The sequence below is a fragment of the Telmatherina bonti genome (genome assembly GCF_933228915.1).
Source record: "Telmatherina bonti genome assembly, chromosome: 5".
Lineage (NCBI taxonomy): Eukaryota > Metazoa > Chordata > Actinopteri > Atheriniformes > Telmatherinidae > Telmatherina > Telmatherina bonti.
Window position 1 is genome coordinate 3484790 of NC_136623.1, and position 287394 is coordinate 3772183.

General features: G+C 47.0%; 1 protein-coding gene across 1 annotated transcript; it reads right to left on the bottom strand.

The window, feature by feature from the left end:
• Window positions 1–40468: 40468 nt before the first annotated feature.
• Window positions 40469–166072, bottom strand: kcnv1 (potassium voltage-gated channel modifier subfamily V member 1; the record flags this gene model as incomplete). The annotated part of the gene is made up of 11 exons (XM_079240531.1): window positions 40469–40995; window positions 159088–159755; window positions 160252–160551; window positions 160966–161319; window positions 161362–161511; window positions 161650–161775; window positions 161866–162063; window positions 162646–162819; window positions 163378–163599; window positions 164566–164739; window positions 166035–166072. The coding sequence occupies 11 exons, from the start codon at window positions 166070–166072 to the stop codon at window positions 40469–40471; spliced, it is 2931 nt and encodes a 976-aa protein (XP_079096657.1).
• Between the last annotated feature and the right edge of the window lie 121322 nt (window positions 166073–287394).

Sequence of the window (287394 nt, forward strand, 5' to 3'; positions counted from 1 at the left end):
ACAGGTGGTCTGGAGGTCTGGAGGTGGTCAAACGGTGGTTTACAGGTGGTCTGGAGATGGTCTACAGGTGGTCTAAAGTTGGTCTGGTGGTCTGGGGGTGGTCTATAGGTGGTCTGGAGGTCTGCAGGTGGTCTACAGGTGGTCTGATGATCTGGAGGTGGTCTACAGGTCGTCTACAAGTGATCTGGAGGTGGTCCACAGGTGGTCTGGTGGCATGGAGGTGGTCTAATGGTGGTCTGGTGGTCTACAGGTGGTCTACAGGTGGTCTGGAGGTTTGGAGGTGGTCAAACGGTGGTTTACAGGTGGTCTGGAGGTGGTCTACAGACAGGTGGTCTGGTGTTCTGGAGGTGGTCTACAGGTGATCTGGAGGTGGTCTACAGGTGGACTGGAGGTCTGGAGGTGGTCTGGTGGTCTGGAGGTGGTCTGGAGGTCTGGTGGTCTGGAGTTTGTCTACAGGTGGTCTACAGCTGATCTGGAGGTGGTCTACAGGTGGTCTGGAGGTCTGGAGGTTCTCTGGTGGTCTGGAGGTGGGCTGGAGGTGGTCTGGTGTTCTTGTGGTCTGGAGTTTGTCTACAGGTCGTCTACAGGTGATCTGGAGGTGGTCCACAGTTGGTCTGGTGGCCTGGAGGTGGTCTGGTGGTCTGGAGGTGGTCTGGTGGTGGTCTGGTGGTCTGGAGGAGGTCTACAGGTGGTCTGGAGTTCTGGAGGTGGTCTACAGGTGGTCTGGTGGCCTGGAGGTGGTCTGGTGGTCTGGAGGTGGTCTGGTGGTGGTCTGGTGGTCTGGAGGTGGTCTAATGGTGGTCTGGAGGTCTGGAGGTGGTCTACAGGTGGTCTGGAGTTCTGGAGGTGGTCTACAGGTGGTCTGGTGTGGTCTACAAGTCGTCTACAGGTGATCTGGAGGTGGTCTACAGGAGGTCTGCTGTTCTGGAAGTGGTCTAGAGGTGGTTTACAGGTGGTCAACAGGTGGTCTACAGTTGGTCTGGTGGTCTGGAGGTGGACTACAGGTGGTCTTGTGTTCTGGAGGTGGTCTACAGGTGATCTGGAGGTGGTCTACAGGAGGTCTGGTGGTCTGGAGGTGGTCTGGAGGTGGTCTACAGGTAATCTGGATTTTGTCCACAGGTCGTCTACAGGTGGTCTGGTGGTCTACAGGTGGTCTGGTGGTCTGGAAGTGGTCTACAGGTCGTCTACAGGTAATCTGGATTTGGTCCACAGGTGGTCTGGTGGCCTGGAGGTGGTCTACAGGTGGTCTGGTGGTCTAGAGGTGGTCTACAGGTGGTCTGGAGGTCTGGAGGTGGTCAAACAGTGGTCTTCAGGTGCTCTGGTGGTCTGGAGGTGGTCTGGAGGTGGTCTGGTGGTCTGGAGGTGGTCTACAGGTGGTCTACTGGTGGTCTGGAGGTGGTCTACAGGTCGTTTACAGGTGGTCTGGAGGTTGTCTACAGGTGTTCTACATGTGGTCCGGTGGTCTACAGGTCGTCTGGAGGTGGTCTGGAGGTGGTTTACAGGTGGTCTACAGTGGGTCATCAGGTGGTCTGGAGGTGGTCTACAGGTGGTTTACAGGTGGTCTGGTGGTCTGGAGGTCTACAACAGGTGGTCTTGAGGTGGTCTACAGGTGGTGTGGTGGTCTGGAGGTGGTCTGGAGGTCTGGAGGTGGTCTAGAGGTGGTCTGGTGGTCTGGAGGGCGTCTGCAGGTGGTCTGGTGGTCTGGAGGTGGTCCACAGGTGGTCTGGAGGTCTGGACTTGGTCAACCGGTAGTCTAAAGGTGGTCTGGTGGTCTGGATGTGGTCTGGTGGTCTGGAGGTGGTCTACGGGTCTTTTACAGGTGGTCTGGAAGGTTGTCTACAGGTGGTCTACAGGTGGCCATCAGGTGGTCTGGAACTGGTCTACGGGTGGTCTTGTGGTCTGTAGGTGGTCTACAGGTGGTTTACAGGTGGTCTGGAGGTCTGGAGGTGGTCAAACGGTGGTTTACAGGTGGTCTGGAGATGGTCTACAGGTGGTCTAAAGTTGGTCTGGTGGTCTGGGGGTGGTCTATAGGTGGTCTGGAGGTCTGCAGGTGGTCTACAGGTGGTCTGATGATCTGGAGGTGGTCTACAGGTCGTCTACAAGTGATCTGGAGGTGGTCCACAGGTGGTCTGGTGGCATGGAGGTGGTCTAATGGTGGTCTGGTGGTCTACAGGTGGTCTACAGGTGGTCTGGAGGTTTGGAGGTGGTCAAACGGTGGTTTACAGGTGGTCTGGAGGTGGTCTACAGACAGGTGGTCTGGTGTTCTGGAGGTGGTCTACAGGTGATCTGGAGGTGGTCTACAGGTGGACTGGAGGTCTGGAGGTGGTCTGGTGGTCTGGAGGTGGTCTGGAGGTCTGGTGGTCTGGAGTTTGTCTACAGGTGGTCTACAGCTGATCTGGAGGTGGTCTACAGGTGGTCTGGAGGTCTGGAGGTTCTCTGGTGGTCTGGAGGTGGGCTGGAGGTGGTCTGGTGTTCTTGTGGTCTGGAGTTTGTCTACAGGTCGTCTACAGGTGATCTGGAGGTGGTCCACAGTTGGTCTGGTGGCCTGGAGGTGGTCTGGTGGTCTGGAGGTGGTCTGGTGGTGGTCTGGTGGTCTGGAGGTGGTCTAATGGTGGTCTGGAGGTCTGGAGGTGGTCTACAGGTGGTCTGGAGTTCTGGAGGTGGTCTACAGGTGGTCTGGTGTGGTCTACAAGTCGTCTACAGGTGATCTGGAGGTGGTCTACAGGAGGTCTGCTGTTCTGGAAGTGGTCTAGAGGTGGTTTACAGGTGGTCAACAGGTGGTCTACAGTTGGTCTGGTGGTCTGGAGGTGGACTACAGGTGGTCTTGTGTTCTGGAGGTGGTCTACAGGTGATCTGGAGGTGGTCTACAGGAGGTCTGGTGGTCTGGAGGTGGTCTGGAGGTGGTCTACAGGTAATCTGGATTTTGTCCACAGGTCGTCTACAGGTGGTCTGGTGGTCTACAGGTGGTCTGGTGGTCTGGAAGTGGTCTACAGGTCGTCTACAGGTAATCTGGATTTGGTCCACAGGTGGTCTGGTGGCCTGGAGGTGGTCTACAGGTGGTCTGGTGGTCTAGAGGTGGTCTACAGGTGGTCTGGAGGTCTGGAGGTGGTCAAACAGTGGTCTTCAGGTGCTCTGGTGGTCTGGAGGTGGTCTGGAGGTGGTCTGGTGGTCTGGAGGTGGTCTACAGGTGGTCTACTGGTGGTCTGGAGGTGGTCTACAGGTCGTTTACAGGTGGTCTGGAGGTTGTCTACAGGTGTTCTACATGTGGTCCGGTGGTCTACAGGTCGTCTGGAGGTGGTCTGGAGGTGGTTTACAGGTGGTCTACAGTGGGTCATCAGGTGGTCTGGAGGTGGTCTACAGGTGGTTTACAGGTGGTCTGGTGGTCTGGAGGTCTACAACAGGTGGTCTTGAGGTGGTCTACAGGTGGTGTGGTGGTCTGGAGGTGGTCTGGAGGTCTGGAGGTGGTCTAGAGGTGGTCTGGTGGTCTGGAGGGCGTCTGCAGGTGGTCTGGTGGTCTGGAGGTGGTCCACAGGTGGTCTGGAGGTCTGGACTTGGTCAACCGGTAGTCTAAAGGTGGTCTGGTGGTCTGGATGTGGTCTGGTGGTCTGGAGGTGGTCTACGGGTCGTTTACAGGTGGTCTGGAAGGTTGTCTACAGGTGGTCTACAGGTGGCCATCAGGTGGTCTGGAACTGGTCTACGGGTGGTCTTGTGGTCTGTAGGTGGTCTACAGGTGGTTTACAGGTGGTCTGGAGGTCTGGAGGTGGTCAAACGGTGGTTTACAGGTGGTCTGGAGATGGTCTACAGGTGGTCTAAAGTTGGTCTGGTGGTCTGGGGGTGGTCTATAGGTGGTCTGGAAGTCTGCAGGTGGTCTACAGGTGGTCTGATGATCTGGAGGTGGTCTACAGGTCGTCTACAAGTGATCTGGAGGTGGTCCACAGGTGGTCTGGTGGCATGGAGGTGGTCTAATGGTGGTCTGGTGGTCTACAGGTGGTCTACAGGTGGTCTGGTGGTCTAGAGGCTGGTCTACAGGTGGTCTGGAGGTCTGGAGGTGGTCAAACAGTGGTCTTCAGGTGCTCTGGTGGTCTGGAGGTGGTCTGGAGGTGGTCTGGTGGTCTGGAGGTGGTCTACAGGTGGTCTACTGGTGGTCTGGAGGTGGTCTACAGGTCGTTTACAGGTGGTCTGGAGGTTGTCTACAGGTGTTCTACATGTGGTCCGGTGGTCTACAGGTCATCTGGAGGTGGTCTGGAGGTGGTTTACAGGTGGTCTACAGTGGGTCATCAGGTGGTCTGGAGGTGGTCTACAGGTGGTTTACAGGTGGTCTGGTGGTCTGGAGGTCTACAACAGGTGGTCTTGAGGTGGTCTACAGGTGGTGTGGTGGTCTGGAGGTGGTCTGGAGGTCTGGAGGTGGTCTAGAGGTGGTCTGGTGGTCTGGAGGGCGTCTGCAGGTGGTCTGGTGGTCTGGAGGTGGTCCACAGGTTGTCTGGAGGTCTGGACTTGGTCAACCGGTAGTCTAAAGGTGGTCTGGTGGTCTGGATGTGGTCTGGTGGTCTGGAGGTGGTCTACGGGTCTTTTACAGGTGGTCTGGAAGGTTGTCTACAGGTGGTCTACAGGTGGCCATCAGGTGGTCTGGAACTGGTCTACGGGTGGTCTTGTGGTCTGTAGGTGGTCTACAGGTGGTTTACAGGTGGTTTGGTGGTCTGGAGGTGGTCTACAGGTGGTCTGGAGGTGGTCTACAGGACGTCTACAGGTGTTCTGGAAGTGGTCTACGGGAGGTCTGGTGGTCTGGAGGTGGTCTACAGTTCGTCTACAAGTGATCTGGAGGTAGTCCACAGGTGGTCTGGTGGCATGGAGGTGGTCTACAGGTGGTCTGGTGGTCTGGAGATGGTCTACAGGTCGTCTACAAGTGATCTGGAGGTAGTCCACAGGTGGTCTGGTGGCATGGAGGTGGTCTACAGGTGGTCTGGTGGTCTAGAGGTGGTCTACATGTGATCTGGAGGTCTGGAGTTGGTCAAACGGTGGTTTACAGGTGGTCTGGAGGTGGTCTACAGCTGGTCTGGTGGTCTGGAGGTGGTCTACAGGTGGTCTGGTGGTCTGGAGGTGGTCTACAGGTGGTCTGGAGGTCTGGAGGTGGACTACAGGTCGTCTACAAGTGATCTGGAGGTGGTCCCCAGGTGGTCTGGTGGCACGGAGGTGGTTTACAGGTGGTCTGGTGGTCTAGAGGTGGTCTACAGGTGGTCTGGAGGTCTGGAGGTGGTCAAACGGTGGTTTACAGGTGGTCTGGTGGTCTACAGGTGGTCTACAGTTGGTCTGGTGGTCTGGGGGTGGTCTATAGGTGGTCTGGAGGTCTGGAGGTGGTCTACAGGTGGTCTGATGATCTGGAGATGGTCTACTGGTCGTCTACAAGTGATCTGGAGGTGGTCCACAGGTGGTCTGGTGGCATGGAGGTGGTCTACAGGTGGTCTGGTGGTCTACAGGTGGTCTACAGGTGGTCTGGAGGTGGTCTACAGGACGTCTACAGGTGTTCTATAAGTGGTCTACGGGAGGTCTGGTGGTCTGGAGGTGGTCTGGTGGTCTGGAGGTGGTCTACAGGTGGTCTGGTGGTCTGGTGTTCTTCAACAGGTGGTTTACAGGTGGTCTTGAGGTGGTTTACAGGTGGCCTGGTGGTCTGGAGGTGCTCTACATGTCGTTTACAGGTGGTCTGGAGGTGGTCTACAGGTGGTCTGGTGGTCTGGAGGTGGTCTACAGGTGCTCTACATGTTGTCTGGAGGTGGTCTACAGGTGGTCTGGTAGTCTGGAGGTGGTCTACAGGTGGTCTGGTGGTCTGGAGGTGGTCTACAAGTTGTCTGGTGATCTGGAGGTGGTCTACAGGTGGTGTACAGGCGGTGTGGTGGTCTGGAGGTGGTCTACAGGTGGTCAACAGGTGGTCTACAGGTGGTCTGGTGGTCTGGAGGTGGACTACGGGTGGTCTGGTTGTCTGGAGGTGGTCTCCAGGTGGTCTAAAGGTGGTCTGGAGGTGGTCTACAGGTCGTCTAAAGGTGGTCTGGAGGTGGTCTACAGGTGGTCTGGTGGTCTGGAAGTGGTCTATAGGTCGTCTGGAGGTGGTCTACAGGTGGTCTGGAGCAGGTCTGGTTGTGGTCTACAGGTTGTCTGGTCGTCTGGAGGTGGACTACAAGTGGTGTGGTGGTCTGGAGGTGGTCTACAGGACTACTGGTGGTCTGGAGGTGGTCTGGTGGCACGGAGGTGGTCTACAGGTGGTCTGTTGGTCTAGAGGTGGTCTACAGGTGGTCTGGAGGTCTGGAGGTGGTCAAACGGTGGTTTACAGGTGGTCTGGAGATGGTCTACAGGTGGTCTGGTGGTCTACAGGTGGTCTACAGTTGGTCTGGTGGTCTGGGGGTGGTCTATAGGTGGTCTGGAGGTGGTCTACAGGTGGTCTGATGATCTGGAGGTGGTCTACAGGTCGTCTACAAGTGATCTGGAGGTGGTCCACAGGTGGTCTGGTGGCATGGAGGTGGTCTAATGGTGGTCTGGTGGTCTACAGGTGGTCTGGAGGTTTGGAGGTGGTCAAACGGTGGTTTACAGGTGGTCTGGAGGTGGTCTACAGACAGGTGGTCTGGTGTTCTGGAGGTGGTCTACAGGTGATCTGGAGGTGGTCTACAGGTGGACTGGAGGTCTGGAGGTGGTCTGGTGGTCTGGAGGTGGTCTGGAGGTCTGGTGGTCTGGAGTTTGTCTACAGGTGGTCTACAGCTGATCTGGAGGTGGTCTACAGGTGGTCTGGAGGTCTGGAGGTACTCTGGTGGTCTGGAGGTGGGCTGGAGGTGGTCTGGTGTTCTTGTGGTCTGGAGTTTGTCTACAGGTCGTCTACAGGTGATCTGGAGGTGGTCCACAGTCGGTCTGGTGGCCTGGAGGTGGTCTGGTGGTGGTCTGGTGGTCTGGAGGTGGTCTAATGGTGGTCTGGAGGTCTGGAGGTGGTCTACAGGTGGTCTGGAGTTCTGGAGGTGGTCTACAGGTGGTCTGGTGTGGTCTACAAGTCGTCTACAGGTGATCTGGAGGTGGTCTACAGGAGGTCTGCTGTTCTGGAGGTGGTCTAGAGGTGGTTTACAGGTGGTCAACAGGTGGTCTACAGTTGGTCTGGTGGTCTGGAGGTGGACTACAGGTGGTCTTGTGTTCTGGAGGTGGTCTACAGGTGATCTGGAGGTGGTCTACAGGAGGTCTGGTGGTCTGGAGGTGGTCTGGTGGTCTACAGCTAGTCTTGAGGTTGTCTGGCTGTCTACAGGTTGTCTGGTGGTGGTCTACAGGTGGTCTTGTGGTCTGGAGGGCGTCTAAAGGTGGTCTGGTGGTCTGGAGGTTGTCTACAGGTCGTTTACAGGTGGTCTGGAAGTTGTCTACAGGTGGTCTACATGTGGTCTGGTGGTCTACAGGTAGTCTGGAGGTTGTCTGGCTGTCTACAGGTGGTCTGGTGGTGGTTTTAAGGTGGTGTGGAGGTGGTCTGGAGGTGGTTTACAGGTGGTCTACAGGTGGTCATCAGGTGGTCTGGAGGTGGTCTACAGGTGATCTACTGATCTGGAGGTGGTGTACAGGTGGTTTACAGGTGGTCTGGAGGGGGACTACAGGTGGTCTGGTGGTCTGGTGGTGGTCTGGTGGTCTGGAGGTGGTCTACAGGTGGTCTGGAGATTGTTTACAGGTCGGCTACAGGTGGTCTTGAGGTGATCTACTGGTGGTCTACAGGTGGTCTACAGGACGTATAAAGGTGGTCTGGAGGTGGTCTACAGGTCGTCTGGTGGTCTGGAGGTGGTCTACAGGTGGTCTGCTGGTCTGGAGGTGGTCTAGAGGTGGTTTACAGGTGGTCAACAATTGGTCTACAGTTGGTCTGCTGGTCTGGAGGTGGTCTAGAGGTGGTTTACACGTGGTCAACAGGTGGTCTACAGTTGGTCTGGTGGTCTGGAGGTGGACTACAGGTGGTCTGGTGTTCTGGAGGTGGTCTACAGGTGATCTGGAGGTGGTCTACAGGTGGTCTGGAGGTCTGGAGGTGGTCTGGTGGTCTGGAGGTGGGCTGGAGGTGGTCTGGTGGACTGGAGTTTGTCTACAGGTCGTTTACAGGTGATCTGGAGGTGGTCCACAGGTGGTCTGGTGGCCTGGAGGTGGTCTGGAGGTGGTCTGGTGGTCTGGAGGTGGTCTAAAGGTGGTCTGGTGGTCTGGAGGTGGTCTACAGGTGGTCTGGAGTTCTGGAGGTGGTCTACAGCTAGTCTGGTGTGGTCTACAAGTCGTCTACAGGTGATCTGGAGGTGGTCTACAGGTGGTCTGGTGTTCTGGAGGTGGTCTACAGGTGGTCAGGAGGTCTACAACAGGTGGTCTACAGGTGGTCTTGAGGTGGTATACAGGTGGTCTGGTGGTCTGGAGGTGGTCTGGAGGTTGTCTGGTGGTGGTTTACAGGTGGTCTGGTGGTCTAGAGGTGGTCTACAGGTGGTCTGGAGGTCTGGAGGTGGTCAAACGGTGGTTTACAGGTGGTCTGGTGGTGGTCCACAGGTGGTCTGGTTGTCTACAGGTGGTCTACAAGTGGTCTGGTGGTCTACAGCTAGTCTGAGGTTGTCTGGTGGTCGTCTACAGGTGGTCTTGTGGTCTGGAGGGCGTTTACAGGTGGTCTGGTGGTCTGGAGGTGATCTACAGGTCGTTTACAGGTGGTCTGGAGGTTGTCTACAGGTGGTCTGGTGGTCGTCTACAGGTGGCCTTTTGTCTGGAGGGCGTTTACAGGTGGTCTGGTGGTCTGGAGGTGATCTACAGGTCGTTTACAGGTGGTCTGGAGGTGGTCTACAGGTGGTCTACATGTGGACTGGTTTTCTACAGGTAGTCTGGGGGTTGTCTGGCTGTCTACAGGTGGTCTGGTGGTGGTTTACAGGTGGTCTGGAGGTGGTATACAGGTGGTCTACAGGTGGTCATCAGGTGGTCTGGAGGTGGTCTACAGGTGATCTAGTGATCTGGAGGTGGTCAAAAGGTGGTTTACACGTGGTCTGGTTGTCTGGAGGTGGTCTACAGGTGGTCTGGTGGTCTGGAGGTCTTCAACAGGTCGTTTACAGGTGGTCTTGATGTGGTCTACAGGTGGTCTGGTGGTCTGCAGGTGGACTACAGGTGGTCTGGTGGTCTGGAGGTGGTCTACAGGTGGTCTGCAGGTGGTCTGGAGGTGGTCTACAGGTCGGCTACAGGTGGTCTGGAGGTGATCTACAGGTGGTATACAGGTGGTCTACAGGACGTATACCGGTGGTCTGGAGGTGGTCTACAGGTGGTCTGGTGGTCTGGAGGTGGTCTACAGGTGGTCTGCTGGTCTGGAGGTGGTCTAGAGGTGGTCAACAGGTGGTCAAAAGGTGGTCTACAGTTGCACTGGTGGTCTGGAGGTGGACTACAGGTAGTCTGGTGTACTGGAGGTGGTCTACAGGTGATCTGGAGGTGGTCTACAGGAGGTCTGGTGGTCTGGAGGTGGTCTGGTGGTCTACAGCTAGTCTGGAGGTTGTCTGGCTGTCCACAGGTGGTCTGGTGGTGGTCTCCAGGTGGTCTTGTGGTCTGGAGGGCGTCTACAGGTGGTTTGGTGGTATGGAGTTGGTCTTCAGGTCGTTTACAGGTGGTCTGGAGGTTCTCTACAGGTGGTCTACATGTGGTCTGGTGGTCTACAGGTAGTCTGGAGGTTGTCTGGCTGTCTACAGGTGGTCTGGTGGTGGTTTAAAGGTGGTTTGGAGGTGGTCTGGAGGTGGTTTACAGGTGGTCTACAGGTGGTCATCAGGTTGTCTGGAGGTGGTCTACAGGTGGTCTGGTGGTCTGGAGGTCTTCAACAGGTCGTTTACAGGTGGTCTTGATGTGGTCTACAGGTGGTCTGGTGGTCTGCAGGTGGACTACAGGTGGTCTGGTGGTTTGGAGGTGGTCTACAGGTGGTCTGCAGGTGGTCTGGAGGTGGTCTACAGGTCGGCAACAGGTGGTCTGGAGGTGATCTACAGGTGGTCTACAGGTGGTCTACAGGACGTATACCATTGGTCTGGAGGTGGTCTACAGGTGGTCAGGTGGTCTGGAGGTGGTCTACAGGTGGTCTGCTGGTCTGGAGGTGGTCTAGAGGTGGTCAACAGGTGGTCTACAGTTGGTCTGGTGGTCTGGAGGTGGACTACAGGTGGTCTGGTGTACTGGAGGTGGTCTACAGGTGATCTGGAGGTGGTCTACAGGAGGTCTGGTGGTCTGGAGGTGGTCTGGTGGTCTACAGCTAGTCTGGAGGTTGTCTGGCTGTCCACAGGTGGTCTGGTGGTGGTCTACAGGTGGTCTTGTGGTCTGGAGGGCGTCTACAGGTGGTTTGGTGGTATGGAGTTGGTCTTCAGGTCGTTTACAGGTGGTCTGGAGGTTCTCTACAGGTGGTCTACATGTGGTCTGGTGGTCTACAGGTAGTCTGGAGGTTGTCTGGCTGTCTACAGGTGGTCTGGTGGTGGTTTAAAGGTGGTTTGGAGGTGGTCTGGAGGTGGTTTACAGGTGGTCTACAGGTGGTCATCAGATGGTCTGGAGGTGGTCTACAGGTGATCTAGTGATCTGGAGGTGGTCTACAGGTGGTTTACCGGTGGTCTGGAGGTGATCAACAGGTGGTCTGGTGGTGTGGAGGTCCTCAACAGGTCGTTTACAGGTGGTCTTGATGTGGTCTACAGGTGGTCTGGTGGTCTAGAGGCGGTCTACAGGTGGTCTACGGGTGGTCTAGAGGTGGTTTACAGGTCGGCTACAGGTGGTCTGGAGGTGATCTACAGGTGGTCTACAGGTGGTCTACAGGACGTATACAGGTGGGCTGGAGGCGGTCTACAGGTGGTCTGGTGGTCTGGAGGTGTACTACAGGTGGTCTGGTGTTCTGGAGGTGGTCTACAGGTGATCTGGAGGAGGTCTACAGGTGGTCTGGAGGTCTGGAGGTTATCTGGTGGTTCTGGAGGTGGTCTGGAGGTCTGTCGGTCTGGAGTTTGTCTACAGGTGGTCTACAGGTGATCTGGTGTGGTCTACAAGTCGTCTACAGGTGATCTGGAGGTGGTTTATAGGAGGTCTGCTGGTTTGGAGGTGGTCTAGAGGTGGTTTACAGGTGGTTAACAGTTGGTCTGGTTGTCTGGAGGTGGACTACAGGTTGTCTGGTGTTCTGGAGGTGGTCTACAGGTGATCTGGAGGTGGTCTACAGGAGGTCTGGTTTTCTGGAGGTGGTCCACAGGTGGTCTGGTGGTCTGGAGGTGGTCTACAGGTCGTTTACAGGTGGTCTGGAGGTTGTCTACAGGTGGTCTGGAGGTGATTTACAGGTGGTCTGGTGGTCTGGAGGTCTTCAAAAGGTGGTCTGGTGGTGGTCTAGAGGTGGTCTGGTGGTCTGGAGGTCGTCTACAGGTGGTTTGGTTGTCTGGAGGTGGTCTGGTGGTCTGGAGTTGGTCTGGAGGTGGTCTGGAGGTGGTCTAAAGGTGGTCTGCTGGTCTGGAGGTGGTCATCATGTAGTCTGGTGGTCTGGAGGTGGTCTACATGTGGTCTGGAAGTGGTCTACAGGTGGTTTACAGGTGGTCTGGAGTTGGTCTACAGGTGGTATGGTCGTCTTGAGGTGGTCTAAATGTGGTCTACAGGTGGTTTGGTGGTCTGGAGGTGGCCTACAGGTCGTCTACAGGTGGTCTACAGGTGGTCTGGAAGTGGTCTACAGGACGTCTACAGGTGGTCTGGAGGTGATTTACAGGTGGTCTGGTGGTCTGGAGGTCTTCAAAAGGTGGTCTGGTGGTGGTCTGTAGGTGGTCTGGTGGTCTGTATGTGGTCTACAGGTGGTCTACAGGTGGTCATGAGTTGGTCTAAAGGTGGTCTTGTGGACTAGAGGTGGTCTAAAGGTGGTCTGGTGGTCTACAGGTATTCTACAGAGTTGTCTGGCTGTCGACAGGTGGTCTGGAGGTGGTCTACAGGTGGTCTGTAGGTGGTCTGGAGGTGGTTTACAGGTGGTCTACAGGTGGTCATCAGGTCGTCTGGAGGTGGTCTATAGGTGGTCTTGTGGTCTGGAGGTGGTCTACATGTAGTCTTGTAGTCTGGAGGTGGTCTACAGGTTGTCTGGAGGTGGTCTACAGGTGTTCTGGTGGTCTGGAGGTGGTCTACATGTGGTCTTGTGGTCTGGAGGTGGTCTACAGGTGGTCTGGAGGTGGTCTACAGTTGGTCTGGTGGTCTGGAGGTCTTCAACAGGTGGTCTACAGGTGGTCTACAGGTGGTCTGGTGGTCTACATGTGATCTGGTGGTCTGGAGGTGGTCTAAAGGTGATCTGGAGGTGGTTTTTGAGGTGATTTGGTGGTCTGGAGGTCGTCTACAGGTGGTCTAGTTGTCTAGAGGTGGTCTGGTGGTCTGGAAGTGGTCTACAGGTGGTTTACAGGTGGTCTGGAGGTGGTCTACAGGTTCTCTGGTGGTTTTGAGGTGGTCTAAATGTGGTCTACAGGTGGTCTGGTGGTCTGGAGGTCTTCAACATGTGGTTTACAGGTAGTCTTGAGGTGGTCTACAGGTGGTTTTGTGGTCTGGAGGTGGTCAACAGGTGGTTTACAGGTGGTCTTGTGGTCTGGAGATCTTCAACATGTGGTTTAAAGGTGGTCTTGAGGTGATCTACAGGTGGTCTGGAGGTGGTCTGGTGGTCTGGAGGTTGTCTACAGGTTTTCTATAGATGGTCTACAGGTGGTCTGGAGGTGGTCTACAGGTTGTCATCAGGTGGTCTGGAGGTGGTCTGGTGGTCTGGAGGTCGTCTACAGGTGGTCTGGTTGTCTGGAGGTGGTCTGGTGGTCTGGAGTTGGTATACAGGTGGTCTGGTGGTGGTCTGGAGGTGGTCTAAAGGTGGTCTGCTGGTCTGGAGGTGGTCATCAGGTAGTTTGGTGATCTGGAGGTGGTCTACATGTTGTCTGGTGGTCTGGAGGTGGTCTACATGTGGTCTGGAAATGGTCTACAGGTGGTTTACAGGTGGTCTGGAGGTGGTCTACAGGTGGTCTGGTGGTTTTGAGGTGGTCTAAATGTGGTCTACAGGTGGTCTGGTGGTCTGGAGGTGGCCTACAGGTCGTCTAGAGGTGGTCCACAGGTGGTCTAGTGGCCTGGAGGTGCTCTACAGGTGGTCTACAGGTGGTCTGGAAGTGGTCTACAGGATGTCTACAGGTGGTCTGGAGGTGATTTACAGGTGGTCTGGTGGTCTGGAGGTCTTCAAAAGGTGGTCTGGTGGTGGTCTGTAGGTGGTCTGGTGGTCTGGTGGTCTGTAGGTGGTCTACAGGTGGTCTACAGGTGGTCTACCAGTGGTCTGGAGGTGGACTACAGGTGGTCTGTAGGTGGTCTGGAGGTGGTTTACAGGTGGTATACAGGTAGTCTGGACTTGGTCTACAGGTGGTCTTGTGGTCTACAGGTGGTCTGATTGTCTACAGGTATTCTAAAGAGTTGTCTGGCTGTCTACAGGTGGTCTGTAGGATGTCTGGAGGTGGCTCTACAGGTGGTCTACAGGTGGTCATCAGGTCGTCTGGTGGTGGTCTATAGGTGGTCTGGTGGTCTGGAGGTGGTCTACATGTGGTCTTGTAGTCTGGAGGTGGTCTACAGGTGGACTGGAGGTGGTCTACAGGTGGTCTGGAAGTGGTCTACAGGTGGTTTACAGGTGGTCTGGTGGTCTACAGGTGGTCTACAGGTGGTCTGGTGATCTGGAGGTTTTCAACAGGTGGTCTACCGGTGGTCTTGAGGTGTTCTGGAGGTGGTCTGGAGGTGGTCTGGAGGTGGTCTACAGGTGGTCTGGTGGTATGGAGGTGGTCTACATGTTGTCTTTTGATCTGGAGGTGGTCTACAGGTGGTCTGGAGGTGGTCTACAGGTGGTCTGGAAGTGGTGTACAGGTGGTTTACAGGTGGTTTGGTGATCTGGACATCTTCAACAGGTGGTCTACCGGTGGTCTTGAGGTGTTCTGGAGGTTGTCTGGCTGTCTACAGGTGGTCTGGTGGTGGTCTACAGATGGTCTGGAGGTGGTCTGGAGGTGGTTTACAGGTGGTCTAAAGGTGGTCATCAGGTGGTCTGGAGGTGGTCTAGAGGTGGTCTGGTTTTCTGGAGGTGGTCTACATGTGGTCTGGAGGTGGTCTACAGGTGGTCTGGTGGTCTGGAGGTGGTCTACATGTGGTCTTGTGGTTTGTAGGTGGTCTACAGGTGGTCTGCAGGTGGTCTACAGATGGATTACAGGTGGTCTGGAGGTGGTCTACAGGTGGTCTGGTGGTCTTGAGGTGGTCTACAGGTGGTCTGAAGGTGGTCTGGAGGTGGTCTACAGGTGGTTTACAGGTGGTCTGGAGGTGGTCTACAGGTCGTCTACAGGTGGTCTGGAGGTGGTCCACAGGTGGTCTGGTGGTCTGGAGGTAATCTGGAGCTGGTCTACAGGTGGTCTTGTGGTCTGGAGGTGGTTTACAGGTGGTCTGGTGGTGTAGAGGTGGTCTACAGGTGGTCTGGTGGTCTGGAGGTCTTCAACAAGTTGTCTACAGGTGGTCATGAGATGGTCTACAGGTGGTCTGGAGGTGGTCTACAGGTTGTCTGGTGGTTTTGAGGCGGTCTAAATGTGGTCTACAGGTGGTCTGGTGGTCTGGAGGTCTTCAACATTTGGTTTACAGGTAGTCTTGTGGTGGTCTATAGGTGGTCTGGTGGTCTGGAGGTTGTCCACAGGTGGTCTGGTGATCTGGAGGTTTTCAACAGGTGGTCTACCGGTGGTCTTGAGGTGTTCTGGAGGTGGTCTGGAGGTGGTCTACAGGTGGTCTGGTGGTATGGAGGTGGTCTACATGTTGTCTTTTGATCTGGAGGTGGTCTACAGGTGGTCTGGAGGTGGTCTACAGGTGGTCTGGAAGTGGTCTACAGGTGGTTTACAGGTGGTCTGGTGGTCAACAGGTGGTCTACAGGTGGTCTGGTGATCTGGAGGTCTTCAACAGATGGTCTACCGGTGGTCTTGAGGTGTTCTGGAGGTTGTCTGGCTGTCTACAGGTGGTCTGGTGGTGGTCTACAGATGGTCTGGAGGTGGTCTGGAGGTGGTTTACAGGTGGTCTAAAGGTGGTCATCAGGTGGTCTGGAGGTGGTCTAGAGGTGGTCTGGTTTTCTGGAGGTGGTCTACATGTGGTCTGGAGGTGGTCTACAGGTGGTCTGGAGGTGGTCTACAGGTGGTCTACAGGTGGTCTGGAAGTGGTCTACAGGACGTCTACAGGTGGTCTGGAGGTGATTTACAGGTGGTCTGGTGGTCTGGAGGTCTTCAAAAGGTGGTCTGATGGTGGTCTGTAGGTGGTCTGGTGGTCTGGAGGTGGTCTACATGGGGTCTTGTAGTCTTGAGGTGGTCTACAGGTGGTCTGGTGGTATGGAGGTGGTCTACATGTTATCTTTTGGTCTGGAGGTGGTCTACAGGTGGTCTGGAGGTGGTCTACAGGTGGTTTACAGGTGGTCTGGTGGTCTACAGGTGGTCTACAGGTGGTCTGGTGGTCTTGAGGTATTCTGGAGGTGGTCTACAGGTGGTCTTGAGGTGTTCTGGAGGTGGTCTACAGGTGGTCTGTCGGTGGTGTACAGGTCTTCTGGAGGTGGTCTTGAGGTGGTCTACAAATGGTCTACAGGTGGTCTACAGGTGGTGTGATGGTCTACAGGTAGTCTGGAGGTTGTCTGGCTGTCTACAGGTGGTCTGGTGGTGGTCTACAGGTGGTCTGGAGGTGGTTTACAGGTGGTCTAAAGGTGGTCATCAGGTGGTCTGGAGGTGGTCCAGAGGTGGTCTGGTTTTCTGGAGGTGGTCCACATGTGGTCTGGAGGTGGTCTACAGGTGGACTGGTGGTCTGGAGGTGGTATACAGGTGGTCTACAGGTGGTCTGGAGGTGGTCTACAGGTGGTCTTGAGGTGTTCTGGAGGTGGTCTACAGGTGGTCTGTCGGTGGTGTACAGGTCTTCTGGAGGTGGTCTTGAGGTGGTCTACAGGTGGTCTACAGGTGGTCTGGAGGTGGTTTACAGGTGGTCTAAAGGTGGTCATCAGGTGGTCTGGAGGTGGTCTACAGGTGGTCTGGAGGTGGTCTGGAGGTGGTTTACAGGTGGTCTAAAGGTGGTCATCAGGTGGTCTGGAGGTGGTGCAGAGGTGGTCTGGTTTTCTGGAGGTGGTCTACCTGTGGTCTGGAGGTGGTCTACAGGTGGACTGGCGGTCTGGAGGTGGTCTACAGGTGGTCTACAGGTGGTCTGGAGGTGGTCTACATGTGGTCTTTTGGTCTGGAGGTGGTCTACAGGTGGTCTGGAGGTGGTCTACAGGTGGTCTTGTGGTCTGGAGATATTCAACAGGTGGTCTACAGGTGGTCTTGAGGTGGTCTACTGGTGGTCTGGTGGTCTGGAGGTGGTCTGGTGGTCTGGAGGTGGTCTACAGGTGATCTGGTGGTATGGAGGTGGTCTACAGGTGGTCTGGAGGTGGTCTACAGGTGGTCTGGAAGTGGTCTACAGGTGGTCTGGTGGTCTACAGGTGGTCTACAGGTGGTCTGGTGATCTGGAGGTCTTCAACAGGTGGTCTGGTGGTCTGGAGGTGGTCTGGTGGTCTAGAGGTGGACTACAGGTGGTCTGGAGGTGGTCTACAGGTGATCTGGAGGTGGTCTACAGGAGGGCTGGTGGTCTGGAGGTGGTCTGGAGGCGGTCTGCTGGTCTGGGGGTGGCCTGGAGATTGTTTGGTGGGCTGGATCGCGGTACAGGTGGTCTGGAGGTGGTCTACAGGTTGTCTGGTGGTTTTGAGGTGGTCTAAATGTGGTCTACAGGTGGTCTGGTGGTCTGGAGGTCTTCAACATGTGGTTTACAGGTAGTCTTGAGGTGGTCTACAGGTGGTCTTGTGGTCTGGAGGTGGTCAACAGGTAGTTTACAGGAGGTCTGGTGGTCTGGAGGTGGTCTGGAGGTGGTCTGGTGGTCTGGAGGTTGTCTACAGGTTTTCTACAGATGGTCTACAGGTGGTCTGGAGGTGGTCTACAGGTCGTCATCAGGTGGTCTGGAGGTGGTCTAGAGGTGGTCTGGTGGTCTGGAGGTCGTCTACAGGTGGTCTGGTTGTCTGGAGGTGGTCTGGTGGTCTGGAGTTGGTATACAGGTGGTCTGGTGGTGGTCTGGAGGTTGTCTAAAGGTGGTCTGCTGGTCTGGAGGTGGTCATCAGGTGGTTTGGTGATCTGGAGGTGGTCTACATGTGGTCTGATGGTCTGGAGGTGGTCTACATGTGGTCTGGAAATGGTCTACAGGAGGTTTACAGGTGGTCTGGAGGTGGTCTACAGGTGGTCTGGTGGTTTTGAGGTGGTCTAAATGTGGTCTACAGGTGGTCTGGTGGTCTGGAGGTCTTCAACATGTGGTTTACAGGTAGTCTTGAGGTGGTCTACAGGTGGTCTGGTAGTCTGGAGGTGGCCTACAGGTCGTCTTGAGGTGGTCCACAGGTGGTCCACAGGTGGTCTAGTGGCCTGGAGGTGGTCTACAGGTGGTCTACAGGTGGTCTGGAAGTGCTCTACAGGACGTCTACAGGTGGTCTGGAGGTGATTTACAGGTGGTCTGGTGGTCTGGAGGTCTTCAAAAGGTGGTCTGGTGGTGGTCTGTAAGTTGTCTGGTGGTCTGGTGGTCTGTAGGTGGTCTACAGGTGGTCTACAGGTGGTCTACCAGTGGTCTGGAGGTGGACTACAGGTGGTCTGTAGGTGGTCTGGAGGTGGTTTACAGGTGGTCTACAGGTGGTCTGGAGTTGGTCTACAGGTGGTCTTGTGGTCTACAGGTGGTCTACAGGTGGTCTGATTGTCTAAAGGTATTCTAAAGAGTTGTCTGGCTGTCTACAGGTGGTCTGGTGGTGGTCTATGGGTGGTCTGGAGGTGGTCTACATGTGGTCTTGTAGTCTGGAGGTGGTCTACAGGTGGTCTGGAAGTGGTCTACAGGTGGTCTACAGGTGGTCTGGTGATCTGGAGGTTCTCAACAGGTGGTCTACCGGTGGTCTTGAGGTGTTCTGGAGGTGGTCTGGAGGTGGTCTACAGGTGGTCTGGTGGTATGGAGGTGGTCTACAGGTGGTCTGGTGATCTGGAGGTTTTCAACAGGTGGTCTACCGGTGGTCTTGAGGTGTTCTGGAGGTGGTCTGGAGGTGGTCTACAGGTGGTCTGGTGGTATGGAGGTGGTCTACATGTTGTCTTTTGATCTGGAGGTGGTCTACAGGTGGTCTGGAGGTGGTCTACAGGTGGTCTGGAAGTGGTCCACAGGTGGTTTACAGGTGGTCTGGTGGTCAACAGGTGGTCTACAGGTGGTCTGGTGATCTGGAGGTCTTCAACAGCTGGTCTACCGGTGGTCTTGAGGTGTTCTGGAGGTTGTCTGGCTGTCTACAGGTGGTCTGGTGGTGGTCTACAGATGGTCTGGAGGTGGTCTGGAGGTGGTTTACAGGTGGTCTAAAGGTGGTCATCAGGTGGTCTGGAGGTGGTCTAGAGGTGGTCTGGTTTTCTGGAGGTGGTCTACATGTGGTCTGGAGGTGTTCTACAGGTGGTCTGGAGGTCTGGAGGTGGTCTACAGGTGTTCTACAGGTGGTCTGGAGGTGGTCAACAGGTGTTTTACAGGTGGTCTGGAGGTGGTCTACAGGTGGTTTGGTTTTCTGTAGGTGGTCTGGTGGTCTGGAGGTGGACTACAGGTGGTCTGGTGGTCTGGAGGTGGCCTACAGGTGATCTGGAGGTGGTCCACAGGAGGGCTGGTGGTCTGGAGGTGGTCTGGAGGTGGTCTGGTGGTCTGGAGGTGGTCTGGCAATGGTTTGGTGGTTTGGATCGCGTTACAGGTGGTCTGGTGGTCTGGAGGTGGTCTACAGGTGGTCTGGTGGTCTTGAGATGGTCTACAGTTCGTCTGGAAGTGGTCTTGAGTTCTGGAGGTGGTAAACAAGTGGTCTACAGGTAATCTGTAGGGGTTCTGGCTTTCTACAGGTGGTCTGGTGGTGGTCTACAGGTGGTCATCAGGTGGTCTGGAGGTGGTCTACAGGTGGTCTGGTGGTCTGGAGGTGGTCTACATGTGGTCTTGTGGTTTGGAGGTGGTCTACAGGTGGTCTGCAGGTGGTCTACAGATGGTTTACAGGTGGTCTGGAGGTGGTCTACAGGTGGTCTGGTTGTCTGGAGGTGGTCTGGTGGTCTGGAGTTGGTATACAGGTGGTCTGGTGGTGGTCTGGAGGTGGTCTAAAGGTGGTCTGCTGGTCTGGAGGTGGTCATCAGGTGGTTTGGTGATCTGGAGGTGGTCTACATGTGGTCTGATGGTCTGGAGGTGGTCTACATGTGGTCTGGAAATGGTCTACAGGTGGTTTACAGGTGGTCTGGAGGTGGTCTACAGGTGGTCTGGTGGTTTTGAGGTGGTCAAAATGTGGTCTACAGGTGGTCTGGTGGTCTGGAGGTCTTCAACATGTGGTTTACAGGTAGTCTTGAGGTGGTCTACAGGTGGTCTGGTGGTCTGGAGGTGGCCTACAGGTCGTCTTGAGGTGGTCCACAGGTGGTCCACAGGTGGTCTAGTGGCCTGGAGGTGGTCTACAGGTGGTCTACAGGTGGTCTGGAAGTGGTCTACAGGACGTCTACAGGTGGTCTGGAGGTGATTTACAGGTGGTCTGGTGGTCTGGAGGTCTTCAAAAGGTGGTCTGGTGGTGGTCTGTAGGTTGTCTGGTGGTCTGGTGGTCTGTAGGTGGTCTACAGGTGGTCTACAGGTGGTCTACCAGTGGTCTGGAGGTGGTCCACAGGAGGGCTGGTGGTCTGGAGGTGGTCTGGAGGTGGTCTGGTGGTCTGGAGGTGGTCTGGCGATGGTTTGGTGGTTTGGATCGCGTTACAGGTGGTCTGGTGGTCTGGAGGTGGTCTACAGGTGGTCTGGTGGTCTTGAGATGGTCTACAGTTCGTCTGGAAGTGGTCTTGAGTTCTGGAGGTGGTAAACAAGTGGTCTACAGGTAGTCTGTAGGGGTTCTGGCTTTCTACAGGTGGTCTGGTGGTGGTCTACAGGTGGTCATCAGGTGGTCTGGAGGTGGTCTACAGGTGGTCTGGTGGTCTGGAGGTGGTCTACATGTGGTCTTGTGGTTTGGAGGTGGTCTACATGTTGTCTTTTGATCTGGAGGTGGTCTACAGGTGGTCTGGTGGTGGTCTACAGGTGGTCATCAGGTGGTCTGGAGGTGGTCTACAGGTGGTCTGGTGGTCTGGAGGTGGTCTACATGTGGTCTTGTGGTTTGGAGGTGGTCTACAGGTGGTCTGCAGGTGGTCTACAGATGGTTTACAGGTGGTCTGGAGGTGGTCTACAGGTGGTCTGGTTGTCTGGAGGTGGTCTGGTGGTCTGGAGTTGGTATACAGGTGGTCTGGTGGTGGTCTGGAGGTGGTCTAAAGGTGGTCTGCTGGTCTGGAGGTGGTCATCAGGTGGTTTGGTGATCTGGAGGTGGTCTACATGTGGTCTGATGGTCTGGAGGTGGTCTACATGTGGTCTGGAAATGGTCTACAGGTGGTTTACAGGTGGTCTGGAGGTGGTCTACAGGTGGTCTGGTGGTTTTGAGGTGGTCAAAATGTGGTCTACAGGTGGTCTGGTGGTCTGGAGGTCTTCAACATGTGGTTTACAGGTAGTCTTGAGGTGGTCTACAGGTGGTCTGGTGGTCTGGAGGTGGCCTACAGGTCGTCTTGAGGTGGTCCACAGGTGGTCCACAGGTGGTCTAGTGGCCTGGAGGTGGTCTACAGGTGGTCTACAGGTGTTCTGGAAGTGGTCTACAGGACGTCTACAGGTGGTCTGGAGGTGATTTACAGGTGGTCTGGTGGTCTGGAGGTCTTCAAAAGGTGGTCTGGTGGTGGTCTGTAGGTTGTCTGGTGGTCTGGTGGTCTGTAGGTGGTCTACAGGTGGTCTACAGGTGGTCTACCAGTGGTCTGGAGGTGGTCCACAGGAGGGCTGGTGGTCTGGAGGTGGTCTGGAGGTGGTCTGGTGGTCTGGAGGTGGTCTGGCGATGGTTTGGTGGTTTGGATCGCGTTACAGGTGGTCTGGTGGTCTGGAGGTGGTCTACAGGTGGTCTGGTGGTCTTGAGATGGTCTACAGTTCGTCTGGAAGTGGTCTTGAGTTCTGGAGGTGGTAAACAAGTGGTCTACAGGTAGTCTGTAGGGGTTCTGGCTTTCTACAGGTGGTCGGGTGGTGGTCTACAGGTGGTCATCAGGTGGTCTGGAGGTGGTCTACAGGTGGTCTGGTGGTCTGGAGGTGGTCTACATGTGGTCTTGTGGTTTGGAGGTGGTCTACATGTTGTCTTTTGATCTGGAGGTGGTCTACAGGTGGTCTGGTGGTGGTCTACAGGTGGTCATCAGGTGGTCTGGAGGTGGTCTACAGGTGGTCTGGTGGTCTGGAGGTGGTCTACATGTGGTCTTGTGGTTTGGAGGTGGTCTACAGGTGGTCTGCAGGTGGTCTACAGATGGTTTACAGGTGGTCTGGAGGTGGTCTACAGGTGGTCTGGTTGTCTGGAGGTGGTCTGGTGGTCTGGAGTTGGTATACAGGTGGTCTGGTGGTGGTCTGGAGGTGGTCTAAAGGTGGTCTGCTGGTCTGGAGGTGGTCATCAGGTGGTTTGGTGATCTGGAGGTGGTCTACATGTGGTCTGATGGTCTGGAGGTGGTCTACATGTGGTCTGGAAATGGTCTACAGGTGGTTTACAGGTGGTCTGGAGGTGGTCTACAGGTGGTCTGGTGGTTTTGAGGTGGTCAAAATGTGGTCTACAGGTGGTCTGGTGGTCTGGAGGTCTTCAACATGTGGTTTACAGGTAGTCTTGAGGTGGTCTACAGGTGGTCTGGTGGTCTGGAGGTGGCCTACAGGTCGTCTTGAGGTGGTCCACAGGTGGTCTAGTGGCCTGGAGGTGGTCTACAGGTGGTCTACAGGTGGTCTGGAAGTGGTCTACAGGACGTCTACAGGTGGTCTGGAGGTGATTTACAGGTGGTCTGGTGGTCTGGAGGTCTTCAAAAGGTGGTCTGGTGGTGGTCTGTAGGTTGTCTGGTGGTCTGGTGGTCTGTAGGTGGTCTACAGGTGGTCTACAGGTGGTCTACCAGTGGTCTGGAGGTGGACTACAGGTGGTCTGTAGGTGGTCTGGAGGTGGTTTACAGGTGGTCTACAGGTGGTCTTGTGGTCTACAGGTGGTCTACAGGTGGTCTGATTGTCTACAGGTATTCTAAAGAGTTGTCTGGCTGTCTACAGGTGGTCTGGTGGTGGTCTATGGGTGGTCTGGTGGTATGGAGGTGGTCTACATGTGGTCTTGTAGTCTGGAGGTGGTCTACAGGTGGACTGGAGGTGGTCTACAGGTGGTCTGGAAGTGGTCTACAGGTGGTTTACAGGTGGTCTGGTGGTCTACAGGTGGTCTGGTGATCTGGAGGTTTTCAACAGGTGGTCTACCGGTGGTCTTGAGGTGTTCTGGAGGTTGTCTGGCTGTCTACAGGTGGTCTGGTGGTGGTCTACAGATGGTCTGGAGGTGGTCTGGAGGTGGTTTACAGGTGGTCTAAAGGTGGTCATCAGGTGGTCTGGAGGTGGTCTAGAGGTGGTCTTGTGGTCTGGAGGTGGTCTACAGGTGTTCTACAGGTGGTCTGGAGGTGGTCAACAGGTGTTTTACAGGTGGTCTGGAGGTGGTCTACAGGTGGTTTGGTTTTCTGGAGGTGGTCTGGTGGTCTGGAGGTGGACTACAGGTGGTCTGGTGGTCTGGAGGTGGCCTACAGGTGATCTGGAGGTGGTCTACAGGAGGGCTGGTGGTCTGGAGGTGGTCTGGAGGTGGTCTGGAGGTGGTCTGGCGATGGTTTGGTGGTCTGGATCGCGTTACAGGTGGTCTGGTGGTCTGGAGGTGGTCTACAGGTGGTCTGGTGGTCTTGAGATGGTCTACAGTTCGTCTGGAAGTGGTCTTGAGTTCTGGAGGTGGTAAACAAGTGGTCTACAGGTAGTCTGTAGGGGTTCTGGCTTTCTACAGGTGGTCTGGTGGTGGTCTACAGGTGGTCATCAGGTGGTCTGGAGGTGGTCTACAGGTGGTCTGGTGGTCTGGAGGTGGTCTACAGGTGGTCTGCAGGTGGTCTACAGATGGTTTACAGGTGGTCTAGAGGTCTTCAACATGTTGTTTAACGGTGGTCTTGAGGTGGTCTACAGGTGGTCTGGAGGTGGTCTGGAGGTGGTCTACAGGTGGTTTACAGGTGGTCTGGAGGTGGTCTACAGGTCGTCTACCAGTGGTCTGGAGGTGGTCCACAGGTGGTCTGGTGGTTTGGAGGTGGTCTGGAGCTGGTCTACAGGTGGTCTTGTGGTCTGGAGGTGGTTTACAGGTGGTCTGGTGGTGTAGAGGTGGTTTACAGGTGGTCTGGTGGTGTAGAGGTGGTCTACAGGTGGTCTGGTGGTCTGGAGGTCTTCAACAAGTTGTCTACAGGTGGTCATGAGATGGTCTACAGGTGGTCTGGAGGTCTGGAGGTGGTATAAACGTGATCTGGAGGTGGTTTTTTAGGTGATCTGTTGGTCTGGAGGTCGTCTACAGGTGGTCTCGTTGACTGGAGGTGGTCTGGTGGTCTGGAAGTGGTCTACAGGTGGTTTACAGGTGGTCTGGAGGTGGTCTACATGTTGTCTGGTGGTTTTGAGGTGGTCTAAATGTGGTCTACAGGTGGTCTGGTGGTCTGGAGGTCTTCAACATGTGGTTTACAGGTAGTCTTGAGGTGGTCTATAGGTGGTCTGGTGGTCTGAGGTTGTCCACAGGTGGTCTAGTGGCCTGGAAGTGGTCTACAGGACGTCTACAGGTGGTCTGGAGGTGATTTACAGGTGGTCTGGTGGTCTGGAGGTCTTCAAAAGGTGGTCTGATGGTGGTCTGTAGGTGGTCTGGTGGTCTGGAGGTGGTCTACATGGGGTCTTGTAGTCTTGAGGTGGTCTACAGGTGGTCTGGTGGTATGGAGGTGGTCTACATGTTATCTTTTGGTCTGGAGGTGGTCTACAGGTGGTTTACAGGTGGTCTGGTGGTCTACAGGTGGTCTACAGGTGGTCTGGTGGTCTGGAGGTCTTCAACAGGTGGTCTACAGCTGGTCTTGAGGTGTTCTGGAGGTGGTCTACAGGTGGTCTGTCGGTGGTGTACAGGTCGTCTGGAGGTGGTCTTGAGGTGGTCTACAGGTGGTGTACAGGTAGTCTGTAGGGGTTCTGGCTTTCTACAGGTGGTCTGGTGGTGGTCTACAGGTGGTCTGCAGGTGGTCTGAAGGTGGTTTACGGGTGGTCTAAAGGTTGTCTGGTGGTTTTGAGGTGGCCTAAATGTTGTCTACAGGTGGTCTGGTGGTCTGGAGGTCTTCAACATGTGGTTTACAGGTAGTCTTGAGGTGGTCTATAGGTGGTCTGGTGGTCTGGAGGTTGTCCACAGGTGGTCTGGTGGCCTGGAAGTGGTCTAAAGGACGTCTACAGGTGGTCTGGAGGTGATTTACAGGTGGTCTGGTGGTCTGGAGGTCTTCAACAGGTTGTCTACAGGTGGTCTTGAGGTGGTCTATGGGTGGTCTGGTGGTCTGGAGGTGGTCTACAGGTGATCTGGTGGTATGGAGGTGGTCTACAGGTGGTCTGGAGGTGGTCTACAGGTGGTCTGGAAGTGGTCTACAGGTGGTTTACAGGTGGTCTACAGGTGGTCTACAGGTGGTCTGGTGATCTGGAGGTCTTCAACAGGTGGTCTGGTGGGCTGGAGGTGGTCTGGTGGTCTAGAGGTGGACTACAGGTGGTCTGGAGGTGGTCTACAGGTGATCTGGAGGTGGTCTACAGGAGGGCTGGTGGTCTGGAGGTGGTCTGGTGGTCTGGGGGTGGCCTGGAGATGGTTTGGTGGGCTGGATCGCGGTACAGGTGGTCTGGTGGTCTAGAGGGGGTCTACAGGTGGTCTGGAGGTTGTCTACAGGTGGTCTGGTGGTCTTGAGGTGGTCTACAGTTCGTCTGGAGGTGGACTTGAGGTCTGGAGGTGGTCAACAAGTGGTCTAAAGGTAGTCTGGAGGTGTTCTGTCTTTCGAAAGGTGGTCTGGTGGTGGTCTACAGGTGGTCTGGAGGTGGTCTGCAGGTGATCTACAGGTGGTCAACAGGTTGTCTACAGTTTGTCTGGTGGTCTGGAGGTGGTCTAAAGGTGATCTGGAGGTGGTCTACAGGAGGTCTTGTGGTCTGGAAATGGTCTGGAGGTGGTCTGGTTGTCTGGAGGTGGTCTGGAGGTGGTCTGGTGGTCTGGAGGTGGTCTACAGGTTGTCTGGAGGTGATCTACAGGTCGTCTACAGGTGGTCTGGAGGTTGTCTACAGGTGGTCTGGTGGTCTGGAGGTGGTCTACAGGTGGTCTGGAGGTGATCTACAGGTCGTCTACAGGTGGTCTGGAGGTTGTCTACAGGTCGTCTGGTGGTCTGGAGGGTGTCTAAAGGTGGTCTGGTGGTCTGGAGGTGGTCTGGTGGTCTGGAGGGCGTCTACAGGTGGTATGGTGGTCTGGAGTTCGTCTACAGGTGGTCTGGAGGTGGTCTTCGGGTGGTCTGTTGTCAGGAGGTGGTCTACAGTTGGTCTGGAGGTGTTCTGGAGGTCTGGAGATGGTCAACAGGTGGTCTACAGGTGGTCTGGAGGTGGTTTACAGGTTGTCTGGTGGTGTGGAGGTGGTCTACAGGTGGTCTGGTGGTCTGCAGGTTGTCTGGTTGTCTGGAGGTGGTCTACAGGTCGTTTACAGGTGGTCTGGAGGTGGTCTACAGGTGGTCTAAAGGTGGTCTGGTGGTCGACAGGTAGTCTGGAGGTTGTCTGGTTGTCTGGAGGTGGTCTACAGGTCGTTTACAGGTGGTCTGGAGGTGGTCTACAGGTGGTCTAAAGGTGGTCTGGTGGTCGACAGGTAGTCTGGAGGTTGTCTGGTTGTCTGGAGGTGGTCTACAGGTCGTTTACAGGTGGTCTGGAGGTGGTCTACAGGTGATGTGGAGGTGGTCTACAGGTCGTCTACAGGTGGTCTGGAGGTGGTCTACAGGTGGTCTGGTTGTCTGGAGGTGGTCTACAGGTTGTCTGGAGGTGATCTACAGGACGTCCACAGGTGGTCTGGAGGTGGTCTACAGGTGGTCTGGTGGTCTGGAGGAGGTCTACAGGTGGTCTGGTGGTCTGGAGGTGGTCTACAGGTCGTCTACAGGTGGTCTGGAGGTGGTCTACAGGTGGTCTACATGTGGTCTTTTGGTCTGGAGGTGGTCTACAGGTGGTCTGGAAGTGGTCTACAGGTGGTTTACAGGTGGTCTTAAGGTGGTCTACAGGTGGTCTGGTGGTCTGGAGGTCTTCAACAGGTGGTCTGGTGGTGGTCTGTAGATGGTCTGGTGGTCTGGAGGAGGTCTACAGGTGGTCTACAGGTGGTCTGGTGGTCTGGAGGTCTTCAACAGGTGGTCTGGTGGTGGTCTGTAGGTGGTCTGGTGGTCTGGAGGTGGTCTACAGGTGGTCTACAGGTGGTCTTGAGGTGGTCTACAGGTCGTCTACAGGTGGTCTGGAGGTGGTCTACAGGTGGTCTGGTGGTCTGGAGGTGGTCTACAGGTGGTCTGGAGGTGGTCTACAGGTCGTCTGGTGGTCTGGAGGTGGTCTACAGGTGGTCTGGTGGTCTGGAGGTGGTCTACAGGTGGTCTACAGGTGGTCTGGAGGTGGTCTACAGGTGGTCTGGTGGTCTGGAGGTCGTCTACAGGTGAACTGGTGGTCTGGAGGTGGTCTACAGGTGGTCTGGTGGTCTGGATGTGGTCTACAGGTGGTCTAAAGGTAGTCAACAGGTGGTCTGCAGGTGGTCTGGTGGTCTGGAGGTGGTCTACAGGTGGTCTGGTCGTCTGGAGGTTCTGTCTGGTGGTATACAGGTGGTCTGGAGGTGGTCTACAGGTAGTGTGGAGGTTGTCTGGTTGTCTACAGGTGGTCTGGAGGTGGTCTACAGTTGGTCTGGAGGTGTTCTGGAGGTCTGGAGGTTGTCAATAGGTGGTCTACAGGTGGTCTGGAGGTGGTTTACAGGTTGTCTGGTGGTGTGGAGGTGGTCTACAGGTGGTCTGGTGGTCTGCAGGTTGTCTGGTTGTCTGGAGGTTGTCTACAGGTCGTTTACAGGTGGTCTGGAGGTGGTCTACAGGTGGTCTAAAGGTGGTCTGGTGGTCGACAGGTAGTCTGGAGGTTGTCTGGTTGTCTGGAGGTGGTCTACAGGTCGTTTACAGGTGGTCTGGAGGTGGTCTACAGGTGATCTGGAGGTGGTCTACAGGTCGTCTACAGGTGGTCTGGAGGTGGTCTACAGGTGGTCTGGAGGTGGTCTACAGGTTGTCTGGAGGTGATCTACAGGACGTTCACAGGTGGTCTGGAGGTGGTCTACAGGTGGTCTGGTGGTCTGGAGGAGGTCTACAGGTGGTCTGGTGGACTGGAGGTGGTCTACAGGTCGTCTACAGGTGGTCTGGAGGTGGTTTACAGGTTGTCTCGTGGTGTGGAGGTGGTCTACAGGTGGTCTGGTGGTCTGCAGGTTGTCTGGTTGTCTGGAGGTGGTCTACAGGTCGTTTACAGGTGGTCTGGAGGTGGTCTACAGGTGGTCTAAAGGTGGTCTGGTGGTCGACAGGTAGTCTGGAGGTTGTCTGGTTGTCTGGAGGTGGTCAACAGGTCGTTTACAGGTGGTCTGGAGGTGGTCTACAGGTCGTCTACAGGTGGTCTGGAGGTGGTCTACAGGTGGTCTGGTGGTCTGGAGGTGGTCTACAGGTTGTCTGGAGGTGATCTACAGGACGTCCACAGGTGGTCTGGAGGTGGTCTACAGGTGGTCTGGTGGTCTGGAGGAGGTCTACAGGTGGTCTGGTGGTCTGGTGGTCTGGAGGTGGTCTACATGTGGTCATTTGGTCCGGAGGTGGTCTACAGGTGGTCTGGAGGTGGCCTACAGGTGGTCAACAGGTGGTCTGGTGGTCTGCAGGTAGTCTGGAGGTTGTTTGGCTGTCTACAGGTGGTCTGGAGGTCTGGAGGTGGTTTACAGGTGGTCTGGTGGTCTGAAGGTGGTCTACATGTGGTCTTGTGGTCTGGAGGTGGTCTACAGGTGGTGTGGAGGTGGTCTACAGGTGGTCTGGTGGTCTGGAGGTCTTCAACAGGTGGTCTACAGGTAGTCTTGAGGTGGTCTACAGGTGGTCTGGTGGTCTGGAGGTGGTCTGGTGGTGGTCCACAGGTGGTCTACAGGAGGTCTGGTGGCCTGGAAGTGGTCTACAGGAGGTCTGGTGGTCTGGAGGGCGTCTACAGGTGGTCTGGTGGTCTTGTGTTGGTCTACAGCTAATCTGGAGGTGGTCTACAGGTGATCTGGTGGTCTCGAGTTGGTCTACAGGTAGTCTGGTGGTCTACAGTTAGTCTGGAGGTGGTCTAGCTGTCTATAGGTGGTCTGGAGGTGGTCTACAGGTGGTCTGGAGGTGGTCTGGAGATGGTTTACAGGTGGTCTATAGGTGGTCATTAGTTGGTCTGGAGGTGGTCTACAGGTGGTCTGGTGGTCTGGAGGTGGTCCACATGTGGTCTTGTGGTCTGGAAGTGGTCTACAGGTTGTTTACAGGTGGTCTGGTGGTATGGAGGTGGCCTACAGGTGGTCTGGTGGTATGGAGGTGTTCAACAGGTGGTCTTGAGGTGATCTACAGGTGGTCTACAGGTGGTCTGGAGGTGGTCTACAGGTCGTCTACAGGTGGTCTGGAGGTGGTCTACAGGTGGTTGGGTTGTCTGGAGGTGGACTACAGGTTGTCTACAGGTGGTCAACATGTGGTCTACATGTGGTCTGGTGGTCTGCAGGTAGTCTGGAGGTTGTTTAACTGTCTACAGGTGGTCTGGAGGTCTGGAGGTGGTTTACAGGTGGTCTGGTGGTCTGATGGTGGTCTACATGTGGTCTTGTGGTCTGGAGGTGGTCTACAGGTGGTGTGGAGGTGGTCTACAGGTGGTCTGGTGGTCTGGAGGTGGTCTACAGGTGGTCTACATGTGGTCTGGAGGTGGTCTACAGGTCGTTTACAGGTGGTCTGCAGGTGGTCTACAGGTAGTCTGGAGGTTGTCTGGCTGTCTACAGGTGGTCTACAGGTGGTCTGAAGGTGGTCTACAGGACGTCTACAGGTGGTCTGGAGGTGGTCTACAGGTGGTCTGCTGATCTGGAGGTGGTCTACAGGTGGTTTGGAGGTGGTCTACAGGACGTCTACAGGTGGTCTGGAGGTGGTCTACAGGTGGTAATCAGGTGGTCTGGAGGTGGTCTACAGGTGGACTGGTGTTCTAGAGGTGGTCTACATGTGGTCTTGTGGTCTGGAGGTGGTCTACAGGTGGTCTGGAAGTCGTCTACATGTGGTCTGGAGGTGGTTCACAGGTGGTCTACAGGAGGTCTAGTTGTCTGGAGGTGGACTACAGGTGGTCTGGTGGTCTGGAGGTGGTCTACAGGTGCTCTACAGGTGGTCTACAGGAGGTCTGGTGGTCTGGAGGTGGTCTGGAGTTGGTCTGGTGGTCTGGAGGGCGTCTACAAGTTATCTGGAGGTGGTCTACAGGTGATCTGGTGGTCTCGAGGTGGTCTACAGGTGGTCTGGTGGTCTGGAGGTGGTCTACAGGTGGTTTGGAGGTGGTCTACAGGACGTCTACAGGTGGTCTGGAGGTGGTCTACAGGTGGTAATCAGGTGGTCTGGAGGTGGTCTACAGGTGGTCTGGTGTTCTAGAGGTGGTCTACATGTGGTCTTGTGGTCTGGAGGTGGTCTACAGGTGGTCTGGAAGTCGTCTACATGTGGTCTGGAGGTGGTTCACAGGTGGTCTACAGGAGGTCTAGTTGTCTGGAGGTGGACTACAGGTGGTCTGGTGGTCTGGAGGTGGTCTACAGGTGCTCTACAGGTTGTCTACAGGAGGTCTGGTGGTCTGGAGGTGGTCTGGAGTTGGTCTGGTGGTCTGGAGGGCGTCTACAAGTGATCTGGAGGTGGTCTACAGGTGATCTGGTGGTCTGAAGGTGGTCTACAGGTGGTCTGGTGGTCTGGAGGTTGTCTACAGGTAGTTTACAGTTGGTCTGGAGGTGGTCTGAAGGTGGTCTGGTGGTCTGGAGGTGTTCTACTGGTGGTCTGGTGGTCTGGAGGTCTTCAACATGTGGTTTACAGGTGGTCTGGAGGTGGTCTGAAGGTGGTCTGGTGGTCTGGAGGTGGTCTACAGGTGATCTACACGTTGCCTGGAGGTGGTCTACAGGTCGTCTACAGGTGGTCTGGAGGTGGTCTACAGGTGGGCTTGTGGTCTACAAGTTGTCTACAGGTAGTCTGGAGGTTGTCTGTTAGTCGACAGGTTGTCTGGTGGTGGTCTACAGGTGGTCTGAAGGTGGTTTGGAGGTGGTTTACAGGTGGTCTACAGGTGGTCATCAGGTGGTCTAAAAGTGGTCTACAGGTGGTCTGGTGGTCTGGAGGTGGTCTACATGTGGTCTTTTGGTCCGGAGGTTGTCTACAGGTGGTCTGGAGGTGGTCTACAGGTGGTCCACATGTGGTCTTTTGGTCTGGATGTGGTCTACAGGTGGTCTGGAGGTGGTCTACTGGTGGTTTACAGGTGGTCTTAAGGTGTTCTACAGGTGGTATGGTGGTCTGGAGGTGGTCTACAGTTGGTCTGGAGGTGGTCTTGAGGTCTGGAGGTGGTCAACAGGTGGTCTACAGGTGGTCTGGAGGTGGTCTACAGGTGGTCTACAGGTGGTCTTGAGGTGGTCTACAGGTCGTCTACAGGTGGTCTGGAGGTGGTCTACAGGTGGTCTGGTGGTCTGGAGGTGGTCTACAGGTGGTCTGGAGGTGGTCTACAGGTGGTCTACATGTGGTCTTTTGGTCTGGAGGTGGTCTACAGGTGGTCTGGAGGTGGTCTACAGGTGGTTTACAGGTGGTCTTAAGGTGGTCTACAGGTGGTCTGGTGGTCTGGAGGTCTTCAACAGGTGGTCTGGTGGTGGTCTGTAGGTGGTCTGGTGGTCTGGAGGTGGTCTACAGGTGGTCTTGAGGTGGTCTACAGGTCGTCTACAGGTGGTCTGGAGGTGGTCTACAGGTGGTCTGGTGGTCTGGAGGTGGTCTACAGGTGGTCTGGTGGTCTCAATGTGGTCTACAGTTGGTCTGGAGGTGTTCTGGAGGTCTGGAGGTGTTCAACAGGTGCTCTACAGGTGGTCTGGAGGTGGTCTACAGGAGGTCTTGTGGTCTACAGTTGGTCTACAGGAGGTCTTGTGGTCTACAGTTGGTCTACAGGTGGTCAGGAGGTGCTCTACATGTGGTCTTGTGGTCTGGAAGTGGTCTACAGGTGGTCTGGAAGTGGTCTACAGGTCGTCTGGAGGTGGTCTACAGGAGGTCTGGTGGTCTGGAGGTGGACTACAGGTGGTATGGTTGCCTGGAGGTGGTCTACAGGAAGTTTGGTGGTCTGGAGGTGGACTACAGGTGGTCTGGTGGTCTGGAGGTGGTCTGGAGTTGGTCTGGAGGTGGTCTGGTGGGCGTCTACAGGTGGCCTGGTGGTCTGGAGGTGGTCTGGTGGTATCGAGGTGGTCTACAGGTGGTCTACAGGTGGTCTGGAGGTGGTGTACAGGTCGTCTTGTGGTCTACATGTGGTCTACAGGTGATGTGGTGGTCTAGAGGTAGTCTGGATGTTGTCAGGCTGTCTACAGGTGGTCTGGAGGTGGTCTACAGGTCGTCTACAGGTAGTCTAGAGGTTGTCTGGCTGTCTACAGGTGGTCTGGTGGTCTGGAGGTGGTCTACAGGTGGTCTACAGGTGGTCTGGAGGTGGTCTACAGGTGGTCTGGTGGTCTGGAGGTGGTCTACAGGTGGTCTGGTGGTCTGGAGGTGGTCTACAGGTGGTCTAAAGGTAGCCAACAGGTGGTCTGCAGGTGGTCTGGTGGTCTGGAGGTGGTGTACAGGTCGTCTACAAGTGGTCTGGAGGTGGTCTACAGGTGGTCTGGATCTGGACAACAGGTGGTCTGGAGGCGGTCTACAGGTAGTCTGGTAGTCTGGAGGTGGTCAACATGTGGTTTGGTGGTCTACAGATGGTCTACGGGTGGTCTGGATGTGGTCGACAGGTGGTCTGGCGGTTTGGAGGTGGTCTGGAGGTGGTCTACAGGTGATCTGGAGCTGGTTTACACGTGGTCTGGTAGTCTGGAGGTGGTGTGGTGGTCTGTAGGTGGTCTACAGGTGGTCTGGTTGTCTGGAGGTGGTCTACATGTGGTCTTGTGGTCTGGAGGTGGTCCACAGGTGGTCTGGTGGTCTGGAGGTGGGCTACAGGTGGTCTACAGGACGTCCGGTGGTCTGGAGGTGGTCTGGGGGTCTGGAGGTGGTCAACAGGTGGTCTACAGGTGGTCTGGAGGTGGTCTACAGGTGGTCTTGTGGTCTACAATTGGTCTAGAGGTGGTCTCCTGGTCTAAAGATGGTCTGGTCGTCTGGAGGTGGTCTACAGGTGGTCTACATGTGGTCTGGAGGTGGTCTACAGGTGGTCTGGAGGTGGTCTACAGGTAGTCTGGAGGTGGTCTGGAGGTGGTTTACAGGTGGTCTTCAGGTGGTCATCAGGAGGTCTGCAGGTGGTCGGGTGGTCTGGAGGTGCTCTACATGTGGTCTTGTGGTCTGGAAGTGGTCTACAGGTGGTCTGGAGGTGTTCTACAGGTGGTTTACAGGTGGTCTGGTGGTCTTGAGGTCTTCAACAGGTACTCTACAGGTGGTCTTGAGGTGGTCTACAGATGGTCTGGTGGTCTGGAGGTGGTCTACAGGTGGTCTACAGATCGTCTACAGGTGGTCTGGAGGTGGTCTACAGGTAGTCTGGAGGTTGACTGGCTGTCTACATTTGGTTTGTTGGTGGTCTACAGGTGGTCTGCAGGTGGTCTGGAGGTGGTTTACAGGTGGTCTACAGGTGGTCATCAGGTGGTCTGGAGGTGGTCTACAGGTGGTCTGGTGGTCTGGAGGTGGTCTACATGTGGTCTTGTGGTCTGGAAGTGGTCAACAGGTGGTATGGAAGTGGTCTACAGGTCGTCTGGAGGTGGTCTACAGGAGGTCTGGTGGTCTGGAGGTGGACTACAGGTGGTCTGGTTGCCTGGAGGTGGTCTACAGGAGGTTTGGTGGTCTGGAGGTTGGCTACAGGTGGTCTGGTGGTCTGGAGGTGGTCTGGAGTTGGTCTGGAGGTGGTCTACAGGTGGTCTGGTGGTCTGGAGGTGGTCTACAGGTGGTCTGGAGTCGGTTTACAGGTGGTCTGGTGGTCTGGAGGTGGTCTACAGGTGGTCTGGTAGTCTGGAGGTGGGCAACATGTGATGTGGTGGTCTACAGGTGGTCTACGGGTGATCTGGAGGTGGTTTACAGGTGGTATGGTGGTCTGGAGGTGGTGTGGTGGTCTGTAGGTGGTCTACACGTGGTCTGGTGGTCTGGAGGTGGTCTACATGTGGTCTTGTGGTCTGGAAGTTGTCTACAGGTGGTCTGGTGGTCTGGAGGTGGTCTACAGGTGGTCTACAGGTGGTCTCACGTTGGTCTGGAGGTGGTCTGGAGGTGGTCTACAGGTGGTCTGGAGGTGGTCTACAGGTGGTCTGGTGGTCTGGAGGTGGTCTACAGGTGGTCTGGTGGTCTCAATGTGGTCTACAGTTGGTCTGGAGGTGTTCTGGAGGTCTGGAGGTGTTCAACAGGTGCTCTACAGGTGGTCTGGAGGTGGTCTACAGGAGGTCTTGTGGTCTACAGTTGGTCTACAGGAGGTCTTGTGGTCTACAGTTGGTCTACAGGTGGTCAGGAGGTGCTCTACATGTGGTCTTGTGGTCTGGAAGTGGTCTACAGGTGGTCTGGAAGTGGTCTACAGGTCGTCTGGAGGTGGTCTACAGGAGGTCTGGTGGTCTGGAGGTGGACTACAGGTGGTATGGTTGCCTGGAGGTGGTCTACAGGAAGTTTGGTGGTCTGGAGGTGGACTACAGGTGGTCTGGTGGTCTGGAGGTGGTCTGGAGTTGGTCTGGAGGTGGTCTGGTGGGCGTCTACAGGTGGCCTGGTGGTCTGGAGGTGGTCTGGTGGTATCGAGGTGGTCTACAGGTGGTCTACAGGTGGTCTGGAGGTGGTGTACAGGTCGTCTTGTGGTCTACATGTGGTCTACAGGTGATGTGGTGGTCTAGAGGTAGTCTGGATGTTGTCAGGCTGTCTACAGGTGGTCTGGAGGTGGTCTACAGGTCGTCTACAGGTAGTCTAGAGGTTGTCTGGCTGTCTACAGGTGGTCTGGTGGTCTGGAGGTGGTCTACAGGTGGTCTACAGGTGGTCTGGAGGTGGTCTACAGGTGGTCTGGTGGTCTGGAGGTGGTCTACAGGTGGTCTGGTGGTCTGGAGGTGGTCTACAGGTGGTCTAAAGGTAGCCAACAGGTGGTCTGCAGGTGGTCTGGTGGTCTGGAGGTGGTGTACAGGTCGTCTACAAGTGGTCTGGAGGTGGTCTACAGGTGGTCTGGATCTGGACAACAGGTGGTCTGGAGGCGGTCTACAGGTAGTCTGGTAGTCTGGAGGTGGTCAACATGTGGTTTGGTGGTCTACAGATGGTCTACGGGTGGTCTGGATGTGGTCGACAGGTGGTCTGGCGGTTTGGAGGTGGTCTGGAGGTGGTCTACAGGTGATCTGGAGCTGGTTTACACGTGGTCTGGTAGTCTGGAGGTGGTGTGGTGGTCTGTAGGTGGTCTACAGGTGGTCTGGTTGTCTGGAGGTGGTCTACATGTGGTCTTGTGGTCTGGAGGTGGTCCACAGGTGGTCTGGTGGTCTGGAGGTGGGCTACAGGTGGTCTACAGGACGTCCGGTGGTCTGGAGGTGGTCTGGGGGTCTGGAGGTGGTCAACAGGTGGTCTACAGGTGGTCTGGAGGTGGTCTACAGGTGGTCTTGTGGTCTACAATTGGTCTAGAGGTGGTCTCCTGGTCTAAAGATGGTCTGGTCGTCTGGAGGTGGTCTACAGGTGGTCTACATGTGGTCTGGAGGTGGTCTACAGGTGGTCTGGAGGTGGTCTACAGGTAGTCTGGAGGTGGTCTGGAGGTGGTTTACAGGTGGTCTTCAGGTGGTCATCAGGAGGTCTGCAGGTGGTCGGGTGGTCTGGAGGTGCTCTACATGTGGTCTTGTGGTCTGGAAGTGGTCTACAGGTGGTCTGGAGGTGTTCTACAGGTGGTTTACAGGTGGTCTGGTGGTCTTGAGGTCTTCAACAGGTACTCTACAGGTGGTCTTGAGGTGGTCTACAGATGGTCTGGTGGTCTGGAGGTGGTCTACAGGTGGTCTACAGATCGTCTACAGGTGGTCTGGAGGTGGTCTACAGGTAGTCTGGAGGTTGACTGGCTGTCTACATTTGGTTTGTTGGTGGTCTACAGGTGGTCTGCAGGTGGTCTGGAGGTGGTTTACAGGTGGTCTACAGGTGGTCATCAGGTGGTCTGGAGGTGGTCTACAGGTGGTCTGGTGGTCTGGAGGTGGTCTACATGTGGTCTTGTGGTCTGGAAGTGGTCAACAGGTGGTATGGAAGTGGTCTACAGGTCGTCTGGAGGTGGTCTACAGGAGGTCTGGTGGTCTGGAGGTGGACTACAGGTGGTCTGGTTGCCTGGAGGTGGTCTACAGGAGGTTTGGTGGTCTGGAGGTTGGCTACAGGTGGTCTGGTGGTCTGGAGGTGGTCTGGAGTTGGTCTGGAGGTGGTCTACAGGTGGTCTGGTGGTCTGGAGGTGGTCTACAGGTGGTCTGGAGTCGGTTTACAGGTGGTCTGGTGGTCTGGAGGTGGTCTACAGGTGGTCTGGTAGTCTGGAGGTGGGCAACATGTGATGTGGTGGTCTACAGGTGGTCTACGGGTGATCTGGAGGTGGTTTACAGGTGGTATGGTGGTCTGGAGGTGGTGTGGTGGTCTGTAGGTGGTCTACACGTGGTCTGGTGGTCTGGAGGTGGTCTACATGTGGTCTTGTGGTCTGGAAGTTGTCTACAGGTGGTCTGGTGGTCTGGAGGTGGTCTACAGGTGGTCTACAGGTGGTCTCACGTTGGTCTGGAGGTGGTCTGGAGGTGGTCTACAGGTGGTCTGGAGGGCGTCTGGAGGTGGTCTACAGGTGGTCTGGTGGTCTCAATGTGGTCTACAGTTGGTCTGGAGGTGTTCTGGAGGTCTGGAGGTGTTCAACAGGTGCTCTACAGGTGGTCTGGAGGTGGTCTACAGGAGGTCTTGTGGTCTACAGTTGGTCTACAGGAGGTCTTGTGGTCTACAGTTGGTCTACAGGTGGTCAGGAGGTGCTCTACATGTGGTCTTGTGGTCTGGAAGTGGTCTACAGGTGGTCTGGAAGTGGTCTACAGGTCGTCTGGAGGTGGTCTACAGGAGGTCTGGTGGTCTGGAGGTGGACTACAGGTGGTCTGGTTGCCTGGAGGTGGTCTACAGGAGGTTTGGTGGTCTGGAGGTGGACTGCAGGTGGTCTGGTGGTCTGGAGGTGGTCTGGAGTTGGTCTGGAGGTGGTCTACAGGTGGTCTGGTGGTCTGGAGGTGGTCTACAGGTGGTCTGGAGTCGGTTTACAGGTGGTCTGGTGGTCTGGAGGTGGTCTACAGGTGGTCTGGTAGTCTGGAGGTGGGCAACATGTGATGTGGTGGTCTACAGGTGGTCTACGGGTGATCTGGAGGTGGTTTACAGGTGGTATGGTGGTCTGGAGGTGGTGTGGTGGTCTGTAGGTGGTCTACACGTGGTCTGGTGGTCTGGAGGTGGTCTACATGTGGTCTTGTGGTCTGGAAGTTGTCTACAGGTGGTCTGGTGGTCTGGAGGTGGTCTACAGGTGGTCTACAGGTGGTCTCACGTTGGTCTGGAGGTGGTCTGGAGGTGGTCTGGTGGTCTGGAGGGCGTCTACAGGTGGTCTGGTGGTCTGGAGGTGGTCTACAGGTGGTCTGGTGGTCTCAATGTGGTCTACAGTTGGTGTGGAGGTGTTCTGGAGGTCTGGAGGTGTTCAACAGGTGCTCTACAGGTGGTCTGGAGGTGGTCTACAGGAGGTCTTGTGGTCTACAGTTGGTCTACAGGAGGTCTTGTGGTCTACAGTTGGTCTACAGGTGGTCAGGAGGTGCTCTACATGTGGTCTTGTGGTCTGGAAGTGGTCTACAGGTGGTCTGGAAGTGGTCTACAGGTCGTCTGGAGGTGGTCTACAGGAGGTCTGGTGGTCTGGAGGTGGACTACAGGTGGTATGGTTGCCTGGAGGTGGTCTACAGGAAGTTTGGTGGTCTGGAGGTGGACTACAGGTGGTCTGGTGGTCTGGAGGTGGTCTGGAGTTGGTCTGGAGGTGGTCTGGTGGGCGTCTACAGGTGGCCTGGTGGTCTGGAGGTGGTCTGGTGGTATCGAGATGGTCTACAGGTGGTCTACAGGTGGTCTGGAGGTGGTGTACAGGTCGTCTTGTGGTCTACATGTGGTCTACAGGTGATGTGGTGGTCTAGAGGTAGTCTGGAGGTTGTCAGGCTGTCTACAGGTGGTCTGGAGGTGGTCTACAGGTCGTCTACAGGTAGTCTAGAGGTTGTCTGGCTGTCTACAGGTGGTCTGGTGGTCTGGAGGTGGTCTGGAGGTGGTCTGGTGGTCTGGAGGTGGTCTACAGGTTGTCTACATGTGGTCTACAGGTGGTCTGGAGGTGGTCTTGAGGTCTACAGGTGGTCAACAGGTGGTCTACAGGTGGTCTACAGGTGGTCTGGAGTTGGTCTACAGGTGGTCTTGTGGTCTACAGGTTGTCTACAGGTAGTCTGGAGGTTGTCTGTTTGTCTACAGGTTGTCTGGTGGTGGTCTACAGGTGGTCTGGAGGTGGTCTGGATTTGGTTTACAGATGGTCTACAGGTGGTCATCAGGTGGTCTAAAGGTGGTCTACAGGTGGTCTGGTGGTCTGGGGGTGGTCTACATGTGGTCTTTTGGTCTGGAGGTGGTCTACAGGTGGTCTGGAGGTGGTCTACAGGTGATTTACTCCAGATAAACTCAGAGCTAAATTTTCCGGTTTTGTAATGAACCTGGATGGCATTACTTTAGCTTCCAGTGCTACAGTGAGAAACCTTGGAGTAATATTTGACCCTGACCTGTCCTTTGGCCCACATATTAAGCAGGTTACTAAAACAGCCTTCTTTCATTTACGTAATAAAGCCAAAATTAGGGACATTCTGTCTCGGAGTGATGCAGAAAAACTGGTTCACGCTTTTGTTACTTCGACACTAGATTACTGTAACTCTCTATTACTGGGCTGTCCTAAATATGCCCTGAAAACCCTACAGCTGATCCAGAATTCTGCAGCCTGACCAGAACCAGCAGGAGAGATCATATTTCTCCAGTTTTAGCCTCTCTTCATTGGCTGCCTGTTGAATCTAGAATAGAATTTAAAATCCTTCTCCTTACATATAAAACCCTCCACAACCAGGCACCACTATATATCAAAGACCTCATTGTTCCTTATATACCAAGTAGAGTACTTCGTTCGCAGACTGCAGGCTTACTTGTGGCTGAAGACTTATCTTTTTGATAAGTCCTATAGCTAGGGATGGTTAGCATCCCTTAGTTATGCTGCTATAGGTTTAGACTGCTGAGGGACATTTCCTGATACACTGAGCTTCTTTCTCTTTATCTCTCTCTTTAACCCCCCCCCCATAACAGTGTTGCATCATTAACATGTATGTCTCCTGTCTCAGCAGGTCTCCCTGGCCGGGAGTAGCAGTTCCTGTTGTCTGTTGTCTTTCTGTCCTCTTCCCCCCACACAGCAGAGGCAGATGGCTGCCTGTCCTGAGCCGGGTTCTGCCGGAGGTTTCCTTCCTGTTAAAAGGGAGTTTTTTCCTTCCCACTGTTGCCAGTGTGCTTGCTCAGGATGGGAGATTGAGTTGGACTCAACTCAATCTGTTGGTTTCCTTATATAGGCTGTTATGAATTGGCCTTCATTATGTTTTCCCCTCTGTCTGTAAAGCGTCTTGAGATGGCATTGCCGTGATTTGATGCTATATAAATAAAGTTGAATTGAATTGAATTGAATTTACAGGTGGTCTGGAGGTGGTCTGGTGGTCTGGAGGTCTTCAACAGGTGGTCTGGTGGTGGTCTGTAGGTGGTCTGGTGGTCTGGAGGTGGTCTACAGGTGGTCTGGTGGTCTGGAGGTGGTCTACAGGTGGTCTACAGGTAGTCAACAGGTGGTCTACAGGTGGTCTGGTGGTCTGGAGGTGGTCTACAGGTGGTCTTGTGGTCTGGAAGTGGTCTACAGGTGGTCTGGAGGTGGTCTACAGTTGATTTACAGGTGGTCTGGTGGTCTACAGGTGGTCTACAGTTGGTTTACAGGTGGTCTGGTGGTCTGGGGGTGGTCTACAGGTGGTCTGGAGGTGGTCTACAGATGGTCTGGTGGTCTGGAGGTGGTCTACAGGTGGTCTGGAGGTGGTCTACAGATGGTCTGGTGGTCTGGAGGTGGTCTACAGGTGGTCTACAAGTGGTCTGGAGGTGGTCTACAGGTGGTCATCAGGTGGTCTGGTGGTGGTCTACAGGTGGTCTACATGTGTTCTGGCGATGAAGGGGGACGGGGAGTCCGACGTAGATCATCATTGATAAACCTGCTGACAAATGCAGGAAGTCCACGCGGCTTCCAAAATGGCTGCAGTGTTTACGCATCGTCCATGAACATCATCAGAACTTCCTCACAAGGTTCTGATGTTTCCAGGAGTTTCTTCGCGGCCCAAAGTCACGACGATTCAACGTGTCCGACATGTTTCATCTCTTCAGCGACGTTAAAAGAATCAGAATGTTTGTCCCGGGAGGTGGCGGTCCGCCGGAGCGGCTGCAGAACCGTCAGGATCCAGCTGATCCATTACTGGCAACACCGTGGCTCATTTCACAAACCAGAGGAATGTTTTTATTTAGGAAAAATAGATTTAATCACAAAACAAACACAAACACACTCAAAGCTTGTTATACTTTGGTTTTTTATTTGTCTTTTGTAACGGAAATGAAGAATTTTTGTCCCAGCAAGTGAAAAAACAATGTTTCTGTAAATTTTGCTTTAAGCCTGGAAAATCTATATATGGAGCAAACAGAACATTCTCATGTTTTAATGTTGTTTTCATTGGTGCCTCCACCAAATATAACAAAAAAATCTACAAATATATATATATATATATATATATATATATATATATATATATATATATATATATATATATATATATATATACACATTTTTTTTTTTTTTTTTTTTTTACAGGGGAAAAAAGAAATCTGCATATATTAACCGTGTTTCCGTTACGATGCGAAATGTCTCCGAAGAGTAAAAACACATCTTCCATCTGGATACGCTCTGGCTGAGAAACGCTGAAATAACTTGTTGACTCAGGAACTAATGAAGAACTAATCATTGTTGTCTAAACTAACAAAGAAGAATGTTTCATTCCTGATGAATTCATATGAAAAGTCAGATGATCCAGAATCAGTCATTCTTCATCCGCAGAGAGGATGGAGCTGACATGTAAAATCCTGAAAATGCAAATAAAATCCGACTGAAAGACATTTTGATATTTCTGGATGACATCCTGACTGACCAGTTCCTCACCAGTACTCCCACAGTGCCGGAGTAATCAGAGTATTCAGACGTCATCCCGTCCAGGTGAGAGGCAGGTAGACCTCCAGATCCAGACTGACTACCACCACAGCTCCTCACCTCCGCTACTCCGGGTGCTGGCTCTCTCGCGCCCGTGCAGCCTGAGCATCTCCAGCACGCTCCGAGCGTAGGCGTCCCTCAGATTGACCCCTCCGCCCCTGGCCCCTCGGGGCCCCTCCCCCAGCGATCCGCGGGCCAGCCTCTTCAGCATCTCGCCGTGACGCATCGCAGCCTCTTTCATCTTCAGGGTGAAGTAGCAGGCGGAGAAGCGGTCGTTGATGATGGCAATGGGCAGCGCCAGGATCAGGATGCCGGACAGGATGCAGAGGAAGGCCAAAACCTTCCCCGCCACCGTGTCCGGACGGATGTCCCCGTAGCCCACCGTCGTCATGGAGGTGGTTGCCCACCACCAAGCAGCCGGTACGCTGGTGAAGGTGGTGGTGGGAAGGTCGCGCTCCAGGGAGAAGACCATCGTAGCGAAGATGGAGATGCCAACACCGAGGAAGAGGAGGAGGAGGCCGACTTCCTCGTAGCACTGAGCAATAGTCATCCCCAGAGACTTTAGTCCTGGACAGAGGACAGAGACTTTAGTCCTGGACAGAAGACAGAGGACAGAGACTTTAGTCCTGGACAGAAGACAGAGGACAGAGACTGTAGTCCTGGACAGAAGATAAAGGACAGAGACTTTAGTCCTGGACAGAGACTGTAGTCCTGGACAGAGGACAGAGACTTTAGTCCTAGACAGAGGACAGAGACTTTAGTCCTGGACAGAAGACAGGGGACAGAGACTTTAGTCCTGGAAAGAAGATAAAGGACAGAGACTTTAGTCCTGGACAGAAGATAATGGACAGATACTTTAGTCCTGGACAGAAGATAAAGGACAGATACTTTAGTCCTGGACAGAAGACAAAGGACAGAGACTTTAGTCCTCGACAGAGGACAGAAGACAGAGACTTTCGTCCTGGACAGAAGATAAAGGACAGAGACTTTAGTCCTGGACAGAGGACAGAGACTTTAGTCCTAGACAGAGGACAGAGGACAGAGACTTTAGTCCTGGACAGAAGACAGAGGACAGAGACTGTAGTCCTGGACAGAAGATAAAGGACAGAGACTTTAGTCCTGGACAGAGACTTTAGTCCTGGACAGAGGACAGAGACTTTAGTCCTAGACAGAGGACAGAGGACAGAGACTTTAGTCCTGGACAAAAGAAAGGGGAGAGAGACTTTAGTCCTGGACAGAAGACAGGGGACAGAGACTTTAGTCCTGGACAGAAGATAAAGGACAGAGACTTTAGTCCTGGACAGAAGATAAAGGACAGATACTTTAGTCCTGGACAGAAGACAAAGGACAGAGACTTTAGTCCTCGACAGAGGACAGAAGACAGAGACTTTCGTCCTGGACAGAAGATAAAGGACAGAGACTTTAGTCCTGGACAGAAGATAAAGGACAGATACTTTAGTCCTGGACAGAAGATAAAGGACAGATACTTTAGTCCTGGACAGAAGAAAGAGGACAGAGACTTTAGTCCTGGACAGAAGACAGAGGACAGAGACTTTAGTTCTGGAAGGAAGACAGAGAACAGAGACTTTAGTCCTGGACAGAGACTTTAGTCCTGGACAGAGGACAGAGACTTTAGTCCTAGACAGAGGACAGAGGACAGAGACTTTAGTCCTAGACAGAGGACAGAGGACAGAGACTTTAGTCCTAGACAGAGGAAAGATGACAGAGACTTTAGTCCTGGACAAAAGAAAGGGGACAGAGACTTTAGTCCTGGACAGAAGACAGGGGACAGAGACTTTAGTCCTGGACAGAAGATAAAGGACAGAGACTTTAGTCCTGGACAGAAGACAGAGGACAGATACTTTAGTCCTGGACAGAAGATAAAGGACAGATACTTTAGTCCTGGAAAGAAGACAAAGGACAGAGACTTTAGTCCTCGACAGAGGACAGAAGACAGATACTTTCGTCCTGGACAGAAGATAAAGGACAGAGACTTTAGTCCTGGACAGAAGATAAAGGACAGATACTTTAGTCCTGGACAGAAGATAAAGGACAGATACTTTAGTCCTGGACAGAAGACACAGGACAGAGACTTTAGTCCTGGACAGAAGACAAAGGACAGAGACTTTAGTCCTCGACAGAGGACAGAAGACAGAGACTTTCGTCCTGGACAGAAGATAAAGGACAGATACTTTAGTCCTGGACAGAAGACAAAGGACAGAGACTTTAGTCCTCGACAGAGGACAGAAGACAGAGACTTTCGTCCTGGACAGAAGATAAAGGACAGAGACTTTAGTCCTGGACAGAGGACAGAGACTTTAGTCCTAGACAGAGGACAGAGGACAGAGACTTTAGTCCTGGACAGAAGACAGAGGACAGAGACTGTAGTCCTGGACAGAAGATAAAGGACAGAGACTTTAGTCCTGGACAGAGACTTTAGTCCTGGACAGAGGACAGAGACTTTAGTCCTAGACAGAGGACAGAGGACAGAGACTTTAGTCCTGGACAAAAGAAAGGGGAGAGAGACTTTAGTCCTGGACAGAAGACAGGGGACAGAGACTTTAGTCCTGGACAGAAGATAAAGGACAGAGACTTTAGTCCTGGACAGAAGATAAAGGACAGATACTTTAGTCCTGGACAGAAGACAAAGGACAGAGACTTTAGTCCTCGACAGAGGACAGAAGACAGAGACTTTCGTCCTGGACAGAAGATAAAGGACAGAGACTTTAGTCCTGGACAGAAGATAAAGGACAGATACTTTAGTCCTGGACAGAAGATAAAGGACAGATACTTTAGTCCTGGACAGAAGAAAGAGGACAGAGACTTTAGTCCTGGACAGAAGACAGAGGACAGAGACTTTAGTTCTGGAAGGAAGACAGAGAACAGAGACTTTAGTCCTGGACAGAGACTTTAGTCCTGGACAGAGGACAGAGACTTTAGTCCTAGACAGAGGACAGAGGACAGAGACTTTAGTCCTAGACAGAGGACAGAGGACAGAGACTTTAGTCCTAGACAGAGGAAAGATGACAGAGACTTTAGTCCTGGACAAAAGAAAGGGGACAGAGACTTTAGTCCTGGACAGAAGACAGGGGACAGAGACTTTAGTCCTGGACAGAAGATAAAGGACAGAGACTTTAGTCCTGGACAGAAGACAGAGGACAGATACTTTAGTCCTGGACAGAAGATAAAGGACAGATACTTTAGTCCTGGAAAGAAGACAAAGGACAGAGACTTTAGTCCTCGACAGAGGACAGAAGACAGATACTTTCGTCCTGGACAGAAGATAAAGGACAGAGACTTTAGTCCTGGACAGAAGATAAAGGACAGATACTTTAGTCCTGGACAGAAGATAAAGGACAGATACTTTAGTCCTGGACAGAAGACACAGGACAGAGACTTTAGTCCTGGACAGAAGACACAGGACAGAGACTTTAGTCCTGGACAGAAGAAAGAGGACAGAGACTTTAGTCCTGGACAGAAGACAGAGGACAGAGACTTTAGTTCTGGACAGAAGACAGAGGACAGAGACTTTAGTCCTAGACAGAAGAAAGAGGACAGAGACTTTAGTCCTGGACAGAGGACAGAGACTTTAGTTCTGGACAGAAGACAGAGAACAGAGACTTTAGTCCTAGACAGAAGACAGAGGACAGAGACTTTAGTGCTAGACAGAAGAAAGAGGACAGAGACTTTAGTCCTGGACAGAGGACAGAGGACAGAGACTTTAGTCCTAGACAGAAGAAAGAGGACAGAGACTTTAGTCCTGGACAGAGGACAGAGGACAGAGACTTTAGTCCTGGACAGAAGACAGGGGACAGAGACTTATGTCCTGGACAGAAAACAGAGGACAGAGACTTTAGTCCTAGACAGAAGAAAGAGGACAGAGACTTTAGTCCTGGACAGAGGACAGAGGACAGAGACTTTAGTCCTAGACAGAAGACAGAGGACAGAGACTTTAGCCTTGACAGAAGACAGAGACTTTAGTCCTGGACAGAAGACAGAGGACAGAGACTTTAGTTCTGGAAGGAAGACAGAGAACAGAGACTTTAGTCCTAGACAGAAGACAGAGGAATGAGACTTTAGTCCTAGACAGAAGAAAGAGGACAGAGACTTTAGTCCTGGACAGAGGACAGAGGACAGAGACTTTAGCCTTGACAGAAGACAGAGACTTTAGTCCTGGACAGAAGACAGAGGACAGAGACTTTAGTCGTGGACAGAAGACAGAGGACATGGAGTTTAGTCCTGGACAGAAGACAAAGGAAAGAGACTTTAGCCTTGACAGAAGACAGAGGACAGAGACTTTAGTCCTGGACAGAGGACAGAGACTTTAGTCCTGGACAGAAGACAGAAGACAGAGAATTTAGTCCTGGACAAAAGAAAGGGGACAGAGACTTTAGTCCTGGACAGAAGACAGAGGACAGATACTTTAGTCCTGGACAGAAGATAAAGGACAGATACTTTAGTCCTGGACAGAAGACAAAGGACAGAGACTTTAGTCCTCGACAGAGGACAGAAGACAGATACTTTCGTCCTGGACAGAAGATAAAGGACAGAGACTTTAGTCCTGGACAGAAGATAAAGGACAGATACTTTAGTCCTGGACAGAAGATAAAGGACAGATACTTTAGTCCTGGACAGAAGACACAGGACAGAGACTTTAGTCCTGGACAGAAGACACAGGACAGAGACTTTAGTCCTGGACAGAAGAAAGAGGACAGAGACTTTAGTCCTGGACAGAAGACAGAGGACAGAGACTTTAGTTCTGGACAGAAGACAGAGGACAGAGACTTTAGTCCTAGACAGAAGAAAGAGGACAGAGACTTTAGTCCTGGACAGAGGACAGAGACTTTAGTTCTGGACAGAAGACAGAGAACAGAGACTTTAGTCCTAGACAGAAGACAGAGGACAGAGACTTTAGTCCTAGACAGAAGAAAGAGGACAGAGACTTTAGTCCTGGACAGAGGACAGAGGACAGAGACTTTAGTCCTGGACAGAAGACAGGGGACAGAGACTTATGTCCTGGACAGAAAACAGAGGACAGAGACTTTAGTCCTGGACAGAAGACAGAGGACAGAGACTTTAGTTCTGGAAGGAAGACAGAGAACAGAGACTTTAGTCCTAGACAGAAGACAGAGGAATGAGACTTTAGTCCTAGACAGAAGAAAGAGGACAGAGACTTTAGTCCTGGACAGAGGACAGAGGACAGAGACTTTAGCCTTGACAGAAGACAGAGACTTTAGTCCTGGACAGAAGACAGAGGACAGAGACTTTAGTCGTGGACAGAAGACAGAGGACATGGAGTTTAGTCCTGGACAGAAGACAAAGGAAAGAGACTTTAGCCTTGACAGAAGACAGAGGACAGAGACTTTAGTCCTGGACAGAGGACAGAGACTTTAGTCCTGGACAGAAGACAGAAGACAGAGAATTTAGTCCTGGACAAAAGAAAGGGGACAGAGACTTTAGTCCTGGACAGAAGACAGAGACTTTAGTCCTGGACAGAAGAAAGAGGACAGAGACTTTAGTCCTGGACAGAAGACAGAGGACAGAGACTTTAGTTCTGGAAGGAAGACAGAGAACAGAGACTTTAGTCCTGGACAGAGGAAAGATGACAGAGACTTTAGTCCTGGACAAAAGAAAGAGAACAGAGACTTTAGTCCTGGACAGAAGACAGAGACTTTAGTCCTGGACAGAAGAGAGAGACTTTAGTCCTTGACAGAGGACAGAGGACAGAGACTTTAGTTCTGGAAGGAAGACAGAGAACAGAGACTTTAGTCCTAGACAGAAGACAGAGGACAGAGACTTTAGCCTTGACAGAAGACAGAGACTTTAGCCTTGACAGAAGACAGAGACTTTAGTCCTGGACAGAAGACAGAGGACAGAGACTTTAGTCCTGGACAGAAGACAGAGGACAGAGACTTTAGTCCTGGACAGAAGAAAGAGGACAGAGACTTTAGTCCTGGACAGAAGAAAGAGGACAGAGACTTTAGTCCTGGACAGAAGACCGAGGACAGAGATTTATTCCTGGACAGAAGACGGAGACTTTAGTCCTGGACAGAAGACAGAGGACAGAGACTTTAGTTCTGGAAGGAAGACAGAGAACAGAGACTTTAGTCCTAGACAGAAGACAGAGGACAGAGACTTTAGTCCTAGACAGAAGAAAGAGGACAGAGACTTTAGTCCTGGACAGAGGACAGAGGACAGAGACTTTAGCCTTGACAGAGGACAGAGACTTTAGTTCTGGAAGGAAGACAGAGAACAGAGACTTTAGTCCTGGACAGAGGACAGAGGACAGGGACTTTAGTCGTGGACAGAAGACAGAGGACATGGAGTTTAGTCCTGGACAGAAGACAAAGGAAAGAGACTTTAGTCCTGGACAGAGGACAGCAGACAGAGACTTTAGTCCTGGACAAAAGAAAGGGGAGAGAGACTTTAGTCCTGGACAGAGGACAGAGACTTTAGTCCTGGACAGAAGACAGAGGACAGAGACTTTAGTTCTGGACGGAAGACAGAGAACAGAGACTTTAGTCCTAGACAGAAGACAGAGGACAGAGACTTTAGTCCTAGACAGAAGAAAGAGGACAGAGACTTTAGTCCTAGACAGAAGACAGAGGACAGAGACTTTAGTCCTTGACACAGGACAGAAGAAAGAGGACAGAGACTTTAGTCCTAGACAGAGGACAGAGACTTTGGTCATTGACAGAAGACAGAAGACAGAGACTTTAGTCCTGGACAGAGGACAGAGACTTTAGCCTTGACAGAAGACAGAGACTTTAGTCCTGGACAGAAGACAGAGACTTTAGTCCTTGACAGAGGACAGAGGACAGGGGACAGAGACTTTAGTCCTGGACAGAGGACAGCAGACAGACACTTTAGTCCTGGACAGGAGACACAGGACAGAGACTTTAGTCCTGGACAGAAGACCGGGCAAAGAGACTTTGGTCCTGGACATAAGACAGGGGACAGAGACTTTAGTCCTTGACAGAAGACAGAGACTTTAGTCCTGGACAGAGGACAACGACTTTGGTCCTGGACAGGAGACACAGGACAGAGACTTTAGTCCTGGACAGAAGACCGGGCACAGAGACTTTAGTCCTGGACATAAGACAGGGGACAGAGACTTAAGTCCTGGACATAGGACAGAAGACAGAGACTTTAGTCCTGGTCAGAGGACAGAGGACAGGGACTTTAGTCGTGGACAGAAGACACAGGACAGAGACTTTTGTCCTGGACAGAAAACAGAGGACAGAGACTTTAGTCCTGGACAGAAGACAGGGGACAGAGACTTATGTCCTGGACAGAAAACAGAGGACAGAGACTTTAGTCCTAGACAGAAGAAAGAGGACAGAGACTTTAGTCCTGGACAGAGGACAGAGGACAGAGACTTTAGTCCTGGACAGGAGACACAGGACAGAGACTTTAGTCCTGGACAGAGGACAACGACTTTAGTCCTGGACAGGAGACACAGGACAGAGACTTTAGCCTTGACAGAGGACAGAGACTTTAGTCCTAGACAGAAGACACAGGACAGAGACTTTAGTCCTGGACAGAAGACCGGGCACAGAGACTTTAGTCCTAGACAGAAGACACAGGACAGAGACTTATGTCCTGGACAGAAGACAGAAGACAGAGAATTTAGTCCTGGACAAAAGAAAGGGGACAGAGACTTTAGTCCTGGACAGAAGACAGAGACTTTAGTCCTGGACAGAAGAAAGAGGACAGAGACTTTAGTCCTGGACAGAAGAAAGAGGACAGAGACTTTAGTCCTGGACAGAAGACCGAGGACAGAGACTTATTCCTGGACATAAGACGGAGACTTTAGTCCTGGACAGAAGACAGAGGACAGAGACTTTAGTTCTGGAAGGAAGACAGAGAACAGAGACTTTAGTCCTAGACAGAAGACAGAGGACAGAGACTTTAGTCCTAGACAGAAGAAAGAGGACAGAGACTTAAGTCCTGGACAGAGGACAGAGACTTTAGCCTTGACAGAAGACAGAGACTTTAGTCCTGGACAGAAGACAGAAGACAGAGAATTTAGTCCTGGAAAGAGGAAAGATGACAGAGACTTTAGTCCTGGACAAAAGAAAGGGGACAGAGACTTGTTAACGAGTTGTTAGCTGCTTGTTAGCTGCTTGTTAATGAATTGTGAATGAGATGTTAGCTGCTTGTTAGCTGCTTGTTAATGAATTGTGAGCGAGTTGTTAGCTGCTATTGAGCTGCTTGTCAATGAATTGTGAACGAGTTGTTAGCTGCTTGTTAATGAATTGTTAACGAGTTGTTAGCTGCTTGTTAGCTGCTTGTTAATGAATTGTGAACGAGTTGTTAGCTGCTTGTTAGCTGCTTGTTAATGAATTGTGAACAAGTGATTAGATGCTTGTTAATGAATTGTTAACGAGTTGTTAGCTGCTTGTTAGCTGCTTGTTAATGAATTGTTAACGAGTTGTTAGCTGCTTGTTAGCTGCTTGTTAATGAATTTTGAAGGAGTTTTTAGCTGCTTGTTAGCTGCTAGTTAATGAATTGCTAACGAGTTGTTAGCTGCTTGTTAGCTGCTTGATAATGAAATGTGAACAAGTTTTTAGCTGCTTGTTAATAAATTGTGAACGAGTTGTTAGCTGCTTGTTAATGAATTATGAACAAGTTGTTAGCTGCTTGTTAATGAATTGTTAACGAGTTGTTAGCTGCTTGTTAGCTGCTTGTTAATGAATTGTGAACGAGGTGTTAGCTGCTTGTTAGCTGCTTGTTAATGAATTGTGAACAAGTGATTAGCTGCTTGTTAATGAATTGTTAACAAGTTGTTAGCTGCTTGTTAGCTGCTTGTTAATGAATTGTTAACGAGTTGTTAGCTGCTTGTTAGCTGCTTGTTAATGAATTGTGAATGAGATGTTAGCTGCTTGTTAGCTGCTAGTTAATGAATTGCTAACGAGTTGTTAGCTGCTTCCTAGGTGCTTGATAATGAAATGTGAATGAGTTGTTAGCTAGTTGTTAGCTGCTTGGTAATGAATTGTGAACAAGTTGTTAGCTTCTTTTTAGCTGCTTGTTAATGAATTGTTAACTAGTTGTTAGCTGCTTGTTAATGCATTGTGAACAAGTTGTTACCTGCTTGTTAATGAATTGTGAACAAGTTGTTAGCTGCCTGTTAGCTGCTTGTTAATAAATTGTGAACGAGTTGTTAGCTGCTTGTTAGCTGCTTGTTAATGAATTGTGAACAAGTTGTTAGCTGCTTGTTAGCTGCTTGTTAATGAATTGTTAATTAGTTGTTAGCGAATTGTTATTGAATTGTGAACAAGTTGTTAGCTGCTTGTTAGCTGCTTGTTAATGAACTGTTAACGAGTTCTTAACTGCTTGTTAGCTGTTTGTTAATGAATTGTGAACAAGTTCTTAACTGCTTGTTAGCTGTTTGTTAATGAATTGTGAACAAGTTGTTAGCTGCTTGTTAATGAATTGTGAACAAGTTGTTAGCTGCTTGTTAATGAATTGTGAACAAGTTGTTAGCTGCTTGTTAGCTGCTTGTTAATGAATTGTTAACTAGTTGTTAGCGAATTGTTATTGAATTGTGAACAAGTTGTTAGCTGCTTGTTAGCTGCTTGTTAATGAACTGTTAACGAGTTCTTAACTGCTTGTTAGCTGTTTGTTAATGAATTGTGAACAAGTTCTTAACTGCTTGTTAGCTGTTTGTTAATGAATTGTGAACAAGTTGTTAGCTGCTTGTTAATGAATTGTGAACAAGTTGTTAGCTGCTTGTTAATGAATTGTGAACAAGTTGTTAGCTGCTTGTTAGCTGCTTGTTAATGAATTGTGAACGAGTTGTTAGCTGCTTGTTAGCTGCTTGTTAATGACTTGTTAACGAGTTGTTAGCTGCTTGTTAGCTGCTTGTTAATGAATTGTGAACGAGTTGTTAGCTGCTTGTTAGCTGCTTGTTAATTAATTGTGAAAAAATTGTTAGCTGCTTGTTAGCTGCTTGTTAATGAATTGTGAACAAGTTGTTAGCTGCTTGTTAATGAATTGTGAACAAGTTGTTAGCTGCTTGTTAATGAATTGTGAACAAGTTGTTAGCTGCTTGTGAGCTGCTTGTTAGCTGCTTGTTAATGAATTGTGAACAAGTTGTTAGCTGCTTGTTATTGAATTGTGAACAAGTTGTTACCTGCTTGTTAATGAATTGTGAACAAGTTGTTAGCTGCTTGTTAATGAATTGTGAACAAGTTCTTAACTGCATGTTAGCTGCTTGTTAATGAATTGTGAACAAGTTGTTAGCTGCTTGTTAATGAATTGTGAACAAGTTGTTAGCTGCTTGTTAATGAATTGTGAACAAGTTGTTAGCTGCTTGTGAATGAATTGTGAACGAGTTGTTAGCTGCTTGTTAATGAATTGTGAAGGAGTTTTTAGCTGCTTGTTAGCTGCTTGTGACTGAATTGTGAACAAGTTGTGAGCTGCTTGTTAATGAATTGTGAAGGAGTTGTTAGCTGCTTGTTAATGAACTATTAACGAGTTCTTAACTGCTTGTTAGCTGTTTGTTAATGAATTGTGAACAAGTTCTTAACTGCTTGTTAGCTGTTTGTTAATGAATTGTGAACAAGTTGTTAGCTGCTTGTTAATGAATTGTGAACAAGTTGTTAGCTGCTTGTTAATGAATTGTGAACAAGTTGTTAGCTGCTTGTTAATGAATTGTGAACAAGTTGTTAGCTGCTTGTTAGCTGCTTGTTAATAAATTGTGAACGAGTTGTTAGCTGCTTGTTAGCTGCTTGTTAATGTATTGTGAACAAGTTGTTAGCTGCTTGTTAGCTGTTTGTTACTGAATTGTGAACAAGTTGTTAGCTGCTTGTTAGCTGCTTGTTAATGAACTGTTAACGAGTTCTTAACTGCTTGTTAGCTGTTTGTTAATGAATTGTGAACAAGTTGTTAGCTGCTTGTTAATGAATTGTGAACAAGTTGTTAGCTGCTTGTTAATGAATTGTGAACAAGTTGTTAGCTGCTTGTGAATGAATTGTGAACGAGTTGTTAGCTGCTTGTTAATGAATTGTGAAGGAGTTTTTAGCTGCTTGTTAGCTGCTTGTGACTGAATTGTGAACAAGTTGTGAGCTGCTTGTTAATGAATTGTGAAGGAGTTGTTAGCTGCTTGTTAATGAACTATTAACGAGTTCTTAACTGCTTGTTAGCTGTTTGTTAATGAATTGTGAACAAGTTCTTAACTGCTTGTTAGCTGTTTGTTAATGAATTGTGAACAAGTTGTTAGCTGCTTGTTAATGAATTGTGAACAAGTTGTTAGCTGCTTGTTAATGAATTGTGAACAAGTTGTTAGCTGCTTGTTAATGAATTGTGAACAAGTTGTTAGCTGCTTGTTAGCTGCTTGTTAATAAATTGTGAACGAGTTGTTAGCTGCTTGTTAGCTGCTTGTTAATGTATTGTGAACAAGTTGTTAGCTGCTTGTTAGCTGTTTGTTACTGAATTGTGAACAAGTTGTTAGCTGCTTGTTAGCTGCTTGTTAATGAACTGTTAACGAGTTCTTAACTGCTTGTTAGCTGTTTGTTAATGAATTGTGAACAAGTTGTTAGCTGCTTGTTAATGAATTGTGAACAAGTTGTTAGCTGCTTGTTAGCTGCTTGTTAATGAATTGTTAGCTGCTTGTTAGCTGCTTGTTAATGAATTGTGAACGAGTTGTTAGCTGCTTGTTAGCTGCTTGTTAATGACTTGTTAACGAGTTGTTAGCTGCTTGTTAGCTGCTTGTTAATGAATTGTGAACAAGTTGTTAGCTGCATGTTAATGAATTGTGAACAAGTTGTTAGCTGCTTGTTAATGAATTGTGAACAAGTTGTTACCTGCTTATTAATGAATTGTGAACAAGTTGTTAGCTGCTTGTTAATGAATTGTGAACAAGTTCTTAACTGCTTGTTAGCTGTTTGTTAATGAATTGTGAACAAGTTGTTAGCTGCTTGTGAATGAATTGTGAACAAGTTGTTAGCTGCTTGTTAATGAATTGTGAAGGAGTTTTTAGCTGCTTGTTAGCTGCTTGTTAATGAATTATTAACTAGTTGTTAGCTGCTTGTTAGCTGCTTGTTAATGAATTTTGAACGAGTTGTTAGCTGCTTGTTAGCTGCTTGTTAATGAATTGTGAAGAAGTTGTTAGCTGCTTGTTAGCTGCTTGTTAATGAATTGTGAACAAGTTGTTAGCTGCTTGTTAATGAATTGTGAACAAGTTGTTAGCTGCTTGTTAATGAATTGTGAACAAGTTGTTAGCTGCTTGTTAGCTGCTTGTTAATAAATTGTGAACGAGTTGTTAGCTGCTTGTTAGCTGCTTGTTAATGAATTGTGAACAAGTTGTTAGCTGCTTGTTAGCTGTTTGTTACTGAATTGTGAACAAGTTGTTAGCTGCTTGTTAGCTGCTTGTTAATGAATTGTTAACTAGTTGTTAGCTGCTTGTTAATGAATTGTGAACAAGTTGTTAGCTGCTTGTTAGCTGCTTGTTAATGAATTGTGAACAAGTTGTTAGCTGCTTGTTAGCTGTTTGTTACTGAATTGTGAACAAGTTGTTAGCTGCTTGTTAGCTGCTTGTTAATGAATTGTTAACTAGTTGTTAGCTGCTTGTTAGCTGCTTGTTAATGACTTGTTAACGAGTTGTTAGCTGCTTGTTAGCTGCTTGTTAATGAATTGTGAACGAGTTGTTAGCTGCTTGTTAGCTGCTTGTTAATTAATTGTGAACAAATTGTTAGCTGCTTGTTAGCTGCTTGTTAATGAATTGTGAACAAGTTGTTAGCTGCATGTTAATGAATTGTGAACAAGTTGTTAGCTGCTTGTTAATGAATTGTGAACAAGTTGTTACCTGCTTATTAATGAATTGTGAACAAGTTGTTAGCTGCTTGTTAATGAATTGTGAACAAGTTCTTAACTGCTTGTTAGCTGTTTGTTAATGAATTGTGAACAAGTTGTTAGCTGCTTGTTAATGAATTGTGAACAAGTTGTTAGCTGCTTGTTAATGAATTGTGAACAAGTTGTTAGCTGCTTGTGAATGAATTGTGAAAAGTTGTTAGCTGCTTGTTAATGAATTGTGAAGGAGTTTTTAGCTGCTTGTTAGCTGCTTGTTAATGAATTGTTAACTAGTTGTTAGCTGCTTGTTAGCTGCTTGTTAATGAATTGTGAACAAGTTGTTAGCTGCTTGTTAGCTGCTTGTTAATGAATTGTGAACAAGTTGTTAGCTGCTTGTTAATGAATTGTGAACAAGTTGTTAGCTGCTTGTTAATGAATTGTGAACAAGTTGTTAGCTGCTTGTTAGCTGCTTGTTAATAAATTGTGAACAAGTTGTTAGCTGCTTGTTAGCTGCTTGTTAATGAATTGTTAACTAGTTGTTAGCTGCTTGTTAATGAATTGTGAACAAGTTGTTAGCTGCTTGTGAGCTGCTTGTTAGCTGCTTGTTAATGAATTGTGAACAAGTTGTTAGCTGCTTGTTAATGAATTGTGAACAAGTTGTTAGCTGCTTGTTAATGAATTGTGAACAAGTTGTTAGCTGCTTGTTAATGAATTGTGAACAAGTTGTTAGCTGCTTGTTAATGAATTGTGAACAAGTTCTTAACTGCTTGTTAGCTGTTTGTTAATGAATTGTGAACAAGTTGTTAGCTGCTTGTTAATGAATTGTGAACAAGTTGTTAGCTGCTTGTTAATGAATTGTGAACAAGTTGTTAGATGCTTGTGAATGAATTGTGAACAAGTTGTTAGCTGCTTGTTAATGAATTTTGATCGAGTAGTTAGCTGCTTGTTAGCTGCTTGTTAATGAATTGTGAACGAGTTGTTAGCTGCTTGTTAGCTGCTTGTTAATGAATTGTGAACAAGTTGTTAGCTGCTTGTTAGGTGCTTGTTACTGAATTGTGAACAAGTTGTTAGCTGCTTGTTAATGAATTGTGAACAAGTTGTTAGCTGCTTGTTAATGAATTGTGAACAAGTTGTTAGCTGCTTGTTAGCTGCTTGTTAATGAATTGTGAACAAGTTTTAGCTGCTTGTTAATGAATTGTTAACGAGTTGTTAGCTGCTTGTTAGCTGCTTGTTAATGAATTGTGAACGAGGTGTTAGCTGCTTGTTAGCTGCTTGTTAATGAATTGTGAACAACTGATTAGCTGCTTGTTAATGAATTGTGAACAAGTTGTTAGCTGCTTGTTAGCTGCTTGTTAATGAATTGTTAACTAGTTGTTAGCGAATTGTTATTGAATTGTGAACAAGTTGTTAGCTGCTTGTTAGCTGCTTGTTAATAAACTGTTAACTAGTTCTTAACTGCTTGTTAGCTGTTTGTTAATGAATTGTGAACAAGTTCTTAACTGCTTGTTAGCTGTTTGTTAATGAATTGTGAACAAGTTGTTAGCTGCTTGTTAATGAATTGTGAACAAGTTGTTAGCTGCTTGTTAGCTGTTTGTTAATGAATTGTGAACGAGTTGTTAGCTGCTTGTTAGCTGCTTGTTAATGACTTGTTAACGAGTTGTTAGCTGCTTGTTAGCTGCTTGTTAATGAATTGTGAACGAGTTGTTAGCTGCTTGTTAGCTGCTTGTTAATTAATTGTGAACAAATTGTTAGCTGCTTTTTAGCTGCTTGTTAATGAATTGTGAACAAGTTGTTAGCTGCTTGTTAATGAATTGTGAACAAGTTCTTAGCTGCTTGTTAATGAATTGTGAACAAGTTGTTAGCTGCTTGTGAGCTGCTTGTTAGCTGCTTGTTAATGAATTGTGAACAAGTTGTTAGCTGCTTGTTATTGAATTGTGAACAAGTTGTTACCTGCTTGTTAATGAATTGTGAACAAGTTTTTAGCTGCTTGTTAATGAATTGTGAACAAGTTCTTAACTGCATGTTAGCTGCTTGTTAATGAATTGTGAACAAGTTGTTAGCTGCTTGTTAATGAATTGTGAACAAGTTGTTAGCTGCTTGTTAATGAATTGTGAACAAGTTGTTAGCTGCTTGTGAATGAATTGTGAACAAGTTGTTAGCTGCTTGTTAATGAATTGTGAAGGAGTTTTTAGCTGCTTGTTAGCTGCTTGTGACTGAATTGTGAACAAGTTGTGAGCTGCTTGTTAATGAATTGTGAAGGAGTTGTTAGCTGCTTGTTAATGACTTGTTAACGAGTTGTTAGCTGCTTGTTAGCTGCTTGTTAATGAATTGTGAACGAGTTGTTAGCTGCTTGTTAGCTGCTTGTTAATTAATTGTGAACAAATTGTTAGCTGCTTTTTAGCTGCTTGTTAATGAATTGTGAACAAGTTGTTAGCTGCTTGTTAATGAATTGTGAACAAGTTCTTAGCTGCTTGTTAATGAATTGTGAACAAGTTGTTAGCTGCTTGTGAGCTGCTTGTTAGCTGCTTGTTAATGAATTGTGAACAAGTTGTTAGCTGCTTGTTATTGAATTGTGAACAAGTTGTTACCTGCTTGTTAATGAATTGTGAACAAGTTTTTAGCTGCTTGTTAATGAATTGTGAACAAGTTCTTAACTGCATGTTAGCTGCTTGTTAATGAATTGTGAACAAGTTGTTAGCTGCTTGTTAATGAATTGTGAACAAGTTGTTAGCTGCTTGTTAATGAATTGTGAACAAGTTGTTAGCTGCTTGTGAATGAATTGTGAACAAGTTGTTAGCTGCTTGTTAATGAATTGTGAATGAGTTTTTAGCTGCTTGTTAGCTGCTTGTGACTGAATTGTGAACAAGTTGTGAGCTGCTTGTTAATGAATTGTGAAGGAGTTGTTAGCTGCTTGTTAATGAACTATTAACGAGTTCTTAACTGCTTGTTAGCTGTTTGTTAATGAATTGTGAACAAGTTCTTAACTGCTTGTTAGCTGTTTGTTAATGAATTGTGAACAAGTTGTTAGCTGCTTGTTAATGAATTGTGAACAAGTTGTTAGCTGCTTGTTAATGAATTGTGAACAAGTTGTTAGCTGCTTGTTAGCTGCTTGTTAATAAATTGTGAACGAGTTGTTAGCTGCTTGTTAGCTGCTTGTTAATGTATTGTGAACAAGTTGTTAGCTGCTTGTTAGCTGTTTGTTACTGAATTGTGAACAAGTTGTTAGCTGCTTGTTAGCTGCTTGTTAATGAACTGTTAACGAGTTCTTAACTGCTTGTTAGCTGTTTGTTAATGAATTGTGAACAAGTTGTTAGCTGCTTGTTAATGAATTGTGAACAAGTTGTTAGCTGCTTGTTAGCTGCTTGTTAATGAATTGTTAACTAGTTGTTAGCGAATTGTTATTGAATTGTGAACAAGTTGTTAGCTGCTTGTTAGCTGCTTGTTAATGAATCGTTAGCTGCTTGTTAGCTGCTTGTTAATGAATTGTGAACGAGTTGTTAGCTGCTTGTTAGCTGCTTGTTAATGACTTGTTAACGAGTTGTTAGCTGCTTGTTAGCTGCTTGTTAATGAATTGTGAACGAGTTGTTAGCTGCTTGTTAGCTGCTTGTTAATTAATTGTGAACAAGTTGTTAGCTGCATGTTAATGAATTGTGAACAAGTTGTTAGCTGCTTGTTAATGAATTGTGAACAAGTTGTTAGCTGCTTGTTAATGAATTGTGAACAAGTTGTTAGCTGCTTGTTAGCTGCTTGTTAATAAATTGTGAACGAGTTGTTAGCTGCTTGTTAGCTGCTTGTTAATGTATTGTGAACAAGTTGTTAGCTGCTTGTTAGCTGTTTGTTACTGAATTGTGAACAAGTTGTTAGCTGCTTGTTAGCTGCTTGTTAATGAACTGTTAACGAGTTCTTAACTGCTTGTTAGCTGTTTGTTAATGAATTGTGAACAAGTTGTTAGCTGCTTGTTAATGAATTGTGAACAAGTTGTTAGCTGCTTGTTAGCTGCTTGTTAATGAATTGTTAACTAGTTGTTAGCGAATTGTTATTGAATTGTGAACAAGTTGTTAGCTGCTTGTTAGCTGCATGTTAATGAATTGTTAGCTGCTTGTTAGCTGCTTGTTAATGAATTGTGAACGAGTTGTTAGCTGCTTGTTAGCTGCTTGTTAATGACTTGTTAACGAGTTGTTAGCTGCTTGTTAGCTGCTTGTTAATGAATTGTGAACGAGTTGTTAGCTGCTTGTTAGCTGCTTGTTAATTAATTGTGAACAAATTGTTAGCTGCTTGTTAGCTGCTTGTTAATGAATTGTGAACAAGTTGTTAGCTGCATGTTAATGAATTGTGAACAAGTTGTTAGCTGCTTGTTAATGAATTGTGAACAAGTTGTTACCTGCTTATTAATGAATTGTGAACAAGTTGTTAGCTGCTTGTTAATGAATTGTGAACAAGTTCTTAACTGCTTGTTAGCTGTTTGTTAATGAATTGTGAACAAGTTGTTAGCTGCTTGTTAATGAATTGTGAACAAGTTGTTAGCTGCTTGTTAATGAATTGTGAACAAGTTGTTAGCTGCTTGTGAATGAATTGTGAACAAGTTGTTAGCTGCTTGTTAATGAATTGTGAAGGAGTTTTTAGCTGCTTGTTAGCTGCTTGTTAATGAATTATTAACTAGTTGTTAGCTGCTTGTTAGCTGCTTGTTAATGAATTTTGAACGAGTTGTTAGCTGCTTGTTAGCTGCTTGTTAATGAATTGTGAACAAGTTGTTAGCTGCTTGTTAGCTGCTTGTTAATGAATTGTGAACAAGTTGTTAGCTGCTTGTTAATGAATTGTGAACAAGTTGTTAGCTGCTTGTTAATGAATTGTGAACAAGTTGTTAGCTGCTTGTTAGCTGCTTGTTAATAAATTGTGAACGAGTTGTTAGCTGCTTGTTAGCTGCTTGTTAATGAATTGTGAACAAGTTGTTAGCTGCTTGTTAGCTGTTTGTTACTGAATTGTGAACAAGTTGTTAGCTGCTTGTTAGCTGCTTGTTAATGAATTGTTAACTAGTTGTTAGCTGCTTGTTAATGAATTGTGAACAAGTTGTTAGCTGCTTGTGAGCTGCTTGTTAGCTGCTTGTTAATGAATTGTGAACAAGTTGTTAGCTGCTTGTTAATGAATTGTGAACAAGTTGTTAGCTGCTTGTTAATGAATTGTTAACAAGTTGTTAGCTGCTTGTTAGCTGCTTGTTAATGAATTGTTAACTAGTTGTTAGCGAATTGTTATTGAATTGTGAACAAGTTGTTAGCTGCTTGTTAGCTGCTTGTTAATGAATTGTTAGCTGCTTGTTAGCTGCTTGTTAATGAATTGTGAACGAGTTGTTAGCTGCTTGTTAGCTGCTTGTTAATGACTTGTTAACGAGTTGTTAGCTGCTTGTTAGCTGCTTGTTAATGAATTGTGAACGAGTTGTTAGCTGCTTGTTAGCTGCTTGTTAATTAATTGTGAACAAATTGTTAGCTGCTTGTTAGCTGCTTGTTAATGAATTGTGAACAAGTTGTTAGCTGCATGTTAATGAATTGTGAACAAGTTGTTAGCTGCTTGTTAATGAATTGTGAACAAGTTGTTAGCTGCTTGTTAATGAATTGTGAACAAGTTGTTAGCTGCTTGTTAGCTGCTTGTTAACAAATTGTGAACGAGTTGTTAGCTGCTTGTTAGCTGCTTGTTAATGTATTGTGAACAAGTTGTTAGCTGCTTGTTAGCTGTTTGTTACTGAATTGTGAACAAGTTGTTAGCTGCTTGTTAGCTGCTTGTTAATGAACTGTTAACGAGTTCTTAACTGCTTGTTAGCTGTTTGTTAATGAATTGTGAACAAGTTGTTAGCTGCTTGTTAATGAATTGTGAGCAAGTTGTTAGCTGCTTGTTAGCTGCTTGTTAATGAATTGTTAACTAGTTGTTAGCGAATTGTTATTGAATTGTGAACAAGTTGTTAGCTGCTTGTTAGCTGCATGTTAATGAATTGTTAGCTGCTTGTTAGCTGCTTGTTAATGAATTGTGAACGAGTTGTTAGCTGCTTGTTAGCTGCTTGTTAATGACTTGTTAACGAGTTGTTAGCTGCTTGTTAGCTGCTTGTTAATGAATTGTGAACGAGTTGTTAGCTGCTTGTTAGCTGCTTGTTAATTAATTGTGAACAAATTGTTAGCTGCTTGTTAGCTGCTTGTTAATGAATTGTGAACAAGTTGTTAGCTGCATGTTAATGAATTGTGAACAAGTTGTTAGCTGCTTGTTAATGAATTGTGAACAAGTTGTTACCTGCTTATTAATGAATTGTGAACAAGTTGTTAGCTGCTTGTTAATGAATTGTGAACAAGTTCTTAACTGCTTGTTAGCTGTTTGTTAATGAATTGTGAACAAGTTGTTAGCTGCTTGTTAATGAATTGTGAACAAGTTGTTAGCTGCTTGTTAATGAATTGTTAACAAGTTGTTAGCTGCTTGTTAGCTGCTTGTTAATGAATTGTTAACGAGTTGTTAGCGAATTGTTATTGAATTGTGAACAAGTTGTTAGCTGCTTGTTAGCTGCTTGTTAATGAATTGTTAGCTGCTTGTTAGCTGCTTGTTAATGAATTGTGAACGAGTTGTTAGCTGCTTGTTAGCTGCTTGTTAATGACTTGTTAACGAGTTGTTAGCTGCTTGTTAGCTGCTTGTTAATGAATTGTGAACGAGTTGTTAGCTGCTTGTTAGCTGCTTGTTAATTAATTGTGAACAAATTGTTAGCTGCTTGTTAGCTGCTTGTTAATGAATTGTGAACAAGTTGTTAGCTGCATGTTAATGAATTGTGAACAAGTTGTTAGCTGCTTGTTAATGAATTGTGAACAAGTTGTTAGCTGCTTGTTAATGAATTGTGAACAAGTTGTTAGCTGCTTGTTAGCTGCTTGTTAACAAATTGTGAACGAGTTGTTAGCTGCTTGTTAGCTGCTTGTTAATGTATTGTGAACAAGTTGTTAGCTGCTTGTTAGCTGTTTGTTACTGAATTGTGAACAAGTTGTTAGCTGCTTGTTAGCTGCTTGTTAATGAACTGTTAACGAGTTCTTAACTGCTTGTTAGCTGTTTGTTAATGAATTGTGAACAAGTTGTTAGCTGCTTGTTAATGAATTGTGAGCAAGTTGTTAGCTGCTTGTTAGCTGCTTGTTAATGAATTGTTAACTAGTTGTTAGCGAATTGTTATTGAATTGTGAACAAGTTGTTAGCTGCTTGTTAGCTGCATGTTAATGAATTGTTAGCTGCTTGTTAGCTGCTTGTTAATGAATTGTGAACGAGTTGTTAGCTGCTTGTTAGCTGCTTGTTAATGACTTGTTAACGAGTTGTTAGCTGCTTGTTAGCTGCTTGTTAATGAATTGTGAACGAGTTGTTAGCTGCTTGTTAGCTGCTTGTTAATTAATTGTGAACAAATTGTTAGCTGCTTGTTAGCTGCTTGTTAATGAATTGTGAACAAGTTGTTAGCTGCATGTTAATGAATTGTGAACAAGTTGTTAGCTGCTTGTTAATGAATTGTGAACAAGTTGTTACCTGCTTATTAATGAATTGTGAACAAGTTGTTAGCTGCTTGTTAATGAATTGTGAACAAGTTCTTAACTGCTTGTTAGCTGTTTGTTAATGAATTGTGAACAAGTTGTTAGCTGCTTGTTAATGAATTGTGAACAAGTTGTTAGCTGCTTGTTAATGAATTGTGAACAAGTTGTTAGCTGCTTGTGAATGAATTGTGAACAAGTTGTTAGCTGCTTGTTAATGAATTGTGAAGGAGTTTTTAGCTGCTTGTTAGCTGCTTGTTAATGAATTATTAACTAGTTGTTAGCTGCTTGTTAGCTGCTTGTTAATGAATTTTGAACGAGTTGTTAGCTGCTTGTTAGCTGCTTGTTAATGAATTGTGAACAAGTTGTTAGCTGCTTGTGAGCTGCTTGTTAGCTGCTTGTTAATGAATTGTGAACAAGTTGTTAGCTGCTTGTTATTGAATTGTGAACAAGTTGTTACCTGCTTGTTAATGAATTGTGAACAAGTTTTTAGCTGCTTGTTAATGAATTGTGAACAAGTTCTTAACTGCATGTTAGCTGCTTGTTAATGAATTGTGAACAAGTTGTTAGCTGCTTGTTAATGAATTGTGAACAAGTTGTTAGCTGCTTGTTAATGAATTGTGAACAAGTTGTTAGCTGCTTGTGAATGAATTGTGAACAAGTTGTTAGCTGCTTGTTAATGAATTGTGAAGGAGTTTTTAGCTGCTTGTTAGCTGCTTGTGACTGAATTGTGAACAAGTTGTGAGCTGCTTGTTAATGAATTGTGAAGGAGTTGTTAGCTGCTTGTTAATGACTTGTTAACGAGTTGTTAGCTGCTTGTTAGCTGCTTGTTAATGAATTGTGAACGAGTTGTTAGCTGCTTGTTAGCTGCTTGTTAATTAATTGTGAACAAATTGTTAGCTGCTTTTTAGCTGCTTGTTAATGAATTGTGAACAAGTTGTTAGCTGCTTGTTAATGAATTGTGAACAAGTTCTTAGCTGCTTGTTAATGAATTGTGAACAAGTTGTTAGCTGCTTGTGAGCTGCTTGTTAGCTGCTTGTTAATGAATTGTGAACAAGTTGTTAGCTGCTTGTTATTGAATTGTGAACAAGTTGTTACCTGCTTGTTAATGAATTGTGAACAAGTTTTTAGCTGCTTGTTAATGAATTGTGAACAAGTTCTTAACTGCATGTTAGCTGCTTGTTAATGAATTGTGAACAAGTTGTTAGCTGCTTGTTAATGAATTGTGAACAAGTTGTTAGCTGCTTGTTAATGAATTGTGAACAAGTTGTTAGCTGCTTGTGAATGAATTGTGAACAAGTTGTTAGCTGCTTGTTAATGAATTGTGAAGGAGTTTTTAGCTGCTTGTTAGCTGCTTGTGACTGAATTGTGAACAAGTTGTGAGCTGCTTGTTAATGAACTATTAACGAGTTCTTAACTGCTTGTTAGCTGTTTGTTAATGAATTGTGAACAAGTTCTTAACTGCTTGTTAGCTGTTTGTTAATGAATTTTTAACAAGTTGTTAGCTGCTTGTTAATGAATTGTGAACAAGTTGTTAGCTGCTTGTTAATGAATTGTGAACAAGTTGTTAGCTGCTTGTTAGCTGCTTGTTAATAAATTGTGAACGAGTTGTTAGCTGCTTGTTAGCTGCTTGTTAATGTATTGTGAACAAGTTGTTAGCTGCTTGTTAGCTGTTTGTTACTGAATTGTGAACAAGTTGTTAGCTGCTTGTTAGCTGCTTGTTAATGAACTGTTAACGAGTTCTTAACTGCTTGTTAGCTGTTTGTTAATGAATTGTGAACAAGTTGTTAGCTGCTTGTTAATGAATTGTGAACAAGTTGTTAGCTGCTTGTTAGCTGCTTGTTAATGAATTGTTAACTAGTTGTTAGCGAATTGTTATTGTATTGTGAACAAGTTGTTAGCTGCTTGTTAGCTGCTTGTTAATGAATCGTTAGCTGCTTGTTAGCTGCTTGTTAATGAATTGTGAACGAGTTGTTAGCTGCTTGTTAGCTGCTTGTTAATGACTTGTTAACGAGTTGTTAGCTGCTTGTTAGCTGCTTGTTAATGAATTGTGAACGAGTTGTTAGCTGCTTGTTAGCTGCTTGTTAATTAATTGTGAACAAGTTGTTAGCTGCATGTTAATGAATTGTGAACAAGTTGTTAGCTGCTTGTTAATGAATTGTGAACAAGTTGTTAGCTGCTTGTTAATGAATTGTGAACAAGTTGTTAGCTGCTTGTTAGCTGCTTGTTAATAAATTGTGAACGAGTTGTTAGCTGCTTGTTAGCTGCTTGTTAATGTATTGTGAACAAGTTGTTAGCTGCTTGTTAGCTGCTTGTTAATAAATTGTGAACGAGTTGTTAGCTGCTTGTTAGCTGCTTGTTAATGTATTGTGAACAAGTTGTTAGCTGCTTGTTAGCTGTTTGTTACTGAATTGTGAACAAGTTGTTAGCTGCTTGTTAGCTGCTTGTTAATGAACTGTTAACGAGTTCTTAACTGCTTGTTAGCTGTTTGTTAATGAATTGTGAACAAGTTGTTAGCTGCTTGTTAATGAATTGTGAACAAGTTGTTAGCTGCTTGTTAGCTGCTTGTTAATGAATTGTTAACTAGTTGTTAGCGAATTGTTATTGTATTGTGAACAAGTTGTTAGCTGCTTGTTAGCTGCTTGTTAATGAATCGTTAGCTGCTTGTTAGCTGCTTGTTAATGAATTGTGAACGAGTTGTTAGCTGCTTGTTAGCTGCTTGTTAATGACTTGTTAACGAGTTGTTAGCTGCTTGTTAGCTGCTTGTTAATGAATTGTGAACGAGTTGTTAGCTGCTTGTTAGCTGCTTGTTAATTAATTGTGAACAAGTTGTTAGCTGCATGTTAATGAATTGTGAACAAGTTGTTAGCTGCTTGTTAATGAATTGTGAACAAGTTGTTAGCTGCTTGTTAATGAATTGTGAACAAGTTGTTAGCTGCTTGTTAGCTGCTTGTTAATAAATTGTGAACGAGTTGTTAGCTGCTTGTTAGCTGCTTGTTAATGTATTGTGAACAAGTTGTTAGCTGCTTGTTAGCTGTTTGTTACTGAATTGTGAACAAGTTGTTAGCTGCTTGTTAGCTGCTTGTTAATGAACTGTTAACGAGTTCTTAACTGCTTGTTAGCTGTTTGTTAATGAATTGTGAACAAGTTGTTAGCTGCTTGTTAATGAATTGTGAACAAGTTGTTAGCTGCTTGTTAGCTGCTTGTTAATGAATTGTTAACTAGTTGTTAGCGAATTGTTATTGAATTGTGAACAAGTTGTTAGCTGCTTGTTAGCTGCATGTTAATGAATTGTTAGCTGCTTGTTAGCTGCTTGTTAATGAATTGTGAACGAGTTGTTAGCTGCTTGTTAGCTGCTTGTTAATGACTTGTTAACGAGTTGTTAGCTGCTTGTTAGCTGCTTGTTAATGAATTGTGAACGAGTTGTTAGCTGCTTGTTAGCTGCTTGTTAATTAATTGTGAACAAATTGTTAGCTGCTTGTTAGCTGCTTGTTAATGAATTGTGAACAAGTTGTTAGCTGCATGTTAATGAATTGTGAACAAGTTGTTAGCTGCTTGTTAATGATTTGTGAACAAGTTGTTACCTGCTTATTAATGAATTGTGAACAAGTTGTTAGCTGCTTGTTAATGAATTGTGAACAAGTTCTTAACTGCTTGTTAGCTGTTTGTTAATGAATTGTGAACAAGTTGTTAGCTGCTTGTTAATGAATTGTGAACAAGTTGTTAGCTGCTTGTTAATGAATTGTGAACAAGTTGTTAGCTGCTTGTGAATGAATTGTGAACAAGTTGTTAGCTGCTTGTTAATGAATTGTGAAGGAGTTTTTAGCTGCTTGTTAGCTGCTTGTTAATGAATTATTAACTAGTTGTTAGCTGCTTGTTAGCTGCTTGTTAATGAATTTTGAACGAGTTGTTAGCTGCTTGTTAGCTGCTTGTTAATGAATTGTGAACAAGTTGTTAGCTGCTTGTTAGCTGCTTGTTAATGAATTGTGAACAAGTTGTTAGCTGCTTGTTAATGAATTGTGAACAAGTTGTTAGCTGCTTGTTAATGAATTGTGAACAAGTTGTTAGCTGCTTGTTAGCGGCTTGTTAATGAATTGTTAACTAGTTGTTAGCTGCTTGTTAATGAATTGTGAACAAGTTGTTAGCTGCTTGTGAGCTGCTTGTTAGCTGCTTGTTAATGAATTGTGAACAAGTTGTTAGCTGCTTGTTAATGAATTGTGAACAAGTTGTTAGCTGCTTGTTAATGAATTGTTAACAAGTTGTTAGCTGCTTGTTAGCTGCTTGTTAATGAATTGTTAACTAGTTGTTAGCGAATTGTTATTGAATTGTGAACAAGTTGTTAGCTGCTTGTTAGCTGCTTGTTAATGAATTGTTAGCTGCTTGTTAGCTGCTTGTTAATGAATTGTGAACGAGTTGTTAGCTGCTTGTTAGCTGCTTGTTAATGACTTGTTAACGAGTTGTTAGCTGCTTGTTAATGAATTGTGAACGAGTTGTTAGCTGCTTGTTAGCTGCTTGTTAATTAATTGTGAACAAATTGTTAGCTGCTTGTTAGCTGCTTGTTAATGAATTGTGAACAAGTTGTTAGCTGCATGTTAATGAATTGTGAACAAGTTGTTAGCTGCTTGTTAATGAATTGTGAACAAGTTGTTAGCTGCTTGTTAATGAATTGTGAACAAGTTGTTAGCTGCTTGTTAGCTGCTTGTTAACAAATTGTGAACGAGTTGTTAGCTGCTTGTTAGCTGCTTGTTAATGTATTGTGAACAAGTTGTTAGCTGCTTGTTAGCTGTTTGTTACTGAATTGTGAACAAGTTGTTAGCTGCTTGTTAGCTGCTTGTTAATGAACTGTTAACGAGTTCTTAACTGCTTGTTAGCTGTTTGTTAATGAATTGTGAACAAGTTGTTAGCTGCTTGTTAATGAATTGTGAGCAAGTTGTTAGCTGCTTGTTAGCTGCTTGTTAATGAATTGTTAACTAGTTGTTAGCGAATTGTTATTGAATTGTGAAAAAGTTGTTAGCTGCTTGTTAGCTGCATGTTAATGAATTGTTAGCTGCTTGTTAGCTGCTTGTTAATGAATTGTGAACGAGTTGTTAGCTGCTTGTTAGCTGCTTGTTAATGACTTGTTAACGAGTTGTTAGCTGCTTGTTAGCTGCTTGTTAATGAATTGTGAACGAGTTGTTAGCTGCTTGTTAGCTGCTTGTTAATTAATTGTGAACAAATTGTTAGCTGCTTGTTAGCTGCTTGTTAATGAATTGTGAACAAGTTGTTAGCTGCATGTTAATGAATTGTGAACAAGTTGTTAGCTGCTTGTTAATGAATTGTGAACAAGTTGTTACCTGCTTATTAATGAATTGTGAACAAGTTGTTAGCTGCTTGTTAATGAATTGTGAACAAGTTCTTAACTGCTTGTTAGCTGTTTGTTAATGAATTGTGAACAAGTTGTTAGCTGCTTGTTAATGAATTGTGAACAAGTTGTTAGCTGCTTGTTAATGAATTGTGAACAAGTTGTTAGCTGCTTGTGAATGAATTGTGAACAAGTTGTTAGCTGCTTGTTAATGAATTGTGAAGGAGTTTTTAGCTGCTTGTTAGCTGCTTGTTAATGAATTATTAACTAGTTGTTAGCTGCTTGTTAGCTGCTTGTTAATGAATTTTGAACGAGTTGTTAGCTGCTTGTTAGCTGCTTGTTAATGAATTGTGAACAAGTTGTTAGCTGCTTGTTAGCTGCTTGTTAATGAATTGTGAACAAGTTGTTAGCTGCTTGTTAATGAATTGTGAACAAGTTGTTAGCTGCTTGTGAATGAATTGTGAACAAGTTGTTAGCTGCTTGTTAATGAATTGTGAAGGAGTTTTTAGCTGCTTGTTAGCTGCTTGTGACTGAATTGTGAACAAGTTGTGAGCTGCTTGTTAATGAATTGTGAAGGAGTTGTTAGCTGCTTGTTAATGACTTGTTAACGAGTTGTTAGCTGCTTGTTAGCTGCTTGTTAATGAATTGTGAACGAGTTGTTAGCTGCTTGTTAGCTGCTTGTTAATTAATTGTGAACAAATTGTTAGCTGCTTTTTAGCTGCTTGTTAATGAATTGTGAACAAGTTGTTAGCTGCTTGTTAATGAATTGTGAACAAGTTCTTAGCTGCTTGTTAATGAATTGTGAACAAGTTGTTAGCTGCTTGTGAGCTGCTTGTTAGCTGCTTGTTAATGAATTGTGAACAAGTTGTTAGCTGCTTGTTATTGAATTGTGAACAAGTTGTTACCTGCTTGTTAATGAATTGTGAACAAGTTTTTAGCTGCTTGTTAATGAATTGTGAACAAGTTCTTAACTGCATGTTAGCTGCTTGTTAATGAATTGTGAACAAGTTGTTAGCTGCTTGTTAATGAATTGTGAACAAGTTGTTAGCTGCTTGTTAATGAATTGTGAACAAGTTGTTAGCTGCTTGTGAATGAATTGTGAACAAGTTGTTAGCTGCTTGTTAATGAATTGTGAAGGAGTTTTTAGCTGCTTGTTAGCTGCTTGTGACTGAATTGTGAACAAGTTGTGAGCTGCTTGTTAATGAACTATTAACGAGTTCTTAACTGCTTGTTAGCTGTTTGTTAATGAATTGTGAACAAGTTCTTAACTGCTTGTTAGCTGTTTGTTAATGAATTTTTAACAAGTTGTTAGCTGCTTGTTAATGAATTGTGAACAAGTTGTTAGCTGCTTGTTAATGAATTGTGAACAAGTTGTTAGCTGCTTGTTAGCTGCTTGTTAATAAATTGTGAACGAGTTGTTAGCTGCTTGTTAGCTGCTTGTTAATGTATTGTGAACAAGTTGTTAGCTGCTTGTTAGCTGTTTGTTACTGAATTGTGAACAAGTTGTTAGCTGCTTGTTAGCTGCTTGTTAATGAACTGTTAACGAGTTCTTAACTGCTTGTTAGCTGTTTGTTAATGAATTGTGAACAAGTTGTTAGCTGCTTGTTAATGAATTGTGAACAAGTTGTTAGCTGCTTGTTAGCTGCTTGTTAATGAATTGTTAACTAGTTGTTAGCGAATTGTTATTGTATTGTGAACAAGTTGTTAGCTGCTTGTTAGCTGCTTGTTAATGAATCGTTAGCTGCTTGTTAGCTGCTTGTTAATGAATTGTGAACGAGTTGTTAGCTGCTTGTTAGCTGCTTGTTAATGACTTGTTAACGAGTTGTTAGCTGCTTGTTAGCTGCTTGTTAATGAATTGTGAACGAGTTGTTAGCTGCTTGTTAGCTGCTTGTTAATTAATTGTGAACAAGTTGTTAGCTGCATGTTAATGAATTGTGAACAAGTTGTTAGCTGCTTGTTAATGAATTGTGAACAAGTTGTTAGCTGCTTGTTAATGAATTGTGAACAAGTTGTTAGCTGCTTGTTAGCTGCTTGTTAATAAATTGTGAACGAGTTGTTAGCTGCTTGTTAGCTGCTTGTTAATGTATTGTGAACAAGTTGTTAGCTGCTTGTTAGCTGCTTGTTAATAAATTGTGAACGAGTTGTTAGCTGCTTGTTAGCTGCTTGTTAATGTATTGTGAACAAGTTGTTAGCTGCTTGTTAGCTGTTTGTTACTGAATTGTGAACAAGTTGTTAGCTGCTTGTTAGCTGCTTGTTAATGAACTGTTAACGAGTTCTTAACTGCTTGTTAGCTGTTTGTTAATGAATTGTGAACAAGTTGTTAGCTGCTTGTTAATGAATTGTGAACAAGTTGTTAGCTGCTTGTTAGCTGCTTGTTAATGAATTGTTAACTAGTTGTTAGCGAATTGTTATTGTATTGTGAACAAGTTGTTAGCTGCTTGTTAGCTGCTTGTTAATGAATCGTTAGCTGCTTGTTAGCTGCTTGTTAATGAATTGTGAACGAGTTGTTAGCTGCTTGTTAGCTGCTTGTTAATGACTTGTTAACGAGTTGTTAGCTGCTTGTTAGCTGCTTGTTAATGAATTGTGAACGAGTTGTTAGCTGCTTGTTAGCTGCTTGTTAATTAATTGTGAACAAGTTGTTAGCTGCATGTTAATGAATTGTGAACAAGTTGTTAGCTGCTTGTTAATGAATTGTGAACAAGTTGTTAGCTGCTTGTTAATGAATTGTGAACAAGTTGTTAGCTGCTTGTTAGCTGCTTGTTAATAAATTGTGAACGAGTTGTTAGCTGCTTGTTAGCTGCTTGTTAATGTATTGTGAACAAGTTGTTAGCTGCTTGTTAGCTGTTTGTTACTGAATTGTGAACAAGTTGTTAGCTGCTTGTTAGCTGCTTGTTAATGAACTGTTAACGAGTTCTTAACTGCTTGTTAGCTGTTTGTTAATGAATTGTGAACAAGTTGTTAGCTGCTTGTTAATGAATTGTGAACAAGTTGTTAGCTGCTTGTTAGCTGCTTGTTAATGAATTGTTAACTAGTTGTTAGCGAATTGTTATTGAATTGTGAACAAGTTGTTAGCTGCTTGTTAGCTGCATGTTAATGAATTGTTAGCTGCTTGTTAGCTGCTTGTTAATGAATTGTGAACGAGTTGTTAGCTGCTTGTTAGCTGCTTGTTAATGACTTGTTAACGAGTTGTTAGCTGCTTGTTAGCTGCTTGTTAATGAATTGTGAACGAGTTGTTAGCTGCTTGTTAGCTGCTTGTTAATTAATTGTGAACAAATTGTTAGCTGCTTGTTAGCTGCTTGTTAATGAATTGTGAACAAGTTGTTAGCTGCATGTTAATGAATTGTGAACAAGTTGTTAGCTGCTTGTTAATGATTTGTGAACAAGTTGTTACCTGCTTATTAATGAATTGTGAACAAGTTGTTAGCTGCTTGTTAATGAATTGTGAACAAGTTCTTAACTGCTTGTTAGCTGTTTGTTAATGAATTGTGAACAAGTTGTTAGCTGCTTGTTAATGAATTGTGAACAAGTTGTTAGCTGCTTGTTAATGAATTGTGAACAAGTTGTTAGCTGCTTGTGAATGAATTGTGAACAAGTTGTTAGCTGCTTGTTAATGAATTGTGAAGGAGTTTTTAGCTGCTTGTTAGCTGCTTGTTAATGAATTATTAACTAGTTGTTAGCTGCTTGTTAGCTGCTTGTTAATGAATTTTGAACGAGTTGTTAGCTGCTTGTTAGCTGCTTGTTAATGAATTGTGAACAAGTTGTTAGCTGCTTGTTAGCTGCTTGTTAATGAATTGTGAACAAGTTGTTAGCTGCTTGTTAATGAATTGTGAACAAGTTGTTAGCTGCTTGTTAATGAATTGTGAACAAGTTGTTAGCTGCTTGTTAGCTGCTTGTTAATGAATTGTTAACTAGTTGTTAGCTGCTTGTTAATGAATTGTGAACAAGTTGTTAGCTGCTTGTGAGCTGCTTGTTAGCTGCTTGTTAATGAATTGTGAACAAGTTGTTAGCTGCTTGTTAATGAATTGTGAACAAGTTGTTAGCTGCTTGTTAATGAATTGTTAACAAGTTGTTAGCTGCTTGTTAGCTGCTTGTTAATGAATTGTTAACTAGTTGTTAGCGAATTGTTATTGAATTGTGAACAAGTTGTTAGCTGCTTGTTAGCTGCTTGTTAATGAATTGTTAGCTGCTTGTTAGCTGCTTGTTAATGAATTGTGAACGAGTTGTTAGCTGCTTGTTAGCTGCTTGTTAATGACTTGTTAACGAGTTGTTAGCTGCTTGTTAATGAATTGTGAACGAGTTGTTAGCTGCTTGTTAGCTGCTTGTTAATTAATTGTGAACAAATTGTTAGCTGCTTGTTAGCTGCTTGTTAATGAATTGTGAACAAGTTGTTAGCTGCATGTTAATGAATTGTGAACAAGTTGTTAGCTGCTTGTTAATGAATTGTGAACAAGTTGTTAGCTGCTTGTTAATGAATTGTGAACAAGTTGTTAGCTGCTTGTTAGCTGCTTGTTAACAAATTGTGAACGAGTTGTTAGCTGCTTGTTAGCTGCTTGTTAATGTATTGTGAACAAGTTGTTAGCTGCTTGTTAGCTGTTTGTTACTGAATTGTGAACAAGTTGTTAGCTGCTTGTTAGCTGCTTGTTAATGAACTGTTAACGAGTTCTTAACTGCTTGTTAGCTGTTTGTTAATGAATTGTGAACAAGTTGTTAGCTGCTTGTTAATGAATTGTGAGCAAGTTGTTAGCTGCTTGTTAGCTGCTTGTTAATGAATTGTTAACTAGTTGTTAGCGAATTGTTATTGAATTGTGAAAAAGTTGTTAGCTGCTTGTTAGCTGCATGTTAATGAATTGTTAGCTGCTTGTTAGCTGCTTGTTAATGAATTGTGAACGAGTTGTTAGCTGCTTGTTAGCTGCTTGTTAATGACTTGTTAACGAGTTGTTAGCTGCTTGTTAGCTGCTTGTTAATGAATTGTGAACGAGTTGTTAGCTGCTTGTTAGCTGCTTGTTAATTAATTGTGAACAAATTGTTAGCTGCTTGTTAGCTGCTTGTTAATGAATTGTGAACAAGTTGTTAGCTGCATGTTAATGAATTGTGAACAAGTTGTTAGCTGCTTGTTAATGAATTGTGAACAAGTTGTTACCTGCTTATTAATGAATTGTGAACAAGTTGTTAGCTGCTTGTTAATGAATTGTGAACAAGTTCTTAACTGCTTGTTAGCTGTTTGTTAATGAATTGTGAACAAGTTGTTAGCTGCTTGTTAATGAATTGTGAACAAGTTGTTAGCTGCTTGTTAATGAATTGTGAACAAGTTGTTAGCTGCTTGTGAATGAATTGTGAACAAGTTGTTAGCTGCTTGTTAATGAATTGTGAAGGAGTTTTTAGCTGCTTGTTAGCTGCTTGTTAATGAATTATTAACTAGTTGTTAGCTGCTTGTTAGCTGCTTGTTAATGAATTTTGAACGAGTTGTTAGCTGCTTGTTAGCTGCTTGTTAATGAATTGTGAACAAGTTGTTAGCTGCTTGTTAGCTGCTTGTTAATGAATTGTGAACAAGTTGTTAGCTGCTTGTTAATGAATTGTGAACAAGTTGTTAGCTGCTTGTTAATGAATTGTGAACAAGTTGTTAGCTGCTTGTTAGCTGCTTGTTAATAAATTGTGAACGAGTTGTTAGCTGCTTGTTAGCTGCTTGTTAATGAATTGTGAACAAGTTGTTAGCTGCTTGTTAGCTGTTTGTTACTGAATTGTGAACAAGTTGTTAGCTGCTTGTTAGCTGCTTGTTAATGAATTGTTAACTAGTTGTTAGCTGCTTGTTAATGAATTGTGAACAAGTTGTTAGCTGCTTGTGAGCTGCTTGTTAGCTGCTTGTTAATGAATTGTGAACAAGTTGTTAGCTGCTTGTTAATGAATTGTGAACAAGTTGTTAGCTGCTTGTTAATGAATTGTTGACAAGTTGTTAGCTGCTTGTTAGCTGCTTGTTAATGAATTGTTAACTAGTTGTTAGCGAATTGTTATTGAATTGTGAACAAGTTGTTAGCTGCTTGTTAGCTGCTTGTTAATGAATTGTTAGCTGCTTGTTAGCTGCTTGTTAATGAATTGTGAACGAGTTGTTAGCTGCTTGTTAGCTGCTTGTTAATGACTTGTTAACGAGTTGTTAGCTGCTTGTTAGCTGCTTGTTAATGAATTGTGAACGAGTTGTTAGCTGCTTGTTAGCTGCTTGTTAATTAATTGTGAACAAATTGTTAGCTGCTTGTTAGCTGCTTGTTAATGAATTGTGAACAAGTTGTTAGCTGCATGTTAATGAATTGTGAACAAGTTGTTAGCTGCTTGTTAATGAATTGTGAACAAGTTGTTACCTGCTTATTAATGAATTGTGAACAAGTTGTTAGCTGCTTGTTAATGAATTGTGAACAAGTTCTTAACTGCTTGTTAGCTGTTTGTTAATGAATTGTGAACAAGTTGTTAGCTGCTTGTTAATGAATTGTGAACAAGTTGTTAGCTGCTTGTTAATGAATTGTGAAGAAGTTGTTAGCTGCTTGTGAATGAATTGTGAACAAGTTGTTAGCTGCTTGTTAATGAATTGTGAAGGAGTTTTTAGCTGCTTGTTAGCTGCTTGTTAATGAATTGTTAACTAGTTGTTAGCTGCTTGTTAGCTGCTTGTTAATGAATTCTGAACGAGTTGTTAGCTGCTTGTTAGCTGCTTGTTAATGAATTGTGAACAAGTTGTTAGCTGCTTGTTAGCTGCTTGTTAATGAATTGTGAACAAGTTGTTAGCTGCTTGTTAATGAATTGTGAACAAGTTGTTAGCTGCTTGTTAATGAATTGTGAACAAGTTGTTAGCTGCTTGTTAGCTGCTTGTTAATGAATTGTGAACAAGTTGTTAGCTGCTTGTTAGCTGCTTGTTAATGAATTGTGAACAAGTTGTTAGCTGCTTGTTAATGAATTGTGAACAAGTTGTTAGCTGCTTGTTAGCTGCTTGTTAATGAATTGTGAACGAGTTGTTAGCTGCTTGTTAGCTGCTTGTTAATGAATTGTTAACTAGTTGTTAGCTGCTTGTTAATGAATTGTGAACAAGTTGTTAGCTGCTTGTGAGCTGCTTGTTAGCTGCTTGTTAATGAATTGTGAACAAGTTGTTAGCTGCTTGTTAGCTGCTTGTTAATAAATTGTAAACGAGTTGTTAGCTGCTTGTTAGCTGCTTGTTAATGAATTGTGAACAAGCTGTTAGCTGCTTGTTAGCTGTTTGTTACTGAATTGTGAACAAGTTGTTAGCTGCTTGTTAGCTGCTTGTTAATGAATTGTTAACTAGTTGTTAGCTGCTTGTTAATGAATTGTGAACAAGTTGTTAGCTGCTTGTGAGCTGCTTGTTAGCTGCTTGTTAATGAATTGTGAACAAGTTGTTAGCTGCTTGTTAATGAATTGTGAACAAGTTGTTAGCTGCTTGTTAATGAATTGTGAACAAGTTGTTAGCTGCTTGTTAATGAATTGTGAACAAGTTGTTAGCTGCTTGTTAATGAATTGTGAACAAGTTCTTAACTGCTTGTTAGCTGTTTGTTAATGAATTGTGAACAAGTTGTTAGCTGCTTGTTAATGAATTGTGAACAAGTTGTTAGCTGCTTGTTAATGAATTGTGAACAAGTTGTTAGATGCTTGTGAATGAATTGTGAACAAGTTGTTAGCGGCTTGTTAATGAATTGTGAACAAGTTGTTAGCTGCTTGTTAGCTGCTTGTTAATGAATTGTGAACGAGTTGTTAGCTGCTTGTTAGCTGCTTGTTAATGAATTGTGAACAAGTTGTTAGCTGCTTGTTAGCTGTTTGTTACTGAATTGTGAACAAGTTGTTAGCTGCTTTTTAGCTGCTTGTTAATGAATTGTTAACTAGTTGTTAGCTGCTTGTTAATGAATTGTGAACAAGTTGTTAGCTGCTTGTGAGCTGCTTGTTAGCTGCTTGTTAATGAATTGTGAACAAGTTGTTAGCTGCTTGTTAGCTGCTTGTTAATAAATTGTAAACGAGTTGTTAGCTGCTTGTTAGCTGCTTGTTAATGAATTGTGAACAAGCTGTTAGCTGCTTGTTAGCTGTTTGTTACTGAATTGTGAACAAGTTGTTAGCTGCTTGTTAGCTGCTTGTTAATGAATTGTTAACTAGTTGTTAGCTGCTTGTTAATGAATTGTGAACAAGTTGTTAGCTGCTTGTGAGCTGCTTGTTAGCTGCTTGTTAATGAATTGTGAACAAGTTGTTAGCTGCTTGTTAATGAATTGTGAACAAGTTGTTAGCTGCTTGTTAATGAATTGTGAACAAGTTGTTAGCTGCTTGTTAATGAATTGTGAACAAGTTGTTAGCTGCTTGTTAATGAATTGTGAACAAGTTCTTAACTGCTTGTTAGCTGTTTGTTAATGAATTGTGAACAAGTTGTTAGCTGCTTTTTAATGAATTGTGAACAAGTTGTTAGCTGCTTGTTAATGAATTGTGAACAAGTTGTTAGATGCTTGTGAATGAATTGTGGACAAGTTGTTAGCTGCTTGTTAATGAATTTTGAACGAGTTGTTAGCTGCTTGTTAGCTGCTTGTTAATGAATTGTGAACAAGTTGTTAGCTGCTTGTTAGCTGCTTGTTAATAAATTGTGAACGAGTCGTTAGCTGCTTGTTAGCTGCTTGTTAATGAATTGTGAACAAGTTGTTAGCTGCTTGTTAGCTGCTTGTTACTGAATTGTGAACAAGTTGTGAGCTGCTTGTTAATGAATTGTGAACAAGTTGTTAGCTGCTTGTTAATGAATTGTGAACAAGTTGTTAGCTGCTTGTTAGCTGCTTGTTACTGAATTGTGAACAAGTTTTAGCTGCTTGTTAATGAATTGTTAACGAGTTGTTAGCTGCTTGTTAGCTGCTTGTTAATGAATTGTGAACGAGGTGTTAGCTGCTTGTTAGCTGCTTGTTAATGAATTGTGAACAAGTGATTAGCTGCTTGTTAATGAATTGTTAACAAGTTGTTAGCTGCTTGTTAGCTGCTTATTAATGAATTGTTAACGAGTTGTTAGCTGCTTGTTAGCTGCTTGTTAATGAATTGTGAACAAGTTGTTTGCTGCTTGTTAGCTGCTAGTTAATGAATTGCTAACGAGTTATTAGCTGCTTGCTAGGTGCTTGATAATGAAATGTGAATGAGTAGTTAGCTAGTTGTTAGCTGCTTGGTAATGAATTGTGAACAAGTTGTTAGCTTCTTTTTAGCTGCTTGTTAATGAATTGTTAACTAGTTGTTAGCTGCTTGTTAATGAATTGTGAACAAGTTGTTACCTGCTTGTTAATGAATTGTGAACAAGTTGTTAGCTGCTTGTTAGCTGCTTGTTAATAAATTGTGAACGAGTTGTTAGCTGCTTGTTAGCTGCTTGTTAATGAATTGTGAACAAGTTGTTAGCTGCTTGTTAGCTGCTTGTTAATGAATTGTTAACTAGTTGTTAGCGAATTGTTATTGAATTGTGAACAAGTTGTTAGCTGCTTGTTAATGAACTGTTAACGAGTTCTTAACTGCTTGTTAGCTGTTTGTTAATGAATTGTGAACAACTTCTTAACTGCTTGTTAGCTGTTTGTTAATGAATTGTGAACAAGTTGTTAGCTGCTTGTTAATGAATTGTGAACAAGTTGTTAGCTGCTTGTTAATGAATTGTGAACAAGTTGTTAGCTGCTTGTTAGCTGCTTGTTAATGAATTGTTAACTAGTTGTTAGCGAATTGTTATTGAATTGTGAACAAGTTGTTAGCTGCTTGTTAGCTGCTTGTTAATGAACTGTTAACGAGTTCTTAACTGCTTGTTAGCTGTTTGTTAATGAATTGTGAACAAGTTCTTAACTGCTTGTTAGCTGTTTGTTAATGAATTGTGAACAAGTTGTTAGCTGCTTGTTAATGAATTGTGAACAAGTTGTTAGCTGCTTGTTAATGAATTGTGAACAAGTTGTTAGCTGCTTGTTAGCTGCTTGTTAATGAATTGTTAACTAGTTGTTAGCGAATTGTTATTGAATTGTGAACAAGTTGTTAGCTGCTTGTTAGCTGCTTGTTAATGAATTGTTAGCTGCTTGTTAGCTGCTTGTTAATGAATTGTGAACGAGTTGTTAGCTGCTTGTTAGCTGCTTGTTAATGACTTGTTAACGAGTTGTTAGCTGCTTGTTAGCTGCTTGTTAATGAATTGTGAACGAGTTGTTAGCTGCTTGTTAGCTGCTTGTTAATTAATTGTGAACAAATTGTTAGCTGCTTGTTAGCTGCTTGTTAATGAATTGTGAACAAGTTGTTAGCTGCATGTTAATGAATTGTGAACAAGTTGTTAGCTGCTTGTTAATGAATTGTGAACAAGTTGTTACCTGCTTATTAATGAATTGTGAACAAGTTGTTAGCTGCTTGTTAATGAATTGTGAACAAGTTCTTAACTGCTTGTTAGCTGTTTGTTAATGAATTGTGAACAAGTTGTTAGCTGCTTGTTAATGAATTGTGAACAAGTTGTTAGCTGCTTGTTAATGAATTGTGAACAAGTTGTTAGCTGCTTGTGAATGAATTGTGAACAAGTTGTTAGCTGCTGGTTAATGAATTGTGAAGGAGTTTTTAGCTGCTTGTTAGCTGCTTGTTAATGAATTGTTAACTAGTTGTTAGCTGCTTGTTAGCTGCTTGTTAATGAATTTTGAACGAGTTGTTAGCTGCTTGTTGGCTGCTTGTTAATAAATTGTGAACGAGTTGTTAGCTGCTTGTTAGCTGCTTGTTAATGAATTGTGAACAAGTTGTTAGCTGCTTGTTAGCTGCTTGTTAATGAATTGTAAACTAGTTGTTAGCGAATTGTTATTGAATTGTGAACAAGTTGTTAGCTGCTTGTTAATGAACTGTTAACGAGTTCTTAACTGCTTGTTAGCTGTTTGTTAATGAATTGTGAACAACTTCTTAACTGCTTGTTAGCTGTTTGTTAATGAATTGTGAACAAGTTGTTAGCTGCTTGTTAATGAATTGTGAACAAGTTGTTAGCTGCTTGTTAATGAATTGTGAACAAGTTGTTAGCTGCTTGTTAGCTGCTTGTTAATGAATTGTTAACTAGTTGTTAGCGAATTGTTATTGAATTGTGAACAAGTTGTTAGCTGCTTGTTAGCTGCTTGTTAATGAACTGTTAACGAGTTCTTAACTGCTTGTTAGCTGTTTGTTAATGAATTGTGAACAAGTTCTTAACTGCTTGTTAGCTGTTTGTTAATGAATTGTGAACAAGTTGTTAGCTGCTTGTTAATGAATTGTGAACAAGTTGTTAGCTGCTTGTTAATGAATTGTGAACAAGTTGTTAGCTGCTTGTTAGCTGCTTGTTAATGAATTGTTAACTAGTTGTTAGCGAATTGTTATTGAATTGTGAACAAGTTGTTAGCTGCTTGTTAGCTGCTTGTTAATGAATTGTTAGCTGCTTGTTAGCTGCTTGTTAATGAATTGTGAACGAGTTGTTAGCTGCTTGTTAGCTGCTTGTTAATGACTTGTTAACGAGTTGTTAGCTGCTTGTTAGCTGCTTGTTAATGAATTGTGAACGAGTTGTTAGCTGCTTGTTAGCTGCTTGTTAATTAATTGTGAACAAATTGTTAGCTGCTTGTTAGCTGCTTGTTAATGAATTGTGAACAAGTTGTTAGCTGCATGTTAATGAATTGTGAACAAGTTGTTAGCTGCTTGTTAATGAATTGTGAACAAGTTGTTACCTGCTTATTAATGAATTGTGAACAAGTTGTTAGCTGCTTGTTAATGAATTGTGAACAAGTTCTTAACTGCTTGTTAGCTGTTTGTTAATGAATTGTGAACAAGTTGTTAGCTGCTTGTTAATGAATTGTGAACAAGTTGTTAGCTGCTTGTTAATGAATTGTGAACAAGTTGTTAGCTGCTTGTGAATGAATTGTGAACAAGTTGTTAGCTGCTTGTTAATGAATTGTGAAGGAGTTTTTAGCTGCTTGTTAGCTGCTTGTTAATGAATTGTTAACTAGTTGTTAGCTGCTTGTTAGCTGCTTGTTAATGAATTTTGAACGAGTTGTTAGCTGCTTGTTGGCTGCTTGTTAATGAATTGTGAACAAGTTGGTAGCTGCTTGTTAGCTGCTTGTTAATGAATTGTGAACAAGTTGTTAGCTGCTTGTTAATGAATTGTGAACAAGTTGTTAGCTGCTTGTTAATGAATTGTGAACAAGTTGTTAGCTGCTTGTTAGCTGCTTGTTAATGAATTGTGAACGAGTTGTTAGCTGCTTGTTAGCTGCTTGTTAATGAATTGTGAACAAGTTGTTAGCTGCTTGTTAGCTGTTTGTTACTGAATTGTGAACAAGTTGTTAGCTGCTTGTTAGCTGCTTGTTAATGAATTGTTAACTAGTTGTTAGCTGCTTGTTAATGAATTGTGAACAAGTTGTTAGCTTCTTTTTAGCTGCTTGTTAATGAATTGTTAACTAGTTGTTAGCTGCTTGTTAATGAATTGTGAACAAGTTGTTACCTGCTTGTTAATGAATTGTGAACAAGTTGTTAGCTGCTTGTTAGCTGCTTGTTAATAAATTGTGAACGAGTTGTTAGCTGCTTGTTAGCTGCTTGTTAATGAATTGTGAACAAGTTGTCAGCTGCTTGTTAGCTGCTTGTTAATGAATTGTTAACTAGTTGTTAGCGAATTGTTATTGAATTGTGAACAAGTTCTTAGCTGCTTGTTAATGAACTGTTAACGAGTTCTTAACTGCTTGTTAGCTGTTTGTTAATGAATTGTGAACAACTTCTTAACTGCTTGTTAGCTGTTTGTTAATGAATTGTGAACAAGTTGTTAGCTGCTTGTTAATGAATTGTGAACAAGTTGTTAGCTGCTTGTTAATGAATTGTGAACAAGTTGTTAGCTGCTTGTTAGCTGCTTGTTAATGAATTGTTAACTAGTTGTTAGCGAATTGTTATTGAATTGTGAACAAGTTGTTAGCTGCTTGTTAGCTGCTTGTTAATGAACTGTTAACGAGTTCTTAACTGCTTGTTAGCTGCTTGTTAATGAATTGTGAACAAGTTGTTAGCTGCATGTTAATGAATTGTGAACAAGTTGTTAGCTGCTTGTTAATGAATTGTGAACAAGTTGTTACCTGCTTATTAATGAATTGTGAACAAGTTGTTAGCTGCTTGTTAATGAATTGTGAACAAGTTCTTAACTGCTTGTTAGCTGTTTGTTAATGAATTGTGAACAAGTTGTTAGCTGCTTGTTAATGAATTGTGAACAAGTTGTTAGCTGCTTGTTAATGAATTGTGAACAAGTTGTTAGCTGCTTGTGAATGAATTGTGAACAAGTTGTTAGCTGCTTGTTAATGAATTGTGAAGGAGTTTTTAGCTGCTTGTTAGCTGCTTGTTAATGAATTGTTAACTAGTTGTTAGCTGCTTGTTAGCTGCTTGTTAATGAATTTTGAACGAGTTGTTAGCTGCTTGTTGGCTGCTTGTTAATGAATTGTGAACAAGTTGGTAGCTGCTTGTTAGCTGCTTGTTAATGAATTGTGAACAAGTTGTTAGCTGCTTGTTAATGAATTGTGAACAAGTTGTTAGCTGCTTGTTAATGAATTGTGAACAAGTTGTTAGCTGCTTGTTAGCTGCTTGTTAATGAATTGTGAACGAGTTGTTAGCTGCTTGTTAGCTGCTTGTTAATGAATTGTGAACAAGTTGTTAGCTGCTTGTTAGCTGTTTGTTACTGAATTGTGAACAAGTTGTTAGCTGCTTGTTAGCTGCTTGTTAATGAATTGTTAACTAGTTGTTAGCTGCTTGTTAATGAATTGTGAACAAGTTGTTAGCTTCTTTTTAGCTGCTTGTTAATGAATTGTTAACTAGTTGTTAGCTGCTTGTTAATGAATTGTGAACAAGTTGTTACCTGCTTGTTAATGAATTGTGAACAAGTTGTTAGCTGCTTGTTAGCTGCTTGTTAATAAATTGTGAACGAGTTGTTAGCTGCTTGTTAGCTGCTTGTTAATGAATTGTGAACAAGTTGTCAGCTGCTTGTTAGCTGCTTGTTAATGAATTGTTAACTAGTTGTTAGCGAATTGTTATTGAATTGTGAACAAGTTCTTAGCTGCTTGTTAATGAACTGTTAACGAGTTCTTAACTGCTTGTTAGCTGTTTGTTAATGAATTGTGAACAACTTCTTAACTGCTTGTTAGCTGTTTGTTAATGAATTGTGAACAAGTTGTTAGCTGCTTGTTAATGAATTGTGAACAAGTTGTTAGCTGCTTGTTAATGAATTGTGAACAAGTTGTTAGCTGCTTGTTAGCTGCTTGTTAATGAATTGTTAACTAGTTGTTAGCGAATTGTTATTGAATTGTGAACAAGTTGTTAGCTGCTTGTTAGCTGCTTGTTAATGAACTGTTAACGAGTTCTTAACTGCTTGTTAGCTGTTTGTTAATGAATTGTGAACAAGTTCTTAACTGCTTGTTAGCTGTTTGTTAATGAATTGTGAACAAGTTGTTAGCTGCTTGTTAATGAATTGTGAACAAGTTGTTAGCTGCTTGTTAATGAATTGTGAACAAGTTGTTAGCTGCTTGTTAGCTGCTTGTTAATGAATTGTTAACTAGTTGTTAGCGAATTGTTATTGAATTGTGAACAAGTTGTTAGCTGCTTGTTAGCTGCTTGTTAATGAATTGTTAGCTGCTTGTTAGCTGCTTGTTAATGAATTGTGAACGAGTTGTTAGCTGCTTGTTAGCTGCTTGTTAATGACTTGTTAACGAGTTGTTAGCTGCTTGTTAGCTGCTTGTTAATGAATTGTGAACGAGTTGTTAGCTGCTTGTTAGCTGCTTGTTAATTAATTGTGAACAAATTGTTAGCTGCTTGTTAGCTGCTTGTTAATGAATTGTGAACAAGTTGTTAGCTGCATGTTAATGAATTGTGAACAAGTTGTTAGCTGCTTGTTAATGAATTGTGAACAAGTTGTTACCTGCTTATTAATGAATTGTGAACAAGTTGTTAGCTGCTTGTTAATGAATTGTGAACAAGTTCTTAACTGCTTGTTAGCTGTTTGTTAATGAATTGTGAACAAGTTGTTAGCTGCTTGTTAATGAATTGTGAACAAGTTGTTAGCTGCTTGTTAATGAATTGTGAACAAGTTGTTAGCTGCTTGTGAATGAATTATGAACAAGTTGTTAGCTGCTTGTTAATGAATTGTGAAGGAGTTTTTAGCTGCTTGTTAGCTGCTTGTTAATGAATTGTTAACGAGTTGTTAGCTGCTTGTTAGCTGCTTGTTAATGAATTTTGAACGAGTTGTTAGCTGCTTGTTGGCTGCTTGTTAATGAATTGTGAACAAGTTGTTAGCTGCTTGTTAGCTGCTTGTTAATGAATTGTGAACAAGTTGTTAGCTGCTTGTTAATGAATTGTGAACAAGTTGTTAGCTGCTTGTTAATGAATTGTGAACAAGTTGTTAGCTGCTTGTTAGCTGCTTGTTAATAAATTGTGAACGAGTTGTTAGCTGCTTGTTAGCTGCTTGTTAATGAATTGTGAACAAGTTGTTAGCTGCTTGTTAGCTGTTTGTTACTGAATTGTGAACAAGTTGTTAGCTGCTTGTTAGCTGCTTGTTAATGAATTGTTAACTAGTTGTTAGCTGCTTGTTAATGAATTGTGAACAAGTTGTTAGCTGCTTGTGAGCTGCTTGTTAGCTGCTTGTTAATGAATTGTGAACAAGTTGTTAGCTGCTTGTTAATGAATTGTGAACAAGTTGTTAGCTGCTTGTTAATGAATTGTGAACAAGTTGTTAGCTGCTTGTTAATGAATTGTGAACAAGTTGTTAGCTGCTTGTTAATGAATTGTGAACAAGTTCTTAACTGCTTGTTAGCTGTTTGTTAATGAATTGTGAACAAGTTGTTAGCTGCTTGTTAATGAATTGTGAACAAGTTGTTAGATGCTTGTGAATGAATTGTGAACAAGTTGTTAGCTGCTTGTTAATGAATTTTGAACGAGTTGTTAGCTGCTTGTTAGCTGCTTGTTAATGAATTGTGAACAAGTTGTTAGCTGCTTGTTAGCTGCTTGTTAATAAATTGTGAACGAGTTGGTAGCTGCTTGTTAATGAATTGTGAACAAGTTGTTAGCTGCTTGTTAGCTGCTTGTTAATGAATTGTGAACAAGTTGTTAGCTGCTTGTTAATGAATTGTGAACAAGTTGTTAGCTGCTTGTTAATGAATTGTGAACAAGTTGTTAGCTCCTTGTTAGCTGCTTGTTAATAAATTGTGAACGAGTTGTTAGCTGCTTGTTAGCTGCTTGTTAATGAATTGTGAACTAGTTGTTAGCTGCTTGTTAGCTGCTTGTTAATTAATTGTGAACAAATTGTTAGCTGCTTGTTAGCTGCTTGTTAATGAATTGTGAACAAGTTGTTAGCTGCATGTTAATGAATTGTGAACAAGTTGTTAGCTGCTTGTTAATGAATTGTGAACAAGTTGTTACCTGCTTATTAATGAATTGTGAACAAGTTGTTAGTTGCTTGTTAATGAATTGTGAACAAGTTCTTAACTGCTTGTTAGCTGTTTGTTAATGAATTGTGAACAAGTTGTTAGCTGCTTGTTAATGAATTGTGAACAAGTTGTTAGCTGCTTGTTAATGAATTGTGAACAAGTTGTTAGCTGCTTGTGAATGAATTGTGAACAAGTTGTTAGCTGCTTGTTAATGAATTGTGAAGGAGTTTTTAGCTGCTTGTTAGCTGCTTGTTAATGAATTGTTAACTAGTTGTTAGCTGCTTGTTAGCTGCTTGTTAATGAATTTTGAACGAGTTGTTAGCTGCTTGTTGGCTGCTTGTTAATGAATTGTGAACAAGTTGTTAGCTGCTTGTTAGCTGCTTGTTAATGAATTGTGAACAAGTTGTTAGCTGCTTGTTAATGAATTGTGAACAAGTTGTTAGCTGCTTGTTAATGAATTGTGAACAAGTTGTTAGCTGCTTGTTAGCTGCTTGTTAATAAATTGTGAACGAGTTGTTAGCTGCTTGTTAGCTGCTTGTTAATGAATTGTGAACAAGTTGTTAGCTGCTTGTTAGCTGTTTGTTACTGAATTGTGAACAAGTTGTTAGCTGCTTGTTAGCTGCTTGTTAATGAATTGTTAACTAGTTGTTAGCTGCTTGTTAATGAATTGTGAACAAGTTGTTAGCTGCTTGTGAGCTGCTTGTTAGCTGCTTGTTAATGAATTGTGAACAAGTTGTTAGCTGCTTGTTAATGAATTGTGAACAAGTTGTTAGCTGCTTGTTAATGAATTGTGAACAAGTTGTTAGCTGCTTGTTAATGAATTGTGAACAAGTAGTTAGCTGCTTGTTAATGAATTGTGAACAAGTTCTTAACTGCTTGTTAGCTGTTTGTTAATGAATTGTGAACAAGTTGTTAGCTGCTTGTTAATGAATTGTGAACAAGTTGTTATATGCTTGTGAATGAATTGTGAACAAGTTGTTAGCTGCTTGTTAATGAATTTTGAACGAGTTGTTAGCTGCTTGTTAGCTGCTTGTTAATGAATTGTGAACAAGTTGTTAGCTGCTTGTTAATAAATTGTGAACGAGTTGGTAGCTGCTTGTTAATGAATTGTGAACAAGTTGTTAGCTGCTTGTTAGCTGCTTGTTAATGAATTGTGAACAAGTTGTTAGCTGCTTGTTAATGAATTGTAAACAAGTTGTTAGCTGCTTGTTAATGAATTGTGAACAAGTTGTTAGCTCCTTGTTAGCTGCTTGTTAATAAATTGTGAACGAGTTGTTAGCTGCTTGTTAGCTGCTTGTTAATGAATTGTGAACAAGTTGTTAGCTGCTTGTTAGCTGTTTGTTACTGAATTGTGAACAAGTTGTTAGCTGCTTGTTAGCTGCTTGTTAATGAATTGTTAACTAGTTGTTAGCTGCTTGTTAATGAATTGTGAACAAGTTGTTAGCTGCTTGTGAGCTGCTTGTTAATGAATTGTGAACAAGTTGTTAGCTGCATGTTAATGAATTGTGAACAAGTTGTTAGCTGCTTGTTAATGAATTGTGAACAAGTTGTTACCTGCTTATTAATGAATTGTGAACAAGTTGTTAGCTGCTTGTTAATGAATTGTGAACAAGTTCTTAACTGCTTGTTAGCTGTTTGTTAATGAATTGCGAACAAGTTGTTAGCTGCTTGTTAATGAATTGTGAACAAGTTGTTAGCTGCTTGTTAATGAATTGTGAACAAGTTGTTAGCTGCTTGTGAATGAATTGTGAACAAGTTGTTAGCTGCTTGTTAATGAATTGTGAAGGAGTTTTTAGCTGCTTGTTAGCTGCTTGTTAGCTGCTTGTTAATGAATTGTTAACTAGTTGTTAGCTGCTTGTTAGCTGCTTGTTAATGAATTTTGAACGAGTTGTTAGCTGCTTGTTGGCTGCTTGTTAATGAATTGTGAACAAGTTGTTAGCTGCTTGTTAGCTGCTTGTTAATGAATTGTGAACAAGTTGTTAGCTGCTTGTTAATGAATTGTGAACAAGTTGTTAGCTGCTTGTTAATGAATTGTGAACAAGTTGTTAGCTGCTTGTTAGCTGCTTGTTAATAAATTGTGAACGAGTTGTTAGCTGCTTGTTAGCTGCTTGTTAATGAATTGTGAACAAGTTGTTAGCTGCTTGTTAGCTGTTTGTTACTGAATTGTGAACAAGTTGTTAGCTGCTTGTTAGCTGCTTGTTAATGAATTGTTAACTAGTATTTAGCTGCTTGTTAATGAATTGTGAACAAGTTGTTAGCTGCTTGTGAGCTGCTTGTTAGCTGCTTGTTAATGAATTGTGAACAAGTTGTTAGCTGCTTGTTAATGAATTGTGAACAAGTTGTTAGCTGCTTGTTAATGAATTGTGAACAAGTTGTTAGCTGCTTGTTAATGAATTGTGAACAAGTTGTTAGCTGCTTGTTAATGAATTGTGAACAAGTTCTTAACTGCTTGTTAGCTGTTTGTTAATGAATTGTGAACAAGTTGTTAGCTGCTTGTGAGCTGCTTGTTAGCTGCTTGTTAATGAATTGTGAACAAGTTGTTAGCTGCTTGTTAATGAATTATGAACAAGTTGTTAGCTGCTTGTTAATGAATTGTGAACAAGTCGTTAGCTGCTTGTTAATGAATTTTGAACAAGTTGTTAGCTGCTTGTTAATGAATTGTGAACAAGTTGTTAGCTGCTTGTTAATGAATTGTGAACAAGTTCTTAACTGCTTGTTAGCTGTTTGTTAATGAATTGTGAACAAGTTGTTAGCTGCTTGTTAATGAATTGTGAACAAGTTGTTAGCTGCTTGTTAATGAATTGTGAACAAGTTGTTAGATGCTTGTGAATGAATTGTGAACAAGTTGTTAGCTGCTTGTTAATGAATTTTGAACGAGTTGTTAGCTGCTTGTTAGCTGCTTGTTAATGAATTGTGAACAAGTTGTTAGCTGCTTGTTAGCTGCTTGTTAATAAATTGTGAACGAGTTGGTAGCTGCTTGTTAGCTGCTTGTTACTGAATTGTGAACAAGTTGTTAGCTGCTTGTTAACGAATTGAGAACAAGTTGTTAGCTGCTTGTTAATGAATTGTGAACAAGTTGTTAGCTGCTTGTTAGCTGCTTGTTACTGAATTGTGAACAAGTTTTAGCTGCTTGTTAATGAATTGTGAACAAGTTCTTAAATGCTTGTTAGCTGTTTGTTAATGAATTGTGAACAAGTTGTTAGCTGCTTGTTAATGAATTGTGAACAAGTTGTTAGCTGCTTGTTAATGAATTGTTAACTAGTTGTTAGTGAATTGTTATTGAATTGTGAACAAGTTGTTAGCTGCTTGTTAGCTGATTGTTGATGAACTGTTAACGAGTTCTTAACTGCTTGTTAGCTGTTTGTTAATGAATTGTGAACAAGTTGTTAGCTGCTTGTTAATGAATTGTGAACAAGTTGTTAATTGCTTGTTAGCTGCTTGTTAATGAATTGTGAACAAGTTGTTAGCTGCTTGTTAATGAATTGTTAACTAGTTGTTAGCTGCTTGTTAATGAATTGTGAACAAGTTGTTAGCTGCTTGTTACCTGCTTGTTAATGAATTGTTAACTAGTTGTTAGCTGCCTGTTAGCTGCTTGTTAATGAATTGTGAAAGAGTTGTGAGCTGCTTGTTAGCTGCTTGTTAATGAATTGTTAGCTGCTTGTTAGCTGCTTGTTAATGAATTGTGAACGAGTTGTTGGCTGCTTGTTAGCTGCTTGTTAATGAATTTTGAACGAGTTGTTAGCTGCTTGTTAGCTGCTTGTTAATGAATTGTGAACAAGTTGTTAGCTGCTTGTTAGCTGCTTGTTAATAAATTGTGAACGAGTTGGTAGCTGCTTGTTAGCTGCTTGTTACTGAATTGTGAACAAGTTGTTAGCTGCTTGTTAACGAATTGAGAACAAGTTGTTAGCTGCTTGTTAATGAATTGTGAACAAGTTGTTAGCTGCTTGTTAGCTGCTTGTTACTGAATTGTGAACAAGTTTTAGCTGCTTGTTAATGAATTGTGAACAAGTTCTTAAATGCTTGTTAGCTGTTTGTTAATGAATTGTGAACAAGTTGTTAGCTGCTTGTTAATGAATTGTGAACAAGTTGTTAGCTGCTTGTTAATGAATTGTTAACTAGTTGTTAGTGAATTGTTATTGAATTGTGAACAAGTTGTTAGCTGCTTGTTAGCTGATTGTTGATGAACTGTTAACGAGTTCTTAACTGCTTGTTAGCTGTTTGTTAATGAATTGTGAACAAGTTGTTAGCTGCTTGTTAATGAATTGTGAACAAGTTGTTAATTGCTTGTTAGCTGCTTGTTAATGAATTGTGAACAAGTTGTTAGCTGCTTGTTAATGAATTGTTAACTAGTTGTTAGCTGCTTGTTAATGAATTGTGAACAAGTTGTTAGCTGCTTGTTACCTGCTTGTTAATGAATTGTTAACTAGTTGTTAGCTGCCTGTTAGCTGCTTGTTAATGAATTGTGAAAGAGTTGTGAGCTGCTTGTTAGCTGCTTGTTAATGAATTGTTAGCTGCTTGTTAGCTGCTTGTTAATGAATTGTGAACGAGTTGTTGGCTGCTTGTTAGCTGCTTGTTAATGAATTTTGAAGGAGTTTTTAGCTGCTTGTTAGCTGCCAGTTAATGAATTGCTAACGAGTTGTTAGCTGCTTGTTAGCTGCTTGATTATGAAATGTGAACAAGTTTTTAGCTGCTTGTTAATAAATTGTGAACGAGTTGTTAGCTGCTTGTTAATGAATTATGAACAAGTTGTTAGCTGCTTGTTAATGAATTGTGAACAAGTTGTTAGCTGGTTGTTAGCTGCTTATTAATGAATTGTGAACGAGTTGTTAGCTGCTTGTTAGCTGCTTGTTAATGAATTGTGAACAAGTGATTAGCTGCTTGTTAATGAATTGTTAACGAGTTGTTACCTGCTTATTAATGAATTGTGAACAAGTTGTTAGCTGCTTGTTAATGAATTGTGAACAAGTTCTTAACTGCTTGTTAGCTGTTTGTTAATGAATTGTGAACAAGTTGTTAGCTGCTTGTTAATGAATTGTGAACAAGTTGTTAGCTGCTTGTTAATGAATTGTGAACAAGTTGTTAGCTGCTTGTGAATGAATTGTGATCAAGTTGTTAGCTGCTTGTTAATGAATTGTGAAGGAGTTTTTAGCTGCTTGTTAGCTGCTTGTCAATTAATTGTTAACTAGTTGTTAGCTGCTTGTTAGCTGCTTGTTAATGAATTTTGAACGAGTTGTTAGCTGCTTGTTAGCTGCTTGTTAATGAATTGTGAACAAGTTGTTAGCTGCTTGTTAGCTGCTTGTTAATAAATTGTGAACGAGTTGTTAGCTGCTTGTTAGCTGCTTGTTAATGAATTATGAACAAGTTGTTAGCTGCTTGTTAGCTGTTTGTTACTGAATTGTGAACAAGTTGTTAGCTGCTTGTTAGCTGCTTGTTAATGAATTGTTAACTAGTTGTTAGCTGCTTGTTAATGAATTGTAAACAAGTTGTTAGCTGCTTGTGAGCTGCTTGTTTGCTGCTTGTTAATGAATTGTGAACAAGTTGTTAGCTGCTTGTTAATGAATTGTGAACAAGTTGTTAGCTGCTTGTTAATGAATTGTGAACAAGTTGTTAGCTGCTTGTTAGCTGCTTGTTAATAAATTGTGAACGAGTTGTTAGCTGCTTGTTAGCTGCTTGTTAGCTGCTTGTTAATGAATTGTGAACAAGTTGTTAGCTGCTTGTTAGCTGTTTGTTACTGAACTGTGAACAAGTTGTTAGCTGCTTGTTAGCTGCTTGTTAATGCATTGTTAACTAGTTGTTAGCTGCTTGTTAATGAATTGTGAACAAGTTGTTAGCTGCTTGTTAGCTGCTTGTTAGCTGCTTGTTAATGAATTGTGAACAAGTTGTTAGCTGCTTGTTAATGAATTGTGAACAAGTTGTTAGCTGCTTGTTAATGAATTGTGAATAAGTTGTTAGCTGCTTGTTAATGAATTGTGAACAAGTTGTTAGCTGCTTGTTAATGAATTGTGAACAAGTTCTTAACTGCTTGTTAGCTGTTTGTTAATGAATTGTAAACAAGTTGTTAGCTGCTTGTTAATGAATTGTGAACAAGTTATTAGCTGCTTGTTAATGAATTGTGAACAAGTTGTTAGATGCTTGTCAATGAATTGTGAACAAGTTGTTAGCTGCTTGTTAATGAATTTTGAACGAGTTGTTAGCTGCTTGTTAGCTGCTTGTTAATGAATTGTGAACAAGTTGTTAGCTGCTTGTTAGCTGCTTGTTAATAAATTGTGAACGAGTTGTTAGCTGCTTGTTAGCTGCTTGTTAATGAATTGTGAACAAGTTTTTAGCTGCTTGTTAGCTGCTTGTTACTAAATTGTGAACAAGTTGTTAGCTGCTTGTTAATGAATTGTGAAAGAGTTGTGAGCTGCTTGTTAGCTGCTTGTTAATGAATTGTTAGCTGCTTGTTAGCTGCTTGTTAATGAATTGTGAACGAGTTGTTAGCTGCTCTTTAGCTGCTTTTTAATGACTTTTGAAGGAGTTTTTAGCTGCATGTTAGCTGCTAGTTAATGAATTGCTAACTAGTTGTTAGCTGCTTGTTAGCTGCTTGATAATGAAATGTGAACAAGTTTTTAGCTGCTTGTTAATAAATTGTGAACGAGTTGTTAGCTGCTTGTTAATGAATTATGAACAAGTTGTTAGCTGCTTGTTAATGAATTGTGGACAAGTTGTTAGCTGGTTGTTAGCTGCTTGTTAATGAATTGTGAACGAGTTGTTAGCTGCTTGTTAGCTGCTTGTTAATGAATTGTGAACAAGTGATTAGCTGCTTGTTAATGAATTGTTAACGAGTTGTTAGCTGCTTGTTAGCTGCTTGTTAATAAATTGTTAACGAGTTGTTAGCTGCTTCTTAGCTGCTTGTTAATGAATTGTGAACAAGTTGTTAGCTGCTTGTTAGCTGCTAGTTAATGAATTGCTAACGAGTTGTTAGCTGCTTGCTAGGTGCTTGATAACGAAATGTGAATGAGTTGTTAGCTAGTTGTTAGCTGCTTGGTAATGAATTGTGAAGAAGTTGTTAGCTTCTTTTTAGCTGCTTGTTAATGAATTGTTAACTAGTTGTTAGCTGCTTGTTAATGAATTGTGAACAAGTTGTTACCTGCTTGTTAATGAATTGTGAACAAGTTGCTAGCTGCTTGTTAGCTGCTTGTTAATAAATTGTGAACGAGTTGTTAGCTGCTTGTTAGCTGCTTGTTAATGAATTGTGAACAAGTTGTTAGCTGCTTGTTAGCTGCTTGTTAATGAATTGTTAACTAGTTGTTAGCGAATTGTTATTGAATTGTGAACAAGTTGTTAGCTGCTTGTTAGCTGCTTGTTAATGAACTGTTAACGAGTTCTTAACTGCTTGTTAGCTGTTTGTTAATGTACTGTTAACGAGTTCTTAACTGCTTGTTAGCTGTTTGTTAATGAATTGTGAACAAGCTCTGAACTGCTTGTTAGCTGCTTGTTAATGAATTGTGAACAAGTTGTTAGCTGCTTGTTAATGAATTGTGAACAAGTTGTTAGCTGCTTGTTAATGAATTGTGAACAAGTTGTTAGCTGCTTGTTAGCTGCTTGTTAATGAATTGTTAACTAGTTGTTAGCGAATTGTTATTGAATTGTGAACAAGTTGTTAGCTGCTTGTTAATGAATTGTGAACGAGTTGTTAGCTGCTTGTTAGCTGCTTGTTAATGACTTGTTAACGAGTTGTTAGCTGCTTGTTAGCTGCTTGTTAATGAATTGTGAACGAGTTTTTAGCTGCTTGTTAGCTGCTTGTTAATTAATTGTGAACAAATTGTTAGCTGCTTGTTAGCTGCTTGTTAATGAATTGTGAATAAGTTGTTAGCTGCTTGTTAATGAATTGTGAACAAGTTGTTAGCTGCTTGTTAATGAATTGTGAACAAGTTGTTAGCTGCTTGTGAGCTGCTTGTTAGCTGCTTGTTAATGAATTGTGAACAAGTTGTTAGCTGCTTGTTATTGAATTGTGAACAAGTTGTTACCTGCTTGTTAATGAATTGTGAACAAGTTGTTAGCTGCTTGTTAATGAATTGTGAACAAGTTCTTAACTGCTTGTTAGCTGTTTGTTAATGAATTGTGAACAAGTTGTTAGCTGCTTGTTAATGAATTGTGAACAAGTTGTTAGCTGCTTGTTAATGAATTGTGAACAAGTGGTTAGCTGCTTGTGAATGAATTGTGAACAAGTTGTTAGCTGCTTGTTAATGAATTGTGAAAGAGTTTTTAGCTGCTTGTTAGCTGCTTGTCAATGAATTGTTAACTAGTTGTTAGCTGCTTGTTAGCTGCTTGTTAATGAATTTTGAACGAGTTGTTAGCTGCTTGTTAGCTGCTTGTTAATGAATTGTGAACAAGTTGTTAGCTGCTTGTTAGCTGCTTGTTAATAAATTGTGAACGAGTTGTTAGCTGCTTGTTAGCTGCTTGTTAATGAATTGTGAACAAGTTGTTAGCTGCTTGTTAATGAATTGTTAGCTGCTTGTTAGCTGCTTGTTAATGAATTGTGAACGAGTTGTTAGCTGCTTGTTAGCTGCTTGTTAATGACTTGTTAACGAGTTGTTAGCTGCTTGTTAGCTGCTTGTTAATGAATTGTGAACGAGTTGTTAGCTGCTTGTTAGCTGCTTGTTAATTAATTGTGAACAAGTTGTTAGCTGCTTGTTAATGAATTGTGAACAAGTTGTTAGCTGCTTGTTAATGAATTGTGAACAAGTTGTTACCTGCTTAATAATAAATTGTGAACAAGTTGTTAGCTGCTTGTTAATGAATTGTGAACAAGTTCTTAACTGCTTGTTAGCTGTTTGTTAATGAATTGTGAACAAGTTGTTAGCTGCTTGTTAATGAATTGTGAACAAGTTGTTAGCTGCTTGTTAATGAATTGTGAACAAGTTGTTAGCTGCTTGTTAGCTGCTTGTTAATGACTTGTTAACGAGTTGTTAGCTGCTTGTTAGCTGCTTGTAAATGAATTGTGAACGAGTTGTTAGCTGCTTGTTAGCTGCTTGTTAATTAATTGTGAACAAGTTCTTAGCTGCTTGTTAATGAATTGTGAACAAGTTGTTAGCTGCTTGTGAGCTGCTTGTTAGCTGCTTGTTAATGAATTGTGAACAAGTTGTTAGCTGCTTGTTAATGAATTGTGAACAAGTTCTTAGCTGCTTGTTAATGAATTGTGAACAAGTTTTTAGCTGCTTGTGAGCTGCTTGTTAATGAATTGTGAACAAGTTGTTAGCTGCTTGTTATTGAATTGTGAACAAGTTGTTACCTGCTTGTTAATGAATTGTGAACAAGTTGTTAGCTGCTTGTTAATGAATTGTGAACAAGTTCTTAACTGCTTGTTAGCTGTTTGTTAATGAATTGTGAACAAGTTGTTAGCTGCTTGTTAATGAATTGTGAACAAGTTGTTAGCTGCTTGTTAATGAATTGTGAACAAGTTGTTAGCTGCTTGTTAATGAATTGTGAAGGAGTTTTTAGCTGCTTGTTAGCTGCTTGTCAATGAATTGTTAACTAGTTGTTAGCTGCTTGTTAATGAATTTTGAACGAGTCGTTAGCTGCTTGTTAGCTGCTTGTTAATGAATTGTGAACAAGTTGTTAGCTGCTTGTTAGCTGCTTGTTAATAAATTGTGAACGAGTTGTTAGCTGCTTGTTAGCTGCTTGTTAATGAATTGTGAACAAGTTGTTAGCTGCTTGTTAGCTGTTTGTTACTGAATTGTGAACAAGTTGTTAGCTGCTTGTTAGCTGCTTGTTAATGAACTGTTAACGAGTTCTTAACTGCTTGTTAGCTGTTTGTTAATGAATTGTGAACAAGTTGTTAGCTGCTTGTTAATGAATTGTGAACAAGTTGTTAGCTGCTTGTTAGCTGCTTGTTAATGAATTGTTAACTAGTTGTTAGCGAATTGTTATTGAATTGTGAACAAGTTGTTAGCTGCTTGTTAATGAATTGTTAGCTGCTTGTTAGCTGCTTGTTAATGAATTGTGAACGAGTTGTTAGCTGCTTGTTAGCTGCTTGTTAATGACTTGTTAACGAGTTGTTAGCTGCTTGTTAGCTGCTTGTTAATGAATTGTGAACGAGTTGTTAGCTGCTTGTTAGCTGCTTGTTAATTGTGAACGAATTGTTAGCTGCTTGTTAGCTGCTTGTTAATGAATTGTGAACAAGTTGTTAGCTGCTTGTGAGCTGCTTGTTAGCTGCTTGTAAATGAATTGTGAACGAGTTGTTAGCTGCTTGTTAATTAATTGTGAACAAGTTCTTTGCTGCTTGTTAATGAATTGTGAACAAGTTGTTAGCTGCTTGTGAGCTGCTTGTTAGCTGCTTGTTAATGAATTGTGAACAAGTTGTTAGCTGCTTGTTAATGAATTGTGAACAAGTTCTTAGCTGCTTGTTAATGAATTGTGAACAAGTTGTTAGCTGCTTGTGAGCTGCTTGTTAGCTGCTTGTTAATGAATTGTGAACAAGTTGTTAGCTGCTTGTTATTGAATTGTGAACAAGTTGTTACCTGCTTGTTAATGAATTGTGAACAAGTTGTTAGCTGCTTGTTAATGAATTGTGAACAAGTTCTTAACTGCTTGTTAGCTGTTTGTTAATGAATTGTGAACAAGTTGTTAGCTGCTTGTTAATGAATTGTGAACAAGTTGTTAGCTGCTTGTTAATGAATTGTGAAGGAGTTTTTAGCTGCTTGTTAGCTGCTTGTCAATGAATTGTTAACTAGTTGTTAGCTGCTTGTTAGCTGCTTGTTAATGAATTTTGAACGAGTCGTTAGCTGCTTGTTAGCTGCTTGTTAATGAATTGATAACAAGTTGTTAGCTGCTTGTTAGCTGCTTGTTAATGAATTGTGAACAAGTTGTTAGCAGCTTGTTAATGAATTGTGAACAAGTTGTTAGCTGCTTGTTAGCTGCTTGTTAATGAATTGTTAACTAGTTGTTAGCGAATTGTTATTGAATTGTGAACAAGTTGTTAGCTGCTTGTTAATGAATTGTTAGCTGCTTGTTAGCTGCTTGTTAATGAATTGTGAACGAGTTGTTAGCTGCTTGTTAGCTGCTTGTTAATGACTTGTTAACGAGTTGTTAGCTGCTTGTTAGCTGCTTGTTAATGAATTGTGAACGAGTTGTTAGCTGCTTGTTAGCTGCTTGTTAATTAATTGTGAACAAATTGTTAGCTGCTCATTAGCTGCTTGTTAATGAATTGTGAACAAGTTGTTAGCTGCTTGTTAATGAATTGTGAACAAGTTGTTAGCTGCTTGTTAATGAATTGTGAACAAGTTGTTACCTGCTTATTAATAAATTGTGAACAAGTTGTTAGCTGCTTGTTAATGAATTGTGAACAAGTTCTTAACTGCTTGTTAGCTGTTTGTTAATGAATTGTGAACAAGTTGTTAGCTGCTTGTTAATGAATTGTGAACAAGTTGTTAGCTGCTTGTTAATGAATTGTGAACAAGTTGTTAGCTGCTTGTGAATGAAATGTGAACAAGTTGTTAGCTGCTTGTTAATGAATTGTGAAGGAGTTTTTAGCTGCTTCTTAGCTGCTTGTCAATGAATTGTTAACTAGTTGTTAGCTGCTTATTAATGAATTGTGAACAAGTTGTTAGCTGCTTGTTAGCTGCTTGTTCATGAATTAACGAGTTCTTAACTGCTTGTTAGCTGTTTGTTAATGAATTGTGAACAAGTTGTTAGCTGCTTGTTAATGAATTGTGAACAAGTTGTTAGCTGCTTGTTAATGAATTGTGAACAAGTTGTTAGCTGCTTGTGAATGAAATGTGAACAAGTTGTTAGCTGCTTGTTAATGAATTGTGAAGGAGTTTTTAGCTGCTTCTTAGCTGCTTGTCAATGAATTGTTAACTAGTTGTTAGCTGCTTATTAATGAATTGTGAACAAGTTGTTAGCTGCTTGTTAGCTGCTTGTTCATGAATTAACGAGTTGTTAGCTGCTTGTTAGCTGCTTGTTCATGAATTATTAACGAGTTGTTAGCTGCTTGTTAGCTGCTTGTTAATGAATTGTGAACAAGTTGTTAGCTGCTTGTGAGCTGCTTGTTAATGAATTGTGAACAAGTTGTTAGCTGCTTGTTAATGAATTGTGAACAAGTGGTTAGCTGCTTGTTAGCTGCTTGTTAATGAATTGTTAACTAGTTGTTAGCGAATTGTTATTGAATTGTGAACAAGTTGTTAGCTGCTTGTTAATGAATTGTGAACGAGTTGTTAGCTGCTTGTTAGCTGCTTGTTAATGACTTGTTAACGAGTTGTTAGCTGCTTGTTAGCTGCTTGTTAATGAATTGTGAACGAGTTGTTAGCTGCTTGTTAGCTGCTTGTTAATTGTGAACAAATTGTTAGCTGCTTCTTAGCTGCTTGTTAATGAATTGTGAACAAGTTGTTAGCTGCTTGTGAGCTGCTTGTTAGCTGCTTGTTAATGAATTGTGAACAAGTTGTTAGCTGCTTGTGAGCTGCTTGTTAGCTGCTTGTTAATGAATTGTGAACAAGTTGTTAGCTGCTTGTTAATGAATTGTGAACAAGTTCTTAGCTGCTTGTTAATGAATTGTGAACAAGTTGTTAGCTGCTTGTGAGCTGCTTGTTAGCTGCTTGTTAATGAATTGTGAACAAGTTCTTAGCTGCTTGTTATAGAATTGTGAACAAGTTGTTACCTGCTTGTTAATGAATTGTGAACAAGTTGTTAGCTGCTTGTTAATGAATTGTGAACAAGTTCTTAACTGCTTGTTAGCTGCTTGTTAATGAATTGTGAACAAGTTCTTAACTGCTTGTTAGCTGTTTGTTAATGAATTGTGAACAAGTTGTTAGCTGCTTGTTAATGAATTGTGAACAAGTTGTTAGCTGCTTGTTAATGAATTGTGAACAAGTTGTTAGCTGCTTGTGAATGAATTGTGAACAAGTTGTTAGCTGCTTGTTAATGAATTGTGAAGGAGTTTTTAGCTGCTTGTTAGCTGCTTGTCAATGAATTGTTAACTAGTTGTTAGCTGCTTGTTAGCTGCTTGTTAATGAATTTTGAACGAGTCGTTAGCTGCTTGTTAGCTGCTTGTTAATGAATTGTGAACAAGTTGTTATCTGCTTGTTAGCTGCTTGTTAATAAATTGTGAACGAGTTGTTAGCTGCTTGTTAGCTGCTTGTTAATGAATTGTGAACAAGTTGTTAGCTGCTTGTTAGCTGTTTGTTACTGAATTGTGAACAAGTTGTTAGCTGCTTGTTAGCTGCTTGTTAATGAACTGTTAACGAGTTCTTAACTGCTTGTTAGCTGTTTGTTAATGAATTGTGAACAAGTTGTTAGCTGCTTGTTAATGAATTGTGAACAAGTTGTTAGCTGCTTGTTAGCTGCTTGTTAATGAATTGTTAACTAGTTGTTAGCGAATTGTTATTGAATTGTGAACAAGTTGTTAGCTGCTTGTTAATGAATTGTTAGCTGCTTGTTAGCTGCTTGTTAATGAATTGTGAACGAGTTGTTAGCTGCTTGTTAGCTGCTTGTTAATGACTTGTTAACGAGTTGTTAGCTGCTTGTTAGCTGCTTTTTAATGAATTGTGAACGAGTTGTTAGCTGCTTGTTAGCTGCTTGTTAATTAATTGTGAACAAATTGTTAGCTGCTTGTTAGCTGCTTGTTAATGAATTGTGAACAAGTTGTTAGCTGCTTGTTAATGAATTGTGAACAAGTTGTTAGCTGCTTGTTAATGAATTGTGAACAAGTTGTTAGCTGCTTGTGAATGAATTGTGAACAAGTTGTTAGCTGCTTGTTAATGAATTGTGAAAGAGTTTTTAGCTGCTTGTTAGCTGCTTGTCAATGAATTGTTAACTAGTTGTTAGCTGCTTGTTAGCTGCTTGTTAATGAATTTTGAACGAGTTGTTAGCTGCTTGTAAGCTGCTTGTTAATGAATTGTGAACAAGTTGTTAGCTGCTTGTTAGCTGCTTGTTAATAAATTGTGAACGAGTTGTTAGCTGCTTGTTAGCTGCTTGTTAATGAATTGTGAACAAGTTGTTAGCTGCTTGTTAGCTGTTTGTTACTGAATTGTGAACAAGTTGTTAGCTGCTTGTTAGCTGCTTGTTAATGAACTGTTAACGAGTTCTTAACTGCTTGTTAGCTTCTTGTTAATGAATTGTGAACAAGTTGTTAGCTGCTTGTTAGCTGCTTGTTAATGAATTGTTAACTAGTTGTTAGCGAATTGTTATTGAATTGTGAACAAGTTGTTAGCTGCTTGTTAATGAATTGTTAGCTGCTTGTTAGCTGCTTGTTAATGAATTGTAAACGAGTTGTTAGCTGCTTGTTAGCTGCTTGTTAATTAATTGTGAACAAATTGTTAGCTGCTTGTTAGCTGCTTGTTAATGAATTGTGAACAAGTTGTTAGCTGCTTGTTAATGAATTGTGAACAAGTTGTTAGCTGCTTGTTAATGAATTGTGAACAAGTTGTTACCTGCTTATTAATAAATTGTGAACAAGTTGTTAGCTGCTTGTTAATGAATTGTGAACAAGTTCTTAACTGCTTGTTAGCTGTTCGTTAATGAATTGTGAACAAGTTCTTAGCTGCTTGTTAATGAATTGTGAACAAGTTGTTAGCTGCTTGTTAATGAATTGTGAACAAGTTGTTAGCTGCTTGTGAATGAAATGTGAACAAGTTGTTAGCTGCTTGTTAGCTGCTTGTTAATGAACTGTTAACGAGTTCTTAACTGCTTGTTAGCTTCTTGTTAATGAATTGTGAACAAGTTGTTAGCTGCTTGTTAGCTGCTTGTTAATGAATTGTTAACTAGTTGTTAGCGAATTGTTATTGAATTGTGAACAAGTTGTTAGCTGCTTGTTTATGAATTGTTAGCTGCTTGTTAGCTGCTTGTTAATTAATTGTAAACGAGTTGTTAGCTGCTTGTTAGCTGCTTGTTAATGACTTGTTAACGAGTTTTTAGCTGCTTGTTAGCTGCTTGTTAATGAATTGTGAACGAGTTGTTAGCTGCTTGTTAGCTGCTTGTTAATTAATTGTGAACAAATTGTTAGCTGCTTGTTAGCTGCTTGTTAATGAATTGTGAACAAGTTGTTAGCTGCTTGTTAATGAATTGTGAACAAGTTGTTAGCTGCTTGTTAATGAATTGTGAACAAGTTGTTACCTGCTTATTAATAAATTGTGTACAAGTTGTTAGCTGCTTGTTAATGAATTGTGAACAAGTTCTTAACTGCTTGTTAGCTGTTTGTTAATGAATTGTGAACAAGTTCTTAGCTGCTTGTTAATGAATTGTGAACAAGTTGTTAGCTGCTTGTTAATGAATTGTGAACAAGTTGTTAGCTGCTTGTGAATGAAATGTGAACAAGTTGTTAGCTGCTTGTTAATGAATTGTGAAGGAGTTTTTAGCTGCTTGTTAGCTGCTTGTCAATGAATTGTTAACTAGTTGTTAGCTGCTTGTTAATGAATTGTGAACAAGTTGTTAGCTGCTTGTTAGCTGCTTGTTCATGAATTGTGAACAAGTTGTTAGCTGCTTGTTAGCTGCTTGTTAATGAATTGTGAACAAGTTCTTAACTGCTTGTTAGCTGCTTGTTAATGAATTGTGAACAAGTTGTTAGCTGCTTGTTAATGAATTGTGAACAAGTTGTTAGCTGCTTCTTAGCTGCTTGTTAATGAATTGTGAACAAGTTGTTAGCTGCTTGTTAGCTGCTTGTTAATTAATTGTTAACAAGTTGTTAGCTGGTTGTTAGCTGCTTGTCAATGAATTGTAAACGAGTTCTTAGCTGCTTGTTAATGAATTGTGAACAAGTTGTTAGCTGCTTGTTAATGAATTGTGAACAAGTTGTTAGCTGCTTGTGAATGAAATGTGAACAAGTTGTTAGCTGCTTGTTAATGAATTGTGAAGGAGTTTTTAGCTGCTTGTTAGCTGCTTGTCAATGAATTGTTAACTAGTTGTTAGCTGCTTGTTAATGAATTGTGAACAAGTTGTTAGCTGCTTGTTAGCTGCTTGTTCATGAATTAACGAGTTGTTAGCTGCTTGTTAGCTGCTTGTTCATGAATTATTAACGAGTTGTTAGCTGCTTGTTAGCTGCTTGGTAATGAATTGTGAAGGAGTTGTTAGCTGCTTGTTAGCTGCTTGTTAATGAATTGTGAACAAGTTGTTAGCTGCTTGTTAGCTGCTTGTTAATGAATTGTGAACAAGTTCTTAACTGCTTGTTAGCTGCTTGTTAATGAATTGTGAACAAGTTGTTAGCTGCTTGTTAATGAATTGTGAACAAGTTGTTAGCTGCTTCTTAGCTGCTTGTTAATGAATTGTGAACAAGTTGTTAGCTGCTTGTTAGCTGCTTGTTAATTAATTGTTAACAAGTTGTTAGCTGCTTGTTAGCTGCTTGTCAATGAATTGTAAACGAGTTGTTAGCTGCTTGTTAATGAATTGTTAACTAGTTGTTAGCTGCTTGTTAATGAATTGTGAACAAGTTGTTAGCTGCTTGTTAGCTGCTTGTTAATGAATTGTGAACAAGTTTTTAGCTGCTTGTTCGCTGCTTGTTAATGAATTGTGAACGGGTTGTTAGCTGCATGTTAGCTGCTTGTTAATGACTTGTTAACGAGTTTTTAGCTGCTTGTTTATGAATTGTTAGCTGCTTGTTAGCTGCTTGTTAATTAATTGTAAACGAGTTGTTAGCTGCTTGTTAGCTGCTTGTTAATGACTTGTTAACGAGTTTTTAGCTGCTTGTTAGCTGCTTGTTAATGAATTGTGAACGAGTTGTTAGCTGCTTGTTAGCTGCTTGTTAATTAATTGTGAACAAATTGTTAGCTGCTTGTTAGCTGCTTGTTAATGAATTGTGAACAAGTTGTTAGCTGCTTGTTAATGAATTGTGAACAAGTTGTTAGCTGCTTGTTAATGAATTGTGAACAAGTTGTTACCTGCTTATTAATAAATTGTGTACAAGTTGTTAGCTGCTTGTTAATGAATTGTGAACAAGTTCTTAACTGCTTGTTAGCTGTTTGTTAATGAATTGTGAACAAGTTCTTAGCTGCTTGTTAATGAATTGTGAACAAGTTGTTAGCTGCTTGTTAATGAATTGTGAACAAGTTGTTAGCTGCTTGTGAATGAAATGTGAACAAGTTGTTAGCTGCTTGTTAATGAATTGTGAAGGAGTTTTTAGCTGCTTGTTAGCTGCTTGTCAATGAATTGTTAACTAGTTGTTAGCTGCTTGTTAATGAATTGTGAACAAGTTGTTAGCTGCTTGTTAGCTGCTTGTTCATGAATTGTGAACAAGTTGTTAGCTGCTTGTTAGCTGCTTGTTAATGAATTGTGAACAAGTTCTTAACTGCTTGTTAGCTGCTTGTTAATGAATTGTGAACAAGTTGTTAGCTGCTTGTTAATGAATTGTGAACAAGTTGTTAGCTGCTTCTTAGCTGCTTGTTAATGAATTGTGAACAAGTTGTTAGCTGCTTGTTAGCTGCTTGTTAATTAATTGTTAACAAGTTGTTAGCTGCTTGTTAGCTGCTTGTCAATGAATTGTAAACGAGTTCTTAGCTGCTTGTTAATGAATTGTGAACAAGTTGTTAGCTGCTTGTTAATGAATTGTGAACAAGTTGTTAGCTGCTTGTGAATGAAATGTGAACAAGTTGTTAGCTGCTTGTTAATGAATTGTGAAGGAGTTTTTAGCTGCTTGTTAGCTGCTTGTCAATGAATTGTTAACTAGTTGTTAGCTGCTTGTTAATGAATTGTGAACAAGTTGTTAGCTGCTTGTTAGCTGCTTGTTCATGAATTAACGAGTTGTTAGCTGCTTGTTAGCTGCTTGTTCATGAATTATTAACGAGTTGTTAGCTGCTTGTTAGCTGCTTGGTAATGAATTGTGAAGGAGTTGTTAGCTGCTTGTTAGCTGCTTGTTAATGAATTGTGAACAAGTTGTTAGCTGCTTGTTAGCTGCTTGTTAATGAATTGTGAACAAGTTCTTAACTGCTTGTTAGCTGCTTGTTAATGATTTGTGAACAAGTTGTTAGCTGCTTGTTAATGAATTGTGAACAAGTTGTTAGCTGCTTCTTAGCTGCTTGTTAATGAATTGTGAACAAGTTGTTAGCTGCTTGTTAGCTGCTTGTTAATTAATTGTTAACAAGTTGTTAGCTGCTTGTTAGCTGCTTGTCAATGAATTGTAAACGAGTTGTTAGCTGCTTGTTAATGAATTGTTAACTAGTTGTTAGCTGCTTGTTAATGAATTGTGAACAAGTTGTTAGCTGCTTGTTAGCTGCTTGTTAATGAATTGTGAACAAGTTTTTAGCTGCTTGTTCGCTGCTTGTTAATGAATTGTGAACGGGTTGTTAGCTGCATGTTAGCTGCTTGGTAATGAATTGTGAACAAGTTGTTAGCTTCTTGTTAGCTGTTTGTTAAAGAATTGTGAAGGAGTTGTTAGCTGCTTGTTAGCTGCTTGTTAATGAATTGTGAACAAGTTGTTAGCTGCTTGTTAGCTGCTTTTTAATGAATTGTGAACAAGTTCTTAACTGCTTGTTAGCTGCTTGTTAATGAATTGTGAACAAGTTGTTAGCTGCTTGTTAATGAATTGTGAACAAGTTGTTAGCTGCTTCTTAGCTGCTTGTTAATGAATTGTGAACAAGTTGTTAGCTGCTTGTTAGCTGCTTGTTAATTAATTGTTAACAAGTTGTTAGCTGCTTGTTAGCTGCTTGTGAATGAATTGTAAACGAGTTGTTAGCTGCTTGTTAATGAATTGTTAACTAGTTGTTAGCTGCTTGTTAATGAATTGTGAACAAGTTGTTAGCTGCTTGTTAATGAATTGTTAACTAGTTGTTAGTGAATTGTTATTGAATTGTGAACAAGTTGTTAGCTGCTTGTTAGCTGCTTGGTAGCTGCTTGTTAATGAATTGTTAGCTGCTTGTGAGCTGCTTGTTAATGAATTGAGAACGAGTTGTTAGCTGCTTGTTAGCAGCTTGTTAATGAATTCCTTACTAGTTGTTAACTGCTTGTTAGCTGCTTGTTAATGAATTGTTAGCTGCTTGTTAATGAATTGTGAACGAGTTGTTAGCTGCTTGTTAGCTGCTTGGTAGCTGCTTGTTAATGAATTGTTAGCTGCTTGGTAGCTGCTTGTTAATGAATTGTTAGCTGCTTGTGAGCTGCTTGTTAATGAATTGAGAACGAGTTGTTAGCTGCTTGTGAGCTGCTTGTTAATGAATTGTGAACAAGTTGTTAGCTGCTTGTTAATGAATTGTGAACAAGTTGTTACCTGCTTATTAATAAATTGTGAACAAGTTGTTAGCTGCTTGTTAATGAATTGTGAACAAGTTCTTAACTGCTTGTTAGCTGTTTGTTAATGAATTGTGAACAAGTTGTTAGCTGCTTGTTAATGAATTGTGAACAAGTTGTTAGCTGCTTGTGAATGAAATGTGAACAAGTTGTTAGCTGCTTGTTAATGAATTGTGAAGGAGTTTTTAGCTGCTTCTTAGCTGCTTGTCAATGAATTGTTAACTAGTTGTTAGCTGCTTATTAATGAATTGTGAACAAGTTGTTAGCTGCTTGTTAGCTGCTTGTTCATGAATTAACGAGTTGTTAGCTGCTTGTTAGCTGCTTGTTCATGAATTATTAACGAGTTGTTAGCTGCTTGTTAGCTGCTTGTTAATGAATTGTGAACAAGTTGTTAGCTGCTTGTGAGCTGCTTGTTAATGAATTGTGAACAAGTTGTTAGCTGCTTGTTAATGAATTGTGAACAAGTTGTTAGCTGCTTGTTAGCTGCTTGTTAATGAATTGTTAACTAGTTGTTAGCGAATTGTTATTGAATTGTGAACAAGTTGTTAGCTGCTTGTTAATGAATTGTGAACGAGTTGTTAGCTGCTTGTTAGCTGCTTGTTAATGACTTGTTAACGAGTTGTTAGCTGCTTGTTAGCTGCTTGTTAATGAATTGTGAACGAGTTGTTAGCTGCTTGTTAGCTGCTTGTTAATTGTGAACAAATTGTTAGCTGCTTGTTAGCTGCTTGTTAATGAATTGTGAACAAGTTGTTAGCTGCTTGTGAGCTGCTTGTTAGCTGCTTGTTAATGAATTGTGAACAAGTTGTTAGCTGCTTGTTATTTAATTGTGAACAAGTTCTTAGCTGCTTGTTAATGAATTGTGAACAAGTTGTTAGCTGCTTGTGAGCTGCTTGTTAGCTGCTTGTTAATGAATTGTGAACAAGTTGTTAGCTGCTTGTTAATGAATTGTGAACAAGTTCTTAGCTGCTTGTTAATGAATTGTGAACAAGTTGTTAGCTGCTTGTGAGCTGCTTGTTAGCTGCTTGTTAATGAATTGTGAACAAGTTGTTAGCTGCTTGTTATTGAATTGTGAACAAGTTGTTACCTGCTTGTTAATGAATTGTGAACAAGTTGTTAGCTGCTTGTTAATGAATTGTGAACAAGTTCTTAACTGCTTGTTAGCTGTTTGTTAATGAATTGTGAACAAGTTGTTAGCTGCTTGTTAATGAATTGTGAACAAGTTGTTAGCTGCTTGTTAATGAATTGTGAACAAGTTGTTAGCTGCTTGTGAATGAATTGTGAACAAGTTGTTAGCTGCTTGTTAATGAATTGTGAAGGAGTTTTTAGCTGCTTGTTAGCTGCTTGTCAATGAATTGTTAACTAGTTGTTAGCTGCTTGTTAGCTGCTTGTTAATGAATTTTGAACGAGTCGTTAGCTGCTTGTTAGCTGCTTGTTAATGAATTGTGAACAAGTTGTTATCTGCTTGTTAGCTGCTTGTTAATAAATTGTGAACGAGTTGTTAGCTGCTTGTTAGCTGCTTGTTAATGAATTGTGAACAAGTTGTTAGCTGCTTGTTAGCTGTTTGTTACTGAATTGTGAACAAGTTGTTAGCTGCTTGTTAGCTGCTTGTTAATGAACTGTTAACGAGTTCTTAACTGCTTGTTAGCTGTTTGTTAATGAATTGTGAACAAGTTGTTAGCTGCTTGTTAATGAATTGTGAACAAGTTGTTAGCTGCTTGTTAGCTGCTTGTTAATGAATTGTTAACTAGTTGTTAGCGAATTGTTATTGAATTGTGAACAAGTTGTTAGCTGCTTGTTAATGAATTGTTAGCTGCTTGTTAGCTGCTTGTTAATGAATTGTGAACGAGTTGTTAGCTGCTTGTTAGCTGCTTGTTAATGACTTGTTAACGAGTTGTTAGCTGCTTGTTAGCTGCTTGTTAATGAATTGTGAACGAGTTGTTAGCTGCTTGTTAGCTGCTTGTTAATTAATTGTGAACAAATTGTTAGCTGCTTGTTAGCTGCTTGTTAATGAATTGTGAACAAGTTGTTAGCTGCTTGTTAATGAATTGTGAACAAGTTGTTAGCTGCTTGTTAATGAATTGTGAACAAGTTGTTAGCTGCTTGTGAATGAATTGTGAACAAGTTGTTAGCTGCTTGTTAATGAATTGTTAACGAGTTGTTAGCTGCTTGTTAGCTGCTTGTTAATGAATTGTGAATGAGTTGTTAGCTGCTTGTTAATGAATTGTTAACTAGTTGTTAGCTGCTTGTTAATGAATTGTGAATGAGTTGTTAGCTGCTTGGTAGCTGCTTGTTAATGAATTGTTAGCTGCTTGTGAGCTGCTTGTTAATGAACTGTTAACGAGTTCTTAACTGCTTGTTAGCTGTTTGTTAATGAAATGTGAACAAGTTGTTAGCTGCTTGTTAATGAATTGTGAACAAGTTGTTAGCTGCTTGTTAGCTGCTTGTTAATGAATTGTTAACTAGTTGTTAGCGAATTGTTATTGAATTGTGAACAAGTTGTTAGCTGCTTGTTAATGAATTGTTAGCTGCTTGTTAGCTGCTTGTTAATGAATTGTGAACGAGTTGTTAGCTGCTTGTTAGCTGCTTGTTAATGACTTGTTAACGAGTTGTTAGCTGCTTGTTAGCTGCTTGTTAATGAATTGTGAACGAGTTGTTAGCTGCTTGTTAGCTGCTTGTTAATTAATTGTGAACAAATTGTTAGCTGCTTGTTAGCTGCTTGTTAATGAATTGTGAACAAGTTGTTAGCTGCTTGTTAATGAATTGTGAACAAGTTGTTAGCTGCTTGTTAATGAATTGTGAACAAGTTGTTACCTGCTTATTAATAAATTGTGAACAAGTTGTTAGCTGCTTGTTAATGAATTGTGAACAAGTTCTTAACTGCTTGTTAGCTGTTTGTTAATGAATTGTGAACAAGTTGTTAGCTGCTTGTTAATGAATTGTGAACAAGTTGTTAGCTGCTTCTTAATGAATTGTGAACAAGTTGTTAGCTGCTTGTGAATGAAATGTGAACAAGTTGTTAGCTGCTTGTTAATGAATTGTGAAGGAGTTTTTAGCTGCTTCTTAGCTGCTTGTCAATGAATTGTTAACTAGTTGTTAGCTGCTTATTAATGAATTGTGAACAAGTTGTTAGCTGCTTGTTAGCTGCTTGTTCATGAACGAGTTGTTAGCTGCTTGTTAGCTGCTTGTTCATGAATTATTAACGAGTTGTTAGCTGCTTGTTAGCTGCTTGTTAATGAATTGTGAACAAGTTGTTAGCTGCTTGTGAGCTGCTTGTTAATGAATTGTGAACAAGTTGTTAGCTGCTTGTTAATGAATTGTGAACAAGTTGTTAGCTGCTTGTTAGCTGCTTGTTAATGAATTGTTAACTAGTTGTTAGCGAATTGTTATTGAATTGTGAACAAGTTGTTAGCTGCTTGTTAATGAATTGTGAACGAGTTGTTAGCTGCTTGTTAGCTGCTTGTTAATGACTTGTTAACGAGTTGTTAGCTGCTTGTTAGCTGCTTGTTAATGAATTGTGAACGAGTTGTTAGCTGCTTGTTAGCTGCTTGTTAATTGTGAACAAATTGTTAGCTGCTTGTTAGCTGCTTGTTAATGAATTGTGAACAAGTTGTTAGCTGCTTGTGAGCTGCTTGTTAGCTGCTTGTTAATGAATTGTGAACAAGTTCTTAGCTGCTTGTTAATGAATTGTGAACAAGTTGTTAGCTGCTTGTGAGCTGCTTGTTAGCTGCTTGTTAATGAATTGTGAACAAGTTGTTAGCTGCTTGTTAATGAATTGTGAACAAGTTCTTAGCTGCTTGTTAATGAATTGTGAACAAGTTATTAGCTGCTTGTGAGCTGCTTGTTAGCTGCTTGTTAATGAATTGTGAACAAGTTGTTAGCTGCTTGTTATTGAATTGTGAACAAGTTGTTACCTGCTTGTTAATGAATTGTGAACAAGTTGTTAGCTGCTTGTTAATGAATTGTGAACAAGTTCTTAACTGCTTGTTAGCTGTTTGTTAATGAATTGTGAACAAGTTGTTAGCTGCTTGTTAATGAATTGTGAACAAGTTGTTAGCTGCTTGTTAATGAATTGTGAACAAGTTGTTAGCTGCTTGTGAATGAATTGTGAACAAGTTGTTAGCTGCTTGTTAATAAATTGTGAAGGAGTTTTTAGCTGCTTGTTAGCTGCTTGTCAATGAATTGTTAACTAGTTGTTAGCTGCTTGTTAGCTGCTTGTTAATGAATTTTGAACGAGTCGTTAGCTGCTTGTTAGCTGCTTGTTAATGAATTGTGAACAAGTTGTTATCTGCTTGTTAGCTGCTTGTTAATAAATTGTGAACGAGTTGTTAGCTGCTTGTTAGCTGCTTGTTAATGAATTGTGAACAAGTTGTTAGCTGCTTGTTAGCTGTTTGTTACTGAATTGTGAACAAGTTGTTAGCTGCTTGTTAGCTGCTTGTTAATGAACTGTTAACGAGTTCTTAACTGCTTGTTAGCTGTTTGTTAATGAATTGTGAACAAGTTGTTAGCTGCTTGTTAATGAATTGTGAACAAGTTGTTAGCTGCTTGTTAGCTGCTTGTTAATGAATTGTTAACTAGTTGTTAGCGAATTGTTATTGAATTGTGAACAAGTTGTTAGCTGCTTGTTAATGAATTGTTAGCTGCCTGTTAGCTGCTTGTTAATGAATTGTGAACGAGTTGTTAGCTGCTTGTTAGCTGCTTGTTAATGACTTGTTAACGAGTTGTTAGCTGCTTGTTAGCTGCTTGTTAATGAATTGTGAACGAGTTGTTAGCTGCTTGTTAGCTGCTTGTTAATTAATTGTGAACAAATTGTTAGCTGCTTGTTAGCTGCTTGTTAATGAATTGTGAACAAGTTGTTAGCTGCTTGTTAATGAATTGTGAACAAGTTGTTAGCTGCTTGTTAATGAATTGTGAACAAGTTGTTAGCTGCTTGTTAATGAATTGTGAACAAGTTGTTAGCTGCTTGTGAATGAATTGTGAACAAGTTGTTAGCTGCTTGTTAATGAATTGTGAAAGAGTTTTTAGCTGCTTGTTAGCTGCTTGTCAATGAATTGTTAACTAGTTGTTAGCTGCTTGTTAGCTGCTTGTTAATGAATTTTGAACGAGTTGTTAGCTGCTTGTTAGCTGCTTGTTAATGAATTGTGAACAAGTTGTTAGCTGCTTGTTAGCTGCTTGTTAATAAATTGTGAACGAGTTGTTAGCTGCTTGTTAGCTGCTTGTTAATGAATTGTGAACAAGTTGTTAGCTGCTTGTTAGCTGTTTGGTACTGAATTGTGAACAAGTTGTTAGCTGCTTGTTAGCTGCTTGTTAATGAACTGTTAACGAGTTCTTAACTGCTTGTTAGCTTCTTGTTAATGAATTGTGAACAAGTTGTTAGCTGCTTGTTAGCTGCTTGTTAATGAATTGTTAACTAGTTGTTAGCGAATTGTTATTGAATTGTGAACAAGTTGTTAGCTGCTTGTTAATGAATTGTTAGCTGCTTGTTAGCTGCTTGTTAATGAATTGTAAACGAGTTGTTAGCTGCTTGTTAGCTGCTTGTTAATGACTTGTTAACGAGTTTTTAGCTGCTTGTTAGCTGCTTGTTAATGAATTGTGAACGAGTTGTTAGCTGCTTGTTAGCTGCTTGTTAATTAATTGTGAACAAATTGTTAGCTGCTTGTTAGCTGCTTGTTAATGAATTGTGAACAAGTTGTTAGCTGCTTGTTAATGAATTGTGAACAAGTTGTTAGCTGCTTGTTAATGAATTGTGAACAAGTTGTTACCTGCTTATTAATAAATTGTGAACAAGTTGTTAGCTGCTTGTTAATGAATTGTGAACAAGTTCTTAACTGCTTGTTAGCTGTTTGTTAATGAATTGTGAACAAGTTCTTAGCTGCTTGTTAATGAATTGTGAACAAGTTGTTAGCTGCTTGTTAATGAATTGTGAACAAGTTGTTAGCTGCTTGTGAATGAAATGTGAACAAGTTGTTAGCTGCTTGTTAGCTGCTTGTTAATGAACTGTTAACGAGTTCTTAACTGCTTGTTAGCTTCTTGTTAATGAATTGTGAACAAGTTGTTAGCTGCTTGTTAGCTGCTTGTTAATGAATTGTTAACTAGTTGTTAGCGAATTGTTATTGAATTGTGAACAAGTGGTTAGCTGCTTGTTAATGAATTGTTAGCTGCTTGTTAGCTGCTTGTTAATGAATTGTAAACGAGTTGTTAGCTGCTTGTTAGCTGCTTGTTAATGACTTGTTAACGAGTTTTTAGCTGCTTGTTAGCTGCTTGTTAATGAATTGTGAACGAGTTGTTAGCTGCTTGTTAGCTGCTTGTTAATTAATTGTGAACAAATTGTTAGCTGCTTGTTAGCTGCTTGTTAATGAATTGTGAACATGTTAGCTGCTTGTTAATGAATTGTGAACAAGTTGTTAGCTGCTTGTTAATGAATTGTGAACAAGTTGTTACCTGCTTATTAATAAATTGTGAACAAGTTGTTAGCTGCTTGTTAATGAATTGTGAACAAGTTCTTAACTGCTTGTTAGCTGTTTGTTAATGAATTGTGAACAAGTTGTTAGCTGCTTGTTAATGAATTGTGAACAAGTTGTTAGCTGCTTGTTAGCTGCTTGTTAATGAATTGTTAACTAGTTGTTAGCGAATTGTTATTGAATTGTGAACAAGTTGTTAGCTGCTTGTTAATGAATTGTTAGCTGCTTGTTAGCTGCTTGTTAATGAATTGTGAACGAGTTGTTAGCTGCTTGTTAGCTGCTTGTTAATGACTTGTTAACGAGTTGTTAGCTGCTTGCTAGCTGCTTGTTAATGAATTGTGAACGAGTTGTTAGCTGCTTGTTAGCTGCTTGTTAATTAATTGTGAACAAATTGTTAGCTGCTTGTTAGCTGCTTGTTAATGAATTGTGAACAAGTTGTTAGCTGCTTGTTAATGAATTGTGAACAAGTTGTTAGCTGCTTGTTAATGAATTGTGAACAAGTTGTTAGCTGCTTGTGAATGAATTGTGAACAAGTTGTTAGCTGCTTGTTAATGAATTGTGAAAGAGTTTTTAGCTGCTTGTTAGCTGCTTGTCAATGAATTGTTAACTAGTTGTTAGCTGCTTGTTAGCTGCTTGTTAATGAATTTTGAACGAGTTGTTAGCTGCTTGTTAGCTGCTTGTTAATGAATTGTGAACAAGTTGTTAGCTGCTTGTTAGCTGCTTGTTAATAAATTGTGAACGAGTTGTTAGCTGCTTGTTAGCTGCTTGTTAATGAATTGTGAACAAGTTGTTAGCTGCTTGTTAGCTGTTTGTTACTGAATTGTGCACAAGTTGTTAGCTGCTTGTTAGCTGCTTGTTAATGAACTGTTAACGAGTTCTTAACTGCTTGTTAGCTTCTTGTTAATGAATTGTGAACAAGTTGTTAGCTGCTTGTTAGCTGCTTGTTAATGAATTGTTAACTAGTTGTTAGCGAATTGTTATTGAATTGTGAACAAGTTGTTAGCTGCTTGTTAATGAATTGTTAGCTGCTTGTTAGCTGCTTGTTAATGAATTGTAAACGAGTTGTTAGCTGCTTGTTAGCTGCTTGTTAATGACTTGTTAACGAGTTTTTAGCTGCTTGTTAGCTGCTTGTTAATGAATTGTGAACGAGTTGTTAGCTGCTTGTTAGCTGCTTGTTAATTAATTGTGAACAAATTGTTAGCTGCTTGTTAGCTGCTTGTTAATGAATTGTGAACAAGTTGTTAGCTGCTTGTTAATGAATTGTGAACAAGTTGTTAGCTGCTTGTTAATGAATTGTGAACAAGTTGTTACCTGCTTATTAATAAATTGTGAACAAGTTGTTAGCTGCTTGTTAATGAATTGTGAACAAGTTCTTAACTGCTTGTTAGCTGTTTGTTAATGAATTGTGAACAAGTTCTTAGCTGCTTGTTAATGAATTGTGAACAAGTTGTTAGCTGCTTGTTAATGAATTGTGAACAAGTTGTTAGCTGCTTGTGAATGAAATGTGAACAAGTTGTTAGCTGCTTGTTAGCTGCTTGTTAATGAACTGTTAACGAGTTCTTAACTGCTTGTTAGCTTCTTGTTAATGAATTGTGAACAAGTTGTTAGCTGCTTGTTAGCTGCTTGTTAATGAATTGTTAACTAGTTGTTAGCGAATTGTTATTGAATTGTGAACAAGTGGTTAGCTGCTTGTTAATGAATTGTTAGCTGCTTGTTAGCTGCTTGTTAATGAATTGTAAACGAGTTGTTAGCTGCTTGTTAGCTGCTTGTTAATGACTTGTTAACGAGTTTTTAGCTGCTTGTTAGCTGCTTGTTAATGAATTGTGAACGAGTTGTTAGCTGCTTGTTAGCTGCTTGTTAATTAATTGTGAACAAATTGTTAGCTGCTTGTTAGCTGCTTGTTAATGAATTGTGAACATGTTAGCTGCTTGTTAATGAATTGTGAACAAGTTGTTAGCTGCTTGTTAATGAATTGTGAACAAGTTGTTACCTGCTTATTAATAAATTGTGAACAAGTTGTTAGCTGCTTGTTAATGAATTGTGAACAAGTTCTTAACTGCTTGTTAGCTGTTTGTTAATGAATTGTGAACAAGTTCTTAGCTGCTTGTTAATGAATTGTTAGCTGCTTGTTAGCTGCTTGTTAATGAATTGTGAACGAGTTGTTAGCTGCTTGTTAGCTGCTTGTTAATGACTTGTTAACGAGTTGTTAGCTGCTTGTTAGCTGCTTGTTAATGAATTGTGAACGAGTTGTTAGCTGCTTGTTAGCTGCTTGTTAATTAATTGTGAACAAATTGTTAGCTGCTTGTTAGCTGCTTGTTAATGAATTGTGAACAAGTTGTTAGCTGCTTGTTAATGAATTGTGAACAAGTTGTTAGCTGCTTGTTAATGAATTGTGAACAAGTTGTTACCTGCTTATTAATAAATTGTGAACAAGTTGTTAGCTGCTTGTTAATGAATTGTGAACAAGTTCTTAACTGCTTGTTAGCTGTTTGTTAATGAATTGTGAACAAGTTGTTAGCTGCTTGTTAATGAATTGTGAACAAGTTGTTAGCTGCTTCTTAATGAATTGTGAACAAGTTGTTAGCTGCTTGTGAATGAAATGTGAACAAGTTGTTAGCTGCTTGTTAATGAATTGTGAAGGAGTTTTTAGCTGCTTCTTAGCTGCTTGTCAATGAATTGTTAACTAGTTGTTAGCTGCTTATTAATGAATTGTGAACAAGTTGTTAGCTGCTTGTTAGCTGCTTGTTCATGAACGAGTTGTTAGCTGCTTGTTAGCTGCTTGTTCATGAATTATTAACGAGTTGTTAGCTGCTTGTTAGCTGCTTGTTAATGAATTGTGAACAAGTTGTTAGCTGCTTGTGAGCTGCTTGTTAATGAATTGTGAACAAGTTGTTAGCTGCTTGTTAATGAATTGTGAACAAGTTGTTAGCTGCTTGTTAGCTGCTTGTTAATGAATTGTTAACTAGTTGTTAGCGAATTGTTATTGAATTGTGAACAAGTTGTTAGCTGCTTGTTAATGAATTGTGAACGAGTTGTTAGCTGCTTGTTAGCTGCTTGTTAATGACTTGTTAACGAGTTGTTAGCTGCTTGTTAGCTGCTTGTTAATGAATTGTGAACGAGTTGTTAGCTGCTTGTTAGCTGCTTGTTAATTGTGAACAAATTGTTAGCTGCTTGTTAGCTGCTTGTTAATGAATTGTGAACAAGTTGTTAGCTGCTTGTGAGCTGCTTGTTAGCTGCTTGTTAATGAATTGTGAACAAGTTCTTAGCTGCTTGTTAATGAATTGTGAACAAGTTGTTAGCTGCTTGTGAGCTGCTTGTTAGCTGCTTGTTAATGAATTGTGAACAAGTTGTTAGCTGCTTGTTAATGAATTGTGAACAAGTTCTTAGCTGCTTGTTAATGAATTGTGAACAAGTTCTTAGCTGCTTGTGAGCTGCTTGTTAGCTGCTTGTTAATGAATTGTGAACAAGTTGTTAGCTGCTTGTTATTGAATTGTGAACAAGTTGTTACCTGCTTGTTAATGAATTGTGAACAAGTTTTTAGCTGCTTGTTAATGAATTGTGAACAAGTTCTTAACTGCTTGTTAGCTGTTTGTTAATGAATTGTGAACAAGTTGTTAGCTGCTTGTTAATGAATTGTGAACAAGTTGTTAGCTGCTTGTTAATGAATTGTGAACAAGTTGTTAGCTGCTTGTGAATGAATTGTGAACAAGTTGTTAGCTGCTTGTTAATAAATTGTGAAGGAGTTTTTAGCTGCTTGTTAGCTGCTTGTCAATGAATTGTTAACTAGTTGTTAGCTGCTTGTTAGCTGCTTGTTAATGAATTTTGAACGAGTCGTTAGCTGCTTGTTAGCTGCTTGTTAATGAATTGTGAACAAGTTGTTATCTGCTTGTTAGCTGCTTGTTAATAAATTGTGAACGAGTTGTTAGCTGCTTGTTAGCTGCTTGTTAATGAATTGTTAACTAGTTGTTAGCGAATTGTTATTGAATTGTGAACAAGTGGTTAGCTGCTTGTTAATGAATTGTTAGCTGCTTGTTAGCTGCTTGTTAATGAATTGTAAAGGAGTTGTTAGCTGCTTGTTAGCTGCTTGTTAATGACTTGTTAACGAGTTTTTAGCTGCTTGTTAGCTGCTTGTTAATGAATTGTGAACGAGTTGTTAGCTGCTTGTTAGCTGCTTGTTAATTAATTGTGAACAAATTGTTAGCTGCTTGTTAGCTGCTTGTTAATCAATTGTGAACATGTTAGCTGCTTGTTAATGAATTGTGAACAAGTTGTTAGCTGCTTGTTAATGAATTGTGAACAAGTTGTTACCTGCTTATTAATAAATTGTGAACAAGTTGTTAGCTGCTTGTTAATGAATTGTGAACAAGTTCTTAACTGCTTGTTAGCTGTTTGTTAATGAATTGTGAACAAGTTCTTAGCTGCTTGTTAATGAATTGTTAGCTGCTTGTTAGCTGCTTGTTAATGAATTGTGAACGAGTTGTTAGCTGCTTGTTAGCTGCTTGTTAATGACTTGTTAACGAGTTGTTAGCTGCTTGTTAGCTGCTTGTTAATGAATTGTGAACGAGTTGTTAGCTGCTTGTTAGCTGCTTGTTAATTAATTGTGAACAAATTGTTAGCTGCTTGTTAGCTGCTTGTTAATGAATTGTGAACAAGTTGTTAGCTGCTTGTTAATGAATTGTGAACAAGTTGTTAGCTGCTTGTTAATGAATTGTGAACAAGTTGTTACCTGCTTATTAATAAATTGTGAACAAGTTGTTAGCTGCTTGTTAATGAATTGTGAACAAGTTCTTAACTGCTTGTTAGCTGTTTGTTAATGAATTGTGAACAAGTTGTTAGCTGCTTGTTAATGAATTGTGAACAAGTTGTTAGCTGCTTCTTAATGAATTGTGAACAAGTTGTTAGCTGCTTGTGAATGAAATGTGAACAAGTTGTTAGCTGCTTGTTAATGAATTGTGAAGGAGTTTTTAGCTGCTTCTTAGCTGCTTGTCAATGAATTGTTAACTAGTTGTTTGCTGCTTATTAATGAATTGTGAACAAGTTGTTAGCTGCTTGTTAGCTGCTTGTTCATGAACGAGTTGTTAGCTGCTTGTTAGCTGCTTGTTCATGAATTATTAACGAGTTGTTAGCTGCTTGTTAGCTGCTTGTTAATGAATTGTGAACAAGTTGTTAGCTGCTTGTGAGCTGCTTGTTAATGAATTGTGAACAAGTTGTTAGCTGCTTGTTAATGAATTGTGAACAAGTTGTTAGCTGCTTGTTAGCTGCTTGTTAATGAATTGTTAACTAGTTGTTAGCGAATTGTTATTGAATTGTGAACAAGTTGTTAGCTGCTTGTTAATGAATTGTGAACGAGTTGTTAGCTGCTTGTTAGCTGCTTGTTAATGACTTGTTAACGAGTTGTTAGCTGCTTGTTAGCTGCTTGTTAATGAATTGTGAACGAGTTGTTAGCTGCTTGTTAGCTGCTTGTTAATTGTGAACAAATTGTTAGCTGCTTGTTAGCTGCTTGTTAATGAATTGTGAACAAGTTGTTAGCTGCTTGTGAGCTGCTTGTTAGCTGCTTGTTAATGAATTGTGAACAAGTTCTTAGCTGCTTGTTAATGAATTGTGAACAAGTTGTTAGCTGCTTGTGAGCTGCTTGTTAGCTGCTTGTTAATGAATTGTGAACAAGTTGTTAGCTGCTTGTTAATGAATTGTGAACAAGTTCTTAGCTGCTTGTTAATGAATTGTGAACAAGTTCTTAGCTGCTTGTGAGCTGCTTGTTAGCTGCTTGTTAATGAATTGTGAACAAGTTGTTAGCTGCTTGTTATTGAATTGTGAACAAGTTGTTACCTGCTTGTTAATGAATTGTGAACAAGTTTTTAGCTGCTTGTTAATGAATTGTGAACAAGTTCTTAACTGCTTGTTAGCTGTTTGTTAATGAATTGTGAACAAGTTGTTAGCTGCTTGTTAATGAATTGTGAACAAGTTGTTAGCTGCTTGTTAATGAATTGTGAACAAGTTGTTAGCTGCTTGTGAATGAATTGTGAACAAGTTGTTAGCTGCTTGTTAATAAATTGTGAAGGAGTTTTTAGCTGCTTGTTAGCTGCTTGTCAATGAATTGTTAACTAGTTGTTAGCTGCTTGTTAGCTGCTTGTTAATGAATTTTGAACGAGTCGTTAGCTGCTTGTTAGCTGCTTGTTAATGAATTGTGAACAAGTTGTTATCTGCTTGTTAGCTGCTTGTTAATAAATTGTGAACGAGTTGTTAGCTGCTTGTTAGCTGCTTGTTAATGAATTGTGAACAAGTTGTTAGCTGCTTGTTAGCTGTTTGTTACTGAATTGTGAACAAGTTGTTAGCTGCTTGTTAGCTGCTTGTTAATGAACTGTTAACGAGTTCTTAACTGCTTGTTAGCTGTTTGTTAATGAATTGTGAACAAGTTGTTAGCTGCTTGTTAATGAATTGTGAACAAGTTGTTAGCTGCTTGTTAGCTGCTTGTTAATGAATTGTTAACTAGTTGTTAGCGAATTGTTATTGAATTGTGAACAAGTTGTTAGCTGCTTGTTAATGAATTGTTAGCTGCCTGTTAGCTGCTTGTTAATGAATTGTGAACGAGTTGTTAGCTGCTTGTTAGCTGCTTGTTAATGACTTGTTAACGAGTTGTTAGCTGCTTGTTAGCTGCTTGTTAATGAATTGTGAACGAGTTGTTAGCTGCTTGTTAGCTGCTTGTTAATTAATTGTGAACAAATTGTTAGCTGCTTGTTAGCTGCTTGTTAATGAATTGTGAACAAGTTGTTAGCTGCTTGTTAATGAATTGTGAACAAGTTGTTAGCTGCTTGTTAATGAATTGTGAACAAGTTGTTAGCTGCTTGTTAATGAATTGTGAACAAGTTGTTAGCTGCTTGTGAATGAATTGTGAACAAGTTGTTAGCTGCTTGTTAATGAATTGTGAAAGAGTTTTTAGCTGCTTGTTAGCTGCTTGTCAATGAATTGTTAACTAGTTGTTAGCTGCTTGTTAGCTGCTTGTTAATGAATTTTGAACGAGTTGTTAGCTGCTTGTTAGCTGCTTGTTAATGAATTGTGAACAAGTTGTTAGCTGCTTGTTAGCTGCTTGTTAATAAATTGTGAACGAGTTGTTAGCTGCTTGTTAGCTGCTTGTTAATGAATTGTGAACAAGTTGTTAGCTGCTTGTTAGCTGTTTGGTACTGAATTGTGAACAAGTTGTTAGCTGCTTGTTAGCTGCTTGTTAATGAACTGTTAACGAGTTCTTAACTGCTTGTTAGCTTCTTGTTAATGAATTGTGAACAAGTTGTTAGCTGCTTGTTAGCTGCTTGTTAATGAATTGTTAACTAGTTGTTAGCGAATTGTTATTGAATTGTGAACAAGTTGTTAGCTGCTTGTTAATGAATTGTTAGCTGCTTGTTAGCTGCTTGTTAATGAATTGTAAACGAGTTGTTAGCTGCTTGTTAGCTGCTTGTTAATGACTTGTTAACGAGTTTTTAGCTGCTTGTTAGCTGCTTGTTAATGAATTGTGAACGAGTTGTTAGCTGCTTGTTAGCTGCTTGTTAATTAATTGTGAACAAATTGTTAGCTGCTTGTTAGCTGCTTGTTAATGAATTGTGAACAAGTTGTTAGCTGCTTGTTAATGAATTGTGAACAAGTTGTTAGCTGCTTGTTAATGAATTGTGAACAAGTTGTTACCTGCTTATTAATAAATTGTGAACAAGTTGTTAGCTGCTTGTTAATGAATTGTGAACAAGTTCTTAACTGCTTGTTAGCTGTTTGTTAATGAATTGTGAACAAGTTCTTAGCTGCTTGTTAATGAATTGTGAACAAGTTGTTAGCTGCTTGTTAATGAATTGTGAACAAGTTGTTAGCTGCTTGTGAATGAAATGTGAACAAGTTGTTAGCTGCTTGTTAGCTGCTTGTTAATGAACTGTTAACGAGTTCTTAACTGCTTGTTAGCTTCTTGTTAATGAATTGTGAACAAGTTGTTAGCTGCTTGTTAGCTGCTTGTTAATGAATTGTTAACTAGTTGTTAGCGAATTGTTATTGAATTGTGAACAAGTGGTTAGCTGCTTGTTAATGAATTGTTAGCTGCTTGTTAGCTGCTTGTTAATGAATTGTAAACGAGTTGTTAGCTGCTTGTTAGCTGCTTGTTAATGACTTGTTAACGAGTTTTTAGCTGCTTGTTAGCTGCTTGTTAATGAATTGTGAACGAGTTGTTAGCTGCTTGTTAGCTGCTTGTTAATTAATTGTGAACAAATTGTTAGCTGCTTGTTAGCTGCTTGTTAATGAATTGTGAACATGTTAGCTGCTTGTTAATGAATTGTGAACAAGTTGTTAGCTGCTTGTTAATGAATTGTGAACAAGTTGTTACCTGCTTATTAATAAATTGTGAACAAGTTGTTAGCTGCTTGTTAATGAATTGTGAACAAGTTCTTAACTGCTTGTTAGCTGTTTGTTAATGAATTGTGAACAAGTTGTTAGCTGCTTGTTAATGAATTGTGAACAAGTTGTTAGCTGCTTGTTAGCTGCTTGTTAATGAATTGTTAACTAGTTGTTAGCGAATTGTTATTGAATTGTGAACAAGTTGTTAGCTGCTTGTTAATGAATTGTTAGCTGCTTGTTAGCTGCTTGTTAATGAATTGTGAACGAGTTGTTAGCTGCTTGTTAGCTGCTTGTTAATGACTTGTTAACGAGTTGTTAGCTGCTTGCTAGCTGCTTGTTAATGAATTGTGAACGAGTTGTTAGCTGCTTGTTAGCTGCTTGTTAATTAATTGTGAACAAATTGTTAGCTGCTTGTTAGCTGCTTGTTAATGAATTGTGAACAAGTTGTTAGCTGCTTGTTAATGAATTGTGAACAAGTTGTTAGCTGCTTGTTAATGAATTGTGAACAAGTTGTTAGCTGCTTGTGAATGAATTGTGAACAAGTTGTTAGCTGCTTGTTAATGAATTGTGAAAGAGTTTTTAGCTGCTTGTTAGCTGCTTGTCAATGAATTGTTAACTAGTTGTTAGCTGCTTGTTAGCTGCTTGTTAATGAATTTTGAACGAGTTGTTAGCTGCTTGTTAGCTGCTTGTTAATGAATTGTGAACAAGTTGTTAGCTGCTTGTTAGCTGCTTGTTAATAAATTGTGAACGAGTTGTTAGCTGCTTGTTAGCTGCTTGTTAATGAATTGTGAACAAGTTGTTAGCTGCTTGTTAGCTGTTTGTTACTGAATTGTGCACAAGTTGTTAGCTGCTTGTTAGCTGCTTGTTAATGAACTGTTAACGAGTTCTTAACTGCTTGTTAGCTTCTTGTTAATGAATTGTGAACAAGTTGTTAGCTGCTTGTTAGCTGCTTGTTAATGAATTGTTAACTAGTTGTTAGCGAATTGTTATTGAATTGTGAACAAGTTGTTAGCTGCTTGTTAATGAATTGTTAGCTGCTTGTTAGCTGCTTGTTAATGAATTGTAAACGAGTTGTTAGCTGCTTGTTAGCTGCTTGTTAATGACTTGTTAACGAGTTTTTAGCTGCTTGTTAGCTGCTTGTTAATGAATTGTGAACGAGTTGTTAGCTGCTTGTTAGCTGCTTGTTAATTAATTGTGAACAAATTGTTAGCTGCTTGTTAGCTGCTTGTTAATGAATTGTGAACAAGTTGTTAGCTGCTTGTTAATGAATTGTGAACAAGTTGTTAGCTGCTTGTTAATGAATTGTGAACAAGTTGTTACCTGCTTATTAATAAATTGTGAACAAGTTGTTAGCTGCTTGTTAATGAATTGTGAACAAGTTCTTAACTGCTTGTTAGCTGTTTGTTAATGAATTGTGAACAAGTTCTTAGCTGCTTGTTAATGAATTGTGAACAAGTTGTTAGCTGCTTGTTAATGAATTGTGAACAAGTTGTTAGCTGCTTGTGAATGAAATGTGAACAAGTTGTTAGCTGCTTGTTAGCTGCTTGTTAATGAACTGTTAACGAGTTCTTAACTGCTTGTTAGCTTCTTGTTAATGAATTGTGAACAAGTTGTTAGCTGCTTGTTAGCTGCTTGTTAATGAATTGTTAACTAGTTGTTAGCGAATTGTTATTGAATTGTGAACAAGTGGTTAGCTGCTTGTTAATGAATTGTTAGCTGCTTGTTAGCTGCTTGTTAATGAATTGTAAACGAGTTGTTAGCTGCTTGTTAGCTGCTTGTTAATGACTTGTTAACGAGTTTTTAGCTGCTTGTTAGCTGCTTGTTAATGAATTGTGAACGAGTTGTTAGCTGCTTGTTAGCTGCTTGTTAATTAATTGTGAACAAATTGTTAGCTGCTTGTTAGCTGCTTGTTAATGAATTGTGAACATGTTAGCTGCTTGTTAATGAATTGTGAACAAGTTGTTAGCTGCTTGTTAATGAATTGTGAACAAGTTGTTACCTGCTTATTAATAAATTGTGAACAAGTTGTTAGCTGCTTGTTAATGAATTGTGAACAAGTTCTTAACTGCTTGTTAGCTGTTTGTTAATGAATTGTGAACAAGTTCTTAGCTGCTTGTTAATGAATTGTGAACAAGTTGTTAGCTGCTTGTTAATGAATTGTGAACAAGTTGTTAGCTGCTTGTTAGCTGCTTGCTAATGAATTGTGAACAAGTTGTTAGCTGCTTGTTAGCTGCTTGTTAATGAATTTTGAACGAGTCGTTAGCTGCTTGTTAGCTGCTTGTTAATGAATTGTGAACAAGTTGTTATCTGCTTGTTAGCTGCTTGTTAATAAATTGTGAACGAGTTGTTAGCTGCTTGTTAGCTGCTTGTTAATGAATTGTGAACAAGTTGTTAGCTGCTTGTTAGCTGTTTGTTACTGAATTGTGAACAAGTTGTTAGCTGCTTGTTAGCTGCTTGTTAATGAACTGTTAACGAGTTCTTAACTGCTTGTTAGCTGTTTGTTAATGAATTGTGAACAAGTTGTTAGCTGCTTGTTAATGAATTGTGAACAAGTTGTTAGCTGCTTGTTAGCTGCTTGTTAATGAATTGTTAACTAGTTGTTAGCGAATTGTTATTGAATTGTGAACAAGTTGTTAGCTGCTTGTTAATGAATTGTTAGCTGCTTGTTAGCTGCTTGTTAATGAATTGTGAACGAGTTGTTAGCTGCTTGTTAGCTGCTTGTTAATGACTTGTTAACGAGTTGTTAGCTGCTTGTTAGCTGCTTGTTAATGAATTGTGAACGAGTTGTTAGCTGCTTGTTAGCTGCTTGTTAATTAATTGTGAACAAATTGTTAGCTGCTTGTTAGCTGCTTGTTAATGAATTGTGAACAAGTTGTTAGCTGCTTGTTAATGAATTGTGAACAAGTTGTTAGCTGCTTGTTAATGAATTGTGAACAAGTTGTTAGCTGCTTGTGAAAGAATTGTGAACAAGTTGTTAGCTGCTTGTTAATGAATTGTGAAAGAGTTTTTAGCTGCTTGTTAGCTGCTTGTCAATGAATTGTTAACTAGTTGTTAGCTGCTTGTTAGCTGCTTGTTAATGAATTTTGAACGAGTTGTTAGCTGCTTGTTAGCTGCTTGTTAATGAATTGTGAACAAGTTGTTAGCTGCTTGTTAGCTGCTTGTTAATAAATTGTGAACGAGTTGTTAGCTGCTTGTTAGCTGCTTGTTAATGAATTGTGAACAAGTTGTTAGCTGCTTGTTAGCTGTTTGTTACTGAATTGTGAACAAGTTGTTAGCTGCTTGTTAGCTGCTTGTTAATGAACTGTTAACGAGTTCTTAACTGCTTGTTAGCTTCTTGTTAATGATTTGTGAACAAGTTGTTAGCTGCTTGTTAGCTGCTTGTTAATGAATTGTTAACTAGTTGTTAGCGAATTGTTATTGAATTGTGAACAAGTTGTTAGCTGCTTGTTAATGAATTGTTAGCTGCTTGTTAGCTGCTTGTTAATGAATTGTAAACGAGTTGTTAGCTGCTTGTTAGCTGCTTGTTAATTAATTGTGAACAAATTGTTAGCTGCTTGTTAGCTGCTTGTTAATGAATTGTGAACAAGTTGTTAGCTGCTTGTTAATGAATTGTGAACAAGTTGTTAGCTGCTTGTTAATGAATTGTGAACAAGTTGTTACCTGCTTATTAATAAATTGTGAACAAGTTGTTAGCTGCTTGTTAATGAATTGTGAACAAGTTCTTAACTGCTTGTTAGCTGTTTGTTAATGAATTGTGAACAAGTTCTTAGCTGCTTGTTAATGAATTGTGAACAAGTTGTTAGCTGCTTGTTAATGAATTGTGAACAAGTTGTTAGCTGCTTGTGAATGAAATGTGAACAAGTTGTTAGCTGCTTGTTAGCTGCTTGTTAATGAACTGTTAACGAGTTCTTAACTGCTTGTTAGCTTCTTGTTAATGAATTGTGAACAAGTTGTTAGCTGCTTGTTAGCTGCTTGTTAATGAATTGTTAACTAGTTGTTAGCGAATTGTTATTGAATTGTGAACAAGTTGTTAGCTGCTTGTTAATGAATTGTTAGCTGCTTGTTAGCTGCTTGTTAATGAATTGTAAACGAGTTGTTAGCTGCTTGTTAGCTGCTTGTTAATGACTTGTTAACGAGTTTTTAGCTGCTTGTTAGCTGCTTGTTAATGAATTGTGAACGAGTTGTTAGCTGCTTGTTAGCTGCTTGTTAATTAATTGTGAACAAATTGTTAGCTGCTTGTTAGCTGCTTGTTAATGAATTGTGAACATGTTGTTAGCTGCTTGTTAATGAATTGTGAACAAGTTGTTAGCTGCTTGTTAATGAATTGTGAACAAGTTGTTACCTGCTTATTAATAAATTGTGAACAAGTTGTTAGCTGCTTGTTAATGAATTGTGAACAAGTTCTTAACTGCTTGTTAGCTGTTTGTTAATGAATTGTGAACAAGTTCTTAGCTGCTTGTTAATGAATTGTGAACAAGTTGTTAGCTGCTTGTTAATGAATTGTGAACAAGTTGTTAGCTGCTTGTGAATGAAATGTGAACAAGTTGTTAGCTGCTTGTTAATGAATTGTGAAGGAGTTTTTAGCTGCTTGTTAGCTGCTTGTCAATGAATTGTTAACTAGTTGTTAGCTGCTTGTTAATGAATTGTGAACAAGTTGTTAGCTGCTTGTTAGCTGCTTGTTCATGAATTAACGAGTTGTTAGCTGCTTGTTAGCTGCTTGTTCATGAATTATTAACGAGTTGTTAGCTGCTTGTTAGCTGCTTGGTAATGAATTGTGAAGGAGTTGTTAGCTGCTTGTTAGCTGCTTGTTAATGAATTGTGAACAAGTTGTTAGCTGCTTTTTAGCTGCTTGTTAATGAATTGTGAACAAGTTCTTAACTGCTTGTTAGCTGCTTGTTAATGAATTGTGAACAAGTTGTTAGCTGCTTGTTAATGAATTGTGAACAAGTTGTTAGCTGCTTCTTAGCTGCTTGTTAATGAATTGTGAACAAGTTGTTAGCTGCTTGTTAGCTGCTTGTTAATTAATTGTTAACAAGTTGTTAGCTGCTTGTTAGCTGCTTGTCAATGAATTGTAAACGAGTTGTTAGCTGCTTGTTAATGAATTGTTAACTAGTACTTAGCTGCTTGTTAATGAATTGTGAACAAGTTGTTAGCTGCTTGTTAGCTGCTTGTTAATGAATTGTGAACAAGTTTTTAGCAGCTTGTTCGCTGCTTGTTAATGAATTGTGAACGGGTTGTTAGCTGCATGTTAGCTGCTTGGTAATGAATTGTGAACAAGTTGTTAGCTTCTTGTTAGCTGTTTGTTAAAGAATTGTGAAGGAGTTGTTAGCTGCTTGTTAGCTGCTTGTTAATGAATTGTGAACAAGTTCTTAACTGCTTGTTAGCTGCTTGTTAATGAATTGTGAACAAGTTGTTAGCTGCTTGTTAATGAATTGTGAACAAGTTGTTAGCTGCTTCTTAGCTGCTTGTTAATGAATTGTGAACAAGTTGTTAGCTGCTTGTTAGCTGCTTGTTTATTAATTGTTAACAAGTTGTTAGCTGCTTGTTAGCTGCTTGTCAATGAATTGTAAACGAGTTGTTAGCTGCTTGTTAATGAATTGTTAACTAGTACTTAGCTGCTTGTTAATGAATTGTGAACAAGTTGTTAGCTGCTTGTTAGCTGCTTGTTAATGAATTGTGAACAAGTTTTTAGCAGCTTGTTCGCTGCTTGTTAATGAATTGTGAACGGGTTGTTAGCTGCATGTTAGCTGCTTGGTAATGAATTGTGAACAAGTTGTTAGCTTCTTGTTAGCTGTTTGTTAAAGAATTGTGAAGGAGTTGTTAGCTGCTTGTTAGCTGCTTGTTAATGAATTGTGAACAAGTTGTTAGCTGCTTGTTAGCTGCTTGTTAATGAATTGTGAACAAGTTCTTAACTGCTTGTTAGCTGCTTGTTAATGAATTGTGAACAAGTTGTTAGCTGCTTGTTAATGAATTGTGAACAAGTTGTTAGCTGCTTCTTAGCTGCTTGTTAATGAATTGTGAACAAGTTGTTAGCTGCTTGTTAGCTGCTTGTTAATTAATTGTTAACAAGTTGTTAGCTGCTTGTTAGCTGCTTGTTAATGAATTGTAAACGAGTTGTTAGCTGCTTGTTAATGAATTGTTAACTAGTTGTTAGCTGCTTGTTAATGAATTGTGAACAAGTTGTTAGCTGCTTGTTAATGAATTGTTAACTAGTTGTTAGTGAATTGTTATTGAATTGTGAACAAGTTGTTAGCTGCTTGTTAGCTGCTTGGTAGCTGCTTGTTAATGAATTGTTAGCTGCTTGTGAGCTGCTTGTTAATGAATTGAGAACGAGTTGTTAGCTGCTTGTTAGCTGCTTGTTAATGAATTCCTTACTAGTTGTTAACTGCTTGTTAGCTGCTTGTTATTGAATTGTTAGCTGCTTGTTAGCTGCTTGTTAATGAATTGTGAACGAGTTGTTAGCTGCTTGTTAGCTGCTTGGTAGCTGCTTGTTAATGAATTGTTAGCTGCTTGTGAGCTGCTTGTTAATGAATTGAGAACGAGTTGTTAGCTGCTTGTTAGCTGCTTGTTAATGAATTCTTTACTAGTTGTTAACTGCTTGTTAGCTGCTTGTTAATGAAATGTTAACTAGTTGTTAGCTGCTTGTTAATGAATTCTGAACAAGTTGTTAGCTGCTTGTTAGCTGCTTGTTAATGAATTGTAAACAAGTTCTTAGCTGCTTGTTAATGAATTGTGAACAAGTTAGCTGCTTGTTAATGAATTGTTAACTAGTTGTTAGCTGCTTGTTAATGAATTGTGAACAAGTTGTTAGCTGCTTGTTAGCTGCTTGTTAATGAATTGTTAACGAGTTGTTAGCTGCTTGTTAGCTGCTTGTGAATGATTTGTGAACGGGTTGTTAGCTGCTTGTTAGCTGCTTGTTAATGAATTGTGAACACGTTGTTAGCTGCTTGTTAGCTGCTTGTTAATGAATTGTTAACTAGTTGTTAGCTGCTTGTTAATGAATTGTTAACGAGTTGTTAGCTGCTTGTTTGCTGCTTGTTAATGAATTGTGAATGAGTTGTTAGCTGCTTGTTAATGAATTGTTAACTAGTTGTTAGCTGCTTGTTAATGAATTGTGAATGAGTTGTTAGCTGCTTGGTAGCTGCTTGTTAATGAATTGTTAGCTGCTTGTGAGCTGCTTGTTAATGAATTAAGAACGAGTTGTTAGCTGCTTGTTAATGAATTGTGAACAAGTTGTTAGCTGCTTGTTAATGAATTGTGAACAAGTTGTTAGCTGCTTGTGAATGAAATGTGAACAAGTTGTTAGCTGCTTGTTAGCTGCTTGTTAATGAACTGTTAACGAGTTCTTAACTGCTTGTTAGCTTCTTGTTAATGAATTGTGAACAAGTTGTTAGCTGCTTGTTAGCTGCTTGTTAATGAATTGTTAACTAGTTGTTAGCGAATTGTTATTGAATTGTGAACAAGTTGTTAGCTGCTTGTTAATGAATTGTTAGCTGCTTGTTAGCTGCTTGTTAATGAATTGTAAACGAGTTGTTAGCTGCTTGTTAGCTGCTTGTTAATGACTTGTTAACGAGTTTTTAGCTGCTTGTTAGCTGCTTGTTAATGAATTGTGAACGAGTTGTTAGCTGCTTGTTAGCTGCTTGTTAATTAATTGTGAACAAATTGTTAGCTGCTTGTTAGCTGCTTGTTAATGAATTGTGAACAAGTTGTTAGCTGCTTGTTAATGAATTGTGAACAAGTTGTTAGCTGCTTGTTAATGAATTGTGAACAAGTTGTTACCTGCTTATTAATAAATTGTGAACAAGTTGTTAGCTGCTTGTTAATGAATTGTGAACAAGTTCTTAACTGCTTGTTAGCTGTTTGTTAATGAATTGTGAACAAGTTCTTAGCTGCTTGTTAATGAATTGTGAACAAGTTGTTAGCTGCTTGTTAATGAATTGTGAACAAGTTGTTAGCTGCTTGTGAATGAAATGTGAACAAGTTGTTAGCTGCTTGTTAATGAATTTTGAAGGAGTTTTTAGCTGCTTGTTAGCTGCTTGTCAATGAATTGTTAACTAGTTGTTAGCTGCTTGTTAATGAATTGTGAACAAGTTGTTAGCTGCTTGTTAGCTGCTTGTTCATGAATTAACGAGTTGTTAGCTGCTTGTTAGCTGCTTGTTCATGAATTATTAACGAGTTGTTAGCTGCTTGTTAGCTGCTTGGTAATGAATTGTGAAGGAGTTGTTAGCTGCTTGTTAGCTGCTTGTTAATGAATTGTGAACAAGTTGTTAGCTGCTTGTTAGCTGCTTGTTACTGAATTGTGAACAAGTTCTTAACTGCTTGTTAGCTGCTTGTTAATGAATTGTGAACAAGTTGTTAGCTGCTTGTTAATGAATTGTGAACAAGTTGTTAGCTGCTTCTTAGCTGCGTGTTAATGAATTGTGAACAAGTTGTTAGCTGCTTGTTAGCTGCTTGTTAATTAATTGTTAACAAGTTGTTAGCTGCTTGTTAGCTGCTTGTCAATGAATTGTAAACGAGTTGTTAGCTGCTTGTTAATGAATTGTTAACTAGTACTTAGCTGCTTGTTAATGAATTGTGAACAAGTTGTTAGCTGCTTGTTAGCTGCTTGTTAATGAATTGTGAACAAGTTTTTAGCAGCTTGTTCGCTGCTTGTTAATGAATTGTGAACGGGTTGTTAGCTGCATGTTAGCTGCTTGGTAATGAATTGTGAACAAGTTGTTAGCTTCTTGTTAGCTGTTTGTTAAAGAATTGTGAAGGAGTTGTTAGCTGCTTGTTAGCTGCTTGTTAATGAATTGTGAACAAGTTGTTAGCTGCTTGTTAGCTGCTTGTTAATGAATTGTGAACAAGTTCTTAACTGCTTGTTAGCTGCTTGTTAATGAATTGTGAACAAGTTGTTAGCTGCTTGTTAATGAATTGTGAACAAGTTGTTAGCTGCTTCTTAGCTGCTTGTTAATGAATTGTGAACAAGTTGTTAGCTGCTTGTTAGCTGCTTGTTAATTAATTGTTAACAAGTTGTTAGCTGCTTGTTAGCTGCTTGTGAATGAATTGTAAACGAGTTGTTAGCTGCTTGTTAATGAATTGTTAACTAGTTGTTAGCTGCTTGTTAATGAATTGTGAACAAGTTGTTAGCTGCTTGTTAATGAATTGTTAACTAGTTGTTAGTGAATTGTTATTGAATTGTGAACAAGTTGTTAGCTGCTTGTTAGCTGCTTGGTAGCTGCTTGTTAATGAATTGTTAGCTGCTTGTGAGCTGCTTGTTAATGAATTGAGAACGAGTTGTTAGCTGCTTGTTAGCTGCTTGTTAATGAATTCCTTACTAGTTGTTAACTGCTTGTTAGCTGCTTGTTAATGAATTGTTAGCTGCTTGTTAGCTGCTTGTTAATGAATTGTGAACGAGTTGTTAGCTGCTTGTTAGCTGCTTGGTAGCTGCTTGTTAATGAATTGTTAGCTGCTTGTGAGCTGCTTGTTAATGAATTGAGAACGAGTTGTTAGCTGCTTGTTAGCTGCTTGTTAATGAATTCTTCACTAGTTGTTAACTGCTTGTTAGCTGCTTGTTAATGAAATGTTAACTAGTTGTTAGCTGCTTGTTAATGAATTCTGAACAAGTTGTTAGCTGCTTGTTAGCTGCTTGTTAATGAATTGTAAACAAGTTCTTAGCTGCTTGTTAATGAATTGTGAACAAGTTAGCTGCTTGTTAATGAATTGTTAACTAGTTGTTAGCTGCTTGTTAATGAATTGTGAACAAGTTGTTAGCTGCTTGTTAGCTGCTTGTTAATGAATTGTTAACGAGTTGTTAGCTGCTTGTTAGCTGCTTGTGAATGATTTGTGAACGGGTTGTTAGCTGCTTGTTAGCTGCTTGTTAATGAATTGTGAACACGTTGTTAGCTGCTTGTTAGCTGCTTGTTAATGAATTGTTAACTAGTTGTTAGCTGCTTGTTAATGAATTGTTAACGAGTTGTTAGCTGCTTGTTTGCTGCTTGTTAATGAATTGTGAATGAGTTGTTAGCTGCTTGTTAATGAATTGTTAACTAGTTGTTAGCTGCTTGTTAATGAATTGTGAATGAGTTGTTAGCTGCTTGGTAGCTGCTTGTTAATGAATTGTTAGCTGCTTGTGAGCTGCTTGTTAATGAATTAAGAACGAGTTGTTAGCTGCTTGTTAATGAATTGTGAACAAGTTGTTAGCTGCTTGTTAATGAATTGTGAACAAGTCTTTAGCTGCTTGTGAATGAAATGTGAACAAGTTGTTAGCTGCTTGTTAGCTGCTTGTTAATGAACTGTTAACGAGTTCTTAACTGCTTGTTAGCTTCTTGTTAATGAATTGTGAACAAGTTGTTAGCTGCTTGTTAGCTGCTTGTTAATGAATTGTTAACTAGTTGTTAGCGAATTGTTATTGAATTGTGAACAAGTTGTTAGCTGCTTGTTAATGAATTGTTAGCTGCTTGTTAGCTGCTTGTTAATGAATTGTAAACGAGTTGTTAGCTGCTTGTTAGCTGCTTGTTAATGACTTGTTAACGAGTTTTTAGCTGCTTGTTAGCTGCTTGTTAATGAATTGTGAACGAGTTGTTAGCTGCTTGTTAGCTGCTTGTTAATTAATTGTGAACAAATTGTTAGCTGCTTGTTAGCTGCTTGTTAATGAATTGTGAACAAGTTGTTAGCTGCTTGTTAATGAATTGTGAACAAGTTGTTAGCTGCTTGTTAATGAATTGTGAACAAGTTGTTACCTGCTTATTAATAAATTGTGAACAAGTTGTTAGCTGCTTGTTAATGAATTGTGAACAAGTTCTTAACTGCTTGTTAGCTGTTTGTTAATGAATTGTGAACAAGTTCTTAGCTGCTTGTTAATGAATTGTGAACAAGTTGTTAGCTGCTTGTTAATGAATTGTGAACAAGTTGTTAGCTGCTTGTGAATGAAATGTGAACAAGTTGTTAGCTGCTTGTTAATGAATTTTGAAGGAGTTTTTAGCTGCTTGTTAGCTGCTTGTCAATGAATTGTTAACTAGTTGTTAGCTGCTTGTTAATGAATTGTGAACAAGTTGTTAGCTGCTTGTTAGCTGCTTGTTCATGAATTAACGAGTTGTTAGCTGCTTGTTAGCTGCTTGTTCATGAATTATTAACGAGTTGTTAGCTGCTTGTTAGCTGCTTGGTAATGAATTGTGAAGGAGTTGTTAGCTGCTTGTTAGCTGCTTGTTAATGAATTGTGAACAAGTTGTTAGCTGCTTGTTAGCTGCTTGTTACTGAATTGTGAACAAGTTCTTAACTGCTTGTTAGCTGCTTGTTAATGAATTGTGAACAAGTTGTTAGCTGCTTGTTAATGAATTGTGAACAAGTTGTTAGCTGCTTCTTAGCTGCGTGTTAATGAATTGTGAACAAGTTGTTAGCTGCTTGTTAGCTGCTTGTTAATTAATTGTTAACAAGTTGTTAGCTGCTTGTTAGCTGCTTGTCAATGAATTGTAAACGAGTTGTTAGCTGCTTGTTAATGAATTGTTAACTAGTACTTAGCTGCTTGTTAATGAATTGTGAACAAGTTGTTAGCTGCTTGTTAGCTGCTTGTTAATGAATTGTGAACAAGTTTTTAGCAGCTTGTTCGCTGCTTGTTAATGAATTGTGAACGGGTTGTTAGCTGCATGTTAGCTGCTTGGTAATGAATTGTGAACAAGTTGTTAGCTTCTTGTTAGCTGTTTGTTAAAGAATTGTGAAGGAGTTGTTAGCTGCTTGTTAGCTGCTTGTTAATGAATTGTGAACAAGTTGTTAGCTGCTTGTTAGCTGCTTGTTAATGAATTGTGAACAAGTTCTTAACTGCTTGTTAGCTGCTTGTTAATGAATTGTGAACAAGTTGTTAGCTGCTTGTTAATGAATTGTGAACAAGTTGTTAGCTGCTTCTTAGCTGCTTGTTAATGAATTGTGAACAAGTTGTTAGCTGCTTGTTAGCTGCTTGTTAATTAATTGTTAACAAGTTGTTAGCTGCTTGTTAGCTGCTTGTGAATGAATTGTAAACGAGTTGTTAGCTGCTTGTTAATGAATTGTTAACTAGTTGTTAGCTGCTTGTTAATGAATTGTGAACAAGTTGTTAGCTGCTTGTTAATGAATTGTTAACTAGTTGTTAGTGAATTGTTATTGAATTGTGAACAAGTTGTTAGCTGCTTGTTAGCTGCTTGGTAGCTGCTTGTTAATGAATTGTTAGCTGCTTGTGAGCTGCTTGTTAATGAATTGAGAACGAGTTGTTAGCTGCTTGTTAGCTGCTTGTTAATGAATTCCTTACTAGTTGTTAACTGCTTGTTAGCTGCTTGTTAATGAATTGTTAGCTGCTTGTTAGCTGCTTGTTAATGAATTGTGAACGAGTTGTTAGCTGCTTGTTAGCTGCTTGGTAGCTGCTTGTTAATGAATTGTTAGCTGCTTGTGAGCTGCTTGTTAATGAATTGAGAACGAGTTGTTAGCTGCTTGTTAGCTGCTTGTTAATGAATTCTTCACTAGTTGTTAACTGCTTGTTAGCTGCTTGTTAATGAAATGTTAACTAGTTGTTAGCTGCTTGTTAATGAATTCTGAACAAGTTGTTAGCTGCTTGTTAGCTGCTTGTTAATGAATTGTAAACAAGTTCTTAGCTGCTTGTTAATGAATTGTGAACAAGTTAGCTGCTTGTTAATGAATTGTTAACTAGTTGTTAGCTGCTTGTTAATGAATTGTGAACAAGTTGTTAGCTGCTTGTTAGCTGCTTGTTAATGAATTGTTAACGAGTTGTTAGCTGCTTGTTAGCTGCTTGTGAATGATTTGTGAACGGGTTGTTAGCTGCTTGTTAGCTGCTTGTTAATGAATTGTGAACACGTTGTTAGCTGCTTGTTAGCTGCTTGTTAATGAATTGTTAACTAGTTGTTAGCTGCTTGTTAATGAATTGTTAACGAGTTGTTAGCTGCTTGTTAGCTGCTTGTTAATGAATTGTGAATGAGTTGTTAGCTGCTTGTTAATGAATTGTTAACTAGTTGTTAGCTGCTTGTTAATGAATTGTGAATGAGTTGTTAGCTGCTTGGTAGCTGCTTGTTAATGAATTGTTAGCTGCTTGTGAGCTGCTTGTTAATGAATTAAGAACGAGTTGTTAGCTGCTTGTTAATGAATTGTGAACAAGTTGTTAGCTGCTTGTTAGCTACTTGTTAATGAATTGTTAACGAGTTTTTAGCTGCTTGTTAGCTGCTTGTTAATGAATTGTGAACGGGTTGTTAGCTGCTTGTTAGCTGCTTGTTAATGAATTGTGAACACGTTGTTAGCTGCTTGTTAGCTGCTTGTTAATGAATTGTTAACTAGTTGTTAGCTGCTTCTTAATGAATTGTTAACGAGTTGTTAGCTGCTTGTTAGCTGCTTGTTAATGAACTGTTAACGAGTTCTTAACTGCTTGTTAGCTTCTTGTTAATGAATTGTGAACAAGTTGTTAGCTGCTTGTTAGCTGCTTGTTAATGAATTGTTAACGAGTTGTTAGCGAATTGTTATTGAATTGTGAACAAGTTGTTAGCTGCTTGTTAATGAATTGTTAGCTGCTTGTTAGCTGCTTGTTAATGAATTGTAAACGAGTTGTTAGCTGCTTGTTAGCTGCTTGTTAATGACTTGTTAACGAGTTTTTAGCTGCTTGTTAGCTGCTTGTTAATGAATTGTGAACGAGTTGTTAGCTGCTTGTTAGCTGCTTGTTAATTAATTGTGAACAAATTGTTAGCTGCTTGTTAGCTGCTTGTTAATGAATTGTGAACAAGTTGTTAGCTGCTTGTTAATGAATTGTGAACAAGTTGTTAGCTGCTTGTTAATGAATTGTGAACAAGTTGTTACCTGCTTATTAATAAATTGTGAACAAGTTGTTAGCTGCTTGTTAATGAATTGTGAACAAGTTCTTAACTGCTTGTTAGCTGTTTGTTAATGAATTGTGAACAAGTTCTTAGCTGCTTGTTAATGAATTGTGAACAAGTTATTAGCTGCTTGTTAATGAATTGTGAACAAGTTGTTAGCTGCTTGTGAATGAAATGTGAACAAGTTGTTAGCTGCTTGTTAATGAATTGTGAAGGAGTTTTTAGCTGCTTTTTTGCTGCTTGTCAATGAATTGTTAACTAGTTGTTAGCTGCTTGTTAATGAATTGTGAACAAGTTGTTAGCTGCTTGTTAGCTGCTTGTTCATGAATTAACGAGTTGTTAGCTGCTTGTTAGCTGCTTGTTCATGAATTATTAACGAGTTGTTAGCTGCTTGTTAGCTGCTTGGTAATGAATTGTGAAGGAGTTGTTAGCTGCTTGTTAGCTGCTTGTTAATGAATTGTGAACAAGTTGTTAGCTGCTTGTTAGCTGCTTGTTAATGAATTGTGAACAAGTTCTTAACTGCTTGTTAGCTGCTTGTTAATGAATTGTGAACAAGTTGTTAGCTGCTTGTTAATGAATTGTGAACAAGTTGTTAGCTGCTTCTTAGCTGCTTGTTAATGAATTGTGAACAAGTTGTTAGCTGCTTGTTAGCTGCTTGTTAATTAATTGTTAACAAGTTGTTAGCTGCTTGTTAGCTGCTTGTCAATGAATTGTAAACGAGTTGTTAGCTGCTTGTTAATGAATTGTTAACTAGTACTTAGCTGCTTGTTAATGAATTGTGAACAAGTTGTTAGCTGCTTGTTAGCTGCTTGTTAATGAATTGTGAACAAGTTTTTAGCAGCTTGTTCGCTGCTTGTTAATGAATTGTGAACGGGTTGTTAGCTGCATGTTAGCTGCTTGGTAATGAATTGTGAACAAGTTGTTAGCTTCTTGTTAGCTGTTTGTTAAAGAATTGTGAAGGAGTTGTTAGCTGCTTGTTAGCTGCTTGTTAATGAATTGTGAACAAGTTGTTAGCTGCTTGTTAGCTGCTTGTTAATGAATTGTGAACAAGTTCTTAACTGCTTGTTAGCTGCTTGTTAATGAATTGTGAACAAGTTGTTAGCTGCTTGTTAATGAATTGTGAACAAGTTGTTAGCTGCTTCTTAGCTGCTTGTTAATGAATTGTGAACAAGTTGTTAGCTGCTTGTTAGCTGCTTGTTAATTAATTGTTAACAAGTTGTTAGCTGCTTGTTAGCTGCTTGTGAATGAATTGTAAACGAGTTGTTAGCTGCTTGTTAATGAATTGTTAACTAGTTGTTAGCTGCTTGTTAATGAATTGTGAACAAGTTGTTAGCTGCTTGTTAATGAATTGTTAACTAGTTGTTAGTGAATTGTTATTGAATTGTGAACAAGTTGTTAGCAGCTTGTTAGCTGCTTGGTAGCTGCTTGTTAATGAATTGTTAGCTGCTTGTGAGCTGCTTGTTAATGAATTGAGAACGAGTTGTTAGCTGCTTGTTAGCTGCTTGTTAATGAATTCCTTACTAGTTGTTAACTGCTTGTTAGCTGCTTGTTATTGAATTGTTAGCTGCTTGTTAGCTGCTTGTTAATGAATTGTGAACGAGTTGTTAGCTGCTTGTTAGCTGCTTGGTAGCTGCTTGTTAATGAATTGTTAGCTGCTTGTGAGCTGCTTGTTAATGAATTGAGAACGAGTTGTTAGCTGCTTGTTAGCTGCTTGTTAATGAATTCTTTACTAGTTGTTAACTGCTTGTTAGCTGCTTGTTAATGAAATGTTAACTAGTTGTTAGCTGATTGTTAATGAATTCTGAACAAGTTGTTAGCTGCTTGTTAGCTGCTTGTTAATGAATTGTAAACAAGTTCTTAGCTGCTTGTTAATGAATTGTGAACAAGTTAGCTGCTTGTTAATGAATTGTTAACTAGTTGTTAGCTGCTTGTTAATGAATTGTGAACAAGTTGTTAGCTGCTTGTTAATGAATTGTTAACGAGTTGTTAGCTGCTTGTTAGCTGCTTGTGAATGATTTGTGAACGGGTTGTTAGCTGCTTGTTAGCTGCTTGTTAATGAATTGTGAACACGTTGTTAGCTGCTTGTTAGCTGCTTGTTAATGAATTGTTAACTAGTTGTTAGCTGCTTGTTAATGAATTGTTAACGAGTTGTTAGCTGCTTGTTTGCTGCTTGTTAATGAATTGTGAATGAGTTGTTAGCTGCTTGTTAATGAATTGTTAACTAGTTGTTAGCTGCTTGTTAATGAATTGTGAATGAGTTGTTAGCTGCTTGGTAGCTGCTTGTTAATGAATTGTTAGCTGCTTGTGAGCTGCTTGTTAATGAATTAAGAACGAGTTGTTAGCTGCTTGTTAATGAATTGTGAACAAGTTGTTAGCTGCTTGTTAGCTACTTGTTAATGAATTGTTAACGAGTTGTTAGCTGCTTGTTAGCTGCTTGTTAATGAATTGTGAACGGGTTGTTAGCTGCTTGTTAGCTGCTTGTTAATGAATTGTGAACACGTTGTTAGCTGCTTGTTAGCTGCTTGTTAATGAATTGTTAACTAGTTGTTAGCTGCTTCTTAATGAATTGTTAATGAGTTGTTAGCTGCTTGTTAGCTGCTTGTTAATGAATTGTGAATGAGTTGTTAGCTGCTTGGTAGCTGCTTGTTTATGAATTGTTAACTGCTTGTTAGCTGCTTGTTAATGAATTGTGAACAAATTGTTAGCTGCTTGTTAGCTGCTTGTTAATGAATTAACGAGTTGTTAGCTGCTTGTTAGCTGCTTGTTCATGAAATATTAACGAGTTGTTAGCTGCTTGTTAGCTGCTTGTTAATGAATTGTGAACAAGTTGTTAGCTGCTTGTGAGCTGCTTGTTAATGAATTGTGAACGAGTTGTTAGCTGCTTGTTAGCTGCTAGTTAATGAATTGTGAACAAGTTGTTAGCTGCTTGTTCGCTGCTTGGTAATGAATTGTGAACAAGTTGTTGGCTTATTGTTAGCTGCTTGTTAATGAATTGTGAAGGAGTTGTTAGCTGCTTGTTAGTTGCTTGTTAATGAATTGTGAACAAGTTGTTAGCTATTTGTTAGCTGCTTGTTAATGAATTGTAAACAAGTTGTTAGCTGCTTGTTAATGAATTGTGAACAAGTTGTTAGCTGCTTGTCAGCTGCTTGTTAATGAATTTGTTAACTAGTTGTTAGCTGCTTGTTAATGAATTGTGAACAAGTTGTTAGCTGCTTTTTAATGAATTCTTTACTAGTTGTTAGCTGCTTGTTAGCTGCTTGTTAATGAATTGTTAACTAGTTGTGAGCTGCTTGTTAAAGAATTGTGAACAAGTTGTTAGCTGCTTTTTAGCTGCTTGTTAATGAATTGTGAACTAGTTGTTAGCTGTTTGTTAGCTGCTTGTTAATGAATTGTGAACAAGTTCTTAACTGCTTGTTAGCTGCTTGTTAATGAATTGTTAACTAGTTGTTAGCGGCTTGATAATGAATTGTGAACAAGTTGTTAGCTGCTTGTTAATGAATTCTTTACTAGTTGTTAGCTGCTTGTTAGCTGCTTGTTAATGAATTGTTAACTAGTTGTTAGCTGCTTGTTAATGAATTGTGAACAAGTTGTTAGCTGCTTGTTAGCTGCTTGTTAATGAATTGTTAACTAGTTGTTAGCTGCTTCTTAATTAATTGTTAACGAGTTGTTAGCTGCCCATTAGCTGCTTGTTAATGAATTGTGAATGAGTTGTTAGCTGCTCGGTAGCTGCTTGTTAATGAATTGTTAACTAGTTGTTAGCTGCTTGTTAATGAATTGTGAACAAGTTGTTAGCTGCTTGTTAGCTGCTTGTTAATGAATTGTGAACAAGTTGTTAGCTGCTTGTTAGCTGCTTGTTAATTAATTGTTAACAAGTTGTTAGCTGCTTGTTAGCTGCTTGTCAATGAATTGTAAACGAGTTGTTAGCTGCTTGTTAATGAATTGTTAACTAGTTGTTAGCTGCTTGTTAATGAATTGTGAACAAGTTGTTAGCTGCTTGTTAACTGCTTGTTAATGAATTGTGAACAAGTTTTTAGCTGCTTGTTCGCTGCTTGTTAATGAATTGTGAACGGGTTGTTAGCTGCATGTTAGCTGCTTGGTAATGAATTGTGAACAAGTTGTTAGCTTCTTGTTAGCTGTTTGTTAAAGAATTGTGAAGGAGTTGTTAGCTGCTTGTTAGCTGCTTGTTAATGAATTGTGAACAAGTTGTTAGCTGCTTGTTAGCTGCTTGTTAATGAATTGTGAACAAGTTCTTAACTGCTTGTTAGCTGCTTGTTAATGAATTGTGAACAAGTTGTTAGCTGCTTGTTAATGAATTGTGAACAAGTTGTTAGCTGCTTCTTAGCTGCTTGTTAATGAATTGTGAACAAGTTGTTAGCTGCTTGTTAGCTGCTTGTTAATTAATTGTTAACAAGTTGTTAGCTGCTGGTTAGCTGCTTGTGAATGAATTGTAAACGAGTTGTTAGCTGCTTGTTAATGAATTGTTAACTAGTTGTTAGCTGCTTGTTAATGAATTGTGAACAAGTTGTTAGCTGCTTGTTAATGAATTGTTAACTAGTTGTTAGTGAATTGTTATTGAATTGTGAACAAGTTGTTAGCTGCTTGTTAGCTGCTTGGTAGCTGCTTGTTAATGAATTGTTAGCTGCTTGTGAGCTGCTTGTTAATGAATTGAGAACGAGTTGTTAGCTGCTTGTTAGCTGCTTGTTAATGAATTCCTTACTAGTTGTTAACTGCTTGTTAGCTGCTTGTTAATGAATTGTTAGCTGCTTGTTAGCTGCTTGTTAATGAATTGTGATCGAGTTGTTAGCTGCTTGTTAGCTGCTTGGTAGCTGCTTGTTAATGAATTGTTAGCTGCTTGTGAGCTGCTTGTTAATGAATTGAGAACGAGTTGTTAGCTGCTTGTTAGCTGCTTGTTAATGAATTCTTTACTAGTTGTTAACTGCTTGTTAGCTGCTTGTTAATGAATTGTTAACTAGTTGTTAGCTGCTTGTTAATGAATTCTGAACAAGTTGTTAGCTGCTTGTTAGCTGCTTGTTAATGAATTGTAAACAAGTTCTTAGCTGCTTGTTAATGAATTGTGAACAAGTTAGCTGCTTGTTAATGAATTGTTAACTAGTTGTTAGCTGCTTGTTAATGAATTGTGAACAAGTTGTTAGCTGCTTGTTAGCTGCTTGTTAATGAATTGTTAACGAGTTGTTAGCTGCTTGTTAGCTGCTTGTTAATGATTTGTGAACGGGTTGTTAGCTGCTTGTTAGCTGCTTGTTAATGAATTGTGAACACGTTGTTAGCTGCTTGTTAGCTGCTTGTTAATGAATTGTTAACTAGTTGTTAGCTGCTTGTTAATGAATTGTTAACGAGTTGTTAGCTGCTTGTTAGCTGCTTGTTAATGAATTGTGAATGAGTTGTTAGCTGCTTGTTAATGAATTGTTAACTAGTTGTTAGCTGCTTGTTAATGAATTGTGAATGAGTTGTTAGCTGCTTGGTAGCTGCTTGTTAATGAATTGTTAGCTGCTTGTGAGCTGCTTGTTAATGAATTAAGAACGAGTTGTTAGCTGCTTGTTAATGAATTGTGAACAAGTTGTTAGCTGCTTGTTAGCTACTTGTTAATGAATTGTTAACGAGTTGTTAGCTGCTTGTTAGCTGCTTGTTAATGAATTGTTAACTAGTTGTTAGCTGCTTCTTAATGAATTGTTAACGAGTTGTTAGCTGCTTGTTAGCTGCTTGTTAATGAATTGTGAATGAGTTGTTAGCTGCTTGGTAGCTGCTTGTTAATGAATTGTTAACTAGTTGTTAGCTGCTTGTTAATGAATTGTGAACAAATTGTTAGCTGCTTGTTAGCTGCTTGTTAATGAATTAACGAGTTGTTAGCTGCTTGTTAGCTGCTTGTTCATGAAATATTAACGAGTTGTTAGCTGCTTGTTAGCTGCTTGTTAATGAATTGTGAACAAGTTGTTAGCTGCTTGTGAGCTGCTTGTTAATGAATTGTGAACGAGTTGTTAGCTGCTTGTTAGCTGCTAGTTAATGAATTGTGAACAAGTTGTTAGCTGCTTGTTCGCTGCTTGTTAATGAATTGTGAACGGGTTGTTAGCTGCATGTTAGCTGCTTGGTAATGAATTGTGAACAAGTTGTTGGCTTATTGTTAGCTGCTTGTTAATGAATTGTGAAGGAGTTGTTAGCTGCTTGTTAGTTGCTTGTTAATGAATTGTGAACAAGTTGTTAGCTATTTGTTAGCTGCTTGTTAATGAATTGTAAACAAGTTGTTAGCTGCTTGTTAATGAATTGTGAACAAGTTGTTAGCTGCTTGTTAGCTGCTTGTTAATGAATTGTTAACTAGTTGTTAGCTGCTTGTTAATGAATTGTGAACAAGTTGTTAGCTGCTTTTTAATGAATTCTTTACTAGTTGTTAGCTGCTTGTTAGCTGCTTGTTAATGAATTGTTAACTAGTTGTGAGCTGCTTGTTAAAGAATTGTGAACAAGTTGTTAGCTGCTTTTTAGCTGCTTTTTAATGAATTGTGAACTAGTTGTTAGCTGTTTGTTAGCTGCTTGTTAATGAATTGTGAACAAGTTCTTAACTGCTTGTTAGCTGCTTGTTAATGAATTGTTAACTAGTTGTTAGCGGCTTGATAATGAATTGTGAACAAGTTGTTAGCTGCTTGTTCGCTGCTTGGTAATGAATTGTGAACAAGTTGTTGGCTTATTGTTAGCTGCTTGTTAATGAATTGTGAAGGAGTTGTTAGCTGCTTGTTAGTTGCTTGTTAATGAATTGTGAACAAGTTGTTAGCTATTTGTTAGCTGCTTGTTAATGAATTGTAAACAAGTTGTTAGCTGCTTGTTAATGAATTGTGAACAAGTTGTTAGCTGCTTGTCAGCTGCTTGTTAATGAATTTGTTAACTAGTTGTTAGCTGCTTGTTAATGAATTGTGAACAAGTTGTTAGCTGCTTTTTAATGAATTCTTTACTAGTTGTTAGCTGCTTGTTAGCTGCTTGTTAATGAATTGTTAACTAGTTGTGAGCTGCTTGTTAAAGAATTGTGAACAAGTTGTTAGCTGCTTTTTAGCTGCTTGTTAATGAATTGTGAACTAGTTGTTAGCTGTTTGTTAGCTGCTTGTTAATGAATTGTGAACAAGTTCTTAACTGCTTGTTAGCTGCTTGTTAATGAATTGTTAACTAGTTGTTAGCGGCTTGATAATGAATTGTGAACAAGTTGTTAGCTGCTTGTTAATGAATTCTTTACTAGTTGTTAGCTGCTTGTTAGCTGCTTGTTAATGAATTGTTAACTAGTTGTTAGCTGCTTGTTAATGAATTGTGAACAAGTTGTTAGCTGCTTGTTAGCTGCTTGTTAATGAATTGTTAACTAGTTGTTAGCTGCTTCTTAATTAATTGTTAACGAGTTGTTAGCTGCCCATTAGCTGCTTGTTAATGAATTGTGAATGAGTTGTTAGCTGCTCGGTAGCTGCTTGTTAATGAATTGTTAACTAGTTGTTAGCTGCTTGTTAATGAATTGTGAACAAGTTGTTAGCTGCTTGTTAGCTGCTTGTTAATGAATTGTGAACAAGTTGTTAGCTGCTTGTTAGCTGCTTGTTAATTAATTGTTAACAAGTTGTTAGCTGCTTGTTAGCTGCTTGTCAATGAATTGTAAACGAGTTGTTAGCTGCTTGTTAATGAATTGTTAACTAGTTGTTAGCTGCTTGTTAATGAATTGTGAACAAGTTGTTAGCTGCTTGTTAACTGCTTGTTAATGAATTGTGAACAAGTTTTTAGCTGCTTGTTCGCTGCTTGTTAATGAATTGTGAACGGGTTGTTAGCTGCATGTTAGCTGCTTGGTAATGAATTGTGAACAAGTTGTTAGCTTCTTGTTAGCTGTTTGTTAAAGAATTGTGAAGGAGTTGTTAGCTGCTTGTTAGCTGCTTGTTAATGAATTGTGAACAAGTTGTTAGCTGCTTGTTAGCTGCTTGTTAATGAATTGTGAACAAGTTCTTAACTGCTTGTTAGCTGCTTGTTAATGAATTGTGAACAAGTTGTTAGCTGCTTGTTAATGAATTGTGAACAAGTTGTTAGCTGCTTCTTAGCTGCTTGTTAATGAATTGTGAACAAGTTGTTAGCTGCTTGTTAGCTGCTTGTTAATTAATTGTTAACAAGTTGTTAGCTGCTGGTTAGCTGCTTGTGAATGAATTGTAAACGAGTTGTTAGCTGCTTGTTAATGAATTGTTAACTAGTTGTTAGCTGCTTGTTAATGAATTGTGAACAAGTTGTTAGCTGCTTGTTAATGAATTGTTAACTAGTTGTTAGTGAATTGTTATTGAATTGTGAACAAGTTGTTAGCTGCTTGTTAGCTGCTTGGTAGCTGCTTGTTAATGAATTGTTAGCTGCTTGTGAGCTGCTTGTTAATGAATTGAGAACGAGTTGTTAGCTGCTTGTTAGCTGCTTGTTAATGAATTCCTTACTAGTTGTTAACTGCTTGTTAGCTGCTTGTTAATGAATTGTTAGCTGCTTGTTAGCTGCTTGTTAATGAATTGTGATCGAGTTGTTAGCTGCTTGTTAGCTGCTTGGTAGCTGCTTGTTAATGAATTGTTAGCTGCTTGTGAGCTGCTTGTTAATGAATTGAGAACGAGTTGTTAGCTGCTTGTTAGCTGCTTGTTAATGAATTCTTTACTAGTTGTTAACTGCTTCTTAGCTGCTTGTTAATGAATTGTTAACTAGTTGTTAGCTGCTTGTTAATGAATTCTGAACAAGTTGTTAGCTGCTTGTTAGCTGCTTGTTAATGAATTGTAAACAAGTTCTTAGCTGCTTGTTAATGAATTGTGAACAAGTTAGCTGCTTGTTAATGAATTGTTAACTAGTTGTTAGCTGCTTGTTAATGAATTGTGAACAAGTTGTTAGCTGCTTGTTAGCTGCTTGTTAATGAATTGTTAACTAGTTGTTAGCTGCTTGTTAATGAATTGTGAACAAGTTGTTAGCTGCTTGTTAGCTGCTTGTTCATGAATTGTTAACTAGTTGTTAGCTGCTTCTTAATTAATTGTTAACGAGTTGTTAGCTGCCCATTAGCTGCTTGTTAATGAATTGTGAATGAGTTGTTAGCTGCTTGGTAGCTGCTTGTTAATGAATTGTTAACTAGTTGTTAGCTGCTTGTTAATGAATTGTGAACAAGTTGTTAGCTGCTTGTTAGCTGCTTGTTAATGAATTGTTAACGAGTTGTTAGCTGCCTGTTAGCTGCTTGTTAATGAATTGTGAACGGGTTGTTAGCTGCTTGTTAGCTGCTTGTTAATGAATTGTGAACACGTTGTTAGCTGCTTGTTAGCTGCTTGTTAATGAATTGTTAACTAGTTGTTAGCTGCTTCTTAATGAATTGTTAACGAGTTGTTAGCTGCTTATTAGCTGCTTGTTAATGAATTGTGAATGAGTTGTTAGCTGCTTGGTAGCTGCTTGTTAATGAATTGTTAACTAGTTGTTAGCTGCTTGTTAATGAATTGTGAACAAGTTGTTAGCTGCTTGTTAGCTGCTTGTTAATGAATTAACGAGTTGTTAGCTGCTTGTTAGCTGCTTGTTCATGAAATATTAACGAGTTGTTAGCTGCTTGGTAGCTGCTTGTTAATGAATTGTGAACAAGTTGTTAGCTGCTTGTGAGCTGCTTGTTAATGAATTGTGAACGAGTTGTTAGCTGCTTGTTAGCTGCTTCTTAATTATTTGTGAACAAGTTGTTAGCTGCTTGTTAGCTGCTAGTTAATGAATTGTGAACAAGTTGTTAGCTGCTTGTTCGCTGCTTGTTAATGAATTGTGAACGGGTTGTTAGCTGCATGTTAGCTGCTTGGTAATGAATTGTGAACAAGTTGTTAGCTTATTGTTAGCTGTTTGTTAATGAATTGTGAAGGAGTTGTTAGCTGCTTGTTAGTTGCTTCTTAATGAATTGTGAACAAGTTGTTAGCTATTTGTTAGCTGCTTGTTAATGAATTGTAAACAAGTTGTTAGCTGCTTGTTAATGAATTGTGAACAAGTTGTTAGCTGCTAGTTAGCTGCTTGTTAATGAATTGTTAACTAGTTGTTAGCTGCTTGTTAATGAATTGTGAACAAGTTGTTAGCTGCTTGTTAATGAATTCTTTACTAGTTGTTAGATGCTTGTTAGCTGCTTGTTAATGAATTGTTAACTAGTTGTTAGCTGCTTGTTAAAGAATTGTGAACAAGGTGTTAGCTGCTTGTTAGCTGCTTGTTAATGAATTGTGAACAAGTTGTTAGCTGCTTGTTAGCTGCTTGTTAATGAATTGTTAACTAGTTCTTAGCTGCTTGTTAATGAATTGTGAACAAGTTGTTAGCTGCTTTTTAATGAATTCTTTACTAGTTGTTAGCTGCTTGTTAGCTGCTTGTTAATGAATTGTTAACTAGTTGTGAGCTGCTTGTTAAAGAATTCTTTACTAGTTGTTAGCTGCTTGTTAGCTGCTTGTTAATGAATTGTTAACTAGTTGTTAGCTGCTTGTTAATGAATTGTGAACAAGTTGTTAGCTGCTTGTTAGCTGCTTGTTAATGAATTGTTAACTAGTTGTTAGCTGCTTCTTAATTAATTGTTAACGAGTTGTTAGCTGCCCATTAGCTGCTTGTTAATGAATTGTGAATGAGTTGTTAGCTGCTTGGTAGCTGCTTGTTAATGAATTGTTAACTAGTTGTTAGCTGCTTGTTAATGAATTGTGAACAAGTTGTTAGCTGCTTGTTAGCTGCTTGTTAATGAATTGTGAACAAGTTGTTAGCTGCTTGTTAGCTACTTGTTAATGAATTGTTAACGAGTTGTTAGCTGCCTGTTAGCTGCTTGTTAATGAATTGTGAACGGGTTTTTAGCTGCTTGTTAGCTGCTTGTTAATGAATTGTGAACACGTTGTTAGCTGCTTGTTAGCTGCTTGTTAATGAATTGTTAACTAGTTGTTAGCTGCTTCTTAATGAATTGTTAACGAGTTGTTAGCTGCTTATTAGCTGCTTGTTAATGAATTGTGAATGAGTTGTTAGCTGCTTGGTAGCTGCTTGTTAATGAATTGTTAACTAGTTGTTAGCTGCTTGTTAATGAATTGTGAACAAGTTGTTAGCTGCTTGTTAGCTGCTTGTTAATGAATTAACGAGTTGTTAGCTGCTTGTTAGCTGCTTGTTCATGAAATATTAACGAGTTGTTAGCTGCTTGGTAGCTGCTTGTTAATGAATTGTGAACAAGTTGTTAGCTGCTTGTGAGCTGCTTGTTAATGAATTGTGAACAAGTTGTTAGCTGCTTGTTAGCTGCTTCTTAATTATTTGTGAACAAGTTGTTAGCTGCTTGTTAGCTGCTAGTTAATGAATTGTGAACAAGTTGTTAGCTGCTTGTTCGCTGCTTGTTAATGAATTGTGAACGGGTTGTTAGCTGCATGTTAGCTGCTTGGTAATGAATTGTGAACAAGTTGTTAGCTTATTGTTAGCTGCTTGTTAATGAATTGTGAAGGAGTTGTTAGCTGCTTGTTAGTTGCTTCTTAATGAATTGTGAACAAGTTGTTAGCTATTTGTTAGCTGCTTGTTAATGAATTGTAAACAAGTTGTTAGCTGCTTGTTAATGAATTGTGAACAAGTTGTTAGCTGCTTGTTAGCTGCTTGTTAATGAATTGTTAACTAGTTGTTAGCTGCTTGTTAATGAATTGTGAACAAGTTGTTAGCTGCTTGTTAGCTGCTTGTTAATGAATTAACGAGTTGTTAGCTGCTTGTTAGCTGCTTGTTCATGAAATATTAACGAGTTGTTAGCTGCTTGGTAGCTGCTTGTTAATTAATTGTGAACAAGTTGTTAGCTGCTTGTGAGCTGCTTGTTAATGAATTGTGAACGAGTTGTTAGCTGCTTGTTAGCTGCTTCTTAATTATTTGTGAACAAGTTGTTAGCTGCTTGTTAGCTGCTAGTTAATGAATTGTGAACAAGTTGTTAGCTGCTTGTTCGCTGCTTGTTAATGAATTGTGAACGGGTTGTTAGCTGCATGTTAGCTGCTTGGTAATGAATTGTGAACAAGTTGTTAGCTTATTGTTAGCTGCCTTTTAATGAATTGTGAAGGAGTTGTTAGCTGCTTGTTAGTTGCTTCTTAATGAATTGTGAACAAGTTGTTAGCTATTTGTTAGCTGCTTGTTAATGAATTGTAAACAAGTTGTTAGCTGCTTGTTAATGAATTGTGAACAAGTTGTTAGCTGCTTGTTAGCTGCTTGTTAATGAATTGTTAACTAGTTGTTAGCTGCTTGTTAATGAATTGTGAACAAGTTGTTAGCTGCTTTTTAATGAATTCTTTACTAGTTGTTAGATGCTTGTTAGCTGCTTGTTAATGAATTGTTAACTAGTTGTTAGCTGCTTGTTAAAGAATTGTGAACAAGGTGTTAGCTGCTTGTTAGCTGCTTGTTAATGAATTGTGAACAAGTTGTTAGCTGCTTGTTAGCTGCTTGTGAATGAATTGTTAACTAGTTCTTAGCTGCTTGTTAATGAATTGTGAACAAGTTGTTAGCTGCTTTTTAATGAATTCTTTACTAGTTGTTAGCTGCTTGTTAATGAATTGTTAACTAGTTGTGAGCTGCTTGTTAAAGAATTGTGAACAAGTTGTTAGCTGCTTGTTAGCTGCTTGTTAATGAATTGTGAACTAGTTGTTAGCTGTTTGTTAGCTGCTTGTTAATGAATTGTGAACAAGTTCTTAACTGCTTGTTAGCTGCTTGTTAATGAATTGTTAACTAGTTGTTAGCTGCTTGTTAATGAATTGTGAACAAGTTGTTAGCTGCTTGTTAATGAATTCTTTACTAGTTTTTAGCTGCTTGTTAGCTGCTTGTTAATGAATTGTTAACTAGTTGTTAGCTGCTTGTTAATGAATTGTGAACAAGTTGTTAGCTGCTTGTTAGCTGCTTGTTAATGAATTGTTAACTAGTTGTTAGCTGCTTCTTAATGAATTGTTAACGAGTTGTTAGCTGCTTGTTAGCTGCTTGTTAATGAATTGTGAATGAGTTGTTAGCTGCTTGGTAGCTGCTTGTTAATGAATTGTTAACTAGTTGTTAGCTGCTTGTTAATGAATTGTGAACAAGTTGTTAGCTGCTTGTTAGCTGCTTGTTAATGAATTGTGAACAAGTTTTTAGCTGCTTGTTAGCTACTTGTTAATGAATTGTTAACGAGTTGTTAGCTGCTTGTTAGCTGCTTGTTAATGAATTGTGAACGGGTTGTTATCTGCTTGTTAGCTGCTTGTTCATGAAATATTAACGAGTTGTTAGCTGCTTGGTAGCTGCTTGTTAATTAATTGTGAACAAGTTGTTAGCTGCTTGTGAGCTGCTTGTTAATGAATTGTGAACGAGTTGTTAGCTGCTTGTTAGCTGCTTCTTAATTATTTGTGAACAAGTTGTTAGCTGCTTGTTAGCTGCTAGTTAATGAATTGTGAACAAGTTGTTAGCTGCTTGTTCGCTGCTTGTTAATGAATTGTGAACGGGTTGTTAGCTGCATGTTAGCTGCTTGGTAATGAATTGTGAACAAGTTGTTAGCTTATTGTTAGCTGCTTGTTAATGAATTGTGAAGGAGTTGTTAGCTGCTTGTTAGTTGCTTCTTAATGAATTGTGAACAAGTTGTTAGCTATTTGTTAGCTGCTTGTTAATGAATTGTAAACAAGTTGTTAGCTGCTTGTTAATGAATTGTGAACAAGTTGTTAGCTGCTTGTTAGCTGCTTGTTAATGAATTGTTAACTAGTTGTTAGCTGCTTGTTAATGAATTGTGAACAAGTTGTTAGCTGCTTTTTAATGAATTCTTTACTAGTTGTTAGATGCTTGTTAGCTGCTTGTTAATGAATTGTTAACTAGTTGTTAGCTGCTTGTTAAAGAATTGTGAACAAGGTGTTAGCTGCTTGTTAGCTGCTTGTTAATGAATTGTGAACAAGTTGTTAGCTGCATGTTAGCTGCTTGTTAATGAATTGTTAACTAGTTCTTAGCTGCTTGTTAATGAATTGTGAACAAGTTGTTAGCTGCTTTTTAATGAATTCTTTACTAGTTGTTAGCTGCTTGTTAGCTGCTTGTTAATGAATTGTTAACTAGTTGTGAGCTGCTTGTTAAAGAATTGTGAACAAGTTGTTAGCTGCTTGTTAGCTGCTTGTTAATGAATTGTGAACTAGTTGTTAGCTGTTTGTTAGCTGCTTGTTAATGAATTGTGAACAAGTTCTTAACTGCTTGTTAGCTGCTTGTTAATGAATTGTTAACTAGTTGTTAGCTGCTTGTTAATGAATTGTGAACAAGTTGTTAGCTGCTTGTTAATGAATTCTTTACTAGTTTTTAGCTGCTTGTTAGCTGCTTGTTAATGAATTGTTAACTAGTTGTTAGCTGCTTGTTAATGAATTGTGAACAAGTTGTTAGCTGCTTGTTAGCTGCTTGTTAATGAATTGTTAACTAGTTGTTAGCTGCTTCTTAATGAATTGTTAACGAGTTGTTAGCTGCTTGTTAGCTGCTTGTTAATGAATTGTGAATGAGTTGTTAGCTGCTTGGTAGCTGCTTGTTAATGAATTGTTAACTAGTTGTTAGCTGCTTGTTAATGAATTGTGAACAAGTTGTTAGCTGCTTGTTAGCTGCTTGTTAATGAATTGTGAACAAGTTTTTAGCTGCTTGTTAGCTACTTGTTAATGAATTGTTAACGAGTTGTTAGCTGCTTGTTAGCTGCTTGTTAATGAATTGTGAACGGGTTGTTATCTGCTTGTTAGCTGCTTGTTCATGAAATATTAACGAGTTGTTAGCTGCTTGGTAGCTGCTTGTTAATTAATTGTGAACAAGTTGTTAGCTGCTTGTGAGCTGCTTGTTAATGAATTGTGAACGAGTTGTTAGCTGCTTGTTAGCTGCTTCTTAATTATTTGTGAACAAGTTGTTAGCTGCTTGTTAGCTGCTAGTTAATGAATTGTGAACAAGTTGTTAGCTGCTTGTTCGCTGCTTGTTAATGAATTGTGAACGGGTTGTTAGCTGCATGTTAGCTGCTTGGTAATGAATTGTGAACAAGTTGTTAGCTTATTGTTAGCTGCTTGTTAATGAATTGTGAAGGAGTTGTTAGCTGCTTGTTAGTTGCTTCTTAATGAATTGTGAACAAGTTGTTAGCTATTTGTTAGCTGCTTGTTAATGAATTGTAAACAAGTTGTTAGCTGCTTGTTAATGAATTGTGAACAAGTTGTTAGCTGCTTGTTAGCTGCTTGTTAATGAATTGTTAACTAGTTGTTAGCTGCTTGTTAATGAATTGTGAACAAGATGTTAGCTGCTTTTTAATGAATTCTTTACTAGTTGTTAGATGCTTGTTAGCTGCTTGTTAATGAATTGTTAACTAGTTGTTAGCTGCTTGTTAAAGAATTGTGAACAAGGTGTTAGCTGCTTGTTAGCTGCTTGTTAATGAATTGTGAACAAGTTGTTAGCTGCTTGTTAGCTGCTTGTTAATGAATTGTTAACTAGTTCTTAGCTGCTTGTTAATGAATTGTGAACAAGTTGTTAGCTGCTTTTTAATGAATTCTTTACTAGTTGTTAGCTGCTTGTTAGCTGCTTGTTAATGAATTGTTAACTAGTTGTGAGCTGCTTGTTAAAGAATTGTGAACAAGTTGTTAGCTGCTTGTTAGCTGCTTGTTAATGAATTGTGAACTAGTTGTTAGCTGTTTGTTAGCTGCTTGTTAATGAATTGTGAACAAGTTCTTAACTGCTTGTTAGCTGCTTGTTAATGAATTGTTAACTAGTTGTTAGCTGCTTGTTAATGAATTGTGAACAAGTTGTTAGCTGCTTGTTAATGAATTCTTCACTAGTTTTTAGCTGCTTGTTAGCTGCTTGTTAATGAATTGTTAACTAGTTGTTAGCTGCTTGTTAATGAATTGTGAACAAGTTGTTAGCTGCTTGTTAGCTGCTTGTTAATGAATTGTTAACTAGTTGTTAGCTGCTTCTTAATGAATTGTGAACAAGTTGTTAGCTGCTTGTTAGCTGCTTGTTAATGAATTGTGAACAAGTTTTTAGCTGCTTGTTAGCTACTTGTTAATGAATTGTTAACGAGTTGTTAGCTGCTTGTTAGCTGCTTGTTAATGAATTGTGAACGGGTTGTTAGCTGCTTGTTAGCTGCTTGTTAATGAATTGTGAACACGTTGTTAGCTGCTTGTTAGCTGCTTGTTAATGAATTGTTAACTAGTTGTTAGCTGCTTCTTAATGAATTGTTAACGAGTTGTTAGCTGCTTGTTAGCTGCTTGTTAATGAATTGTGAATGAGTTGTTAGCTGCTTGGTAGCTGCTTGTTAATGAATTGTTAACTAGTTGTTAGCTGCTTGTTAATGAATTGTCAACAAGTTGTTAGCTGCTTGTTAGCTGCTTGTTAATGAATTAACGAGTTGTTAGCTGCTTGTTAGCTGCTTGTTCATGAAATATTAACGATTTGTTAGCTGTTTGGTAGCTGCTTGTTAATGAATTGTGAACAAGTTGTTAGCTGCTTGTGAGCTGCTTGTTAATGAATTGTGAACGAGTTGTTAGCTGCTTGTTAGCTGCTTCTTAATTATTTGTGAACAAGTTGTTAGCTGCTTGTTAGCTGCTAGTTAATGAATTGTGAACAAGTTGTTAGCTGCTTGTTCGCTGCTTGTTAATGAATTGTGAACGGGTTGTTAGCTGCATGTTAGCTGCTTGGTAATGAATTGTGAACAAGTTGTTAGCTTATTGTTAGCTGCTTGTTAATGAATTGTGAAGGAGTTGTTTATCTGCTTGTTAGTTGCTTGTTAATGAATTGTGAACAAGTTGTTAGCTATTTGTTAGCTGCTTGTTAATGAATTGTAAACAAGTTGTTAGCTGCTTGTTAATGAATTGTGAACAAGTTGTTAGCTGCTTGTTAGCTGCTTGTTAATGAATTGTTAACTAGTTGTTAGCTGCTTGTTAATGAATTGTGAACAAGTTGTTAGCTGCTTTTTAATGAATTCTTTACTAGTTGTTAGCTGCTTGTTAGCTGCTTGTTAATGAATTGTTAACTAGTTGTTAGCTGCTTGTTAAAGAATTGTGAACAAGTTGTTAGCTGCTTGTTAGCTGCTTGTTAATGAATTGTGAACTAGTTGTTAGCTGTTTGTTAGCTGCTTGTTAATGAATTGTGAACAAGTTCTTAACTGCTTGTTAGCTGCTTGTTAATGAATTGTTAACTAGTTGTTAGCTGCTTGTTAATGAATTGTGAACAAGTTGTTAGCTGCTTGTTAATGAATTCTTTACTAGTTGTTAGCTGCTTGTTAGCTGCTTGTTAATGAATTGTTAACTAGTTGTTAGCTGCTTGTTAATGAATTGTGAACAAGTTGTTAGCTGCTTGTTAGCTGCTTGTTAATGAATTGTAAACAAGTTGTTAGCTGCTTGTTAATGAATTGTGAACAAGTTGTTAGCTGCTTGTTAATGAATTGTGAACAAGTTGTTAGCTGCTTGTTAATGAATTGTGAACAAGTTGTTAGCTGCTTGTTAGCTGCTTGTTAATGAATTGTGAACCAGTTGTTAGCTGCTTGTGAGCTGCTTGTTAATGAATTGTAAACGAGTTGTTAGCTGCTTGTTAGCTGCTTGTTAATGAATTGTGAACAAGTTGTTAGCTGCTTGTTCGCTGCTTGTTAATGAATTGTGAACAAGTTGTTAGCTTATTGTTAGCTGCTTGTTAATGAATTGTGAAGTTGTTAGCTGCTTGTTAGTTGCTTGTTAATGAATTGTGAACAAGTTGTTAGCTATTTGTTAGCTGCTTGTTAATGAATTGTAAACAAGTTGTTAGCTGCTTGTTAATGAATTGTGAACAAGTTGTTAGCTGCTTGTGAGCTGCTTGTTAATGAATTGTTAACTAGTTGTTAGCTGCTTGTTAATGAATTGTGAACAAGTTGTTAGCTGCTTGTGAGCTGCTTGTTAATGAATTGTGAACGAGTTGTTAGCTGCTTGTTAGCTGCTTCTTAAATATTTGTGAACAAGTTGTTAGCTGCCTGTTTGCTGCTAGTTAATGAATTGTAAACAAGTTGTCAACTGCTTGTTCGCTGCTTGTTAATGAATTTTGAACGGGTTGTTAGCTGCATGTTAGCTGCTTGGTAATGAATTAACGAGTTGTTAGCTGCTTGTTAGCTGCTTGTTCATGAATTGTTAACGAGTTGTTAGCTGCTTGTTAGCTGCTTGTTAATGAATTGTTAACTAGTTGTGAGCTGCTTGTTAAAGAATTGTGAACAAGTTGTTAGCTGCTTGTTAGCTGCTTGTTAATGAATTGTGAACTAGTTGTTAGCTGTTTGTTAGCTGCTTGTTAATGAATTGTGAACAAGTTCTTAACTGCTTGTTAGCTGCTTGTTAATGAATTGTTAACTAGTTGTTAGCTGCTTGTTAATGAATTGTGAACAAGTTGTTAGCTGCTTGTTAATGAATTCTTTACTAGTTTTTAGCTGCTTGTTAGCTGCTTGTTAATGAATTGTTAACTAGTTGTTAGCTGCTTGTTAATGAATTGTGAACAAGTTGTTAGCTGCTTGTTAGCTGCTTGTTAATGAATTGTTAACTAGTTGTTAGCTGCTTCTTAATGAATTGTTAACGAGTTGTTAGCTGCTTGTTAGCTGCTTGTTAATGAATTGTGAATGAGTTGTTAGCTGCTTGGTAGCTGCTTGTTAATGAATTGTTAACTAGTTGTTAGCTGCTTGTTAATGAATTGTGAACAAGTTGTTAGCTGCTTGTTAGCTGCTTGTTAATGAATTGTGAACAAGTTTTTAGCTGCTTGTTAGCTACTTGTTAATGAATTGTTAACGAGTTGTTAGCTGCTTGTTAGCTGCTTGTTAATGAATTGTGAACGGGTTGTTAGCTGCTTGTTAGCTGCTTGTTAATGAATTGTGAACACGTTGTTAGCTGCTTGTTAGCTGCTTGTTAATGAATTGTTAACTAGTTGTTAGCTGCTTCTTAATGAATTGTTAACGAGTTGTTAGCTGCTTGTTAGCTGCTTGTTAATGAATTGTGAAGGAGTTGTTAGCTGCTTGGTAGCTGCTTGTTAATGAATTGTTAACTAGTTGTTAGCTGCTTGTTAATGAATTGTCAACAAGTTGTTAGCTGCTTGTTAGCTGCTTGTTAATGAATTAACGAGTTGTTAGCTGCTTGTTAGCTGCTTGTTCATGAAATATTAACGAGTTGATAGCTGTTTGGTAGCTGCTTGTTAATGAATTGTGAACAAGTTGTTAGCTGCTTGTGAGCTGCTTGTTAATGAATTGTGAACGAGTTGTTAGCTGCTTGTTAGCTGCTTCTTAATTATTTGTGAACAAGTTGTTAGCTGCTTGTGAGCTGCTTGTTAATGAATTGTGAACGAGTTGTTAGCTGCTTGTTCGCTGCTTGTTAATGAATTGTGAACGGGTTGTTAGCTGCATGTTAGCTGCTTGGTAATGAATTGTGAACAAGTTGTTAGCTTATTGTTAGCTGCTTGTTAATGAATTGTGAAGGAGTTGTTAGCTGCTTGTTAGTTGCTTGTTAATGAATTGTGAACAAGTTGTTAGCTATTTGTTAGCTGCTTGTTAATGAATTGTAAACAAGTTGTTAGCTGCTTGTTAATGAATTGTGAACAAGTTGTTAGCTGCTTGTTAGCTGCTTGTTAATGAATTGTTAACTAGTTGTTAGCTGCTTGTTAATGAATTGTGAACAAGTTGTTAGCTGCTTTTTAATGAATTCTTTACTAGTTGTTAGCTGCTTGTTAGCTGCTTGTTAATGAATTGTTAACTAGTTGTTAGCTGCTTGTTAAAGAATTGTGAACAAGTTGTTAGCTGCTTGTTAGCTGCTTGTTAATGAATTGTGAACAAGTTCTTAACTGCTTGTTAGCTGCTTGTTAATGAATTGTTAACTAGTTGTTAGCTGCTTGTTAATGAATTGTGAACAAGTTGTTAGCTGCTTGTTAATGAATTCTTTACTAGTTGTTAGCTGCTTGTTAGCTGCTTGTTAATGAATTGTTAACTAGTTGTTAGCTGCTTGTTAATGAATTGTGAACAAGTTGTTAGCTGCTTGTTAGCTGCTTGTTAATGAATTGTAAACAAGTTGTTAGCTGCTTGTTAATGAATTGTGAACAAGTTGTTAGCTGCTTGTTAATGAATTGTGAACAAGTTGTTAGCTGCTTGTTAATGAATTGTGAACAAGTTGTTAGCTGCTTGTTAGCTGCTTGTTAATGAATTGTGAACCAGTTGTTAGCTGCTTGTGAGCTGCTTGTTAATGAATTGTAAACGAGTTGTTAGCTGCTTGTTAGCTGCTTGTTAATGAATTGTGAACAAGTTGTTAGCTGCTTGTTCGCTGCTTGTTAATGAATTGTGAACAAGTTGTTAGCTTATTGTTAGCTGCTTGTTAATGAATTGTGAAGGAGTTGTTAGCTGCTTGTTAGTTGCTTGTTAATGAATTGTGAACAAGTTGTTAGCTATTTGTTAGCTGCTTGTTAATGAATTGTAAACAAGTTGTTAGCTGCTTGTTAATGAATTGTTAACTAGTTGTTAGCTGCTTCTTAATGAATTGTTAACGAGTTGTTAGCTGCTTGTTAGCTGCTTGTTAATGAATTGTGAATGAGTTGTTAGCTGCTTGGTAGCTGCTTGTTAATGAATTGTTAACTAGTTGTTAGCTGCTTGTTAATGAATTGTGAACAAGTTGTTAGCTGCTTGTTAGCTGCTTGTTAATGAATTGTGAACAAGTTTTTAGCTGCTTGTTAGCTACTTGTTAATGAATTGTTAACGAGTTGTTAGCTGCTTGTTAGCTGCTTGTTAATGAATTGTGAACGGGTTGTTAGCTGCTTGTTAGCTGCTTGTTAATGAATTGTGAACACGTTGTTAGCTGCTTGTTAGCTGCTTGTTAATGAATTGTTAACTAGTTGTTAGCTGCTTCTTAATGAATTGTTAACGAGTTGTTAGCTGCTTGTTAGCTGCTTGTTAATGAATTGTTAACTAGTTGTTAGCTGCTTGTTAATGAATTGTCAACAAGTTGTTAGCTGCTTGTTAGCTGCTTGTTAATGAATTAACGAGTTGTTAGCTGCTTGTTAGCTGCTTGTTCATGAAATATTAACGATTTGTTAGCTGTTTGGTAGCTGCTTGTTAATGAATTGTGAACAAGTTGTTAGCTGCTTGTGAGCTGCTTGTTAATGAATTGTGAACGAGTTGTTAGCTGCTTGTTAGCTGCTTCTTAATTATTTGTGAACAAGTTGTTAGCTGCTTGTGAGCTGCTTGTTAATGAATTGTGAACGAGTTGTTAGCTGCTTGTTCGCTGCTTGTTAATGAATTGTGAACGGGTTGTTAGCTGCATGTTAGCTGCTTGGTAATGAATTGTGAACAAGTTGTTAGCTTATTGTTAGCTGCTTGTTAATGAATTGTGAAGGAGTTGTTTATCTGCTTGTTAGTTGCTTGTTAATGAATTGTGAACAAGTTGTTAGCTATTTGTTAGCTGCTTGTTAATGAATTGTAAACAAGTTGTTAGCTGCTTGTTAATGAATTGTGAACAAGTTGTTAGCTGCTTGTTAGCTGCTTGTTAATGAATTGTTAACTAGTTGTTAGCTGCTTGTTAATGAATTGTGAACAAGTTGTTAGCTGCTTTTTAATGAATTCTTTACTAGTTGTTAGCTGCTTGTTAGCTGCTTGTTAATGAATTGTTAACTAGTTGTTAGCTGCTTGTTAAAGAATTGTGAACAAGTTGTTAGCTGCTTGTTAGCTGCTTGTTAATGAATTGTGAACTAGTTGTTAGCTGTTTGTTAGCTGCTTGTTAATGAATTGTGAACAAGTTCTTAACTGCTTGTTAGCTGCTTGTTAATGAATTGTTAACTAGTTGTTAGCTGCTTGTTAATGAATTGTGAACAAGTTGTTAGCTGCTTGTTAATGAATTCTTTACTAGTTGTTAGCTGCTTGTTAGCTGCTTGTTAATGAATTGTTAACTAGTTGTTAGCTGCTTGTTAATGAATTGTGAACAAGTTGTTAGCTGCTTGTTAGCTGCTTGTTAATGAATTGTAAACAAGTTGTTAGCTGCTTGTTAATGAATTGTGAACAAGTTGTTAGCTGCTTGTTAATGAATTGTGAACAAGTTGTTAGCTGCTTGTTAATGAATTGTGAACAAGTTGTTAGCTGCTTGTTAGCTGCTTGTTAATGAATTGTGAACCAGTTGTTAGCTGCTTGTGAGCTGCTTGTTAATGAATTGTAAACGAGTTGTTAGCTGCTTGTTAGCTGCTTGTTAATGAATTGTGAACAAGTTGTTAGCTGCTTGTTCGCTGCTTGTTAATGAATTGTGAACAAGTTGTTAGCTTATTGTTAGCTGCTTGTTAATGAATTGTGAAGTTGTTAGCTGCTTGTTAGTTGCTTGTTAATGAATTGTGAACAAGTTGTTAGCTATTTGTTAGCTGCTTGTTAATGAATTGTAAACAAGTTGTTAGCTGCTTGTTAATGAATTGTGAACAAGTTGTTAGCTGCTTGTGAGCTGCTTGTTAATGAATTGTTAACTAGTTGTTAGCTGCTTGTTAATGAATTGTGAACAAGTTGTTAGCTGCTTGTGAGCTGCTTGTTAATGAATTGTGAACGAGTTGTTAGCTGCTTGTTAGCTGCTTCTTAAATATTTGTGAACAAGTTGTTAGCTGCCTGTTTGCTGCTAGTTAATGAATTGTAAACAAGTTGTCAACTGCTTGTTCGCTGCTTGTTAATGAATTTTGAACGGGTTGTTAGCTGCATGTTAGCTGCTTGGTAATGAATTAACGAGTTGTTAGCTGCTTGTTAGCTGCTTGTTCATGAATTGTTAACGAGTTGTTAGCTGCTTGTTAGCTGCTTGTTAATGAATTGTTAACTAGTTGTGAGCTGCTTGTTAAAGAATTGTGAACAAGTTGTTAGCTGCTTGTTAGCTGCTTGTTAATGAATTGTGAACTAGTTGTTAGCTGTTTGTTAGCTGCTTGTTAATGAATTGTGAACAAGTTCTTAACTGCTTGTTAGCTGCTTGTTAATGAATTGTTAACTAGTTGTTAGCTGCTTGTTAATGAATTGTGAACAAGTTGTTAGCTGCTTGTTAATGAATTCTTTACTAGTTTTTAGCTGCTTGTTAGCTGCTTGTTAATGAATTGTTAACTAGTTGTTAGCTGCTTGTTAATGAATTGTGAACAAGTTGTTAGCTGCTTGTTAGCTTCTTGTTAATGAATTGTTAACTAGTTGTTAGCTGCTTCTTAATGAATTGTTAACGAGTTGTTAGCTGCTTGTTAGCTGCTTGTTAATGAATTGTGAATGAGTTGTTAGCTGCTTGGTAGCTGCTTGTTAATGAATTGTTAACTAGTTGTTAGCTGCTTGTTAATGAATTGTGAACAAGTTGTTAGCTGCTTGTTAGCTGCTTGTTAATGAATTGTGAACAAGTTTTTAGCTGCTTGTTAGCTACTTGTTAATGAATTGTTAACGAGTTGTTAGCTGCTTGTTAGCTGCTTGTTAATGAATTGTGAACGGGTTGTTAGCTGCTTGTTAGCTGCTTGTTAATGAATTGTGAACACGTTGTTAGCTGCTTGTTAGCTGCTTGTTAATGAATTGTTAACTAGTTGTTAGCTGCTTCTTAATGAATTGTTAACGAGTTGTTAGCTGCTTGTTAGCTGCTTGTTAATGAATTGTTAACTAGTTGTTAGCTGCTTGTTAATGAATTGTCAACAAGTTGTTAGCTGCTTGTTAGCTGCTTGTTAATGAATTAACGAGTTGTTAGCTGCTTGTTAGCTGCTTGTTCATGAAATATTAACGAGTTGTTAGCTGTTTGGTAGCTGCTTGTTAATGAATTGTGAACAAGTTGTTAGCTGCTTGTGAGCTGCTTGTTAATGAATTGTGAACGAGTTGTTAGCTGCTTGTTAGCTGCTTCTTAATTATTTGTGAACAAGTTGTTAGCTGCTTGTGAGCTGCTTGTTAATGAATTGTGAACGAGTTGTTAGCTGCTTGTTCGCTGCTTGTTAATGAATTGTGAACGGGTTGTTAGCTGCATGTTAGCTGCTTGGTAATGAATTGTGAACAAGTTGTTAGCTTATTGTTAGCTGCTTGTTAATGAATTGTGAAGGAGTTGTTAGCTGCTTGTTAGTTGCTTGTTAATGAATTGTGAACAAGTTGTTAGCTATTTGTTAGCTGCTTGTTAATGAATTGTAAACAAGTTGTTAGCTGCTTGTTAATGAATTGTGAACAAGTTGTTAGCTGCTTGTTAGCTGCTTGTTAATGAATTATTAACTAGTTGTTAGCTGCTTGTTAATGAATTGTGAACAAGTTGTTAGCTGCTTTTTAATGAATTCTTTACTAGTTGTTAGCTGCTTGTTAGCTGCTTGTTAATGAATTGTTAACTAGTTGTTAGCTGCTTGTTAAAGAATTGTGAACAAGTTGTTAGCTGCTTGTTAGCTGCTTGTTAATGAATTGTGAACTAGTTGTTAGCTGTTTGTTAGCTGCTTGTTAATGAATTGTGAACAAGTTCTTAACTGCTTGTTAGCTGCTTGTTAATGAATTGTTAACTAGTTGTTAGCTGCTTGTTAATGAATTGTGAACAAGTTGTTAGCTGCTTGTTAATGAATTCTTTACTAGTTGTTAGCTGCTTGTTAGCTGCTTGTTAATGAATTGTTAACTAGTTGTTAGCTGCTTGTTAATGAATTGTGAACAAGTTGTTAGCTGCTTGTTAGCTGCTTGTTAATGAATTGTAAACAAGTTGTTAGCTGCTTGTTAATGAATTGTGAACAAGTTGTTAGCTGCTTGTTAATGAATTGTGAACAAGTTGTTAGCTGCTTGTTAATGAATTGTGAACAAGTTGTTAGCTGCTTGTTAGCTGCTTGTTAATGAATTGTGAACCAGTTGTTAGCTGCTTGTGAGCTGCTTGTTAATGAATTGTAAACGAGTTGTTAGCTGCTTGTTAGCTGCTTGTTAATGAATTGTGAACAAGTTGTTAGCTGCTTGTTCGCTGCTTGTTAATGAATTGTGAACAAGTTGTTAGCTTATTGTTAGCTGCTTGTTAATGAATTGTGAAGGAGTTGTTAGCTGCTTGTTAGTTGCTTGTTAATGAATTGTGAACAAGTTGTTAGCTATTTGTTAGCTGCTTGTTAATGAATTGTAAACAAGTTGTTAGCTGCTTGTTAATGAATTGTGAACAAGTTGTTAGCTGCTTGTGAGCTGCTTGTTAATGAATTGTTAACTAGTTGTTAGCTGCTTGTTAATGAATTGTGAACAAGTTGTTAGCTGCTTGTGAGCTGCTTGTTAATGAATTGTGAACGAGTTGTTAGCTGCTTGTTAGCTGCTTCTTAAATATTTGTGAACAAGTTGTTAGCTGCCTGTTTGCTGCTAGTTAATGAATTGTAAACAAGTTGTCAGCTGCTTGTTCGCTGCTTGTTAATGAATTTTGAACGGGTTGTTAGCTGCATGTTAGCTGCTTGGTAATGAATTAACGAGTTGTTAGCTGCTTGTTCATGAATTGTTAACGAGTTGTTAGCTGCTTGTTAGCTGCTTGTTAATGAATTGTTAACTAGTTGTTAGCTGCTTGTTAAAGAATTGTGAACAAGTTGTTAGCTGCTTGTTAGCTGCTTGTTAATGAATTGTGAACAAGTTGTTAGCTGCTTGTGAGCTGCTTGTTAATGAATTGTGAACGAGTTGTTAGCTGCTTGTGAGCTGCTTGTTAATGAATTTTGAACAAGTTGTTAGCTGCTTTTTAGCTGCTTGTTAATGAATTGTAAACGAGTTGTTAGCTGCTTGTTAATGAATTGTTAACTAGTTGTTAGCTGCTTGTTAGCTGCTTGTTAATGAATTGTTAACGAGTTGGTAGCTGCTTGTTAATGAATTGTTAACTAGTTGTTAGCTGCTTGTTAATGAATTGTGAACAAGTTGTTAGCTGCTTGTTAATGAATTGTGAACAAGTTGTTAGCTGCTTGTTAATGAATTGTGAACAAGTTGTTAGCTGCTTGTTAGCTGCTTGTTAATGAATTGTGAACAAGTTGTTAGCTGCTTGTTAATGAATTGTTAACTAGTTGTTTGCTGCTTGTTAATGAATTGTGAACAAGTTGTTAGCTGCTTGTGAGCTGCTTGTTAATGAATTGTGAACGAGTTTTTAGCTGCTTGTTAGCTGCTTGATAATGAATTGTGAACAAGTTGTTAGCTGCTTGTTAGCTGCTTGTTAATGAATTGTAAACGAGTTGTTAGCTGCTTGTTAATGAATTGTTAACTAGTTATTAGCTGCTTGTTAATGAATTGTGAACAAGTTGTTAGCTGCTTGTTAGCTGCTTGTTAATGAATTGTTAACGAGTTGTTAGCTGCTTGTTAGCTGCTTGTTAATGAATTGTGACCGGGTTGTTAGCTGCTTGTTAGCTGCTTGTTAATGAATTGTGAACATGTTGTTAGCTGCTTGTTAGCTGCTTGTTAATGAATTGTTAACTAGTTGTTAGCTGCTTATTAGTTGTTTGTTAATGAATTGTTAACGAGTTGTTAGCTGCTTGTTAGCTGCTTGTTAATGAATTGTGAACGAGTTGTTAGCTGCTTGTTAATGAATTGTGAACAAGTTGTTAGCTGCTTGTTAGCTGCTTGTTAATGAATTGTGAACACGTTGTTAGCTGCTTGTTAGCCGCTTGTTAATTAATTGTAAACAAGTTGTTAGCTGCTTGTTAATGAATTGTGAACAAGTTGTTAGCTGCTTGTTAATGAATTGTGAACAAGTTGTTAGCTGCTTGTTAATGAATTGTGAACAAGTTGTTAGCTGCTTGTTAATGAATTGTGAACAAGTTGTTAGCTGCTTGTTAATGAATTGTGAACAAGTTGTTAGCTGCTTGTTAATGAATTGTGAACAAGTTGTTAGCTGCTTGTTAATGAATTGTGAACAAGTTGTTAGCTGCTTGTTAATGAATTGTGAACAAGTTGTTAGCTGCTTGTTAGCTGCTTGTTAATGAATTGTTAACTAGTTGTTAGCTGCTTATTAGCTGTTTGTTAATGAATTGTTAACGAGTTGTTAGCTGCTTGTTAGCTGCTTGTTAATGAATTGTGAACGAGTTGTTAGCTGCTTGTTAATGAATTGTGAACAAGTTGTTAGCTGCTTGTTAGCTGCTTGTTGATGAATTGTTAACGAGTTGTTAGCTGATTGTTAGCTGCTTGTTAATGAATTGTGAACACGTTGTTAGCTGCTTGTTAGCCGCTTGTTAATTAATTGTAAACAAGTTGTTAGCTGCTTGTTAATGAATTGTGAACAAGTTGTTAGCTGCTTGTTAATGAATTGTGAACAAGTTGTTAGCTGCTTGTTAATGAATTGTGAACAAGTTGTTAGCTGCTTGTTAATGAATTGTGAACAAGTTGTTAGCTGCTTGTTAATGAATTGTGAACAAGTTGTTAGCTGCTTGTTAGCTGCTTGTTAACGGTAGGTCTTAGGTCAGAAGAAGTGCAACTGGCTAAACCAAACATGACAGTCTTGTGAGTGTTTAGAAGTAAAGGAAATCAGTCAGTGGAATAAACAGTTTGATGAGAAATCACAATGTCTCGTCTTATGGATCTTTCTTGATGGTTCACGTAGTGGAACGGGTTGAACTGAGAGCTCTAACAATACCAGGGTGGTTGCATTCTGAATGTGTGTCTACCTGAGCAGTGTGTGTGTGTGTGTGTGTCTAGCAGTGTGTGTCTACCTGAGCAGTGTGTGTGTGTGTGTGTGTGTCTAGCAGTGTGTGTCTACCTGAGCAGTGTGTGTGTGTGTGTGTGTCTAGCAGTGTGTGTCTACCTGAGCAGTGTGTGTGTGTGTGTGTGTGTGTCTAGCAGTGTGTGTCTACCTGAGCAGTGTGTGTGTGTGTGTCTAGCAGTGTGTGTCTACCTGAGCAGTGTGTGTGTGTGTGTGTCTAGCAGTGTGTGTCTACCTGAGCAGTGTGTGTGTGTGTGTGTGTGTGTCTAGCAGTGTGTGTCTACCTGAGCAGTGTGTGTGTGTGTGTGTGTGTGTGTGTGTGTGTGTGTGTGTGTGTGTGTGTGTGTGTCTAGCAGTGTGTGCTACCTGAGCAATGTGTGTGTGTGTGTGTGTGTGTGTCTAGCAGTGTGTGCTACCTGAGCAATGTGTGTGTGTGTGTGTGTGTGTGTGTGTGTGTGTGTGTGTGTGTGTGTGTGTGTGTCTAGCAGTGTGTGCTACCTGAGCAATGTGTGTGTGTGTGTGTGTGTGTGTGTGTGTGTGTCTAGCAGTGTGTGTGTGTGTGTGTGTGTGTTTAGCAGTGTGTGTCTACCTGAGCAGTGTGTGTGTGTGTGTGTGTGTGTGTGTGTGTGTGTGTCTAGCAGTGTGTGTCTACCTGAGCAGTGTGTGTGTGTGTGTGTGTGTCTAGCAGTGTGTGCTACCTGAGCAATGTGTGTGTGTGTGTGTGTGTGTGTGTGTGTGTGTGTGTGTGTGTGTGTCTAGCAGTGTGTGTGTGTGTGTGTCTAGCAGTGTGTGCTACCTGAGCAATGTGTGTGTGTGTGTGTGTGTGTGTGTGTGTGTGTGTCTAGCAGTGTGTGCTACCTGAGCAATGTGTGTGTGTGTGTGTGTGTGTAGCAGTGTGTGTGTGTGTGTGTGTGTAGCAGTGTGTGTGTGTGTGTGTGTCTAGCAGTGTGTGTGTGTGTGTGTGTGTGTGTGTGTGTGTGTGTGTGTGTGTGTGTAGCAGTGTGTGTGTACCTGAGCAGTGTGTGTGTGTGTGTGTGTGTGTGTGTGTGTGTGTGTGTGTGTGTGTGTGTGTGTAGCAGTGTGTGTGTACCTGAGCAGTGTGTGTGTGTGTGTGTGTGTGTGTGTGTGTGTGTGTGTGTAGCAGTGTGTGTGTACCTGAGCAGTGTGTGTGTGTGTGTGTGTGTGTGTGTGTGTGTGTGTGTGTGTGTGTGTGTGTGTAGCAGTGTGTGTGTACCTGTGGAGTGTCGGCCCAGCTTTAGCATGCGCAGCGACCTGAGGAGGCGGAGCACCTGGACCACACGTCCCACGTTCTCCAGCTCGGTGGAACCTCCGTGGAGACTCTCCACCGCCAGCGTGACGTAGAACGGCAGGATGGCCAGCAGGTCGATGATGTTGGGGATGCTGCGACTGAACCGACACTTGTCTCGGACACACAGAAACCTCAGAACCAGCTCGCCTGTGAACCACATCACGCACACATACTCCAGGATGTCAAACATTGCCGGTGCACCAACTCCCAGCCCCTGCGATCCGTAGTCCTCCCCCAGGTCCAGGGAAATGAGCACCATGTTGATGACAGACAGGATGACGAAGAAGACGGAAAGTGAGACGAAGGTCCGAGCGGCGCGAGATGATTCGGGTTTCTCCAGAAGGTCCCACAGGCGTCGACGGAGAGCTGGGCAGGCGGCTCCCACAAAGTCCTCATCGTCATCATCGGTCTCAAACTCTTGCTTCAGATCCAGGGTCTCCTTTTGCTCCTTGCGGCGGTCGTAGCGCTCGCGGCAGCAGGAGCTGATATGAAGCTCGCTGATGCCCCAGTACTGAATCTCCTGCAAGAAGGAGATCTCACAGAGCTCCTCCATGACGTGGAGGTGACCCGTCTGGTAGAAGTTCATCACGTACCTGCCAACAAACACAGTGGTGGAAACGCTGTGACAAGTGCTCCTGAACCAGCTGAGAATCTGTCTCTACAGACTGAAACCCTGTAGGACTTGCTGGGTCCTGCTTCTGGGTGGGACATTAATCTAACCCGCTGTCTCAGAGCTGTTGAAGATGTGTTGGTTCTTTCTGTCTTCCTGTCTGGGAACTGTGCTGCAGTTCAACACCATGGGGACCGAGGTGGTCTGCAGCGCACCGTGATGTGAACCGGCATCACACCGACACCGGAGCTGGTTCCCTGCAACATCAGGCTAAAAACATTTCAGTTCAGGCTGCTGATCACTGTTTGAAAATTAACCTCCAACTGATGTAGGACTCCAGGTGATGACGGTCCTGCAAACCTGCAGTCGAAAAACTCAACGACCTGCATGTCACTGTTAAAAAGACGCATGGAAGTCCTCGTCTTCCTGGATCAGGTTCAACAGAAACGTCTGATAAGTGAAAGAAATGCTTCACTTACTCGAAGGTTTGGGAGTTTCTGTCAAAGAAGAATTCGTTTTCCAGGAAGTCTGCGTCATCACAGAGCTCCAGCACCGAGTCCCGACTGCAGCTCGCCAGTTTTCCCAGTCGTGTCTCAGGGTGGGACACCAGTAGCTCCTGGGACAGCACGTAGCGGCTTCCTCCTACGTTGATGATGAAGACGCTGAGAGGGTCTTTGACGCAGAATACCGAAGTCTCACTGAAGAAAACACTGGAGTTCAGAGAGACGCTGTCGCAGCTGGCGTCCGCCATCAGGCTGGGCGGGACGCTGGGCGGGTCGCTGGAGGGGACGCTGGGCGGGTCGCTGGAGGGGACGCTGGGCGGGTCGCTGGAGGGGACGCTGGGCGGGTCGCTGGAGGGGACGCTGGGCGGGACGCTGGAGGGGACGCTGGGCGGGACGCTGGAGGGGACGCTGGGCGGGTCGCTGGAGGGGACGCTGGGCGGGTCGCTGGAGGGGACGCTGGGCGGGACGCTGGAGGGGACGCTGGGCGGGTCGCTGGAGGGGACGCTGGGCGGGTCGCTGGAGGGGACGCTGGGCGGGTCGCTGGAGGGGACGCTGGGCAGGTCGCTGGGCGGGACGCTGGAGGGGACGCTGGGCGGGACGCTGGAGGGGACGCTGGGCGGGTCGCTGGAGGGGACGCTGGGCGGGTCGCTGGAGGGGACGCTGGGCGGGTCGCTGGAGGGGACGCTGGGCGGGTCGCTGGAGGGGACGCTGGGCAGGTCGCTGGGCGGGACGCTGGAGGGGACGCTGGGCAGGTCGCTGGGCGGGACGCTGGAGGGGACGCTGGGCAGGTCGCTGGGCGGGACGCTGGGCAGGTCGCTGGGCGGGACGCTGGAGGGGACGCTGGGCGGGATGCTGGGCGGGTCGCTGGAGGGGACGCTAGGCGGGACGCTGGGCGGGACGCTGGGCAGGTCGCTGGGCGGGACGCTGGAGGGGATGCTGGGCGGGTCGCTGGAGGGGACGCTGGGCGGGACGCTGGAGGGGACGCTGGGCAGGTCGCTGGGCGGGACGCTGGGCGGGATGCTGGGCGGGATGCTGGGCGGGTCGCTGGAGGGGACGCTGGGCGGGACGCTGGAGGGGACGCTGGGCGGGTCGCTGGAGGGGACGCTGGGCGGGTCGCTGAGCGGGACGCTGGGCGGGATGCTGGAGGGGACGCTGGGCGGGACGCTGGAGGGGACGCTGGGCAGGTCGCTGGGCGGGACGCTGGGCGGGATGCTGGGCGGGATGCTGGGCGGGTCGCTGGAGGGGACGCTGGGCGGGACGCTGGAGGGGACGCTGGGCGGGTCGCTGGAGGGGACGCTGGGCGGGTCGCTGAGCGGGACGCTGGGCGGGATGCTGGAGGGGACGCTGGGCGGGACGCTGGAGGGGACGCTGGGCGGGTCGCTGGAGGGGACGCTGGGCGGGTCGCTGAGCGGGACGCTGGGCGGGACGCTGGGCGGGACGCTGGGCGGGACGCTGGGCGGGTCGCTGGGCGGGTCGCTCGGCGGGTCGCTGGAGGGGACGCTAGGCGGGACGCTGGAGGGGACGCTGGGCGGGACGCTGGGCGGGTCGCTGGAGGGGACGCTGGGTGGGACGCTGGAGGGGACGCTGGGCGGGACGCTGGGCGGGTCGCTGGGCGGGACGCTGGAGGGGACGCTGGGCGGGACGCTGGAGGGGACGCTGGGCGGGACGCTGGGCGGGTCGCTGGGCGGGACGCTGGGCGGGTCGCTGGGCGGGTCGCTGGAGGGGACGCTGGGCGGGACGCTGGAGGGGACGCTGGGCGGGATGCTGGGCGGGACGCTGGAGGGGACGCTGGAGGGGACGCTGGAGGGGACGCTGGGCGGGACGCTGGAGGGGTCGCTGGAGGGGACGCTGGGCGGGACGCTGGGCGGGACGCTGGGCGGGACGCTGGAGGGGTCGCTGGAGGGGACGCTGGGCGGGTCGCTGGGCGGGACGCTGGGCGGGACGCTGGGCGGGTCGCTGGAGGGGTCGCTGGGCGGGTCGTTGGGCGGGTCGCTGGAGGGGACGCTGGAGGGGACGCTCGGCGGGACGCTGGAGGGGACGCTGGAGGGGACGCTGGAGGGGACGCTGGGCGGGTCGCTGGAGGGGACGCTGGGCGGGTCGCTGGAGGGGACGCTGGGCGGGTCGCTGGAGGGGACGCTGGGCGGGACGCTCGGCGGGTCGCTGGAGGGGACGCTGGAGGGGACGCTGGGCGGGTCGCTGGAGGGGACGCTGGAGGGGACGCTGGGCGGGACGCTGGGCGGGTCGCTGGAGGGGTCGCTGGGCGGGTCGCTGGGCGGGTCGCTGGAGGGGACGCTCGGCGGGACGCTGGAGGGGACGCTGGAGGGGACGCTGGGCGGGTCGCTGGAGGGGACGCTGGAGGGGACGCTGGGCGGGTCGCTGGAGGGGACGCTGGGCGGGACGCTCGGCGGGTCGCTGGAGGGGACGCTGGAGGGGACGCTGGGCGGGTCGCTCGGCGGGTCGCTCGGCGGGTCGCTGGAGGGGACGCTGGAGGGGACGCTGGGCGGGACGCTCGGCGGGTCGCTCGGCGGGTCGCTGGAGGGGACGCTGGAGGGGACGCTGGAGGGGACGCTGGAGGGGACGCTGGGCGGGACGCTCGGCGGGTCGCTCGGCGGGTCGCTGGAGGGGACGCTGGAGGGGACGCTGGAGGGGACGCTGGAGGGGACGCTGGAGGGGACGCTGGGCGGGACGCTGGAGGGGACGCTGGAGGGGACGCTGGGCGGGACGCTCGGCGGGTCGCTCGGCGGGACGCTGGAGGGGACGCTGGAGGGGACGCTGGGCGGGACGCTGGGCGGGACGCTGGAGGGGACGCTGGAGGGGACGCTGGGCGGGTCGCTCGGCGGGACGCTGGAGGGGACGCTGGAGGGGACGCTGGGCGGGTCGCTGGAGGGGACGCTGGAGGGGACGCTGGGCGGGTCGCTGGAGGGGACGCTGGAGGGGACGCTGGGCGGGTCGCTGGGCGGGTCGCTGGAGGGGACGCTGGAGGGGACGCTGGGCGGGACGCTCGGCGGGTCGCTCGGCGGGACGCTGGAGGGGACGCTGGAGGGGACGCTGGGCGGGACGCTGGGCGGGACGCTGGAGGGGACGCTGGAGGGGACGCTGGGCGGGTCGCTCGGCGGGTCGCTGGAGGGGACGCTGGAGGGGACGCTGGAGGGGACGCTGGGCGGGTCGCTCGGCGGGTCGCTCGGCGGGTCGCTGGAGGGGACGCTGGAGGGGACGCTGGGCGGGTCGCTCGGCGGGTCGCTCGGCGGGTCGCTGGAGGGGACGCTGGAGGGGACGCTGGGCGGGACGCTCGGCGGGTCGCTCGGCGGGTCGCTGGAGGGGACGCTGGAGGGGACGCTGGAGGGGACGCTGGAGGGGACGCTGGGCGGGACGCTCGGCGGGTCGCTGGAGGGGACGCTGGAGGGGACGCTGGAGGGGACGCTGGAGGGGACGCTGGGCGGGACGCTGGAGGGGACGCTGGAGGGGACGCTGGGCGGGACGCTGGAGGGGACGCTGGAGGGGACGCTGGGCGGGACGCTCGGCGGGTCGCTCGGCGGGACGCTGGAGGGGACGCTGGAGGGGACGCTGGGCGGGACGCTGGGCGGGACGCTGGAGGGGACGCTGGAGGGGACGCTGGGCGGGTCGCTCGGCGGGACGCTGGAGGGGACGCTGGAGGGGACGCTGGGCGGGTCGCTGGAGGGGACGCTGGAGGGGACGCTGGGCGGGTCGCTGGAGGGGACGCTGGAGGGGACGCTGGGCGGGTCGCTGGGCGGGTCGCTGGAGGGGACGCTGGAGGGGACGCTGGGCGGGTCGCTGGAGGGGACGCTGGAGGGGACGCTGGGCGGGTCGCTGGGCGGGTCGCTGGAGGGGACGCTGGGCGGGTCGCTCGGCGGGTCGCTGGAGGGGACGCTGGAGGGGACGCTGGGCGGGACGCTCGGCGGGTCGCTCGGCGGGTCGCTGGAGGGGACGCTGGAGGGGACGCTGGAGGGGACGCTGGGCGGGACGCTGGAGGGGACGCTGGAGGGGACGCTGGGCGGGTCGCTGGAGGGGACGCTGGAGGGGACGCTGGAGGGGACGCTGGAGGGGACGCTGGAGGGGACGCTCGGCGGGTCGCTGGAGGGGACGCTGGAGGGGACGCTGGAGGGGACGCTGGGCGGGACGCTGGAGGGGACGCTGGAGGGGACGCTGGGCGGGTCGCTGGAGGGGACGCTGGAGGGGACGCTGGGCGGGTCGCTGGGCGGGACGCTGGAGGGGACGCTGGGCGGGTCGCTGGAGGGGACGCTGGAGGGGACGCTGGAGGGGACGCTGGGCGGGTCGCTCGGCGGGTCGCTCGGCGGGTCGCTGGAGGGGACGCTGGGCGGGTCGCTGGAGGGGACGCTGGGCGGGTCGCTCGGCGGGTCGCTCGGCGGGTCGCTGGAGGGGACGCTGGAGGGGACGCTGGGCGGGACGCTCGGCGGGTCGCTCGGCGGGTCGCTGGAGGGGACGCTGGAGGGGACGCTGGAGGGGACGCTGGAGGGGACGCTGGGCGGGACGCTGGAGGGGACGCTGGAGGGGACGCTGGAGGGGACGCTCGGCGGGTCGCTGGAGGGGACGCTGGAGGGGACGCTGGAGGGGACGCTGGGCGGGACGCTCGGCGGGTCGCTCGGCGGGTCGCTGGAGGGGACGCTGGAGGGGACGCTGGAGGGGACGCTGGGCGGGACGCTGGAGGGGACGCTGGAGGGGACGCTGGAGGGGACGCTGGGCGGGACGCTCGGCGGGTCGCTCGGCGGGTCGCTGGAGGGGACGCTGGGCGGGACGCTCGGCGGGTCGCTCGGCGGGTCGCTGGAGGGGACGCTGGGCGGGACGCTCGGCGGGTCGCTCGGCGGGTCGCTGGAGGGGACGCTGGAGGGGACGCTGGGCGGGTCGCTGGAGGGGACGCTGGGCGGGTCGCTCGGCGGGTCGCTGGAGGGGACGCTGGGCGGGTCGCTCGGCGGGTCGCTGGAGGGGACGCTGGGCGGGACGCTCGGCGGGAGGACCTGGCAGGAGACAAAGACCACCAAACATTTAGCTTCGCTCCTGATATCTGCAACCAGAAGTCCTGGAAAACCTGGAGAGTCCTGGAAAACCTGGAATCTGATCTAGACCTGGAGAGTCCTGGAAAACCTGGAGACTGGTCCAGACCTGGAGAGTCCTGGAAAACCTGGAGACTGGTCCAGACCTGGAGAGTCCTGGAAAACCTGGAGTCTGGTCTAAACCTGGAGAGTCCTGGAAAACCTGGAGTCTGGTCTAAACCTGGAGTCTGGTCTAAACCTGGAGAGTCCTGGAAAACCTGGAGTCTGGTCTAAACCTGGAGAGTCCTGGAAAACCTGGAGTCTGGTCTATACCTGGATAGTCCTGGAAAACCTGGAGTCTGGTCTATACCTGGAGAGTCCTGGAAAACCTGGAGTCTGTTCTATACCTGGAGAGTCCTGGAAAACCTGGAGTCTGGTCTAAACCTGGAGTCTGGTCTAAACCTGGAGAGTCCTGGAAAACCTGGAGTCTGGTCTAAACCTGGAGAGTCCTGGAAAACCTGGAGTCTGGTCTATACCTGGAGAGTCCTGGAAAACCTGGAGTCTGGTCTAAATCTGGAGAGTCCTGGAAAACCTGGAGTCTGGTCTATACCTGGAGAGTCCTGGAAAACCTGGAGTCTGGTCTATACCTGGAGAGTCCTGGTTCCGGTCCACGGGGACTGGTTCCGGTCCACGGGGACTGGTTCCGGTCCACGGGGACTGGTTCTGGTTATACAGTTCACTGTGACTCACGAGTTCCTATGAAGCTCCTTGCAGATGGAGGCTTGCATGGTGAGTGGCGGACCCTACCGAGCGTTCGATTCCCGACAAATTGTCGGGTCTATTTCGGACTTCCTGGTTCTGTTCAGGTAAAAACCTGACTCAGTTCTGGTTGTGTTGGATCTAAAGCAGAGGTAGGCAACTCCGGTGCTCGAGGGCAACAGTCTTGCAGCTGTTAGGAGTTTCCCTGCTGCAACGCACCTGATTCTAATCGACCCCTGATCTAAAGTCTTGGACTCCTCACGTGCATGCCCCCAGAGGCCGCTAGAGGGCACTATTCCACATGAACGCAGGTGCTTGACACCTTTCCTTCTGTCCGTCCCAGGTTCTGGCAACCCTGTCGGGTCGGACAAGAACCAAACTAACCTTGTTGTGTTGTTTAATCCCAGATCTTAAACAAAGCTAACTTTGGATTTTGGACCAGACCAGTTTTACTAATGAAAAGTACTGATGAAGGTAATGATAAAAAGTCTGATTGTCCCTGAGCTGAGTTTAATCTGGTGGTCATGTGACAGATCCCAGACTCACCTGATGTCACGAAAACCTGAGCGTTCCTCAATCCTTCATATCCTCCATCAGTCACATGTCGACACGAGCTGCTGCTCTCAGCTGATCCTCCTGGTTCTGATGCTCCACTCTGCTCAGCAGTGTGAAGAGGAGGAGGACGGTATGAGGGGTGAACAGTGACACGGAGGAGGAGGAGGACGGTATGAGGGGTGAACAGTGACACGGAGGAGGAGGAGTAGGTATGAGGGGTGAACAGTGACACGGAGGAGGAGGACTGTATGAGGGGTGAACAGTGACACGGAGGAGGAGGAGGATGTATGAGGGGTGAACAGTGACACGGAGGAGGAGGAGAAGGACGGTATGAGGGGTGAACAGTGACACGGAGGAGGAGGACTGTATGAGGGGTGAACAGTGACACGGAGGAGGAGGAGGATATATGAGGGGTGAACAGTGACACGGAGGAGGAGGAGGACTGTATGAGGGGTGAACAGTGACACGGCGGAGGTGGCTGTATGAGGGGTGAACAGTGACACGGAGGAGGAGGAGGAGGACTGTATGAGGGGTGAACAGTGACACGGAGGAGGAGGAGTAGATATGAGGGGTGAACAGTGACACGGCGGAGGAGGAGGACTGTATGAGGGGTGAACAGTGACACGGCGGAGGTGGCTGTATGAGGGGTGAACAGTGACACGGAGGAGGAGGAGGAGGACTGTATGAGGGGTGAACAGTGACACGGAGGAGGAGGACGGTATGAGGGGTGAACAGTGACACGGAGGAGGAGGAGTAGGTATGAGCGGTGAACAGTGACACGGAGGAGGAGGCTGTATGAGGGGTGAACAGTGACACGGAGGAGGCTGTATGAGGGGTGAACAGTGACACGGAGGAGGAGGAGTAGGTATGAGGGGTGAACAGTGACACGGAGGAGGAGGAGGAAGTATGAGGGGTGAACAGTGACACGGAGGAGGACCGTATGAGGGGTGAACAGTGACACGGAGGAGGAGAAGGACGGTATGAGGGGTGAACAGTGACACGGAGGAGGAGGACGGTATGAGGGGTGAACAGTGACACGGAGGAGGAGGACGGTATGAGGGGTGAACAGTGACACGGAGGAGGAGGACGGTATGAGGGGTGAACAGTGACACGGAGGAGGAGGACGGTATGAGCGGTGAACAGTGACACGGAGGAGGAGGACGGTATGAGGGGTGAACAGTGACACGGAGGAGGCGGAGGAGGACGTATGAGGGGTGAACAGTGACACGGAGGAGGCGGAGGAGGACGGTATGAGGGGTGAACAGTGACACGGAGGAGGAGAAGGACTGTATGAGGGGTGAACAGTGACACGGAGGAGGAGGAGTAGGTATGAGCGGTGAACAGTGACACGGAGGAGTAGATATGAGCGGTGAACAGTGACACGGAGGAGTAGATATGAGGGGTAAACAGTGACACGGAGGAGGACGTATGAGGGGTGAACAGTGACACGGAGGAGGAGGATGTATGAGGGGTGAACAGTGACACGGAGGAGGAGGAGTAGGTATGAGGGGTGAACAGTGACACGGAGGAGGAGGATGTATGAGGGGTGAACAGTGACACGGAGGAGGAGGAGGACGGTATGAGGGGTGAACAGTGACACGGAGGAGGAGGAGGAGGACTGTATGAGGGGTGAACAGTGACACGGAGGAGGAGGAGGACTGTATGAGCGATGAACAGTGACACGGAGGAGGAGGGGTAAACAGTGACACGGCGGAGGTCGCTGTATGAGGGGTAAACAGTGACACGGAGGAGGAGTAGGTATGAGGGGTGAACAGTGACACGGAGGAGGAGTAGGTATGAGGGGTAAACAGTGACACGGAGGAGGAGTAGGTATGAGGGGTGAACAGTGACACGGAGGAGGAGGAGTAGGTATGAGGGGTTAACAGTGACACGGAGGAGGAGGATGTATGAGGGGTTAACAGTGACACGGAGGAGGAGTAGGTATGAGGGGTTAACAGTGACACGGAGGAGGAGTAGGTATGAGGGGTGAACAGTGACACGGAGGAGGAGTAGGTATGAGGGGTGAACAGTGACACGGAGGAGGAGGAGTAGGTATGAGGGGTGAACAGTGACACGGAGGAGGAGGAGTAGGTATGAGGGGTTAACAGTGACACGGAGGAGGAGTAGGTATGAGGGGTGAACAGTGACACGGAGGAGGAGGAGTAGGTATGAGGGGTGAACAGTGACACGGAGGAGGAGGAGTAGGTATGAGGGGTGAACAGTGACACGGAGGAGGAGGAGTAGGTATGAGGGGTGAACAGTGACACGGAGGAGGAGGAGTATGTATAAGGGGTGAACAGTGACACGGAGGAGGAGGAGGAGTTCATGCTGAGCAAGCTTTTGGTACAGGCCATACAGGTGACTGCCGAGCACACCACTTGCTGGAAAACCTGCTGCTGTGAGACGAACAAACAACCAGGCTCTGACTGGTCATGTCCTTGTTGACTACCTTGAATGTAAAAAATAGTAGCAAATTGAGAAACGTGCCTGGAACCTGCCTACATCCTCAATGGAACCTGAGTGGAACCTTCCTGTAACTGAAGTAGAACTTGCTTGGGAACTGGGCAGAACCTTATTGGAACTTGCCAGTAAACTGTCTGTAACCTGCCTTGTATCTGACTGGAACCTGCCCTGGATCTGACTGGAACCTGCCTTTGATCTGACTGGAACCTGACTGGAACCTGCCTTGGATCTGACTGGAACTTGCCTTGAACCAGAGTGGAACCAGAGTGGAACCAGAGTGGAACCAGAGTGGAACCTGCCTTGGATCTGACTGGAACCTGACTGGAACCTGCCTTGGATCTGACTGGAACTTGCCTTGAACCAGAGTGGAACCAGAGTGGAACCAGAGTGGGACCTGACTGGAACCTACCTTGGATCTGACTGGAACCTGCCTTGAACCTGACCGGAACCTAAGTCGCACCTGACTGGAACCTGACTGGAAACTGACTGGTACCTGCCTGGAACCTGACTGGATTCTGACTGGAACCTGACTGGAACCTGCCTGGAACCTGCCTGGAATCTGACTGGAACATAACTGGAACCTGCCTGGAACCTGACTGGAACCTGAGTGGGATATTCCTGTAACTGAAGTAGAACCTGCCTAAAACCTGGCCAGTACCTACCTGGAACCCAAGCAGAACCTGCCTGGGATCTGAGTGGAACCTTGCTGGAACCTACCTAGAACCCGAGCAGAACCTACCTGGAACCTTTTTTGCAGGAAATCCAAGATGGCTGCCAGCGACTACCAACAGTCAGTCGATCTGACTGGAACGTGACTGGAACCTGCCTGGAACCTGAATGGAACCTGCCTGGAACCTTCCTTGGATCTGACTGGAACCTGAGATGGACCTGCCTTGGATCTGACTGGAACCTGCCTTGGATCTGACTGGAACCTGACTGGAACCTGCCTTGGATCTGACTGGAACGTGACTGGAACCTGCCTGGAACCTGACTGGAACCTGCCTGGAACCTGACTGGAAGCTGACTGGAACCTGAGTGGGACCTGAGTGGAACCTCAGTGGAACCTGCCTTGGATCTGACTGGAACCTGACTGGAACCTGCCTTGGATCTGCCTGGAACCTGACTGGAATCTGAGTGGGACCTGATTGGAACCTACCTTGGATCTGACCGGAACCTGCCTGGAACCTGACTGAAACCTGTGTGGGACCTGAGTGGGACCTGACTGGGACCTGCGTGGAACCTGACTGGAACCTGAGTGGGACCTGACTGGAACCTACCGTGGATCTGACTGGAACCTACCTGGAACCCTTTCTGGGACCTGAGAGGAACCTGAGTGGGACCTGAGTGGGAACTGGCTTGAAACTGAGCAGAACCTGGCTAAAACGTGCCTGGAATTTGACTGGAACCTACTTGGAACTTGCATAGAATCTGGGTCGTACAGAAATGGAACCTGCCTGGATCCTGAGTGGAATCTGAGTGGGACATTCCTGTAACTGAGGTAGAACCTGCCTAAAGCCTGGCCAGAACCTACCTGGAACACAAGCAGAACCTGCCTGGAATCTGAGTGGAACTTTGCTGGAACCTACCTAGAACCTGAGAAGAACCTACCTGGAACCTTTTTTGCAGGAAATCCAAGATGGCCGCCAGCGGCTACTGACTGTCAGTCGATCTGACTGGAACGTGACTGGAACCTGCCTGGAACCTGGCTGGAACCTGACTGGAACCTGCCTGAAACCTGACTGGAACCTGACTGGAACCTGACTGGAACCTGCCTGAAACCTGACTGGAACCTGAGTGGGACCTGGCTCGGATCTGACTGGAACCTGACTGGAACGTGAGTGGAACGTGAGTGGAACCTGCCTTGGATCTGACTGGAACCTGACTGGAACCTGCCTTGGAACTGACTGGAACGTGACTGTAACCTGCCTGGAACCTGAGTGGAACCTGCCTTGAATCTGACTGGAACCTGCCTGAAACCTGACTGGAACGTGAATGGAACGTGACTGGAACCTGGCTGGAACCTGACTGGAACCCGACTGGAACCTGCCTGAAACCTGACTGGAACCTGACTGGAACCTGCCTGAAACCTGACTGGAACCTGCCTGGAACCTGACTGGAACCTGACTGGAACCTGAGTGGGACCTGCCTTGGAACTGACTGGAACGTGACTGGAACCTGCCTGGAACCTGAGTGGAACCTGCCTTGGATCTGACTGGAACCTGACTGGAACCTGAGTGGGACCTGAGTGGAACCTACCTTGGATCTGACTGGAACCTGCCTTGAACCTGACCGGAACCTAAGTGGGACCTGACTGGAACCTGACTGGAAACTGACTGGTACCTGCCTGGAACCTGACTGGAACCTGACTGGAACCTACCTTGGATCTAACTGGAACCTGACTGGAACCTGCCTGGAACCTGACTGGATTCTGACTGGAACCTGACTGGAACCTGCCTGGAACCTGCCTGGAATCTGACTGGAACCTGCCTGGAACCTGCCTTGAACCTGACTGGAACCTGAGTGGGATATTCCTGTAACTGAAGTAGAACCTGCCTAAAACCTGGCCAGTACCTACCTGGAACCCAAGCAGAACCTGCCTGGGATCTGAGTGGAACCTTGCTGGAACCTACCTAGAACCCGAGCAGAACCTACCTGGAACCTTTTTTGCAGGAAGTCCAAGATGGCTGCCAGCGACTACCAACAGTCAGTCGATCTGACTGGAACGTGACTGGAACCTGCCTGGAACCTGAATGGAACCTGCCTGGAACCTTCCTTGGATCTGACTGGAACCTGAGATGGACCTGCCTTGGATCTGACTGGAACCTGACTGGAACCTGCATTGGATCTGACTGGAACGTGACTGGAACCTGACTGGAACCTGCCTTGGAACTGACTGGAAAGACTGTAACCTGCCTGGAACCTGAGTGGAACCTGCCTTGAATCTGACTGGAACCTGACTGGAACCTGCCTGAAACCTGACTGGAACCTGCCTGAAACCTGACTGGAACCTGCCTGAAACCTGACTGGAACCTGACTGGAACCTGAGTGGGACCTGCCTTGGAACTGACTGGAACGTGACTGGAAACTGACTGGAACCTGAGTGGAACCTGCCTTGGATCTGACTGGAACCTGACTGGAACCTGAGTGGGACCTGACTGGAACCTACCTTGGATCTGACTGGAACCTGCCTTGAACCTGACCGGAACCTAAGTCGGACCTGACTGGAACCTGACTGGAAACTGACTGGTACCTGCCTGGAACCTGACTGGATTCTGACTGGAACCTGACTGGAACCTGCCTGGAACCTGCCTGGAATCTGACTGGAACATAACTGGAACCTGCCTGGAACCTGACTGGAACCTGAGTGGGATATTCCTGTAACTGAAGTAGAACCTGCCTAAAACCTGGCCAGTACCTACCTGGAACCCAAGCAGAACCTGCCTGGGATCTGAGTGGAACCTTGCTGGAACCTACCTAGAACCCGAGCAGAACCTACCTGGAACCTTTTTTGCAGGAAATCCAAGATGGCTGCCAGCGACTACCAACAGTCAGTCGATCTGACTGGAACGTGACTGGAACCTGCCTGGAACCTGAATGGAACCTGCCTGGAACCTTCCTTGGATCTGACTGGAACCTGAGATGGACCTGCCTTGGATCTGACTGGAACCTGCCTTGGATCTGACTGGAACCTGACTGGAACCTGCCTTGGATCTGACTGGAACGTGACTGGAACCTGCCTGGAACCTGACTGGAACCTGCCTGGAACCTGACTGGAAGCTGACTGGAACCTGAGTGGGACCTGAGTGGAACCTCAGTGGAACCTGCCTTGGATCTGACTGGAACCTGACTGGAACCTGCCTTGGATCTGCCTGGAACCTGACTGGAATCTGAGTGGGACCTGATTGGAACCTACCTTGGATCTGACCGGAACCTGCCTGGAACCTGACTGAAACCTGTGTGGGACCTGAGTGGGACCTGACTGGGACCTGCGTGGAACCTGACTGGAACCTGAGTGGGACCTGACTGGAACCTACCGTGGATCTGACTGGAACCTACCTGGAACCCTTTCTGGGACCTGAGAGGAACCTGAGTGGGACCTGAGTGGGAACTGGCTTGAAACTGAGCAGAACCTGGCTAAAACGTGCCTGGAATTTGACTGGAACCTACTTGGAACTTGCATAGAATCTGGGTCGTACAGAAATGGAACCTGCCTGGATCCTGAGTGGAATCTGAGTGGGACATTCCTGTAACTGAGGTAGAACCTGCCTAAAGCCTGGCCAGAACCTACCTGGAACACAAGCAGAACCTGCCTGGAATCTGAGTGGAACTTTGCTGGAACCTACCTAGAACCTGAGAAGAACCTACCTGGAACCTTTTTTGCAGGAAATCCAAGATGGCCGCCAGCGGCTACTGACTGTCAGTCGATCTGACTGGAACGTGACTGGAACCTGCCTGGAACCTGGCTGGAACCTGACTGGAACCTGCCTGAAACCTGACTGGAACCTGACTGGAACCTGACTGGAACCTGCCTGAAACCTGACTGGAACCTGAGTGGGACCTGGCTCGGATCTGACTGGAACCTGACTGGAACGTGAGTGGAACGTGAGTGGAACCTGCCTTGGATCTGACTGGAACCTGACTGGAACCTGCCTTGGAACTGACTGGAACGTGACTGTAACCTGCCTGGAACCTGAGTGGAACCTGCCTTGAATCTGACTGGAACCTGCCTGAAACCTGACTGGAACGTGAATGGAACGTGACTGGAACCTGGCTGGAACCTGACTGGAACCCGACTGGAACCTGCCTGAAACCTGACTGGAACCTGACTGGAACCTGCCTGAAACCTGCCTGAAACCTGACTGGAACCTGAGTGGGACCTGGCTCGGATCTGACTGGAACCTGACTGGAACGTGAGTGGAACCTGCCTTGGATCTGACTGGAACCTGACTGGAACCTGACTGGAACCTGCCTTGGAACTGACTGGAAAGACTGTAACCTGCCTGGAACCTGAGTGGAACCTGCCTTGAATCTGACTGGAACCTGACTGGAACCTGCCTGAAACCTGACTGGAACCTGCCTGGAACCTGACTGGAACCTGACTGGAACCTGAGTGGGACCTGCCTTGGAACTGACTGGAACGTGACTGGAACCTGCCTGGAACCTGAGTGGAACCTGCCTTGGATCTGACTGGAACCTGACTGGAACCTGAGTGGGACCTGAGTGGAACCTACCTTGGATCTGACTGGAACCTGCCTTGAACCTGACCGGAACCTAAGTGGGACCTGACTGGAACCTGACTGGAAACTGACTGGTACCTGCCTGGAACCTGACTGGAACCTGACTGGAACCTACCTTGGATCTAACTGGAACCTGACTGGAACCTGCCTGGAACCTGACTGGATTCTGACTGGAACCTGACTGGAACCTGCCTGGAACCTGCCTGGAATCTGACTGGAACCTGCCTGGAACCTGCCTTGAACCTGACTGGAACCTGAGTGGGATATTCCTGTAACTGAAGTAGAACCTGCCTAAAACCTGGCCAGTATCTACCTGGAACCCAAGCAGAACCTGCCTGGGATCTGAGTGGAACCTTGCTGGAACCTACCTAGAACCCGAGCAGAACCTACCTGGAACCTTTTTTGCAGGAAGTCCAAGATGGCTGCCAGCGACTACCAACAGTCAGTCGATCTGACTGGAACGTGACTGGAACCTGCCTGGAACCTGAATGGAACCTGCCTGGAACCTTCCTTGGATCTGACTGGAACCTGAGATGGACCTGCCTTGGATCTGACTGGAACCTGACTGGAACCTGCATTGGATCTGACTGGAACGTGACTGGAACCTGACTGGAACCTGCCTTGGAACTGACTGGAAAGACTGTAACCTGCCTGGAACCTGAGTGGAACCTGCCTTGAATCTGACTGGAACCTGACTGGAACCTGCCTGAAACCTGACTGGAACCTGCCTGAAACCTGACTGGAACCTGCCTGAAACCTGACTGGAACCTGACTGGAACCTGAGTGGGACCTGCCTTGGAACTGACTGGAACGTGACTGGAAACTGACTGGAACCTGAGTGGAACCTGCCTTGGATCTGACTGGAACCTGACTGGAACCTGAGTGGGACCTGACTGGAACCTACCTTGGATCTGACTGGAACCTGCCTTGAACCTGACCGGAACCTAAGTCGGACCTGACTGGAACCTGACTGGAAACTGACTGGTACCTGCCTGGAACCTGACTGGATTCTGACTGGAACCTGCCTGAAACCTGACTGGAACCTGAGTGGGACCTGGCTCGGATCTGACTGGAACCTGACTGGAACGTGAGTGGAACGTGAGTGGAACCTGCCTTGGATCTGACTGGAACCTGACTGGAACCTGCCTTGGAACTGACTGGAACGTGACTGTAACCTGCCTGGAACCTGAGTGGAACCTGCCTTGAATCTGACTGGAACCTGCCTGAAACCTGACTGGAACGTGAATGGAACGTGACTGGAACCTGGCTGGAACCTGACTGGAACCCGACTGGAACCTGCCTGAAACCTGACTGGAACCTGACTGGAACCTGCCTGAAACCTGACTGGAACCTGCCTGGAACCTGACTGGAACCTGACTGGAACCTGAGTGGGACCTGCCTTGGAACTGACTGGAACGTGACTGGAACCTGCCTGGAACCTGAGTGGAACCTGCCTTGGATCTGACTGGAACCTGACTGGAACCTGAGTGGGACCTGAGTGGAACCTACCTTGGATCTGACTGGAACCTGCCTTGAACCTGACCGGAACCTAAGTGGGACCTGACTGGAACCTGACTGGAAACTGACTGGTACCTGCCTGGAACCTGACTGGAACCTGACTGGAACCTACCTTGGATCTAACTGGAACCTGACTGGAACCTGCCTGGAACCTGACTGGATTCTGACTGGAACCTGACTGGAACCTGCCTGGAACCTGCCTGGAATCTGACTGGAACCTGCCTGGAACCTGCCTTGAACCTGACTGGAACCTGAGTGGGATATTCCTGTAACTGAAGTAGAACCTGCCTAAAACCTGGCCAGTACCTACCTGGAACCCAAGCAGAACCTGCCTGGGATCTGAGTGGAACCTTGCTGGAACCTACCTAGAACCCGAGCAGAACCTACCTGGAACCTTTTTTGCAGGAAGTCCAAGATGGCTGCCAGCGACTACCAACAGTCAGTCGATCTGACTGGAACGTGACTGGAACCTGCCTGGAACCTGAATGGAACCTGCCTGGAACCTTCCTTGGATCTGACTGGAACCTGAGATGGACCTGCCTTGGATCTGACTGGAACCTGACTGGAACCTGCATTGGATCTGACTGGAACGTGACTGGAACCTGACTGGAACCTGCCTTGGAACTGACTGGAAAGACTGTAACCTGCCTGGAACCTGAGTGGAACCTGCCTTGAATCTGACTGGAACCTGACTGGAACCTGCCTGAAACCTGACTGGAACCTGCCTGAAACCTGACTGGAACCTGCCTGAAACCTGACTGGAACCTGACTGGAACCTGAGTGGGACCTGCCTTGGAACTGACTGGAACGTGACTGGAAACTGACTGGAACCTGAGTGGAACCTGCCTTGGATCTGACTGGAACCTGACTGGAACCTGAGTGGGACCTGACTGGAACCTACCTTGGATCTGACTGGAACCTGCCTTGAACCTGACCGGAACCTAAGTCGGACCTGACTGGAACCTGACTGGAAACTGACTGGTACCTGCCTGGAACCTGACTGGATTCTGACTGGAACCTACCTTGGATCTAACTGGAACCTGACTGGAACCTGCCTGGAACCTGCCTGGAATCTGACTGGAACATAACTGGAACCTGCCTGGAACCTGACTGGAACCTGAGTGGGATATTCCTGTAACTGAAGTAGAACCTGCCTAAAACCTGGCCAGTACCTACCTGGAACCCAAGCAGAACCTGCCTGGGATCTGAGTGGAACCTTGCTGGAACCTACCTAGAACCCGAGCAGAACCTACCTGGAACCTTTTTTGCAGGAAGTCCAAGATGGCTGCCAGCGACTACCAACAGTCAGTCGATCTGACTGGAACGTGACTGGAACCTGCCTGGAACCTGAATGGAACCTGCCTGGAACCTTCCTTGGATCTGACTGGAACCTGAGATGGACCTGCCTTGGATCTGACTGGAACCTGAGATGGACCTGCCTTGGATCTGACTGGAACGTGACTGGAACCTGCCTGGAACCTGCCTTGGATCTGACTGGAACCTGACTGGAACCTGCCTTGGATCTGACTGGAACGTGACTGGAACCTGCCTGGAACCTGCCTGGAACCTGACTGGAACCTGCCTGGAACCTGACTGGAAGCTGACTGGAACCTGAGTGGGACCTGAGTGGAACCTCAGTGGAACCTGCCTTGGATCTGACTGGAACCTGAGTGGAACCTGCCTTGGATCTGCCTGGAACCTGACTGGAATCTGAGTGGGACCTGATTGGAACCTACCTTGGATCTGACCGGAACCTGCCTGGAACCTGACTGAAACCTGTGTGGGACCTGAGTGGGACCTGACTGGGACCTGCGTGGAACCTGACTGGAACCTGAGTGGGACCTGACTGGAACCTACCGTGGATCTGACTGGAACCTACCTGGAACCCTTTCTGGGACCTGAGAGGAACCTGAGTGGGACCTGAGTGGGAGCTGGCTTGAAACTGAGCAGAACCTGGCTAAAACGTGCCTGGAATTTGACTGGAACCTACTTGGAACTTGCATAGAATCTGGGTCGTACAGAAATGGAACCTGCCTGGATCCTGAGTGGAATCTGAGTGGGACATTCCTGTAACTGAGGTAGAACCTGCCTAAAGCCTGGCCAGAACCTACCTGGAACCCAAGCAGAACCTGCCTGGAATCTGAGTGGAACTTTGCTGGAACCTACCTAGAACCTGAGCAGAACCTACCTGGAACCTTTTTTGCAGGAAATCCAAGATGGCCGCCAGCGGCTACTGACTGTCAGTCGATCTGACTGGAACGTGACTGGAACCTGCCTGGAACCTGGCTGGAACCTGACTGGAACCTGCCTGAAACCTGACTGGAACCTGACTGGAACCTGACTGGAACCTGCCTGAAACCTGACTGGAACCTGAGTGGGACCTGGCTCGGATCTGACTGGAACCTGACTGGAACGTGAGTGGAACGTGAGTGGAACCTGCCTTGGATCTGACTGGAACCTGACTGGAACCTGCCTTGGAACTGACTGGAACGTGACTGTAACCTGCCTGGAACCTGAGTGGAACCTGCCTTGAATCTGACTGGAACCTGCCTGAAACCTGACTGGAACGTGAATGGAACGTGACTGGAACCTGGCTGGAACCTGACTGGAACCTGACTGGAACCTGCCTGAAACCTGCCTGAAACCTGACTAGAACCTGAGTGGGACCTGGCTCGGATCTGACTGGAACCTGACTGGAACGTGAGTGGAACCTGCCTTGGATCTGACTGGAACCTGACTGGAACCTGACTGGAACCTGCCTTGGAACTGACTGGAAAGACTGTAACCTGCCTGGAACCTGAGTGGAACCTGCCTTGAATCTGACTGGAACCTGACTGGAACCTGCCTGAAACCTGACTGGAACCTGCCTGGAACCTGACTGGAACCTGACTGGAACCTGAGTGGGACCTGCCTTGGAACTGACTGGAACGTGACTGGAACCTGCCTGGAACCTGAGTGGAACCTGCCTTGGATCTGACTGGAACCTGACTGGAACCTGAGTGGGACCTGAGTGGAACCTACCTTGGATCTGACTGGAACCTGCCTTGAACCTGACCGGAACCTAAGTGGGACCTGACTGGAACCTGACTGGAAACTGACTGGTACCTGCCTGGAACCTGACTGGAACCTGACTGGATTCTGACTGGAACCTGACTGGAACCTGCCTGGAACCTGCCTGGAATCTGACTGGAACCTGCCTGGAACCTGCCTTGAACCTGACTGGAACCTGAGTGGGATATTCCTGTAACTGAAGTAGAACCTGCCTAAAACCTGGCCAGTACCTACCTGGAACCCAAGCAGAACCTGCCTGGGATCTGAGTGGAACCTTGCTGGAACCTACCTAGAACCCGAGCAGAACCTACCTGGAACCTTTTTTGCAGGAAGTCCAAGATGGCTGCCAGCGACTACCAACAGTCAGTCGATCTGACTGGAACGTGACTGGAACCTGCCTGGAACCTGAATGGAACCTGCCTGGAACCTTCCTTGGATCTGACTGGAACCTGAGATGGACCTGCCTTGGATCTGACTGGAACCTGACTGGAACCTGCCTTGGATCTGACTGGAACGTGACTGGAACCTGCCTGGAACCTGCCTGGAACCTGACTGGAACCTGCCTGGAACCTGACTGGAACCTGACTGGAACCTGAGTGGGACCTGCCTTGGAACTGACTGGAACGTGACTGGAACCTGCCTGGAACCTGAGTGGAACCTGCCTTGGATCTGACTGGAACCTGACTGGAACCTGAGTGGGACCTGAGTGGAACCTACCTTGGATCTGACTGGAACCTGCCTTGAACCTGACCGGAACCTAAGTGGGACCTGACTGGAACCTGACTGGAAACTGACTGGTACCTGCCTGGAACCTGACTGGAACCTGACTGGATTCTGACTGGAACCTGACTGGAACCTGCCTGGAACCTGCCTGGAATCTGACTGGAACCTGCCTGGAACCTGCCTTGAACCTGACTGGAACCTGAGTGGGATATTCCTGTAACTGAAGTAGAACCTGCCTAAAACCTGGCCAGTACCTACCTGGAACCCAAGCAGAACCTGCCTGGGATCTGAGTGGAACCTTGCTGGAACCTACTTAGAACCCGAGCAGAACCTACCTGGAACCTTTTTTGCAGGAAGTCCAAGATGGCTGCCAGCGACTACCAACAGTCAGTCGATCTGACTGGAACGTGACTGGAACCTGCCTGGAACCTGAATGGAACCTGCCTGGAACCTTCCTTGGATCTGACTGGAACCTGAGATGGACCTGCCTTGGATCTGACTGGAACCTGACTGGAACCTGCCTTGGATCTGACTGGAACGTGACTGGAACCTGCCTGGAACCTGCCTGGAACCTGACTGGAACCTGCCTGGAACCTGACTGGAAGCTGACTGGAACCTGACTGGAAGCTGACTGGAACCTGAGTGGGACCTGAGTGGAACCTCAGTGGAACCTGCCTTGGATCTGACTGGAACCTGACTGGAACCTGCCTTGGATCTGCCTGGAACCTGACTGGAATCTGAGTGGGACCTGATTGGAACCTACCTTGGATCTGACCGGAACCTGCCTGGAACCTGACTGAAACCTGTGTGGGACCTGATTGGGACCTGACTGGGACCTGCGTGGAACCTGACTGGAACCTGAGTGGGACCTGACTGGAACCTACCGTGGATCTGACTGGAACCTACCTGGAACCTGCCTGGAACCTGAGAGGAACCTGAGTGGGACCTGAGTGGGAACTGGCTTGAAACTGAGCTGAACCTGGCTAAAACGTGCCTGGAATTTGACTGGAACCTACTTGGAACTTGCATAGAATCTGGGTCGTACAGAAATGGAACCTGCCTGGATCCTGAGTGGAATCTGAGTGGGACATTCCTGTAACTGAGGTAGAACCTGCCTAAAGCCTGGCCAGAACCTACCTGGAACCCAAGCAGAACCTGCCTGGAATCTGAGTGGAACTTTGCTGGAACCTACCTAGAACCTGAGCAGAACCTACCTGGAACCTTTTTTGCAGGAAATCCAAGATGGCCGCCAGCGGCTACTGACTGTCAGTCGATCTGACTGGAACGTGACTGGAACCTGCCTGGAACCTGGCTGGAACCTGACTGGAACCTGCCTGAAACCTGACTGGAACCTGACTGGAACCTGACTGGAACCTGCCTGAAACCTGACTGGAACCTGAGTGGGACCTGGCTCGGATCTGACTGGAACCTGACTGGAACGTGAGTGGAACGTGAGTGGAACCTGCCTTGGATCTGACTGGAACCTGACTGGAACCTGCCTTGGAACTGACTGGAACGTGACTGTAACCTGCCTGGAACCTGAGTGGAACCTGCCTTGAATCTGACTGGAACCTGCCTGAAACCTGACTGGAACGTGAATGGAACGTGACTGGAACCTGGCTGGAACCTGACTGGAACCTGACTGGAACCTGCCTGAAACCTGACTGGAACCTGACTGGAACCTGCCTGAAACCTGACTGGAACCTGAGTGGGACCTGGCTCGGATCTGACTGGAACCTGACTTGAACGTGAGTGGAACCTGCCTTGGATCTGACTGGAACCTGACTGGAACCTGCCTTGGAACTGACTGGAAAGACTGTAACCTGCCTGGAACCTGAGTGGAACCTGCCTTGAATCTGACTGGAACCTGACTGGAACCTGCCTGAAACCTGACTGGAACCTGCCTGAAACCTGACTGGAACCTGACTGGAACCTGACTGGAACCTGAGTGGGACCTGCCTTGGAACTGACTGGAACGTGACTGGAACCTGCCTGGAACCTGAGTGGAACCTGCCTTGGATCTGACTGGAACCTGACTGGAACCTGAGTGGGACCTGACTGGAACCTACCTTGGATCTGACTGGAACCTGCCTTGAACCTGACCGGAACCTAAGTGGGACCTGACTGGAACCTGACTGGAAACTGACTGGTACCTGCCTGGAACCTGACTGGAACCTGACTGGATTCTGACTGGAACCTGACTGGAACCTGCCTGGAACCTGCCTGGAATCTGACTGGAACCTGCCTTGAACCTGACTGGAACCTGAGTGGGATATTCCTGTAACTGAAGTAGAACCTGCCTAAAACCTGGCCAGTACCTACCTGGAACCCAAGCAGAACCTGCCTGGGATCTGAGTGGAACCTTGCTGGAACCTACCTAGAACCCGAGCAGAACCTACCTGGAACCTTTTTTGCAGGAAATCCAAGATGGCTGCCAGCGACTACCAACAGTCAGTCGATCTGACTGGAACGTGACTGGAACCTGCCTGGAACCTGAATGGAACCTGCCTGGAACCTTCCTTGGATCTGACTGGAACCTGAGATGGACCTGCCTTGGATCTGACTGGAACCTGCCTTGGCTCTGACTGCAACCTGACTGGAACCTGCCTTGGATCTGACTGGAACGTGACTGGAACCTGCCTGGAACCTGCCTGGAACCTGACTGGAACCTGCCTGGAACCTGACTGGAAGCTGACTGGAACCTGACTGGAAGCTGACTGGAACCTGAGTGGGACCTGAGTGGAACCTCAGTGGAACCTGCCTTGGATCTGACTGGAACCTGACTGGAACCTGCCTTGGATCTGCCTGGAACCTGACTGGAATCTGAGTGGGACCTGATTGGAACCTACCTTGGATCTGACCGGAACCTGCCTGGAACCTGACTGAAACCTGTGTGGGACCTGAGTGGGACCTGACTGGGACCTGCGTGGAACCTGACTGGAACCTGAGTGGGACCTGACTGGAATATACCGTGCATCTGACTGGAACCTACCTGGAACCCTTTCTGGAACCTGAGAGGAACCTGAGTGGGACCTGAGTGGGAACTGGCTTGAAACTGAGCAGAACCTGGCTAAAACGTGCCTGGAATTTGACTGGAACCTACTTGGAACTTGCATAGAATCTGGGTCGTACAGAAATGGAACCTGCCTGGATCCTGAGTGGAATCTGAGTGGGACATTCCTGTAACTGAGGTAGAACCTGCCTAAAGCCTGGCCAGAACCTACCTGGAACCCAAGGAGAACCTGCCTGGAATCTGAGTGGAACTTTGCTGGAACCTACCTAGAACCTGAGCAGAACCTACCTGGAACCTTTTTTGCAGGAAATCCAAGATGGCTGCCAGCGGCTACTGACAGTCAGTCGATCTGACTGGAACGTGACTGGAACCTTCCTGGAACCTGGCTGGAACCTGACTGGAACCTGCCTGAAACCTGACTGGAACCTGACTGGAAACTGACTGGTACCTGCCTGGAACCTGACTGGAACCTGACTGGATTCTGACTGGAACCTGACTGGAACCTGCCTGGAACCTGCCTGGAATCTGACTGGAACCTGCCTGGAACCTGCCTTGAACCTGACTGGAACCTGAGTGGGATATTCCTGTAACTGAAGTAGAACCTGCCTAAAACCTGGCCAGTACCTACCTGGAACCCAAGCAGAACCTGCCTGGGATCTGAGTGGAACCTTGCTGGAACCTACCTAGAACCCGAGCAGAACCTACCTGGAACCTTTTTTGCAGGAAATCCAAGATGGCTGCCAGCGACTACCAACAGTCAGTCGATCTGACTGGAACGTGACTGGAACCTGCCTGGAACCTGAATGGAACCTGCCTGGAACCTTCCTTGGATCTGACTGGAACCTGAGATGGACCTGCCTTGGATCTGACTGGAACCTGACTGGAACCTGCCTTGGATCTGACTGGAACGTGACTGGAACCTGCCTGGAACCTGCCTGGAACCTGACTGGAACCTGCCTGGAACCTGACTGGAAGCTGACTGGAACCTGACTGGAAGCTGACTGGAACCTGAGTGGGACCTGAGTGGAACCTCAGTGGAACCTGCCTTGGATCTGACTGGAACCTGACTGGAACCTGCCTTGGATCTGCCTGGAACCTGACTGGAATCTGAGTGGGACCTGATTGGAACCTACCTTGGATCTGACCGGAACCTGCCTGGAACCTGACTGAAACCTGTGTGGGACCTGAGTGGGACCTGACTGGGACCTGCGTGGAACCTGACTGGAACCTGAGTGGGATCTGACTGGAACCTACTGTGGATCTGACTGGAACCTACCTGGAACCTGCCTGGAACCTGAGAGGAACCTGAGTGGGACCTGAGTGGGAACTGGCTTGAAACTGAGCAGAACCTGGCTAAAACGTGCCTGGAATTTGACTGGAACCTACTTGGAACTTGCATAGAATCTGGGTCGTACAGAAATGGAACCTGCCTGGATCCTGAGTGGAATCTGAGTGGGACATTCCTGTAACTGAGGTAGAACCTGCTAAAGCCTGGCCAGAACCTACCTGGAACCCAAGCAGAACCTGCCTGGAATCTGAGTGGAACTTTGCTGGAACCTACCTAGAACCTGAGCAGAACCTACCTGGAACCTTTTTTGCAGGAAATCCAAGATGGCCGCCAGCGGCTACTGACTGTCAGTCGATCTGACTGGAACGTGACTGGAACCTGCCTGGAACCTGGCTGGAACCTGACTGGAACCTGCCTGAAACCTGACTGGAACCTGACTGGAACCTGCCTGAAACCTGACTGGAACCTGAGTGGGACCTGGCTCGGATCTGACTGGAACCTGACTGGAACGTGAGTGGAACGTGAGTGGAACCTGCCTTGGATCTGACTGGAACCTGACTGGAACCTGCCTTGGAACTGACTGGAACGTGACTGTAACCTGCCTGGAACCTGAGTGGAACCTGCCTTGAATCTGACTGGAACCTGCCTGAAACCTGACTGGAACGTGAATGGAACGTGACTGGAACCTGGCTGGAACCTGACTGGAACCTGACTGGAACCTGCCTGAAACCTGACTGGAACCTGACTGGAACCTGCCTGAAACCTGACTGGAACCTGAGTGGGACCTGGCTCGGATCTGACTGGAACCTGACTGGAACGTGAGTGGAACGTGAGTGGAACCTGCCTTGGATCTGACTGGAACCTGACTGGAACCTGCCTTGGAACTGACTGGAACGTGACTGTAACCTGCCTGGAACCTGAGTGGAACCTGCCTTGAATCTGACTGGAACCTGCCTGAAACCTGACTGGAACGTGAATGGAACGTGACTGGAACCTGGCTGGAACCTGACTGGAACCTGACTGGAACCTGCCTGAAACCTGACTGGAACCTGACTGGAACCTGCCTGAAACCTGCCTGAAACCTGACTGGAACCTGAGTGGGACCTGGCTCGGATCTGACTGGAACCTGACTGGAACGTGAGTGGAACCTGCCTTGGATCTGACTGGAACCTGACTGGAACCTGACTGGAACCTGCCTTGGAACTGACTGGAAAGACTGTAACCTGCCTGGAACCTGAGTGGAACCTGCCTTGAATCTGACTGGAACCTGACTGGAACCTGCCTGAAACCTGACTGGAACCTGCCTGAAACCTGACTGGAACCTGACTGGAACCTGACTGGAACCTGAGTGGGACCTGCCTTGGAACTGACTGGAACGTGACTGGAACCTGCCTGGAACCTGAGTGGAACCTGCCTTGGATCTGACTGGAACCTGACTGGAACCTGAGTGGGACCTGACTGGAACCTACCTTGGATCTCACTGGAACCTGCCTTGAACCTGACCGGAACCTAAGTGGGACCTGACTGGAACCTGACTGGAAACTGACTGGTACCTGCCTGGAACCTGACTGGAACCTGACTGGATTCTGACTGGAACCTGCCTGGAACCTGCCTGGAATCTGACTGGAACCTGCCTGGAACCTGCCTTGAACCTGACTGGAACCTGAGTGGGATATTCCTGTAACTGAAGTAGAACCTGCCTAAAACCTGGCCAGTACCTACCTGGAACCCAAGCAGAACCTGCCTGGGATCTGAGTGGAACCTTGCTGGAACCTACCTAGAACCCGAGCAGAACCTACCTGGAACCGTTTTTGCAGGAAATCAAAGATGGCTGCCAGCGACTACCAACAGTCAGTCGATCTGACTGGAACGTGACTGGAACCTGCCTGGAACCTGAATGGAACCTGCCTGGAACCTTCCTTGGATCTGACTGAAACCTGAGATGGACCTGCCTTGGATCTGACTGGAACCTGCCTTGGATCTGACTGGAACCTGACTGGAACCTGCCTTGGATCTGACTGGAACGTGACTGGAACCTGCCTGGAACCTGCCTGGAACCTGACTGGAACCTGCCTGGAACCTGACTGGAAGCTGACTGGAACCTGACTGGAACCTGAGTGGGACCTGAGTGGAACCTCAGTGGAACCTGCCTTGGATCTGACTGGAACCTGACTGGAACCTGCCTTGGATCTGCCTGGAACCTGACTGGAATCTGAGTGGGACCTGATTGGAACCTACCTTGGATCTGACCGGAACCTGCCTGGAACCTGACTGAAACCTGTGTGGGACCTGAGTGGGACCTGACTGGGACCTGCGTGGAACCTGACTGGAACCTGAGTGGGACCTGACTGGAATATACCGTGCATCTGACTGGAACCTACCTGGAACCCTTTCTGGAACCTGAGAGGAACCTGAGTGGGACCTGAGTGGGAACTGGCTTGAAACTGAGCAGAACCTGGCTAAAACGTGCCTGGAATTTGACTGGAACCTACTTGGAACTTGCATAGAATCTGGGTCGTACAGAAATGGAACCTGCCTGGATCCTGAGTGGAATCTGAGTGGGACATTCCTGTAACTGAGGTAGAACCTGCCTAAAGCCTGGCCAGAACCTACCTGGAACCCAAGGAGAACCTGCCTGGAATCTGAGTGGAACTTTGCTGGAACCTACCTAGAACCTGAGCAGAACCTACCTGGAACCTTTTTTGCAGGAAATCCAAGATGGCTGCCAGCGGCTACTGACAGTCAGTCGATCTGACTGGAACGTGACTGGAACCTTCCTGGAACCTGGCTGGAACCTGACTGGAACCTGCCTGAAACCTGACTGGAACCTGACTGGAACCTGCCTGAAAACTGACTGGAACCTGACTGGATCCTGAGTGGGACCTGGCTCGGATCTGACTGGAACCTGACTGGAACGTGAGTGGAACCTGCCTTGGATCTGACTGGAACCTGACTGGAACCTGACTGGAACCTGCCATGGAACTGACTGGAACGTGACTGTAACCTGCCTGGAACCTGGCTGGAACCTGACTGGAACCTGCCTGAAACCTGACTGGAACCTGACTGGAACCTGACTGGAACCTGCCTGAAACCTGACTGGAACCTGAGTGGGACCTGGCTCGGATCTGACTGGAACCTGACTGGAACGTGAGTGGGACCTGCCTTGGATCTGACTGGAACCTGACTGGAACCTGACTGGAACCTGCCTTGGAACTGACTGGAACGTGACTGTAACCTGCCTGGAACCTGAGTGGAACCTGCCTGAAACCTGACTGGAACGTGACTGGAACCTGCCTGGAACCTGGCTGGAACCTGCCTGAAACCTGACTGGAACCTACCTTGGATCTAACTGGAACCTGACTGGAACCTGCCTGGAACCTGAGTGGAATCTGAGTGGGATATTCCTGTAACTGAAGTAGAACCTGCCTAAAACCTGGCCAGAACCTACCTGGAACCCGAGCAGAACCTGTCTGGAATCTGAGTAGAACCTTTCTGGAACCTACCTAGAACCCGAGCAGACCCTACCTGGAACCTTTTTTGCAGGAAAATCCAAGATGGCTGCCTGCGACTACCGACAGTCTGTCGATCTGACTGGAACGTGACTGGAACCTGCCTGGAACCTGACTGGAACTTGCCTGGAACCTGCCTTGGATCTGACTGGAACCTGACTGGAACTTGCCTGGAACCTGACTGGAACCTGCCTTGGATCTGACTGAAACCTGCCTTGGATCTGACTGGAACCTACCTTGGATCTGACTGGAACCTGACTGGAACCTACCTTGGATCTGACTGGAACCTGACTGGAACCTTAGTGGAACCTGACTGGAACCTGAGTGGGACCTGACTGGAACCTTCCTTGGATCTGACTGGAACGTGACTGGAACCTGCCTTGGATCTGACTGGAACCTGACTGGAACCTTAGTGGAACCTGACTGGAACCTGAGTGGGACCTGACTGGAACCTTCCTTGGATCTGACTGGAACGTGACTGGAACCTGCCTTGGATCTTACTGGAACCTGACTGGAACCTGCCTTGGATCTGACTGGAATGTGACTGTAACCTGCCTGGAACCTGACTGCAACCTGAGAGGGACCTGACTGGAACCTGAGTGGAACCTGCCTGAAACCTGCCTTGGATCTGACTGGAACCTGCCTTGGATCTGACTGGAACCTGACTGGAACCTGCCTTGGATCTGACTGGAACGTGACTGGAACCTACCTGGAACCTGACTGGAACCTGCCTGGAAGCTGACTGGAACGTGACTGGAACCTGCCTGGAACCTGCCTGGAACCTAAGTGGGACCTGACTGGAACCTGAGTGGGACCTGACTGGATCCTACTTTGGATCTGACCGGAACCTGCCTTTGAACTGACTGGAACGTGACTGGAACCTGCCTGAAACCTGCCTTGGATCTGACTGGAACCTGCCTTGGATCTGACTGGAACCTGACTGGAACCTGCCTTGGATCTGACTGGAACGTGATTGGAACCTGCCTGGAACCTGACTGGAACCTGCCTTGGATCTGACTGGAACCTGCCTTTGAACTGACTGGAACCTGACTGGAACCTGCCTTTGAACTGACTGGAACGTGACTGGAACGTGACTGGAACCTGCCTGGAACCTGACTGGAACCTGACTGGAACCTGACTGGAACCTGAGTGGGACCTGACTGGAACCTACCGTGGATCTGACTGGAACCTGCCTGGAACCTGACTGAAACCTGAGTGGGACCTGAGTGGAACCTGAGTGGGACCTGAGTGGGAACTGGCTTGAAACTGAGCAGAACCTGGCTAAAACGTGCCTGGAATTTGACTGGAACCTACTTGGAACTTGCATAGAATCTGGGTCGTACAGAAATGGAACCTGCCTGGATCCTGAGTGGAATCTGAGTGGGACATTCCTGTAACTGAGGTAGAACCTGCCTAAAGCCTGGCCAGAACCTACCTGGAACCCAAGCAGAACCTGCCTGGAATCTGAGTGGAACTTTGCTGGAACCTACCTAGAACCCGAGCAGAACCTACCTGGAACCTTTTTTGCAGGAAATCCAAGATGGCTGCCAGCGGCTACTGACAGTCAGTCGATCTGACTGGAACGTGACTGGAACCTGCCTGGAACCTGGCTGGAACCTGACTGGAACCTGCCTGAAACCTGACTGGAACCTGACTGGAACCTGCCTGAAACCTGACTGGAACCTGACTGGAACCTGCCTGAAACCTGACTGGAACCTGAGTGGGACCTGGCTCGGATCTGACTGGAACCTGACTGGAACGTGAGTGGAACCTGCCTTGGATCTGACTGGAACCTGACTGGAACCTGCCTTGGAACTGACTGGAACGTGACTGTAACCTGCCTGGAACCTGACTGGAACCTGCCTGGAACCTGAGTGGAACCTGCCTGAAACCTGACTGGAACCTGACTGGAACCTGAGTGGGACCTGGCTTGGATCTGACTGGAACCTGACTGGAACCTGCCTTGGAACTGACTGGAACGTGACTGGAACCTGCCTGGAACCTGAGTGGAACCTGCCTTGGATCTGACTGGAACCTGACTGGAACCTGAGTGGGACCTGACTGGAACCTACCTTGGATCTGACTGGAACATGCCTGGAACCTGACCGGAACCTAAGTGGGACCTGACTGGAACCTGACTGGAAACTGACTGGAACCTGCCTGGAACCTGACTGGAACCTACCTTGGATCTAACTGGAACCTGACTGCAACCTGCCTGGAACCTGAGTGGAATCTGAGTGGGATATTCCTGTAAGTGAAGTAGAACCTGCCTAAAACCTGGCCAGTACCTACCTGGAACCCAAGCAGAACCTGCCTGGGATCTGCGTGGAACCTTGCTGGAACCTACCTAGAACCCGAGCAGAACCTACCTGGAACCTTTTTTGCAGGAAATCCAAGATGGCTGCCAGCGACTACCAACAGTCAGTCGATCTGACTGGAACGTGACTGGAACCTGCCTGGAACCTGAATGGAACCTGCCTGGAACATTCCTTGGATCTGACTGGAACCTGAGATGGACCTGCCTTGGATCTGACTGGAACCTGCCTTGGATCTGACTGGAACCTGACTGGAACCTGCCTTGGATCTGACTGGAACGTGACTGGAACCTGCCTGGAACCTGCCTGGAACCTGACTGGAACCTGACTGGAACCTGACTGGAAGCTGACTGGAACCTGACTGGAAGCTGACTGGAACCTGAGTGGGACCTGAGTGGAACCTGAGTGGAACCTGCCTTGGATCTGACTGGAACCTGACTGGAACCTGCCTTGGATCTGCCTGGAACCTGACTGGAACCTGAGTGGGACCTGACTGGAACCTACCTTGGATCTGACCGGAACCTGCCTGGAACCTGACTGGAACCTGACTGAAACCTGTGTGGGACCTGAGTGGGACCTGACTGGGACCTGCGTGGAACCTACCTAGAACCCGAGCAGACCCTACCTGGAACCTTTTTTGCAGGAAAATCCAAGATGGCTGCCTGCGACTACCGACAGTCTGTCGATCTGACTGGAACGTGACTGGAACCTGCCTGGAACCTGACTGGAACTTGCCTGGAACCTGCCTTGGATCTGACTGGAACCTGACTGGAACTTGCCTGGAACCTGACTGGAACCTGCCTTGGATCTGACTGGAACCTACCTTGGATCTGACTGGAACCTGACTGGAACCTACCTTGGATCTGACTGGAACCTGACTGGAACCTTAGTGGAACCTGACTGGAACCTGAGTGGGACCTGACTGGAACCTTCCTTGGATCTGACTGGAACGTGACTGGAACCTGCCTTGGATCTTACTGGAACCTGACTGGAACCTGCCTTGGATCTGACTGGAACGTGATTGGAACCTGCCTGGAACCTGACTGGAACCTGCCTTGGATCTGACTGGAACCTGCCTTTGAACTGACTGGAACCTGACTGGAACCTGCCTTTGAACTGACTGGAACGTGACTGGAACGTGACTGGAACCTGCCTGGAACCTGACTGGAACCTGACTGGAACCTGACTGGAACCTGAGTGGGACCTGACTGGAACCTACCGTGGATCTGACTGGAACCTGCCTGGAACCTGACTGAAACCTGAGTGGGACCTGAGTGGAACCTGAGTGGGACCTGAGTGGGAACTGGCTTGAAACTGAGCAGAACCTGGCTAAAACGTGCCTGGAATTTGACTGGAACCTACTTGGAACTTGCATAGAATCTGGGTCGTACAGAAATGGAACCTGCCTGGATCCTGAGTGGAATCTGAGTGGGACATTCCTGTAACTGAGGTAGAACCTGCCTAAAGCCTGGCCAGAACCTACCTGGAACCCAAGCAGAACCTGCCTGGAATCTCAGTGGAACTTTGCTGGAACCTACCTAGAACCCGAGCAGAACCTACCTGGAACCTTTTTTGCAGGAAATCCAAGATGGCTGCCAGCGGCTACTGACAGTCAGTCTATCTGACTGGAACGTGACTGGAACCTGCCTGGAACCTGGCTGGAACCTGACTGGAACCTGCCTGAAACCTGACTGGAACCTGACTGGAACCTGCCTGAAACCTGACTGGAACCTGACTGGAACCTGCCTGAAACCTGACTGGAACCTGAGTGGGACCTGGCTCGGATCTGACTGGAACCTGACTGGAACGTGAGTGGAACCTACCTTGGATCTGACTGGAACCTGACTGGAACCTGACTGGAACCTGCCTTGGAACTGACTGGAACGTGACTGTAACCTGCCTGGAACCTGAGTGGAACCTGCCTTGAATCTAACTGGAACCTGACTGGAACCTGCCTGGAACCTGAGTGGAACCTGCCTGAAACCTGACTGGAACCTGACTGTAACCTGCCTGGAACCTGAGTGGGACCTGGCTTGGATCTGACTGGAACCTGACTGGAACCTGCCTTGGAACTGACTGGAACGTGACTGGAACCTGCCTGGAACCTGAGTGGAACCTGCCTTGGATCTGACTGGAACCTGCCTTGAACCTGAGTGGGACCTGACTGAAACCTACCTTGGATCTGACTGGAACATGCCTGGAACCTGACCGGAACCTAAGTGGGACCTGACTGGAACCTGACTGGAAACTGACTGGAACCTGCCTGGAACCTGACTGGAACCTACCTTGGATCTAACTGGAACCTGACTGGAACCTGCCTGGAACCTGAGTGGAATCTGAGTGGGATATTCCTGTAAGTGAAGTAGAACCTGCCTAAAACCTGGCCAGTACCTACCTGGAACCCAAGCAGAACCTGCCTGGGATCTGAGTGGAACCTTGCTGGAACCTACCTAGAACCCGAGCAGAACCTACCTGGAACCTTTTTTGCAGGAAATCCAAGATGGCTGCCAGCGACTACCAAAAGTCAGTCGATCTGACTGGAACGTGACTGGAACCTGCCTGGAACCTGAATGGAACCTGCCTGGAACATTCCTTGGATCTGACTGGAACCTGAGATGGACCTGCCTTGGATCTGACTGGAACCTGCCTTGGATCTGACTGGAACCTGACTGGAACCTGCCTTGGATCTGACTGGAACGTGACTGGAACCAGCCTGGAACCTGCCTGGAACCTGACTGGAACCTGACTGGAAGCTGACTGGAAGCTGACTGGAACCTGACTGGAAGCTGACTGGAACCTGAGTGGGACCTGCCTTGGATCTGACTGGAACCTGACTGGAACCTGCCTTGGATCTGCCTGGAACCTGACTGGAACCTGAGTGGGACCTGACTGGAACCTACCTTGGATCTGACCGGAACCTGCCTGGAACCTGACTGGAACCTGACTGAAACCTGTGTGGGACCTGAGTGGAACCTGACTGGGACCTGCGTGGAACCTGACTGGAACCTGAGTGGGACCTGAGTGGGACCTGACTGGAATATACCGTGCATCTGACTGGAACCTACCTGGAACCCTTTCTGGAACCTGAGAGGAACCTGAGTGGGACCTGACTGGGACCTGACTGGAACCTGCCTGGAACCTGACTGGAACCTGAGTGGGACCTGAGTGGGAACTGGCTTGAAACTGAGCAGAACCTGGCTAAAACGTGCCTGGAATTTGACTGGAACCTACTTGGAACTTGCATAGAATCTGGGTCGTACAGAACTGGAACCTGCGTGGATCCTGAGTGGAATCTGAGTGGGACATTCCTGTAACTGAGGTAGAACCTGCCTAAAACCTGGCCAGAACCTACCTGGAACCCAAGCAGAACCTGCCTGGAATCTGAGTGGAACTTTGCTGGAACCTACCTAGAACCCGAGCAGAACCTACCTGGAACCTTTTTTGCAGGAAATCCAAGATGGCTGCCAGCGGCTACTGACAGTCAGTCGATCTGACTGGAACGTGACTGGAACCTGCCTGGAACCTGGCTGGAACCTGACTGGAACCTGCCTGAAACCTGACTGGAACCTGCCTGAAACCTGACTGGAACCTGACTGGAACCTGACTGAAACCTGACTGGAACCTGACTGGAACCTGCCTGAAACCTGACTGGAACCTGAGTGGGACCTGGCTCGGATCTGACTGGAACCTGACTGGAACGTGAGTGGAACCTGCCTTGGATCTGACTGGAACCTGACTGGAACCTGACTGGAACCTGCCTTGGAACTGACTGGAACGTGACTGTAACCTGCCTGGAACCTGAGTGGAACCTGCCTTGAATCTAACTGGAACCTGACTGGAACCTGCCTGGAACCTGAGTGGAACCTGCCTGAAACCTGACTGGAACCTGACTGGAACCTGAGTGGGACCTGGCTTGGATCTGACTGGAACCTGACTGGAACCTGCCTTGGAACTGACTGGAACGTGACTGGAACCTGCCTGGAACCTGAGTGGAACCTGCCTTGGATCTGACTGGAACCTGACTGGAACCTGAGTGGGACCTGACTGGAACCTACCTTGGATCTGACTGGAACCTGACTGGAACCTGACCGGAACCTAAGTGGGACCTGACTGGAACCTGACTGGAAACTGACTGGAACCTGCCTGGAACCTGACTGGAACCTGACTGGAACCTACCTTGGATCTAACTGGAACCTGACTGGAACCTGCCTGGAACCTGAGTGGAATCTGAGTGGGATATTCCTGTAAGTGAAGTAGAACCTGCCTAAAACCTGGCCAGTACCTACCTGGAACCCAAGCAGAACCTGCCTGGGATCTGAGTGGAACCTTGCTGGAACCTACCTAGAACCCGAGCAGAACCTACCTGGAACCTTTTTTGCAGGAAATCCAAGATGGCTGCCAGCGACTACCAACAGTCAGTCGATCTGACTGGAACGTGACTGGAACCTGCCTGGAACGTGAATGGAACCTGCCTGGAACCTTCCTTGGATCTGACTGGAACCTGAGATGGACCTGCCTTGGATCTGACTGGAACCTGCCTTGGATCTGACTGGAACCTGCCTGGAACCTGCCTGGAACCTGCCTGGAACCTGACTGGAACCTGACTGGAACCTGACTGGAAGCTGACTGGAACCTGAGTGGAACCTGAGTGGGACCTGAGTGGAACCTGCCTTGGATCTGACTGGAACCTGACTGGAACCTGCCTTGGATCTGCCTGGAACTTGACTGGAACCTGAGTGGGACCTGACTGGAACCTACCTTGGATCTGACCGGAACCTGCCTGGAACCTGACTGGAACCTGACTGAAACCTGTGTGGGACCTGAGTGGGACCTGCGTGGGACCTGACTGGGACCTGCGTGGAACCTGACTGGAACCTGAGTGGGACCTGAGTGGGACCTGACTGGAACATACCGTGCATCTGACTGGAACCTACCTGGAACCCTTTCTGGAACCTGAGAGGAACCTGAGTGGGACCTGACTGGGACCTGACTGGAACCTGCCTGGAACCTGCCTGGAACCTGAGTGGGACCTGAGTGGGAACTGGCTTGAAACTGAGCAGAACCTGGCTAAAACGTGCCTGGAATTTGACTGGAACCTACTTGGAACTTGCATAGAATCTGGGTCGTACAAAAATGGAACCTGCCTGGATCCTGAGTGGAATCTGAGTGGGACATTCCTGTAACTGAGGTAGAACCTGCCTAAAACCTGGCCAGAACCTACCTGGAACCCAAGCAGAACCTGCCTGGAATCTGAGTGGAACTTTGCTGGAACCTACCTAGAACCCGAGCAGAACCTACCTGGAACCTTTTTTGCAGGAAATCCAAGATGGCTGCCAGCGGCTACTGACAGTCAGTCGATCTGACTGGAACGTGACTGGAACCTGCCTGGAACCTGGCTGGAACCTGACTGGAACCTGCCTGAAACCTGACTGGAACCTGACTGGAACCTGCCTGAAACCTGACTGGAACCTGACTAGAACCTGCCTGAAACCTGACTGGAACCTGAGTGGGACCTGGCTTGGATCTGACTGGAACCTGACTGGAACCTGCCTTGGAACTGACTGGAACGTGACTGGAACCTGACTGGAACCTGCCTGGAACCTGCCTTGGATCTGACTGGAACCTGCCTTGGATCTGACTGGAACCTGACTGGAACCTGCCTTGGATCTGACTGGAACCTGACTGGAACCTGCCTGGAACCTGCCTTGGAACTGACTGGTACGTGACTGTAACCTGCCTGGAACCTGAGTGGATCCTGCCTTGAATCTGACTGGAACCTGACTGGAACCTGCCTGAAACCTGACTGGAACCTGACTGGAAAATGACTGAAACCTGACTGGAACCTGAGTGGGACCTGCCTTGGAACTGACTGGAACGTGACTGTAACCTGCCTGGAACCTGAGTGGAACCTGTCTTGGATCTGACTGGAACCTGACTGGAACATGAGTGGGACCTGACTGGAACCTACCTTTGATCTGACTGGAACCTGCCTGGAACCTAAGTGGGACCTGACTGGAACCTGACTGGAAACTGACTGGAACCTGCCTGGAACCAGACTGGAACCTACCTGGAACCTGAGTGGAATCTGAATGGGACATTCCTGTAACTGAAGTATAACCTGCCTAAAACCTGGCCAGTACCTACCTGGAACCCAAAGAGACCCTGCCTGGGATCTGAGTGGAACCTTGCTGGAACCTACCTAGAACCCGAGCAGAACCTACCTGGAACCTTTTTTGCAGGAAATCCAAGATGGCTGCCAGCGACTACCAACAGTCAGTCGATCTGACTGGAACGTGACTGGAACCTGAATGGAACCTGTCTGGAACCTTCCTTGGATCTGACTGGAACATGACTGGAACCTGCCTTGGATCTGACTGGAACCTGAGTGGGACCTGCCTTGGATCTGACTGGAACCTGCCTTGGATCTGACTGGAACCTGACTGGATCCTGAGTGGAATCTGAGTGGGACATTCCTGTAACTGAAGTAGAACCTGCCTAAAACCTGGCCAGAACCTACCTGGAACCCGAGCAGAACCTGTCTGGAATCTGAGTAGAACCTTTCTGGAACCTACCTAGAACCCGAGCAGACCCTACCTGGAACCTTTTTTGCAGGAAAATCCAAGATGGCTGCCTGCGACTACCGACAGTCTGTCGATCTGACTGGAACGTGACTGGAACCTGCCTGGAACCTGACTGGAACTTGCCTGGAACCTGCCTTGGATCTGACTGGAACCTGACTGGAACTTGCCTGGAACCTGACTGGAACCTGCCTTGGATCTGACTGAAACCTGCCTTGGATCTGACTGGAACCTACCTTGGATCTGACTGGAACCTGACTGGAACCTACCTTGGATCTGACTGGAACCTGACTGGAACCTTAGTGGAACCTGACTGGAACCTGAGTGGGACCTGACTGGAACCTTCCTTGGATCTGACTGGAACGTGACTGGAACCTGCCTTGGATCTTACTGGAACCTGACTGGAACCTGCCTTGGATCTGACTGGAATGTGACTGTAACCTGCCTGGAACCTGACTGCAACCTGAGAGGGACCTGACTGGAACCTGAGTGGAACCTGCCTGAAACCTGCCTTGGATCTGACTGGAACCTGCCTTGGATCTGACTGGAACCTGACTGGAACCTGCCTTGGATCTGACTGGAACGTGACTGGAACCTACCTGGAACCTGACTGGAACCTGCCTGGAAGCTGACTGGAACGTGACTGGAACCTGCCTGGAACCTACCTGGAACCTAAGTGGGACCTGACTGGAACCTGAGTGGAACCTGACTGGATCCTACTTTGGATCTGACCGGAACCTGCCTTTGAACTGACTGGAACGTGACTGGAACCTGCCTGAAACCTGCCTTGGATCTGACTGGAACCTGCCTTGGATCTGACTGGAACCTGACTGGAACCTGCCTTGGATCTGACTGGAACGTGATTGGAACCTGCCTGGAACCTGACTGGAACCTGCCTTGGATCTGACTGGAACCTGCCTTTGAACTGACTGGAACCTGACTGGAACCTGCCTTTGAACTGACTGGAACGTGACTGGAACGTGACTGGAACCTGCCTGGAACCTGACTGGAACCTGACTGGAACCTGACTGGAACCTGAGTGGGACCTGACTGGAACCTACCGTGGATCTGACTGGAACCTGCCTGGAACCTGACTGAAACCTGAGTGGAACCTGAGTGGGACCTTAGTGGGACCTGAGTGGGAACTGGCTTGAAACTGAGCAGAACCTGGCTAAAACGTGCCTGGAATTTGACTGGAACCTACTTGGAACTTGCATAGAATCTGGGTCGTACAGAAATGGAACCTGCCTGGATCCTGAGTGGAATCTGAGTGGGACATTCCTGTAACTGAGGTAGAACCTGCCTAAAGCCTGGCCAGAACCTACCTGGAACCCAAGCAGAACCTGCCTGGAATCTGAGTGGAACTTTGCTGGAACCTACCTAGAACCCGAGCAGAACCTACCTGGAACCTTTTTTGCAGGAAATCCAAGATGGCTGCCAGCGGCTACTGACAGTCAGTCGATCTGACTGGAACGTGACTGGAACCTGCCTGGAACCTGGCTGGAACCTGACTGGAACCTGCCTGAAACCTGACTGGAACCTGCCTGAAACCTGACTGGAACCTGACTGGAACCTGCCTGAAACCTGACTGGAACCTGAGTGGGACCTGGCTCGGATCTGACTGGAACCTGACTGGAACGTGAGTGGAACCTGCCTTGGATCTGACTGGAACCTGACTGGAACCTGACTGGAACCTGCCTTGGAACTGACTGGAACGTGACTGTAACCTGCCTGGAACCTGAGTGGAACCTGCCTTGAATCTAACTGGAACCTGACTGGAACCTGCCTGGAACCTGAGTGGAACCTGCCTGAAACCTGACTGGAACCTGACTGGAACCTGAGTGGGACCTGGCTTGGATCTGACTGGAACCTGACTGGAACCTGCCTTGGAACTGACTGGAACGTGACTGGAACCTGCCTGGAACCTGAGTGGAACCTGCCTTGGATCTGACTGGAACCTGACTGGAACCTGAGTGGGACCTGACTGGAACCTACCTTGGATCTGACTGGAACATGCCTGGAACCTGACCGGAACCTAAGTGGGACCTGACTGGAACCTGACTGGAAACTGACTGGAACCTGCCTGGAACCTGACTGGAACCTACCTTGGATCTAACTGGAACCTGACTGGAACCTGCCTGGAACCTGAGTGGAATCTGAGTGGGATATTCCTGTAAGTGAAGTAGAACCTGCCTAAAACCTGGCAAGTACCTACCTGGAACCCAAGCAGAACCTGCCTGGGATCTGAGTGGAACCTTGCTGGAACCTACCTAGAACCCGAGCAGAACCTACCTGGAACCTTTTTTGCAGGAAATCCAAGATGGCTGCCAGCGACTACCAACAGTCAGTCGATCTGACTGGAACGTGACTGGAACCTGCCTGGAACCTGAATGGAACCTGCCTGGAACATTCCTTGGATCTGACTGGAACCTGACTGGGACCTGCCTTGGATCTGACTGGAACCTGCCTTGGATCTGACTGGAACCTGACTGGAACCTGCCTTGGATCTGACTGGAACGTGACTGGAACCTGCCTGGAACCTGCCTGGAACCTGACTGGAACCTGACTGGAAGCTGACTGGAACCTGACTGGAAGCTGACTGGAACCTGAGTGGGACCTGAGTGGAACCTGAGTGGAACCTGCCTTGGATCTGACTGGAACCTGACTGGAACCTGCCTTGGATCTGCCTGGAACCTGACTGGAACCTGAGTGGGACCTGACTGGAACCTACCTTGGATCTGACCGGAACCTGCCTGGAACCTGACTGGAACCTGACTGAAACCTGTGTGGGACCTGAGTGGGACCTGACTGGGACCTGCGTGGAACCTACCTAGAACCCGAGCAGACCCTACCTGGAACCTTTTTTGCAGGAAAATCCAAGATGGCCGCCTGAGACTACCGACAGTCTGTCGATCTGACTGGAACGTGACTGGAACCTGCCTGGAACCTGACTGGAACTTGCCTGGAACCTGCCTTGGATCTGACTGGAACCTGACTGGAACTTGCCTGGAACCTGACTGGAACCTGCCTTGGATCTGACTGGAACCTACCTTGGATCTGACTGGAACCTGACTGGAACCTACCTTGGATCTGACTGGAACCTGACTGGAACCTTAGTGGAACCTGACTGGAACCTGAGTGGGACCTGACTGGAACCTTCCTTGGATCTGACTGGAACGTGACTGGAACCTGCCTTGGATCTTACTGGAACCTGACTGGAACCTGCCTTTGAACTGACTGGAACGTGACTGGAACCTGCCTGAAACCTGCCTTGGATCTGACTGGAACCTGCCTTGGATCTGACTGGAACCTGACTGGAACCTGCCTTGGATCTGACTGGAACGTGATTGGAACCTGCCTGGAACCTGACTGGAACCTGCCTTGGATCTGACTGGAACCTGCCTTTGAACTGACTGGAACCTGACTGGAACCTGCCTTTGAACTGACTGGAACGTGACTGGAACGTGACTGGAACCTGCCTGGAACCTGACTGGAACCTGACTGGAACCTGAGTGGGACCTGACTGGAACCTACCGTGGATCTGACTGGAACCTGCCTGGAACCTGACTGAAACCTGAGTGGGACCTGAGTGGAACCTGAGTGGGACCTGAGTGGGAACTGGCTTGAAACTGAGCAGAACCTGGCTAAAACGTGCCTGGAATTTGACTGGAACCTACTTGGAACTTGCATAGAATCTGGGTCGTACAGAAATGGAACCTGCCTGGATCCTGAGTGGAATTTGAGTGGGACATTCCTGTAACTGAGGTAGAACCTGCCTAAAGCCTGGCCAGAACCTACCTGGAACCCAAGCAGAACCTGCCTGGAATCTGAGTGGAACTTTGCTGGAACCTACCTAGAACCCGAGCAGAACCTACCTGGAACCTTTTTTGCAGGAAATCCAAGATGGCTGCCAGCGGCTACTGACAGTCAGTCTATCTGACTGGAACGTGACTGGAACCTGCCTGGAACCTGGCTGGAACCTGACTGGAACCTGCCTGAAACCTGACTGGAACCTGACTGGAACCTGCCTGAAACCTGACTGGAACCTGACTGGAACCTGCCTGAAACCTGACTGGAACCTGAGTGGGACCTGGCTCGGATCTGACTGGAACCTGACTGGAACGTGAGTGGAACCTAGCTTGGATCTGACTGGAACCTGACTGGAACCTGACTGGAACCTGCCTTGGAACTGACTGGAACGTGACTGTAACCTGCCTGAAACCTGACTGGAACCTGAGTGGGACCTGGCTCGGATCTGACTGGAACCTGACTGGAACGTGAGTGGAACCTACCTTGGATCTGACTGGAACCTGACTGGAACCTGACTGGAACCTGCCTTGGAACTGACTGGAACGTGACTGTAACCTGCCTGGAACCTGAGTGGAACCTGCCTTGAATCTAACTGGAACCTGACTGGAACCTGCCTGGAACCTGAGTGGAACCTGCCTGAAACCTGACTGGAACCTGACTGTAACCTGCCTGGAACCTGAGTGGGACCTGGCTTGGATCTGACTGGAACCTGACTGGAACCTGCCTTGGAACTGACTGGAACGTGACTGGAACCTGCCTGGAACCTGAGTGGAACCTGCCTTGGATCTGACTGGAACCTGACTGGAACCTGAGTGGGACCTGACTGAAACCTACCTTGGATCTGACTGGAACATGCCTGGAACCTGACCGGAACCTAAGTGGGACCTGACTGGAATCTGACTGGAAACTGACTGGAACCTGCCTGGAACCTGACTGGAACCTACCTTGGATCTAACTGGAACCTGACTGGAACCTGCCTGGAACCTGAGTGGAATCTGAGTGGGATATTCCTGTAAGTGAAGTAGAACCTGCCTAAAACCTGGCCAGTACCTACCTGGAACCCAAGCAGAACCTGCCTGGGATCTGAGTGGAACCTTGCTGGAACCTACCTAGAACCCGAGCAGAACCTACCTGGAACCTTTTTTGCAGGAAATCCAAGATGGCTGCCAGCGACTACCAACAGTCAGTCGATCTGACTGGAACGTGACTGGAACCTGCCTGGAACCTGAATGGAACCTGCCTGGAACATTCCTTGGATCTGACTGGAACCTGAGATGGACCTGCCTTGGATCTGACTGGAACCTGCCTTGGATCTGACTGGAACCTGACTGGAACCTGCCTTGGATCTGACTGGAACGTGACTGGAACCTGCCTGGAACCTGCCTGGAACCTGACTGGAACCTGACTGGAACCTGACTGGAAGCTGACTGGAACCTGACTGGAAGCTGACTGGAACCTGAGTGGGACCTGAGTGGAACCTGAGTGGAACCTGCCTTGGATCTGACTGGAACCTGACTGGAACCTGCCTTGGATCTGCCTGGAACCTGACTGGAACCTGAGTGGGACCTGACTGGAACCTACCTTGGATCTGACCGGAACCTGCCTGGAACCTGACTGGAACCTGACTGAAACCTGTGTGGGACCTGAGTGGAACCTGACTGGGACCTGCGTGGAACCTGACTGGAACCTGAGTGGGACCTGAGTGGGACCTGACTGGAATATACCGTGCATCTGACTGGAACCTACCTGGAACCCTTTCTGGAACCTGAGAGGAACCTGAGTGGGACCTGACTGGGACCTGACTGGAACCTGCCTGGAACCTGACTGGAACCTGAGTGGGACCTGAGTGGGAACTGGCTTGAAACTGAGCAGAACCTGGCTAAAACGTGCCTGGAATTTGACTGGAACCTACTTGGAACTTGCATAGAATCTGGGTCGTACAGAACTGGAACCTGCCTGGATCCTGAGTGGAATCTGAGTGGGACATTCCTGTAACTGAGGTAGAACCTGCCTAAAACCTGGCCAGAACCTACCTGGAACCCAAGCAGAACCTGCCTGGAATCTGAGTGGAACTTTGCTGGAACCTACCTAGAACCCGAGCAGAACCTACCTGGAACCTTTTTTGCAGGAAATCCAAGATGGCTGCCAGCGGCTACTGACAGTCAGTCGATCTGACTGGAACGTGACTGGAACCTGCCTGGAACCTGGCTGGAACCTGACTGGAACCTGCCTGAAACCTGACTGGAACCTGCCTGAAACCTGACTGGAACCTGACTGTAACCTGCCTGAAACCTGACTGGAACCTGACTGGAACCTGCCTGAAACCTGACTGGAACCTGAGTGGGACCTGGCTCGGATCTGACTGGAACCTGACTGGAACGTGAGTGGAACCTGCCTTGGATCTGACTGGAACCTGACTGGAACCTGACTGGAACCTGCCTTGGAACTGACTGGAACGTGACTGTAACCTGCCTGGAACCTGAGTGGAACCTGCCTTGAATCTAACTGGAACCTGACTGGAACCTGCCTGGAACCTGAGTGGAACCTGCCTGAAACCTGACTGGAACCTGACTGGAACCTGAGTGGGACCTGGCTTGGATCTGACTGGAACCTGACTGGAACCTGCCTTGGAACTGACTGGAACGTGACTGGAACCTGCCTGGAACCTGAGTGGAACCTGCCTTGGATCTGACTGGAACCTGACTGGAACCTGAGTGGGACCTGACTGGAACCTACCTTGGATCTGACTGGAACCTGCCTGGAACCTGACCGGAACCTAAGTGGGACCTGACTGGAACCTGACTGGAAACTGACTGGAACCTGCCTGGAACCTGACTGGAACCTGACTGGAACCTACCTTGGATCTAACTGGAACCTGACTGGAACCTGCCTGGAACCTGAGTGGAATCTGAGTGGGATATTCCTGTAAGTGAAGTAGAACCTGCCTAAAACCTGGCCAGTACCTACCTGGAACCCAAGCAGAACCTGCCTGGGATCTGAGTGGAACCTTGCTGGAACCTACCTAGAACCCGAGCAGAACCTACCTGGAACCTTTTTTGCAGGAAATCCAAGATGGCTGCCAGCGACTACCAACAGTCAGTCGATCTGACTGGAACGTGACTGGAACCTGCCTGGAACGTGAATGGAACCTGCCTGGAACCTTCCTAGGATCTGACTGGAACCTGAGATGGACCTGCCTTGGATCTGACTGGAACCTGCCTTGGATCTGACTGGAACCTGACTGGAACCTGCCTTGGATCTGACTGGAACCTGCCTGGAACCTGCCTGGAACCTGACTGGAACCTGCCTGGAACCTGACTGGAAGCTGACTGGAACCTGACTGGAAGCTGACTGGAACCTGAGTGGAACCTGAGTGGGACCTGAGTGGAACCTGCCTTGGATCTGACTGGAACCTGACTGGAACCTGCCTTGGATCTGCCTGGAACTTGACTGGAACCTGAGTGGGACCTGACTGGAACCTACCTTGGATCTGACCGGAACCTGCCTGGAACCTGACTGGAACCTGACTGAAACCTGTGTGGGACCTGAGTGGGACCTGCGTGGGACCTGACTGGGACCTGCGTGGAACCTGACTGGAACCTGAGTGGGACCTGAGTGGGACCTGACTGGAATATACCGTGCATCTGACTGGAACCTACCTGGAACCCTTTCTGGAACCTGAGAGGAACCTGAGTGGGACCTGACTGGGACCTGACTGGAACCTGCCTGGAACCTGCCTGGAACCTGAGTGGGACCTGAGTGGGAACTGGCTTGAAACTGAGCAGAACCTGGCTAAAACGTGCCTGGAATTTGACTGGAACCTACTTGGAACTTGCATAGAATCTGGGTCGTACAGAAATGGAACCTGCCTGGATCCTGAGTGGAATCTGAGTGGGACATTCCTGTAACTGAGGTAGAACCTGCCTAAAACCTGGCCAGAACCTACCTGGAACCCAAGCAGAACCTGCCTGGAATCTGAGTGGAACTTTGCTGGAACCTACCTAGAACCCGAGCAGAACCTACCTGGAACCTTTTTTGCAGGAAATCCAAGATGGCTGCCAGCGGCTACTGACAGTCAGTCGATCTGACTGGAACGTGACTGGAACCTGCCTGGAACCTGGCTGGAACCTGACTGGAACCTGCCTGAAACCTGACTGGAACCTGACTGGAACCTGCCTGAAACCTGACTGGAACCTGACTAGAACCTGCCTGAAACCTGACTGGAACCTGAGTGGGACCTGGCTCGGATCTGACTGGAACCTGACTGGAACCTGAGTGGGACCTGGCTTGGATCTGACTGGAACCTGACTGGAACCTGCCTTGGAACTGACTGGAACGTGACTGGAACCTGACTGGAACCTGCCTGGAACCTGCCTTGGATCTGACTGGAACCTGACTGGAACCTGCCTTGGATCTGACTGGAACCTGACTGGAACCTGCCTGGAACCTGCCTTGGAACTGACTGGTACGTGACTGTAACCTGCCTGGAACCTGAGTGGAACCTGCCTTGAATCTGACTGGAACCTGACTGGAACCTGCCTGAAACCTGACTGGAACCTGACTGGAAAATGACTGAAACCTGACTGGAACCTGAGTGGGACCTGGCTTGGATCTGACTGGAACATGACTGGAACGTGCCTTGGAACTGACTGGAACGTGACTGTAACCTGCGTGGAACCTGAGTGGAACCTGCCTTGGATCTGACTGGAACCTGACTGGAACCTGAGTGGGACCTGACTGGAACCTACCTTTGATCTGACTGGAACCTGCCTGGAACCTAAGTGGGACCTGACTGGAACCTGACTGGAAACTGACTGGAACCTGCCTGGAACCAGACTGGAACCTACCTGGAACCTGAGTGGAATCTGAATGGGACATTCCTGTAACTGAAGTATAACCTGCCTAAAACCTGGCCAGTACCTACCTGGAACCCAAAGAGACCCTGCCTGGGATCTGAGTGGAACCTTGCTGGAACCTACCTAGAACCCGAGCAGAACCTACCTGGAACCTTTTTTGCAGGAAATCCAAGATGGCTGCCAGCGACTACCAACAGTCAGTCGATCTGACTGGAACGTGACTGGAACCTGAATGGAACCTGTCTGGAACCTTCCTTGGATCTGACTGGAACATGACTGGAACCTGCCTTGGATCTGACTGGAACGTGACTGGAACCTGCCTTGGATCTTACTGGAACCTGACTGGAACCTGCCTTGGATCTGACTGGAATGTGACTGTAACCTGCCTGGAACCTGACTGCAACCTGAGAGGGACCTGACTGGAACCTGCCTGAAACCTGCCTGGGATATGACTGGAACCTGCCTTGGATCTGACTGGAACCTGACTGGAACCTGCCTTGGATCTGACTGAAACGTGACTGGAACCTACCTGGAACCTGACTGGAACCTGCCTGGAAGCTGACTCGAACGTGACTGGAACCTGCCTGGAACCTGCCTGGAACCTAAGTGGGACCTGACTGGAACCTGAGTGGGACCTGACTGGATCCTACTTTGGATCTGACTGGAACCTGCCTTTGAACTGACTGGAACGTGACTGGAACCTGCCTGAAACCTGCCTTGGATCTGACTGGAACCTGCCTTGGATCTGACTGGAACCTGACTGGAACCTGCCTTGGATCTGACTGGAACGTGATTGGAACCTGCCTGGAACCTGACTGGAACCTGCCTTGGATCTGACTGGAACCTGCCTTTGAACTGACTGGAACCTGACTGGAACCTGCCTTTGAACTGACTGGAACGTGACTGGAACGTGACTGGAACCTGCCTGGAACCTGACTGGAACCTGACTGGAACCTGACTGGAACCTGAGTGGGACCTGACTGGAACCTACCGTGGATCTGACTGGAACCTGCCTGGAACCTGACTGAAACCTGAGTGGGACCTGAGTGGAACCTGAGTGGGACCTGAGTGGGAACTGGCTTGAAACTGAGCAGAACCTGGCTAAAACGTGCCTGGAATTTGACTGGAACCTACTTGGAACTTGCATAGAATCTGGGTCGTACAGAAATGGAACCTGCCTGGATCCTGAGTGGAATCTGAGTGGGACATTCCTGTAACTGAGGTAGAACCTGCCTAAAGCCTGGCCAGAACCTACCTGGAACCCAAGCAGAACCTGCCTGGAATCTGAGTGGAACTTTGCTGGAACCTACCTAGAACCCGAGCAGAACCTACCTGGAACCTTTTTTGCAGGAAATCCAAGATGGCTGCCAGCGGCTACTGACAGTCAGTCGATCTGACTGGAACGTGACTGGAACCTGCCTGGAACCTGGCTGGAACCTGACTGGAACATGCCTGAAACCTGACTGGAACCTGACTGGAACCTGCCTGAAACCTGACTGGAACCTGACTGGAACCTGCCTGAAACCTGACTGGAACCTGAGTGGGACCTGGCTCGGATCTGACTGGAACCTGACTGGAACGTGAGTGGAACCTGCCTTGGATCTGACTGGAACCTGACTGGAACCTGACTGGAACCTGCCTTGGAACTGACTGGAACGTGACTGTAACCTGCCTGGAACCTGAGTGGAACCTGCCTTGAATCTGACTGGAACCTGACTGGAACCTGCCTGAAACCTGACTGGAACGTGACTGGAACCTGCCTGGAACCTGGCTGGAACCTGACTGGAACCTGCCTGAAACCTGACTGGAACCTGACTGGAACCTGACTGGAACCTGCCTGAAACCTGACTGGAACCTGAGTGGGACCTGGCTTGGATCTGACTGGAACCTGACTGGAACCTGACTGGAACCTGCCTTGGATCTGACTGGAACCTGACTGGAACGTGAGTGGAACCTGCCTTGGATCTGACTGGAACCTGACTGGAACCTGACTGGAACCTGCCTTGGAACTGACTGGAACGTGACTGGAACCTGCCTGGAACCTGAGTGGAACCTGCCTTGAATCTAACTGGAACCTGACTGGAACCTGCCTGGAACCTGAGTGGAACCTGCCTGAAACCTGACTGGAACCTGACTGGAACCTGACTGGAACCTGAGTGGGACCTGGCTTGGATCTGACTGGAACCTGACTGGAACCTGCCTTGGAACTGACTGGAACGTGACTGGAACCTGCCTGGAACCTGAGTGGAACCTGCCTTGGATCTGACTGGAACCTGCCTGGAACCTGACCGGAACCTAAGTGGGACCTGACTGGAACCTGACTGGAAACTGACTGGAACCTGACTGGAACCTACCTTGGATCTAACTGGAACCTGACTGGAACCTGCCTGGAACCTGAGTGGAATCTGAGTGGGATATTCCTGTAACTGAAGTAGAACCTGCCTAAAACCTGGCCAGTACCTACCTGGAACCCAAGCAGAACCTGCCTGGGATCTGAGTGGAACCTTGCTGGAACCTACCTAGAACCCGAGCAGAACCTACCTGGAACCTTTTTTGCAGGAAATCCAAGATGGCTGCCAGCGACTACCAACAGTCAGTCGATCTGACTGGAACGTGACTGGAACCTGCCTGGAACCTGAATGGAACCTGCCTGGAACCTTCCTTGGATCTGACTGGAACCTGAGATGGACCTGCCTTGGATCTGACTGGAACCTGCCTTGGATCTGACTGGAACCTGACTGGAACCTGCCTTGGATCTGACTGGAACGTGACTGGAACCTGCCTGGAACCTGCCTGGAACCTGACTGGAAGCTGACTGGAAGCTGACTGGAACCTGACTGGAAGCTGACTGGAACCTGAGTGGAACCTAAGTGGAACCTGACTGGAACCTGCCTTGGATCTGACTGGAACCTGACTGGAACCTGCCTGGAACCTGACTGGAACCTGAGTGGGACCTGAGTGGGAACTGGCTTGAAACTGAGCAGAACCTGGCTAAAACGTGCCTGGAATTTGACTGGAACCTACTTGGAACTTGCATAGAATCTGGGTCGTACAGAAATGGAACCTGCCTGGATCCTGAGTGGAATCTGAGTGGGACATTCCTGTAACTGAGGTAGAACCTGCCTGAAACCTGGCCAGAACCTACCTGGAACCCAAGCAGAACCTGTCTGGAATCTGAGTGGAACTTACCTGGAACCTACCTAGAACCCGAGCAGAACCTACCTGGAACCTTTTTTGCAGGAAATCCAAGATGGCTGCCAGCGGCTACTGACAGTCAGTCGATCTGACTGGAACGTGACTGGAACCTGCCTGGAACCTGACTGGAACCTGACTGGAACCTGCCTGAAACCTGACTGGAACCTGCCTGAAACCTGACTGGAACCTGACTGGAACCTGCCTGAAACCTGACGGGAACCTGCCTGGAACCTGGCTGGAACCTGACTGGAACCTGCCTGAAACCTGACTGGAACCTGACTGGAACCTGACTGTAACCTGCCTGAAACCTGACTGGAACCTGCCTGAAACCTGACTGGAACCTGAGTGGGACCTGGCTCGGATCTGACTGGAACCTGACAGGAACGTGAGTGGAACCTGCCTTGGATCTGACTGGAACCTGACTGGAACCTGACTGGAACCTGCCTTGGAACGTGACTGTAACCTGCCTGGAACCTGAGTGGAACCTGAGTGGAACCTGCCTTGAATCTAACTGGAACCTGACTGGAACCTGCCTGGAACCTGAGTGGAACCTGAGTGGAACCTGACTGGAACCTGACTGGAACCTGAGTGGGACCTGGCTTGGATCTGACTGGAACCTGACTGGAACCTGCCTTGGAACTGACTGGAACGTGACTGGAACCTGCCTGGAACCTGAGTGGAACCTGCCTTGGATCTGACTGGAACCTGACTGGAACCTGAGTGGGACCTGACTGGAACCTACCTTGGATCTGACTGGAACCTGCCTGGAACCTGACCGGAACCTAAGTGGGACCTGACTGGAACCTGACTGGAAACTGACTGGAACCTGCCTGGAACCTGACTGGAACCTGACTGGAACCTACCTTGGATCTAACTGGAACCTGACTGGAACCTGCCTGGAACCTGAGTGGAATCTGAGTGGGATATTCCTGTAACTGAAGTAGAACCTGCCTAAAACCTGGCCAGTACCTACCTGGAACCCAAGCAGAACCTGCCTGGGATCTGAGTGGAACCTTGCTGGAACCTACCTAGAACCCGAGCAGAACCTACCTGGAACCTTTTTTGCAGGAAATCCAAGATGGCTGCCAGCGACTACCAACAGTCAGTCGATCTGACTGGAACGTGACTGGAACCTGCCTGGAACCTGAATGGAACCTGCCTGGAACCTTCCTTGGATCTGACTGGAACCTGAGATGGACCTGCCTTGGATCTGACTGGAACCTGCCTTGGATCTGACTGGAACCTGACTGGAACCTGCCTTGGATCTGACTGGAACCTGCCTGGAACCTGCCTGGAACCTGACTGGAACCTGCCTGGAACCTGACTGGAAGCTGACTGGAACCTGACTGGAAGCTGACTGGAACCTGAGTGGAACCTGAGTGGGACCTGAGTGGAACCTGCCTTGGATCTGACTGGAACCTGACTGGAACCTGCCTTGGATCTGCCTGGAACTTGACTGGAACCTGAGTGGGCCCTGACTGGAACCTACCTTGGATCTGACCGGAACCTGCCTGGAACCTGACTGGAACCTGACTGAAACCTGTGTGGGACCTGAGTGGGACCTGACTGGGACCTGCGTGGAACCTGACTGGAACCTGAGTGGGACCTGAGTGGGACCTGACTGGAATATACCGTGCATCTGACTGGAACCTACCTGGAACCCTTTCTGGAACCTGAGAGGAACCTGAATGGGACCTGACTGGGACCTGACTGGAACCTGCCTGGAACCTGACTGGAACCTGAGTGGGACCTGAGTGGGAACTGGCTTGAAACTGAGCAGAACCTGGCTAAAACGTGCCTGGAATTTGACTGGAACCTACTTGGAACTTGCATAGAATCTGGGTCGTACAGAAATGGAACCTGCCTGGATCCTGAGTGGAATCTGAGTGGGACATTCCAGTAACTGAGGTAGAACCTGCCTAAAACCTGGCCAGAACCTACCTGGAACCCAAGCAGAACCTGCCTGGAATCTGAGTGGAACTTTGCTGGAACCTACCTAGAACCCGAGCAGAACCTACCTGGAACCTTTTTTGCAGGAAATCCAAGATGGCTGCCAGCGGCTACTGACAGTCAGTCGATCTGACTGGAACGTGACTGGAACCTGCCTGGAACCTGGCTGGAACCTGACTGGAACCTGCCTGAAACCTGACTGGAACCTGACTGGAACCTGCCTGAAACCTGACTGGAACCTGAGTGGGACCTGGCTCGGATCTGACTGGAACATGACTGGAACCTGAGTGGGACCTGGCTTGGATCTGACTGGAACCTGACTGGAACCTGCCTTGGAACTGACTGGAACGTGACTGGAACCTGACTGGAACCTGCCTGGAACCTGCCTTGGATCTGACTGGAACCTGCCTTGGATCTGACTGGAACCTGAGTGGAACCTGCCTTGGATCTGACTGGAACCTGACTGGAACCTGCCTGGAACCTGCCTTGGAACTGACTGGTACGTGACTGTAACCTGCCTGGAACCTGAGTGGAACCTGCCTTGAATCTGACTGGAACCTGACTGGAACCTGCCTGAAACCTGACTGGAACCTGACTGGAAAATGACTGAAACCTGACTGGAACCTGAGTGGGACCTGGCTTGGATCTGACTGGAACCTGACTGGAACGTGCCTTGGATCTGACTGGAACGTGACTGTAACCTGCCTGGAACCTGAGTGGAACCTGCCTTGGATCTGACAGGAACCTGACTGGAACCTGAGTGGGACCTGACTGGAACCTACCTTTGATCTGACTGGAACCTGCCTGGAAGCTAAGTGGGACCTGACTGGAACCTGACTGGAACCTGACTGGAAACTGACTGGAACATGCCTGGAACCTGACTGGAACCTACCTGGAACCTGAGTGGAATCTGAGTGGGACATTCCTGTAACTGAAGTATAACCTGCCTAAAACCTGGCCAGTACCTACCTGGAACCCAAAGAAACCCTGCCTGGGATCTGAGCGGAACCTTGCTGGGACCTACCTAGAACCCGAGCAGAACCTACCTGGAACCTTTTTTGCAGGAAATCCAAGATGGCTGCCAGCGACTACCAACAGTCAGTCGATCTGACTGGAACGTGACTGGAACTTGCCTGGAACCTGAATGGAACCTGTCTGGAACCTTCCTTGGATCTGACTGGAACATGACTGGAACCTGCCTTGGATCTGACTGGAACCTGAGTGGGACCTGCCTTGGATCTGACTGGAACCTGCCTTGGATCTGACTGGAACCTGACTGGATCCTGAGTGGAATCTGAGTGGGACATTCCTGTAACTGAAGTAGAACCTGCCTAAAACCTGGCCAGAACCTACCTGGAACCCGAGCAGAACCTGTCTGGAATCTGAGTAGAACCTTTCTGGAACCTACCTAGAACCCGAGCAGAACCTACCTGGAACCTTTTTTGCAGGACATCCAAGATGGCTGCCAGCGACTACCAACAGTCAGTCGATCTGACTGGAACGTGACTGGAACCTGCCTGGAACCTTCCTTGGATCTGACTGGAACATGACTGGAACCTGCCTGGAACCTGACTGGAACTTGCCTGGAACCTGCCTTGGATCTGACTGGAACCTGACTGGAACTTGCCTGGAACCTGACTGGAACCTGCCTTGGATCTGACTGATACCTGCCTTGGATCTGACTGGAACCTACCTTGGATCTGACTGGAACCTGACTGGAACCTACCTTGGATCTGACTGGAACCTGACTGGAACCTTAGTGGAACCTGACTGGAACCTGAGTGGGACCTGACTGGAACCTTCCTTGGATCTGACTGGAACGTGACTGGAACCTGCCTTGGATCTTACTGGAACCTGACTGGAACCTGCCTTGGATCTGACTGGAATGTGACTGTAACCTGCCTGGAACCTGACTGCAACCTGAGAGGGACCTGACTGGAACCTGAGTGGAACCTGCCTGAAACCTGCATGGGATCTGACTGGAACCTGCCTTGGATCTGACTGGAACCTGACTGGAACCTGCCTTGGATCTGACTGGAACGTGACTGGAACCTACCTGGAACCTGACTGGAACCTGCCTTGGATCTGACTGGAACCTGCCTTTGAACTGACTGGAACCTGACTGGAACCTACCTTTGAACTGACTGGAACGTGACTGGAACGTGACTGGAACCTTCCTGGAACCTGACTGGAACCTGCCTTTGTTCTGACTGGAACCTGACTGGAACCTGCCGTTGAACTGACTGGAACGTGACTGGAACGTGACTGTAACCTGCCTGGAACCTGAGTGGAACCTGCCTTGGATCTGACTGGAACCTGACTGGAACCTGAGTGGGACCTGACTGGACCCTACCTTGGATCTGACTGGAACCTGCCTGGAACCTGACTGGAACCTGACTGAAACCTGAGTGGGACCTGACTGGAACCTACCGTGCATCTGACAGGAACCTGCCTGGAACATGCCTGGAACCTGACTGGAACCTGCCTTGGATCTGACGGGAACCTACATGGAACCTTTTTTGCAGGAAATCCAAGATGGCTGCCAGCGGCTACTGACAGTCAGTCGATCTGACTGGAACGTGACTGGAACCTTCCTGGAACCTGGCTGGAACCTGACTGGAACCTGCCTGAAACCTGACTGGAACCTGACTGGAACCTGCCTGAAACCTGACTGGAACCTGACTGGATCCTGAGTGGGACCTGGCTCGGATCTGACTGGAACCTGACTGGAACGTGAGTGGAACCTGCCTTGGATCTGACTGGAACCTGACTGGAACCTGACTGGAACCTGCCTTGGAACTGACTGGAACGTGACTGTAACCTGCCTGGAACCTGGCTGGAACCTGACTGGAACCTGCCTGAAACCTGACTGGAACCTGACTGGAACCTGACTGGAACCTGCCTGAAACCTGACTGGAACCTGAGTGGGACCTGGCTCGGATCTGACTGGAACCTGACTGGAACGTGAGTGGAACCTGCCTTGGATCTGACTGGAACCTGACTGGAACCTGACTGGAACCTGCCTTGGAACTGACTGGAACGTGACTGTAACCTGCCTGGAACCTGAGTGGAACCTGCCTTGAATCTGACTGGAACCTGACTGGAACCTGCCTGAAACCTGACTGGAACGTGACTGGAACCTGCCTGGAACCTGGCTGGAACCTGACTGGAACCTGCCTGAAACCTGACTGGAACCTACCTTGGATCTAACTGGAACCTGACTGGAACCTGCCTGGAACCTGAGTGGAATCTGAGTGGGATATTCCTGTAACTGAAGTAGAACCTGCCTAAAACCTGGCCAGTACCTACCTGGAACCCAAGCAGAACCTGCCTGGGATCTGAGTAGAACCTTGCTGGAACCTACCTAGAACCCGAGCAGAACCTACCTGGAACCTTTTTTGCAGGAAATCCAAGATGGCTGCCAGCGACTACCAACAGTCAGTCGATCTGACTGGAACGTGACTGGAACCTGCCTGGAACCTGAATGGAACCTGACTGGAACCTGCCTTGGATCTGCCTGGAACCTGACTGGAACCTGAGTGGGACCTGACTGGAACCTACCTTGGATCTGACCGGAACCTGCCTGGAACCTGACTGGAACCTGACTGAAACCTGTGTGGGACCTGAGTGGGACCTGACTGGGACCTGCGTGGAACCTGACTGGAACCTGAGTGGGACCTGAGTGGGACCTGACTGGAATATACCGTGCATCTGACTGGAACCTACCTGGAACCCTTTCTGGAACCTGAGAGGAACCTGAGTGGGACCTGACTGGGACCTGACTGGAACCTGCCTGGAACCTGACTGGAACCTGAGTGGGACCTGAGTGGGAACTGGCTTGAAACTGAGCAGAACCTGGCTAAAACGTGCCTGGAATTTGACTGGAACCTACTTGGAACTTGCATAGAATCTGGGTCGTACAGAACTGGAACCTGCCTGGATCCTGAGTGGAATCTGAGTGGGACATTCCTGTAACTGAGGTAGAACCTGCCTAAAACCTGGCCAGAACCTACCTGGAACCCAAGCAGAACCTGCCTGGAATCTGAGTGGAACTTTGCTGGAACCTACCTAGAACCCGAGCAGAACCTACCTGGAACCTTTTTTGCAGGAAATCCAAGATGGCTGCCAGCGGCTACTGACAGTCAGTCGATCTGACTGGAACGTGACTGGAACCTGGCTGGAACCTGGCTGGAACCTGGCTGGAACCTGCCTGAAACCTGACTGGAACCTGCCTGAAACCTGCCTGAAACCTGACTGGAACCTGAGTGGGACCTGGCTCGGATCTGACTGGAACCTGACTGGAACGTGAGTGGAACCTGCCTTGGATCTGACTGGAACCTGACTGGAACCTGACTGGAACCTGCCTTGGAACTGACTGGAACGTGACTGTAACCTGCCTGGAACCTGAGTGGAACCTGCCTTGAATCTAACTGGAACCTGCCTGGAACCTGAGTGGAACCTGCCTGAAACCTGACTGGAACCTGACTGGAACCTGACTGGAACCTGAGTGGGACCTGGCTTGGATCTGACTGGAACCTGACTGGAACCTGCCTTGGAACTGACTGGAACGTGACTGGAACCTGCCTGGAACCTGAGTGGAACCTGCCTTGGATCTGACTGGAACCTGACTGGAACCTGAGTGGGACCTGACTGGAACCGACCTTGGATCTGACTGGAACCTGCCTGGAACCTGACCGGAACCTAAGTGGGACCTGACTGGAACCTGACTGGAAACTGACTGGAACCTGCCTGGAACCTGTCTGGAACCTGACTGGAACCTACCTTGGATCTAACTGGAACCTGACTGGAACCTGCCTAGAACCTGAGTGGAATCTGAGTGGGACATTCCTGTAACTGAGGTAGAACCTGCCTAAAACCTGGCCAGTACCTACCTGGAACCCAAGCAGAACCTGCCTGGGATCTGAGTGGAACCTTGCTGGAACCTACCTAGAACCCGAGCAGAACCTACCTGGAACCTTTTTTGCAGGAAATCCAAGATGGCTGCCAGCGACTACCAACAGTCAGTCGATCTGACTGGAACGTGACTGGAACCTGCCTGGAACCTGAATGGAACCTGCCTGGAACCTTCCTTGGATCTGACTGGAACCTGAGATGGACCTGCCTTGGATCTGACTGGAACCTGCCTTGGATCTGACTGGAACCTGACTGGAACCTGCCTTGGATCTGACTGGAACCTGCCTGGAACCTGCCTGGAACCTGACTGGAACCTGCCTGGAACCTGACTGGAAGCTGACTGGAACCTGACTGGAAGCTGACTGGGACCTGAGTGGAACCTGAGTGGAACCTGCCTTGGATCTGACTGGAACCTGACTGGAACCTGCCTTGGATCTGCCTGGAACCTGACTGGAACCTGAGTGGGACCTGACTGGAACCTACCTTGGATCTGACCGGAACCTGCCTGGAACCTGACTGGAACCTGACTGAAACCTGTGTGGGACCTGAGTGGGACCTGACTGGGACCTGCGTGGAACCTGACTGGAACCTGAGTGGGACCTGAGTGGGACCTGACTGGAATATACCGTGCATCTGACTGGAACCTACCTGGAACCCTTTCTGGAACCTGAGAGGAACCTGAGTGGGACCTGACTGGGACCTGACTGGAACCTGCCTGGAACCTGCCTGGAATCTGAGTGGAACTTTGCTGGAACCTACCTAGAACCCGAGCAGAACCTACCTGGAACCTTTTTTGCAGGAAATCCAAGATGGCTGCCAGCGGCTACTGACAGTCAGTCGATCTGACTGGAACGTGACTGGAACCTGCCTGGAACCTGGCTGGAACCTGACTGGAACCTGCCTGAAACCTGACTGGAACCTGACTGGAACCTGCCTGAAACCTGACTGGAACCTGACTAGAACCTGCCTGAAACCTGACTGGAACCTGAGTGGGACCTGGCTAGGATCTGACTGGAACCTGACTGGAACCTGAGTGGGACCTGGCTTGGATCTGACTGGAACCTGACTGGAACCTGCCTTGGAACTGACTGGAACATGACTGGAACCTGACTGGAACCTGCCTGGAACCTGCCTTGGATCTGACTGGAACCTGCCTTGGATCTGACTGGAACCTGACTGGAACCTGCCTTGGATCTGACTGGAACCTGACTGGAACCTGCCTGGAACCTGCCTTGGAACTGACTGGTACGTGACTGTAACCTGCCTGGAACCTGAGTGGAACCTGCCTTGAATCTGACTGGAACCTGACTGGAACCTGACTGGAAAATGACTGAAACCTGACTGGAACCTGAGTGGGACCTGGCTTGGATCTGACTGGAACCTGACTGGAACGTGCCTTGGAACTGACTGGAACGTGACTGGAACCTGCCCGGAACCTGAGTGGAACCTGCCTTGGATCTGACTGGAACCTGACTGGAACCTGAGTGGGACCTGACTGGAACCTACCTTTGATCTGACTGGAACCTGCCTGGAACCTAAGTGGGACCTGACTGGAACCTGACTGGAACCTGACTGGAAACTGACTGGAACCTGCCTGGAACCTGACTGGAACCTACCTGGAACCTGAGTGGAATCTGAGTGGGACATTCCTGTAACTGAAGTATAACCTGCCTAAAACCTGGCCAGTACCTACCTGGAACCCAAAGAGACCCTGCCTGGGATCTGAGTGGAACCTTGCTGGAACCTACCTAGAACCCGAGCAGAACCTACCTGGAACCTTTTTTGCAGGAAATCCAAGATGGCTGCCAGCGATTACCAACAGTCAGTCGATCTGACTGGAACGTGACTGGAACCTGACTGGAACCTGAATGGAACCTGTCTGGAACCTTCCTTGGATCTGACTGGAACATGACTGGAACCTGCCTTGGATCTGACTGGAACCTGAGTGGGACCTGCCTTGGATCTGACTGGAACCTGCCTTGGATCTGACTGGAACCTGACTGGATCCTGAGTGGAATCTGAGTGGGACATTCCTGTAACTGAAGTAGAACCTGCCTAAAACCTGGCCAGAACCTACCTGGAACCCGAGCAGAACCTGTCTGGAATCTGAGTAGAACCTTTCTGGAACCTACCTAGAACCCGAGCAGACCCTACCTGGAACCTTTTTTGCAGGAAAATCCAAGATGGCTGCCTGCGACTACCGACAGTCTGTCGATCTGACTGGAACGTGACTGGAACCTGCCTGGAACCTGACTGGAACTTGCCTGGAACCTGCCTTGGATCTGACTGGAACCTGACTGGAACTTGCCTGGAACCTGACTGGAACCTGCCTTGGATCTGACTGAAACCTGCCTTGGATCTGACTGGAACCTACCTTGGATCTGACTGGAACCTGACTGGAACCTACCTTGGATCTGACTGGAACCTGACTGGAACCTTAGTGGAACCTGACTGGAACCTGAGTGGGACCTGACTGGAACCTTCCTTGGATCTGACTGGAACGTGACTGGAACCTGCCTTGGATCTTACTGGAACCTGACTGGAACCTGCCTTGGATCTGACTGGAATGTGACTGTAACCTGCCTGGAACCTGACTGCAACCTGAGAGGGACCTGACTGGAACCTGAGTGGAACCTGCCTGAAACCTGCCTTGGATCTGACTGGAACCTGCCTTGGATCTGACTGGAACCTGACTGGAACCTGCCTTGGATCTGACTGGAACGTGACTGGAACCTACCTGGAACCTGACTGGAACCTGCCTGGAAGCTGACTGGAACGTGACTGGAACCTGCCTGGAACCTGCCTGGAACCTAAGTGGGACCTGACTGGAACCTGAGTGGGACCTGACTGGATCCTACTTTGGATCTGACCGGAACCTGCCTTTGAACTGACTGGAACGTGACTGGAACCTGCCTGAAACCTGCCTTGGATCTGACTGGAACCTGACTGGAACCTGCCTTGGATCTGACTGGAACGTGATTGGAACCTGCCTGGAACCTGACTGGAACCTGCCTTGGATCTGACTGGAACCTGCCTTTGAACTGACTGGAACCTGACTGGAACCTGCCTTTGAACTGACTGGAACGTGACTGGAACGTGACTGGAACCTGCCTGGAACCTGACTGGAACCTGACTGGAACCTGACTGGAACCTGAGTGGGACCTGACTGGAACCTACCGTGGATCTGACTGGAACCTGCCTGGAACCTGACTGAAACCTGAGTGGGACCTGAGTGGAACCTGAGTGGGACCTGAGTGGGAACTGGCTTGAAACTGAGCAGAACCTGGCTAAAACGTGCCTGGAATTTGACTGGAACCTACTTGGAACTTGCATAGAATCTGGGTCGTACAGAAATGGAACCTGCCTGGATCCTGAGTGGAATCTGAGTGGGACATTCCTGTAACTGAGGTAAAACCTGCCTAAAGCCTGGCCAGAACCTACCTGGAACCCAAGCAGAACCTGCCTGGAATCTGAGTGGAACTTTGCTGGAACCTACCTAGAACCCGAGCAGAACCTACCTGGAACCTTTTTTGCAGGAAATCCAAGATGGCTGCCAGCGGCAACTGACAGTCAGTCGATCTGACTGGAACGTGACTGGAACCTGCCTGGAACCTGGCTGGAACCTGACTGGAACCTGCCTGAAACCTGACTGGAACCTGACTGGAACCTGCCTGAAACCTGACTGGAACCTGACTGGAACCTGCCTGAAACCTGACTGGAACCTGAGTTGGACCTGGCTCGGATCTGACTGGAACCTGACTGGAACGTGAGTGGAACCTGCCTTGGATCTGACTGGAACCTGACTGGAACCTGACTGGAACCTGCCTTGGAACTGACTGGAACGTGACTGTAACCTGCCTGGAACCTGAGTGGAACCTGCCTTGAATCTAACTGGAACCTGACTGGAACCTGCCTGGAACCTGAGTGGAACCTGCCTGAAACCTGACTGGAACCTGACTGGAACCTGAGTGGGACCTGGCTTGGATCTGACTGGAACCTGACTGGAACCTGCCTTGGAACTGACTGGAACGTGACTGGAACCTGCCTGGAACCTGAGTGGAACCTGCCTTGGATCTGACTGGAACCTGACTGGAACCTGAGTGGGACCTGACTGGAACCTACCTTGGATCTGACTGGAACATGCCTGGAACCTGACCGGAACCTAAGTGGGACCTGACTGGAACCTGACTGGAAACTGACTGGAACCTGCCTGGAACCTGACTGGAACCTACCTTGGATCTAACTGGAACCTGACTGGAACCTGCCTGGAACCTGAGTGGAATCTGAGTGGGATATTCCTGTAAGTGAAGTAGAACCTGCCTAAAACCTGGCCAGTACCTACCTGGAACCCAAGCAGAACCTGCCTGGGATCTGAGTGGAACCTTGCTGGAACCTACCTAGAACCCGAGCAGAACCTACCTGGAACCTTTTTTGCAGGAAATCCAAGATGGCTGCCAGCGACTACCAACAGTCAGTCGATCTGACTGGAACGTGACTGGAACCTGCCTGGAACCTGAATGGAACCTGCCTGGAACATTCCTTGGATCTGACTGGAACCTGAGATGGACCTGCCTTGGATCTGACTGGAACCTGCCTTGGATCTGACTGGAACCTGACTGGAACCTGCCTTGGATCTGACTGGAACGTGACTGGAACCTGACTGGAACCTGAGTGGGACCTGGCTTGGATCTGACTGGAACCTGACTGGAACGTGCCTTGGAACTGACTGGAACGTGACTGGAACCTGCCTGGAACCTGAGTGGAACCTGCCTTGGATCTGACTGGAACCTGACTGGAACCTGAGTGGGACCTGACTGGAACCTACCTTTGATCTGACTGGAACCTGCCTGGAACCTAAGTGGGACCTGACTGGAACCTGACTGGAACCTGACTGGAAACTGACTGGAACCTGCCTGGAACCTGACTGGAACCTACCTGGAACCTGAGTGGAATCTGAGTGGGACATTCCTGTAACTGAAGTATAACCTGCCTAAAACCTGGCCAGTACCTACCTGGAACCCAAAGAGACCCTGCCTGGGATCTGAGTGGAACCTTGCTGGAACCTACCTAGAACCCGAGCAGAACCTACCTGGAACCTTTTTTGCAGGAAATCCAAGATGGCTGCCAGCGACTACCAACAGTCAGTCGATCTGACTGGAACGTGACTGGAACCTGACTGGAACCTGAATGGAACCTGTCTGGAACCTTCCTTGGATCTGACTGGAACATGACTGGAACCTGCCTTGGATCTGACTGGAACCTGAGTGGGACCTGCCTTGGATCTGACTGGAACCTACCTTGGATCTGACTGGAACCTGACTGGATCCTGAGTGGAATCTGAGTGGGACATTCCTGTAACTGAAGTAGAACCTGCCTAAAACCTGGCCAGAACCTACCTGGAACCCGAGCAGAACCTGTCTGGAATCTGAGTAGAACCTTTCTGGAACCTACCTAGAACCCGAGCAGACCCTACCTGGAACCTTTTTTGCAGGAAAATCCATGATGGCTGCCTGCGACTACCGACAGTCTGTCGATCTGACTGGAACGTGACTGGAACCTGCCTGGAACCTGACTGGAACTTGCCTGGAACCTGCCTTGGATCTGACTGGAACCTGACTGGAACTTGCCTGGAACCTGACTGGAACCTGCCTTGGATCTGACTGAAACCTGCCTTGGATCTGACTGGAACCTACCTTGGATCTGACTGGAACCTGACTGGAACCTACCTTGGATCTGACTGGAACCTGACTGGAACCGTAGTGGAACCTGACTGGAACCTGAGTGGGACCTGACTGGAACCTTCCTTGGATCTGACTGGAACGTGACTGGAACCTGCCTTGGATCTTACTGGAACCTGACTGGAACCTGCCTTGGATCTGACTGGAATGTGACTGTAACCTGCCTGGAACCTGACTGCAACCTGAGAGGGACCTGACTGGAACCTGAGTGGAACCTGCCTGAAACCTGCCTTGGATCTGACTGGAACCTGCCTTGGATCTGACTGGAACCTGACTGGAACCTGCCTTGGATCTGACTGGAACGTGACTGGAACCTACCTGGAACCTGACTGGAACCTGCCTGGAAGCTGACTGGAACGTGACTGGAACCTGCCTGGAACCTGCCTGGAACCTAAGTGGGACCTGACTGGAACCTGAGTGGGACCTGACTGGATCCTACTTTGGATCTGACCGGAACCTGCCTTTGAACTGACTGGAACGTGACTGGAACCTGCCTGAAACCTGCCTTGGATCTGACTGGAACCTGACTGGAACCTGCCTTGGATCTGACTGGAACGTGATTGGAACCTGCCTGGAACCTGACTGGAACCTGCCTTGGATCTGACTGGAACCTGCCTTTGAACTGACTGGAACCTGACTGGAACCTGCCTTTGAACTGACTGGAACGTGACTGGAACGTGACTGGAACCTGCCTGGAACCTGACTGGAACCTGACTGGAACCTGAGTGGGACCTGACTGGAACCTACCGTGGATCTGACTGGAACCTGCCTGGAACCTGACTGAAACCTGAGTGGGACCTGAGTGGAACCTGAGTGGGACCTGAGTGGGAACTGGCTTGAAACTGAGCAGAACCTGGCTAAAACGTGCCTGGAATTTGACTGGAACCTACTTGGAACTTGCATAGAATCTGGGTCGTACAGAAATGGAACCTGCCTGGATCCTGAGTGGAATCTGAGTGGGACATTCCTGTAACTGAGGTAGAACCTGCCTAAAGCCTGGCCAGAACCTACCTGGAACCCAAGCAGAACCTGCCTGGAATCTGAGTGGAACTTTGCTGGAACCTACCTAGAACCCGAGCAGAACCTACCTGGAACCTTTTTTGCAGGAAATCCAAGATGGCTGCCAGCGGCTACTGACAGTCAGTCGATCTGACTGGAACGTGACTGGAACCTGCCTGGAACCTGGCTGGAACCTGACTGGAACCTGCCTGAAACCTGACTGGAACCTGACTGGAACCTGCCTGAAACCTGACTGGAACCTGACTGGAACCTGCCTGAAACCTGACTGGAACCTGAGTGGGACCTGGCTCGGATCTGACTGGAACCTGACTGGAACGTGAGTGGAACCTGCCTTGGATCTGACTGGAACCTGACTGGAACCTGACTGGAACCTGCCTTGGAACTGACTGGAACGTGACTGTAACCTGCCTGGAACCTGAGTGGAACCTGCCTTGAATCTAACTGGAACCTGACTGGAACCTGCCTGGAACCTGAGTGGAACCTGCCTGAAACCTGACTGGAACCTGACCGGAACCTGAGTGGGACCTGGCTTGGATCTGACTGGAACCTGACTGGAACCTGCCTTGGAACTGACTGGAACGTGACTGGAACCTGCCTGGAACCTGAGTGGAACCTGCCTTGGATCTGACTGGAACCTGACTGGAACCTGAGTGGGACCTGACTGGAACCTACCTTGGATCTGACTGGAACATGCCTGGAACCTGACCGGAACCTAAGTGGGACCTGACTGGAACCTGACTGGAAACTGACTGGAACCTGCCTGGAACCTGACTGGAACCTACCTTGGATCTAACTGGAACCTGACTGGAACCTGCCTGGAACCTGAGTGGAATCTGAGTGGGATATTCCTGTAAGTGAAGTAGAACCTGCCTAAAACCTGGCCAGTACCTACCTGGAACCCAAGCAGAACCTGCCTGGGATCTGAGTGGAACCTTGCTGGAACCTACCTAGAACCCGAGCAGAACCTACCTGGAACCTTTTTTGCAGGAAATCCAAGATGGCTGCCAGCGACTACCAACAGTCAGTCGATCTGACTGGAACGTGACTGGAACCTGCCTGGAACCTGAATGGAACCTGCCTGGAACATTCCTTGGATCTGACTGGAACCTGAGATGGACCTGCCTTGGATCTGACTGGAACCTGCCTTGGATCTGACTGGAACCTGACTGGAACCTGCCTTGGATCTGACTGGAACGTGACTGGAACCTGCCTGGAACCTGCCTGGAACCTGACTGGAACCTGACTGGAACCTGACTGGAAGCTGACTGGAACCTGACTGGAAGCTGACTGGAACCTGAGTGGGACCTGAGTGGAACCTGAGTGGAACCTGCCTTGGATCTGACTGGAACCTGACTGGAACCTGCCTTGGATCTGCCTGGAACCTGACAGGAACCTGAGTGGGACCTGACTGGAACCTACCTTGGATCTGACCGGAACCTGCCTGGAACCTGACTGGAACCTGACTGAAACCTGTGTGGGACCTGAGTGGGACCTGACTGGGACCTGCGTGGAACCTACCTAGAACCCGAGCAGACCCTACCTGGAACCTTTTTTGCAGGAAAATCCAAGATGGCTGCCTGCGACTACCGACAGTCTGTCGATCTGACTGGAACGTGACTGGAACCTGCCTGGAACCTGACTGGAACTTGCCTGGAACCTGCCTTGGATCTGACTGGAACCTGACTGGAACTTGCCTGGAACCTGACTGGAACCTGCCTTGGATCTGACTGGAACCTACCTTGGATCTGACTGGAACCTGACTGGAACCTACCTTGGATCTGACTGGAACCTGACTGGAACCTTAGTGGAACCTGACTGGAACCTGAGTGGGACCTGACTGGAACCTTCCTTGGATCTGACTGGAACGTGACTGGAACCTGCCTTGGATCTTACTGGAACCTGACTGGAACCTGCCTTGGATCTGACTGGAACGTGATTGGAACCTGCCTGGAACCTGACTGGAACCTGCCTTGGATCTGACTGGAACCTGCCTTTGAACTGACTGGAACCTGACTGGAACCTGCCTTTGAACTGACTGGAACGTGACTGGAACGTGACTGGAACCTGCCTGGAACCTGACTGGAACCTGACTGGAACCTGACTGGAACCTGAGTGGGACCTGACTGGAACCTACCGTGGATCTGACTGGAACCTGCCTGGAACCTGACTGAAACCTGAGTGGGACCTGAGTGGAACCTGAGTGGGACCTGAGTGGGAACTGGCTTGAAACTGAGCAGAACCTGGCTAAAACGTGCCTGGAATTTGACTGGAACCTACTTGGAACTTGCATAGAATCTGGGTCGTACAGAAATGGAACCTGCCTGGATCCTGAGTGGAATCTGAGTGGGACATTCCTGTAACTGAGGTAGAACCTGCCTAAAGCCTGGCCAGAACCTACCTGGAACCCAAGCAGAACCTGCCTGGAATCTGAGTGGAACTTTGCTGGAACCTACCTAGAACCCGAGCAGAACCTACCTGGAACCTTTTTTGCAGGAAATCCAAGATGGCTGCCAGCGGCTACTGACAGTCAGTCTATATGACTGGAACGTGACTGGAACCTGCCTGGAACCTGGCTGGAACCTGACTGGAACCTGCCTGAAACCTGACTGGAACCTGACTGGAACCTGCCTGAAACCTGACTGGAACCTGACTGGAACCTGCCTGAAACCTGACTGGAACCTGAGTGGGACCTGGCTCGGATCTGACTGGAACCTGACTGGAACGTGAGTGGAACCTACCTTGGATCTGACTGGAACCTGACTGGAACCTGACTGGAATCTGCCTTGGAACTGACTGGAACGTGACTGTAACCTGCCTGGAACCTGAGTGGAACCTGCCTTGAATCTAACTGGAACCTGACTGGAACCTGCCTGGAACCTGAGTGGAACCTGCCTGAAACCTGACTGGAACCTGACTGTAACCTGCCTGGAACCTGAGTGGGACCTGGCTTGGATCTGACTGGAACCTGACTGGAACCTGCCTTGGAACTGACTGGAACGTGACTGGAACCTGCCTGGAACCTGAGTGGAACCTGCCTTGGATCTGACTGGAACCTGACTGGAACCTGAGTGGGACCTGACTGAAACCTACCTTGGATCTGACTGGAACATGCCTGGAACCTGACCGGAACCTAAGTGGGACCTGACTGGAACCTGACTGGAAACTGACTGGAACCTGCCTGGAACCTGACTGGAACCTACCTTGGATCTAACTGGAACCTGACTGGAACCTGCCTGGAACCTGAGTGGAATCTGAGTGGGATATTCCTGTAAGTGAAGTAGAACCTGCCTAAAACCTGGCCAGTACCTACCTGGAACCCAAGCAGAACCTGCCTGGGATCTGAGTGGAACCTTGCTGGAACCTACCTAGAACCCGAGCAGAACCTACCTGGAACCTTTTTTGCAGGAAATCCAAGATGGCTGCCAGCGACTACCAACAGTCAGTCGATCTGACTGGAACGTGACTGGAACCTGCCTGGAACCTGAATGGAACCTGCCTGGAACATTCCTTGGATCTGACTGGAACCTGAGATGGACCTGCCTTGGATCTGACTGGAACCTGCCTTGGATCTGACTGGAACCTGACTGGAACCTGCCTGGAACCTGCCTGGAACCTGACTGGAACCTGACTGGAACCTGCCTGGAACCTTCCTTGGATCTGACTGGAACCTGAGATGGACCTGCCTTGGATCTGACTGGAACCTGGCTTGGATCTGACTGGAACCTGACTGGAACCTGCCTTGGATCTGACTGGAACCTGACTGGAACCTGCCTGGAACCTGCCTGGAACCTGACTGGAAGCTGACTGGAACCTGACTGGAAGCTGACTGGAACCTGAGTGGGACCTGAGTGGAACCTGAGTGGAACCTGCCTTGGATCTGACTGGAACCTGACTGGAACCTGCCTTGGATCTGCCTGGAAACTGACTGGAACCTGAGTGGGACCTGACTGGAACCTACCTTGGATCTGACCGGAACCTGCCTGGAACCTGACTGGAACCTGACTGAAACCTGTGTGGGACCTGAGTGGAACCTGACTGGGACCTGCGTGGAACCTGACTGGAACCTGAGTGGGACCTGAGTGGGACCTGACTGGAATATACCGTGCATCTGACTGGAACCTACCTGGAACCCTTTCTGGAACCTGAGAGGAACCTGAGTGGGACCTGACTGGGACCTGACTGGAACCTGCCTGGAACCTCACTGGAACCTGAGTGGGACCTGAGTGGGAACTGGCTTGAAACTGAGCAGAACCTGGCTAAAACGTGCCTGGAATTTGACTGGAACCTACTTGGAACTTGCATAGAATCTGGGTCGTACAGAAATGGAACCTGCCTGGATCCTGAGTGGAATCTGAGTGGGACATTCCTGTAACTGAGGTAGAACCTGCCTAAAACCTGGCCAGAACCTACCTGGAACCCAAGCAGAACCTGCCTAGAATCTGAGTGGAACTTTGCTGGAACCTACCTAGAACCCGAGCAGAACCTAGCTGGAACCTTTTTTTGCAGGAAATCCAAGATGGCTGCCAGCGGCTACTGACAGTCAGTCGATCTGACTGGAACGTGACTGGAACCTGCCTGGAACCTGTCTGGAACCTTCCTTGGATCTGACTGGAACATGACTGGAACCTGCCTTGGATCTGACTGGAACCTGAGTGGGACCTGCCTTGGATCTGACTGGAACCTGCCTTGGATCTGACTGGAACCTGACTGGATCCTGAGTGGAATCTGAGTGGGACATTCCTGTAACTGAAGTAGAACCTGCCTAAAACCTGGCCAGAACCTACCTGGAACCCGAGCAGAACCTGTCTGGAATCTGAGTAGAACCTTTCTGGAACCTACCTAGAACCCGAGCAGACCCTACCTGGAACCTTTTTTGCAGGAAAATCCAAGATGGCTGCCTGCGACTACCGACAGTCTGTCGATCTGACTGGAACGTGACTGGAACCTGCCTGGAACCTGACTGGAACTTGCCTGGAACCTGCCTTGGATCTGACTGGAACCTGACTGGAACTTGCCTGGAACCTGACTGGAACCTGCCTTGGATCTGACTGAAACCTGCCTTGGATCTGACTGGAACCTACCTTGGATCTGACTGGAACCTGTTTGGAACCTACCTTGGATCTGACTGGAACCTGACTGGAACCTTAGTGGAACCTGACTGGAACCTGAGTGGGACCTGACTGGAACCTTCCTTGGATCTGACTGGAACGTGACTGGAACCTGCCTTGGATCTTACTGGAACCTGACTGGAACCTGCCTTGGATCTGACTGGAATGTGACTGTAACCTGCCTGGAACCTGACTGCAACCTGAGAGGGACCTGACTGGAACCTGAGTGGAACCTGCCTGAAACCTGCCTTGGATCTGACTGGAACCTGCCTTGGATCTGACTGGAACCTGACTGGAACCTGAGTGGAACCTGCCTGAAACCTGCCTTGGATCTGACTGGAACCTGCCTTGGATCTGACTGGAACCTGACTGGAACCTGCCTTGGATCTGACTGGAACGTGACTGGAACCTACCTGGAACGTGACTGGAACCTGCCTGGAAGCTGACTGGAACGTGACTGGAACCTGCCTGGAACCTGCCTGGAACCTAAGTGGGACCTGACTGGAACCTGAGTGGGACCTGACTGGATCCTACTTTGGATCTGACCGGAACCTGCCTTTGAACTGACTGGAACGTGACTGGAACCTGCCTGAAACCTGCCTTGGATCTGACTGGAACCTGCCTTGGATCTGACTGGAACCTGACTGGAACCTGCCTTGGATCTGACTGGAACGTGATTGGAACCTGCCTGGAACCTGACTGGAACCTGCCTTGGATCTGACTGGAACCTGCCTTTGAACTGACTGGAACCTGACTGGAACCTGCCTTTGAACTGACTGGAACCTGACTGGAACGTGACTGGAACCTGACTGGAACCTGACTGGAACCTGACTGGAACCTGAGTGGGACCTGACTGGAACCTACCGTGGATCTGACTGGAACCTGCCTGGAACCTGACTGGAAGCTGACTGGAACCTGACTGGAACCTGCCTTGGATCTGACTGGAACCTGCCTGGAACCTGCCTGGAACCTGACTGGAACCTGCCTGGAACCTGACTGGAAGCTGACTGGAACCTGACTGGAAGCTGACTGGAACCTGAGTGGAACCTGAGTGGGACCTGAGTGGAACCTGCCTTGGATCTGACTGGAACCTGACTGGAACCTGCCTTGGATCTGCCTGGAACTTGACTGGAACCTGAGTGGGCCCTGACTGGAACCTACCTTGGATCTGACCGGAACCTGCCTGGAACCTGACTGGAACCTGACTGAAACCTGTGTGGGACCTGAGTGGGACCTGACTGGGACCTGCGTGGAACCTGACTGGAACCTGAGTGGGACCTGAGTGGGACCTGACTGGAATATACCGTGCATCTGACTGGAACCTACCTGGAACCCTTTCTGGAACCTGAGAGGAACCTGAATGGGACCTGACTGGGACCTGACTGGAACCTGCCTGGAACCTGAGTGGAACCTGAGTGGGACCTGAGTGGGAACTGGCTTGAAACTGAGCAGAACCTGGCTAAAACGTGCCTGGAATTTGACTGGAACCTACTTGGAACTTGCATAGAATCTGGGTCGTACAGAAATGGAACCTGCCTGGATCCTGAGTGGAATCTGAGTGGGACATTCCTGTAACTGAGGTAGAACCTGCCTAAAGCCTGGCCAGAACCTACCTGGAACCCAAGCAGAACCTGCCTGGAATCTGAGTGGAACTTTGCTGGAACCTACCTAGAACCCGAGCAGAACCTACCTGGAACCTTTTTTGCAGGAAATCCAAGATGGCTGCCAGCGGCTACTGACAGTCAGTCGATCTGACTGGAACGTGACTGGAACCTGCCTGGAACCTGGCTGGAACCTGACTGGAACCTGCCTGAAACCTGACTGGAACCTGACTGGAACCTGCCTGAAACCTGACTGGAACCTGAGTGGGACCTGGCTCGGATCTGACTGGAACCTGACTGGAACGTGAGTGGAACCTGCCTTGGATCTGACTGGAACCTGACTGGAACCTGACTGGAACCTGCCTTGGAACTGACTGGAACGTGACTGTAACCTGCCTGGAACCTGAGTGGAACCTGCCTTGAATCTAACTGGAACCTGACTGGAACCTGCCTGGAACCTGAGTGGAACCTGCCTGAAACCTGACTGGAACCTGACTGGAACCTGAGTGGGACCTGGCTTGGATCTGACTGGAACCTGACTGGAACCTGCCTTGGAACTGACTGGAACGTGACTGGAACCTGCCTGGAACCTGAGTGGAACCTGCCTTGGATCTGACTGGAACCTGACTGGAACCTGAGTGGGACCTGACTGGAACCTACCTTGGATCTGACTGGAACATGCCTGGAACCTGACTGGAACCTAAGTGGGACCTGACTGGAACCTGACTGGAAACTGACTGGAACCTGCCTGGAACCTGACTGGAACCTACCTTGGATCTAACTGGAACCTGACTGGAACCTGCCTGGAACCTGAGTGGAATCTGAGTGGGATATTCCTGTAAGTGAAGTAGAACCTGCCTAAAACCTGGCCAGTACCTACCTGGAACCCAAGCAGAACCTGCCTGGGATCTGAGTGGAACCTTGCTGGAACCTACCTAGAACCCGAGCAGAACCTACCTGGAACATTTTTTGCAGGAAATCCAAGATGGCTGCCAGCGACTACCAACAGTCAGTCGATCTGACTGGAACGTGACTGGAACCTGCCTGGAACCTGAATGGAACCTGCCTGGAACATTCCTTGGATCTGACTGGAACCTGAGATGGACCTGCCTTGGATCTGACTGGAACCTGCCTTGGATCTGACTGGAACCTGACTGGAACCTGCCTTGGATCTGACTGGAACGTGACTGGAACCTGCCTGGAACCTGCCTGGAACCTGACTGGAACCTGACTGGAAGCTGACTGGAACCTGACTGGAAGCTGACTGGAACCTGAGTGGGACCTGAGTGGAACCTGAGTGGAACCTGCCTAGGATCTGACTGGAACCTGACTGGAACCTGCCTTGGATCTGCCTGGAACCTGACTGGAACCTGAGTGGGACCTGACTGGAACCTACCTTGGATCTGACCGGAACCTGCCTGGAACCTGACTGGAACCTGACTGAAACCTGTGTGGGACCTGAGTGGGACCTGACTGGGACCTGCGTGGAACCTACCTAGAACCCGAGCAGACCCTACCTGGAACCTTTTTTGCAGGAAAATCCAAGATGGCTGCCTGCGACTACCGACAGTCTGTCGATCTGACTGGAACGTGACTGGAACCTGCCTGGAACCTGACTGGAACTTGCCTGGAACCTGACTGGAACTTGCCTGGAACCTGACTGGAACCTGCCTTGGATCTGACTGGAACCTACCTTGGATCTGACTGGAACCTGACTGGAACCTACCTTGGATCTGACTGGAACCTGACTGGAACCTTAGTGGAACCTGACTGGAACCTGAGTGGGACCTGACTGGAACCTTCCTTGGATCTGACTGGAACGTGACTGGAACCTGCCTTGGATCTTACTGGAACCTGACTGGAACCTGCCTTTGAACTGACTGGAACGTGACTGGAACCTGCCTGAAACCTGCCTTGGATCTGACTGGAACCTGCCTTGGATCTGACTGGAACCTGACTGGAACCTGCCTTGGATCTGACTGGAACGTGATTGGAACCTGCCTGGAACCTGACTGGAACCTGCCTTGGATCTGACTGGAACCTGCCTTTGAACTGACTGGAACCTGACTGGAACCTGCCTTTGAACTGACTGGAACGTGACTGGAACGTGACTGGAACCTGCCTGGAACCTGACTGGAACCTGACTGGAACCTGAGTGGGACCTGACTGGAACCTACCGTGGATCTGACTGGAACCTGCCTGGAACCTGACTGAAACCTGAGTGGGACCTGAGTGGAACCTGAGTGGGACCTGAGTGGGAACTGGCTTGAAACTGAGCAGAACCTGGCTAAAACGTGCCTGGAATTTGACTGGAACCTACTTGGAACTTGCATAGAATCTGGGTCGTACAGAAATGGAACCTGCCTGGATCCTGAGTGGAATCTGAGTGGGACATTCCTGTAACTGAGGTAGAACCTGCCTAAAGCCTGGCCAGAACCTACCTGGAACCCAAGCAGAACCTGCCTGGAATCTGAGTGGAACTTTGCTGGAACCTACCTAGAACCCGAGCAGAACCTACCTGGAACCTTTTTTGCAGGAAATCCAAGATGGCTGCCAGCGGCTACTGACAGTCAGTCTATCTGACTGGAACGTGACTGGAACCTGCCTGGAACCTGGCTGGAACCTGACTGGAACCTGCCTGAAACCTGACTGGAACCTGACTGGAACCTGCCTGAAACCTGACTGGAACCTGACTGGAACCTGCCTGAAACCTGACTGGAACCTGAGTGGGACCTGGCTCGGATCTGACTGGAACCTGACTGGAACGTGAGTGGAACCTACCTTGGATCTGACTGGAACCTGACTGGAACCTGACTGGAACCTGCCTTGGAACTGACTGGAACCTGACTGGAACCTGCCTTGGATCTGACTGGAACGTGACTGGAACCTGCCTGGAACCTGCCTGGAACCTGACTGGAACCTGACTGGAACCTGACTGGAAGCTGACTGGAACCTGACTGGAAGCTGACTGGAACCTGAGTGGGACCTGAGTGGAACCTGAGTGGAACCTGCCTTGGATCTGACTGGAACCTGACTGGAACCTGCCTTGGATCTGCCTGGAACCTGACAGGAACCTGAGTGGGACCTGACTGGAACCTACCTTGGATCTGACCGGAACCTGCCTGGAACCTGACTGGAACCTGACTGAAACCTGTGTGGGACCTGAGTGGGACCTGACTGGGACCTGCGTGGAACCTACCTAGAACCCGAGCAGACCCTACCTGGAACCTTTTTTGCAGGAAAATCCAAGATGGCTGCCTGCGACTACCGACAGTCTGTCGATCTGACTGGAACGTGACTGGAACCTGCCTGGAACCTGACTGGAACTTGCCTGGAACCTGCCTTGGATCTGACTGGAACCTGACTGGAACTTGCCTGGAACCTGACTGGAACCTGCCTTGGATCTGACTGGAACCTACCTTGGATCTGACTGGAACCTGACTGGAACCTACCTTGGATCTGACTGGAACCTGACTGGAACCTTAGTGGAACCTGACTGGAACCTGAGTGGGACCTGACTGGAACCTTCCTTGGATCTGACTGGAACGTGACTGGAACCTGCCTTGGATCTTACTGGAACCTGACTGGAACCTGCCTTGGATCTGACTGGAACGTGATTGGAACCTGCCTGGAACCTGACTGGAACCTGCCTTGGATCTGACTGGAACCTGCCTTTGAACTGACTGGAACCTGACTGGAACCTGCCTTTGAACTGACTGGAACGTGACTGGAACGTGACTGGAACCTGCCTGGAACCTGACTGGAACCTGACTGGAACCTGACTGGAACCTGAGTGGGACCTGACTGGAACCTACCGTGGATCTGACTGGAACCTGCCTGGAACCTGACTGAAACCTGAGTGGGACCTGAGTGGAACCTGAGTGGGACCTGAGTGGGAACTGGCTTGAAACTGAGCAGAACCTGGCTAAAACGTGCCTGGAATTTGACTGGAACCTACTTGGAACTTGCATAGAATCTGGGTCGTACAGAAATGGAACCTGCCTGGATCCTGAGTGGAATCTGAGTGGGACATTCCTGTAACTGAGGTAGAACCTGCCTAAAGCCTGGCCAGAACCTACCTGGAACCCAAGCAGAACCTGCCTGGAATCTGAGTGGAACTTTGCTGGAACCTACCTAGAACCCGAGCAGAACCTACCTGGAACCTTTTTTGCAGGAAATCCAAGATGGCTGCCAGCGGCTACTGACAGTCAGTCTATATGACTGGAACGTGACTGGAACCTGCCTGGAACCTGGCTGGAACCTGACTGGAACCTGCCTGAAACCTGACTGGAACCTGACTGGAACCTGCCTGAAACCTGACTGGAACCTGACTGGAACCTGCCTGAAACCTGACTGGAACCTGAGTGGGACCTGGCTCGGATCTGACTGGAACCTGACTGGAACGTGAGTGGAACCTACCTTGGATCTGACTGGAACCTGACTGGAACCTGACTGGAATCTGCCTTGGAACTGACTGGAACGTGACTGTAACCTGCCTGGAACCTGAGTGGAACCTGCCTTAAATCTAACTGGAACCTGACTGGAACCTGCCTGGAACCTGAGTGGAACCTGCCTGAAACCTCACTGGAACCTGACTGTAACCTGCCTGGAACCTGAGTGGGACCTGGCTTGGATCTGACTGGAACCTGACTGGAACCTGCCTTGGAACTGACTGGAACGTGACTGGAACCTGCCTGGAACCTGAGTGGAACCTGCCTTGGATCTGACTGGAACCTGACTGGAACCTGAGTGGGACCTGACTGAAACCTACCTTGGATCTGACTGGAACATGCCTGGAACCTGACCGGAACCTAAGTGGGACCTGACTGGAACCTGACTGGAAACTGACTGGAACCTGCCTGGAACCTGACTGGAACCTACCTTGGATCTAACTGGAACCTGACTGGAACCTGCCTGGAACCTGAGTGGAATCTGAGTGGGATATTCCTGTAAGTGAAGTAGAACCTGCCTAAAACCTGGCCAGTACCTACCTGGAACCCAAGCAGAACCTGCCTGGGATCTGAGTGGAACCTTGCTGGAACCTACCTAGAACCCGAGCAGAACCTACCTGGAACCTTTTTTGCAGGAAATCCAAGATGGCTGCCAGCGACTACCAACAGTCAGTCGATCTGACTGGAACGTGACTGGAACCTGCCTGGAACCTGAATGGAACCTGCCTGGAACATTCCTTGGATCTGACTGGAACCTGAGATGGACCTGCCTTGGATCTGACTGGAACCTGCCTTGGATCTGACTGGAACCTGACTGGAACCTGCCTGGAACCTGCCTGGAACCTGACTGGAACCTGACTGGAACCTGCCTGGAACCTTCCTTGGATCTGACTGGAACCTGAGATGGACCTGCCTTGGATCTGACTGGAACCTGGCTTGGATCTGACTGGAACCTGACTGGAACCTGCCTTGGATCTGACTGGAACCTGACTGGAACCTGCCTGGAACCTGCCTGGAACCTGACTGGAAGCTGACTGGAACCTGACTGGAAGCTGACTGGAACCTGAGTGGGACCTGAGTGGAACCTGAGTGGAACCTGCCTTGGATCTGACTGGAACCTGACTGGAACCTGCCTTGGATCTGCCTGGAAACTGACTGGAACCTGAGTGGGACCTGACTGGAACCTACCTTGGATCTGACCGGAACCTGCCTGGAACCTGACTGGAACCTGACTGAAACCTGTGTGGGACCTGAGTGGAACCTGACTGGGACCTGCGTGGAACCTGACTGGAACCTGAGTGGGACCTGAGTGGGACCTGACTGGAATATACCGTGCATCTGACTGGAACCTACCTGGAACCCTTTCTGGAACCTGAGAGGAACCTGAGTGGGACCTGACTGGGACCTGACTGGAACCTGCCTGGAACCTCACTGGAACCTGAGTGGGACCTGAGTGGGAACTGGCTTGAAACTGAGCAGAACCTGGCTAAAACGTGCCTGGAATTTGACTGGAACCTACTTGGAACTTGCATAGAATCTGGGTCGTACAGAAATGGAACCTGCCTGGATCCTGAGTGGAATCTGAGTGGGACATTCCTGTAACTGAGGTAGAACCTGCCTAAAACCTGGCCAGAACCTACCTGGAACCCAAGCAGAACCTGCCTAGAATCTGAGTGGAACTTTGCTGGAACCTACCTAGAACCCGAGCAGAACCTAGCTGGAACCTTTTTTTGCAGGAAATCCAAGATGGCTGCCAGCGGCTACTGACAGTCAGTCGATCTGACTGGAACGTGACTGGAACCTGCCTGGAACCTGTCTGGAACCTTCCTTGGATCTGACTGGAACATGACTGGAACCTGCCTTGGATCTGACTGGAACCTGAGTGGGACCTGCCTTGGATCTGACTGGAACCTGCCTTGGATCTGACTGGAACTTGACTGGATCCTGAGTGGAATCTGAGTGGGACATTCCTGTAACTGAAGTAGAACCTGCCTAAAACCTGGCCAGAACCTACCTGGAACCCGAGCAGAACCTGTCTGGAATCTGAGTAGAACCTTTCTGGAACCTACCTAGAACCCGAGCAGACCCTACCTGGAACCTTTTTTGCAGGAAAATCCAAGATGGCTGCCTGCGACTACCGACAGTCTGTCGATCTGACTGGAACGTGACTGGAACCTGCCTGGAACCTGACTGGAACTTGCCTGGAACCTGCCTTGGATCTGACTGGAACCTGACTGGAACTTGCCTGGAACCTGACTGGAACCTGCCTTGGATCTGACTGAAACCTGCCTTGGATCTGACTGGAACCTACCTTGGATCTGACTGGAACCTGTTTGGAACCTACCTTGGATCTGACTGGAACCTGACTGGAACCTTAGTGGAACCTGACTGGAACCTGAGTGGGACCTGACTGGAACCTTCCTTGGATCTGACTGGAACGTGACTGGAACCTGCCTTGGATCTTACTGGAACCTGACTGGAACCTGCCTTGGATCTGACTGGAATGTGACTGTAACCTGCCTGGAACCTGACTGCAACCTGAGAGGGACCTGACTGGAACCTGAGTGGAACCTGCCTGAAACCTGCCTTGGATCTGACTGGAACCTGCCTTGGATCTGACTGGAACCTGACTGGAACCTGAGTGGAACCTGCCTGAAACCTGCCTTGGATCTGACTGGAACCTGCCTTGGATCTGACTGGAACCTGACTGGAACCTGCCTTGGATCTGACTGGAACGTGACTGGAACCTACCTGGAACCTGACTGGAACCTGCCTGGAAGCTGACTGGAACGTGACTGGAACCTGCCTGGAACCTGCCTGGAACCTAAGTGGGACCTGACTGGAACCTGAGTGGGACCTGACTGGATCCTACTTTGGATCTGACCGGAACCTGCCTTTGAACTGACTGGAACGTGACTGGAACCTGCCTGAAACCTGCCTTGGATCTGACTGGAACCTGCCTTGGATCTGACTGGAACCTGACTGGAACCTGCCTTGGATCTGACTGGAACGTGATTGGAACCTGCCTGGAACCTGACTGGAACCTGCCTTGGATCTGACTGGAACCTGCCTTTGAACTGACTGGAACCTGACTGGAACCTGCCTTTGAACTGACTGGAACCTGACTGGAACGTGACTGGAACCTGCCTGGAACCTGACTGGAACCTGACTGGAACCTGACTGGAACCTGAGTGGGACCTGACTGGAACCTACCGTGGATCTGACTGGAACCTGCCTGGAACCTGACTGGAAGCTGACTGGAACCTGACTGGAACCTGCCTTGGATCTGACTGGAACCTGCCTGGAACCTGCCTGGAACCTGACTGGAACCTGCCTGGAACCTGACTGGAAGCTGACTGGAACCTGACTGGAAGCTGACTGGAACCTGAGTGGAACCTGAGTGGGACCTGAGTGGAACCTGCCTTGGATCTGACTGGAACCTGACTGGAACCTGCCTTGGATCTGCCTGGAACTTGACTGGAACCTGAGTGGGCCCTGACTGGAACCTACCTTGGATCTGACCGGAACCTGCCTGGAACCTGACTGGAACCTGACTGAAACCTGTGTGGGACCTGAGTGGGACCTGACTGGGACCTGCGTGGAACCTGACTGGAACCTGAGTGGGACCTGAGTGGGACCTGACTGGAATATACCGTGCATCTGACTGGAACCTACCTGGAACCCTTTCTGGAACCTGAGAGGAACCTGAATGGGACCTGACTGGGACCTGACTGGAACCTGCCTGGAACCTGAGTGGAACCTGAGTGGGACCTGAGTGGGAACTGGCTTGAAACTGAGCAGAACCTGGCTAAAACGTGCCTGGAATTTGACTGGAACCTACTTGGAACTTGCATAGAATCTGGGTCGTACAGAAATGGAACCTGCCTGGATCCTGAGTGGAATCTGAGTGGGACATTCCTGTAACTGAGGTAGAACCTGCCTAAAGCCTGGCCAGAACCTACCTGGAACCCAAGCAGAACCTGCCTGGAATCTGAGTGGAACTTTGCTGGAACCTACCTAGAACCCGAGCAGAACCTACCTGGAACCTTTTTTGCAGGAAATCCAAGATGGCTGCCAGCGGCTACTGACAGTCAGTCGATCTGACTGGAACGTGACTGGAACCTGCCTGGAACCTGGCTGGAACCTGACTGGAACCTGCCTGAAACCTGACTGGAACCTGACTGGAACCTGCCTGAAACCTGACTGGAACCTGAGTGGGACCTGGCTCGGATCTGACTGGAACCTGACTGGAACGTGAGTGGAACCTGCCTTGGATCTGACTGGAACCTGACTGGAACCTGACTGGAACCTGCCTTGGAACTGACTGGAACGTGACTGTAACCTGCCTGGAACCTGAGTGGAACCTGCCTTGAATCTAACTGGAACCTGACTGGAACCTGCCTGGAACCTGAGTGGAACCTGCCTGAAACCTGACTGGAACCTGACTGGAACCTGAGTGGGACCTGGCTTGGATCTGACTGGAACCTGACTGGAACCTGCCTTGGAACTGACTGGAACGTGACTGGAACCTGCCTGGAACCTGAGTGGAACCTGCCTTGGATCTGACTGGAACCTGACTGGAACCTGAGTGGGACCTGACTGGAACCTACCTTGGATCTGACTGGAACATGCCTGGAACCTGACTGGAACCTAAGTGGGACCTGACTGGAACCTGACTGGAAACTGACTGGAACCTGCCTGGAACCTGACTGGAACCTACCTTGGATCTAACTGGAACCTGACTGGAACCTGCCTGGAACCTGAGTGGAATCTGAGTGGGATATTCCTGTAAGTGAAGTAGAACCTGCCTAAAACCTGGCCAGTACCTACCTGGAACCCAAGCAGAACCTGCCTGGGATCTGAGTGGAACCTTGCTGGAACCTACCTAGAACCCGAGCAGAACCTACCTGGAACATTTTTTGCAGGAAATCCAAGATGGCTGCCAGCGACTACCAACAGTCAGTCGATCTGACTGGAACGTGACTGGAACCTGCCTGGAACCTGAATGGAACCTGCCTGGAACATTCCTTGGATCTGACTGGAACCTGAGATGGACCTGCCTTGGATCTGACTGGAACCTGCCTTGGATCTGACTGGAACCTGACTGGAACCTGCCTTGGATCTGACTGGAACGTGACTGGAACCTGCCTGGAACCTGCCTGGAACCTGACTGGAACCTGACTGGAAGCTGACTGGAACCTGACTGGAAGCTGACTGGAACCTGAGTGGGACCTGAGTGGAACCTGAGTGGAACCTGCCTAGGATCTGACTGGAACCTGACTGGAACCTGCCTTGGATCTGCCTGGAACCTGACTGGAACCTGAGTGGGACCTGACTGGAACCTACCTTGGATCTGACCGGAACCTGCCTGGAACCTGACTGGAACCTGACTGAAACCTGTGTGGGACCTGAGTGGGACCTGACTGGGACCTGCGTGGAACCTACCTAGAACCCGAGCAGACCCTACCTGGAACCTTTTTTGCAGGAAAATCCAAGATGGCTGCCTGCGACTACCGACAGTCTGTCGATCTGACTGGAACGTGACTGGAACCTGCCTGGAACCTGACTGGAACTTGCCTGGAACCTGACTGGAACTTGCCTGGAACCTGACTGGAACCTGCCTTGGATCTGACTGGAACCTACCTTGGATCTGACTGGAACCTGACTGGAACCTACCTTGGATCTGACTGGAACCTGACTGGAACCTTAGTGGAACCTGACTGGAACCTGAGTGGGACCTGACTGGAACCTTCCTTGGATCTGACTGGAACGTGACTGGAACCTGCCTTGGATCTTACTGGAACCTGACTGGAACCTGCCTTTGAACTGACTGGAACGTGACTGGAACCTGCCTGAAACCTGCCTTGGATCTGACTGGAACCTGCCTTGGATCTGACTGGAACCTGACTGGAACCTGCCTTGGATCTGACTGGAACGTGATTGGAACCTGCCTGGAACCTGACTGGAACCTGCCTTGGATCTGACTGGAACCTGCCTTTGAACTGACTGGAACCTGACTGGAACCTGCCTTTGAACTGACTGGAACGTGACTGGAACGTGACTGGAACCTGCCTGGAACCTGACTGGAACCTGACTGGAACCTGAGTGGGACCTGACTGGAACCTACCGTGGATCTGACTGGAACCTGCCTGGAACCTGACTGAAACCTGAGTGGGACCTGAGTGGAACCTGAGTGGGACCTGAGTGGGAACTGGCTTGAAACTGAGCAGAACCTGGCTAAAACGTGCCTGGAATTTGACTGGAACCTACTTGGAACTTGCATAGAATCTGGGTCGTACAGAAATGGAACCTGCCTGGATCCTGAGTGGAATCTGAGTGGGACATTCCTGTAACTGAGGTAGAACCTGCCTAAAGCCTGGCCAGAACCTACCTGGAACCCAAGCAGAACCTGCCTGGAATCTGAGTGGAACTTTGCTGGAACCTACCTAGAACCCGAGCAGAACCTACCTGGAACCTTTTTTGCAGGAAATCCAAGATGGCTGCCAGCGGCTACTGACAGTCAGTCTATCTGACTGGAACGTGACTGGAACCTGCCTGGAACCTGGCTGGAACCTGACTGGAACCTGCCTGAAACCTGACTGGAACCTGACTGGAACCTGCCTGAAACCTGACTGGAACCTGACTGGAACCTGCCTGAAACCTGACTGGAACCTGAGTGGGACCTGGCTCGGATCTGACTGGAACCTGACTGGAACGTGAGTGGAACCTACCTTGGATCTGACTGGAACCTGACTGGAACCTGACTGGAACCTGCCTTGGAACTGACTGGAACGTGACTGTAACCTGCCTGGAACCTGAGTGGAACCTGCCTTGAATCTAACTGGAACCTGACTGGAACCTGCCTGGAACCTGAGTGGAACCTGCCTGAAACCTGACTGGAACCTGACTGTAACCTGCCTGGAACCTGAGTGGGACCTGGCTTGGATCTGACTGGAACCTGACTGGAACCTGCCTTGGAACTGACTGGAACGTGACTGGAACCTGCCTGGAACCTGAGTGGAACCTGCCTTGGATCTGACTGGAACCTGACTGGAACCTGAGTGGGACCTGACTGAAACCTACCTTGGATCTGACTGGAACATGCCTGGAACCTGACCGGAACCTAAGTGGGACCTGACTGGAACCTGACTGGAAACTGACTGGAACCTGCCTGGAACCTGACTGGAACCTACCTTGGATCTAACTGGAACCTGACTGGAACCTGCCTGGAATCTGAGTGGAACTTTGCTGGAACCTACCTAGAACCCGAGCAGAACCTACCTGGAACCTTTGTTGCAGGAAATCCAAGATGGCTGCCAGCGACTACCAACAGTCAGTCGATCTGACTGGAACGTGACTGGAACCTGCCTGGAACCTGAATGGAACCTGCCTGGAACATTCCTTGGATCTGACTGGAACCTGAGATGGACCTGCCTTGGATCTGACTGGAACCTGCCTTGGATCTGACTGGAACCTGACTGGAACCTGCCTTGGATCTGACTGGAACGTGACTGGAACCTGCCTGGAACCTGCCTGGAACCTGACTGGAACCTGACTGGAACCTGACTGGAAGCTGACTGGAAGCTGACTGGAACCTGAGTGGGACCTGAGTGGAACCTGAGTGGAACCTGCCTTGGATCTGACTGGAACCTGACTGGAACCTGCCTTGGATCTGCCTGGAACCTGACTGGAACCTGAGTGGGACCTGACTGGAACCTACCTTGGATCTGACCGGAACCTGCCTGGAACCTGACTGGAACCTGACTGAAACCTGTGTGGGACCTGAGTGGAACCTGACTGGGACCTGCGTGGAACCTGACTGGAACCTGAGTGGGACCTGAGTGGGACCTGACTGGAATATACCGTGCATCTGACTGGAACCTACCTGGAACCCTTTCTGGAACCTGAGAGGAACCTGAGTGGGACCTGACTGGGACCTGACTGGAACCTGCCTGGAACCTGACTGGAACCTGAGTGGGACCTGAGTGGGAACTGGCTTGAAACTGAGCAGAACCTGGCTAAAACGTGCCTGGAATTTGACTGGAACCTACTTGGAACTTGCATAGAATCTGGGTCGTACAGAACTGGAACCTGCCTGGATCCTGAGTGGAATCTGAGTGGGACATTCCTGTAACTGAGGTAGAACCTGCCTAAAACCTGGCAGGAACCTACCTGGAACCCAAGCAGAACCTGCCTGGAATCTGAGTGGAACTTTGCTGGAACCTACCTAGAACCCGAGCAGAACCAACCTGGAACCTTTTTTGCAGGAAATCCAAGATGGCTGCCAGCGGCTACTGACAGTCAGTCGATCTGACTGGAACGTGACTGGAACCTGCCTGGAACCTGGCTGGAACCTGACTGGAACCTGCCTGAAACCTGACTGGAACCTGCCTGAAACCTGACTGGAACCTGACTGTAACCTGCCTGAAACCTGACTGGAACCTGACTGGAACCTGCCTGAAACCTGACTGGAACCTGAGTGGGACCTGGCTCGGATCTGACTGGAACCTGACTGGAACGTGAGTGGAACCTGCCTTGGATCTGACTGGAACCTGACTGGAACCTGACTGGAACCTGCCTTGGAACTGACTGGAACGTGACTGTAACCTGCCTGGAACCTGAGTGGAACCTGCCTTGAATCTAACTGGAACCTGACTGGAACCTGCCTGGAACCTGAGTGGAACCTGCCTGAAACCTGACTGGAACCTGACTGGAACCTGAGTGGGACCTGCCTTGGAACTGACTGGAACGTGACTGGAACCTGCCTGGAACCTGAGTGGAACCTGCCTTGGATCTGACTGGAACCTGACTGGAACCTGAGTGGGACCTGACTGGAACCTACCTTGGATCTGACTGGAACCTGCCTGGAACCTGACCGGAACCTAAGTGGGACCTGACTGGAACCTGACTGGAAACTGACTGGAACCTGCCTGGAACCTGACTGGAACCTGACTGGAACCTACCTTGGATCTAACTGGAACCTGACTGGAACCTGCCTGGAACCTGAGTGGAATCTGAGTGGGATATTCCTGTAAGTGAAGTAGAACCTGCCTAAAACCTGGCCAGTACCTACCTGGAACCCAAGCAGAACCTGCCTGGGATCTGAGTGGAACCTTGCTGGAACCTACCTAGAACCCGAGCAGAACCTACCTGGAACCTTTTTTGCAGGAAATCCAAGATGGCTGCCAGCGACTACCAACAGTCAGTCGATCTGACTGGAACGTGACTGGAACCTGCCTGGAACGTGAATGGAACCTGCCTGGAACCTTCCTTGGATCTGACTGGAACCTGAGATGGACCTGCCTTGGATCTGACTGGAACCTGCCTTGGATCTGACTGGAACCTGACTGGAACCTGCCTTGGATCTGACTGGAACCTGCCTGGAACCTGCCTGGAACCTGACTGGAACCTGCCTGGAACCTGACTGGAAGCTGACTGGAACCTGACTGGAAGCTGACTGGAACCTGAGTGGAACCTGAGTGGGACCTGAGTGGAACCTGCCTTGGATCTGACTGGAACCTGACTGGAACCTGCCTTGGATCTGCCTGGAACTTGACTGGAACCTGAGTGGGACCTGACTGGAACCTACCTTGGATCTGACCGGAACCTGCCTGGAACCTGACTGGAACCTGACTGAAACCTGTGTGGGACCTGAGTGGGACCTGACTGGAATATACCGTGCATCTGACTGGAACCTACCTGGAACCCTTTCTGGAACCTGAGAGGAACCTGAGTGGGACCTGACTGGGACCTGACTGGAACCTGCCTGGAACCTGAGTGGGACCTGAGTGGGAACTGGCTTGAAACTGAGCAGAACCTGGCTAAAACGTGCCTGGAATTTGACTGGAACCTACTTGGAACTTGCATAGAATCTGGGTCGTACAGAAATGGAACCTGCCTGGATCCTGAGTGGAATCTGAGTGGGACATTCCTGTAACTGAGGTAGAACCTGCCTAAAACCTGGCCAGAACCTACCTGGAACCCAAGCAGAACCTGCCTGGAATCTGAGTGGAACTTTGCTGGAACCTACCTAGAACCCGAGCAGAACCTACCTGGAACCTTTTTTGCAGGAAATCCAAGATGGCTGCCAGCGGCTACTGACAGTCAGTCGATCTGACTGGAACGTGACTGGAACCTGCCTGGAACCTGGCTGGAACCTGACTGGAACCTGCCTGAAACCTGACTGGAACCTGACTGGAACCTGCCTGAAACCTGACTGGAACCTGACTAGAACCTGCCTGAAACCTGACTGGAACCTGAGTGGGACCTGGCTCGGATCTGACTGGAACCTGACTGGAACCTGAATGGGACCTGGCTTGGATCTGACTGGAACCTGACTGGAACCTGCCTTGGAACTGACTGGAACGTGACTGGAACCTGACTGGAACCTGCCTGGAACCTGCCTTGGATCTGACTGGAACCTGCCTTGGATCTGACTGGAACCTGACTGGAACCTGCCTTGGATCTGACTGGAACCTGACTGGAACCTGCCTGGAACCTGCCTTGGAACTGACTGGTACGTGACTGTAACCTGCCTGGAACCTGAGTGGAACCTGCCTTGAATCTGACTGGAACCTGACTGGAACCTGCCTGAAACCTGACTGGAACCTGACTGGAAAATGACTGAAACCTGACTGGAACCTGAGTGGGACCTGGCTTGGATCTGACTGGAACATGACTGGAACGTGCCTTGGAACTGACTGGAAAGTGACTGTAACCTGCGTGGAACCTGAGTGGAACCTGCCTTGGATCTGACTGGAACCTGACTGGAACCTGAGTGGGACCTGACTGGAACCTACCTTTGATCTGACTGGAACCTGCCTGGAACCTAAGTGGGACCTGACTGGAACCTGACTGGAAACTGACTGGAACCTGACTGGAAACTGACTGGAACCTGCCTGGAACCAGACTGGAACCTACCTGGAACCTGAGTGGAATCTGAATGGGACATTCCTGTAACTGAAGTAGAACCTGCCTAAAACCTGGCCAGTACCTACCTGGAACCCAAAGAGACCCTGCCTGGGATCTGAGTGGAACCTTGCTGGAACCTACCTAGAACCCGAGCAGAACCTACCTGGAACCTTTTTTGCAGGAAATCCAAGATGGCTGCCAGCGACTACCAACAGTCAGTCGATCTGACTGGAACGTGACTGGAACCTGAATGGAACCTGTCTGGAACCTTCCTTGGATCTGACTGGAACATGACTGGAACCTGCCTTGGATCTGACTGGAACGTGACTGGAACCTGCCTTGGATCTTACTGGAACCTGACTGGAACCTGCCTTGGATCTGACTGGAATGTGACTGTAACCTGCCTGGAACCTGACTGCAACCTGAGAGGGACCTGACTGGAACCTGCCTGAAACCTGCCTGGGATATGACTGGAACCTGCCTTGGATCTGACTGGAACCTGACTGGAACCTGCCTTGGATCTGACTGAAACGTGACTGGAACCTACCTGGAACCTGACTGGAACCTGCCTGGAAGCTGACTCGAACGTGACTGGAACCTGCCTGGAACCTGCCTGGAACCTGCCTGGAACCTAAGTGGGACCTGACTGGAACCTGAGTGGGACCTGACTGGATCCTACTTTGGATCTGACTGGAACCTGCCTTTGAACTGACTGGAACGTGACTGGAACCTGCCTGAAACCTGCCTTGGATCTGACTGGAACCTGCCTTGGATCTGACTGGAACCTGACTGGAACCTGCCTTGGATCTGACTGGAACGTGATTGGAACCTGCCTGGAACCTGACTGGAACCTGCCTTGGATCTGACTGGAACCTGCCTTTGAACTGACTGGAACCTGACTGGAACCTGCCTTTGAACTGACTGGAACGTGACTGGAACGTGACTGGAACCTGCCTGGAACCTGACTGGAACCTGACTGGAACCTGACTGGAACCTGAGTGGGACCTGACTGGAACCTACCGTGGATCTGACTGGAACCTGCCTGGAACCTGACTGAAACCTGAGTGGGACCTGAGTGGAACCTGAGTGGGACCTGAGTGGGAACTGGCTTGAAACTGAGCAGAACCTGGCTAAAACGTGCCTGGAATTTGACTGGAACCTACTTGGAACTTGCATAGAATCTGGGTCGTACAGAAATGGAACCTGCCTGGATCCTGAGTGGAATCTGAGTGGGACATTCCTGTAACTGAGGTAGAACCTGCCTAAAGCCTGGCCAGAACCTACCTGGAACCCAAGCAGAACCTGCCTGGAATCTGAGTGGAACTTTGCTGGAACCTACCTAGAACCCGAGCAGAACCTACCTGGAACCTTTTTTGCAGGAAATCCAAGATGGCTGCCAGCGGCTACTGACAGTCAGTCGATCTGACTGGAACGTGACTGGAACCTGCCTGGAACCTGGCTGGAACCTGACTGGAACATGCCTGAAACCTGACTGGAACCTGACTGGAACCTGCCTGAAACCTGACTGGAACCTGACTGGAACCTGCCTGAAACCTGACTGGAACCTGAGTGGGACCTGGCTCGGATCTGACTGGAACCGGACTGGAACGTGAGTGGAACCTGCCTTGGATCTGACTGGAACCTGACTGGAACCTGACTGGAACCTGCCTTGGAACTGACTGGAACGTGACTGTAACCTTCCTGGAACCTGAGTGGAACCTGCCTTGAATCTGACTGGAACCTGACTGGAACCTGCCTGAAACCTGACTGGAACGTGACTGGAACCTGCCTGGAACCTGGCTGGAACCTGCCTGAAACCTGACTGGAACCTGACTGGAACCTGACTGGAACCTGACTGGAACCTGACTGAAACCTGCCTGAAACCTGACTGGAACCTGAGTGGGACCTGGCTCGGATCTGACTGGAACCTGACTGGAACGTGAGTGGAACCTGCCTTGGATCTGACTGGAACCTGACTGGAACCTGACTGGAACCTGCCTTGGAACTGACTGGAACGTGACTGTAACCTGCCTGGAACCTGAGTGGAACCTGCCTTGAATCTAACTGGAACCTGACTGGAACCTGCCTGGAACCTGAGTGGAACCTGCCTGAAACCTGACTGGAACCTGACTGGAACCTGACTGGAACCTGAGTGGGACCTGGCTTGGATCTGACTGGAACCTGACTGGAACCTGCCTTGGAACTGACTGGAACGTGACTGGAACCTGCCTGGAACCTGAGTGGAACCTGCCTTGGATCTGACTGGAACCTGCCTGGAACCTGACCGGAACCTAAGTGGGACCTGACTGGAACCTGACTGGAAACTGACTGGAACCTGCCTGGAACCTGACTGGAACCTACCTTGGATCTAACTGGAACCTGACTGGAACCTGCCTGGAACCTGAGTGGAATCTGAGTGGGATATTCCTGTAACTGAAGTAGAACCTGCCTAAAACCTGGCCAGTACCTACCTGGAACCCAAGCAGAACCTGCCTGGGATCTGAGTGGAACCTTGCTGGAACCTACCTAGAACCCGAGCAGAACCTACCTGGAACCTTTTTTGCAGGAAATCCAAGATGGCTGCCAGCGACTACCAACAGTCAGTCGATCTGACTGGAACGTGACTGGAACCTGCCTGGAACCTGAATGGAACCTGCCTGGAACCTTCCTTGGATCTGACTGGAACCTGAGATGGACCTGCCTTGGATCTGACTGGAACCTGCCTTGGATCTGACTGGAACCTGACTGGAACCTGCCTTGGATCTGACTGGAACGTGACTGGAACCTGCCTGGAACCTGCCTGGAACCTGACTGGAAGCTGACTGGAAGCTGACTGGAACCTGACTGGAAGCTGACTGGAACCTGAGTGGAACCTAAGTGGAACCTGACTGGAACCTGCCTTGGATCTGACTGGAACCTGACTGGAACCTGCCTTGGATCTGCCTGGAACCTGACTGGAACCTGAGTGGGACCTGACTGGAACCTACCTTGGATCTGACCGGAACCTGCCTGGAACCTGACTGGAACCTGACTGAAACCTGTGTGTTGACCTGAGTGGGACCTGACTGGGACCTGCGTGGAACCTGACTGGAACCTGAGTGGGACCTGAGTGGGACCTGACTGGAATATACCGTGCATCTGACTGGAACCTACCTGGAACCCTTTCTGGAACCTGAGAGGAACCTGAGTGGGACCTGACTGGGACCTGACTGGAACCTGCCTGGAACCTGACTGGAACCTGAGTGGGACCTGAGTGGGAACTGGCTTGAAACTGAGCAGAACCTGGCTAAAACGTGCCTGGAATTTGACTGGAACCTACTTGGAACTTGCATAGAATCTGGGTCGTACAGAAATGGAACCTGCCTGGATCCTGAGTGGAATCTGAGTGGGACATTCCTGTAACTGAGGTAGAACCTGCCTGAAACCTGGCCAGAACCTACCTGGAACCCAAGCAGAACCTGTCTGGAATCTGAGTGGAACTTACCTGGAACCTACCTAGAACCCGAGCAGAACCTACCTGGAACCTTTTTTGCAGGAAATCCAAGATGGCTGCCAGCGGCTACTGACAGTCAGTCGATCTGACTGGAACGTGACTGGAACCTGCCTGGAACCTGACTGGAACCTGACTGGAACCTGCCTGAAACCTGACTGGAACCTGCCTGAAACCTGACTGGAACCTGACTGGAACCTGCCTGAAACCTGACTGGAACCTGCCTGGAACCTGGCTGGAACCTGACTGGAACCTGCCTGAAACCTGACTGGAACCTGACTGGAACCTGACTGTAACCTGCCTGAAACCTGACTGGAACCTGCCTGAAACCTGACTGGAACCTGAGTGGGACCTGGCTCGGATCTGACTGGAACCTGACTGGAACGTGAGTGGAACCTGCCTTGGATCTGACTGGAACCTGACTGGAACCTGACTGGAACCTGCCTTGGAACTGACTGGAACGTGACTGTAACCTGCCTGGAACCTGAGTGGAACCTGCCTTGAATCTAACTGGAACCTGACTGGAACCTGCCTGGAACCTGAGTGGAACCTGAGTGGAACCTGACTGGAACCTGACTGGAACCTGAGTGGAACCTGGCTTGGATCTGACTGGAACCTGACTGGAACCTGCCTTGGAACTGACTGGAACGTGACTGGAACCTGCCTGGAACCTGAGTGGAACCTGCCTTGGATCTGACTGGAACCTGACTGGAACCTGAGTGGGACCTGACTGGAACCTACCTTGGATCTGACTGGAACCTGCCTGGAACCTGACCGGAACCTAAGTGGGACCTGACTGGAACCTGACTGGAAACTGACTGGAACCTGCCTGGAACCTGACTGGAACCTGACTGGAACCTACCTTGGATCTAACTGGAACCTGACTGGAACCTGCCTGGAACCTGAGTGGAATCTGAGTGGGATATTCCTGTAACTGAAGTAGAACCTGCCTAAAACCTGGCCAGTACCTACCTGGAACCCAAGCAGAACCTGCCTGGGATCTGAGTGGAACCTTGCTGGAACCTACCTAGAACCCGAGCAGAACCTACCTGGAACCTTTTTTGCAGGAAATCCAAGATGGCTGCCAGCGACTACCAACAGTCAGTCGATCTGACTGGAACGTGACTGGAACCTGCCTGGAACCTGAATGGAACCGGCCTGGAACCTTCCTTGGATCTGACTGGAACCTGAGATGGACCTGCCTTGGATCTGACTGGAACCTGCCTTGGATCTGACTGGAACCTGACTGGAACCTGCCTTGGATCTGACTGGAACCTGCCTGGAACCTGCCTGGAACCTGACTGGAACCTGCCTGGAACCTGACTGGAAGCTGACTGGAACCTGACTGGAAGCTGACTGGAACCTGAGTGGAACCTGAGTGGGACCTGAGTGGAACCTGCCTTGGATCTGACTGGAACCTGACTGGAACCTGCCTTGGATCTGCCTGGAACCTGACTGGAACCTGAGTGGGCCCTGACTGGAACCTACCTTTGATCTGACCGGAACCTGCCTGGAACCTGACTGGAACCTGACTGAAACCTGTGTGGGACCTGAGTGGGACCTGACTGGGACCTGCGTGGAACCTGACTGGAACCTGAGTGGGACCTGAATGGGACCTGACTGGAATATACCGTGCATCTGACTGGAACCTACCTGGAACCCTTTCTGGAACCTGAGAGGAACCTGAATGGGACCTGACTGGGACCTGACTGGAACCTGCCTGGAACCTGACTGGAACCTGAGTGGGACCTGAGTGGGAACTGGCTTGAAACTGAGCAGAACCTGGCTAAAACGTGCCTGGAATTTGACTGGAACCTACTTGGAACTTGCATAGAATCTGGGTCGTACAGAAATGGAACCTGCCTGGATCCTGAGTGGAATCTGAGTGGGACATTCCAGTAACTGAGGTAGAACCTGCCTAAAACCTGGCCAGAACCTACCTGGAACCCAAGCAGAACCTGCCTGGAATCTGAGTGGAACTTTGCTGGAACCTACCTAGAACCCGAGCAGAACCTACCTGGAACCTTTTTTGCAGGAAATCCAAGATGGCTGCCAGCGGCTACTGACAGTCAGTCGATCTGACTGGAACGTGACTGGAACCTGCCTGGAACCTGGCTGGAACCTGACTGGAACCTGCCTGAAACCTGACTGGAACCTGACTGGAACCTGCCTGAAACCTGACTGGAACCTGACTGGAACCTGCCTGAAACCTGACTGGAACCTGAGTGGGACCTGGCTCGGATCTGACTGGAACCTGACTGGAACCTGAGTGGGACCTGGCTTGGATCTGACTGGAACCTGACTGGAACCTGCCTTGGAACTGACTGGAACGTGACTGGAACCTGACTGGAACCTGCCTGGAACCTGCCTTGGATCTGACTGGAACCTGCCTTGGATCTGACTGGAACCTGAGTGGAACCTGCCTTGGATCTGACTGGAACCTGACTGGAACCTGCCTGGAACCTGCCTTGGAACTGACTGGTACGTGACTGTAACCTGCCTGGAACCTGAGTGGAACCTGCCTTGAATCTGACTGGAACCTGACTGGAACCTGCCTGAAACCTGACTGGAACCTGACTGGAAAATGACTGAAACCTGACTGGAACCTGAGTGGGACCTGGCTTGGATCTGACTGGAACCTGACTGGAACGTGCCTTGGAACTGACTGGAACGTGACTGGAACCTGCCTGGAACCTGAGTGGAACCTGCCTTGGATCTGACTGGAACCTGACTGGAACCTGAGTGGGACCTGACTGGAACCTACCTTTGATCTGACTGGAACCTGCCTGGAAGCTAAGTGGGACCTGACTGGAACCTGACTGGAACCTGACTGGAAACTGACTGGAACCTGCCTGGAACCTGAGTGGAATCTGAGTGGGACATTCCTGTAACTGAAGTATAACCTGCCTAAAACCTGGCCAGAACCTACCTGGAACCCGAGCAGAACCTGTCTGGAATCTGAGTAGAACCTTTCTGGAACCTACCTAGAACCCGAGCAGAACCTACCTGGAACCTTTTTTGCAGGAAATCCAAGATGGCTGCCAGCGACTACCAACAGTCAGTCGATCTGACTGGAACGTGACTGGAACTTGCCTGGAACCTGAATGGAACCTGTCTGGAACCTTCCTTGGATCTGACTGGAACATGACTGGAACCTGCCTTGGATCTGACTGGAACCTGAGTGGGACCTGCCTTGGATCTGACTGGAACCTGCCTTGGATCTGACTGGAACCTGACTGGATCCTGAGTGGAATCTGAGTGGGACATTCCTGTAACTGAAGTAGAACCTGCCTAAAACCTGGCCAGAACCTACCTGGAACCCGAGCAGAACCTGTCTGGAATCTGAGTAGAACCTTTCTGGAACCTACCTAGAACCCGAGCAGACCCTACCTGGAACCTTTTTTGCAGGAAAATCCAAGATGGCTGCCCTCTGATATACCGACAGTCTGTCGATCTGACTGGAACGTGACTGGAACCTGCCTGGAACCTGACTGGAACTTGCCTGGAACCTGCCTTGGATCTGACTGGAACCTGACTGGAACTTGCCTGGAACCTGACTGGAACCTGCCTTGGATCTGACTGAGACCTGCCTTGGATCTGACTGGAACCTACCTTGGATCTGACTGGAACCTGACTGGAACCTACCTTGGATCTGACTGGAACCTGACTGGAACCTTAGTGGAACCTGACTGGAACCTGAGTGGGACCTGACTGGAACCTTCCTTGGATCTGACTGGAACGTGACTGGAACCTGCCTTGGATCTTACTGTAACCTGACTGGAACCTGCCTTGGATCTGACTGGAATGTGACTGTAACCTGCCTGGAACCTGACTGCAACCTGAGAGGGACCTGACTGGAACCTGAGTGGAACCTGCCTGAAACCTGCCTTGGATCTGACTGGAACCTGCCTTGGATCTGACTGGAACCTGACTGGAACCTGCCTTGGATCTGACTGGAACGTGACTGGAACCTACCTGGAACCTGACTGGAACCTGCCTTGGATCTGACTGGAACCTGCCTTTGAACTGACTGGAACCTGACTGGAACCTACCTTTGAACTGACTGGAACGTGACTGGAACGTGACTGGAACCTTCCTGGAACCTGACTGGAACCTGCCTTTGTACTGACTGGAACCTGACTGGAACCTGCCGTTGAACTGACTGGAACGTGACTGGAACGTGACTGTAACCTGCCTGGAACCTGAGTGGAACCTGCCTTGGATCTGACTGGAACCTGACTGGAACCTGAGTGGGACCTGACTGGACCCTACCTTGGATCTGACTGGAACCTGCCTGGAACCTGACTGGAACCTGACTGAAACCTGAGTGGGACCTGACTGGAACCTACCGTGCATCTGACAGGAACCTGCCTGGAACATGCCTGGAACCTGACTGGAACCTGCCTTGGATCTGACGGGAACCTACCTGGAACCCTTTCTGGAACCTGACTGGAACCTGCCTGGAACCTGAGAGGAACCTGAGTGGGACCTGAGTGGGAACTGGCTTGAAACTGAGCAGAACCTGGCTAAAACGTGCCTGAAATTTGACTGGAACCTACTTGGAACTTGCATAGAATCTGGGTCGTACAGAAATGGAACCTCCCTGGATCCTGAGTGGAATCTGAGTGGGACATTCCTGTAACTAAGGTAGAACCTGCCTAAAACCTGGCCAGAACCTACCTGGAACCCAAGCAGAACCTGCCTGGAATCTGAGTGGAACTTTGCTGGAACCTACCTAGAACCCGAGCAGAACCTACCTGGAACCTTTTTTTGCAGGAAATCCAAGATGGCTGCCAGCGGCTACTGACAGTCAGTCGATCTGAATGGAACGTGACTGGAACCTGCCTGGAACCTGGCTGGAACCTGACTGGAACCTGCCTGAAACCTGACTGGAACCTGCCTGGAACCTGACTGGAACCTGACTGGAACCTGCCTGAAACCTGACTGGAATCTGACTGGAACCTGACTGGAACCTGACTGGATCCTGCCTGGAACCTGACTGGAACCTGACTGGAACCTGCCTGAAACGTGACTGGAACCTGAGTGGGACCTGGCTTGGATCTGACTGGAACCTGACTGGAACTTGAGTGGGACCTGGCTTGGATCTGACTGGAACCTGACTGGAACCTGCCTTGGAACTGACTGGAACGTGACTGGAACCTGACTGGAACCTGCCTGGGACCTGCCTGGGACCTGCCTTGGATCTGACTGGAACCTGCCTTGGATCTGACTGGAACCTGACTGGAACTTGAGTGGGACCTGGCTTGGATCTGACTGGAACCTGACTGGAACCTGCCTTGAATCTGACTGGAACCTGACTGAAACCTGACTGGAACCTGAGTGGGACCTGGCTTGGATCTGACTGGAACCTGACTGGAACCTGCCTTGGAACTGATTGGAACGTGACTGGAACCTGAGTGTAACCTGCCTTGGATCTGACTGGAACCTGACTGGAACCTGAGTGGGACCTGACTGGAACCTACCTTGGATCTGACTGGAACCTGCCTGGAACCTGGCTGGAACCTAAGTGGGACCTGACTGGAACCTGCCTGGAACCTGAGTGGAATCTGAGTGGGACATTCCTGTAACTGAAGTAGAACCTGCCTAAAACCTGGCCAGTACCTACCTGGAACCCAAGCAGAACCTGCCTGGGATCTGAGTGGAACCTTGCTGGAACCTACCTAGAACCCGAGCAGAACCTACCTGGAACCTTTTTTGCAGGACATCCAAGATGGCTGCCAGCGACTACCAACAGTCAGTCGATCTGACTGGAACGTGACTGGAACCTGCCTGGAACCTTCCTTGGATCTGACTGGAACATGACTGGAACCTGCCTTGGATCTGACTGGAACGTGACTGGAACCTGCCTGGAACATGACTGGAACCTGACTGGAACCTGCCTGGAACCTGACTGGATCCTGACTGGAAGCTGACTGGAATTTCCCTTGGAACCTGACTGGAACCTGCCTTGGATCTGACTGGAACGTGACTGGATCCTTCCTTGGATCTGACTGGAACCTGAGTGGGACCTGGCTTGGATGTGACTGGAACCTGATTGGAACCTGCCTTAGATCTGACTGGAACCTGCCTGGAAACTGACTGGAACCTGAGTGGGACCTGAGTGGAACCTGATTGGAACCTGCCTTGGATCTGATTGGAACCTGACTGGAACCTTCCTTGGATCTGACTGCAACCTGACTGGAACCTGCCTTGAACCTGATTGGAACCTGACTGGAACCTGCTTGGAACCAGACTGGAACCTGACTGGAACCTGAGTGGGACCTGACTGGAACCTAACTGGAACCTGAGTGGGACCTGACTGGAACCTGCCTTAGATCTGACTGGAACCTGCCTGGAAACTGACTGGAACCTGAGTGGGACCTGAGTGCAACCTGAGTGGAACCTGCCTTGGATCTGACTGGAACCTGCCTTGGATCTTACTGGAACCTGACTGGAACCTGCCTGGAACTTGACTGCAACCTGAGAGGGACCTGACTGGAACCTGAGTGGGACCTGACTGGAACCTGCGTGGAACCTGAGTGGGACCTGACTGGAACCTGACTGGAACCTGACTGGAACCTACCTTGTATCTAACTGGAACCTGACTGGAACCTGCCTGGAACCTGACTGGAACCTGACTGGAACCTGCCTGGAACCTGACTGGATCCTGACTGGAAGCTGACTGGAATTTCCCTTGGAACCTGACTGGAACCTGCCTTGGATCTGACTGGAACGTGACTGGAACCTTCCTTGGATCTGACTGGAACCTGAGTGGGACCTGGCTTGGACGTGACTGGAACCTGATTGGAACCTGCCTTAGATCTGACTGGAACCTGCCTGGAAACTGACTGGAACCTGAGTGGGACCTGAGTGGAACCTGAGTGGAACCTGCCTTGGATCTGACTGGAACCTGCCTTGAACCTGATTGGAACCTGACTGGAACCTGCTTGGAACCAGACTGGAACCTGACTGGAACCTGAGTGGGACCTGACTGGAACCTAACTGGAACCTGAGTGGGACCTGACTGGAACCTGCCTTAGATCTGACTGGAACCTGCCTGGAAACTGACTGGAACCTGAGTGGGACCTGAGTGGAACCTGCCTTGGATCTGACTGGAACCTGCCTTGGATCTTACTGGAACCTGACTGGAACCTGCCTGGAACTTGACTGCAACCTGAGAGGGACCTGACTGGAACCTGAGTGGGACCTGACTGGAACCTGCCTGGAACCTGAGTGGGACCTGACTGGAACCTGACTGGAACCTACCTTGGATCTAACTGGAACCTGACTGGAACCTGCCTGGAACCTGAGTGGAATCTGAGTGGGACATTCCAGTAACTGAAGTATAACCTGCCTAAAACCTGGCCAGTACCTACCTGGAACCCAAGCAGAACCTGCCTGGGATCTGAGTGGAACCTTGCTGGAACCTACCTAGAACCCGAGCAGAACCTACCTGGAACCTTTTTTGCAGGACATCCAAGATGGCTGCCAGCGACTACCAACAGTCAGTCGATCTGACTGGAACGTGACTGGAACCTGCCTGGAACCTTCCTTGGATCTGACTGGAACATGACTGGAACCTGCCTTGGATCTGACTGGAACGTGACTGGAACCTGCCTGGAACATGACTGGAACCTGACTGGAACCTGACTGGATCCTTACTGGAAGCTGACTGGAATTTGCCTTGGAACCTGACTGGAACCTGCCTTGGATCTGACTGGAACGTGACTGGAACCTTCCTTGGATCTGACTGGAACCTGAGTGGGACCTGGCTTGGATGTGACTGGAACCTGATTGGAACCTGCATTAGATCTGACTGGAACCTGCCTGGAAACTGACTGGAACCTGAGTGGGACCTGAGTGGAACCTGAGTGGAACCTGCCTTGGATCTGACTGGAACCTGACTGGAACCTGCCGTGGATCTGACTGGAACCGGACTGGAACCTGCCTTGAACCTGATTGGAACCTGACTGGAACCTGCTTGGAACCAGACTGGAACCTGACTGGAACCTGAGTGGGACCTGCCTGGAACCTGACTGGAACCTGACTGGAACCTGCCTGAAACCTGACTGGAACGTGACTGGAACCTGCCTGAAACGTGACTGGAACCTGAGTGGGACCTGGCTTGGATCTGACTGGAACCTGACTGGAACTTGAGTGGGACCTGGCTTGGATCTGACTGGAACCTGACTGGAACCTGCCTTGGAACTGACTGGAACGTGACTGGAACCTGACTGGAACCTGCCTGGGACCTGCCTGGGACCTGCCTTGGATCTGACTGGAACCTGCCTTGGATCTGACCGGAACCTGACTGGAACTTGAGTGGGACCTGGCTTGGATCTGACTGGAACCTGACTGGAACCTGCCTTGGATCTGACTGGAACCTGACTGGAACCTGAGCGGAACCTGCCTTGGAACTGACTGGAACGTGACTGTAACCTGCCTGCAACCTTAGTGGAACCTGCCTTGAATCTGACTGGAACCTGACTGAAACCTGACTGGAACCTGAGTGGGACCTGGCTTGGATCTGACTGGAACCTGACTGGAACCTGCCTTGGAACTGATTGGAACGTGACTGGACGCTGAGTGGAACCTGCCTTGGATCTGACTGGAACCTGACTGGAACCTGAGTGGGACCTGACTGGAACCTACCTTGGATCTGACTGGAACCTGCCTGGAACCTGCCTGGAACCTAAGTGGGACCTGACTGGAACCTGACTGGAAACTGACTGGAACCTGCCTGGAACCTGACTGGAACCTGACTGGAACCTACCTTGGATCTAACTGGAACCTGACTGGAACCTGCCTGGAACCTGAATGGAATCTGAGTGGGACATTCCTGTAACTGAAGTAGAACCTGCCTAAAACCTGGCCAGTACCTACCTGGAACCCAAGCAGAACCTGCCTGGGATCTGAGTGGAACCTTGCTGGAACCTACCTAGAACCCGAGCAGAACCTACCTGGAACCTTTTTTGCAGGACATCCAAGATGGCTGCCAGCGACTACCAACAGTCAGTCGATCTGACTGGAACGTGACTGGAACCTGCCTGGAACCTTCCTTGGATCTGACTGGAACATGACTGGAACCTGCCTTGGATCTGACTGGAACGTGACTGGAACCTGCCTGGAACATGACTGGAACCTGACTGGAACCTGCCTGGAACCTGACTGGATCCTGACTGGAAGCTGACTGGAATTTCCCTTGGAACCTGACTGGAACCTGCCTTGGATCTGACTGGAACGTGACTGGAACCTTCCTTGGATCTGACTGGAACCTGAGTGGGACCTGGCTTGGATGTGACTGGAACCTGATTGGAACCTGCCTTAGATCTGACTGGAACCTGCCTGGAAACTGACTGGAACCTGAGTGGGACCTGAGTGGAACCTGAGTGGAACCTGCCTTGGATCTGACTGGAACCTGACTGGAACCTTCCTTGGATCTGACTGCAACCTGACTGGAACCTGCCTTGAACCTGATTGGAACCTGACTGGAACCTGCTTGGAACCAGACTGGAACCTGACTGGAACCTGAGTGGGACCTGACTGGAACCTAACTGGAACCTGAGTGGGACCTGACTGGAACCTGCCTTAGATCTGACTGGAACCTGCCTGGAAACTGACTGGAACCTGAGTGGGACCTGAGTGCAACCTGAGTGGAACCTGCCTTGGATCTGACTGGAACCTGCCTTGGATCTTACTGGAACCTGACTGGAACCTGCCTGGAACTTGACTGCAACCTGAGAGGGACCTGACTGGAACCTGAGTGGGACCTGACTGGAACCTGCGTGGAACCTGATTGGGACCTGACTGGAACCTGACTGGAACCTGACTGGAACCTACCTTGTATCTAACTGGAACCCTACTGGAACCTGCCTGGAACCTGACTGGAACCTGACTGGAACCTGGCTGGAACCTGACTGGATCCTGACTGGAAGCTGACTGGAATTTCCCTTGGAAGCTGACTGGAACCTGCCTTGGATCTGACTGGAACGTGACTGGAACCTTCCTTGGATCTGACTGGAACCTGCCTTGGATCTGGCTTGGATGTGACTGGAACCTGATTGGAACCTGCCTTAGATCTGACTGGAACCTGCCTGGAACCTACCTTGGATCTAACTTGAACCTGACTGGAACCTGCCTGGAACCTGAGTGGAATCTGAGTGGGACATTCCTGTAACTGAAGTAGAACCTGCCTAAAACCTGGCCAGTACCTACCTGGAACCCAAGCAGAACCTGCCTGGGATCTGAGTGGAACCTTGCTGGAACCTACCTAGAACCCGAGCAGAACCTACCTGGAACCTTTTTTGCAGGACATCCAAGATGGCTGCCAGCGACTACCAACAGTCAGTCGATCTGACTGGAACGTGACTGGAACCTGCCTGGAACCTTCCTTGGATCTGACTGGAACATGACTGGAACCTGCCTTGGATCTGACTGGAACGTGACTGGAACCTGCCTGGAACATGACTGGAACCTGACTGGAACCTGACTGGATAATGCCTGGAACCTGACTGGATCCTGACTGGAAGCTGACTGGAATTTGCCTTGGAACCTGACTGGAACCTGCCTTGGATCTGACTGGAACGTGACTGGAACCTTCCTTGGATCTGACTGGAACCTGAGTGGGACCTGGCTTGGATGTGACTGGAACCTGATTGGAACCTGCATTAGATCTGACTGGAACCTGCCTGGAAACTGACTGGAACCTGAGTGGGACCTGAGTGGAACCTGACTGGAACCTGCCTGGAACCTGACTGAAACCTTACTGGAACCTGCCTGGAACATGCCTGGAACCTGCTTCTAACCTGACTGGAACCTGACTGGAACCTGAGTGGGACCTGACTGGAACCTACCTTGGATCTGACTGGAACCTGTGTTACGACCCCAGTGGTGTCTAGGCGAAATAGGGGGTTGCAACACAAAAAAAAGAGTGGCAGCTAAGAGTTCCAATAAAAAGGTGGGTTTTTATTTACAAGGATTCAAACCAAGGAACTAAACGGTACAACTTAAAACATCCTGTGACAGGAGCAAAACCCACTATTTAACAAAACTCCAAAATGGATAACACAAAACTTCCCAATACGGAAGAGATAACTTTCTTAATACAATAACACAAATCCCAAAACAACTCTGTAATCACACACAAAAATACTACAAGTTTTGTAACTCTGCAACAAGTCAAAAGGTCCCAGAAGAAATCTCAGCAAAACCCACAAACAGTACAACAGTGGCAAACTGTGCCACACTCAAACACAGCTGCCCTGAATGAGGTTGATGACGTTCCTTAAATAGGAGAGTGGCGGAGGAGGTAGCCAATGAGCCTTGGTCCTGAAAAGTCCTCCACGAATCCTAAAGCACCAAGGGTAGAGGCTGAGATGCGGAAGGCTGGCCAATCCAAGTCTTGTGCGGGTGTTGGGACATCTTCCTCCACATTCCAGCAGGCTTGGACCGCAACAACCTGACTGGAACCTGCCTGGAACCTGACTGGAACCTGCCTGGAACCTGACTGGAACCTGACTGGAACCTGCCTGGAACCTGACTGGAACCTGCCTGGAACCTGACTGGAACCTGCCTTGGATCCGCCGAGAACCTGTCTTGGATCTGCCTGAAACCTGCCTTGGATCTGCCTGGAACCTGTCTTGGATCTGCCTGAAACCTGCCTTGGATCTGCCTGGAACCTGCCTTGGATCTGCCTGGAACCTGCCTTGGATCTGCCTGGAACCTGACTGGAACCTGACTGGAACCGGACTGGAACCGGACTGGAACCTGCCTGGAACCGGACTGGAACCTGACTGGAACTTGACTGGAACCTGCCTGGAACCTGCCTGGAACCTGACTGGAACCTGAGTGGGACCTGAGTGGGAACTGGCTTGAAACTGAGCAGAACCTGGCTAAAACGTGCCTGGAATTTGACTGGAACCTATTTGGAACTTGCATAGAATCTGGGTCGTACAGAAATGGAACCTGCCTGGATCCTGAGTTGAATCTGAGTGGGACATTCCTGTAACTGAAGTAAAACCTGCCTGAAACCTGGCCAGAACCTACCTGGAACCCGAGCAGAACCTGCCTGGAATCTGAGTGGAACCTTGCTGGAACCTACCTAGAACCCGAGCAGAACCTACCTGGAACCTTTTTTGCAAGAAATCCAAGATGGCTGCCAGCGGCTACCGACAGTCAGTCGGTCTGACTGGAACGTGACTGGAACATGCCTGGAACCTGACTGGAGCCTGCCTTGGATCTGAATGGAACGTGACTGGAACCTTCCTTGGATCTGACTGGAACCTGACTGGAACCTGACTGGAACCTAAGTGGGACATGCCTTGGATCTGACTGGAACCTGACCGGAACCTGAGTGGGACCTGGCTGGAATCTGACTGGAACCTGCCTGGAACCTGACTGGAACCTGACTGGAACATGAGTGGGACCTGAGTTGGATCTGACTGGAACCTGACTGGAACCTGCCTTGGATCTGACTGGAACCTGACTGGAACCTGCCTTGGATCTGACTGGAACCTGACTGGAACCTGCCTTGGATCTGACTGGAACCTGACTGGAACCTGCCTTGGATCTGACTGGAACCTGACTGGACCCTGCGTGGAACCTGAGTGGAACCTGAGTGGAACCTGACTGGAACCTGACTGGAACCTGAGTGGAACCTGCCTGGAACCAGACTGGAACCTGACTGGAACCTGCCTAGAAGCAGACTGGAACATGAGTGGGACCTGAGTTGGATCTGACTGGAACCTGACTGGAACCTGCCTTGGATCTGAATGGAACGTGACTGGAACCTGCCTTGGATCTGACTGGAACCTGACTGGAACCTGACTGGAACCTAAGTGGGACATGCCTTGGATCTGACTGGAACCTGACTGGAACCTGAGTGGGACCTGACTGGAACCTGAGTGGGACCTGACTGGAATCTGACTGGAACCTGACTGGAACCTGAGTGGAACCTGAGTGGAACATGAGTGGGACCAGAGTTGGATCTGACTGGAACCTGACTGGAACCTGCCTTGGATCGGACTGGAACCTGACTGGAACCTGACTGGAACCTGCGTGGAACCTGACTGGAACCTGACTTGAACCTGCCTGGAACCTGAGTGGAACCTGACTGGAACCTGACTTGAACCTGCCTGGAACATGAGTGGGACCTGAGTTGGATCTGACTGGAACCTGACTGGAACCTGCGTTGGATCTGACTGGAACCTGACTGGAACCTGCCTCGGATCTGACTGGAACCTGACTGGAACCTGACTGGAACCTGAGTGGAACCTGACTGGAACCTGAGTGGAACCTGAGTGGAACCTGCCTGGAACCAGACTGGAACCTGACTTGAACCTGAGTGGAACCTGAGTGGAACCTGACTGGAACCTGACTGGAACCTGAGTGGAACCTGCCTTGAACCTGAGTGTGACCTGACTGGAACCTGCCTGGAACCTGAGTGGGACCTGACTGGAACCTACCTCTGATCTGACTGGGACCTGACTGGAACCTGACTGGAACCTGAGTGGAACCTGACTGGAACCTGACTGGAACCTGAGTGGGACCTGAGTGGGACCTGCCTGGAACCTGAGCGGGACCTGACTGGAACCTACCTTGGATCTGAGTGGAACCTGCCTGGAACCTGACTGGAACCTGAGTGGGACCTGACTGGAACCTCAGTGGAACCTGAGTGGGACCTGACTGGAACCTGCCTTTGGATCTTACTGGAACCTGCCTGGAACCTGACTGGAACCTGCCTGGAACCTGGCTGAAACCTGACTGGATTCTGACTGGAACCTGACTGGAACCTGCGTGGAACCTGCCTTGGATCTGACTGGAACATGACTGGAACCTGCCTTGGATCTGACTGGAACGTGACTGGAACCTGCCTGGAACCTGACTGGATCCTGACTGGAAGCTGACTGGAATTTCCCTTGGAACCTGTCTGGAACCTGCCTTGGATCTGACTGGAACGTGACTGGAACCTTCCTTGGATCTGACTGGAACCTGAGTGGGACCTGGCTTGGATGTGACTGGAACCTGATTGGAACCTGCCTTAGATCTGACTGGAACCTGCCTGGAAACTGACTGGAACCTGAGTGGGACCTGAGTGGAACCTGAGTGGAACCTGCCTTGGATCTGACTGGAACCTGACTGGAACCTGCCTTGGATCTGACTGGAACCGGACTGGAACCTGCCATGAACCTGATTGGAACCTGACTGGAACCTGCTTGGAACCAGACTGGAACCTGACTGGAACCTGACTGGAACCTGAGTGGGACCTGACTGGAACCTAACTGGAACCTGAGTGGGACCTGACTGGAACCTACCTCTGATCTGACTGGGACCTGACTGGAACCTGACTGGAACCTGCCTTGGATCTGACTGGAACCTGCCTTGGATCTTACTGGAACCTGACTGGAACCTGCCTTTGATCTGACTGGAACTTGACTGTAACCTGCCTGGAACCTGACTGCAACTTGAGAGGGACCTGACTGGAACCTGAGTGGGACCTGACTGGAACCTGCCTTGGATCTTACTGGAACCTGACTGGAACCTGCCTTTGATCTGACTGGAACTTGACTGTAACCTGCCTGGAACCTGACTGCAACCTGAGAGGGACCTGACTGCAACCTGAGAGGGACCTGACTGGAACCTGAGTGGGACCTGACTGGAACCTGCCTGGATCCTGAGTGGGACCTGACTGGAACCTGACTGGAACCTGCCTGGAACCTGACTGGAACTTGCCTTGGATCAGACAGGAACCTGACTGGAACCTGACTGGAACCTGCCTTGAACCTGACTGGAACCTGCTTGGAACCAGACTGGAACTTGACTGGAACCTGAGTGGGACCTGAGTGGAACCTGAGTGGAACCTGCCTTGGATCTGACTGGAACCTGCCTTGAACCTGACTGGAACCTGCCTGAAACCAGCCTGGAACCTGACTGGAACCTGACTGGAACCTGCCTGGAAACTGACTGGAACCTGAGTGGGACCTGAGTGGAACCTGAGTGGAACCTGCCTTGGATCTGACTGGAACCAGCCTGGAACCTGACTGGAACCTGAGTGGGACCTGAGTGGAACCTGAGTGGAACCTGAGTGGAACCTGCCTTGGATCTGACTGGAACCTGCCTTGAACCTGACAGGAACCTGACTGGAACTTGCCTGGAACCTGACTGGAACCTGCCTGGAACCTGCCTGGAACCTGAGTGGGACCTGACTGGAATCTACCTTGGATCTGACTGGAATCTACCTTGGATCTGACTGGAACCTGCCTGGAACCTAAGTGGGACCTGACTGGAACCTGAGAGGGACCTGACTGGAACCTGAGTGGGACCTGACTGGAACCTAAGTGGGACCTGACTGGAACCTGCCTTGGATCTGACTGGAACATGACTGGAACCTGCCTGGAACCTGACTGGAACCTGAGTGGGACCTGACTGAAACCTTACTGGAACCTGCCTGGAACATGCCTGGAACCTGCTTCTAACCTGACTGGAACCTGACTGGAACCTGCCTTGGATCTGACTGGAACATGACTGGAACCTGCCTGGAACCTGACTGGAACCTGAGTGGGACCTGACTGAAACCTTACTGGAACCTGCCTGGAACATGCCTGGAACCTGCTTCTAACCTGACTCTAACCTGACTGGAACCTGACTGGAACCTGAGTGGGACCTGACTGGAACCTACCTTGGATCTGACTGGAACCTGTGTTACGACCCCAGTGGTGTCTAGGCGAAATAGGGGGTTGCAACACAAAAAAAAGAGTGGCAGCTAAGAGTTCCAATAAAAAGGTGGGTTTTTATTTACAATGATTCAAACCAAGGAACTAAACGGTACAACTTAAAACATCCTGTGACAGGAGCAAAACCCACTATTTAACAAAACTCCAAAATGGATAACACAAAACTTCCCAATACGGAAGAGATAACTTTCTTAATACAATAACACAAATCCCAAAACAACTCTGTAATCACACACAAAAATACTACAAGTTTTGTAACTCTGCAACAAGTCAAAAGGTCCCAGAAGAAATCTCAGCAAAACCCACAAACAGTACAACAGTGGCAAACTGTGTCACACTCAAACACAGCTGCCCTGAATGAGGTTGATGACGTTCCTTAAATAGGAGAGTGGCGGAGGAGGTAGCCAATGAGCCTTGGTCCTGAAAAGTCCTCCACGAATCCTAAAGCACCAAGGGTAGAGGCTGAGATGCGGAAGGCTGGCCAATCCAAGTCTTGTGCGGGTGTTGGGACATCTTCCTCCACATTCCAGCAGGCTTGGACCGCAACAACCTGACTGGAACCTGACTGGAACCTGCCTGGAACCTGACTGGAACCTGACTGGAACCTGACTGGAACCTGCCTGGAACCTGACTGGAACCTGCCTTGGATCCGCCGGGAACCTGTCTTGGATCTGCCTGAAACCTGCCTTGGATCTGCCTGGAACCTGTCTTGGATCTGCCTGAAACCTGCCTTGGATCTGCCTGGAACCTGCCTTGGATCTGCCTGGAACCTGCCTTGGATCTGCCTGGAACCTGACTGGAACCTGACTGGAACCGGACTGGAACCTGACTGGAACCTGCCTGGAACCGGACTGGAACCTGACTGGAACCTGTCTGGAACCTGACTGGAACTTGACTGGAACCTGCCTGGAACCTGAGTGGAACCTGACTGGAACCTGAGTGGGACCTGAGTGGGAACTGGCTTGAAACTGAGCAGAACCTGGCTAAAACGTGCCTGGAATTTGACTGGAACCTATTTGGAACTTGCATAGAATCTGGGTCGTACAGAAATGGAACCTGCCTGGATCCTGAGTTGAATCTGAGTGGGACATTCCTGTAACTGAAGTAAAACCTGCCTGAAACCTGGCCAGAACCTACCTGGAACCCAAGCAGAACCTGCCTGGAATCTGAGTGGAACCTTGCTGGAACCTACCTAGAACCCGAGCAGAACCTACCTGGAACCTTTTTTGCAAGAAATCCAAGATGGCTGCCAGCGGCTCCCGACAGTCAGTCGGTCTGACTGGAACGTGACTGGAACCTGCCTGGAACCTTCCTTGGATCTGACTGGAACATGACTGGAACCTGCCTTGGATCTGACTGGAACGTGACTGGAACCTGCCTGGAACATGACTGGAACCTGACTGGAACCTGACTGGATAATGCCTGGAACCTGACTGGATCCTGACTGGAAGCTGACTGGAATTTGCCTTGGAACCTGACTGGAACCTGCCTTGGATCTGACTGGAACGTGACTGGAACCTTCCTTGGATCTGACTGGAACCTGAGTGGGACCTGGCTTGGATGTGACTGGAACCTGATTGGAACCTGCCTTAGATCTGACTGGAACCTGCTTGGAAACTGACTGGAACCTGAGTGGGACCTGAGTGGAACCTGAGTGGAACCTGCCTTGGATCTGACTGGAACCTGACTGGAACCTGCCTTGGATCTGACTGGAACCGGACTGGAACCTGCCTTGAACCTGATTGGAACCTGACTGGAACCTGCTTGGAACCAGACTGGAACCTGACTGGAACCTGACTGGAACCTGAGTGGGACCTGACTGGAACCTAACTGGAACCTGAGTGGGACCTGACTGGAACCTACCTCTGATCTGACTGGGACCTGACTGGAACCTGACTGGAACCTGCCTTGGATCTGACTGGAACCTGCCTTGGATCTTACTGGAACCTGACTGGAACCTGCCTTGGATCTGACTGGAACTTGACTGTAACCTGCCTGGAACCTGACTGCAACCTGAGAGGGACCTGACTGGAACCTGAGTGGGACCTGACTGGAACCTGACTGGAACCTGCCTGGAACCTGACTGGAACTTGCCTTGGATCAGACAGGAACCTGACTGGAACCTGACTGGAACCTGCCTTGAACCTGACTGGAACCTGCTTGGAACCAGACTGGAACTTGACTGGAACCTGAGTGGGACCTGAGTGGAACCTGAGTGGAACCTGCCTTGGATCTGACTGGAACCTGCCTTGAACCTGACTGGAACCTGCCTGAAACCAGCCTGGAACCTGACTGGAACCTGACTGGAACCTGCCTGGAAACTGACTGGAACCTGAGTGGGACCTGAGTGGAACCTGAGTGGAACCTGCCTTGGATCTGACTGGAACCAGCCTGGAACCTGACTGGAACCTGAGTGGGACCTGAGTGGGACCTGAGTGGAAACTGAGTGGAACCTGCCTTGGATCTGACTGGAACCTGCCTTGAACCTGACAGGAACCTGACTGGAACCTGCCTGAAACCAGACTGGAACCTGCCTGGAACCTGCCTGGAACCTGAGTGGGACCTGACTGGAATCTACCTTGGATCTGACTGGAATCTACCTTGGATCTGACTGGAACCTGCCTGGAACCTAAGTGGGACCTGACTGGAACCTGAGAGGGACCTGACTGGAACCTGAGTGGGACCTGACTGGAACCTAAGTGGGACCTGACTGGAACCTGCCTTGGATCTGACTGGAACATGACTGGAACCTGCCTGGAACCTGACTGGAACCTGAGTGGGACCTGACTGAAACCTTACTGGAACCTGCCTGGAACATGCCTGGAACCTGCTTCTAACCTGACTGGAACCTGACTGGAACCTGAGTGGGACCTGACTGGAACCTACCTTGGATCTGACTGGAACCTGTGTTACGACCCCAGTGGTGTCTAGGCGAAATAGGGGGTTGCAACACAAAAAAAAGAGTGGCAGCTAAGAGTTCCAATAAAAAGGTGGGTTTTTATTTACAATGATTCAAACCAAGGAACTAAACGGTACAACTTAAAACATCCTGTGACAGGAGCAAAACCCACTATTTAACAAAACTCCAAAATGGATAACACAAAACTTCCCAATACGGAAGAGATAACTTTCTTAATACAATAACACAAATCCCAAAACAACTCTGTAATCACACACAAAAATACTACAAGTTTTGTAACTCTGCAACAAGTCAAAAGGTCCCAGAAGAAATCTCAGCAAAACCCACAAACAGTACAACAGTGGCAAACTGTGTCACACTCAAACACAGCTGCCCTGAATGAGGTTGATGACGTTCCTTAAATAGGAGAGTGGCGGAGGAGGTAGCCAATGAGCCTTGGTCCTGAAAAGTCCTCCACGAATCCTAAAGCACCAAGGGTAGAGGCTGAGATGCGGAAGGCTGGCCAATCCAAGTCTGGTGCGGGTGTTGGGACATCTTCCTCCACATTCCAGCAGGCTTGGACCGCAACAACCTGACTGGAACCTGCCTGGAACCTGACTGGAACCTGCCTGGAACCTGACTGGAACCTGACTGGAACCTGCCTGGAACCTGACTGGAACCTGCCTTGGATCCGCCGGGAACCTGTCTTGGATCTGCCTGAAACCTGCCTTGGATCTGCCTGGAACCTGTCTTGGATCTGCCTGAAACCTGCCTTGGATCTGCCTGGAACCTGCCTTGGATCTGCCTGGAACCTGCCTTGGATCTGCCTGGAACCTGACTGGAACCGGACTGGAACCGGACTGGAACCTGACTGGAACCTGCCTGGAACCGGACTGGAACCTGACTGGAACCTGTCTGGAACCTGACTGGAACTTGACTGGAACCTGCCTGGAACCTGAGTGGAACCTGACTGGAACCTGAGTGGGACCTGAGTGGGAGCTGGCTTGAAACTGAGCAGAACCTGGCTAAAACGTGCCTGGAATTTGACTGGAACCTATTTGGAACTTGCATAGAATCTGGGTCGTACAGAAATGGAACCTGCCTGGATCCTGAGTTGAATCTGAGTGGGACATTCCTGTAACTGAAGTAAAACCTGCCTGAAACCTGGCCAGAACCTACCTGGAACCCAAGCAGAACCTGCCTGGAATCTGAGTGGAACCTTGCTGGAACCTACCTAGAACCCGAGCAGAACCTACCTGGAACCTTTTTTGCAAGAAATCCAAGATGGCTGCCAGCGGCTCCCGACAATCAGTCGGTCTGACTGGAACGTGACTGGAACCTGCCTGGAACCTTCCTTGGATCTGACTGGAACATGACTGGAACCTGCCTTGGATCTGACTGGAACGTGACTGGAACCTGCCTGGAACATGACTGGAACCTGACTGGAACCTGACTGGATAATGCCTGGAACCTGACTGGATCCTGACTGGAAGCTGACTGGAATTTGCCTTGGAACCTGACTGGAACCTGCCTTGGATCTGACTGGAACCTGAGTGGGACCTGGCTTGGATGTGACTGGAACCTGATTGGAACCTGCCTTAGATCTGACTGGAACCTGCTTGGAAACTGACTGGAACCTGAGTGGGACCTGAGTGGAACCTGAGTGGAACCTGCCTTGGATCTGACTGGAACCTGACTGGAACCTGCCTTGGATCTGACTGGAACCGGACTGGAACCTGCCTTGAACCTGATTGGAACCTGACTGGAACCTGCTTGGAACCAGACTGGAACCTGACTGGAACCTGACTGGAACCTGAGTGGGACCTGACTGGAACCTAACTGGAACCTGAGTGGGACCTGACTGGAACCTACCTCTGATCTGACTGGGACCTGACTGGAACCTGACTGGAACCTGCCTTGGATCTGACTGGAACCTGCCTTGGATCTTACTGGAACCTGACTGGAACCTGCCTTGGATCTGACTGGAACTTGACTGTAACCTGCCTGGAACCTGACTGCAACCTGAGAGGGACCTGACTGGAACCTGAGTGGGACCTGACTGGAACCTGACTGGAACCTGCCTGGAACCTGACTGGAACTTGCCTTGGATCAGACAGGAACCTGACTGGAACCTGACTGGAACCTGCCTTGAACCTGACTGGAACCTGCTTGGAACCAGACTGGAACTTGACTGGAACCTGAGTGGGACCTGAGTGGAACCTGAGTGGAACCTGCCTTGGATCTGACTGGAACCTGCCTTGAACCTGACTGGAACCTGCCTGAAACCAGCCTGGAACCTGACTGGAACCTGACTGGAACCTGCCTGGAAACTGACTGGAACCTGAGTGGGACCTGAGTGGAACCTGAGTGGAACCTGCCTTGGATCTGACTGGAACCAGCCTGGAACCTGACTGGAACCTGAGTGGGACCTGAGTGGGACCTGAGTGGAAACTGAGTGGAACCTGCCTTGGATCTGACTGGAACCTGCCTTGAACCTGACAGGAACCTGACTGGAACCTGCCTGAAACCAGACTGGAACCTGCCTGGAACCTGCCTGGAACCTGAGTGGGACCTGACTGGAATCTACCTTGGATCTGACTGGAATCTACCTTGGATCTGACTGGAACCTGCCTGGAACCTAAGTGGGACCTGACTGGAACCTGAGAGGGACCTGACTGGAACCTGAGTGGGACCTGACTGGAACCTAAGTGGGACCTGACTGGAACCTGCCTTGGATCTGACTGGAACATGACTGGAACCTGCCTGGAACCTGACTGGAACCTGAGTGGGACCTGACTGAAACCTTACTGGAACCTGCCTGGAACATGCCTGGAACCTGCTTCTAACCTGACTGGAACCTGACTGGAACCTGAGTGGGACCTGACTGGAACCTACCTTGGATCTGACTGGAACCTGTGTTACGACCCCAGTGGTGTCTAGGCGAAATAGGGGGTTGCAACACAAAAAAAAGAGTGGCAGCTAAGAGTTCCAATAAAAAGGTGGGTTTTTATTTACAATGATTCAAACCAAGGAACTAAACGGTACAACTTAAAACATCCTGTGACAGGAGCAAAACCCACTATTTAACAAAACTCCAAAATGGATAACACAAAACTTCCCAATACGGAAGAGATAACTTTCTTAATACAATAACACAAATCCCAAAACAACTCTGTAATCACACACAAAAATACTACAAGTTTTGTAACTCTGCAACAAGTCAAAAGGTCCCAGAAGAAATCTCAGCAAAACCCACAAACAGTACAACAGTGGCAAACTGTGTCACACTCAAACACAGCTGCCCTGAATGAGGTTGATGACGTTCCTTAAATAGGAGAGTGGCGGAGGAGGTAGCCAATGAGCCTTGGTCCTGAAAAGTCCTCCACGAATCCTAAAGCACCAAGGGTAGAGGCTGAGATGCGGAAGGCTGGCCAATCCAAGTCTGGTGCGGGTGTTGGGACATCTTCCTCCACATTCCAGCAGGCTTGGACCGCAACAACCTGACTGGAACCTGCCTGGAACCTGACTGGAACCTGCCTGGAACCTGACTGGAACCTGACTGGAACCTGCCTGGAACCTGACTGGAACCTGCCTTGGATCCGCCGGGAACCTGTCTTGGATCTGCCTGAAACCTGCCTTGGATCTGCCTGGAACCTGTCTTGGATCTGCCTGAAACCTGCCTTGGATCTGCCTGGAACCTGCCTTGGATCTGCCTGGAACCTGCCTTGGATCTGCCTGGAACCTGACTGGAACCGGACTGGAACCGGACTGGAACCTGACTGGAACCTGCCTGGAACCGGACTGGAACCTGACTGGAACCTGTCTGGAACCTGACTGGAACTTGACTGGAACCTGCCTGGAACCTGAGTGGAACCTGACTGGAACCTGAGTGGGACCTGAGTGGGAGCTGGCTTGAAACTGAGCAGAACCTGGCTAAAACGTGCCTGGAATTTGACTGGAACCTATTTGGAACTTGCATAGAATCTGGGTCGTACAGAAATGGAACCTGCCTGGATCCTGAGTTGAATCTGAGTGGGACATTCCTGTAACTGAAGTAAAACCTGCCTGAAACCTGGCCAGAACCTACCTGGAACCCAAGCAGAACCTGCCTGGAATCTGAGTGGAACCTTGCTGGAACCTACCTAGAACCCGAGCAGAACCTACCTGGAACCTTTTTTGCAAGAAATCCAAGATGGCTGCCAGCGGCTCCCGACAATCAGTCGGTCTGACTGGAACGTGACTGGAACCTGCCTGGAACCTTCCTTGGATCTGACTGGAACATGACTGGAACCTGCCTTGGATCTGACTGGAACGTGACTGGAACCTGCCTGGAACATGACTGGAACCTGACTGGAACCTGACTGGATAATGCCTGGAACCTGACTGGATCCTGACTGGAAGCTGACTGGAATTTGCCTTGGAACCTGACTGGAACCTGCCTTGGATCTGACTGGAACGTGACTGGAACCTTCCTTGGATCTGACTGGAACCTGAGTGGGACCTGGCTTGGATGTGACTGGAACCTGATTGGAACCTGCCTTAGATCTGACTGGAACCTGCTTGGAAACTGACTGGAACCTGAGTGGGACCTGAGTGGAACCTGAGTGGAACCTGCCTTGGATCTGACTGGAACCTGACTGGAACCTGCCTTGGATCTGACTGGAACCGGACTGGAACCTGCCTTGAACCTGATTGGAACCTGACTGGAACCTGCTTGGAACCAGACTGGAACCTGACTGGAACCTGACTGGAACCTGAGTGGGACCTGACTGGAACCTAACTGGAACCTGAGTGGGACCTGACTGGAACCTACCTCTGATCTGACTGGGACCTGACTGGAACCTGACTGGAACCTGCCTTGGATCTGACTGGAACCTGCCTTGGATCTTACTGGAACCTGACTGGAACCTGCCTTGGATCTGACTGGAACTTGACTGTAACCTGCCTGGAACCTGACTGCAACCTGAGTGGGACCTGACTGGAACCTGCCTGGATCCTGAGTGGGACCTGACTGGAACCTGACTGGAACCTGCCTGGAACCTGACTGGAACTTGCCTTGGATCAGACAGGAACCTGACTGGAACCTGACTGGAACCTGCCTTGAACCTGACTGGAACCTGCTTGGAACCAGACTGGAACTTGACTGGAACCTGAGTGGGACCTGAGTGGAACCTGAGTGGAACCTGCCTTGGATCTGACTGGAACCTGCCTTGAACCTGACTGGAACCTGCCTGAAACCAGCCTGGAACCTGACTGGAACCTGACTGGAACCTGCCTGGAAACTGACTGGAACCTGAGTGGGACCTGAGTGGAACCTGAGTGGAACCTGCCTTGGATCTGACTGGAACCAGCCTGGAACCTGACTGGAACCTGAGTGGGACCTGAGTGGAACCTGAGTGGAACCTGCCTTGGATCTGACTGGAACCTGCCTTGAACCTGACAGGAACCTGACTGGAACCTGCCTGAAACCAGACTGGAACCTGCCTGGAACCTGCCTGGAACCTGAGTGGGACCTGACTGGAATCTACCTTGGATCTGATTGGAATCTACCTTGGATCTGACTGGAACCTGCCTGGAACCTAAGTGGGACCTGACTGGAACCTGAGAGGGACCTGACTGGAACCTGAGTGGGACCTGACTGGAACCTAAGTGGGACCTGACTGGAACCTGCCTTGGATCTGACTGGAACATGACTGGAACCTGCCTGGAACCTGAGTGGGACCTGACTGAAACCTTACTGGAACCTGCCTGGAACATGCCTGGAACCTGCTTCTAACCTGACTGGAACCTGACTGGAACCTGAGTGGGACCTGACTGGAACCTACCTTGGATCTGACTGGAACCTGTGTTACGACCCCAGTGGTGTCTAGGCGAAATAGGGGGTTGCAACACAAAAAAAAGAGTGGCAGCTAAGAGTTCCAATAAAAAGGTGGGTTTTTATTTACAATGATTCAAACCAAGGAACTAAACGGTACAACTTAAAACATCCTGTGACAGGAGCAAAACCCACTATTTAACAAAACTCCAAAATGGATAACACAAAACTTCCCAATACGGAAGAGATAACTTTCTTAATACAATAACACAAATCCCAAAACAACTCTGTAATCACACACAAAAATACTACAAGTTTTGTAACTCTGCAACAAGTCAAAAGGTCCCAGAAGAAATCTCAGCAAAACCCACAAACAGTACAACAGTGGCAAACTGTGTCACACTCAAACACAGCTGCCCTGAATGAGGTTGATGACGTTCCTTAAATAGGAGAGTGGCGGAGGAGGTAGCCAATGAGCCTTGGTCCTGAAAAGTCCTCCACGAATCCTAAAGCACCAAGGGTAGAGGCTGAGATGCGGAAGGCTGGCCAATCCAAGTCTTGTGCGGGTGTTGGGACATCTTCCTCCACATTCCAGCAGGCTTGGACCGCAACAACCTGACTGGAACCTGCCTGGAACCTGACTGGAACCTGCCTGGAACCTGACTGGAACCTGACTGGAACCTGCCTGGAACCTGACTGGAACCTGACTGGAACCTGCCTTGGATCCGCCGGGAACCTGTCTCGGATCTGCCTGAAACCTGCCTTGGATCTGCCTGGAACCTGTCTTGGATCTGCCTGAAACCTGCCTTGGATCTGCCTGGAACCTGCCTTGGATCTGCCTGGAACCTGCCTTGGATCTGCCTGGAACCTGACTGGAACCGGACTGGAACCTGACTGGAACCTGCCTGGAACCGGACTGGAACCTGACTGGAACCTGTCTGGAACCTGACTGGAACTTGACTGGAACCTGCCTGGAACCTGAGTGGAACCTGACTGGAACCTGAGTGGGACCTGAGTGGGAGCTGGCTTGAAACTGAGCAGAACCTGGCTAAAACGTGCCTGGAATTTGACTGGAACCTATTTGGAACTAGCATAGAATCTGGGTCGTACAGAAATGGAACCTGCCTGGATCCTGAGTTGAATCTGAGTGGGACATTCCTGTAACTGAAGTAAAACCTGCCTGAAACCTGGCCAGAACCTACCTGGAACCCAAGCAGAACCTGCCTGGAATCTGAGTGGAACCTTGCTGGAACCTACCTAGAACCCGAGCAGAACCTACCTGGAACCTTTTTTGCAAGAAATCCAAGATGGCTGCCAGCGGCTCCCGACAGTCAGTCGGTCTGACTGGAACGTGACTGGAACCTGCCTGGAACCTGCCTGGAACCTTCCTTGGATCTGACTGGAACATGACTGGAACCTGCCTTGGATCTGACTGGAACTTGACTGTAACCTGCCTGGAACCTGACTGCAACCTGAGAGGGACCTGACTGGAACCTGAGTGGGACCTGACTGGAACCTGCCTGGAACCTGAGTGGGACCTGACTGGAACCTGACTGGAACCTGCCTGGAACCTGACTGGAACTTGCCTTGGATCAGACAGGAACCTGACTGGAACCTGACTGGAACCTGCCTTGAACCTGACTGGAACCTGCTTGGAACCAGACTGGAACTTGACTGGAACCTGAGTGGGACCTGAGTGGAACCTGAGTGGAACCTGCCTTGGATCTGACTGGAACCTGCCTTGAACCTGACTGGAACCTACCTGAAACCAGCCTGGAACCTGACTGGAACCTGACTGGAACCTGCCTGGAAACTGACTGGAACCTGAGTGGGACCTGAGTGGAACCTGAGTGGAACCTGCCTTGGATCTGACTGGAACCAGCCTGGAACCTGACTGGAACCTGAGTGGGACCTGAGTGGGACCTGAGTGGGACCTGAGTGGAACCTGAGTGGAACCTGAGTGGAACCTGCCTTGGATCTGACTGGAACCTGCCTTGAACCTGACTGGAACCTGCCTGGAACCTGCCTGGAACCTGAGTGGGACCTGACTGGAATCTACCTTGGATCTGACTGGAATCTACCTTGGATCTGACTGGAACCTGCCTGGAACCTAAGTGGGACCTGACTGGAACCTACCTTGGATCTGACTGGAACCTGCCATGGATCTGACTGGAACCTGCCTGAAACCAGACTGGAACCTGCCTGGAACCTGCCTGGAACCTGAGTGGGACCTGACTGGAATCTACCTTGGATCTGACTGGAATCTACCTTGGATCTGACTGGAACCTGCCTGGAACCTAAGTGGGACCTGACTGGAACCTGAGAGGGACCTGACTGGAACCTGAGTGGGACCTGACTGGAACCTAAGTGGGACCTGACTGGAACCTGCCTTGGATCTGACTGGAACATGACTGGAACCTGCCTGGAACCTGACTGGAACCTGAGTGGGACCTGACTGAAACCTTACTGGAACCTGCCTGGAACATGCCTGGAACCTGCTTCTAACCTGACTGGAACCTGACTGGAACCTGACTGGAACCTGAGTGGGACCTGAGTGGGACCTACCTTGGATCTGACTGGAACCTGTGTTACGACCCCAGTGGTGTCTAGGCGAAATAGGGGGTTGCAACACAAAAAAAAGAGTGGCAGCTAAGAGTTCCAATAAAAAGGTGGGTTTTTATTTACAATGATTCAAACCAAGGAACTAAACGGTACAACTTAAAACATCCTGTGACAGGAGCAAAACCCACTATTTAACAAAACTCCAAAATGGATAACACAAAACTTCCCAATACGGAAGAGATAACTTTCTTAATACAATAACACAAATCCCAAAACAACTCTGTAATCACACACAAAAATACTACAAGTTTTGTAACTCTGCAACAAGTCAAAAGGTCCCAGAAGAAATCTCAGCAAAACCCACAAACAGTACAACAGTGGCAAACTGTGTCACACTCAAACACAGCTGCCCTGAATGAGGTTGATGACGTTCCTTAAATAGGAGAGTGGCGGAGGAGGTAGCCAATGAGCCTTGGTCCTGAAAAGTCCTCCACGAATCCTAAAGCACCAAGGGTAGAGGCTGAGATGCGGAAGGCTGGCCAATCCAAGTCTTGTGCGGGTGTTGGGACATCTTCCTCCACATTCCAGCAGGCTTGGACCGCAACAACCTGACTGGAACCTGCCTGGAACCTGACTGGAACCTGCCTGGAACCTGACTGGAACCTGACTGGAACCTGACTGGAACCTGCCTGGAACCTGACTGGAACCTGCCTTGGATCCGCCGGGAACCTGTCTTGGATCTGCCTGAAACCTGCCTTGGATCTGCCTGGAACCTGTCTTGGATCTGCCTGAAACCTGCCTTGGATCTGCCTGGAACCTGCCTTGGATCTGCCTGGAACCTGCCTTTGATCTGCCTGGAACCTGCCTTGGATCTGCCTGGAACCTGACTGGAACCTGACAGGAACCGGACTGGAACCTGACTGGAACCTGAGTGGAACCTGACTGGAACCTGAGTGGGACCTGAGTGGGAGCTGGCTTGAAACTGAGCAGAACCTGGCTAAAACGTGCCTGGAATTTGACTGGAACCTATTTGGAACTTGCATAGAATCTGGGTCGTACAGAAATGGAACCTGCCTGGATCCTGAGTTGAATCTGAGTGGGACATTCCTGTAACTGAAGTAAAACCTGCCTGAAACCTGGCCAGAACCTACCTGGAACCCAAGCAGAACCTGCCTGGAATCTGAGTGGAACCTTGCTGGAACCTACCTAGAACCCGAGCAGAACCTACCTGGAACCTTTTTTGCAAGAAATCCAAGATGGCTGCCAGCGGCTCCCGACAGTCAGTCGGTCTGACTGGAACGTGACTGGAACCTGCCTGGAACCTCCCTGGAACCTTCCTTGGATCTGACTGGAACATGACTGGAACCTGCCTTGGATCTGACTGGAACGTGACTGGAACCTGCCTGGAACATGACTGGAACCTGACTGGAACCTGACTGGATAATGCCTGGAACCTGACTGGATCCTGACTGGAAGCTGACTGGAATTTGCCTTGGAACCTGACTGGAACCTGCCTTGGATCTGACTGGAACGTGACTGGAACCTTCCTTGGATCTGACTGGAACCTGAGTGGGACCTGGCTTGGATGTGACTGGAACCTGATTGGAACCTGCATTAGATCTGACTGGAACCTGCCTGGAAACTGACTGGAACCTGAGTGGGACCTGAGTGGAACCTGAGTGGAACCTGCCTTGGATCTGACTGGAACCTGACTGGAACCTGCCTTGGATCTGACTGGAACCGGACTGCAACCTGCCTTGAACCTGATTGGAACCTGACTGGAACCTGCTTGGAACCAGACTGGAACCTGACTGGAACCTGAGTGGGACCTGACTGGAACCTAACTGGACCCTAACTGGAACCTGAGTGGGACCTGACTGGAACCTACCTCTGATCTGACTGGGACCTGACTGGAACCTGACTGGAACCTGCCTTGGATCTGACTGGAACCTGCCTTGGATCTTACTGGAACCTGACTGGAACCTGCCTTGGATCTGACTGGAACTTGACTGTAACCTGCCTGGAACCTGACTGCTACCTGAGAGGGACCTGACTGGAACCTGAGTGGGACCTGACTGGAACCTGCCTGGAACCTGAGTGGGACCTGACTGGAACCTGACTGGAACCTGCCTGGAACCTGACTGGAACTTGCCTTGGATCAGACAGGAACCTGACTGGAACCTGACTGGAACCTGCCTTGAACCTGACTGGAACCTGCTTGGAACCAGACTGGAACTTGACTGGAACCTGAGTGGGACCTGAGTGGAACCTGAGTGGAACCTGCCTTGGATCTGACTGGAACCTGCCTTGAACCTGACTGGAACCTGCCTGAAACCAGCCTGGAACCTGACTGGAACCTGACTGGAACCTGCCTGGAAACTGACTGGAACCTGAGTGGGACCTGAGTGGAACCTGAGTGGAACCTGCCTTGGATCTGACTGGAACCAGCCTGGAACCTGACTGGAACCTGAGTGGGACCTGAGTGGGACCTGAGTGGAACCTGAGTGGAACCTGCCTTGGATCTGACTGGAACCTGCCTTGAACCTGACAGGAACCTGACTGGAACCTGCTTGGAACCAGACTGGAACCTGACTGGAACCTGAGTGGGACCTGACTGGAACCTGACTGGACCCTAACTGGAACCTGAGTGGGACCTGACTGGAACCTACCTCTGATCTGACTGGGACCTGACTGGAACCTGACTGGAACCTGCCTTGGATCTGACTGGAACCTGCCTTGGATCTTACTGGAACCTGACTGGAACCTGCCTTGGATCTGACTGGAACTTGACTGTAACCTGCCTGGAACCTGACTGCTACATGAGAGGGACCTGACTGGAACCTGAGTGGGACCTGACTGGAACCTGCCTGGAACCTGAGTGGGACCTGACTGGAACCTGACTGGAACCTGCCTGGAACCTGACTGGAACTTGCCTTGGATCAGACAGGAACCTGACTGGAACCTGACTGGAACCTGCCTTGAACCTGACTGGAACCTGCTTGGAACCAGACTGGAACTTGACTGGAACCTGAGTGGGACCTGAGTGGAACCTGAGTGGAACCTGCCTTGGATCTGACTGGAACCTGCCTTGAACCTGACTGGAACCTGCCTGAAACCAGCCTGGAACCTGACTGGAACCTGACTGGAACCTGCCTGGAAACTGACTGGAACCTGAGTGGAACCTGAGTGGAACCTGAGTGGAACCTGCCTTGGATCTGACTGGAACCAGCCTGGAACCTGACTGGAACCTGAGTGGGACCTGAGTGGGACCTGAGTGGAACCTGAGTGGAACCTGCCTTGGATCTGACTGGAACCTGCCTTGAACCTGACAGGAACCTGACTGGAACCTGCCTGAAACCAGACTGGAACCTGCCTGGAACCTGCCTGGAACCTGAGTGGGACCTGACTGGAATCTACCTTGGATCTGACTGGAATCTACCTTGGATCTGACTGGAACCTGCCTGGAACCTAAGTGGGACCTGACTGGAACCTGAGAGGGACCTGACTGGAACCTGAGTGGGACCTGACTGGAACCTAAGTGGGACCTGACTGGAACCTGCCTTGGATCTGACTGGAACATGACTGGAACCTGCCTGGAACCTGACTGGAACCTGAGTGGGACCTGACTGAAACCTGCCTGGAACATGCCTGGAACCTGCTTCTAACCTGACTGGAACCTGACTGGAACCTGAGTGGGACCTGACTGGAACCTACCTTGGATCTGACTGGAACCTGTGTTACGACCCCAGTGGTGTCTAGGCGAAATAGGGGGTTGCAACACAAAAAAAAAGAGTGGCAGCTAAGAGTTCCAATAAAAAGGTGGGTTTTTATTTACAATGATTCAAACCAAGGAACTAAACGGTACAACTTAAAACATCCTGTGACAGGAGCAAAACCCACTATTTAACAAAACTCCAAAATGGATAACACAAAACTTCCCAATACGGAAGAGATAACTTTCTTAATACAATAACACAAATCCCAAAACAACTCTGTAATCACACACAAAAATACTACAAGTTTTGTAACTCTGCAACAAGTCAAAAGGTCCCAGAAGAAATCTCAGCAAAACCCACAAACAGTACAACAATGGCAAACTGTGTCACACTCAAACACAGCTGCCCTGAATGAGGTTGATGACGTTCCTTAAATAGGAGAGTGGCGGAGGAGGTAGCCAATGAGCCTTGGTCCTGAAAAGTCCTCCACGAATCCTAAAGCACCAAGGGTAGAGGCTGAGATGCGGAAGGCTGGCCAATCCAAGTCTGGTGCGGGTGTTGGGACATCTTCCTCCACATTCCAGCAGGCTTGGACCGCAACAACCTGACTGGAACCTGCCTGGAACCTGACTGGAACCTGCCTGGAACCTGACTGGAACCTGCCTGGAACCTGACTGGAACCTGACTGGAACCTGCCTTGGATCCGCCGGGAACCTGTCTTGGATCTGCCTGAAACCTGCCTTGGATCTGCCTGGAACCTGTCTTGGATCTGCCTGAAACCTGCCTTGGATCTGCCTGGAACCTGCCTTGGATCTGCCTGGAACCTGCCTTGGATCTGCCTGGAACCTGCCTTGGATCTGCCTGGAACCTGACTGGAACCTGCCTGGAACCGGACTGGAACCTGACTGGAACCTGTCTGGAACCTGACTGGAACTTGACTGGAACCTGTCTGGAACCTGACTGGAACTTGACTGGAACCTGCCTGGAACCTGACTGGAACCTGAGTGGGACCTGAGTGGGAACTGGCTTGAAACTGAGCAGAACCTGGCTAAAACGTGCCTGGAATTTGACTGGAACCTATTTGGAACTTGCATAGAATCTGGGTCGTACAGAAATGGAACCTGCCTGGATCCTGAGTTGAATCTGAGTGGGACATTCCTGTAACTGAAGTAAAACCTGCCTGAAACCTGGCCAGAACCTACCTGGAACCCGAGCAGAACCTGCCTGGAATCTGAGTGGAACCTTGCTGGAACCTACCTAGAACCCGAGCAGAACCTACCTGGAACCTTTTTTGCAAGAAATCCAAGATGGCTGCCAGCGGCTACCGACAGTCAGTCGGTCTGACTGGAACGTGACTGGAACCTGCCTGGAACCTTTTTTGCAAGAAATCCAAGATGGCTGCCAGCGGCTACCGACAGTCAGTCGGTCTGACTGGAACGTGACTGGAACCTGCCTGGAACCTGACTGGAACCTGCCTTGGATCTGAATGGAACGTGACTGGAACCTTCCTTGGATCTGACTGGAACCTGACTGGAACCTGACCGGAACCTGAGTCGGACCTGGCTGGAATCTGACTGGAACCTGCCTGGAACCTGACTGGAACCTGACTTGAACATGAGTGGGACCTGAGTTGGATCTGACTGGAACCTGACTGGAACCTGCCTTGGATCTGACTGGAACCTGACTGGAACCTGCCTTGGATCTGACTGGAACCTGACTGGAACCTGCCTTGGATCTGACTGGAACCTGACTGGAACCTGCGTGGAACCTGACTGGAACCTCAGTGGAACCTGACTGGAACCTGACTTGAACCTGCCTGGAACATGAGTGGGACCTGAGTTGGATCTGAGTGGAACCTGCCTTGGACCAGACTGGAACCTGACGAACCTGACTGGAACCTGCCTAGAACCAGACTGGAACCTGAGTGGAACCTGACTGGAACCTGACTTGAACCTGCCTGGAACATGAGTGGGACCTGAGTTGGATCTGACTGGAACCTGACTGGAACCTGCCTTGGATCTGAATGGAACGTGACTGGAACCTTCCTTGGATCTGACTGGAACCTCACTGGAACCTGACTGGAACCTAAGTGGGACATGCCTTGGATCTGACTGGAACCTGACTGGAACCTGAGTGGGACCTGACTGGAACCTGAGTGGGACCTGACTGGAATCTGACTGGAACCTGACTGGAACCTGAGTGGAACATGAGTGGGACCTGGCTTGGATCTGACTGGAACCTGACTGGAACCTGACTGGAACCTGCGTGGAACCTGACTGGAACCTGACTTGAACCTGCCTGGAACCTGAGTGGAACCTGACTGGAACCTGACTTGGATCTGACTGGAACCTGACTGGAACCTGCCTTGGATCTGACTGGAACCTGACTGGAACCTGCCTTGGATCTGACTGGAACCTGACTGGAACCTGACTGGAACCTGCGTGGAACCTGACTGGAACCTGACTTGAACCTGCCTGGAACCTGAGTGGAACCTGACTGGAACCTGACTTGAACCTGCCGGGAACATGAGTGGGACCTGAGTTGGATCTGACTGGAACCTGACTGGAACCTGCCTTGGATCTGACTGGAACCTGACTGGAACCTGACTGGAACCTGAGTGGAACCTGAGTGGAACCTGCCTGGAACCAGACTGGAACCAGACTGGAACCTGACTTGAACCTGAGTGGAACCTGAGTGGAACCTGACTGGAACCTGAGTGGAACCTACCTGGAACCAGACTGGAACCTGACTTGAACCTGACTGGAACCTGAGTGGAACCTGAGTGGAACCTGAGTGGAACCTGCCTGGAACCAGACTGGAACCTGACTTGAACCTGAGTGGAACCTGAGTGGAACCTGACTGGAACCTGACTGGAACCTGAGTGGAACCTGACTGGAACCTGAGTGGGACCTGACTGGAACCTGCCTGGAACCTGAGTGGAACCTACCTGGAACCAGACTGGAACCTGACTTGAACCTGACTGGAACCTGAGTGGAACCTGAGTGGAACCTGAGTGGAACCTGCCTGGAACCTGACTGGAACCTGACTTGAACCTGAGTGGAACCTGAGTGGAACCTGACTGGAACCTGACTGGAACCTGAGTGGGACCTGCCTGGAACCTGAGCGGGACCTGACTGGAACCTACCTTGGATCTGAGTGGAACCTGCCTGGAACCTGACTGGAACATGAGTGGGACCTGACTGGAACCTCACTGGAACCTGAGTGGGACCTGACTGGAACCTGCCTTTGGATCTTACTGGAACCTGCCTGGAACCTGACTGGAACCTGCCTGGAACCTGCCTGAAACCTGACTGGATTCTGACTGGAACCTGACTGGAACCTGCGTGGAACCTGCCTGGGATCTGACTGGAACCTGCCTTGGATCTGACTGGAACATGACTGGAACCTGCCTTGGATCTGACTGGAACGTGACTGGAACCTGACTGGAACCTGACTGGATAATGCCTGGAACCTGACTGGATCCTGACTGGAACCTGACTGGAACCTGCCTTGGATCTGACTGGAACGTGACTGGAACCTTCCTTGGATCTGACTGGAACCTGAGTGGGACCTGGCTTGGATGTGACTGGAACCTGATTGGAACCTGCATTAGATCTGACTGGAACCTGCCTGGAAACTGACTGGAACCTGAGTGGGACCTGAGTGGAACCTGAGTGGAACCTGCCTTGGATCTGACTGGAACCTGACTGGAACCTGCCTTGGATCTGACTGGAACAGGACTGGAACCTGCCTTGAACCTGATTGGAACCTGACTGGAACCTGCTTGGAACCAGACTGGAACCTGACTGGAACCTGACTGGAACCTGAGTGGGACCTGACTGGAACCTAACTGGAGCCTGAGTGGGACCTGACTGGAACCTACCTCTGATCTGACTGGGACCTGACTGGAACCTGACTGGAACCTGCCTTGGATCTGACTGGAACCTGCCTTGGATCTTACTGGAACCTGACTGGAACCTGCCTTGGATCTGACTGGAACTTGACTGGAACCTGCCTGGAACCTGACTGGAACCTGACTGGAACCTGACTGGAACCTGACTGGAACTTGCCTTGGATCTGACTGGAACCTGACTGGAACCTGCCTTGAACCTGACTGGAACTTGACTGGAACCTGAGTGGAACCTGAGTGGAACCTGCCTTGGATCTGACTGGAACCTGCCTTGAACCTGACTGGAACCTGCCTGAAACCAGCCTGGAACCTGACTGGAACCTGCCTGGAAACTGACTGGAACCTGAGTGGGACCTGAGTGGAACCTGAGTGGAACCTGCCTTGGATCTGACTGGAACCAGCCTGGAACCTGACTGGAACCTGAGTGGGACCTGAGTGGGACCTGAGTGGAACCTGAGTGGAACCTGCCTTGGATCTGACTGGAACCTGCCTTGAACCTGAGTGGAACCTGACTGGAACCTGAGTGGGACCTGACTGGAACCTGAGTGGGACCTGACTGGAACCTGCCTGGAACCTGAATGGGACCTGACTGGAACCTACCTCTGATCTGACTGGGACCTGACTGGAACCTGACTGGAACCTGAGTGGAACCTGCCTGGAACCTGACTGGAACCTGACTGGAACCTGACTGGAACCTGACTGAAACCTGCCTGGAACCTGCCTGGAACCTGACTGGAACCTGCCTTGGATCCGCCGGGAACCTGTCTTGGATCTGCCTGAAACCTGCCTTGGATCTGCCTGGAACCTGCCTTGGATCTGCCTGGAACCTGTCTGGAACCTGCCTGGAACCTGCCTGGAACCGGACTGGAACCTGACTGGAACCTGACTGCAACCTGAGAGGGACCTGAGTGGAACCTGCGTGGAACCTGCCTGAAACCTGCCTGGGATCTGACTGGAACCTGCCTGGATCCTGCCTGGAACCTGAGTGGAACCTGACTGGAACCTGACTGGAACCTGAGTGGAACCTGAGTGGAACCTGACTGGAACCTGACTGGAACCTGACTGGAACCTGAGTGGAACCTGCGTGGAACCTGCCTGAAACCTGCCTGGGATCTGACTGGAACCTGCCTTGGATCTGACTGGAACCTGACTGGAACCTGCCTTGGATCTGACTGGAACGTGACTGGAACCTGACTGGAACCTGCCTTGGATCTGACTGGAACCTGCCTTTGTACTGACTGGAACCTGACTGGAACCTGCCTTTGAACTGACTGGAACGTGACTGGAACGTGACTGGAACCTGCCTGGAACCTGAGTGGAACCTGCCTTGGATCTGACTGGAACCTGACTGGAACCTGACTGGAACCTGAGTGGAACCTACCTTGGATCTGACTGGAACCTGACTGGAACCTGACTGAAACCTGAGTGGAACCTACCGTGCATCTGACAGGAACCTGCCTTGAACATGCCTGGAACCTGACTGGAACCTGCCTTGGATCTGACTGGAACCTACCTGGAACCCTTTCTGGAACCTGACTGGAACCTGCCTGGAACCTGACTGGAACCTGACTGGAACCTGCTTGGAACCAGACTGGAACCTGACTGGAACCTGACTGGAACCTGAGTGGGACCTGACTGGAACCTAACTGGAGCCTGAGTGGGACCTGACTGGAACCTACCTCTGATCTGACTGGGACCTGACTGGAACCTGACTGGAACCTGCCTTGGATCTGACTGGAACCTGCCTTGGATCTTACTGGAACCTGACTGGAACCTGCCTTGGATCTGACTGGAACTTGACTGGAACCTGCCTGGAACCTGACTGGAACCTGACTGGAACCTGACTGGAACCTGACTGGAACTTGCCTTGGATCTGACTGGAACCTGACTGGAACCTGCCTTGAACCTGACTGGAACTTGACTGGAACCTGAGTGGAACCTGAGTGGAACCTGCCTTGGATCTGACTGGAACCTGCCTTGAACCTGACTGGAACCTGCCTGAAACCAGCCTGGAACCTGACTGGAACCTGCCTGGAAACTGACTGGAACCTGAGTGGGACCTGAGTGGAACCTGAGTGGAACCTGCCTTGGATCTGACTGGAACCAGCCTGGAACCTGACTGGAACCTGAGTGGGACCTGAGTGGGACCTGAGTGGAACCTGAGTGGAACCTGCCTTGGATCTGACTGGAACCTGCCTTGAACCTGAGTGGAACCTGACTGGAACCTGAGTGGGACCTGACTGGAACCTGAGTGGGACCTGACTGGAACCTGCCTGGAACCTGAATGGGACCTGACTGGAACCTACCTCTGATCTGACTGGGACCTGACTGGAACCTGACTGGAACCTGAGTGGAACCTGCCTGGAACCTGACTGGAACCTGACTGGAACCTGACTGGAACCTGACTGAAACCTGCCTGGAACCTGCCTGGAACCTGACTGGAACCTGCCTTGGATCCGCCGGGAACCTGTCTTGGATCTGCCTGAAACCTGCCTTGGATCTGCCTGGAACCTGCCTTGGATCTGCCTGGAACCTGTCTGGAACCTGCCTGGAACCTGCCTGGAACCGGACTGGAACCTGACTGGAACCTGACTGCAACCTGAGAGGGACCTGAGTGGAACCTGCGTGGAACCTGCCTGAAACCTGCCTGGGATCTGACTGGAACCTGCCTGGATCCTGCCTGGAACCTGAGTGGAACCTGACTGGAACCTGACTGGAACCTGAGTGGAACCTGAGTGGAACCTGACTGGAACCTGACTGGAACCTGACTGGAACCTGAGTGGAACCTGCGTGGAACCTGCCTGAAACCTGCCTGGGATCTGACTGGAACCTGCCTTGGATCTGACTGGAACCTGACTGGAACCTGCCTTGGATCTGACTGGAACGTGACTGGAACCTGACTGGAACCTGCCTTGGATCTGACTGGAACCTGCCTTTGTACTGACTGGAACCTGACTGGAACCTGCCTTTGAACTGACTGGAACGTGACTGGAACGTGACTGGAACCTGCCTGGAACCTGAGTGGAACCTGCCTTGGATCTGACTGGAACCTGACTGGAACCTGACTGGAACCTGAGTGGAACCTACCTTGGATCTGACTGGAACCTGACTGGAACCTGACTGAAACCTGAGTGGAACCTACCGTGCATCTGACAGGAACCTGCCTTGAACATGCCTGGAACCTGACTGGAACCTGCCTTGGATCTGACTGGAACCTACCTGGAACCCTTTCTGGAACCTGACTGGAACCTGCCTGGAACCTGACTGGAACCTGAGTAGGACCTGAGTGGGAACTGGCTTGAAACTGAGCAGAACCTGGCTAAAACGTGCCTGAAATTTGACTGGAACCTACTTGGAACTTGCATAGAATCTGGGTCGTACAGAAATGGAACCTGCCTGGATCCTGAGTGGAATCTGAGTGGGACATTCCTGTAACTGAGGTAGAACCTGCCTAAAACCTGGCCAGAACCTACCTGGAACCCAAGCAGAACCTGCCTGGAATCTGAGTGGAACTTTGCTGGAACCTACATAGAACCCAAGCAGAACCTACCTGGAACCTTTTTTTGCAGGAAATCCAGGATGGCTGCCAGCGGCTACTGCCAGTCAGTCGATCTGACTGGAACGTGACTGGAACCTGCCTGGAACCTGACTGAAACCTGACTGAAACCTGACTGAAACCTGACTGGAACCTGACTGGAACCTGCTTGAAACCTGACTGGAACCTGAGTGGGACCTGGCTTGGATCTGACTGGAACCTGACTGGAACCTGACTGGAACCTGCCTTGGAACGTGACTGGAACGTGACTGGAACCTGCCTGGGACCTGCCTTGGATCTGACTGGAACCTGACTGGAACCTTAGTGGATCCTGCCTTGAATCTGACTGGAACCTAACTGGAACCTGCCTGAAACCTGACTGGAACCTGACTGAAACCTGACTGGAACCTGAGTGGGACCTGGCTTGGATCTGACTGGAACCTGACTGGAACCTGCCTTGGAACTGATTGGAACGTGACTGGAACCTGAGTGGGACCTGACTGGAACCTACCTTGGATCTGACTGGAACCTGCCTGGAACCTGACTGGAACCTGACTGGAAACTGACTGGAACCTGCCTGGAACCTGACTGGAACCTACCTTGGATCTAACTGGAACCTGACTGGAACCTGCCTGGAACCTGAGTGGAATCTGAGTGGGACATTCCTGTAACTGAAGTAGAACCTGCCTAAAACCTGGCCAGTACCTACCTGGAACCCAAGCAGAACCTGCCTGGGATCTGAGTGGAACCTTGCTGGAACCTACCTAGAACCCGAGCAGAACCTACCTGGAACCTTTTTTGCAGGACATCCAAGATGGCTGCCAGCGACTACCAACAGTCAGTCGATCTGACTGGAACGTGACTGGAACCTGCCTGGAACCTTCCTTGGATCTGACTGGAACATGACTGGAACCTGCCTTGGATCTGACTGGAACGTGACTGGAACCTGCCTGGAACATGACTGGAACCTGACTGGAACCTGCCTGGATCCTGCCTGGAACCTGACTGGATCCTGACTGGAAGCTGACTGGAATTTGCCTTGGAACCTGACTGGAACCTGCCTTGGATCTGACTGGAACGTGACTGGAACCTTCCTTGGATCTGACTGGAACCTGAGTGGGACCTGGCTTGGATGTGACTGGAACCTGATTGGAACCTGCCTTAGATCTGACTGGAACCTGCCTGGAAACTGACTGGAACCTGACTGGAACCTAAGTGGGACCTTACTGGAACCTGACTGGAGCCTGAGTGGAGCCTGAGTGGGACCTGACTGGAACCTGCCTGGGACCTGAGTGGGACCTGAGTGGGACCTGACTGGAACCTGACTGGAACCTGCCTGGAACCTGACTGAAACCTTACTGGAACCTGACTGGAACCTGCCTGGAACCTGACTGGAACCTGCCTGGAACCTGACTGAAACCTTACTGGAACCTGCCTGGAACCTGCCTGGAACCTGACTGAAACCTTACTGGAACCTGCCTGGAACATGCCTGGAACCTCCTTCTAACCTGACTGGAACCTGACTGGAACCTGACTGGAACCTAAGTGGGACCTGACTGGAACCTGACTGGAACCTGCCTTGGATCTGACTGGAACCTGCCTGGAACCTGACTGGAACCTGACTGGAACCTGCCTGGAACCTGACTGAAACCTTACTGGAACCTGACTGGAACCTGGCTGAAACCTGCCTGGAACCTGACTGAAACCTTACTGGAACCTGCCTGGAACATGCCTGGAACCTCCTTCTAACCTGACTGGAACCTAACTGGAACCTGAGTGGGACCTGAGTGGGACCTGACTGAAACCTTACTGGAACCTGCCTGGAACATGCCTGGAACCTGCTTCTAACCTGACTGGAACCTGACTGGAACCTGTCTTGGATCTGCCTG